Source organism: Nerophis ophidion, linkage group LG16 (genome assembly GCF_033978795.1).
Source record: "Nerophis ophidion isolate RoL-2023_Sa linkage group LG16, RoL_Noph_v1.0, whole genome shotgun sequence".
Taxonomy (NCBI): Eukaryota; Metazoa; Chordata; class Actinopteri; order Syngnathiformes; family Syngnathidae; genus Nerophis; species Nerophis ophidion.
In genome coordinates, this window is record NC_084626.1 from 25,589,574 (window position 1) to 25,833,366 (window position 243,793).

Here is a 243,793-nt window from a genome sequence, read left to right on the forward strand (position 1 = left end):
TTGATTGATTGGTAGGCATGGAAACAAAACAATGGAGTGAAAAAACAGTAACTAATGGAGTCTTGAAGTAATCTAACACAACTAAACAAAACATGATCACAAGGACATGACAGCTGGGTTATTAGTTCATTGCACGAATAACTTTACAACACGTGTTTTAATTGTATTTATCTCTGGGATGAAATAGTTTGTATGGATTAATTAAAGCCTTAGAACGGTGAAGTCATGTAGCATCGTCGAAGCAGACTAATCCATTAACAGATACGAAGATGGTCGGTCTTACCCTCGACACCAGATGCTTATTTACTATTGACCTCATCAATCCAGTCCAGGTAAGTAAGTAGGTAGATCTTTATTATTATTACACAAGTACAAACCCCGTTTCCACATGAGTTGGGAAATTGTGTTAGATGTAAATATAAACGGAATACAATGATTTGCTAATTATTTTCAACCCATACTCAGTTGAATATGCTACAAAGACAACATATTTGATGTTCAAACTGATAAACTTTTAATTTTTTTTGCAAATAATCATTAGCTTGCTCATCAAACGCTTATTTGGAACATCCCACAGGTGTGCAAGCTAATTGGGAACAGGTGGGTGCCATGATTGGGTATAAAAACAGCTTCCTAAAAAATGCTCAGTCTTTCACAAGAAAGGATGGGGCGAGGTACACCCCTTTGTCCACAACTGCGTGAGCAAATAGTCAAACAGTTTAAGAACAACGTTTCTCAAAGTGCAATTGCAAGAAATTTAGGGATTTCAACATCTACGGTCCGTAATATCATCAAAAGGTTCAGAGAATCTGGAGAAATTACTCCACATAAGCGGCATGGCCACAAACCAACATTGAATGATCCCTCAGACGGCACTGTATCAAAAACCGACATCAATCTCTAAAGGATATCACCACATGGGCTGAGGAACACTTCAGAAAACCACTGTCACTAAATACAGTTTGTTGCTACATCTGTAAGTGTAAGTTAAAGCTCTACTATGCAAAGCGAAAGCCATTTTATCAACAACATCCAGAAACACAGCCGGCTTCTCTGGGCCCGAGATCATCATTTTTGACCTGTATTGGATTTTTTTTTGTTAGTGCCAACAGTAAAACTTAAATTTTTCACCCATTTTTTACCTGTATCGGATTTTTTGTTAGTGCAAACAGAAAAACATTGCCCCCCCCCCATTTTTAACCTGTATTGGATTTTTTTTTTTGTTAGTGCAAACAGTACAACTATAGATTTTTTTTCCCCATTTTTGATATGTATCTGATTTTTTTATGTTAGTGCAAACAGTAAAACTTAATTTTTTCCCCCATTTTTGACTTGTATCAGATTTATTTGTTAGTGCAAACAGTACAACTTAGATTTCCCCCCACCCCTCATTTTTTACCTGTATCGGAATTTTTTGTTAGTGCAAACAGAACAACTTTGACCCCCCCCCCACCCCTCTCCATCCCCCCATTTTTTTTTACCTGTATTAGATTTTGTTATGTTAGTGCAAACATTACAACTATAGATTCCCCCCCACCCCCCATTTTTTACCTGTATCGGATTTTTTGTTAGTGCAAACAGTAAAACTTAGATTCCCCCCCACCCCCCATTTTTTACCTGTATCGGATTTTTTGTTAGTGCAAACAGAAAAACATTGACACCCCCCCCCCCCCCAGCCCCCCATTTTTGACCTGTATTGGATTTTTTTTTTGTTAGTGCAAACAGTACAACTTAATTTTTCCCCCATTTTGGACCTGTATCGGATTTTTTTGTTAGTGCAAACAGAAAAACTTTGACACCCCCCTCCCACCCCTCTCCAGCACCCCATTTTTTTACCTGTATCGGATTTTTTTATGTTCGTGCAAAGAGTACAACTTTAGACACCCCCCCCCCCCCCCCCATTTTTGACCTGTATTGGATTTTTTTGTTAGTGCAAACAGTAAAACTTAGATTCCCCCCCACCCCCCATTTTTTACCTGTATCGGATTTTTTGTTAGTGCAAACAGAAAAACATTGACCCCCCCCCCCCCCAGCCCCCCATTTTTGACCTGTATTGGATTTTTTTTTTGTTAGTGCAAACAGTACAACTTAAATGTTTCCCCCATTTTGGACCTGTATCAGATTTTTTTGTTAGTGCAAACAGTAAAACTTAGATTCCCCCCCACCCCCCATTTTGGACCTGTATCAGATTTTTTTGTTAGTGCAAACAGTAAAACTTAGATTCCCGAATACCCCCCCCCCCCCCCCCATTTTTTACCTGTATCGGATTTTTTTGTTAGTGCAAACAGTAAAACTTAGATTCCCGAATACCCCCCACCCCCCCCCATTTTTTACCTGTATCGGATTTTTTTGTTAGTGCAAACAGAAAAACTTTGACACCCCCTCCCACCCCTCTCCAGCCCCCCATTTTTTTACCTGTATCGGATTTTTTTATGTTCGTGCAAAGAGTACAACTTTAGACACCCCCCCCCCCATTTTTGACCTGTATTAGATTTTTTTGTTAGTGCAAACAGAAAAACATTGACCCCCCCCCCACCCCCCATTTTTTACATGTATCGGATTTTTTTGTTAGTGCAAACAGTAAAACTTAGATTCCCCCAACCCCCCATTTTTGACCTGTATTGGATTTTTTTATGTTAGTGCAAACAGTACAACTATAGATTTTTTTCCCCCCATTTTTGACCTGTATCAGATTTTTTTGTTAGTGCAAACAGTAAAACTTAGATTCCCCCCCCCCAGCCCCCCATTTTTTACCTGTATCGGATTGTTTCATGATAGTGCAAACAGTAAAACTATAGATTTTTGCCCCCACTTTTTACCTGTATCAATTTTTTTTTTTGTTAGTGCAAACAGAAAAACTTCTACCCCCCACCCCCTTCCATCCCCCCATTTTTTTACCTCTATCGGATTTTTTGGTTAGTGCAAACAGAAAAACTTTGACCCCGCCCCGTCCCCCCCCTCCATCGCCCCATTTTTGACCTGTATCGGATTTTTTTATGTTAGAGCAAACAGTACAACTTTGATTCCCCCCATTTTTTTTAAACTTTATCTGATTTTTTCATGACAGAGCCAACAGTACAACTTATATTTTTCCCCCATTGGCACATTTTGCTGTGGCCCCTGGAGGGCCCCCCTGCTCTAAAGTTTTAATCTGCATTTTAGACATTTATTTAGCCGCGGCTCTTCTGCATCATTACATTTTTCCGTATGTTAGAAACAGTTTGGACCTGCCTGCTCGAAGTGAACAAGTCCAAAGAGAAAGTAGCCAGATTTCCCGTGTTCCACTCTGGTGTGGTCCTTGAATGCATCATCATCATCATCATGGTTAAGCATTAAAGCTGCAGGATACACACACACACACACACACACACACACACACACACACACACACACACACACACACACACACACACACACACACACACACTCAATCGGGGTAATTACAGTTTTATTAGTCTCAAGTTAACACTTTTTCCAGGCGGCTGCAGAGTCCAGGCGGCATCTCTCCTAATGGCCCCTGAAAGCATCAAAACAAGGCCCTCTAGGGCCATTATTGTGAGTGCGGTGGTGCAGTGTGCAGGCCCAGCAGTGTGTGCAGGCCCAATGCTGGCAGCGTGTTGCAGGAAGTCAATAAGAGGTACTTCATTAGTGAAAGTGAAACATGTAAATAACATGGATATGGATACCACCTGTGGACACCTGTATCACAGGTTTCAGCTGAGCTCCATTTGTGAGACACAGACCACAGAACACTCACACAAATCAATAACAAACATCATTTACTGTTCTGCTTGTGTTTGTTGAGCCATGTTCATACAGCAGGTCTATTCCCATCTTCTTTCCCCTCAGTTTTCAACCGTATCGGATTTTTTGTTATTGCAATCAGTACAACTATAGATTTTTTTGCCCCCCAATATTGACCTGTATCAGATTTTTTTTATGTTAGTGCAAACAGTAAAACGTCAATCCCCCCCCCCCCCCATTTTTTAGTTTTATCTGATTTTTTCATGATAGTGCCAACAGTACAACTTTGATTTTTTTCCCCCCATTTTTGACCCCTTATCGGATTTTTTTGCTAGTGCAAACAGTACAACTTTGACCCCCCCCCCCTTTTATGACCTGTATCTGATTTTTTTATGTTAGTGCAAACAGTAAAACTTCAATCCCCCCACCCCCCCATTTTTTTGTTTTATCTGATGTTTTCATGATAGTGCCAACAGTACAACTTTGATATTTTTTCCCCCCATTTTTGACTCCGTATTGGATTTTTTTGCTACTGCTAACAGTACAGCTTTGACCCCCCCCCCCCCACCCCATTTTTGACCTTTATTTGATTATTTCATGATATTGCCAACAGTACAACTTTGATTTCCCCCCCATTTTTGACCCGTATCGGATTTTTTTGCTACTGCTAACAGTACAGCTTTGACCCCCCCCCCCCCCCCACCCCATTTTTGACCTTTATCTGATTATTTCATGATAGTGCCAACAGTACAACTTTGATTTTCCCCCATTTTTGACCCTTATCGGATTTTTTTGCTAGTGCAAACAGTACAACTTTGATCCCCCCCCCCCCCCCCCCATTTTTGACCTGCATCTGATTTTTTTATGTCAGTGCAAACAGTAAAACTTCAATCTCCCCCCCTCCCCCCCATTTTTTAGTTTTATCTGATTTTTTCATGATAGTGCCAACAGTACAACTTTGATTTTTTTCCCCCATTTTTGACCCGTATTGGATTTTTTTTGCTAGTGCAAACAGTACAACTATAGATCCCCCTCCCCCATTTTTGACCTGTATCAGATTTTTTTATGTTAGTGCTAACAGTACAAGCTTTGATCCCCCCCCTGCCCCCCACCCCATTTTTGACCTTCATTTGATTATTTCATGATAGTGCCAAATAGTACAACTTGGATTTTTCCCTCCATTTTTGACCCGTATCGGATTTTTTTGCTAGTGCAAACAGTACAACTATAGATTCCCCCCACCACCACCACCATTTTTGACCTGTATCAGATTTTTTTTATGTTAGTGCAAACAGTAACACTTTGCCCCCCCCCCCCATTTTTGACCTTTATTTGATTATTTCATGATCGTGCAAACCGTACAACTTTGATTTTTTTTACCCCATTTTCGACCTGTATCAGATTTTTTTATGTTAGTGCAAACAGTAAAACTTCGATCACCCCCCTCCCCCATCTTTTTTCCTTTATCAGATTTTTTTGCTAGTGCAAACAGTACAACTATAGATTCCCCCCCATCACCACCACCATTTTTGACCTGTATCAGATTTTTTTTATGTTAATGCAAACAGTAACACTTTGGACCCCCCCCACCCCCCCCCATTTTTTACCTTTATTTGATTATTTCATAATAGTGCCAACAGTACAACTTTGATTTTTTTCTCCCCATTTTTGACCAGTATCGGATTTTTTAATGTCAGTGCAAACAATACAACTTTGATCCTCCTCCTAATTTTTTACCTTTATTTGATTATTTCATGATAGTGCCACATTACAACTTAAACACCCCCCCCCCCCCCCCCCCCCATTTTTTACCTGCATCAGATTTTTTTGTTAGTGCAGACAGTAACTACAGATTCCCCCCACCCACCACCCCATTTTTTTTACCTGTATCGGATGTGTTTTATGTTAGTGCAAACAGTAAAACTTAAAATCCCCCCCCCCCCCCTCCTCCATTTTTGACCTTTATCTGATTCTTTCATGCCAACAGTACAACTTTGATTTTTTTCCCCCATTTTTGACCTGTATCAATTTTTTTGTTAATGCAAATAGTAACAACTTAGATCCCCCCCGCCCCCCCCCCCTCTATTTTTGACCTGTGTCTGATTTTTTTTATGTTCGTGCACACAGTACAACTAAAGATTTTTTGGCCCATTTTTGACTTGTATCGGATTTTTTTTTTTTTTGTTAGTGCAAACAGTAAAAACTTTGATTTTTCCCCCCCATTTTTGACAAGTATCTGATTTGTTCATGTTAGTGCAAACAGTAAAACTAAATATTTTTACCCCCGATTTTTGACCTGTATTGGATTTTTTATGTTAGTGCAAACAGTAAAACTTAGATTCCCCCCATTTTTTTTACCTTTTATCTGATTTTTTTTCATGATATTGCCAACAGTACAACTTAGATTTTTCCCCTCATTTTTTACCTGTATCAGATTGTTTTTTTGTTAGTGCAAACAGTACTTTATATTTTCCCCCCCCCATTTTTGACAAGTATCTGATTTGTTCATGTTAGTGCAAACAGTAAAACTAAATATTTTTACCCCTGACTTTTGACCTGTATCGATTTTTTATGTTAGTGCAAACAGTAAAACTTAGATTCCCCCCCATTTTTTTTACCTTTTATCTGATTTTTTTTCATGATACTGCCAACAGTACAACTTAGATTTTTCCCCCCCCATTTTTGACCTGTATCAGATTGTTTTTTTTGTTAGTTGCCGACAGTACTTTATATTTTTACCCCCCAATTTTGACCGGTATCAGATTTTTTCATGATATTGCCAACAGTAAAACTTATATTTTTCCCCCCCATTTTTGACAAGTATCTGATTTGTTCATGTTAGTGCAAACAGTAAAACTAAAATATTTCTACCACTCGATTTTTGACCTGTATCAGATTTTTTTATGTTAGTGCAAACAGTAAAACTTAGATTCCCCCCATTTTTTTTACCTTTCTAATCCGATTTTTTTTCATGATATTGCCAACAGTACAACTTAGATTTTCTCCCCCCCATTTTTGACCTGTATCAGATTTTTTTAATGGTCTTGAAAACAGTAGAACATCGATGCCCCCCATTTTGTTTTTACCTTTATCTGATTTTTTCATGATAGTGCCAACAGTACAAAAACAGTTCCTGCCCCCCCCCCCCCCATTTTTGACTTTTATCAGATTTTTTTGTTTGTGCAAAAAGTAAAACTTTGATCCCACCCGCCCCTCATATCTGACCTTTTATCTGATTTTTTCCATGATGGTGCCAACAGTATAACTTTGACTTTTTCCCCCCATTTTTGACCTATATCGTATTTTTTAATGTTAGTGCAAACAGTAAAACTTCAACCCCCCCCCCCCCCCCCCCCCCCCCCTCATTTTTGACCTTTTTCTGATGTTTTATGTTAGTGCAAACAATACTGGCTGCGATTCCATCCGAGTAGAAACAGCATGGGAGGTCTACAAGACTACACGGCACTCTACTTCTAGTTTAAAGCACTAAATGGATCGATCGAAACTGCAGCACCTGGAGTGAGCAAAATTGTCCAAAAGGTGGCGACATAACACAAACAATAACACACCTTCTCAGCGTATTTGATTGTTTTTTTTAAACTATTGCATTATGTCCGTCAGCAAAAAAAAAAAAATCCATAAATTAGCTGCACTGTTTTATAAGCCGCAGGGTTCAAAACGTAGGGGGAAAAATGGGTGGTTCGGTAGTTGTTGAAGGAAATAGCGAAACGTGATGATTCATGTTCCTATATTCAAAGACTTTGTGTATCGTTATCATGGTCCCAAAATATCAGATATACTTGTTAAATAAAACCTCGGCCTTGGTTTTAATAAGCACTTAGGCCTACTATGCTACTGTATTTTATTGTTGGACATTATGGTGGTAATTGGCGGAAAAAGTTTGAGAACCACTCACCTAGATATGTTAAACCCATTTTTTTTTTTATTCTAAATTAAAAAATACCAATAAAAAGTTTCTGGGACAGGGGGCCTTCGGGAGTTGAATAATAATAATACTAATAATAATAATAAATAGGTAATCTTAAATACTGAAATTGTTTGTGCTTTTTCAGGTGCTTGAAAGAAAGCACACTTGAGACAAGAGCAGCACTCACAAGACTATTTTCAACACAAGCCTAGTCCCTCTAATAAACGACACACTGCCCTCTGTTGGCTGACACAGGTATTGCAACACCTGATCTCAGTTAACAACAAACTGGTTTCAGCTCATCACTAATGCACTTTTTTTCTTTTTTTCAGGCAATGACATACTAAAAGTACAAAATTGACAACACATAATATAATTTAATACAATGCAAAAGGTAATGTAATCTGTATTTTACATGTATTTGCAACGTTAACTAAAGGCGTCTGACGTATTGCCTCAAATTTTCTGACTTTGTGGATTATTTCCAGTTGCTATGATTGTTTGTTTTTTACTTTAATTGATTATTTATCATGGAATGATGCATATTTATTACATACACAATTGCAGTGTGTCAGTTGAAGCGTGCTGTTGCTTTGATCTTTGGATTGTTTTGAGTCTATTTTAATGTAGGGAATTGTATCATTAGGTGCGTATGAGGAGCGATCGCATGTGTGGAATTGTTTTAGGTGGGGAGTTCATCTGTTTTTTTTTAGGTTCTCATCATAATCTAAAACAGGGGTGTCCATATACATAGTCGAAATAAAATCAAACAAAAACAATGTAAAAAGGAATGCAGTGCGAAAAAGATAACATGTTGATATTAATAACTAATAATCCCTTGCCACTTATAACACAAGCTGGCGCCAAGTTTTGTTGTTTCAATATCCATCCATCCATTTTCTACCGCTTATTCCCTTTTGGGGTCGCGGGGGGCGCTGGCGCCTATCTCAGCTACAATCTGGCGGAAGGCGGGGTACACCCTGGACAAGTCGCCACCTCATCGCAGGGCCAACACAGATAGACAGACAACATTCACACTCACATTCACACACTAGGGCCAATTTAGTGTTGCCAATCAACCTATCCCCAGGTGCATGTCTTTGGAAGTGGGAGGAAGCCGGAGTACCCGGAAGGAACCCACGCATTCACGGGGAGAACATGCAAACTCCACACAGAAAGATCCCCAGCCTGGATTTGAACCCAGGACTGCAGGACCTTCGTATTGTGAGGCAGACGCACTAACCCCTCTGCCATTGTGAAGCCCAGTTGTTGTTTGAATATTTCCTTTTTTAAGATACAATACAAAATGCATACGATAACCACTGCATGTTTTGATTTTTTTAAATGTGGCCGTTCGTGGAAAAAATGTAGACATCCCTAATTTAAAAATAAAATCAGTGGTACCTAGTTTTGGATGCCCAACTTTTTGTATGATTCTGATTTTTAGCAAATATTCTGTTTGCTATATCTTCTGGGTTATCGTTCATTCGTCGTCAATATATAACTTGCATCGTTTCCTACAGAAAAAAAAGACAAGTCTGCAGAATGTGTTTAAAAGTGACACCTCGTGAGTGTGAGGCACACTCACTGGCTGTATGGACACCGCGCTGATGCTTTTCATCAGCTGCTGTCAGCTGTATTTAAAAACAATTACATTTGACATGGAAATAAAATGAGAAGTTATCATATAATATTATATTTTTAAACCGAGAGAAATATGAGACATGTAACTCTGGTCAAACAGCCAAAGAGGAAACAGGATAAGAACAATGACCTTATTTGACTGTTGAACAGCATTTTCCAAGCCAGGTACACCCAAACTGACAGAGAGACGGATAAATATATTTTAAAATATTTTAAGGATCTTTGAGAGATTTAAAAATCTTAAATTGCTCGCTTCCGAGTTGGAGTCTTTCCTGCTGCCTTTGAAACAAAGTGGTGAGGCCCCTGCTAATTTTGGATGCTGGCTATTTTAAGTCGCACCTGCCGAAAATGCATAATAAAGAAGGAAAATACCATATATAAGTCGCAATGGAGTATAAGTCGGGAAATGTATTTGATAAAACCCAACACCAAGAATAGACATTTGAAAGGCAATTTAAAATAAATAAAGAATAGTGAACAACAGGCTGAATAAGTGTACGTTATATGAGGCATAAATAACAACGGAGAAGGTGCCTGCTATGTTAACCTAACATATTATGGTAAGAGTCATTCAAATAACTATAACATATAGAACATGATATACGTTTACCAAACAATCTGTCACTCCTAATCGCTAAATCCCATGAAATCTTATACGTCTAGTCTCTTACGTGAATGAGCTAAATATTTTATATTTTACGGTAATTTGTTAATAATTTCACACATAAGTCGCTCCTGAGTATAAGTCGCAGCCCTGGCCGAACTACGAAAAAAACTGCGACTTATAGTCCGAAAAATACGGTACTTTTACTAACTTAACCATTTTAAGTGAAATTTTACAAAAACTTGTTTTTTATTAACTATATGATTAAAAAAATTTATGTCATTTTTGGGAGTCTTAATGATGAGCCTGTGATGATCCGTTGACCGGATCATGTTTAGTTTAGCGAGACTCCCTTAGTTCGGTTTGGATTGGTTTCAACATATTTTATGCACACAATGTACAGTGGGGTAAAAAAGTATTTAGTCAGCCACAGATTGTGCAAGTTCTCCCACTTAAAATGATGACAGAGGTCTGTAATTTTCATCATAGGTACACTTCAACTGTGAGAGACAGAATGTGAAAAAAAAATCGAGGAATTCACATTGTAGGAATTTTAAATAATTTATTTGTAAATTATGGTGGAAAATAAGTATTTGGTCAACCATTCAAAGCTCTCACTGATGGAAGGAGGTTTTGGCTCAAAATCTCACGATACATGGCCCCATTCATTCTTTTCTTAACACGGATCAATCGTCCTGTCCCCTCAGCAGAAAAACAGCCCTAAAGCATATTGGTTCCACCCCCATGCTTCACAGTAGGTATGGTGTTCTTGGGATGCAACTCAGTATTCTTCTTCCGCCAAACACGACGAGTTGAGTTTATACCAAAAAGTTCTATTTTGGTTTCATCCGACCACATGACATTCTCCCAATCCTCTGCTGTATCATCCATGTATCCATTTTGGTATAAACTCAACTTGTCATGTTTGGAGGAAGAAGAATACTGAGTTGCATCCCAAGAACACCGCACCTACTGTGAAGCATGGGGGTGGAAACATCATGGTTTGGGGCTGTTTTTCTGCTAAGGGGACAGGACGATTGATCCGTGTTAAGGAAAGAATGAATGGGGCCATGTATCGTGAGATTTTGAGCCAAAACCTCCTTCCATCAGTGAGTGCTTTGAATGGTTGACCAAATACTTATTTTCCACCATAATTTACAAATAATTTTTAAAAAATTCTTTCAATGTGAATTCCTGGACTTTTTTTTCCACATTCTGTCTCTCACAGTTGAAGTGTACCTATGATGAAAATTACAGACCTCTGTCATCATTTTAAGTGGAAAAACTTGCACAATCGCTGGCTGACTAAATACTTATTTGCCCCACTGTATGAGTGTTCTCCATGCTTGCTCAAACCCTGACCGAGTGTGAGAATACCCCAGAGAGCAATTCCCTGTGTGCGCTGAAAATGAATTCCAAAAGTTATGGTTAGTTATTTGAATCCTTATGTGCTCAAATTGACTGCCAAGACGGTGTTGAGCATTAATCGTGTCTGCCTGGTCCATTTTTTTAAGGTTCTTTGAGGTATGACAAGCGTGAAAGTCATGCGTCCACTGGGTCAAATGAAGGGAGATTTCATTTCGTCATTTAATAACTGCCGTTCTATGAAAGTGACGATGGTTTGGTGGGTCAATGATAATATTTGAAGGTTTTGGGGCAAATACGACCAAGCCACACGCATGAAAATGTTAACATTTATTGCCATTTCTGAATACCCCGTTTGAAAGCAAAAGCATTCAGAGTATGCACAGAAATTTTACAATTATATATCGTTTCACAGAGGCAGTGAACACATACTGTATTACAATCTACAAAAATCTACTTTACAGAAATTTAAAATCCTAAATATCAAAAATTACAGCTGCAGAAACGGGTGGAGAACTGCAACTGGAGACCGCTTTTGAAATCAGTCGTGTGACATCACGATACATAGAAAGCACACGTCATCTTTGTACTTACAGCTGGTTTTGGAAAGAACAACCAACAGACAAAACAAAAGTCTCAAAAATAATAGAACTGAAATCATATAAATTATGGTGGCTTCATGCGTCTACAAAATGTCTTTTTTTTTTTTTACCCGCCAGAGGACATTTGTGATGTCGCCTGTGATCGCTGGGGTCAGTGGGTTTAGTTAGTAGTGTGTCAGGCAAAAATCCGGTTTCAATGAGAGAACACTGTGGAAAAGGAGAGGGTATTGAAAACGACAAACATGTTTCTACATCCTGGTGGGGAAACAGGATCGCTGTGGTGGCACATGGGCTCAGGTCACTGCACAACTCCAGAGCCTTAAAAGGAGGCTTCACCACGAAACAAACAGATGCTAACAGATGTGTGGCAGTTGTACGCACAACAAACCAATCCTGCCGTAAATGGAATGAGTGGCAATCCGAAATGAAAAACGACCATCACAGCCCTCCAACAAGTCCCGGCTAACACAAAAGAAATAATTCCAGCTGTGAAAGAAGGCCGCTGAAACCAACTCCTCTTTAGAAAAACTTAAAAACAAGATAAGATCAAGATCAATAAGATATTCCAGTTAACAAGAAATGAAATATTTAACTGTTTGCTCACATCAATGCCAGGTAGCCATTTTGGAGGCGCGTCCAAAAGCTTGACGAGGTGTTTGTGTACGAGGTGACGTCCTCATTCCCAGCGACAGTCACGCTGGATTCAAGGACAAGCTGGTTTGTGGTGTCCCGTGACTGCAGGACGCACTGCAGTCTAGTCCTGCTCCATGGGCTCCTCAGTGGTCTCCATGTCTACGACGGCACTTTCCATGGCGCTCTCTGTAGTGGGCTCGTTCGTGCTGCTGGAAGGAGCGGGAGCCACGTCTTCTCGGCCCGCTTCTACGCTTTCGTCTATGCTACAACTGCTGCTGTTGCTGCTGCTACTGCTGCTGCTGACTGGGTCGCTGTTACTCTCCTCGCTGTCTCCACTGGTCTCCGGGCTTTTGGCTGTGCATGCAGGCGCCTGCTGCTCCGTCTGATCCATGTCACTGCCCTCATGCATGGAACCGCACGCAAACTCGGCCTGATCTGCTTTCTGGTCTGAGACTGGACAGGGTTCCGCCGGAGTGCTGCTTGTTGGCTCTGTAACAGGAGTAGAATATCAAACGGTGTAGTGACCGTCTTCGAAAGATGAAAACTATGCACAGTAGTTTGTCAAAAAAAACAATCTTAGTTTGATGCAAACATTTTCCTTTGTATGGCAATTTTGTCCTGTTTTTCTTGCACTACTATAGCTTAGTACTTGAAATATTGGCACAGATTTGAAATACTATGTCTCTGATAGCTATGCTGATGTTAAATAGCAGACAGCATCAAGAAATCATACTACGTTGCGCTACAAACATGACACTACCACTACTACTGTATGTCTGGAAGTTCATTCAATAAGCTCTGTGGGTTGATGGAAGGAGTTTTGAGTCCAAAGGAAAATACAGTTCGTGCCCTGATACTTCTTCAGATGAGGGTTGCTATTGTTGTGTACAAGCTGGCAAGATGTGTGGAATACAGAGGTATTGCTAATCACTTTAATTCCTTGATTTTCAATACACCTGTTTCATTCTCTTCCATCTTTGTCATATTTTGTTCAGGAGCCCCATTTGCTTAGCTACTTTTTTAAATAAATCTGTTTCTTTTTTTCCTCCCACCGATGCACTTCAAAATATTCAGTTTATTTTTTTTGTGAAACAAATATAGTCCTCTTTCTTCTCTTCAGTGCAAAAATGGGTGTTCTAGATGCTGCCAACGCCATGTTGGAGTTGTTCCTACAATACATTTTGATTGAATGGAATTCCGGATTTTTCCTGCACGTGCGCAATACAAAGGGTTCACTCCTACAGCACACAGGCACTCGAGAGAACTGGTTTTCAATCGCCATATAGGATGTAACAATAAAAAAAAACTGTTCTTTCCAGCCACACTTTGTTAAATGTTTGCATAGAATTTTTTCAAACTTCAATTTTCTTTTATGTAATATAAAAATGTATCAGAGCTGTATATCTATTTTATGGAGGAATGTAGTTAATCATAAAACCAGCACCTAAAGTTATTTAAAAAAGTACTGATTTTGAGTCGAATCAAATCTGAACTGAATCATTCAACCCCAAAAATCAAATCAAATTAAATCGAACCGTGTGGTGCCCAAGGATTAACAGCCCTTATGTATGGATGGATAATAGTGAAAAAAATAACTACAATAACACACAATGTACTTTTCTTGAACATTAAATATTGTTCTGGATTCTTAAAAGCCATGTTTTGAAGTGTTTAAATGTGTTTGTATACTTGTGTCATAACTTATTTTGGTTTGACTTTATTTTAATGAAAAAGGCCAAACAAGTGTTGCTCATCCGGTTGGTGACGTCATGCATTTTCACTTCCTGTTGTCGACACCTCCATGTCATATTCTGCAGAGTATAGATCGATCACCCTGTGCTAAGAAAACACAGCCAGTGGGTTTAATGTGCACAATTGACTATCTTAGTTGCTCAAACAGCAATCTTATACAGGTTTAGCATGGGGTGTGACATTTCTTATTGGATAAAAAGCCATTTAAGTCTCTTGTATACATGTTAGCATTAAAAGGTAGCTTGCCAGCCATTAGTGTGCAAGTCTGCTTTTAGTAAATAAGCAGTCACTGCTATGGTTCATCAAAGTGCGTTTATCGATCACGGTTTTACGATTACTTTAATTTAAAACAGTAATAACATCGGGAGTTTTACTGTGGCCTATCATAAAATCTGTTTGTCTTTACATCCCTACACCACAGCATATTTAACTACAAAACACACACCTTGGTCTTCGGCAGCTGTGGCACTGCTGGAAGCTTCATCATTCTTGAAACTATCTCTCTCGTCTTCCTCTTGGACCATGGCTTCTGCCTCTTTTGAGAGGCAAGTGGCATTTAAAGGCTTTGTCGTTCTCCCGTCTTGCTCGTCGTCCTCATCATCATCTTCCTCGTCATCTTCCTCCTCGTCCTCCTCGTCACCAAATTTAAGTCTCTTCACCTCTGGCTGCTCAGATTCCATGTCCTCTTCTAGGTCTGACTGTTTGTTCTTTACCGAGCTTCCCAGTGAATCTCCCGAGGCGGAAACCTCACTGAAAGACAAAAGGTTAGGACATAGCGGAGTGATTCCAGTGCACTTGTTCAATCCAACCAAGCGGTGTTGTAACCGTTCTGACAGACCTTCCGGATATGTCTTTAGCACTTTCTTGCTCTGTTCTGAGGTCTTTGTTTTCTGTGCTGTCAGGTAGGCCATTCGCTGCAGGAGAGTTGTTGGCTAACGATAACTTTGGTCGGTTGAGCGGCCGTGGAGTACCTGGACCATTCACTTTTCTAATAATATCAAAATAACAAGAAGTGCCACAAAATTAGTTAAGGTATGTTAAGATGATGTACATCATAAAAGTGTTCGGCATAAACCTCTCTGTAAAAGAAGTGTTCCCAGGAAGCATCACTCCATTCATTCTATTGACAGCACCGCATCCATTTTTCCTGTAAACGAAAAAGGTCATTCTAAAATAGTAACAATATTCAGTTTCACACCCATTGGATCAATAATGTTTCAATGACTATTCTTACTCTGATGTTGGATGAACACAGCTCACCACCATTACGTTCTGGGTTTTAAAAAGAGGCATAATGAGACAGAGCCACCTTACAGTTATGACAAACATCAATGACATGCTCAGCACTAACCTTCTCCACACCTCGAAGAAACTTATCAGTTCCTGTGTAGTTCCTCTTGGGTTCCGTGAGTAACTCACACAGACGCTGGATAGTGAAGGGTATTCTGAATGAAGGAAGAGAGGAGTACCATTGCTTTTTGAGTCAAAAAAGTCCATTGTATAAATTTGTTTGCCGTCTATGGATTTGCAGAAATCAATGATCATTTACCAGAATTGTATTTCCATTGAACATAAAATGATTATTGTTGTACATGGTGATTAAGTTTTGTAAGCATTTCTATCAAAATGTTTTGCTCCGTTATTGATTTAATTAACGCTCCTCTGATGCCAACCTCCTCCCCACCACTCAAAACCAAGTGGTGATAGACCCTTCTCCATCGCTGCTCCTACCCTCTGGAACGCTCTTCCCAAACCCATCTGTGACAGTTCAGACCTTCCTACCTTGAAAAGTCTTCTCAAAACACACCACTTTAGATCTGCTTTGAACCTGTGATTAGTGTTCTGTCTTGTAATGAATGTAAGGAAGTGTTTTCAATTTAGAAAACACTAAAATGAAAATGACCCCTTTTAATGCGCCCTATTATCCAGTGCCCCTTTTGTATGAAAATAGACCTGACTAGACCGGATCATCAGCAGTGCACCTTACAATCCGGTGCACCAGTCCATCCATCTATCCATTTTTTTTACTCTTATTCCTGTCGGGGTAGCGGGGGTCGCTGGGGCTTATCTCAGCTAGAATCGGGCGGAAGGCGGGGTACACCCTGGATTAGTCGCCACGTAAATAAGACCGCCCACAAAACGGTGCATCCTGAGGTGACTGTCAGAAAGCGGCTTGAAAATGATCTGTAAAACATAATCTATGCAACATTTTGACCAAAAAAACACTATTACGTGTTATGTAGGCCAGTGGTACCTAACCTTTTTTGCACCATTAATCAAGGCATTATTTTCAGGGAGCGGCCAGATAAATACAGCAAAAGTAAGTGCATGAAAAATACAACTGACTATAACGCTGAATTAGCGTTTCTTTGCAATGAGATGCAGATAGAAATCAGTCATTGACTACAATCTTTCACATTTATATGTTGGTTAATGTGCATTGTCCCAAATAAATAAATGCATGAAAAATACAACTCACTATAACAATGAATTAGTGGGAGCCCTGAGCTTGTTTGTTTGCAATGATATGCAGATGGAAATCAGCCTTTGGCTACAATATGTCACATTTATATTTTATATGTGCATTGTATAATGTCACAAAGCTATAACAAATGGCAGCTTCCTATGAGGAGTGTTATTGTACATCTATAAACAAGCTTATTGGTGTGTCTAGTGGGACAGGCAAAATTTAAGTCGGAGAAAATGCTGTAGTTTATACATTGCTTAATGTTTCTCTGCGGCCTGGTATAAAAATGTGTCAAAGACCGGTACCGTTCCCTGGACCGGTGGTTGGGGACCACTGGTTTGCAGTACAGATAAGAGCCAGATTTTGTTGCATTAGCTTGTTGTAATGCAGGATAAAACAGCAATAATGTGCAGATATAAATAAATGGATTACTGTACAGATAAATATATTGCACTTTTTCATTTGCATCAAAAAGCAGTCCTTTAAAAATTAATGCCCAGTAGCAAATGCCTCACAGACTGGTCCCGGTCTTTGGACCGGTGGTTGGGGACCGCTGATGTAGATCACAAGGAAGTGTTTTCATTTCAGAAAAAAATTAAATAAAAATGACCTCTTTAAATGTGCCCTGTAATCCGGTGCGCCTTTTGTAGGAAAATAGACCTGACTAGACCCGCTCAGACAGCGCGCTACAATCCGGTGCGCTCTATGGTCCTAAAAAGTACGGTACCAAAAAAATACCAGCACATGGTCTACATGCCTAGCGTTGACACTGGCCAAAATGTGCTAGACTGTAGGGTTTTAAGCATTGTCACCATAGGCTAGTGCAGGGGTCGGGAACCTTTTTGGATGGGAGAGCCATGAAAGCCAAATATTTTAAAATGTATTTCCGTGAGAGTCATATCATATTTTTTAACACTGAATAACATTAATTGTGAGGATTTTTAAAGGCCTACGGCAAACCCACTACTACCGACCACGCAGTCTGATAATTTATATATCAATGATGAAATCTTAACATTGCCACACATGCCAATACGGCCGGGTTAGTTTAATAAATTGCAATTTTAAATTTCGCGCCAAAATATCCAGCTAAAACATCTCGGTATGATGACACGTGCGTGTGACATCACGGATTTTTCGAGGACATTTTGTTCCAGCATCGTTCCCAGCTATTAACTCGTCTGTTTTCATCGCAAAATTCCACAGTATTCTGGACAACTGTGTTGCTGTATTTTGCGATTTGTTCAATGAACAATGGAGAGATCAAAGAACAAAGCTGTAGGTGGGAAGCGGTGTATTGCGGCCGGCTTTAGCAACACAAACACAGCCGGTGTTTCATTGTTTACATTCCCGAAAGATGACAGTCAAACTTTACTATGGAACAGAAATGTCAAGCGAACACGGTTGTATTGGACCACACACACAAAGTAGTGTATTATGTGTATTAATAAAAAACATTTTACCGTTCTGTATTCTGAAGGCGATCTATGTCGTGTGCTACTACAGCATCAATATCAGCAGCGTCCTCCTGACCGTCACCGCCAGCATCGGATTCAAAGCGGTATGGCTCTATCCCTTGTTGCGGTTGGGCCTGGCCGAGTGGTCCTGCCACCCCCACGGCTGCCACGGCGCCTCTCACAGCATCTTCCCTATCTGAATTGCTCCCTCTGCCCTCTTGTCCTTTTTCTTTCTAGTCCTTCACTCTGAGTTTCCTCATCCACAAATCGTTCATCCGCGCTCAAATTAATGGGGAAATCGTCGCTTGCTCGGTCCGAATCGCTCTCGCTGCTGAGGGCCATGATTGTAAACAATTTTCAGATGTGAGGAGCTCCACAACCTGTGACGTCACGCGCATATCGTCTGCTACTTCTGGTACAGGCAAGGCTTTTTTATCAGCATCAAAACTTGCAAACTTTATCGTTGATGTTCTGTACTAAAATCCTTTCAGCAAAAATATGACAATATCGTGAAACGATCAAGTATGACACATAGAATGGACCTGCTATCCCTGTTTAAATAAGAAAATCGTATTTCATTAGGCCTTCAAGTAATACCAACATTTTATAGTATAATAGGTCTCTTATTCTTTTCAATAACATTGTTATTCTGTAGCTAACCAATAATAAAGAAAATAATTCTTACCATTAACGCAACTTCTTGAACAGGTGCGGTAGAAAACGGATGGATGGACTAAAATGCACGAGAATGTTATATTTTGAACGTTATTTTTAACACTATGATTACCAGCGGAACTATTTATTACTTATTGTGTTCAGAAATGTTAAGGTTTATCTGAGAGCCGGATACAGTCATCAAAAGGGCCACATCTGGCTCAAGAGCCATAGAATCCCTACCCCTGGGCTAGTGCGAGTACAACCTTCAGTACCCACCCATTATATCCGTTAACAATCTTCAGGATTCTCTCTTTCATGTCTTCAAATGGAACTGCCTCCACGTTGGGATTGGCAGGACCTCTTTGGTCAGGAGCTGAGTCTCTGAAATCATCCATGACCTTCTCCAATTTAAAAAGAAAGTAGTTCTTAAACTGAGACCACTGGACCCTAAAGGACAAAGAAAAAACAAACAGATTAAGATTACCAGGCACAAAACCCATAGAAAGGTATATATTTGGCATTTCATGTTAACCCTTACATGGTTTCTCCTGTCTTGGCGATGTGGCTTAAAAACTGTTCCAGGATGGGACATGGCTCCCTTTTAGTTTTCTTGTCAAAGTCTGGTGGAAAGACAAGGACATTTTTCAGTCAATAAGCACATACGTCAGTAACATAAAGCCCAATGAAAAATGTCCTTCAATGGCCGGTTATGATAAACCTGTTACGAAACGGTTAAACTAAAATTGCGGTTTGTTATAAACAAATTGTCTTTAAATTTGGAAAAGACAATGGTATTCAGTAATAAAAGATAGAAGTTAGTTTATCCATAAACAATATGAAAATTGAGGTGTCTGAAATCAGATTTCTTGGGGTCATCTTAGATGAAAAGTTGACATGGAAAGCTCATATAATGCATGTGAAAAATAAGGTATCTAAAAGCTTATTTATTTTGAACAAGGTTAAATATAGTTTCCATATAACACAATGAAAATGTTATATTGCTCAATTATTTTACCTTATTTTAATTATTGTGCAGACATATGGGGAAATACATATCCCAGCAACATAATGCCTTTCTTTCACAGAAAAGAGCAATTGGTATCATTTTTACAGTAGGATATAGACCACATAAATCCATTCTTCATTAGGTCAGTATTACTAAAACTAAAAGACATTGTAGAATTGAATACTCTATTAATGATGTTCAAAGCGGGAAATAAAGTTCTTCCGAAGGACATACAAAAGTTATTTGTGTTCACATCTGAAGATGAGAACCAGAGAAGGCCGTCGGATTTTAAACATCCAAGAGTGCGAACAAATTTGAAACAAATGTGCTTGTCTGTTGTTGGTGTGAAAGCATGGAATTCTCAAAACCAGGGGTGCCCATTACATCGATCGCAAGCTACCGGTCGATCACAAGCCAGGCATTAAAAAAATGGACATAAAAATGAGCAATCATCAATCTTCACCAAGACTTCACTTTCGTCAGTTGTTTGACATTCTCGGCACCCGAGGATCTTGTGAGATGACACTGGCTGCTGCGAGCTCATTATTAAGAAAAAAAATCACTGACAGGACAGAGAGAAACACTTTTAATTTCAACAGACTCTTGGGCCATACCTGCTGTCAAAACTCTAAAGACCGACTGCACGGTTCCTGTCTTCACCATAAAAGACCTGCTTCATCCTGCCTGTGCTAACAAAATAAGGAGTCTCAGAAAGCTAGTGTGCACAAGCTAGCAAGCTACGGAGTTTAATGCCAATGTATTTCTCCCCCGCCCTCAGCGACCGCTCCCTCTCCTCGCTCACCCACACACTCACTGATGTAACTCACCTGCTGTCAACACATTAAAAAGGGCCATACACACATATGCTACTCTCATAACAAAATGTTTAAAAACGATTATGCAAGTTGGATAAATGAGATGCCTAATCCAACCACTATCATGTGGTATTGGACAGAAAAGAGGACTTTTTTTCTCCTCCATTTGAAAACGTGGACGTTATCAGCACCACTGTCTAATTCCAATCAATGCAAGTCATCAGAATCAAATACACCAACTTATATTCTTGTTTTCATGAAATAAAGGAATCTATGTGTTAAACATGCATGCATTATCATTAAACACCATTAACTTAACAAAAATGTCTCTTTCATTAATAAATACAAATTAAAAATATGAATGAGGTAAATCTCCTCGACTTGGTCAATTGAAAAGTAGCTCGCCTGCAGAAAAAGTGTGAGCACCCCTGCTCTAAACAAAGACTAAAAAAGCTGTAAGAATATCTTTGTATTTAAAAAGAGTTATTAAAAAGAGAAAACTGAAATTATATCAAACTGAATTTTGATTTAGATTGGACGTGTCATTGTGAAAATGCTTAAAGAAAAATGAAAAAGTATGTTGGAGTTCGGGTGTTGGTGGAGGAAACAGTGGTAAAGTCCATCCATCCATCCATTTTCTACTGCTTATTCCCTTTGGGGCCACAGGGGCGCTGGTGCCTATCTCAGCTACAATCGGGCGGAAGGCGGGGTACACCCTGGACAAGTCGCCACCTCATCACAGGGCCAACACAGATAGACAGACAACATTCACACTCACATTCACACAGCAGGGTGTATTTACTGTTGCCAATCAACCTATCCCCAGGTGCATGTCTTTGGAAGTGGGAGGAAGCCGGAGTACCCGGAGGGAACCCACGCACTCACAGGGAGGACATGCAAACTTCACACAGAAAGATCCCGAGTCTGGGATTGAACCCTGACAACTCAGGACTTTGTATTGTGAGGCAGACGCACTAACCCCTCTTCCACTGTGATAAAGTCATCTAAAATAATTTGTTAAAAAGGGGTCAGATAAATATAAGAATATTATTCTTCCATCTGCTCCTTTCGAAAAAAAACTAAACAATGAAGGTGTCGATTGTACGTGGCCTGTATATATGCATTTTTTTTCCCTTCCAAGATGGCGCCGCAGTAGTGGCTGCTTTTGGCAGGAGTTCTGTGCTCTTGTGTCACCCTGTTGTGTTTCCCCCTTGTTTTCATGTGTTATTTTATACATATTTTTTGCCTTTTGGTCCAGGACCCTTTGGGACTGTGTGACAAGGGGTGGCACTTTCGGGACTTCTGGATCTGCCTCCCGGGAGCCTTTTGGCCATGGAGACCAGCTGCTGGGTCTCTGACACATCAGAGTCAGTTTGGAGAGACTGGAGGAGATGCAGATGAAGAGACAGGGCTGCAGAGCTGGCACTGAGCGCCAGGACGGACAAGCTTCATAGTGTCTTGGCTGGGTTAGCAGGTATCGGACACCTCGGTCTTCTTGGACGTATCCTTGCTCATCCATGCGGACTGGACACTGGCCGAGAGTTGGTTGGCACCTGAGAGTGGGGTCGGCTCTCTTGGTTGCTTTGTTGGGTCTGCTCCTGTCTCTGGCCATGCTCCCTCCACCCCAGCAGACGACAGTGTGGAACGCCACAGAGGCCACCACAGTGTATATGTTGCATTTACTTTTTATGCATAGCTGTGTGTAGAAGTGGCTGGTTTTATCAGCTCCACTACTTTAATGTCTTAAATGTCCTTTGTGTTCTTTGATTTTTGATGTTTCCCTCTTACACACATGTAAGAGGGATGTGTACTATGGCTCTGAGTTGTTGTTTTTTTCCCTTGGCCTCAGTCTGGACCACCTATCCAGGGGCCCAGGCTTCGACCGATTTTTTTAAATATTATTTTAATCTTTTATTTTTTTTCTCCCATTCCCCCCCACTTGTTTACCTGTATCTCACCTTTTTTTGTAAGGGGCGCCGGAAGTTGGCAGACCTGTCAGCGATCCTGTTCCGTCTCCCTGTAATGTTTGTCTAATCTTGAATGGGATTGTGCTGAAAATTTTAATCTCCCCTCAGGGATTAATGAAGTATGTCTGATTCCAATTCTAGGTGTTGGTGGAGGGAACAGTAATAGTCATCTAAAATAATTTGTGTTAAAAAGGGGGCAGATAAATATAAGAATATTATTCTTCCATTTGCTCCTTTCTGATGGTAAATGGGTTTTACTTGTATAGCGCTTTTCTAACCCTTTTTAAGGAGCCCAAAGCGCTTTAACAGTATTTCCACATTCGACAATTCACACACACATTCACACACTGATGGTGGGAGCTGCCATGCAAGGCGCTCACCAGGACCCATCAGGAGCAAGGGTGAAGTGTATTGCCCAAGGACACAACGGACGTGACTAAGATGATAGAAGGTGGGGATTTAACCAGGGACCCTCAGATTACTGGCACAGCCACTCTACCAACTTCGCCACGCCGTCCCCTATCCTGATCATGGAAATGTATAAGAAACAAAAAAAACTATGAAAGTGTCAATTGTACGTGGCTTGTATATACCGTATTTCCTTGAATTGTCGCAGGGCATATTGTATGCGCCTGCCTTGAATTACTGCCGGGTCAAACTCGCTTAGCAAAATAATTAGTGCAGGCTTAGTATTACCGCCTGGTCAAACTCGTGATGTCACGAGTGACACTTCCCCTGTCATCATTTTCAAAATGGAGGAGGCTGATTTCAATACAGGTCATTTGAAAATCGTATAAAGGGATGAAGATTAAGAGCTATTCAGTAGGATTTAAGGTCCAAGCTTACATCACACTCAAATTTTTACTGCATGCCTTTGGTAAGTAACAGAGTGAGAAGAGGTTTTAAAGGCCTACTGAAACCCACTACTACCGACCACACAGTTTGATAGTTTATATATCAATGATGAAATCTCAACATTGCAACACATGCCAATACGGCCGGTTTAGTTTACTAAATTGCAATTTTACATTTCCCGCGGAGTTTCCTGTTGAAAACGTCGCGGAATGATGACGCGTGTTTGTGACGTTATTGGTTGGAGGGGACATATTAGCCCAGCACCACTTACGGCTAAAAGTTGTCTCTTTTCATCGCGTAATTACACAGTATTTTGGACATCTGTGTTGCTGAATCTTTTGCAATTTGTTCAATTAATAATGGAGACTATAAAGAAGAATGCTATTGGTGGAAAGCGGTGGATTGCAGCTGCCTTTAGCACCGAAACACAGCCGGTGTTTCTTTGTTGTGAAGCTTAAACACAGAGCGGTCAAGCTAACATGTTTCTCTACGTCAACCAGCAAGTTTTTGGATGGGAAAATTATGATATTAAGTCGGCTCTTACCGGAGACTTGAGTGGATTACGCGACCTGATCCTGCAGCTCAAAAAGGCAGCTGTGATCTTGGCTCCTCGGCTTCTCTCAGAGACACTGGCGTTCACCGCAGCCATCCGACTTTCAGGTATGACTTTATAATCTCACTACAATACTATTAACACAATAAGCAGATATGGGATTTTCCAGAATGATCCTAGTAAATGTGTCTAATTATATCCGAAACTCTCCCACTGACGCCGCCTGGAGCCGCCGCCTTTTAATTTTAAGGGCTTCACTCTAAATTTCCTCATCCACGAATCGTTCATCCTCGCTCTAATTAATGGGGAAATCGTCGCTTTCTCGGTCCGAATTGCTCTTACTACTGGTGGCTCACATTATAAAAAATGTGACGATGTGAGGAGCCCTCACACCGGTGACGTCACACGCACATCGTCTGCTCCTTCCGGTACTGGCAAGGCTTTTTTATTAGCGACCAAAAATTGCAAACTTTATCGTCGATCTTCTCTACTAAATCCTTTCAGCAAAAATATGGCAATATCAATCAATCAATCAATGTTTACTTATATAATCCTAAATCACTAGTGTCTCAAAGGGCTGCACAAACCACAACACAAACCACTACGACATATTCGGTAGGCCCACATAAGGGCAAGGAAAACTCACACCCAGTGGGACGTCGGTGACAATGATGACTATGAGAACCTTGGAGAGGACGAAAGCAATGGATGTCGAGCGGGTCTAACATGATACTGTAAAAGTTCAATCCATTGTGGATCCAACACAGTCGCGAGAGTCCAGTCCAAAGCGGATCCAACACAGAAGCGAGAGTCCCGTCCACAGCGGAGCCAGCAGGAAACCATCCCAAGCGGAGGCGGATCAGCAAAATGATCAAGTATGACACATAGAATGGACCTGTTATCCCCGTCTAAATAAGAACATCTCATTTCAGTAGGCCTTTAAGAGCTATTCAGTAGGATTGAAGGTCCAAGGTTACATCACACTCAAATTTTTACCGCATGCCTTTGGTAAGTGCCGGAGTGAGAAGAGGTTTTAAAATAATTAGCACATGCTTACTTTTATCGCATGCCTTTGGTAAGTGCAGGAGTGAGAAGAGGTTTTATATTAATTAGCGCCCGGGCGGCAATTCAAGGAAATACAGTGTATGCATTTTCATGAAAGGAATAAAAATAAATGATGATGATGAAATACCTAACACGATAGTGTTATGTTCAAACAACGTAACTAAAACTAGCTTGTGTCCCACTAACTACCATTTAATCTAGAAATATGTAAATTGTAGTCGCCTAAAAGAGAAATGAATTATATCATTGGAGCTAGCTGAAGTTGAGTGTTCATTAGCCGCCGACGCTATTGAGTAACTTCATCTCGACTTTGCCTCCCAGCCACTTTTCGTCAAGTAGCCAATAACGTAAACAGCTCAAAATGTTTTAAAAAAAAATGTCAAAGTGTATAGTTAGCTGTCCAGTTTAGTCGTCACAGAGCCAACCATTTCCTCGATAATGTTAGCTAGTGACGAGCTAGCCGCTAGCCGACGACGTTCAGCTCATCGCTATCCGTCAATTTGGGGAACAAATAAAAAACAAAAACATGAAAGCACGACTCACTGGATGGTAGCAAATATATGGAAATGAACGGTGCTGACCTCTGAGCGCCTCTTGAAGCGAGTCGATTTCCATCACGCTGTCGCCCTCTTGTCAGTCCGGCGGCTGTGAGAGGCAGACTGGCTGCTAATGCTAATGCTAAGCTAATGCTAAGCTAACAGCTAGCAGGCAGAAGGAGGAAGGAGCATGTTAATATGTTAATATGTTAATATATAAATATGTTAATATGGCGCCGCCTCGCCGCCCGGGAAGCACACACGACCAACAAGAAGGAGCTGCCCTTCCACTCCTCTGCGTCGGGCAAGAGAAGTAAGAATTATAATGTTCAAACTCTTCAGAAATGACTAAATATACACATGGATACTATTTTTGTCACGGAGAAAGCTATATATACAAACCCCGTTTCCATATGAGTTGAGAAATTGTGTTAGATGTAAATATAAACGGAATACAATGATTTGCAAATCCTTTTCAACCAATATTCAATTGAATGCCCTTCTAAGACAAGATATTTGATGTTTAAACTCATAAACATTTATTTATTTTTGGGGGAAATAATAATTAACTTAGAATTCCATGGCTGCAACACGTGCCAAAGTAGTTGGGAAAGGGCATGTTCACCACTTTGTTACATCACATTTTCTTTTAACAACAGTCAATAAACGTTCGGGAACTGAGGAAAGGCTTCACGGTGGCAGGGGGGTTAGTGCGTCTGCCTCACAATACGAAGTTCCTGCAGTCCTGGGTTCAAATCCAGGCTCGGGATCTTTCTGTGTGGAGTTTGCATGTCCTCCCCGTGACTGCGTGGGTTCCCTCCGGGTACTCCGGCTTCCTCCCACTTCCAAATACATGCACCTGGGGATAGGTTGATTGGCAACACTAAATTGGCCCTAGTGTGTGAATGTGAGTGTGAATGTGGTCTGTCTATCTGTGTTGGCCCTGCGATGAGGTGACGACTTGTCCACGGTGTACCCCGCCTTCCGCCCGATTGCAGCTGAGATAGGCGCCAGCGCCCCCCGCGACCCCAAAAGGGAATAAGCGGTAGAAAATGGATGGAACTGAGGAAAGTAATTGTTGAATCTTTGAAAGTGGAATTCTTTCCAATTCTTGTTTTAGATAGATAGATAGATAGATAGATAGATAGATAGATAGTACTTTATTGATTCCTTCAGGAAAATTAAAATTCCAGCAGCAGTGTACAGAGTTGAGATCAATTTAAAGAAAAGTAAAAAGTAAATAATGGGGGTTTAAATGGAAACAAAATAGAGAAATATTACAATAAGAATAAAAACTAAAAAGCAACAATGGGAATAAAAATATAACAGTAAAATAAGAATATAACAAGACAAAGAAGGCAGTAGTGACCATGTTATGAAAACGTATTGCACTCTTATTGTTTTGCATCCCCTGACATCCTAGTACCCCCCGCCCCAGAGAGGAGTTGTACAGTCTGATGTAGTCTATGTAGAGCTTCAGTCGTTCAAGAGTCCGGGGTCTCCGCTGTCGTATTTTACGCTTCATAATGCGCCACACATTTCCGATGGGAGACAGGTCAGGACTGCAGGCGGGCCAGGAAAGTACCCGCACTCTTTTTTTACTAAGCCACGCAGTTGTAACACTTATCTTGCTGAAATAAGCAGGGGCGTCCATGATAACGTTACTTAGATGACAACATATGTTGCTCCAAAACCTGTATGGACCTTTTAGCCTTAATGGTGCCTTCTCAGATGTGTAAGTTACCCATGCCTTGGGCACTAATACACCCCCATACCATCACAGATGCTGGCTTTTGAACTTTGCGCCTATAACAATCCAAATGGTTATTTTCCTCTTTGTTTTGGAGGACACCACATCCTGTTTCCAAATATAATTTGAATTGTGGACTTGTTAGACCACAGAACACCTTTCCACTTTGCATCAGTCCATCTTAGGTGAGATCGGGCCCAGCCAAGCCGGCAGCCTTTCAGGATATTGTTGATAAATGGGTTTGGCTTTGCATAGTAGAGTTTTAACTTGCATTTACAGATGTAGCGACCAACTGTAATTACTGACAGTGGTTTTATGTGGTGATATCCTTTACACACTGAGGTCGGTTTTTGATGCAGTACCACCGAGGGAGCAAAAGTCCGTAATATCATCGCTTACGTGCAGTGATTTCTCCAGATTCTCTGAACCTTTTGATGATTTTACGGACCGTAGATGGTAAAATCACTAAATTCCTTGCAATAGCTAGTTGAGAAATGTTGTTCTAAAACTGACAATTTGCTTACAAGATGGTGACCCTCGCCCTTGCCTTACATCTAACACAATTTCCCAACTCATATGGAAACGGGGTTTGTAAATATAAACGGAATACAATGATTTGCAAATCATTTTCAACCCATACTCAGTTGAATATGCTACAAAGACAACATATTTGATGTTCAAACTGATAAACGCTTTTTTTTTTTGCAAATAATTAACTTTAGAATTGGATGCCAGCAACACGTGACAAAGAAGTTGGGAAAGGTGGCAATAAACACTGATAAAGGTGAGGAATGCTCATCAAACACTTATTTGGGACTGCGTGGCGCAGGGGGAGAGTGGCCGTGCGCAACCCGAGGGTCCCTGGTTCAATCCCCAACTAGTACTAACCTCTTCACGTCCGTTGTGTCCTGAGCAAGACACTTCACCTTTGCTCCTGATGGGTGCTGGTTAGCGCCTTGCATGGCAGCTCCCTCCATCAGTGTGTGAATGGGTAAATGTGGAAGTAGTGTCAAAGCGCTTTGAGTACCTTGAAGTTAGAAAAGCGCTATACAAGTACAACCCATTTATCATTTACTTATTTGGAACATCCCACAGGTGTGCAGGCTAATTGGGAACAGGTGGGTGCCATGGACACTGGCCGAGAGTTGGTTGGCACCTGATTGTGGAGTTGGCTCTCTTGGTTGCTTTGTTGGGTCTGCTCCTGTCTGGCCATGCTCCCTGTATATGTTGCATTTACTTTTTAATTCATAGCTGTAAGTAGAAGTGGCTGGTTAATAATAATAATAATAATAATAACAAAGGATTACATTTATATCGCGCTTTTCTATTGTTAGATACTCAAAGCGCTCACAGTGAAGTGGGAACCCATCATTCATTCACATCTGGTGGTGGTAAGCTACATCTGTAGCCACAGCTGCCCTGGGGTAGACTGACGGAAGCGTGGCTGCCTGTTTGCGCCTCCGACTACCACCAATCATTCATTCATCATTCATTCACCAGTGTGAGCGGCATCGCGGCAAGAGTGAAGTGTCCTGCCCAAGGACACAACGGCAGCGATTTGGATGTCAATAGGTGTGAAGCGAACCTGCAACCCTCAGGTTTCTGGCATGGCCGCTCTACCCACTACACCATGCTGTCCCAAATATCAGCTCCGCTACTTTAATGTCTTTAATGTCCTTTGTGTTCTTTGATTTTTGATGTGTACTGTGGCTATGAGTTGTTGTTTTTTCCCTTGGCCTCGGTCTGGACCACCTCTCCAGGGGCCAAGGATTAAACCGATTTTTTTATTTTATTTTATTTTTTTCTCACATTCCCCCCCAATTGTTTACCTGTATCTCATCTTTTTTGTAAGGGGCGGCAGAAGTTGGCAGACCTGTCAGCGATCCTGTTCTGTCTCCCTGTAATGTTTGTCTGATCTTGAATGGGATTGTGCTGAAAATGTTAATTTCCCCTCGGGGATTAATGAAGTATGTCTGATTCTGATTCTGATGATTGGGTATAAAAACAGCTTCCCAAAAAATGCTCAGTCTTTCACAAGAAAGGATGGGGCGAGGTACACCCCTTTGTCCACAACTGCGTGAGCAAATAGTCAAACAGTTTAAGAACAACGTTTCTCAAAGTGCAATTGCAAGAAATTTAGGGATTTCAACATCTACGGTCCGTAATATCATCAAAAGGTTCAGAGAATCTGGAGGAATTACTCCACGTAAGCGCCATGGCCTGGAAACCAACATTGAATAACCGTGACCTTCGATCCCTCAGACGGCACTGTATCAAAAACCGACATCAATCTTATAGTACCAATGTTGTCACACACACACTAAGTGTGGTGAAATTTGTGCTCTGCCTTTGACCCATCCTCTTGATCAGCCCCTGGGAAGTGAGGGGAGCAGTGGGCAGCAGTGGTGCCACGCCCGGGAATCATTTGTGGTGATTTAACCCCCAATTCCAACCCTTGATGCTGAGTGCCAAGCAGGGAGGCAATTGGTCCCATTTTGTTAGTCTTTGGTATGACTCGGCCGGGGTTTGAACTCCCAATCTACGGATCTCAGGGCGGACACTCTAACTACTAGGCCACTGAGTGATCTCAGGAACACTTCAGAAAACCACTGTCACTAAACAGTGTCGCTACATCTGTAAGTGCAAGTTAAAGCTCTACTATGCAAAGCGAAAGCCATTTATCAACAACATCCAGAAACGCTGCCGGCTTCTCTTGGCCCGAGATCATCTTATGATGGACTGATGCAAAGTGGAAAAGTGTTCTGTGGTCTGACGAGTCCACATTTCAAATTGTTTTTGGAAATATTCGACATCGTGTCATCCGGACCAATGGGGGAGCGAACCATCCAGACTGTTATCGACGCAAAGTTCAAAAGCCAGCATCTGTGATGGTATGGGGGTGCATTAGTGCCCAAGGCATGGGTAACTTACACATCTGTGAAGGCACCATTAATGCTGAAAGGTACATACAGGTTTTTGAACAACATATGGTGCCACCTAAGCGCCGTCTTTTTCATGGACGCCCCTGCTTATTTCAGCACGACAATGCCAAGCCACATTCAGCACGTGTTACAGCGTGGGTTCGTACCAAAAGAGTGCAGGTACTTTCCTGGCCCGCCTGCAGTCCAGACCTGTCTCCCATCGAAAATGTGTGGCGCATTATGAAGCGTAAAATACGACAGCGGAGACCCCGGACTGTTGAACGACTGAAGCTCTACATAAAACAAGAATGGGAAAGAATTCCACTTTCAAAAGCTTCAACAATTATTTTCCTCAGTTCCCAAACGTTTATTGAGTGTTGTTAAAAGAAAAGGTGATGTAACACAGTGGTGAACATGCCCTTTCCCAACTACTTTGGCACGTGTTGCAGCCATTAAATTGTAAGTTAATTATTATTTGCAAAAAAAAATAAAGTTTATTAGTTTGAACACCAAATATCTTGTCTTTGTAGTGCATTCAACTGAATATGGGTTGAAAAGGATTTACAAATCATTGTATTCTGTTTATATTTACATCTAACACAATTCCCTAACTCATATGGAAACGGGGTTTGTAACATAACATGTATACAACATTTGTTTTCATTTGTTGTTTTCCACATTTGTAATACATTTCTTGCGTCCAGCTCACTTTTCCCACTTTTAGTTCATTTTCTTATCATTTCAGTTAGAAATAAATGGCGAATATTAACTTTGAATATTAAATCTTAACGTTAAGTCCGAATTCTAAATATAAATGTTACATATAAATGTTGAATCTAAATTTTTTTTTTATATATGTATATATACATGTTGAATACATTTAAAACATCCATCCATCCATCTTCTTCCGCTCATCCGAGGTTGGGTCGCGGGGGCAGCAGCCTAAGCAGGGAAACCCAGACTTCCCTCTCCCCAGCCACTTCGTCTAGCTCTTCCCGGGGGATCCCGAGGCGTTCCCAGGCCAGCCGGGAGACATAGTCTTCCCAACGTGTCCTGGGTCTTCCCCGTGGCTTCCTACCGGTCGGACATGCCCGAAACACTTCCTTAGGGAGGCGTTCGGGTGGCATCCTGACCAGATGCCCGAACCACCTCATCTGGCTCCTCTCGATGTGGAGGAGCAGCGGTTTTACTTTGAGTTCCTCCCGGATGACAGAGCTTCTCACCCTATCTCTAAGGGAGAGGAAACTCATTTCGGCCGCTTGTACCCGTGATCTTATCCTTTCGGTCATGACCCAAAGCTCATGACCATAGGTGAGGATGGGAACGTAGATCGACCGGTAAATTGAGAGCTTTGCCTTCCGGCTCAGCTCCTTCTTCACCACAACGGATCGATACAGCGTCCGCATTACTGAAGACGCCGCACCGATCCGCCTGTCGATCTCACGATCCACTCTTCCCTCACTCGTGAACAAGACTCCTAGGTACTTGAACTCCTCCACTTGGGGCAGGGTCTCCTCCCCAACCCGGAGATGGCACTCCACCCTTTTCCGGGCGAGAACAATGGACTCGGACTTGGAGGCGCTGATTCTCATCCCAGTCGCTTCGCACTCGGCTGCATTTAAAACATATATAATGTAATGTTGAATGTAAATGTTTGATATAAGAATATATTAAAACAAAAATTTGAATAAAGATTTTTAATCTAAATGTTGAATATAAACAGTATTTATATGTATATTTACCATTTATATCTATCATTCATATTCAACATTTACATTCAACATTAGATTTACCATTTCAGAAATATTAACTTAAATCAGAATTTTTCATATAAATGTTAAATATAAAAATAAATGTTAAATGTTAATTTTGAGTATAAATATACATATTAATTCTACATTGTTGAATATGCATGTTAAACTAAAAAAGTTCATTTTATATAAAAATATATTTAAAAAATAAATATTAACCCCGAACGAGACAAGCTGTACAACATGTATGGATGGAAATATTAAATCAAAATTTTGAATATATATTTTTAATCTAAATGTCGAATATAAATGTGATTTATACATTTATACACATACATATTTAACATTTACCATTAGATTTACATTTACCATTTAGATATATCTAAAAATTCGATTTAACCTTGATATTGGACATATAGTTTTCGATATAACATTTAGATATAACACATCTTAAATTTAGATTTAAAATGTGTATTTATCATTCAGTAGATTTGACTTTTAGATGTAACATGTACATTTTTATTTTACCATTTACTAATTATTTTACAGATATTTTAAAACATACATACATAAATATATATATTTTTCATTTCTCACATTTGTATTACATTTCTTGCCTCTCGCTCACTTTTCCCACTTTTAGTTCATTTTCTTCACGTTTCAGTTAGAAATAAATGGTGATTATTAACTTTGAATATTAAATCTAAATGTTAAATCCACAGTATGAATATAAATGTTGAATCTAAATATAAATGTTAGATATACATGTTGAATACAATATATGTTTGATATAAAAATATATTCATTAAAACAAAATGTTGAAAATAGATTTTAATATAAATGTTGAAAATAAACGGAATTTATAGGTATATTTACCATTTATTTCTATTATTCATATTTAACATTTATATTCAACATTAGATTTACAGTTACCATTTCAGAAATAAATGGTGAACATTAACTTTTGATATTAAATCTAAATGTCAAATGTGAATTTTAAATATAAATGTTAAATACAAAAAGAAATGTTATTTTTAAATATACATGTTAATTCTAGATTGTTGATTGTTAAACTGTAAATGTTTGGTATAAAAATATATTTAAAAGATAAATATTAACCCCGAACGGGACAAGCTGTTGAAAATGGCTGGATGGAAATATAAGTCAAAATGTTGAATATATATTTTTAATCTAAATGTCGAATATAAATTCATACACACACATATTAAACATTTAACATTAGATTTACATTTACCATTTAGATATAATATTTACTAATTCGCTTTAACCTTTATATTGAACTTATAGATTTAGATTTAACATTTAGATATAAAACATCTAATATTTAAATTTAGAATGTATACTTAATATTTAGTAGATTTGTTTTTTAGATGTTACATGTATATTTATATTTAACATAAACCAATTATTTTACAGATATTTTCAAACATACATACATAGGTTTTTTTATTTTTTATTTATCATATTTGTATTACCTTTCTTGCCTCTAGCTCACTTTTCCCACCATTAGTTCATTTTCTTCACATTTTACGGTCAAAATAAATGGTGATTATTAACTTTAAATGTTAAACCCGAATTTTAAATATAAATGTTAAATATAAATGTTGAATTTAAAGTAACTAATATCTCAAAGGGACGGATGTAAATGTTAAATCAAAATGTTGAGTATATTATATATTTAATCTAAACGTCGAATATAAATGTGGTTTATACATTTATACACATACATATTTAATATTTAACATTTGATTTACATTTACCATTTAGATATAATATCAAGCAATTCAATTTAACCTTGATATTGAACATATAGATTTAGATATAACATTTAGATACAACACTAATATTTAGATTTAAAATTTGACTTTTAGATGTAGCATGTATATTTATATTTAACATTTACTAATTATTTGACAGATATTTACAAACATAAATAGTGTCATTTCTCACTTTTATATTCCCTGTCTCGCATCGAGCTCACTTCTCCCACTTTTAGCTCATTTTCCTCACATTTACAGTAGAAATTAAATGGTCATTATAAATGTTAAATCTAATTGTTGAATCTAAATTTTGAATCCCGCTGTTAAATCCAAATGTTGAACGTAATTGTTAAATATATGAATACATGTCAAATATGAATGTTAAATATAAAAATACATTTTGAACATACATGTCAAATCAAAATGTTGAATATGAACTTTGAATCTAAATATCAAATATAAATGGGATTTGTATTAAATTTACCATTCATGTTTAACATTAGATTTAGATTTAACATTTGGATTTCTCGTGTAGATTCAACATTTATATTTATATTTGGAATTTAGATCACCCATTTCATTTTTTTTTTTTTTGTTTTACCTCAAATGTGAGCTAAATATTAAAAATAAATCAGCTAGATAAGTGGGAATACATTTTTTTCATTTGAGCGATTGCAGCCTGTCATTTTTTGGAGTAAAAACCGCGGAATTTGCACATTTCCTGATCAAATACGGGGCAGAAAATGAGCCGAGCCTACCCTCTGATCATGCAGTCCTTCATTAACTGGGTTTTGGTTGCTAAAGGCAGCAACAGCATTCTTCTTTGACGTCTCCATTATTATCTTTTATTATCTTTTTTTTTTGTTTTACCTCAAATGTGAGCTAAATATTAAAAATAAATCAGCTAGATAAGTGGGAATACATTTTTTTCATTTGAGCGATTGCAGCCTGTCATTTTTTGGAGTAAAAACCGCGGAATTTGCACATTTCCTGATCAAATACGGGGCAGAAAATGAGCCGAGCCTACCCTCTGATCATGCAGTCCTTCATTAACTGGGTTGGAGGGCCCGAGCCCGCTCCTGTTTTTCTGCACCAATCTATCTCTCATACACCATGACCTGCTAAAGCCTGTGTAATGTCTTTAATGTACATATGACATCATAATTCTTGCTAATCGGGCAATTAACTACAGAGAAATGTCATAAGGTGAGGCGCAAATTTGGTGAGCTGGCAGGTGTTTGTCACTGTCTGTCTTACTCGCTCCAGGCATGGTTATGGTATGAGTTTATTTTGAACATGCATACAATACATCAAATATAGTATCATGCATTTACTAGGGCTGTTAAGCTTAAAAGTCCTACTGAAAGCCACTACTAGCGACCACGCAGTCTGATAGTTTATATATCAATGATGAAATATTAACATTGCAGCACATGCCAATACGGCCTTTTTAGTTTACTAAATTGCAATTTCAAATTTCCCGCGAGGTATCCTGTTGAAAACGTCGCGGAATGATGACGCTTATGTTGACGTGTGCTTGTGACGTTATTGGTTGGAGCGGACATTTTAGCCCAGCACCAATCGCGGCTAAAAGTCGTCTCTTTTCATCGCATAATTACACAGTATTTTGGACTTCTGTGTTGCTGAATCTTTTGCAATTTGTTCAATGAATAATGGAGACGTCAAAGAAGAATGCTGTTGCTGCCTTCAGCAACCAAAAAACAGCCAGTGTTTTTTTGTTTGCTGTGAAGCTTTAATATGGAACAGAGCGGTCAAGCGAACATGTTTCTCCATCACATGTTAACCAGCAAGTTTTTGGATGAGAAAATTGTGATATTATGTCAGCTCTTACCTGAGACTTGAGCGGAGATTGCGTCCTCTTGCAGCACCTGTCAAAAAGGCAGCTGTGACTTTATTGGCTCCTCCATATGACTTCCCTCAGAGACACTGGCGGTCACCGCAGCCCTCCGACTTTCAGGTATGACATTATAATCTCACTAAAACACTAGTAACACAATAATCAGATAAGGGATTTTCCAGAATTATCCTAGTAAATGTGTATAATAACATCTGAATCGCTCCCACTCCCGTCGCCTTTTTTAAAATCATTTTCTAGTGCTTCACTCTAACTTTCCTCATCCACGAATCTTTCATCCTCGCTCCAATTAATGGGGAAATCGTCGCTTTCTCGGTCCAAATCGCTCTTGCTGCTGGTAGCTATGATTATAAACAATGTGAGGATGTGTGACGTCACGCGCACATCGGCTTCTACTTCCGGTACAGGCAAGGCTTTTTTATTAGCGACCGAAAGTTGCGAACTTTATCGTCGATGTTGTCTACTAAATCCTTTCAGCAAAAATATGGCAATATCGGGAAATGATCAAGTATGACACATAGAATGGACCTGCTATCGCCGTTTAAATAAGAAAATCTCTTTTTAGTAGGCCTTTAATAACAAATCTTACCAGTTTCGAATGTAAAGTATATCGTCTTTGCAGTCTATTCAATTGAATATAGGTTGAAAAGTATTTGCAAATCATTGTGTTCTGTTTCTATTTACCATTTACACAACGTGCCAACTTCACTGGTTTTGGGTTTTTTAAGTAAAATACTACGGCTAAAAGTTGTCTGCTTTAATGGCATAATTACACAGTATTTTGGACATCTGTGTTGCTGAATCTTTTGTAATTTGTTCAATTAATAATGGAGACGTCAAAGAAGAATGCTGTTGGTGGATTGCAGCTGCCTTTAGCAACCAAAACACAGCCGGTGTTTCTTTGTTTGTTGTGAAGCTTTAATATGGAACCCAGCGGTCAAGCGAACATGTTTCTCTACCACATGTCAACTGGCAGGTTTTTGGATGAGAAAATTGTGATATTAAGTTGGCTCTTACCGGAGACATGAGCGGAGCTTGTGTCGTTCTTCTTGCAGCTGTCAAAGAGGCAGCTGTGACTTTCTTGGCTCCTCCACATGGCTTCCCTCAGAGACACTGGCGGTCACCGCAGCCCTCCGACTTTCAGGTATGACTTTATAATCTCACTAAAACACTAGTAACACAATAAGCAGATAAGGGATTTTCCAGAATTATCCTAGTAAATGTGTCTGAATCGCTCCCACTGCCGTCGCCTTTTTTAAAAACATTTTCTAGTGCTTCACTCCAACTTTCCTCATCCACAAATCTTTCATCCTCGCTCCAATTAACGGGGAAATCGTCGTTTTCTCGGTCCGAATCGCGGGGAAATCGTCGCTTTCTCGGTCCAAAACGCTCTTGCTGCTGGTGGCTATGATTATAAACAATGTTCAGATGTGAGGAGCCCTCATACCGGTGACGTCACACGCACATCGTCTGCTACTTCCGGTACAGGCAAGGCTTTTTTATTAGCGACCAAAAGTTGGAAACTTTATCGTCAATGTTCTCTACTAAATCCTTTCAGCAAAAATATGGCAATATCGCAAAATGATCAAGTATGACACATAGAATGGACCTGCTATCCCCATTTAAATAAGAAAATCTCATTTCAGTAGGCCTTTAATAACAAATTTTACCAGTTCGAACATAAAGTATATCGTCCATTCAATTGAATATAGGTTGAAAAGTATCTATTTACCATTTACACAACGTGCCAACTTCACTGGTTTCGGGTTTTGTAAGTAAAATACTATTTGTACTGCTTTTGTACTGATTTGTATCCTCCATAAATCATACAAATGTGGCTCATTCAATTGCATTGTTTTATTCAGACACGCATTTTGACTGCAACCATTGTCAGTTTCCAGTTAAAGTTTTTGAACATAGTGTACAGACCACCTTCACAAGACGTATGCATGTCCTTTAAACTTACACATAAAAGACACGAGAATGCAAACCTTCAAAAGCAAATGTTTGAAGAGTTCCACCCATCCCTCCATTTTCTACCATGTCCCTTTTGGGATGGCGGGGGGTGCAAGAGCCTTTCACAGCTGCATTCAGACGGAAGGCGGGCTACACCCTGGACAAGTCGCCACCTCATCTCAGGGCCAACGCAGATCGACACGACAACATTCACACTCACATTCGCACACTAGGGACAATTTAGTGTTCGTTATCCTGAAATAGTAAACAATATTTACGTGGCGCATCGTCGACGTTTGCACTTTTGCTTTGGTGTGCTGTAATGTGGACATAATGTCTCTCCAAAGTGCATTTTGTAACATAAAAAAAATCTTGCTTCTGCTTTGTACTGTACTCTATACCGTAAGCCAGCAACATCCCAGCTAACCACAGGCTTCGAATTTCAAGTTGCCATTCACATTATGCTCATTGGTTCACTATATTGCAGTAAAAGCCTCCCAAGGTCCAAACCTCACATTTTTGAGTGTGCGGTTTAGCTCTCTGATGGCGAAAAAAAGTGATTATGATCCAAGAACGAGAGAAAAATAAAAATACCGTTCATAATGCAATAATACCGAAAAAGGCCGTTGTTTTCAAATAGCTGACATGAGACAGAGTCCTCGGCACAGTGGTCCTTGGTCACAATAAGCAGGAAGTCCAATGCTGCAACAGTCAGTTGTGCGGCCTCATATGTCGGACCACGCTCTCCTCAAACACCTTCTTCATAGTTTTTTCTATCTGCTTCAAGAAAACTTGGGGAATCCGACCACACAGGGTGTTGACTGTGCCCAAGAAGTTGGTCTGCATGGGATAGAACAGCGACTGGAACATGTTGTCCTCAAAAGGGAACTGGAGCAGTAACAAAAAACATGAGGTAAGATTTTGTTTCACTTTTCATTGTCAACTGTTACCAACATTCCCCGACCAAAAATAGGATTGTCCACTGTAGAAAATAGAGGCAAGATTTTGAACACAAACAAATTACCATATTTTTCGAACTATAAGGCGTACTTAAAATCCTTTCATTTTCTCAAAACTTGACAGTGCGTCTAATGTACGGAATAATTTTGGTTGTGCTAACCGACCTCAAAGCTGTTTTTTTGGTACATGATGAAATTATAAGTGTGACCAGTAGATGGCGGCCCCACATAAGACATACATGTCGACTGCAATATGACTCAAGTAAACAACACCAAAATTGTATACCGTATTTCATTGAATTGCCGCCGGGGCGTTTATTAGTTTAAAACGTCTTCTCACTCCGGCGCTTACCAAAGGCAAGCATGCGCTTATAAATTTGAGTGTGATGTAAGGATACCATCATGAAAAGCACATTTAATAAAAAAAAACGTTATTATGGTCTTACCTTTACTTATAAATGAAGTCCATGCGCAGCTCCTGATCAAAAGCGTCGATAACTTGTTTATAAAAGTCTTCCTTATGTTTCTTCAGTTTTAAAAGTCTCTCTGTCTTCGATTGAAGGTCCAGTTTAGAAAACTGTTTTAGTTTAGATATGTAATCCTCCATGTTAAAAGTGCAAGCGAGAATAAAAAATAAACGATCGCTGCTCACTCTTGCTGCTTGTTGTCACTTCTTCTACAGCCGAGTAGTCGCAAGAAGGATTACTAGCGGCCTCTACCACCAGGAGGCGGGAGTCATTTAATGACTCATATTTGACACACGCAGCTACGGTATATTAATAAAACATAGCTGCTCACTGTTCTTTTTAGCATATTCAATAGTTTGAACCTTAAATCCTACTGAATAACTCTTAATCTTCTTCCCTTTATGCGATTTCAAATGATTGAAATCAGCCTCCTCCATTTTGAAAATGACGACAGGTGAAGTGTCACTCGTGACGTGACGAGTTTGACTCGGCGGAAATTTTAGGCATATGCTAATTATTTTGCGAAACGAGTTTGACCCGGCGGAAATTCTAGACATACGCTAATAAAAATAATATTTTGCAAAACGAGTTTGATCCGGCGTTAATCCTGAGCCGGCGGTAATGCTAAGCATGCGCTAATTATTTTGCGAAACAAGTTTGACCCGGCAGTAATTCTAGGCAGGCACGTACTATATACCCGGCGGCAATTCAAGGAAATACGGTATGTTCCATTGAAAATATAGAACATTACACACGGCGCTCAAAAATCTATCAAAATGTTTTAGTACGACTTTGGTAAGCTATAAAGCCCGCACCACTTGATGGATTGTTGGCGTATTAAACATACAAGTATTATTATGGTGTGTGTATATAAGGTAAGACATATTTTGTTTCGCAATATTGTACAAAAGCAACTTTTCTTACCTTCTGGTACCTGCTGATCTGTGTTTGGGATCTGCATAAGTCCTGAAAATGTGGCTTTGTAGTCCGTGTCAACACCGTGGTCTATATGCTTCTATTTCTCTATCTTCTTGTTGTGGGACATTCATCCTCCGCTAATATAAAGAAGTGTAAAGTTCTTACTTATATCTGTCAGTAAACACGCCATGAAAGCGCTAAAACATACCGGTGTAGCAAGTTTACATTATTCACTCAAGGAACTTTAGTTATTAGAGAGTTTCGGTCTAACGGTTTTTCACGGGACACATTTCCGGCGATGTTGTTGCACTAGTGAGTCACGGACGAGGAGATGCTGCACTGTTATTGATTCAAGTAAAGTCTGAATGTCATTAAAACAGTTAGCTCCATCTTTTGATACTTATTCAACTCCTGTCCTTGCACGCTACACCGCTACAACAAAGATGATGGAGAAAAGACGCTGCCGAAGGTGAGCCACTTAAATAAGACCACCCACAAAACGCCGCATTCTGAAGTGACTGTCAGAAAGCGGCTTGAAGATGATCTGTAAAACATAATCTATGCAAGATTTACATTTAGAAAAAATAAATAATAATATGACCCCTTTAATGCGCCCTATAATCTAGTGCGCCTTTTGTATGAAAATAGACCTGAATAGAATATACGGTAACACCACAACCAAAAAATGTTAACACAAATTCCATCTGCATGTGGGGTTGTGTAATTACCCTAATCGTGTGCTCACCAGACTTTTAAGTGTCTTATCTCAGTGGAGCAGAGAAAAGCAGCCTCTATAAATGCATCCTAAACTTAAGAACCGCCACTGATCTCATGTGAGTGGATAAAAAATATATTACAGTGTGTATATATTTAGTAGCTCGGACCAAAGGAACTTCATTACCTGCCAGGGCGGCATAGCTCGGTTGGTAGAGTGGCCGTGCCAGCAACTTGAGGGTTGCAGGTTCGATTCCCGCTCCTGCCATCCTAGTCACTGCCGTTGTGTCCTTGGGCAAGACACTTTACCCACCTGCTCCCAGTGCCACCCACACTGGTTTAAATGCAATTTAGATATTGGGTTTCACTATGTAAAGCGCTTTGAGTCACTAGAGAAAAGCGCTATATAAATATAATTCACTTCACTACCTCATTTTGTTTCACATGCATGCATTAAATAAACGTGTTTTTTATATCCTCCTGAGAAGAGGCGTCCTATGAAGGAGACTTTTGTTGTTGTTGTTTTTTTTATCAGAGTTTAAAATTTTGGAACAAAAAAGATCTTTTGTGAAAAACCCAAACGTTCACCGCAGAGAATGCACGCTCTCGGGAGGATATAGGAAAGGTTAGAGCTGACTTTATTCATCCCACAATGGGGAAATTGTGTGGTTGCAGATTTTAAAAAATCCAGGCAAAACAGATGAAAACAAGAGGGGAAACATTAAAGAACACAAAGGCGAATATATAAAAAAACAACAGATCTGCTGCAATTAGCCGCCAAATGTACATACATTAACACGCGTTGTAATGAACATGAGTAACAAAGGTTGGCGTGTACTCAAAAGTGTGCAAAGCTGATCCACTAAGGTCATGCACAGAGGACTTTGTCTCCAAGATGAGCAAAAAAGAGAGCGCGATCCATTTAGCATGTCTGTTTTCACGATCCTGCAGAATGTACGCTAATCATTAGAACGCCCACAATACCGTCAGGAGGACATGCACATATCATCATTCAGTACTCGCAATGTGAATTATCAAGACTGATAGTATTCTGCGTCTTCTGCACATTACGGTAGATATCGACCAATTTATCAGTGGCGATATTTGGTATTTTGACATACCTATTTGACAAGGGATAATCAGTATCGGTATATGCCCTGAAAAAAACACATTGGTCAATCTCGACTCTGAATTTAGCATGTCTGGAATGTGCTGCTGAACCAAGAGCTACAGAAAAACATTTAATAGAGAAAATCACTATCGCTAGACCAAAAAGTAATCTGAATATGAAATGGTAGTTTCCGATGTTCAGCACTTGACAGGTTGAATTGAGCTATTCTGTATGTCCCATCTAGTTGTGGTGATGACGAACTAGAACTACAAACCCCGTTTCCATATGAGTTGGGAAATTGTGTTAGATATAAATATAAACGGAATACAATGATTTGAAAATCATTTTCAACCCATATTAAGTTGAAAGCACTACAAAGACAAGATATTTGATGTTCAAACTCATAAACTTTATTTTTTTTTGCAAATAATTAACTTAAAGTTTCATGGCTGCATCATGTGCCAAAGTAGTTGGGAAAGGGCATGTTCACCACTCTGTTACACAACCTTTTCTTTTAACTACACTCAATAAACGTTTGGGAACTGAGGAAACTAATTGTTGAAGCTTTGAAAGTGGAATTCTTTCCCATTCTTGTTTTATGTACAGCTTCAGTCGTTCAACAGTCCGGGGTCTCCGCTGTCGTATTTTACGCTTCATAATGCGCCACACATTTTTGATGGGAGACAGGTCTGGACTGCAGGCGGTACAAAAAAGTACCCCCACTCTTTTACTACGAAGCCACGCTGTTGTAACACGTGGCTTGGCATTGTCTTGCTGAAATAAGCAGGGGCGTCCATGGTAACGTTGCTTGGATGACAACATATGTTGCTCCAAAACCTGTATGTACCTTACAGATTTAATGGTGCCTTCACAGATGTGTAAGTTACCCATGCCTTGGGCACTAATACACCCCCATACCATCACAGATGCTGGCTTTTGAACTTTGCGCCTATAACAATCCGGATGGTTATTTTCCTCTTTGTTCCGGAGGACACCACGTCCTCTGTTTCCAAATATAATTTGAAATGTGGACTCGTCAGACCACAGAACACCTTTCCACTTTGCATCAGTCCATCTTAGGTGAGCTCGGGCCCAGCCAAGCCGGTGGCGTTTCAGGGTGTTGTTGATGAATGGGTTTGGCTTTGCATAGTAGAGTTTTAACTTGCACTGACAGATGTAGCGACCAACTGTAGTTACTGAGAGGGGTTTTATGAAGTGTTCCTGAGCCCATGTGGTGATATCCTTTACACACTGATGTGGGATTTTGACGCCGTACCGCCTGAGGGATCAAAGGTCCGTAATATCATTGCTTACGTGCAGTGATTTCTCCAGATTCCCTGAACCTTTTTATCATTTTACGGACCGAAGATGGTAAAATCCCTAAATTTCTTGCAATAGCTCGTTGAGAAATGTTGTTCTAAAACTGTTCGACAATTTGCTTACAAAGTGGTGACCCTCACCCCATCCTTGTTTGTGAATTACTTAGCATTTCATGGGAGCTGCTTTTATACCCAATCATGGCACCCACCTGTTCCCAATTAGCCTGCACACCTGTGGGATGTTCCATATAAGTGTTTGATGAGCATTCCTCAACTTTATCAGTATTTATTGCCACCTTTCCCAACTTCCTTGTCACGTGTTGCTGGCATCAAATTCTAAAATTAATGATTATTTGCAAAAAATATATATATTTATCAGTTTGAACATCAAATATGTTGTCTTTGTAGCATATTCAACTGAATATGGGTTGAAATTGATTTGCTAATCATTGTATTCTGTTTATATTTACATCTAACACAATTTCCCAACTCATATGGAAACGGGGTTTGTACAACAACTTGTTCATTACACACGGTTTATTAAACTTCACTGGAGTGAGATTAGCACAAAGCACACAACTAGGCCACACAAATAACTACAGTACAGTTGTGAAGTGAAGTGAAGTGAATGATATTTATATAGCGCTTTTCTCTAGTGACTCAAAGCGCTTTACATAGTGAAGCCCGATATCTAAGTTACATTTAAACCAGTGTGGGTGGCACTGGGAGCAGGTGGGTAAAGTGTCTTGCCCAAGGACACAATGGCAGTGACTAGGATGGCGGAAGCGGGAAGTTCTGACAAAGCAACTTAACGACGTTAAACTCATTTTCAACCATATGAAGGAGCATCGTCCAGAATACTCACGTCACGTATTGCATCATAAACCACTTTGAAGGCCGGCTGCTTGTCATCATGATACACTCCACGGTTGCCATGGAGGATGGAGACCCCTTCCTCCTCGGCTCCTTTACAGTTACTCCCATACATACAGTGATCAGGCCTGTAGTTCCACTGGCAAGGAAAGATGTGTAGACACTCTGGAAAAAAACAAAAACACAGTCTTATACTAATATACTATTCAGTAAACCCTTGTTTATCACTGTAATTTGGTTTTGGCCTCAGAATGGTAAATACTAATAAATATTATTCATACATTTAATGTTTTCCTAGCCAGTCATAAAAAACTGTTGAGGACCTTCAAAATAAAGTTATTAACATTATGAGAGCCCTCAACCCACAAAGTCACCTTTACAATTTTTTAATGGAATATAGTAATTCGGGCTGTGAATCTTTGGGTGTCCCACGATTCGATTCAATATCAATTCTTGGGGTCGCAATTCGATTATAAATCAATTTTTTTCGATTCAACGCGATTCTCGATTCAAAAACGATATTTTTCCGATTTAGAAGGATTCTGTAGTCATTCAATACATAGGATTTCAGCAGGATCTACCCCAGTCTGCTGACATGCTAGCAGAGTAGTAGATTTGAAAAAATAAGCTTTTATAATTGTAAAGGACAATGTTTTATCAACTGATTGCAATAATGTACATTTGTTTTAACTATAAAACGAACCAAAAATATGACTCATTTCATCTTTGTGAAAATATTGGACACAGTGTGTTGTCAAACTTATGAGATGCCATGCAAGTGTAAGCCACTGTGACACTATTGTTCTGTTTTTTAATAATTATAAATGTCTAATGATAATGTCAATGAGGGATTTTCAATCACTGCTATGCTGAAATTATAACTAATATTGATACTGTTGTTGATAATATTCATTTTTGTTACACTACTTTTGGTTTGTTCTGTGTCGTGTTTGTGTCTCCTCTCAATTTCTCTGTTTATTGCAGTTCTGAGTGTTGCTGGGTCAGGTTTGGTTTTGAAATTGGATTGCATTGTTATGGTATTGCTGTGTATTGTTTTGTTGGATTGATAAAAACAAAGTTTTTTTATCATCGACATATTACACTCCAATATATTAAATGTGAAAGTTGTCTCTGTAAATGCATTGTCTGTGAGTACTAATTCTTAAAGGGGAACATTATCACCAGACCTATGTAAGCGTCAATATATACCTTGATGGTGCAGAAAAAGGACCATCTATTTTTTTAACCGATTTCCGAACTCTAAATGGGTGAATTTTGGCGAATTAAACGCCTTTCTGTTTATCCGGCTGGAGGCGATGACGTCAGGATGTGACGTCGCCGAGGTAACACACCCGCCATTTTCATTTTCAACACATTACAAACACCAGGTCTCAGCTGTTATTTTCCGTTTTTTTGACTATTTTTTGGAACCTTGGAGACATCATGCCTCGTCGGTGTGTTGTCGGAGGGTGTAACAACACTAACAGGGAGGGATTCAAGTTGCACCACTGGCCCGAAGATCCCAAAGTGTCTGCTGCCAGACCCCCATTGAATGTGCCAGAGTGTCTCCACATTTTACCGGCGATGACAGACATGGCACAGAGATGTATGGATAACCTGCAGATGCATTTGCAACGATAGTCAACGAAATCACAAAGGTGAGTTTTGTTGATGTTGACTGCCAGCTAATCGATGCTAACATGCTACGCTAATCGATGCTAACATGCTATTTACCGGCGGTGCTAAAGCAGACATGGCACAGAGATGTATGGATAACCTGTAGATGCATTTGCAACGATAGTCAACAAAATCACAAAGGTGAGTTTTGTTGATGTTGACTGCCAGCTAATCGATGCTAACATGCTATGCTAATCGATGCTAACATGCTATTTACCGGCGGTGCTAAAGCAGACATGGCACAGAGATGTATGGATAACCTGCAGATGCATTTGCAACTATATTACGTTTCCTTCCACCCACATTTAATGCGAAAAAAACACCAATCGACGCATCACAAGATGCGAAAGTCCTGATCGTTTGGTCCGCACATTTTACCGGCGATGCTAACGCAGCTATTCGGCCATGCTATGGCTATGAATAGCGTCAATAGCTATTCGCTCAATAGCTTCAGTTTCTTCTTCAATATTTTCATACTCCAACCATCTGTTTCAATACATGCGTAATCTGTTGAATCGCTTAAGTCGCTGAAATCCGAGTTTGAATCCGAGCTAATGTCGCTATATCTTGCTGTGGTATTCCCATTGTTTGTTTACATTGGCAGCACTGTGTGACGTCACAGGGAAATGGTCAGTGTCTTCGCAGAGAGCCGAAAATAAGGCACTTTAAAGCTTTATTTAGGGATATTCCGAGACCGGTAAAATTTTGAAAAAAACTTCAAAAAATACAACAAGCCACTGGGAACTGATTTTTATTGTTTTTAACCCTTTTGAAATTGTGATAATGTTCCCCTTTAAGAACACAGTTATATTATGTTTCTGAGCCTACCTGGGTTATAGTGGAATATAATGTTGAGGAGGTCCTGATCTCCCCATGTGATGTGGTTCTTGTACTTCTGATACAGTGGGTGTATGAGGTCCGCCCAGGACAGACCGCCGGCAATCAGGCTGTTCTGAAACATCAACAGCATTCACTCGCGCACCGCTTAGAGAGCGGCTTTTTAGCAAAAACAAATCAAAGGCTGGATACATTTGCATTCCGGCTGCAAATTGGAGAGTGGCTAAAAAGAGTTCTGAGGGAAGAGGCGTGTGATGCTTGCATGGTAATCAATCACAAAGCTTCAATCAGACCCACTCATCCCGCTCTCAAACAACCACTTGAGCTCGGAATGCAAAAGCTAAAGCACAGTGTTTTTTTTTTATCTAACCTTGAACAATGTGCTGCGGATCCTTGTCAGATTCATCAGCATGACGCCAGAGTTGACCCCGGACACCCCGTAGAAAGGATGGCGTGCAAAGCGGCTGTACCAGCCAATCTTAGGGACCTCGTGCTCCGGAGCCATCGCGGCGAGTTGGGTGCTGTTGAAGGACTTGAACAGACTCCAGATATCATCCATAGGTCGGAGGAACAGCATGTCAGTGTCCACGTACAGAAGTGAGTCTACGTCCTTCAGGATGACCTGCGGCATATTTACAGTCAGTAAACATTTATTCATTTTATATACCTTATTTGGGTCAGGGGTGAGCTGGAGCCTATCACAGCTGACTTGCAGGGTTATCAGTCAATCAAATACCAAAATGTCCAAAGTTTGTTGTAAGTTTCATCCTTAGGAGTAAAAATGTACAAAACCTAAAACCAGTGAAGTTAGCACGTTGTACTTCGTAAAAGGGACGGCGTGGCGCAGTGGGAGAGTGGCCGTGCGCAACCCGAGAGTCCCTGGTTCAAATCCCACCTAGTACCAACGTCGTCACGTCCGTTGTGTCCTGAGCAAGACACTTCACCCTTGCTCCTGATGGGTGCTGGTTAGCGCCTTGCATGGCAGCTCCCTCCATCAGTGTGTGAATGTGTGTGTGAATGTGGAAGTAGTGTCAAAGCGCTTTGAGTACCTTGAAGGTAGAAAAGCGCTATACAAGTACAACCCATTTATCATTTAAATAAAAACAGAATACAATTATTTGCAAATCCTTTTCAATTTATATTCAATTGAATAGACTGCAAAGACAAGATATTTAATGTTCGAACTGAGAAACTTAATAGTTTTTTTCCAAATAATCACAAACTTGGAACTTAATGTCAGCAACACAATGCAAAAATTTTTGCACAGGGGCATTTTTACCACTGTTTTACATGGCCTTTCCTTTTAACAACATTCAGTAAATGTTTGGGAACTGAAGAGACCAATTTTTGAAGCTTTTCAGGTGGAATTCTTTCCCATTCTTGCTTGATGTACAGCTTAAGTTGTTCACCAGTCCGGGGTCTCCATTGTGGTATTTTAGACTTCATATTGCGCCACACATTTTCAATGGGAGACAGGTCTGGACTACAGGCGGGCCAGTCTAGTACCCGCACTCTTTTACTATGAAGCAACGCTGTTGTAACACGTGGCTTGGCATTGTCTTGCTGAAATAAGCAGGGGCGTCCATGATAATGTTGCTTGGATGGCAACATATGACGGGCGTGACGGTGAGGTCCCGGCCCTATAGGCTGCCCGAACACAAACGCAAAATAGTTCGGGAAGAATTAAAAGCCATGTTGGAATTGGGAGTGATAGAAGAGTCCCACAGTGCATGGTGTAGCCCCATAGTTCTGGTAGGGAAGAAAGATGGGTCTGTACGGTTCTGTGTAGACTACCGCAAGGTGAATGATGTGTCACGTTTTGACGCCTATCCAATGCCCCGGGTCGACGAGCTCCTGGACCGGTTTTTTTACACTCGTTTTTTTACACTCGTTTTTTTACGACACTGGATTTGACTAAAGGCTACTGGCAGATTCCCTTGTCTCCAGAGTCCAAGGAAAAAACGGCATTCTCCATTCTGGAAGGGTTATACCAATTCGTGACCCTTCCGTTCGGCTTGTTCGGTGCGCCCGCCACATTTCAGAGACTCATGGACCGGGGCCCGGCCCAAGTCTGGCGGTAGAGGTATGTGGAGGGAGGTTGTGATTAGCATACTGCAGGTAGAAAGATCAGCGACCTCGTCTGGGTGGCTGGAGACAGCGCACCCTCAGACGGGGGCGTGGCATGGGCAGGACGGCGAGACGCAGCTGGCAGTTGATTAGATGTCGCAGGTGGTACGCGCTGATCTAATCAACTGTTGTCTTTAACATTAAACGGCCAGCGGAGGAGAAGGCGGCTGCTGTTAGTGAGACTGAAAAAGTCAAGCAGAAAAGCGTGATCCTGAGCAAAATTAAAACTACTGTCAAACCCGAACCACTGGCGTCCAGCGTGCATCTGTGGGAACTGTGAGTAAGAAGCTTACAGATGCATTCACAGATGTGTAAGTTACCAATGCCTTGGGCACTAATACACCCCCATACCATGCTGGCTTTTGAACTTTGCGCCTAGAACAATCGTCTTTGGTCCGGAGGACACGACGCCCACAATTTCCTAAAACAATTTGAAATGTGGACCCTTACACAGACACATAATCCCACATGTAGGTTGGTGACTGTAAGTAAGACCGCAAAATAACACACTAGGGTGCCTAAGATAAAAACTAATTTAATGAATAAATAAGTCTTGAAATAATTTCTCAAATGTGTCATTAATCGATTATAATTGGAATTATATGCATTAATGTGTCCTTAATATATTTCATTTAAAAGTACATTTAATCAATTATTGATTTATTTAATGTCCGTCCGTCCGTCATCTTCCGCTTATCCGAGGTCGGGTCGCGGGGGCAACAGCCTAAGCAGGGAAACCCAGACTTCCCTATCTCCAGCCACTTCGTCTAGCTCTTCCCGGGGGATCCCGAGGCGTTCCCAGGCCAGCCGGGAGACATAGTCTTTCCAACGTGTCCTGGGTCTTCTCCGTGGCCTCCTACCAGCTGGACGTGCCCTAAACACATCCCTAGGGAGGCGTTCGGGTGTCATCCTGACCAGATGCCCGAACCACCTCATCTGGCTCCTCTCGATGTGGAGGAGCAGCGGCTTTACGTTGAGCTCCTCCCGGATGGCAGAGCTTCTCACCCTATCTCTACGGGAGAGACCCAAACTCATTTCGGCCGCTTGTACCCGTGATCTTATCCTTTCGGTCATGACCCAAAGCTCATGACCATAGGTGAGGATGGGAACGTAGATCGACCGGTAAATTGAGAGCTTTGCCTTCCGGCTCAGCTCCTTCTTCACCACAACGGATCGGTACAACGTCCGCATTACTGAAGACGCCGCACCATTTATTTAATGGTTTTATTAATTATTTATTCAAATTATTTATTCAAATAGTCAATGAGCCTGTGTGTCAGCGATTCACGAATGTCTAAGTCTGTCAAACTCACCCATCAGAGTCACTGGGCGGGGCTAACACAAAATCTCATCTAATGATTGACTTAATCCATGGGTGTCAAACTCTGGCCCGTGGGCCAAATTTGGCCCGCCATGTAATTTAATTTGGCCCTTCAGGCAATATCAAATTAACATTAGAGCTGGCCCGCCGGTATTATACAGCGTCGGTGCCGCTTAACACCGCATTCACCGCTAATATTCATACTTGCCAACCCTCCGGATTTTCCCGGGAGACTTCCGAAGTTCAGTGCCCCTCCCGAAAATCTCCCTTGGGCAACCATTCTCCCGAATATCTCCGGATATTCACCCGGACAACAACCTTGGGGGCCGTGCCTTAAAGGCACTGCCTTTAACGTCCTCTAAAACCTGTCGTCACGTCCGCTTATCCTCCATACAAACAGCTTCATACTGTAAGCGGCTTATACATACTCATAAGTGAATGCAACGCATACTTGGTCAACAGCCATACAGGTGACACTTGAGGGTGGCCATATAAACAACTTTAACACTGTTACAAATATGTGCCACACTGTGAACCCACACCAAACAAGAATGACAAACACATTTCGGGAGAACATCCGTACCGTAACACAACAGAACAAATACCCAGAACCCCTTTGCAGCACTAACTCTTCCGGGACACTACAATACACGCTACCACCTAAAAGGTTAATTTGTTCAACCTTGGCCCGCGGTTTTGTTCAGTGTTAAATTTTGGCCCACTCTGTATTTGAGTTTGACACCCCTGCCTTAATCCAAAGCTCGGCACTCTGGAAAAGTTTCAAAACATGGAGGCGAAGGAGGACATACCCATACTTTTTCCGAGGCTGGCAGTAAATACTTTGGACCTTACGGAGTATGTGAAAGTAAGACCTACTGACCCAGAGCATGTGGCCGTCAAAGTGGAGGAATTTATTGAAGTTGTCAAAGTTATTTCCGCACTTTCGGAGCCACATATCGACCAGTAATTCCCTTACGACACTGGTGAAAGTTTCACAAATGCCCAATTCATTTTGAATGGGGGAAAAATGTCCCGGAAAACCTGGAATTCTGTGAAATCTGGGATTTTTTGGAATTTGTCAAGGGAAAAGCCCGCGATTCCCGGGTAGGCTGAACAGTTTCAATCAATCAATCAATGTTTATTTATATAGCCCTAAATCACAAATGTCTCAAAGGACTGTAGAAACCATTACGACTACAACATCCTCGGAAGAACCCACAAAAGGGCAAGGAAAACTCACACCCAGTGGGCAGGGAGAATTCACATCCAGTGGGACGCCAGTGACAATGCTGACTATGAGAAACCTTGGAGAGGACCTCAGATGTGGGCAACCCCCCCCTCTAGGGGACCGAAAGCAATGGATGTCGAGCGGGTCTAACATGATACTGTGAAAGTTCAATCCATAGTGGCTCCGACACAGCCGCGAGAGTTCAGTTCAAAGCGGATCCAAGACAGCAGCGAGAGTCCCGTCCACAGGAAACCATCTCAAGCGGAGGCGGATCAGCAGCGTAGAGATGTCCCCAACCGATACAGGCAAGCGGTCCATCCTGGGTCTCGACTCTGGACAGCCAGTACTTCATCCATGGTCATCGGACCGGACCCCCTCCACAAGGGAGGGGGGGACATAGGAAAAAAAAAACACCTCCACAAGGGAGGGGGGGACATAGGAGAAAAAGAAAAGAAGCGGCAGATCAACTGGTCTAGAAAGGAGGTCTATTTAAAGGCTAGAGTATACAGATGAGTTTTAAGGTGAGACTTAAATGCTTCTACTGAGGTTTGAAGTGGGAACGGTTTGAATTGGGTAAAAAAACGTGGAGGGGAGAGTGTGCCAAAATCTGGAGAAGAAGAAGATTAATAAATAGATGAATTTTAGTGGAGAAAACCATATGTGTGAATGCTTTGGAGCGTTCACACAATTATTAATAAAATCCAGAGGCAAATTCATACATTATTCACTGTTACAAACAGCCCTCTGATGCCAGCCTGATATCGCTGTGATGTGGCCCTCAATGAAAACAAGTTTGACATCCCTGACTTATAGTCTTGTTTATACAAAATGAATTTAAAAGCTCAGTATGATCACACACCCCGCATCATGTCATTCCCACTTTAGTCGAGAGTTCATCCTGTCCTATGCTATTGATCAATATTCAGTGTAAATGGAGCTGCATTTGTATTTCATTTAAATACAGCGAAGCCTCAACACGAACTCCAAAGTGAACTGAACACAATATAATTGACACGGAAGAATAAATTCACATAATTTTTAAACAGACCATAACGATGGGTTATGCGAATGAACTTACTGACTCGCAGCAAGAAAAACACTTACGGGTTTGTCTGTCCTGCAATATATTTGTTATTACAGGGTGTTGACATTTCATTAAACAGCGGCTGACAGACAAAATCAATACCCAGCACAGCTTGGCACTTGATTAAATGACTGGATTTAGTGGTGTGAGAATGCCGCGGACACAGTGTGAAATCATCATCAATCAATCAATCAATCAATGTTTATTTATATAGCCCCAAATCACAAATGTCTCAAAGGACTGCACAAATCATTACGACTACAACATCCTCGGAAGAACCCACAAAAGGGCAAGGAAAACTCACACCCAGTGGGCAGGGAGAATTCACATTCAGTGGGACGCCAGTGACAATGCTGACTATGAGAAACCTTGGAGAGGACCTCAGATGTGGGCAACCCCCCCCCTCTAGGGGACCGAAAGCAATGGATGTCGAGCGGGTCTAACATGATACTGTGAAAGTTCAATCCATAGTGGCTCCAACACAGCAGTGAGAGTCCCGTCCACAGGAAACCATCTCAAGCGGATCAGCAGCGTAGAGATGTCCCCAACCGATACAGGCGAGCGGTCCATCCTGGGTCCCGACGAGCGGTCCATCCTGGGTCTCGACTCTGGACAGTCAGTACTTCATCCATGGTCATCGGACCGGACCCCCTCCACAAGGGAGGGGGGGACATAGGAGAAAGAAAAGAAGCGGCAGATCAACTGGTCTAAAAAGGAGGTCTATTTAAAGGCTAGAGTATACAGATGAGTTTTAAGATGAGACTTAAATGCTTCTACTGAGGTAGCATCTCGAACTGTTACCGGGAGGGCATTCCAGAGTACTGGAGCCCGAACGGAAAACGCTATATAGCCCGCAGACTTTTTTTGAGCTCTAGGAATCACTAATAAGCCGGAGTCTTTTGAACGCAGATTTCTTGCCGGGACATATGGTACAATACAATCGGCAAGATAGGATGGAGCTAGACCGTGTAGTATTTTATACGTAAGTAGTAAAACCTTAAAGTCACATCTTAAGTGCACAGGAAGCCAGTGCAGGTGAGCCAGTACAGGCGTAATATGATCAAACTTTCATCGATAAACATACGGAGCTAGGGATAAACCATAAGGCAGGAGGAAGTGGTGTTTTTGTATTGTAGTTTTTATCATTTAAATCACACTGTGCAAATGAAATAAGAAGTTCTGCAGCCTTACAGGGAGGAAAAGTCTCTGAGCGGCACAAGGCTTGAAGAGCTTCTTCCATTCGTCAGGGTTCCCGACGGAGAAGGTGATGGGGTAGAGGTTGTACTGGAACTTGGATGTGACAAAGCGAGGCCACTGGCTCAGCTGGAAAAGAAGAACTTTGTTTAAACTATACATTTAATATTCATATTTGAGTACCATTTTTTTCTCATTTATCTCCATCCATCCATCCATTTTCTGCCGCTTATTTCCGTTCGGGGTCGCGGGGGGCGCTGGCGCCTAACTCAGCTACAATCGGGCGGAAGGCGGGGTACACCCTGGACAAGTCGCCACCTCATCGCAGGGCCAACACAGATAGACAGACAACATTCACACACTAGGGCCAATTTTAGTGTTGCCAATCAACCTATCCCCAGGTGCATGTCTTTGGAAGTGGGAGGAAGCCGGAGTACCCGGAGGGAACCCACGCATTCACGGGGAGAACATGCAAACTCCACACAGAAAGATCCCCAGCCTGGATTTGAACCCAGGACTGCAGGACCTTCGTATTGTGAGGCAGACGCACTAACCCCTCTGCCACCGTGAAGCCCCTCATTTATCTCACAATTAATTAATCCACCATTAATTCGAATTCATGCCCCCAAATATTTTCAAACAAGATCCCTACAAGCAAGGTTGGATGAGTGTTGTGTGGAAGAGCCCTGACCTCAATCCCGTCAAATAGTTTTGGGATGAAGAACAATTTAGATTCTAAAGTCCAACCATAGTGAAAACGGTCAGTAAAACATAATCAATGCAAAATTTTGACCAAGGAACAGCTATTGCATGTTATGTAGGCCACGAGGACATGTTTTAAATGCAGATAATTATCATTATACGACCCTTTTTAAGATACTTTATTTACCTTTATTTTCTCAGTATCAGCCAGAGGGGATCCATCCGCATTTAAAAGCATTAATCAGCTATGGCGATCACGTAATGTTTCATTAAAATCGTATAAGACTGATCATTGGCCGATATTTCTATTTAACACAAATTGTGTGCTGTCATTTCGAAGCTCACAAAAACAAAACTCACTTGCCTAAACATGAAGATGATTTCGACTCATTTTACCACACTAGCAATATTCGATATATTGTAAAGTGGTAACCCGGTTTTTGTTAATAATTTGTTCTAAAAAAAATCAAATGAAAACCAAATCGTACGAAAACAAAAGTTTCAATAAGAAATGATGTAGCTCCAACAATCAGACACCCGAAATTATTAGCATAAAATACATTTATTAGAGAATGATTTTGGTTTTGCATGCAGAAAACAAGAAAAGATAATGAATGAACATACACACTGAACAAAATTATAACTGCACCACTTAAGATTTTGCTCACATTTTTCACGAGTTGAACTCAAAGTTTTAAAACTTTTACTATATACAAAAAATATCTATTCCTCTCAAATATTGTTCTAAATCTGTGTTAGTGAGCATTTCTTCTTTGCCAAGATAATTCATCCCACCTCTAAAAAGTGGCATATCAAGATGCTGATTAAACTGCATGATTATTGCACAGACGTGCATTAGGCTGCCCATGATAAAATGCCACTCTGAAATGTGCAGTTTTATCACACAGCAAGATGTCACAGATATCACAAGTTTTGAGGGAGCGTGCAGTTGGCATGCTGACTGCAGGAATGTCCACCGGAGCTGTTGCCTATGAATTGAATGTTAATTTCTCTACCATAAGCCATCTCCTAAGGTGTTTTCTGAGAATTTGGCAGTAAATCCAACCGGCCTCACAACCACAGAACACGTGTAATCACACTAGCAGGACCTCCACATCCAGCAGGTTCACCTTCATGATTGTCTGAGACCAGCCACCCAGACAGCTGCTGCAACAAATGGTTTGCATAACCAAATAATTTCTGCACAAACTGTCAGAAACAGTCTCAGGGAAGCTCATCTGCATGCTGGTTGTCCTCATCGGGGTTTTGACCTATGTTGGAGCGGTCTTCTCTTCACGGTTTTCACTGTTCAGGGCAGATGGCAGTTTGTGGCGTCGTGTGGGAGAGCAGTTAGCTGACGTCAACATTGTGAATCGCGTGGCCCATGGTGGGGGCGGGGTTACGGTATGGGCAGGCGTTATGTTATGGAAACCGAACAGAAGTGCATTTTATTGACGGCATTTTGAATGCATAGAGATACCGGGACGAGATCCTAAGGCCACTTGGACCGTTCAACCAAGACCATCCCCTCATGTTGCAGAATGACAATGCACGGCCCCATGTTACTAGGATCTGTACACAATTCCTGGAAGCTGAAATCCCAGTTCTTGCATGGCCAGCAAACTCACCGGACGTGTCACCCATTGAGCACGTTTGGGACGCTGTGGATCGGCACCTGTGCAATAATCATGCTGTTTAATCAGCATCTTGATATTTTCTTGGCAAAGAAGAAATGCTTACTAACACAGATTTGTCAACAATATTTGAGAGGAATAGGTATTTTTTGTACAAAGCAAAGGCTTGAGATATCAGAGTTCAACTCATAATAACTAACATTTATTAAAGATTCATGATTACTGTTTTTATTAAAATACTCTTGCAACTTTATTTTGCAGTGATACTCAATTGAAAAAGCAGGTCAGAGGTCACTAATGTTGGACCTCACAAAGAGCCTCCCGGCTTCCAACCATCGTCTGTTTTTATTTAGTCTCCAAAGTGTTTGATTTTCTTCGCGAGGATTATAAGTCATTCTTTTAAATATGAATATATGAACATCCTAGCAGCCGGCATCCTAATGACAACAGACATTGTACAGTATGTGATGTTTTATTATGTTTGTTGGCATCTTATGAAGTCTGCAGTGAGTAGTAATCAGTGATGATGTTGAAAAACAAGTGAACATCATGTTTTTCAAATGAATGCACGGCTGTATGCTTAAAATCACCAAAATAAGGAAGTGTCACGGATGCAACGGATTCTGGGTATTTGTCGTGTTGCGTTTATGTTGTGTTACTGTGAGGAGGTCCTCCCGAAATGTGTTTGTCATTCTTGTTTGGTGTGGCTTCACAGCGTGGCACATATTAGTAAGAGTGTTAAAATTGTTTATATCACAACCATCAGTGTCACCCAGTATGCCTTTCAATCTTGTACGTGTGATTGTGGAAGCTGCATTCAACATGTTGCTGGACTAACAATCGGTTCGTACATGTTGTTGATGGTGTCAAAGGCAATGGCTTCACAGTACGCCCTTATTGTTGTCATCAGGATGAACACCATTGAATATTCGCGAGAACGTTAGCGGCTCCCATTGTCTTCTTTACTCTGAAACGGGTTTAAATAGCTCTTTGAGTGGTAAAGGTGGCCGACCTCTGATGTATTTCAACGGGCGGGTGGCGGGCGGTTGCGGTTTTGATAAAATGTTGGTCCGGGTGGACGGCGGGTGGATGACGACTTTGGTGATGCGGTTGCGGATGATATAATTGCCTATCCATCCATCTATCCATCCATCTTCTTCCGCTTATCCGAGGTAAAGTCGCGGGGGCAACAGCCTAAGCAGGGAAACCCAGACTTCCCTTTCCCTAGCCACTTCGTCTAGCTCTTCCCGGGGGATCCGAGGCGTTCCCAGGCCAGCCGGGAGACATAGTCTTCCCAACGTGTCCTGGGTCTTCCCCGTGGCCTCCTACCAGCTGGACGTGCCCTAAACACCTCCCTAGGGAGGCGTTCGGGTGGCATCCGGACCAGATGCCCGAACCACCTCATCTGGCTCCTCTTGATGTGGAGGAGCAGCGGCTTTACTTTGAGGTCCCCCCGGATGGCAGAGCTTCTCACCCTATCTCTAAGGGAGAGACCCAAACTCATTTGGGCCGCTTGTACCCGTGATCTTATCCTTTCGGTCATGACCCAAAGCTCATGACCATAGGTGAGGATGGGAACGTAGATCGACCGGTAAATTGAGAGCTTTGCCTTCCGGCTCAGCTCCTTCTTCACCACAACGGATCGGTACAACGTCCGCATTACTGAAGACGCCGCACCGATCCGCCTGTCGATCTCACGATCCGCTCTTCCCTCACTCGTGAACAAGACTCCTAGGTACTTGAACTCCTCCACTTGGGGCAGGGTCTCCTCCCCAATTGCAGGCAGGGTCTCCTCCCTAATTGCCTATCCGCGGATCTCTAATATATACTTACAGTGTGGATATACAGTCTTAATGGATACAGCGGCTCCATCGTAAGTGGACTTTTGATCGCATTTATTTACTATTTAGAATGCATAGAAAAATAAAAACGTGTTCTTGTCTTACATAAGGACTGTGAATGATAGACACAATAAAAAATAAAAACGCAGTTCCCCTTAAAGGGATATTGCATGCAGGTTATGCTTTCTAATTTGTTTTTATACACGCTTTTATGAATGGGACCTCAGCTCTTGATCTTGTGTTTTACAGCGTGGTTGTAATGGTACAAAATGTGCAAAAATGGAGTAAAAGTATAATAAATGTCTTTTTTTTCCCCCAAAGCCATTTGCTCAGCCACATCTGAACCATAAGGGAAATCATTCAATGGTGGACTGTGGATACATATGTCAAGTATCCACTGCCCGGGGGGGTGGGAGGGGGATCCTACCTTTTCCTTGAACTGCGGGGTCAAGAGGTCGTCAGCAAAAATGTGAAACTTGATCTTTTTGAGGCTAAACAGGACAGCCGATTTGACGAGCGTTAAAGTCTCCTCCAGACGATTTCCACATGCCACCACCGCCAAGTGCATTACTTCCTCTGCCCGGTTGCGCTTGGACACAGCTCGTCCTGGATGACCCGGCAATTTACTAAAGTACAGAGGAGGGAGAAAAAGACTGGAATATAACATACATAAAGAAGGGTTGGGTGATACAGACCAGTGTTTTTCAACCTTTTAGGCACATTTTGTCATTGAACAAGTCCTGAGGCACACCACCAGCAGAAAATGTTCAAAAATAAAAACTCAGTAGCCAAAAGTACCATATTTTCCAGGCCATAGGGCACACAGGGTTTTGAGGCGCACTGCCGATGAGCGAGTCGAGTCAGGTCTATTTTCATACAAAAGGCGCACCGGTGCATTAAAGGGGTCATTATATTAAAAAACATTTCTAAATGGAAAACACTTGTGGTCTACTTAACATGTTTCTTAGTCAAAATGTTGCATAGATTACGTTTTACAGATCATCATCATGTCACTTCAGGATGTGGCATTTTGTGGGCGGTCTTATTTACGTGGCTCACCTTCGACAGCGTATTCTCCCCGTCATCTTTGTCGTAGTGGTGTAGTGAGCAAGGCCGGGAGTGGAAGAAATGTCGAAAGATGTAGCTAACTGTTTTAATGAAATTCAGACTTTACTTAAATCAATAAAGGAGCAGCATCTCTAATCCGTGGCTCACTAGTGCAATAACAACGCCGGAAATGTGTCCAATGAAAACCCGTCCGACCGGAACTCTCTAATAACTAAAGTTCCTTGGGTGAATAATTCAATCTTACTACACCGGTATGTTTTAGACCAGGGGTCGGGAACCTTTTTGGCTGACGGAGCCATGAAAGCCATCCATCCATCCATCCATTTTCTACCGCTTATTCCCTTTCGGGGTCGCGGGGGGCGCTGGCGCCTATCTCAGCTACAATCGGGCGGAAGGCAGGGTACACCCTGGACAAGTCGCCACCTCATCGCAGGGCCAACACAGATAGACAGACAACATTCACACACTAGGGCCAATTTAGTGTTGCCAATCAACCTATCCCCAGGTGCATGTCTTTGGAAGTGGGAGGAAGCCGGAGTACCCGGAGGGAACCCACGCATTCACGGGGAGAACATGCAAACTCCACACAGAAAGATCCCGAGCCTGGATTTGAACCCAGGACTGCAGGACCTTCGTATTGTGAGGCAGACGCACTAACCCCTCTGCCACCGTGAAGCCTCCATGAAAGCCAAATATTTTTAAAATGTATTTGTGTGAGAGCCATATAATGTTTTTTTAACACTGAATACAACTAAATGCGTGTTTTTTTAAGTAAGACCAACATTTTTACAGTATAATGAGTCTATTATTATTTTTAATAACATTGTTATTCCAAAATTACCCAATAATAAATATAGTACTGTACTTCTTACCATTAATGCGACATCTTGAACAGGTGCGGTAGAAAACGGATGGTTGGATTAAAATGCATGAGAATGTTTTTTAATTTGAACGTTATTTTTAACAGTGTGATTACCAGCGGAATTATTAATTACTTATCGTGTTAAGCAATGTCAGCTAAGATTTATCCAAGAGCCAGATGCAGTCATCAAAAGAGCCTCATCTGGCTCTAGAGCCATAGGTTCCCTACCCCTGTTTTAGACCTTTCATGGTAAGTCTACTGACAGATGTAAGTAAGAACTTTACACTACCTTATATTAAAAATGGCAACAGCGAAGGATGAATGTCCCATAGCAAGAAGATAGAGAAAAGGAAGAAGCGTATTGACTTAACACGGACTACAAAGGCGAACGCGCGCAAATTTTCAGGACTTTTGCAGATCCCAAATACAGATCAGCAGGTACCAGACGGTAAAAAAAAAAGTTGCTTTTGCATAATATTGCGAAACAAAATGCCAGATAATTTTTTACCTTATCTTACCTTATCATTTATTTGTCAATTGACAAGTGATTTAAATTGGAAAACCCTGTCACATTATTTAATGCATCCAATGGGGCATCACAACAAAATTAGGTATAATAATGTGTTAATTCCATAACTGTATATGTCCGTATCGGTAATTAAGAGTTGGACAATATCTGATATCGGCAAAAAACCCATTATCGGACATCTCTAATCGATACCTAAATCATAGTGTCGCCCAAAACAAATTTTATAGGCAACAAAACCACACAACTAGGGGTGTAACGGTACACAAAAATTTCGGTTCGGTACGTACCTCGGTTCAGAGGTCACGGTTCGGTTCATTTTCGGTACAGTAAGAAAACAACAAAATATCATTTTTATTATTATTTATTGAACAAATTTGCTAAATCTTCCACCAAAAATATTTTTCTTAGTGGAATATTTGATGTGAAGTAATTGGAAACTTGGATGGGTCAATAATTCATAATACCATTGATTTTGATTCAATATTATGTTTTGAGCAGTGACAGTTTGAAAGAAAAAAAACCAGCTTTGTTATATTAGTCAACGTTGCAACTTTTTCTAAATTACATTTAGCCTTTAAGCTTTTTCATTTCACTTTTGTTTATGTTTTTGTTTATTTCAATAGTATTTTTAGAATGTGCCGTGGGCCTTTAAAACATTAGCTGTGGGCCGCAAATGGCCTCCGGGGCGCACTTTTGACACCCCTGCTATAAATAATAAAAAATTAAATCTGATAAATCTATGGGTAAAAAGCAGAGCCTGGGGACGCATGCGCATTTATCATAACTCTCTCGCTATCTCTGTATCTGCCCCTCCCTCACGAATGTTGCTTTTTTTTTGTTTTTATCCCCTTCTTAACCCTGAACGTACATTGAAAATACACGCAACTCTAACTTAAAATGCCAGACGTTCGAGGCATTTAAGTAACTCCACCTGGACAGCTCCGCAAAGAGGACATCCATCCATCCATTCATTTCCTACCGCTTATTCCCTCTGGGGTCGCTGGTGCCTATCTTAGCTACAACCGGGCGGAAGGCGGTGTACACCCTGGACAAGTTGCCACCTCATCACAGGGAGCAAAGAGGACATATCCCGTGAAAAGAGGAGGTGTGGTCAGTCTATCATAGCCCAGTCGTAGCTAGCATGCCGTGTGTTGTCGTTTTTTTTGATTGATTGAAACTTTTATTAGTAGATTGCAGAGTACAGTACATATTCCGTACAATTGACCACTAAATGGTAACACCCCAATAAGTTTTTCAACTTGTTTAAGTCGGGGTCCACGTAAATCAATTCATGGTGCCTCGGTGTGCATTGTTTACAAAACGTGCGGTGCGCTACTTCATATTCCCGTGTCGTTCGGTACACCTCCGAACCGAACCGGAACACCCGTACCGAAAACGGTTCAATACAAATACACGTACCGTTACACCCCTACACACATCATTTTATAGAACCAAGTCATAACAGAAATACATTAACAATTAAAGTTACTGACAGTAAATTAATAATAATTTTGATGAAACAACCGGAAATGAAGCAATATATTACAGCAAACATCAGTAGCCGAATTAGAAGCGTTTGAAGCCTATCTTACATACCAAATAATATATCGTTATTGCAAGAAGAGGCCGTGAATTGATTAACGTGGACGCCGACTTAAACAAGTCGAAAAACTTCTTAGGGTGTTACCATTTAGTGATCAATTGTACGAAATATGTACTGTACTGTGCAATCTACTAATACGTTTCAATCAATCAGGCAAGATATCGTGATCACTACTAAACGAAAAAGTTAGGTTTGTGAGGACTCTTCTTCGGCATGGTAATGCCGGTGTTGTTTTCCCGTGGATGCGTCGAAGCAGAACACGGCATAGGTAAGATAAAAGGTATTTATTTAATAACAAAAGGCTAGGAACAAAAACACTGGTGTAAAGGGAAAAGGCAAACAAAAGACGCTAGCGTGAAAGCTAGGATAAACACAAGAAAAACTAAAACTTGGCACGAGGACACAAAAGAGTAAACAAAACCATTCAGCATGAAAGCTGGACTATAAAGTGGCTTAGCCTAAGAGCTAGCGAGAAAATACATACGAAGGATGAGAGTCGTCACTGTTGCGCGTGGGCAAATTAGGATCCGAGAAAGACTGAACAGAAAAGGCTGGCTTATAAAGGAGGGTGATTATTAGTAGCAGGTGTGCGGGGCGAGACTAGCAGGTGGACTGATGAGTGAACCATAGTGATGGACAAAACAGGAAATAAACGGGTCAGACTGAGAATGATGTAACACAAATGCAGAATAAATAATCCATCCATCCATTTTCTACCGCTTATTCTCTTTAGGGTCGCGGGGGGGCGCTGGTGCCTATCTCAGCCACAACCGGGCGGAAGGCGGGGTACACCCTGGACATGTCGCCACCTCATCGCAGGGCCAACACAGATAGACAGACAACATTCAATCAATCAATCAATGTTTACTTATATAGCCCTAAATCACTAGTGTCTCAAAGGGCTGCACAAACCACCACGACATCCTCGGTAGGCCCACATAAGGGCAAGGAAAACTCACACCCAGTGGGACGCCAGTGACAATGATGACTATGAGAACCTTGGAGAGGAGGAAAGCAATGGATGTCGAGCGGGTCTAACATGATACTGTGAAAGTTCAATCCACAATGGATCCAACACAGTCGCGAGAGTCCAGTCCAAAGCGGATCCAACACAGCAGCGAGAGTCCCGTTCACAGCGGAGCCAGCAGGAAACCATCCCAAGCGGAGGCGGATCAGCAGCGCAGAGATGTCCCCAGCCGATACACAGGCAAGCAGTACATGGCCACCGGATCGGACCGGACCCCCTCCACAGGGGAGAGTGGGACATAGAAGAAAAAGAAAAGAAACAGCAGATCAACTGGTCTAAAAAGGGAGTCTATTTAAAGGCTAGAGTATACAAATGAGTTTTAAGGTGAGACTTAAATGCTTCTACTGAGGTGGCATCTCGAACTGTTACCGGGAGGGCATTTCAGAGTACTGGAGCCCGAACGGAAAACGCTCTATAGCCCGCAGACTTTTTTTGGGCTTTGGGAATCACTAACAAGCCGGAGTCCTTTGAACGCAGATTTCTTGCCGGGACATATGGTACAATACAATCGGCAAGATAGGATGGAGCTAGACCGTGTAGTATTTTATACGTAAGTAGTAAAACCTTAAAGTCACATCTTAAGTGCACAGGAAGCCAGTGCAGGTGAGCCAGGACAGGTGTAATGTGATCAAACTTTCTTGTTCTTGTCAAAAGTCTAGCAGCCGCATTTTGTACCAACTGTAATCTTTTAATGCTAGACATGGGGAGACCCGAAAATAATACGTTACAGTAGTCGAGGCGAGACGTAACAAACGCATGGATAATGATCTCAGCGTCTTTAGTGGACAGAATGGAGCGAATTTTAGCGATATTACGGAGATGAAAGAAGGCCGTTTTAGTAACGCTTTTAATGTGTGCCTCAAAGGAGAGAGTTGGGTCGAAGATAATACCCAGATTCTTTACCGTGTCGCCTTGTTTAATTGTTTGGTTGTCAAATGTTAGAGTTGTATTATTAAATAGAGTTCGGTGTCTAGCAGGACCGATAATCAGCATTTCCGTTTTTTTGGCGTTGAGTTGCAAAAAGTTAGCGGACATCCATTGTTTAATTTCATTAAGACACGCCTCCAGCTGACTACAATCCGGCGTGTTGGTCAGCTTTAGGGGCATGTAGAGTTGGGTGTCATCAGCATAACAGTGAAAGCTAACACTCACACTCACATTCACACACTAGGGACCATTTAGTGTTGCCAATCAACCTATCCCCAGGTGCACGTCTTTGGATAATATAACACAAATATATTTGCAAGCTGGAGGAGCCTGCAGGCATACATGTTCTGCTGAACACATGGACATAAAACATGCAGTGAATGCAGGAGGTTGCAATAATGCATTCATCCGCCATGTGGCCAGGGAAAAGGAAAAGGCATAATAACTTTAAAAAAAAGCATGTATTTATCAAATGTGATGTTTTTGAAACACCACGTCTTTAAAAAAACGACACACTTCCTAAAGACAAGGATTTTCTAAAAATAAAAAGCGGCATTTGCATAAAAAGGGATGATAAGACGAAAGGTTGCAGGGCAGCCTGGAAGTGTGACGGTGTTCTGCGTGCCTGAGGGACGAGGAGGAAGTGTAGATTAGGGATGAATGCGACGCTGCCTCAAAAGGATGACACCTCGTCAAGGTTGCACATTCTTATTTCCCCTCCCAAGATAAAGCCAGCCGTTTCTTCCGAACAAAAATAAATGTTGCGCGTAGTCATGCGAGAAATGACCTCTCATTCAATCCCGATCAGTCATCTTTGATTACCAAATCAAACATGGAACGCCCCAAAAAAAAAAATCTGTTATTTTCCATAAAGGTTGTTCATATGGCGGCTTTGTTTCATTGGCACAGCTCCTAACATCTGGAAGCTGTGAAAAACGCTCAGCAGAGGAACAAAAGGATTGAAATTGTTGCCTGCTGCAACGCAAGCATAAAGCAAGTCTGCCAAAATACAACGCAGCCAATTAGATGACATCATCCTTTGGCATGTGTGACCATGTTCATGCCTTTGAAAAAAAAAAAAAAAAGATTAAAACAAACGTTATACAGTTGTGATCAAAATTATTCAACCCCCACACAATTTTGGTGTTTTAGCAAGTTGGACATTTATTCCGTATTTTGTTTATAGTCATATCAAATAAAGATCAATCAATCAATCAATGATTACTTATATAGCCCTAAATCACTAGTGTCTCAAAGGGCTGCACAAACCACCACGGCATCCTCGGTAGGCCCACATAAGGGCAAGGAAAACTCACACCCAGTGGGACGTCGGTGACAATGATGACTATGAGAACCTTGGAGAGGAGGAAAGCAATGGATGTCGAGCGGGTCTAACATGATACTGTGACAGTTCAATCTACAATGGATCCAACACAGTCGCGAGAGTCCAGTCCAAAGCGGATCCAACACAGCAGCGAGAGTCCCGTTCACAGCGGAGCCAGCAGGAAACCATCCCAAGCGGAGGCGGATCAGCAGCGCAGAGATGTCCCCAGCCGATACACAGGCAAGCAGTACATGGCCACCGGATCGGACCGGACCCCCTCCACAAGGGAGAGTGGGACATAGAAGAAAAAGAAAAGAAACGGCAGATCAACTGGTCTAAAAAGGGAGTCTATTTAAAGGCTAGAGTATACAAATGAGTTTTAAGGTGAGACTTAAATGCTTCTACTGAGGTGGCATCTCGAACTGTTACCGGGAGGGCATTCCAGAGTACTGGAGCCCGAACGGAAAACGCTCTATAGCCCGCAGACTTTTTTTGGGCTTTGGGAATCACTAATAAGCCGGAGTCCTTTGAACGCAGATTTCTTGCCGGGACATATGGTACAATACAATCGGCAAGATAGGATGGAGCTAGACCGTGTAGTATTTTATACGTAAGTAGTGTCGAATAGACAAATGCAACTTAAATTGTAACACTGTATTTTACAAAATACCAAAAAAGGACATTTTTCTTAATATCTCATTGACAAAATGATTCAACCCCCTAGTTACATGCATCTTTAGTACTTAGTAGAACACCCTTTGGCAGTAATGACATCCTTCAAAGGTGATACATAAGCTTCTTGCAACCATCTACAGGTATTTTAGCCCATTCCTCTTGGGCAAAGGCCTCAAGTTCATTCATATTCTTGGGCTTGTGTGCTGCAACTGCCTTCTTCAAGTCCCACCACAGGTTTTCTAGAGGATTTAGGTCTGGCGACTGTGAAGGCCACTCCAGAGTCTTCCAGCCCTTCTTCTGCAACCACTCTGATGTTGATTTGGAGGTATGCTTTGGGATCGTTGTCCTGTTGGAAGGTCCAACGTCTCCCAAGCCTCAGCTTCGTCACTGACTTCATGACATTTGCAGCTAATATATCCTGCTAGGAAATAGAATTCATAATGCCTTGAACGCGCTGGAGATTCCCGGTACCTGAGGCAGAGAAACAGCCCCAGAGCATGATTGACCCCCCCACCATGCTTAACAGTAGGCAAGGTGTTCTCTTTGTAAGCTTCATTTTTTCTCCTCCAGACATAACGTTGATTCATAGGCCCAAAGAGTTCCACTTTTGTCTCATCACTCCATAGAACAGTTTCCCAAAACCTTTGGGGTTTGTCCAGATGGTTTTTGGCATACTGGAGTTTATTTTCCTTGTGCCTGGTAGTCAGAAGTGGGGTGCGCCTGGGAGTTCTGGCACGGAGGCCTTCATCTCGTAGTGTCCGGGACGAAACCTGCGTTCCCCCCTCTGCAATGTCCTGTTGTAGTTCCTCTGCTGTTACCCGGGGGTTTTTCACCACTGTACGCACACAGCATCCTCTTTCTACCACGCCCAGGCAGTGTTTCCACTGTGCCTTTAGCTTTAAACTTGCCAATTATGCTCCCAACTGTGTCTCTTGGAATGTGTAATGTCTTTGCTATTTTCTTATATCCATATCATTTCTTATGAAGATAAATTACCTTCTCTCTTGACTTCTTTGACCACTCCCTGGACTTCACCATGTTGCAAATACACCATTAACCATCTAGAAGTAACTGAGCGTCACAATCTTTTTCAATCAGTTTAATTGTTGCTCGTTATGGTTCTAATCGCATCTACAGGTGTTTTCAACACCTGATTGAAAAGACCTTAATCAAATTCTGTTCTTAAGAGTTATGATCTTCAAGGGGTTAAATAATTTTGTCAATGAGATATTAAGAGAAATGACACTGTTTGGTATGTTACAAAATATAATGTTGTAATTCAAGTTGCATTTGTCTATTCAATGCATCTTTATTTGATATGACTATAAACAAAATACGGAATAAATGTCCAACTTGCTAAAACACCAAACTTGTGTGGGGGTTGAATAATTTTGATCACAACTGTACATATATTTTAAAGACAAACCTGTGTTAATATTAGGGCTGTCAAATATAACTTATGTGATTAATCACAAAACATCATCGCATTAATTCTGTGCAAATGCAGATTACCGTATTTTCCTGACTATATTATGCTTCTTTTTCCCATGCTTTGCACCCTGCGGCTTATAAACTGGTGTGGCTTGTTTTTTGTTTTGTTTTTTTTTTGCTAACAGCCATTATGTTTTGTACAGTATTTGATAAACAGTTTTCATACAACACCCACAGAGACACTGAAAATGTGTGTTACTGCTGATGCTATCTATTGGACGAGTTTGCTCACTGCAGGTGCTGCAGGTTAAACGTGTACTTTCTGTTCCACACCTTGAACCGGAAATATAACTACCCAAAGCATTTCTGCTCGAAGGATTCTTCATTAATCACTCCGAGCAACCTTTGTAAGTTTTACAATATAACGAAAACAATTCATACTTACTGAAGGCCTGTCTGAGTGAGATGTTAAAAATGTTAGTCATAACATCTGATAGCTTGCCAGCGTAGACTTTAAGCACCCGTCCCAGAATGTTCTCCAGGTATGCTGCTTTTCTTGTCAGCTGTGTATGGTGAAAGCTGGTCCAACAAGCAGTGGGGCCCGGTCCCCCCTCTAGTTATCGGGTTTGATGCTTTAAATCGTGCAAAGATATTAGTGAGCCCGTCCAGAAGAGAAATGCTGTTGTCGTTGTTCAACTGCTGCCTGTACTTGTAATCCGCATACTTGCCAACATCGAGACCTCCGAATTCCGGAGATGGGGCGGTGCGGTGTTGAGGTGGAGCGGGCCGGGTTTGGTGGTAGCGGGGGGTGTATATTGTAGCGTCCTGGAAGAGTTAGTGCTGCAAAGGGCTCTGGGTATTTGTTCTGTTGTGTTAATGTTGTGTTACGGTGTGGATGTTTTCCCGAAACGTGTTTGTCATTCTTGTTTGGTGTGGGTTCCCAGTGTGGCGCATATTTGTAACAGTGTTAAAGTTGTTTATACGGCCACCCTCAGTGTGACCTGTATGGCTGTTGATCAAGTATGCCTTGCATTCACTTGTGAGAGTTGCATATATTATGTGACGGGTGGGGCATGCCGTTTGTACGGAGGAAAAGCGGACGTTAAAGGCAGTGCCTTTTAGGTACGCCCCCAATATTGTTGTGCGGGTGGAAATCGGGAGAAATTCGGGAGAATGTTTGCCCCGGGAGATTTTCGGGAGGGGCACTGAAATTTGGGAGTCTCCCAGGAAAATTGGGAAGGTTGGCAAGTATGGTAATCCATCAGTGCTTGGATTTGGACTTGCCACATTTGTCTTATGTTCCCCGTGTCGGCGCACGGTGGGGCAGTGGTTAGTGATTGTGCCTCACAGCAAGATGGTCCTGGGTTTAATTACAGGGCTTTCTGTATGGAGTTTGCATGTTCTCCCTGTGACTGCGACTGGGTACTCTGGCTTCCTCCCACCCCCAAAGACATGCACCTGAGGATAGGTTGATTGGCAACACTAAATTGTTGTCTATCTGTTGGCCCTGCGATGACCTGGCCTTCTGGTCTAGTGCAGCTGGGCAAGGCTCCAGCCCGCAGCGTCCCAAAGAGGGACAAGTGGTAGAAAATGGATGGATGTTTTGCTACCTCGATTGCGTTTAAAGGAGAACATTATCACAATTTCAAAAGGGTTGGAAACAATAAAAACCAGTTCCCAGTTGCTTGTTGTATTTTTTGAATTTTTTTTTTTTAATTTTACCTGTCTCGGAATATCCCTAAATAAAGCTTTAAAGTGCCTTATTTTCGTCTCTCTGCGAAGACACTGGCCATTTCCCTGTGACGTCATACAGTGCTGCCAATGTAAACAAACAATGGGAATACCACAGCAAGATATAGCGACATTAGCTCGGATTCAAACTCGGATTTCAGCGACTTAAGCGATTCAACAGATTACGCATGTATTGAAACAGATGGTTGGAGTATGAAAGTATTGAAGAAGAAACTGAAGCTATTGAGCGAATAGCTATTGACGCTATTCATAGCCATAGCATGGCCGAATAGCTGCGTTAGCATCGCCGGTAAAATGTGCGGACCAAACGATCAGGACTTTCGCATCTTTTGACACTGGAGCAACTTAAATCCGTCGATTGGTAAGTGTTTTTTTCGCATTAAATGTGGGTGGAAGGAAACGTAATATAGTTGCAAATGCATCTACAGGTTATCCATACATCTCTGTTCCATGTCTGCTTTGGCACCGCCGGTAAATAGCATGTTAGCATCGATTACCGTAGCATGTTAGCATCGATTAGCTGGCAGTCAACATCAACAAAACTCACCTTTGTGATTTCGTTTACTATCGTTGCAAATGCATCTGCAGGTTATCCATACATCTCTGTGCCATGTCTGTCTTAGCATCGCCGGTCAAATGTGGAGACACTCTGGTACATTCAATGGGGGTCTGGCGGCAGACACTTTCGCATCTTTGGGCCAGTGGTGCAACTTGAATCCCTCCCTGTTAGTGTTGTTACACCCTCCGACAACACACCGACGAGGCATGATGTCTCCAAGGTTCCAAAAAATAGTCGAAAAAACGGAAAATAACAGAGCTGAGACCCGGTGTTTGTAATGTGTTGAAAATGAAAATTGCGGGTGTGTTATTTCAGCGACGTCACATTCTGACGTCATCGCCTCCAGCGCGATAAACAGAAAGGCGTTTAATTCGCCAAAATTCACCCATTTAGAGTTCGGAAATCGGTTTAAAAAATAGATGGTCTTTTTTCTGCACCATCAAGGTATATATTGACGCTTACATAGGTCTGCTGATAATGTTCCCCTTTAAGAGCAGAGACCTAGCTGAGCAGAGAGCAATCTTGTCCCCTGCCCCAAAGGCTGCATCTCGGGCTGGCAACAGTGAGCACACTTCCGTGATCATCCAAGATTTTCTGTTGCCACGTGCAGTGAAGGTCTTTATAACAGCGACATCCAATGTGCACTTCGCAATGTAGCTAGCTACCGCCTCAGCATAGTCCTCAATGTCTGTGTGATCCTGCTGGGTGACTGCTGTTTTGCAAACCTCCCAGTCAGTGTGCTTGAAGCAGTCCTGAAGTGGAGAGTCTGCGTCCTCAGGCCAGGTCCAAATTTGTGTTTTCACTGGCTTGCTGTGTTTCAATAGTGGTTTTTAAGCCTATCCCTGGACGAGTCGCCACCTCATCACAGAGCTCATCAGCAATCACTTCCAGCATCTTTAGTTATCAGAGGTGGGTTGTAACGCGCTACATTTACTCCGTTACATTTACTTGAGTAACTTTTGGGATAAATTGTACTTCTACGAGTAGTTTTTATGCAACATACTTTTACTTTTACTTGAGTATATTTATAGAGAAGAAACAGTACTTTTACTCTGTTCCATTTATCTACAGTCAGCTTGCTACTCGCTACTTTTTTTTTTTATCGATCTATTAATGTTTGTTTTGGTTTATGGCAGAGCTTCAAAGTAGAATCTACGCATGCCTGCGTTTAACCAATCACATGCAGTCACTGGTGACGTTGGACCAATCAAACAGAGCCAGGCGGTCACATGACCGTCACACGTAGAATGTTGAAAAACTTATTGGGGTGTTACCATTTAGTGGTCAATTGTGCGGAATATGTACTGTACTGTGCAATCTAATAATAAAAGTTTCAATCAATCAATCAAAAGTGTAAAGGAAAAAATATTATTTTTATTTCAACCATACTTCCCGTCAAAAGCCTAAAGACTCATCGCACAGTTCCTGTCTTCACAATAAAAGCGCCGCTCCATCACGCCTGCGCTAACAAAATAAGAGTCTCCGAAAGCCGGCGCAAACAAGCTAGCAAGCTACGGAGTTTGCCGCCAATGTATTTCTTGTAAAGTGTATAAAAACCAATATGGAAGCTGGACAAATAAGATGCCAAAAACCAACGACTTTCATGTGGTATTAGACAGAAAGGAGGAACTTTTTTTCTCCTCCATTTGAAAACATGGACGTTATCAGCACTACTGATTCCAATCAATGCAAGTCAGGTAATACACCAACTTACATTCTTTTCTTCATGAAAGATAGGCATCTATATGTTAGACATGCATGTATATTCATTAAAACACCATTAACATGTCAACAAAAACAGCAAAATAAATATAAATGATATACCGCATATATAAATGTATATATATATATATATATATATATATATATATATATATATATATAAATATATTTATATATATATATATATATATGTGTGTGTATGTATATATGAGGTAGATCACTTAGACTTGGTCATTTATTAAGTAATTGATAAACGTTGAAAAACTTATTGGGGTGTTACCATTTAGTGGTCAATTGTACGGAATATGTACTGTACTGTGCAATCTAATAATACATGTTTCAATCAATCAATCAAATCAATGAATGACTTCTGAGCCCATGGTGCTGTTAAGTTATTGTGGCTCAATGTGCCATTTTTATTTTTATTTTAATGTACTATTATTTAATATATATTATTGTTTTAGTTGCTTAAGAGATATTCCTGGCTCTGAAATTGCTCATTGCTATTTTTATGTTTTTGTGCATTATTTGTTGCCGTAATCAGATTACTCATTAGTTACTCAGTACTTGAGTAGTTTTTTCACAACATACTTTTTACTTTTACTCAAGTAAATATTTGGGTGACTACTCCTTACTTTTACTTGAGTAATAAATCTGTAAAGTAGCAGTACTCTTACTTGAGTACAATTTCTGGCTACTCTACCCACCTCTGTTAGTTATCTTATGTATTAAAAGTGGTGAGGTGGGATCGGTATCACAACAATATTGACCCGTCCCCAGTGCTATCTGCACTCCCGATCCGAAACAACACACGCGCTCCAAACCGTGTCAGGTAAACCAAACGGTTCCGATTGTTTTCATAAACCACCCCATCCCTAACACAAACCATATGCTTTCCTTGGCAGAAAACACAATTAAAATACTTTCCTTGGCAGAAAAATAATACATGATTATTATGGCTTCTTAAGAGCCATACCACTGTTATTTCAGTGTTTCAACATGTTTATCTTCCATTTGAATTTTTATAGATTTACCTCACTGTCCGAAGAAAGCACAACCTGTAGGTTTAATGCCTACAACTAAAGAGCTTAGTTGCTCAGACTGGGATATGACGCCGAGATCATTATCCATGCGTTTGTTACGTCTCGTCTCGATTACTGTAACGTATTATTTTCGGGTCTCCCCATGTCTAGCATTAAAATATTACAGTTGGTACAAAATGCGGCTGCTAGACTTTTGACAAGAACAAGAAAGTTTGATCACATTACGCCTGTACTGGCTCACCTGCACTGGCTTCCTGTGCACTTAAGATGTGACTTTAAGGTTTTACTACTTACGTATAAAATACTACACGGTCTAGCTCCAGCCTATCTTGCCGATTGTATTGTACCATATGTCCCGGCAAGAAATCTGCGTTCAAAGGACTCCGGCTTATTAGTGATTCCTAGAGCTCAAAAAAAGTCTGCGGGCTATAGAGCGTTTTCCGTTCGGGCTCCAGTACTCTGGAATGCCCTCCCGGTAACAGTTCGAGATGCTACCTCAGTAGAAGCATTTAAGTCTCATCTTAAAACTCATCTGTATACTCTAGCCTTTAAATAGACCTCCTTTTTAGACCAGTTGATCTGCCGCTTCTTTTCTTTCTCCTATGTCCCCCCCTCCCTTGTGGAGGGGGTCCGGTCCGATGACCATGGATGAAGTACTGACTGTCCAGAGTCGAGACCCAGGATGGACCGCTCCTCGGGACCCAGGATGGACCGCTCGCCTGTATCGGTTGGGGACATCTCTACGTTGCTGATCCGCTTGAGATGGTTTCCTGTGGACGGGACTCTCGCTGCTGTCTTGGAGCCACTATGGATTGAACTTTCACAGTATCATGTTAGACCCGCTCGACATCCATTGCTTTCGGTCCCCTAGAGGGGGGGGGGGTTGCCCACATCCGAGGTCCTCTCCAAGGTTTCTCATAGTCAGCATTGTCACTGGCGTCCCACTGGATGTGAATTCTCCCTGCCCACTGGGTGTGAGTTTTCCTTGCCCTTTTGTGGGTTCTTCCGAGGATGTTGTAGTCGTAATGATTTGTGCAGTCCTTTGAGACATTTGTGATTTGGGGCTATATAAATAAACATTGATTGATTGATTGATTGAAAGACAATGTATCTTGTATTCATGTTAGCATTTAACCTAACTAGCTATTATCCCACTCGCTGCTTCTCCAGGAAATGACAGCAGGTCACCAGTTAGTGCGGTAATCAGTCACGGTTTTTACAATAATTAAACTGCTGCTGTTTATCTTTATACCAGTAATGTTTACATTCCTAATTGACAACAATAATAGTTGTAACGGTGTGATTTACATGGACCCGACTTAAACAAGTTGAAAAACTTATTGGGGTGTTACCATTTAGTGGTCAATTGTACAGAATACGTACTGTGCAATCTAATAATAAAAGTGTCAATCAATCAATCTTTAAAACGTAAGCGCATACTAGGGCGATATATCGAAAATACTCAATATATCGCGGATTTGTCTGTGCGATATAGAAAATGACTACGCAGTGGGAGAGTGGCCGTGCGCAACCCGAGGGTCCCTGGTTCAATCCCCACCTAGTACCAACCTCGTCACGCCCGTTGTGTCCTGAGCAAGACACTTCACCCTTGCTCCTGATTGGTGCTGGTTGGCGCCTTGCATGGCAGCTCCCTCCATCAGTGTGTGAATGTGTGTGTGAATGGGTCAATGTGGAAGTAGTGTCAAAGCGCTTTGAGTACCATGAAGGTAGAAAAGCGCTATACAAGTACAACCCATTTATCATTTATTTATTTATATTCGAGTAAACGTTCTCACGCAGTTGCTTTTAGCTGCGGGCATTACACTACAGGATTTTCTCACTCCATCTTGTCTCTATTTCTCACAAAGACATAAAACAAGCGCACCTTCTTACATACGTCACCATTGTTTCCCACAGTTCAGGCATCTATTTGTGGTAGTGGGGGGGTTGGTTGGTTCTGTGTCAGCGGCGGCGGCGATGACCAAGAAGAACGCGGAGTTGGAATATAATTACATTGGCGGAGTTACAATGCATAGTAGGCTACCGCCACCTACTGCACCGGAGTTGTAACTACAAGCTCCATTCACAGACAGAGTCCCATTGCTTTTATGAGCGGTCGAGCGAGTCAACAACCGGAAAAAATATATATATATATGTTTTTTTATTTATTTATTTATTTATTTTAAATCTATTTGTGGCGGGCCGCCACAAATAAATGAATGTGTGTGAAACCCTGATCACGTACTGTTGCACGTGCAACGTCATACGCTCTCGCGGAGAAGAAAGATAGCGGCATGGGTAAAGTTAGCTGTGGTGCTAGCGGAGTGGTCCGAGTGGTAATACGAGAGAAAGTAGGTGTGAATCTGAATGAAGGAAGAATTAATTCCCAAGAAAAACAGCAGGGAGTCCAACGTTTGGCGGTGGTCAAGTATGCGCCAAAATCATTGCTACAAAATGTAGCATTACTGCTAACTTGTCAGCATCATTTGAAATGTCACCCGCTAGAGAATGAGGAGTGCTTGAAACTCCGCATGTCAACATCTCCGTTAGGTGCCACACCCACAAAATGCCCAAGCAACCTTTTCCACATCAACACCGTATGAAAAAAAAAGTCAACAACAGAAGGAGATAACGTCCGCAGTAACCTACCACATAGCCAAGGACGAACACTATTTGATTTCCTATTATGCAGCTCATTTTTATTTGACAGTTATTGAAATATCTTGTGCGACATCATGCACAAAAGTGCACTTTATTTGTTTTAAACTATAGTAGTGGTCTTCTGTACAAAAAGTGCTCTTTTATTTAGTGTTGTTTTGATACGTCATCTTAGTGACATCATGCACTAAAGTGCACTCATATCTTGTTTTAAAATGTCTCGGACAATCTTGCACTTTCTGTTTTGGAAATGACGTGCCACTGCTTAATAACTGTTTAATAAATACACTTTTGGTAAATTGACTTAGTTGTGATTTCCCTCTCTGCATGAAAGTTTAAATTGAGCATATATTAATGCAGTATGAACAAGAATGTTTTAATGTAGACACATAGAATCATCATACTTGTGTGATTATATGCATCAAGTGTTAACTCAAGGCTCAGGCAAAATATCGAGATATATATTGTGTATCGTGATATGGCCTAAAAATATTGAGATATTAATAAAAGACCATACCTTCCAGCCTTAACGCATACCATGAACATAGTGTGTGAGTGTACAGTATGTGTGTGTGTATGTATGTATGTATGTGTGTATGTGTGTGTGTGTGTGTGTGTGTGTGTGTGTGTGTGTGTGTGTGTGTGTGTGTGTGTGTGTGTGTGTGTGTGTGTGTGTGTGTGTGTGTGTGTGTGTGTGTGTGTGTGTAGAAAAAGGTCCCAGAGTATTGCATTCCCAATTCTAAGCAAGAAAATCATGATTGACATTTTTTTGCAGAATCGTGCAGATCCCATTACAGTCGGTTAAGCACCTGTGTGTGCGCATGTTTATACCCCCCACATTCAATTTGGAAATAGTAGGAACACATCAGACAACCACAGCTGATGCTGGATTTGAAATGAAACTCAGTAGTCTTTCTTTAGAGCGGGGGTGTCCAAACTTTTTCCACTGAGGGCCACACACGGAAAAATTAAAGCATACTGGGGCCATTTTGATATTTTTCATTTTCAAACCATAACAAAATATATGGATTTTTAACACGTATTTTACCTTTAAGGGTCCCGGGGACCATAAAGGGTCTCAGTTATTAAAATGTTAAAAATAAGTCAAATTTGTATTATTTTTTATTTAGCGCTTACAGTAAATCTCAATATCAACTTAAAAAAAAAAGGTTTTATGGCTTTTCTGTCAAAAACATCTGTTTTTTTATAGTAAAAATGAAATATGCAGTATTTAGTAATTAGAGCCCTAAAATATCAATAATGCAGGACACCATTAATTTTAATTATATAATATTTTTGAGTAATCACAGTGAAAAGATAATTAAAATACCACTAAATATATTTGGGATCCAAAAGGTGCCCCACTCATAAAGTGATACATTTTTATTTATTTTTATTTTTTTACTTTCAACACTTACGTTACGAGATCAACTTCAAATATATCTGTCGATTTTACGTTTGAACTATTATTTTGTTAGTTTTATGCTCTTTTGTCAAATAAAACATTTGTTTTTTATGGCAACTACACAATATATGCAATATTTACCACATAAAACATTTTAAAATGAAATATTTCAACTAATTGGAGCTTTGAAAATAATTCATTATAACATGGATTTTTTTGTCATTATTTTTATTTTTTTGGAGCAATGGCAAAAAAATAAAAAATAGATAATTGATCGATTGAAACTTGTTATTAGTAGATTGCACAGTACTGTACATCTTCCGTACAATTGACCACTAAATGGTCAGGGGTGTCCAAACTTTTTCCACTGAGGGCCACACACGGAAAAATTAAAGCATACTGGGGCCATTTTGATATTTTTCATTTTCAAACCATAACAAAATATATGGATTTTTAAAATGTATTTTACCTTTAGGGGTCCCGGGGACCATAAAGGGTCTCAGTTATTAAAATGTTAAAAATAAGTCAAATTTTTATTGTTATTTTTTATTTAACACTTACAGTAAATCTCAATATCAACTTTAAAAAAAAAAAGGTTGAATGGCTTTTCTGTCAAAAACATCTTTGTTTTTTTTTATAGTAAAATTGAAATATGTAGTATTTAGTAATGAGAGCCCTAAAAGATCAATAATGCAGGACACCATTGATTTTAATTCTTTAATATTTTTGAGTAATCACAGTGAAAAGATAATTAAAATACCACTAAATATATTTGGGATCCAAAAGGTGCCCCACTCATAAAGTGATACAGTTTTATTACTTTGTTTTTTTTTTTACTTTCAACACTTACGTTACGAGATCAACTTCAAATATATCTGTCGATTTGACGTTTCAAATATTATTTTGTTAGTTTTATGCTCTTTTGTCAAAGAAAAAATTTGTTTTTTATGGCAACTACACAATATATGCAATATTTACCACATAAAACATTTTAAAATGAAATATTTCATCTAATTGGAGCTTTGAAAATAATTCATTATAACATGAATTTTTTTGTCATTAATTTTTTTTTTTGGAGCAATGGCAAAAAAATAGATAATTGATCGATTGAAACGTGTTATTAGTAGATTGCACAGTACTGTACATATTCCGTACAATTAACACCCCAATAAGTTTTTCAACTTGTTTAAGTCGGGGTCCACGTTAATCAATTCATGGTAAAGATGGTTTTTACATGGTAAAATAGAGACAAATGAAAAACTTTTTCTCATTAGATTTCACCTCATTCCAATATTTTAATGTCCTTTTTTATTTTTGCAATAGCATTTCCAGAATGTGTGGCGGGCCGGTAAACAATTAGCTGCGATCCGCAAATGGCCCCCGGGCCGCACTTTGGACATTTCTGCTTTTTAGACAGTTTAGCCACAATCCACACAGTCATCACACTCACCAAAACAATATTTTCCTTGCATGAACCAAGCATTTCTGTATTCATCAAGGCTCAAGGGCCAACTTTTGATCTTGCTAATGGGGACGGTTGGGAGAGTGGCCATGCCAGCAACCTGAGGGTGCCTGGTTCGATCCCCAGCTCCTACCAACCTAGTCAGGTTCGTTGTGTCCTTGAGCAAGACACTTCACCCTTGCTCTTGGTTAACGGCTTGCATGGCAGCTCCCGCCATCAGTGTGTGAATGGGTGAATGTGGAAATAATGTCAAAGCGCTAGGTAGAAAAACTCTATACAAGTATAAGTACATTTAAATTTACAGTACATTTAATCGATCCAATGGGTTTATGCAGGTCTACTTAATGGTTTATGAGTGAAAAACCTACCCTGATGAAACAAGAAAGCAAGTAGAGAGGTTTCAAAGCAGCTCAGCCATGCAAGATGACAGTTTTACAGCCACACATAATGCATATTTCAACTAAATCTGTTGTGACAGCGTGGCGGATTTGTTTTAACACAAAGTATCAACGCTGCTCTAATCCGAAAGACGGAATTAATCGGATATCACAAAGTAGATGTATCCACTGAATCAGTGCACAATTTTATTTGTTGCTTCTGCCACAAGCAAAATGTGTCAGTTTTTTTTTTTTGCTGCTTGTTGGTTATTGTATTTTCTGAATCATAGGGCGATTGAAAAATTATAAGGCGCACTGCCAATGAGCAAGTCTAGTCGGGTCTATTTTTATACAAAAGGCTATTCTAGGACGCATTAAGCATCATATTATTATTTTTTTTTTTTAATTGAAAAGCCTTCCTTGTGGTCTACATAACATGTAATGGTGATTGGTCAAAATGTTGCATGGATTATGTTTTATAGATCATCTTCAAGCCGCTTTCAGTTGCTTCAGCATGCATCATTTTGTGGGGGGACTTATTTACGTGGCACACCTTTGACAGCGTCTTCTCCCCGTCAGCTTTGTTGTAGCGGTGTAGCGTGCAAGGACGGGAGTGGAAGAAGTGTCAAAAGATGGAGCTAACTGTTTTACTCACATTCAGACTTTACTTCAGTCAATAAAGGAGCAGCAAGGCCTCATCCGTGGCTCACTAGTGCAATAACAAGGCCGGAAACGTGTCCCGTGAAAAAACGTCCGACCGCAACGTTCTAATAACTAAAGTTCATTGGGTGAATAATGTAAACTCACTCCACCGGTATGTTTTAGCACTTTTATGGCTAGTTTACTGACCGCTATAAGTAAGAGCTTTACACTACTTTATATTAGAAATGGCAACAGCGGAGGATGAATGTCCCATAACAAGAAGATAGAGAAAAAGGAGTAAGTTTATCAACTACGGTGTCGGCACAGACTACAAAGGCGGAATCGCGCACATTTTCAGGACTTATGCAGATCCCGAATTCAGATCAGCAGGTACCACAAGGTAAGAAAAGTTGCTTTTGCATAATATTGCGAACCAAAACGCCAGATAATGTCTTACCTCATACACACACCATGATTAATACGCGTATGTTGAAGCACAGCACAATCCATCAAGCGGTGCGGCTTCATAGCTTAATAAAGTCAAACTAAAAAATGTTGATAGATTTTGGAGCACCGTGTGTAATGTTCTATATTTTCAATGGAACATATAAATTGTTGTATACTTGAGTCATATTGTAGTCTACATGTATCTCTTATGAGTGACTCCCATCATATTGCAGTCTGTACATATCTCTTATGTGTGACTGCCATCTACTGGTGACACTTATCATTTCACTATGTACCAAATAAAATAGCTTTGAGGTACGTAAGCACAACCAAAATTATTCCGTACATCAGGCGCAGCGGGTTATTAGACGCACTGTCGAGTTTTGAGAAAATGAAAGGATTTGAAGTGTGCCTTATAGACCTAGACAAACTTTAATGATCCACAAGGGAAATTGTTCAACACAGTAGCTTAGTTACAATGATGGAAAGTGTTAGGATGGAAAGGACAATGCAGGTATAAATAGACTAGATATAGCAATGTAAAATATAACATATCTGCGAATATATACAATATATACTTAATATGTGTACAGTATATTATATATACAAATATAATATGTCTATAACATATATACAATATATACCAAATGCTATGTACACTATCACAGTATATTTGACAGCCCCAGCATAAAAAAGAGAATAAGTCCAGCAGAAAATAGAATATAGACATTAAAAAAAAGAGAAGTAGCTGACATAGAAGGTGTCAGGTAATAGACGGATATTATCTGTTGCTGTATGCTTCACGGTGGAAGAGGGGTTAGTGCGTCTGCCTCACAATACGAAGGTCCTGCAGTCCTGGGTTCAAATCCAGGCTCGGGATCTTTCTGTGTGGAGTTTGCATGTTCTCCCCGTGAATGCGTGGGTTCCCCCCGATTGTAGCTGAGATAGGCGCCAGCGCCCCCCGCAACCCCGAAAGGGAATAAGCGGCAGAAAATGGATGGATGGATGGATGTATGGGGAGTGATTATACAGCTGGATGGAGTGTGGAATGAAGGAGTTCTTGAATCGCACAGTGCGGGAAGGAAGCTGAAGGAGCCTGTTGGAGTATGAACTCCGCTGTCCCTCAATTGTCTGGTGGAGTGGGTGGGAAGGATTGTCCCTGATGGCCAGCAGTTTGTCCAGTGTCCTCTTGTCCCTCACTGATACAAACGCCTCCAACTGCGAGCCAATAGTTTGGCCGGCTTTCCGGATCAGTTTATCAATCCGGTTTGAGTCCCTTTTGCTGGTGCTGCTCCCCCAACAAACCACAGCGAAGTGAAGGGCACTGGCCACAACAGACTGATAGAAGATCTCCAACAGCTTGCTGCACACATTAAAGGACCTAAACTTCCTCAGGAAAAAGAGTCTGCTCATTCCCTTCTTGTAAACAGCATTGCAGTTGTCCTTCCAGTCCAGTCTGCTGTTCAAATGAACTCCCAGGTACTTATATTTAGTAAACTAAACCGGCCATATTGGCATGTGTTGCAATGTTAATATTTCATCATTGATATATCCACCTCAGTAGAAGCATTTAAGTCTCACCTTAAAACTCATTTGTATACTCTAGCCTTTAAATAGACTCCCTTTTTAGACCAGTTGATCTGCCGTTTCTTTTCTTTTTCTTCTATGTCCCACTCTCCCTTGTGGAGGGGGTCCGGTCCGATCCGGTGGTCATGTACTGCTTGCCTGTGTATCGGCTGGGGACATCTCTGCGCTGCTGATCCGCCTCCGCTTGGGATGGTTTCCTGCTGGCTCCGCTGTGAACGGGACTCTCGCTGCTGTGTTGGATCCGCTTTGGACTGGACTCTCGCGACTGTGTTGGATCCATTGTGGATTGAACTCTCACAGTATCATGTTAGACCCGCTCGACATCCATTGCTTTCCTCCTCTCCAAGGTTCTCATAGTCATCATTGTCACCGACGTCCCACTGGGTGTGAGTTTTCCTTGCCCTTATGTGGGCCTACCGAGGATGTCGTGGTGGTTTGTGCAGCCCTTTGAGACACTAGTGATTTAGGGCTATACAAGTAAACATTGATTGATTGATTGATTGATATAAACTATCAGACTGCGTCCCAAAAATACGGTACTTAGTTCTTAATTTTAAATGAGATTAAAACACTGAACTGGGAAGAGAGGTGGGGTGGAGTTCTGGCATGGATGAGAAAAAAAATTAACAGATTCATGTTCTTCGATCGATCCATTTTCCAAATAAAATTAAAATCAAACAAATACAATAGTTTGCCACTTCTGATGTGTCATAAACTGAGTGGTTTGTATGTTTTGGCCACAGGAAATAGTGTGATGTGCTAAGAGGAAATGATAGTACTTGTAAAAACAGGGATGTTTGTCTATTAAGCCGGCTGCCAGGAAACAGGCGTGCTCACACTTGTACAGATCGAATGTAAATTAGTGTGAAGAAGAAACCTGCAGATAGCGTATTCATTGTTTCGGTGCATCCTTGTATGATACATTTGCTCGAAGGAGCGCTGATTCTTACTTGGCACATTATCTTTCTAAACGGCCAGCTTGAAAAAGTCAGACTACATAGTCAAAATAAGAAAGTTTTAAAGGGTGTTCTCTACGTGCCCTGTGTGTCTTTCCTGTAACCACAGCAGTCATTCATGTGTGTATTTTTCCAACCCGTTCTCTCCACGGCGACCAATGACACCTCCTCCACCCCATTTCCCTTATCAGTGGCGAGCACACACGGAGGAGTGTGGCTCCTGGGTGGACGCAAAGGTCTTTTTTTCTCAGCGAAACGCCTTGAAGGCTTTTATCTCTCCAGCAGTGTCCCCAACCTGCAGTCTGGCTTTGGAGGATAATACACACGCTGCCTGCTGGCAAAGTGAGTGTGTGCAGCGGGCTTTTAAGGAGCCTGTGGTTGCCATACACTTTATAAATGAGCGAAGGGTACTGGAATAAAAACGATTCCGCCTTTTAAACTGCTCAATTTAAGAGGGTGCGGTTGAATGGTGATTTCACTATTCGTCTATTTTAACCAGTCACAGACATACTCATGAAAAATACATCAGCTGACCAAAATATTAAAGGCCTACTGGAACAGGTTGATTGGCAACACTAAATTGGCCCTAGTGTGTGAATGTTAGTGTGAATGTCGTCTGTCTATCTGTGTTGGCCCTGCGATGAGGTGGCGACTTGTCCAGGGTGTACCCCGCCTTCTGCCCGATTGTAGCTGAGATAGGCGCCAGCGCCCCCCGCGACCCCAAAAGGGAATAAGCGGTAGAAAATGGATGGATGGATGGAACCCACTACTAGCGACCACGCAGTCTGATAGTTTATACATCAATGATGAAATATTAACATTGCAGCACATGCCAATACGGCCAGGCTAGTTTACTAAATTGCAATTTTAAATTTCCCGCAAGATATCCTGTTGAAAACGTCACGGAATGATGATGCTTATGTTGACGTGTGCTTGTGACGTTATTGGTTGGAGCGGACATTTTAGCTCAGCACCAATCGCGGCTAAAAGTCGTCTCTTTTCATCGCATAATTACACAGTATTTTGGACATCTGTGTTGCTGAATCTTTTGCAATTTGATCAATTAATAATGGAGACGTCAAAGAAGAATGCTGTTGCTGCCTTTAGCAACCAAAACACAGCCGGTGTTTCTTTGTTTGTTGTGAAGCTTTAATATGGAACGGAGCGGTCAAGCGAACATGTTTCTCTACCACATGTCAACCAGCAAGTTTTTGGATGAGAGAATTGTGATATTAAGTCGGCTCTTACCTGAGACTTGAGCGGAGTTTGCGTCCTCCTGCAGCAGCTGTCAAAAAGGCAGCTGTGACTTTCTTGGCTCCTCCATATGGCTTCCCTCAGAGACACTGGTGGTCACCGCAGCCCTCCGACTTTTAGGTATGACTTTATAATCTCACTAAAACACTAGTAACACAATAAGCAGATAAGGGATTTTCCAGAATTATCCTAGTAAATGTGTCTAATAACATCTGAATCGCTCCTACTGCCGTCGCCTTTTTTAAAAACATTTTCTAGTGTTTCACTCTAACTTTCCTCATCCACGAATCTTTCATCCTAGCGCCAATTAATGGGGAAATCGTCGCTTTCTCGGTCCAAATCGCTCTTGCTGCTGGTAGCTATGATTATAAACAATGTGAGGATGTGTGACGTCACGCGCACATCGGCTTCTACTTCTGGTACAGGCAAGGCTTTTTTATTAGCGACCAAAAGTTGCAAACTTTATCGTCGATGTTGTCTACTAAATCCTTTCAGCAAAAATATGGCAATATCGCGAAATGATCAAGTATGACACGTAGAATGGACCTGCTATTGTTTGAATAAGAAAATCTCATTTCAGTAGGCCTTTAATAACAAATTTTACCAGTTTCGAACGTAAAGTATATTGTCTTTGCAGTCTATTTTACTAAATTGCAATTTTAAATTTCCCGCTGAGTTTTTAGTTGAAAACGTCGCGGACTTTCAGGAAATATTAGCGCAGCACCATTTGCGGCTAAAAGTCGGCTCTTTTCATCGCGCAATTAAACAGTATTCTAGACATCTGTGTGGCTGAATCTTTTGCAATTTGCTCAATTAAGAATGGAGAAGTCAACGTAGAAAGATGGAGTTGAGAAGCTTTAGCCTTTAGCCACACAAACACACGGTGATTCCTTGTTTAAAATTCCCAGAGGTGAAGCTTTACTATGGATCAGAGCGGTCAAGCGAACATGGTTCCCGACCGCTTGTCAACCGGCAGGTTTCGGTGAGAAAATTGTGGTAAAAAGTCGCCTCTTACCGGAGATCTGTGGAGTTTGCGCCGTCCTTGTATCTGCTGAGACTTCCCTCAGGCACTGGCCTCAAGACACCCGTGGACACACCCCCTCCGACTATCAGGTACTATTTAATCTCACTAAAACACTAGCAACACAATAGAAAGATAAGGGATTTCCCAGAAATATCCTAGTAAATGTGTCTAAAAACATCTGAATGGGTCCCAATACAATCGCCTTTTTTTTTTTAACTTTATTTATTTATTTATTTTTCTAGTCCTTCGCTATCAATATCACCATCCACAAATCTTTCATCCTCGCTCAAATTAATGGGGAAATTGTCGTTTTCTCGGTCCGAATAGCTCTTGCTGCTGGAGGCTCCCATTATAAACAATGTGAGGACGTGAGGAGCCCTCACCCTTGTGATGTCATCGTCTGCGACTACCGGTACAGGCAAGGCTTTTTTATCAGCACCACAAGTTGCGAACTTTATCGTCGATGTTCTCTACTAAATCCTTTCAGCAAAAATATGGCGATATCGCGAAATGATCAAGTATGACACATAGAATGGACCTGCTATCCCCGTTTAAATAAGAAAATCTCATTTCAGTAGGCCTTTAAGTGGATGTCCAGCACAATGTTATAAACACTCATGCATGTTGTAAGATCCATCAGCCCATCCATCCATTTCTACCGCTTGTCCCTTTTGGGATTGCCAGGTTATGCTGGAGCCTATCTCAGCTGCATTCAGGCGGCAGGCGGATGTTGTAAGATGCAGACTTTGAACAAAATCAACACCTGCAAGTCAATAACTTCAAGTTTTTCTGCTAAAAAAGGTTCAAAAACACTAAATAATTGCCATACATTTCTTTTGAAACAAACTTCAAAGATGAGTTTTTCATGTCCACACGCAAACACCGAGATCGGGGGTCAGCCACCCGCGGCTCAAGAGCCTCTTTAGCACCGCCCTAGTGGCTCCCTGGACCTCTTTCAGAAATGTGTGGAAATGGAAAAAGATGAAGAATAAAATATATTTTTTGGTTTTAATATATTTACTGTAGGAGAACAAACATGACACAAACCTTCCTAATTGTTAGAAACCCCACAGTTTATCTTATACATGCTTCACTGATGAGAGTATTTGGCAAGCACCGTTTTGTCCGACAAATTTCAGCGATCCTTGAACTCACCGTAGTTTGTTTACATGTACAACTTTCTCCGACTTTGGTGATGCGGTTGCGGATGATATAATTGCCTATCCGCGCATCTCTAGTGTGTATATATATATATATATATATATATAGAGATATATGTATATATATATATATATATATATATATATATATATATATATATATATATATACACATATTTATACATTTTATATACATATTAGGGAAGGCGTGGGGCAGTGGCAGAGTGGCCGTACGCAACCCGAGCGTCCCTGGTTCAATTCCCACCTAGTACCAACCTCGTCACGTCCGTTGTGTCCTGAGCAAGACACTTCACCCTTGCTCCTGATGGGTGCTGGCTAGCGCCTTGCATGGCAGCTCCCTCCATCAGTGTGTGAATGTGTGTGTAAATGTGGAAGTAGTGTCAAAGCGCTTTGAGTACCTTGAAGGTAGAAAAGCGCTATACAAGTACAACCCATTTATCATTTATACATCTCCAAGGTTTCTCATAGTCATCATTGTCACTGGGTGTGAGTTTTCCTTGCCCTTTTGTGGGTTCTTCCGAGGATGTCGTAGTCGTAATGATTTGTGCAGTCCTTTGAGACATTTGTGATTTGGGGCTATATAAATAAACATTGATTGATGAGTGATTGATATATATACATACATATAAATATACATATACACACACATATATATATATATATATATACACATATAATTAAATCCATAGGCAAATTCATACATTATTTGCTTTCTAATGGCAGCCATAACTGTGATGTGGCCCTGAATGAAAAAACAAGTTTGACATCCCTGGCCTGAAAGTAATATGTCATCCTTCACCCGTTAATTTCACACTTTTACGCATTTATATGTATAAAAGATAACAATTACAAATCGAATTTTCGTTAAAAAAAGATTGCAATTACATTTGTTTTTATTTTTTCTTCAAATCGAGCAGTCCTCACCACCACCTCTAAACTGACGCCACACATAGATTGCAGTCCTGGTACGGGTCACGTGACTTTGTGTGCTTAACGGAGAGTTGGCGTGAACGCTAATCGCGGTTGTTATCGCAAAGTATTTGACGCGAGCGGAATTGAACCAGTTTCGAAGTTTTAGTCCCTGAATATCAATCGACTATGCAAATATTCATGGTTGAAAAACGCTCGGCCAAAGCTGTAGAGGACGACTTTTGGGGGGAGAAAATCAGCTCTCACCTCTTTGCTTTGACGTCGGTTCCTCTCTTAGTTACTTTGGAGCTTTTCTGTCTCTTGGCTGTCTGCTCCACACGCACCGCAGACGCCGTGGGAGGTTTCCTCGGCAACTTTACGTCGACCTTCGCCGACGGCGCCGAGTAGTCACCGTCCTCTTCTTTCTGGCCCGCGCCGGTGCCTCCCCAAAAGTAGAGAAGTAATACAACTCCAAAAGACACGGCGAGCACCGCTATCTTGCAGTGGAGCCGCATGGTGAGAGCGACTTGTTGCGGGGGGGAAAGGCCCAGGGGGCTCGGCTCATGTCTGCGGCGGAGGGAGAGCCGGCAGGGTTGACATGTTGTTGCCTCTCCCTGCTCGCAGTGTGATGATGGAGAGGCGGAGAGGAGCTTCTCTCGCTGCCTGGAGAGGATTACACCGCGGGGGCGTGGCCTCCACCGTTTTACCGTAAACATGCTGATAGTGCCGCTTTAAAACCGCTGGCACAAACTGCCAGTTTCCTAACATTTTTTTGCAGACAAATATATAACATATTACCAAAAACGATGACGCTGTGTGTTCTAAAGTAACTTTTTTTTTAATATAGTTTGAGTATTGTAATATGATTATTATTCATTTACTCAGTAGGGTTGCAAACAGGCTAAAACGGTTAAAAGCTAACCTGTCTGTTCTGTATTTTCTTGCTTACTAATTACAGGATGCAGTGCGGTAACTCGTAAGATACATATATATATATATATATATATATATATATATGTGTGTATATATATATATATATACATATATATATATATATATATATATATATATATATATATATATATATATATATATATATATATATATATATATATATATATATATATATATATATATATATATATATATATATATATATATATATATATGGGCTTCACGGGGGGAGAGGGGTTAGTGCGTCTGCCTCACAATACGAGGTTCCTGCAGTCCTGGGTTCAAATCCAGGCTCGGGATCTTTCTGTGTGGAGTTTGCATGTTCTCCCCGTGAATGCGTGGGTTCCCTCCGGGTACTCCGGCTTCCTCCCACTTCCAAAGACATGCACCTGGGGATAGGTTGATTGGCAACACTAAATTGGCCCTAGTGTGTGAATGTTGTCCGTCTATCTGTGTTGGCCCTGCGATGAGGTGGCGACTTGTCCAGGGTCTACCCCGCCTTCCGCCCGATTGCAGCTGAGATAGGCGCCAGCGCCCCCCGCGACCCCAAAAAGGGAATAAGCGGTAGAAAATGGATGGATGGATGGAGATATATATATATATATATATCTAGTGTGTGAATGTGAGTGTGAATGTTGTCTGTCTGTGTTGGCCCTGCGATGAGGTGCCGACTTGTCCAGGGTGTACCGTGCCTTCCGCCCGATTGTAGCTGAGATAGGCGCCAGCGACCCCCGCGACCCCAAAAAGGGAATAACCGGTAGAAAATGGATGGATATATATATATCTAGTGTGTGAAGTGAGTGTGAATGTTGTCCGTCTATCTGTGTTGGCCATGCGATGAGGTGCCGACTTGTCCAGGGTGTACCGCGCCTTCCGCCCGATTGTAGCCGAGATAGGCGCCAGCGCCCCCCGCGACCCCAAAAAGGGAATAAGCGGTAGAAAATGGATGGATGGATATATATATATATATGTATATATATATATATATATATATATCTAGTGTGTGAAGTGAGTGTGAATGTTGTCTGTCTATCTGTGTTGGCCCTGCGATGAGGTGCCGACTTGTCCAGGGTGTACCCCGCCTTCCGCCCGATTGTAGCTGAGATAGGCGCCAGCGCCCCCCGCGACCCCAAAAAGGGAATAAGCGGTAGAAAATGGATGGATGTATATATATATATATATATATATATATATATATATATATATCAATCAATCAATCAATGTTTACTTATATAGCCCTAAATCACTAGTGTCTCAAAGGGCTGTATATATGGGTTGTACTTGTATAGCACTTTTCTACCTTCAAGGTACTCAAAGCGCTTTGACACTACTTCCACATTCACACACTGATGGAGGGAGCTGCCATGCAAGGCGCTAACCAGCACCCATCAGGAGCAAGGGTGAAGTGTCTTGCTCAGGACACAACGGACGTGACGAGGTTGGTTCTAGGTGGGATTTGAACCAGGGACCCTCGGGTTGCGCACGGCCACTCTATTTGTACCAGTTATATTGTATGCATTCCACCAAAAATCCCTCACGTTTTATTTGATTTCTCTATAATATTCAATGTCACTTTTATTTTGTCATTTTTTTCAGCAAATGCTTCATTTTGGGAGCATTTGTCATTTTATTTTTTCCGATTGTAGCTGAGATAGGCACCAGCGCCCCCCGCGACCCCAAAGGGAATAAGCGGTAGAAAATGGATGGATGGATGGATTTGGAAGTCCTACCTTCTTTCGGTAATGACGTTGAGTCCTCACTTGCTGTTGAGACGTGTGCGAGGAGACTGGTTTGCTGCTGAGTCCTGTGTTAACCCTGCCGTATAAATAAAGACGCTACCTGTTTCGGCTACAGGCAACCACAGAGTCCCCTTGTCTTCAAAGCAAAGCAACTACACAACGTAGACTCGAACCGGCTACATATATATATATATATATATATATATATATATATATATATATAGCCCTGCGATGAGGTGGCGACTTGTCCAGGGTGTATCCCGCCTTCCGCCAGATTGTAGCTGAGATAGGCGCCAGCCCCTCAGCGACCCCAAATATATATATATATATATATATATAGAGTGTCCGCCCTGAGATCGGTAGGGCATGAGTTCAAACCCCGGCCGAGTCATACCAATGACTATAAAAATGGGACCCATTACCTCCCTGCTTTCCACTCAGCATTAAGGGTTGAAATTGGGGCCCATTCACCAAAACGTCACTGTGGATTTATTAAGTCTGTTTAGCTGATTGGAGCGTTAGATTAAACAGCTAATTGGTCCCTGACGATGACTTCTGTTTTGCTTGATCGGCCGTTTTACTGCCTTGTTACAGGCACCTCCCTGCTTGGCACTCAGCATCAAGGGTTGAAATTGGGGGTTAAATCGCCAAAAATGATTCCCGGGCGTGGCACCGCTGCTGCCCACTGCTCCCCTCACTTCCCAGGTGGTGAGCAACCTTGCCCTTATGTGGGCCTACCGAGGATGTCGTGGTGGTTTGTGCAGCCCTTTGAGACACTAGTGATTTAGGGCTATATAAGTAAACATTGATTGATGTGTCGAATGCAGAGGACAAATTTCACCACACCAAGTGTGTGTGTAACAATCATTGGTACTTTAACCTTAACTTTAATGAAGTGTCTCGCCAAAATAGGTCAGAGTGTGGGTGGTTGTTATTTAAAAAAAAGTGTGTCTGAAGGTACTCTTATGCACATATTAAACTATTATGGAACTATGGAACAAGTGGAAGAGTTCAAGTACCTAGGAGTCTTGTTCACGAGTGAGGGAAGAGTGGATCGTGAGGTCAACAGGCGGATCGGTGCGGCGTCTTCAGTAATGCGGACGTTGTACCGGTCCGTTGTGGTGAAGAAGGAGCTGAGCCGGAAGGCAAAGCTCTCAATTTACCGGTCGATCTACGTTCCCATCCTCACCTATGGTCATGAGCTTTGGGTCATGACCGAAAGGATAAGATCACGGGTACAAGCGGCCGAAATGAGTTTCCTCCGCCGTGTGGCGGGGCTCTCCCTTAGAGATAGGGTGAGAAGCTCTGCCATCCGGGAGGAACTCAAAGTAAAGCCGCTGCTCCTCCACATCGAGAGGAGCCAGATGAGGTGGTTCGGGCATCTGGTCAGGATGCCACCCGAACGCCTCCCTAGGGAGGTGTTTAGGGCACGTCCAACCGGTAGGAGGCCACGGGGAAGACCCAGGACACGTTGGGAAGACTATGTCTCCCGGCTGGCCTGGGAACGCCTCGGGATCCCCCGGGAAGAGCTAGACGAAGTGGCTGGGGAGAGGGAAGTCTGGGTTTCCCTGCTTAGGCTGTTGCCCCCGCGACCTGACCTCGGATAAGCGGAAGATGATGGATGGATGGATGGATGGAACTATTAAGGTGTTACTTTTAGACCTGCGCAGGGAATTTGGACCTCCGGATAGTTTCAGCTGCAAGACGCTGAGTCATGTATCGAGGAGCTGTGAACGCAGAGAAGTGCTCTTCTGGGCCTCTTTAGTTTGCATTTTCTATCAATCAAGCGAGCCCAATTAAGATGTTTGTAATGCTTGTTCATCCCATTTAAAAGACCACTGGAATGAATGATTATAAGCTGCATGGTTCCTGGCTGTAATATATCATCAACGTGACTGTGATGAGGAACTTGTGGGATTTTCCTTTTGAAGATATTGCAGGAGCAAACAGAACATGTTAATGGGGTTATTGGCGCCATGTTCTCTCCGTCCATACAATACAGTCTGGCTCTTTGATCTGCGTTTGATATATAGTTGCTGGCACGGCCGCTCTACCAACCGAGCTAAACCGCCCCAAAATTCAATTCCAAAAGAGGGCACTTTGTGTTGATGATTACTTCTATGTGTAGAAATCCATCCATCCATCCATTTCCTACCGCTTATTCCCTTTGGGGTCGCGGGCGGCGGGCTTCACGGTGGCAGAGGGGTTAGTGCGTCTGCCTCACAATACGAAGGTCCTGCAGTCCTGGGTTCAAATCCAGGCTCGGGATCTTTCTGTGTGGAGTTTGCATGTTCTCCCCGTGAATGCGTGGGTTCCCTCCGGGTACTCCGGCTTCCTCCCACTTCCAAAGACATGCACCTGGGGATAGGTTGATTGGCAACACTAAATTGGCCCTAGTGTGTGAATGTGAGTGTGAATGTTGTCTGTCTATCTGTGTTGGCCCTGCGATGAGGTGGCGACTTGTCCAGGGTGTACCCCGCCTTCCGCCCGATTGTAGCTGAGATAGGCGCCAGCGCCCCCCGCGACCCCAAAAGGGAATAAGCGGTAGAAAATGGATGGATGGATGGGGTCGCGGGCGGCACTGGTGCCTATCTCAGCTACAGTCGGGCGGAAGGCGGTGTACACCCTGGACAAGTCGCTACCTCATCTCAGTATGTGTAGAAATCTTTATTTATAATTGAATCACCTGTTTATTTTTGATGTCCACGTAAGTAATTTGAATAAATGTCCGTCTGTCAGCATGGCTCCAGTTGACATGTTGTATCATGTATCGAAACATCTGCTCATAAATCTGCACTAATTAGTGTCTTTGTTTACACTCACTATATAACAGTCCCCTTTACAGCTACTACTACTAAGATCAAGGCTCTCAAATGTACAGCCCGTGTCAAATTATTCACCCTTGATCATCCTCTAGGACAGGGGTAGGGAACCTATGGCTCTAGAGCCAGATGTGGCTCTTTTGATGACTGCATCTGGCTCTCGGATACATCTGAGCTGACATTGCTCCACACGATAAGTAATGAATAATTCCACTTGTAATCATAGTGTTAAAAATAACATTCAAAATATAAAACATTCTCATGCATTTTTATGTTCAAGAAGTTGCGTTAATGGTAAGAAGTTATTTATTTATTATTGGTTAGTGTGGGGCTTGCCCTCCTGGGGGTTTTTCAGACCACCAAGCACCGATATGAGAGCCTGTTTTAGGGTTGAAATATTGTTTTTTTTTTTCAATTAGTCTCTCAGTTGCTTTCCGGCAATTGTCTTTTTCTCTTTCGTCCTCATTCGCCCTCTGGCTCCAGCCCCAACCCTGTCCCTCCTCCTGGCTGCTGCTTATAACAAAGCGACAGGTGATTAGATAACAAGGCCCAGGTGGGCCATCTACGCACCTGTCGCTGATTTTGAGGCTGGCCCTGGCAACATCCTGCTTTGCTGCAGGCGCGCAGGCCACGCCTCCTCCACAGTTAGCTTCAGAATAACAATGTTATTACAAAGAATAAGAGACTTATTATACCCTGGAAATGTTGGTCTTACTTAAAAATGCACACGTTTAGTTGTTCAGTGTTAAAAAAAATATTATATGGCTCTTAGGGAAATACATTTTAAAATATTTGGCTTCTTGGCTCTCTCAGCCAAAAATCAATGAATCAATCAATCAATGTTTATTTATATAGCCCCAAATCACAAATGTCTCAAAGGACTGCACAAATCATTACGACTACAACATCCTCGGAAGAACCCACAAAAGGGCAAGGAAAACTCACACCCAGTGGGCAGGGAGAATTCACATTCAGTGGGACGCCAGTGACAATGCTGACTATGAGAAACCTTGGAGAGGACCTCAGATGTGGGCAACCCCCCCCCCTCTAGGGGACCGAAAGCAATGGATGTCGAGCGGGTCTAACATGATACTGTGAAAGTTCAATCCATAGTGGCTCCAAGACAGCAGTGAGAGTCCCGTCCACAGGAAACCATCTCAAGTGGATCAGCAGCGTAGAGATGTCCCCAACCGATACAGGCGAGCGGTCCATCCTGGGTCCCGACGAGCGGTCCATCCTGGGTCTCGACTCTGGACAGTCAGTACTTCATCCATGGTCATCGGACCGGACCCCCTCCACAAGGGAGGGGGGACATAGGAGAAAGAAAAGAAGCGGCAGATCAACTGGTCTAAAAAGGAGGTCTATTTAAAGGCTAGAGTATACAGATGAGTTTTAAGATGAGACTTAAGGTTCCCGACCCCTGTTCTAGGGCGTGAGTGGAGCAGTGAGTATCAGGGGTGGCCGTGCCCGGGAATAATTTTTGGCGCTTTAACCCCCAATTTCAACCCTTGATGCTGAGTGTCAAGTAGGGAGGCAATGGGTCCCGTTTTTATAGTCTTTGGTGTCAGGTTTAAGCACCAAACTATTAAACAGAACAATAAGCAAGGAATCAGGCAGAGACAGAGTTCAATTTTACTCATGAGGAGAACGCATGGAGCTGCACACTCAGTTACAGTCTCGCCCTACGCTCTGAGGAACAGCCCACGTGCCCCCCATTTTATTCAGGAGTTCCCGTGTTACATCGCTGAGGCTGCTTCTAAAGGGAGGTGTCACACATTATGCAAGCAGCTCAGTAGGCACAATACGTGATTATTCAGAACGGAAACGTGTTAGGGGCCTTATGATTGCGTCCTGTCTCTGCGTTGTCTGCCTGCTGTCACCTTATCTTCGTTGAGGTGCTTGATGTTCGTCCTTGGCTGTCAGCAGCCTGAAAGACAGAAACATCTGCGGCAAGGAACCTCCTCACATTGCAGCAGAAGACAACAAGTTCAATCAATCAATCAATGTTTATTTATATAGCCCCAAATCACAAATGTCTCAAAGGACTGCACAAATCATTACGACTACGACATCCTCGGAAGAACCCACAAAAGGCCAAGGAAGTTGTGTGCCTTTGCACGAAAGTAAAAAGTACAGCTTGTGCAAAACAGATAATAACTAGAGCAGTGGTTCTTAACCTTTTGGAAATACCGCATTCACAGAACCCTTCTTTAGTGAAAAATATATATATATTTTTTTCAAATTGAAGTCAAAGTTGTTTTTTTTACCGGTGCACAAAATGAGCCATGCGCAAACATCACCTTGTTCAAAGAACAAAACCAAGACAGTGCATTAACTCACAACAAATTACACACCTGCAAATCAGTGTGACTTCTGCTGTGGCCGTATCCATAATACGCCGATATGGAGAAGTTTTTATTTGCACGATGAGTCGGGTGTGTCTCGACCTCCGCGGCAGATCCGTCGAACCCCTGAGGCCGACTCACCGAACCCCTAGGGTTCGATGGAACCCAGGTTAAGAGCCACTGAACTAGAGCAGTGGTTCTCAAATGGGGGTACTTGAAGGTATGCCAAGGGGTACGTGAGATTTTTCTAAAAATATTCTAAAAATAGCAACAATTCAAAAATCCTTTATAAATAATACTTCAACAAAATATGAATGTAAGTTCATAAACTGTGAAAAGAAATGCAACAATGCAATATTCAGTGTTGACAGCTCGATTTTTTTGTGGACATGTTTCATAAATATTGATGTTAAAGATTTATTTTTTTGTGAAGAAATGTTTAGAATTAAGTTCATGAATCCAGAGTGATCTCTGTGACAATTGTGAAGTGAAGTGAATCATATTTATATAGCGCTTTTTCTCTAGTGACTCAAAGCGCTTTACATAGTGAAACCCAATATTTAAGTTACATTCTGTCACGCGTTCGGCGCACTTGTTGCGCGGAGTTGCCACTTCGTGGATGCACACACTACCAGTCAGCAGGATTGCAGGTAAGAATATGTTTTAATATAATAAAACAAAAGAACACTGGTGCAAAAAAGGAGAAAAACAAAGCGCGTGCCAATGCACGGAAAGCTAATGCTAAAAACGTAGCAGGAAACAGAAAACACTAAACGACGTGCCACACGCACGTGAAGCTAAGGCGGAACTTAGCACAAAATAATCGAGGGCACAAGGATACAAAACGTGACGTGTTGCGAAAAGCAAGTAATGGACCGAGGACGAACTGAGGAATCAGGTGGGCTTAAATACACAAATAATAATCAACAACAGGTGTGACAGGAGCCCGTGAGGAGGAGCACAAAACGTTGCCATGGTGACTAAACAAACGGGGAAGTGCTCAAACACAAGGAATCGGCAGAGTCCAGAACTAAACATGAACAAAGACATATAAGCGGCAAAACAATAAACGATCCGCATACCGGATCGTGACACATTCAAACCAGTGTGGGTGGCACTGGGAGCAGGTGGGTAAAGTGTCTTGCCCAAGGACACAACGGCAGTGACTAGGATGGCGGATGCGGGAATCGAACCTGCAACCCTCAAGTTGCTGGCACGGCCGCTCTACCAACCGAGCTAAACCGCCCCAAAATTCAATTCCAAAAGAGGGCACTTTGTGTTGATGATTACTTCTATGTGTAGAAATCCATCCATCCATCCATTTTCTACCGCTTATTCCCTTTGGGGTCGCGGGCGGCGGGCTTCACGGTGGCAGAGGGGTTAGTGCGTCTGCCTCACAATACTAAGGTCCTGCAGTCCTGGGTTCAAATCCAGGCTCGGGATCTTTCTGTGTGGAGTTTGCATGTTCTCCCCGTGAATGCGTGGGTTCCCTCCGGGTACTCCGGCTTCCTCCCACTTCCAAAGACATGCACCTGGGGATAGGTTGATTGGCAACACTAAATTGGCCCTAGTGTGTGAATGTGAGTGTGAATGTTGTCTGTCTATCTGTGTTGGCCCTGCGATGAGGTGGCGACTTGTCCAGGGTGTACCCCGCCTTCCGCCCGATTGTAGCTGAGATAGGCGCCAGCGCCCCCCGCGACCCCAAAAGGGAATAAGCGGTAGAAAATGGATGGATGGATGGGGTCGCGGGCGGCACTGGTGCCTATCTCAGCTACAATCGGGCGGAAGGCGGTGTACACCCTGGACAAGTCGCTACCTCATCTCAGTATGTGTAGAAATCTTTATTTATAATTGAATCACCTGTTTATTTTTCAACAAGTTTTTAGTTATTTGTATATCTTTTTTTCCAAATAGTTTAAGAAAGACTATTACAAATGAGCAATATTTTGCACTGTTATACAATTTAATAAATCAGAAACGGATGACATAGTGCTGTATTTTACTTCTTTATCTTTTTTTTTTCAACCAAAAATGCTTTGCTCTTATTAGGGGGTACTTGAATTAAAAAAATGTTCACAGGTGGTAGTACATCACTGAAAAAAGGTTGAGAACCACTGAACTAGAGCAATGGCCTTTAAGCATAAGAGTTAGGTGATAATGTCACAGGTATTGCCTTGAGGCAATATCAAATTAACATTAGAGCTGGCCCACTGGTACTATAAAGGTACAGCCTTTAGCGTTGTCTACAATATGTCGTCACGTCCGCTTTTACTCCATACAAACAGCCTGCCTGCCTGCCAAGTCACATGATATATGCGACTTGTACACACACTTATGTGAATGCCAAGCATACTTGCTCAGCAGCCATACAGGTCACACTGAGGGTGGCCGTATAAACAACTTTAACACTGTTACAAATATGCGCCACACTGTGAACCCACACCATACAAGAATGACTAACACATTTCGGGAGAACATCGGCACCGTAACACAACATAAACACGACAGAGCAAATACCCAGAACCCCGTGCAGCACAAAACCCGCCCCCCACCACCAACCACCCCCATCTCATTATTATTTTATTTTAAGATTTATTAGTCTGTGGAAAAAATGTAATGTTGATATTTACCTCAGGAAGCTGCAAATAGAAAAGAGGCATTAAATGTTTTATTTAAATTGTATTTATTTTTTCGTTTGTTTTTTGAATGTGGATTTTGCACAATTCAGTTTTGTAATTATTGCTTGTTCCATATTCATTGTTAAAGCAAATGAGTGTAGCAAACTGAGCAATAATTAACAATTTATTCATGCACTTTCTGTTGCGATCTGCTGCTCAGATCTTCACGTGTTTGTTTTTTCATTCTCAGTCTGACCCGTTTATTTCCTGTTTTTGTCCATCACTATGGTTACACATCAGTCCACCTGCTAGTCTCGCCCCGCACACCTGCTAATAATTATCACCCTCCTATTTAAGCTCACCTTTTCTGTTCACTCATTCTCGGATCCTAATTTGCCCACGCGCATCAGTGACGACTCTCATCATTCGTATGTATTTTCTCGCTAGCTCTCACGCCAAGCCACTTTATTGTCTAGCTTTCATGCTAAATGTTTTGTTTACTCTTTTGTGTCCTCGTACCAAGTTTTAGTTTTCCTTGTTTTATCCTAGCTTTCACGCTAGCGTCTTTTGTTTACTTTTTCTCTTTACACCAGTATTTTTGTTCATAGACTTTTGTTATTAAATAAATACCTTATGTCTTACCTTTGCTGTGTTCTGCTTCGACGCATCCACGGGAAAACTACACCGGCATTACCATGCCGAAGAAGAGTCTTCACACTTTCTCTTGTTACTTCAAGGCTTGAATGTTTGATTCATTCATTTTTGTTATTTTATTTTCAAATTTATTATTAGCCTGTGGACAAAATGTTTGGGGATATTTACCTCAGAAGGCTGCAAATAGAAAAGAGGCACTCAATTTTTATTTAAATTTTATTCGATATGCCATTGATATTTTTTAATTATTATTATTATTATTATTTGAAACTTGATTTTGCATGTCACTATAAAGTTATATAAGCCTTGCTTGTTCAATATTCAATGCAAAACTTGTTTGGGTCCCTATTAAAAGGTTCATTTGTTCAACCCTTGGCCCGCGGCTTTGTTCCGTTTAAAATTTTGGCCCACTCTGTATTTGAGTTTGACACCCCTGCACTAGAACTACCACCGAGACCATGGACTAAGACTGGTATTGATCTGGTTGGTCCGATCCAAAACCAGTATAGACTACTATACTTGATTTCCTGAGGATTTCCTCAGCCGCTGTAGCTACAGAACTGACTAAAATTTGACTAGGCTCTGGAGACTGTTACTAATCATTTGTGAGTCATTTCGTGTTTAATGTGGAATTGATCATATCAGAGCATCACCGTATATCCCATAGAGGGACAGAAAAACCGAGAGGTTTCACGGATACCTGAAGAAAGCCATCAAAGCGACCGGGTGTGACAGAAAGACATGGAAAGAGGAACTTCCAAATATATTAATGGTGTATCGCTTAAGTCCACACGGAGCATCTATGTTCATGTTGGAAAGAGACAGCTGCACTAAATGTCCGAGCTTGGAAAAAGCAGGTGGAACTGCGAAAGAAAAGGAGAAAGATACTAATGTCAGCAACCGTCACAAGGAATATAAAGTCGAAATTAAAACAATTCGCTGACCAGAACAGCGGAGCAAAAAAGCACAACTTCAAAGTCTGTGCCATAGTTTACCAGAATGGAGAATGACACAACATTCAAAGACACTCGCTAAGTATTACTGTCATGACATTGCTGGTTTTTGCGAGCAGAGGAGCATGTTCGGCAGCGCGCACACATAGAGTACTTACGATCAGACAAGGTGTGCAGACTGAAAAGGGAGAACAGAAGTATTTTAGAGTAAAAAATAAACAATAAAGGAGAAGTTATAACACTGAAACGCCCTCAGGAAAAAGTGCTTTAAGACATGGCTAGTTAGCTAGCGGCAAACGGCATTGTTTTAGCCACTTCTAAATCCCTAATCCTCGCCTCCAGGACAACAAATAAAGTAAGTTTCTTACAAGTATCATCCCTGCAGGACGAGGAATAGCTAAACATGCTTCACTACACACCGTAGAAGGATACGATAGCTAACTGCTAACAGCAAGCTAGCACCATGAATGTAATGCCATGAGTGGATCTACACCTGACATCCACTGTAATGATACCAAGTACAATAGCGTATCTGGTCGATACTACTATGATTACATCAATATTTTCTTATGCTTATGAAGTCAGGAAATATGTCCGTGGACACATGAGGACTTTGAATATGACCAATGTATGATCCTGTAACTACTTGGTATCGGATCGATACCTACATTTGTGGTATTGTCCAGAACTAATGTAAAGCATACAAACAGCAGAAGAATAAGTGATTATTACATTTTATCAGAAGTGTACATAGAACATGTTGAAACAGAAAATAACCAGTAAATCAACAAGTGGATTAATAATCATTGTTTACAGCTTGTCCTTAAAGGCCTACTGAAAGCCACTACTACCGACCACGCGGTCTGATAGTTTATATATCAATGATGAAATATTAACATTGCAACACGTGGAGTTGGGAAGCTTTAGACTTTAGCCACACAAACACACGGTGATTCCTTGTTTAAAATTTCCGGAGGTGAAGCTTTACTATGGATCAGAGCGGTTAAGCGAACATGGATCCCGACCACTTGTCAACCGGCAGGTTTCGGTGAGAAAATTGTGGTAAAAAGTCGCCTCTTACCGGAGATCTGTGGAGTTTGCGCCGTCCTTGTATCTGTTGTGACTTCCCTCAGAGACTGGCCTCAAGACACCCGTGGACACACCCCCTTCGACTATCAGGTACTATTTAATCTCACTAAAACACTAGCAACATAATAGAAAGATAAGGGATTTCCCAGAATTATCCTAGTAAATGTGTCTAAAAACATCTGAATTCGTCCCAATGCATCCATTTTCCATTTTCTACCGCTTATTCCCTTTGGGGTCGCGGGGGGCGCTGGCGCCTATCTCAGCTACAATCGGGCGGAAGGCGGGGTACACCCTGGACAAGTCGCCACCTCATCGCAGCGTCCCAATGCAATCGCCATTTTTTGGGGGGGATGAGAGAATTGTGATATTAAGTCGGCTCTTACCTGAGACTTGAGCGGAGTTTGCGTCCTCCTGCAGCAGCTGTCAAAAAGGCAGCTGTGACTTTCTTGGCTCCTCCATATGGCATCCCTCAGAGACACTGGTGGTCACCGCAGCCCTCCGACTTTTAGGTATGACTTTATAATCTCACTAAAACACTAGTAACACAATAAGCAGATAAGGGATTTTCCAGAATTATCCTAGTAAATGTGTCTAATAACATCTGAATCGCTCCTACTGCCGTCGCCTTTTTTAAAAACATTTTCTAGTGTTTCACTCTAACTTTCCTCATCCACGAATCTTTCATCCTAGCTCCAATTAATGGGGAAATCGTCACTTTCTCGGTCCAAATCGCTCTTGCTGCTGGTAGCTATGATTATAAACAATGTGAGGATGTGTGACGTCACGCGCACATCGGCTTCTACTTCTGGTACAGGCAAGGCTTTTTTATTAGCGACCAAAAGTCGCAAACTTTATCGTCGATGTTGTCTACTAAATCCTTTCAGCAAAAATATGGCAATATCGCGAAATGATCAAGTATGACACATAGAATGGACCTGCTATTGTTTGAATAAGAAAATCTCATTTCAGTAGGCCTTTAATAACAAATTTTACCAGTTTCGAACGTAAAGTATATTGTCTTTGCAGTCTATTTTACTAAATTGCAATTTTAAATTTCCCGCTGAGTTTTTTGTTGAAAACGTCGCGGACTTTCAGGAAATATTAGCGCAGCACCATTTGCGGCTAAAAGTCGGCTCTTTTCATCGCGCAATTAAACAGTATTCTAGACATCTGTGTGGCTGAATCTTTTGCAATTTGCTCAATTAAGAATGGAGAAGTCAAAGTAGAAAGATGGAGTTGAGAAGCTTTAGCCTTTAGCCACACAAACACACGGTGATTCCTTGTTTAAAATTCCCAAAGGTGAATCTTTACTATGGATCAGAGCGGTCAAGCGAACATGGTTCCCGACCGCTTGTCAACCGGCAGGTTTCGGTGAGAAAATTGTGGTAAAAAGTCGCCTCTTACCGGAGATCTGTGGAGTTTGCGCCGTCCTTGTATCTGCCGGGACTTCCCTCGGACACTGGCGTCAACACACCCGTGGACACACCCCCTCCGACTATCAGGTACTATTTAATCTCACTAAAACACTAGCAACACAATAGAAAGATAAGGGATTTCCCAGAAATATCCTAGTAAATGTGTCTAAAAACATCTGAATGCGTCCCAATACAATCGCCTTTTTTTTTTTAACTTTATTTATTTTTTTTTTTTTCTAGTCCTTCGCTATCAATATCATCATCCACAAATCTTTCATCCTCGCTCAAATCAATGGGGAAATTGTCGTTTTCTCGGTCCGAATAGCTCTTGCTGCTGGAGGCTCCGTCACGCCAAATTTATTCCTCCAAACAAAAACTTCAAAAACCTTCCCCCCCATTTACTTCCGGGGTCATGATTAATACAGACGTTTTATTAACGCTATATTGTAAAAATGTAACATTATATTATAAAAATACAGACGTTTTGTTAACGCTATATTTTAAAAATAAAATTAAAAAAAACAATTTACAAACACAAGCTATGGGATGACGCATTTACTTCCGGGTTTACGTTTCCTCACGTTTCCTCTTAAGTCATCCCATAGCTTGTGTTTGTAAATTGTTTTTTTTTTCATTTTTACATTTTTTTTTATAATATAACGTTAAAAAACCGTCTGTATTTTTTATAATATAGCGTTTTATTTTTATAATATAGCGTTAAAAAAAACGTCTGTATTAATCATGACCCCGGAAGTAAATGGGGGGGAAGGTTTTTGTAGGGGGAAGAAATTTGGCGTGACAGCTCCTATTATAAACAATGTGAGGACGTGAGGAGCCCTCACCCTTGTGATGTCATCGTCTGCGACTACCGGTAAAGGCAAGGCTTTTTTATCAGCACTAAAAATTGCGAACTTTATCGTTGATGTTCTCTACTAAATCCTTTCAGCAAAAATATGGCAATATCGCGAAATGATCAAGTATGACGAATAGAATGGACCTGCTATCCCCGTTTAAATAAGAAAATCTCATTTCAGTAGGCTTTTAAGAATGTTGACAAAATAATAGAATGATAAATGACACAATATGTTACCGCACATGTCAGCTGACTAATTAGGAGCTTTTGTTTGCTTGCTTACTACTAAAAGACACGTTGTCTTGTATGTTCACTATTTCATTTAAGGACAAACTTGCAATAAGAAACATATGTTTAATTTAAGAAGGGGGACCGGAGGGTGTGTTCCAACTATCGTGGGATCACACTCCTCAGCCTTCCCGGTAAGGTTTATTCAGGTGTACTGGAGAGGAGGCTACGTCGGATAGTCGAACCTCGGATTCAGGAGGAACAGTGTGGTTTTCGTCCTGGTCGTGGAACTGTGGACCAGCTCTATACTCTCGGCAGGGTTCTTGAGGGTGCATGGGAGTTTGCCCAACCAGTCTACATGTGCTTTGTGGACTTGGAGAAGGCATTCGACCGTGTCCCTCGGGAAGTCCTGTGGGGAGTGCTCAGAGAGTATGGGGTATCGGACTGTCTTATTGTGGCGGTCCGCTCCCTGTATGATCAGTGCCAGAGCTTGGTCCGCATTGCTGGCAGTAAGTCGGACACATTTCCAGTGAGGGTTGGACTCCGCCAAGGCTGTCCTTTGTCACCCATTCTGTTCATAACTTTTATGGACAGAATTTCTAGGCGCAGTCAAGGCGTTGAGGGGATCCGGTTTGGTGGCCACGGGATTAGGTCTCTGCTTTTTGCAGATGATGTGGTCCTGATTGCTTCATCTGACCGGGATCTTCAGCTCTCACTGGATCGGTTCGCAGCCGAGTGTGAAGCGACCGGAATGAGAATCAGCACCTCCAAGTCCGAGTCCATGGTTCTCTCCCGGAAAAGGGTGGAGTGCCATCTCCGGGTTGGGGAGGAGACCCTGCCCCAAGTGGAGGAGTTCAAGTACCTAGGAGTCTTGTTCACGAGTGAGGGAAGAGTGGATCGTGAGATCGACAGGCGGATCGGTGCGGCGTCTTCAGTAATGCGGACGTTGTATCGATCCGTTGTGGTGAAGAAGGAGCTGAGCCGGAAGGCAAAGGTCTCAATTTACCGGTCGATATACGTTCCCATCCTCACCTATGGTCATGAGCTTTGGGTCATGACCGAAAGGATAAGATCACAGGTACAAGCGGCCGAAATGAGTTTCCTCCGCCGGGTGGCGGGGCTCTCCCTTAGAGATAGGGTGAGAAGCTCTGCCATCCGGGAGGAACTCAAAGTAAAGCCGCTGCTCCTTCACATCGAGAGGAGCCAGATGAGGTGGTTCGGGCATCTGGTCAGGATGCCACCCGAACGCCTCCCTAGGGAGGTGTTTAGGGCACGTCCAACCGGTAGGAGGCCACGGGGAAGACCCAGGACACGTTGGGAAGACTATGTCTCCCGGCTGGCCTGGGAACGCCTCGGGATCCCCCGGGAAGAGCTAGACGAAGTGGCTGGAGATAGGGAAGTCTGGGCTTCCCTGCTTAGGCTGCTGCCCCCGCGACCAGACCTCGGATAAGCGGAAGATGATGGATGGATGGATGGATGTTTAATGTACCCTAAGATTTTTTTGTCTAAATAAAAACAACAATGCCATTTTTGGGGTCCCATTTATTTAGAAATGTATTGAAAAGTATCGAAATACATTTTGGTACCAGTTGTAAAATGTTGTTATCGGGACAACCCTAAGTCCCTTCAATCTTATTTATCTTTTCACTGCAGCAAATATTTGCATAATTATTGTCCATGACATCGCTACAGTTAAGTGCACCAATGTCCTTGTTCAGAAAAGGTGTATCACTCTTTAAAATGGTCATTTTATACAGTTGGGCAAAAACTTATTTAGTCAGCCAGCGATTGTGCAAGTTCTCCCACTTAAAATGATGACAGAGGTCTGTAATTTTCATCATAGGTACACTTCAACTGTGAGAGACAGAATGTGAAAAAAAAATCCAGGAATTCACATTGTAGAAATTTTAAATAATTTATTTGTGAATTATGTTGGAAAATTAGTATTTGGTCAACCATTCAAAGCTGTCACTGATGGAAGGAGGTTTTGGCTCAAAATCTCACGATACATGGCCCCTTTCATTTTTTTCCTTAACACGGATCAATCGTCCTGTCCCCTTAGCAGAAAAACAGCCCCAAAGCATGATGTTTCCACCCCCATGATTCACAGTAGATATGGTGTTCTTGGGATGCAACTCAGTATTCTTCTTCACCCAAACACGACGAGTTGAGTTTATACCAAAAAGTTCTACTTTTGTTTCATCTGACCACTTGACATTCTCCCATGTGCTCTCTGGCAAACTTCAGACGGGCCTGGACATGCACTGGCTTAAGCAGGTGGACACGTCTGGCGCTGCAGGATTTGATTCCCTGTCGGCGTAGTGTGTTATTAATGGTAACCTTTGTTACTTTGGTCCCAACTCTCTGCAGGTCATTCACCAGGTCCCCCCCGTGTGGTTCTGGGATTTTTGCTCACCGTTCTCATGATCATTTTGACCCCACGGGGTGAGATCTTGCGTGGAGCCCCAGATCGAGGGAGATTATCAGTGGTTTTGTATGTCTTCCATTTTGTGATCATTGCTCCCACAGTTTGCCTATTGTAGATTCACGCTTCCCAGTCTGGTGCAGGTCTACAATTCTTTTCCTGGTTTCCTTCGACAGCTCTTTGGTCTTGGCCATATTGGAGTTTGAAGTCTGACTGTTTGAGGCTGTGGACAGGTGTCTTTTATACAGATAACAAGTTCAAACAGGTGCCATTAATACAGGTAACGAGTGGAGGACAGAAAAGCTTCTTAAAGAAGAAGTTACAGGTCTGTGAGAGCCAGAGATCTTCCTGGTGTGAAGTGACCAAATACTTATTTTCCACCATAATTTACAAAAAAAATTGTTTTAATTCCTACAATGTAAATTCCTGGATTTTTTTTGACATTCTGTCTCTCACAGTTGAAGTGTACCTATGATGAAAATTACAGACCTCTATCATCATTTTAAGTCAATCAATCAATCAATGTTTATTTATATAGCCCCAAATCACAAATGTCTCAAAGGACTGCACAAATCATTACGACTACAACATCCTCGGAAGAACCCACAAAAGGGCAAGGAAAACTCACACCCAGTGGGCAGGGAGAATTCACATCCAGTGGGACGCCAGTGACAATGCTGACTATGAGAAACCTTGGAGAGGACCTCAGAAGTGGGCAACCCCCCCCCTCTAGGGGACCGAAAGCAATGGATGTCGAGCGGGTCTAACATGATGCTGCGAAAGTTCAATCCATAGTGGCTCCAACACAGCCGCGAGAGTTCAGTTCAAAGCGGATCCAAGACAGCAGCGAGAGTCCCGTCCACAGGAGACCATCTCAAGCGGAGGCGGATCAGCAGTGTAGAGATGTCCCCAATCGATACACAGGCGAGCGGTCCATCCTGGGTCTCGACTCTGGACAGCCAGTACTTCATCCATGGTCATCGGACCGGACCCCCTCCACAAGGGAGGGGGGGACATAGGAGAAAGAAAAAAAGCGGCAGATCAACTGGTCTAAAAGTGGGAGAACTTGCACAATCGGTGGCTGACTAAATACTTTTTTGCCCCACTGTATATTTGATCTATTCTTGTCATGTAAAAGGCATTTTTTTTTTTACAACTTAGTTGTCATTAGAATCCCTTTGTGGTCTGACAAAGCAGATGGAAAATGGTTATGTGAATAATGATCTTATTGACTCAATCGCAGCAAGAGAAAACCACTTATAGATTTGTCAGTCCTGCAATATACTTGTTATTACAGGGTGTTGTTATTTCATTAAACACCAGCTGACAGACAAAATCAATACGCAGCACAGCTTCGCACTTGATTAAATGACTGGATTTAGTCCCAGGAGAAGGTCCACTTGTTAAGTTAATGTTGCAGACTCGGTGTGAAATCATCAATAAACATATGGAGCACGGGGGATAAACTATAAGGCTGGAGGGGGAAAAAGCTGTTTTTTATAATAGAGTTGTTATCATTTTAATCACATTATGCAGATGAAATAAGAAGTGCTGCAGACCTTACAGGGAAGAAGAGTCTCTGAACGGCACACGGTAGGAAGAAGTTGATCCACTGGTCAGGGTTCCTGACTGGGAAGGCGATGGGGTGTATGTTGTACTGGAACTTGGCTGTGACAAAGCGAGGTCAAATTATACATTTAATTTTCACCTGTCATTGCTTGACAAAAACAAACAAAAAACAAAGACTTGTAGGGATGGGAATGGAAAACATGAACCGGTTTCCAGTGAATCAGTTCCTTATAGACTGGGCCATGGAAACCGGGACGCAAAATCTTAACAGTCAAGCAGTCATGTCACATGATGACTAGGGAGTTGGAGACAGAGGGACGCTTCAAGCTGAAGACTCCAAAGACAAAAAAAAAATCATTTAAGTTGGTACATTGTGTAAATCAGGGGTCACCAACCTTTTTGAAACCAAGAGCTACTTCTTGGGTACTGATTAAGGGCTACCAGTTTGATACGCACTTAAATAAATTGCCAGAAATAGCCTATTTGCTCAATTTACCTTTAATAAATAAATCTATATATATATAAGAAAATAGGTATTTCTGTCTGTCATTCCGTCGTACTTTTTTTTTCCTTTTCCGAAAATTTTTTTGTAGGGAATAAATGATGAAAAAAACACTTAATTGAACGGTTTAAAAGAGGAGAAAACATGAAATTAAATTATGAAACATAGTTTATATTCAATTTCGACTCTTTAAAATTCAAAATTCAACCGAAAAAAAATGAAAAGAAAAACTAGCTAATTAGAATCTTTTTGAAAAATTTAAAAAATAATTTATGGAACATCAATTTGTAATTTCCAGTGAGGGTTGGACTCCGCCAAGGCTGTCCTTTGTCACCCATTCTGTTCATAACTTTTATGGACAGAATTTCTAGGCGCAGTCAAGGCGTTGAGGGGTTCTGGTTTGGTGACCGCAGGATTAGGTCTCTGCTTTTTGCAGATGATGTGGTCCTGATGGCTTCATCTGACCGGGATCTTCAGCTCTCACTGGATCGGTTCGCAGCCGAGTGTGAAGCGACCGGAATGAGAATCAGCACCTCCAAGTCCGAGTCCATGGTTCTCGCCCGGAAAAGGGTGGAATGCCATTTCTGGGTTGGGGAGGAGACCCTGCCCCAAGTGGAGGAGTTCAAGTACCTAGGAGTCTTGTTCACGAGTGGGGGAAGAGTGGATCGTGAGATCGACAGGCGGATCGGTGCGGCGTCTTCAGTAATGCGGACGTTGTACCGATCCGTTGTGGTGAAGAAGGAGCTGAGCCAGAAGGCAAAGCTCTCAATTTACCGGTCGATCTACGTTCCCATCCTCACCTATGGTCATGAGCTTTGGGTCATGACCGAAAGGATAAGATCACGGGTACAAGCGGCCCAAATGAGTTTCCTCTCCCTTAGAGATAGGGTGAGAAGCTCTGCCATCCGGGAGGAACTCAAAGTAAAGCCGCTGCTCCTCCACATCGAGAGGAGCCAGATGAGGTGGTTCGGGCATCTGGTCAGGATGCCACCCGAACGCCTCCCTAGGGAGGTGTTTAGGGCACGTCCAACCGGTAGGAGGCCACGGGGAAGACCCAGGACACGTTGGGAAGACTATGTCTCCCGGCTGGCCTGGGAACGCCTCGGGATCCCCCGGGAAGAGCTAGACGAAGTGGCTGGGGAGAGGGAAGTCTGGGTTTCCCTGCTTAGGCTGCTGCCCCCGCGACCCGACCTCGGATAAGCGGAAGAAGATGGATGGATGGATGGATGGATGGATGGATGGCATTTTGTAATTTTTCCTGATTAAGATTAATTTTAGAATTTTGATGACATGTTTTAAATAGGTTAAAATCCAATCTGCACTTTGTTAGAATATATAACAAATTGGACCAAGCTACATTTCTAACAAAGACAAATCATTATTTCTTCTAGATTTTCCAGAAGAAAAATTTTAAAAGAAATTCAAAAGACTTTGAAATAAGACTTGAATTTGATTCTATATATTTTCTAGATTTGCCAGTATAATATTTTTGTATTTTATTCGTAACAAGTTTGAAGAAATATTTCACAAATATTCTTTGTCGAAAAAACAGAAGCTAAAATGAAGAATGAAATTAAAATGTATTTATTATTCTTTACAATTAAAAAATATATACTTGTACATTTATTTAAATTGTCAGGAAAGAAGAGGAAGGAATTTAAAAGGTAAAAAGGTATGTGTTTAAAAATCCTAAAAATCATTTTTAAAGTTGTATTTTTTCTCTAAAATGGTCTTTCTGAAAGTTAATAAGAAGCTAAGTAAAAAAATTAAATCAATTTATTCAAACAAGTGAAGACCAAGTCTTTAAAATATTTTCTTGGATTTTCAAATTCTATTTGAGTTTTGTCTCTCTTATAATTAAAAATGTCGAGCAAAGCGAGACCAGCTTGCTAGTAAATAAATAATATTTAAAAAATAGAGGCAGCTCACTGGTATGTGCTGCTATTTTTAGAACATGCCAATGGGCTACTCATTTTGTTCTTACGGGCTACCTGGTGCCTAGCGGGCACCGCATTGGTGACCCCTGGTGTAAATCGTAGATAAAAACAGAATATAATGATTTGCAAATCCTTTTCAACTTATATTCAATTGAACTGGAAACACAAGTTACTTAACGTTCGAACTGTAAAACTTTATTTTTTGCAAATATTAGCTCATTTGGAATTTGACGCCTGCAACATGTTTCAAAAAAGCTGGCACAAGTGGCAAAGAAGACTGAGGAAGTTGAGAAATCCTCATCAAACACTTATTTGGAACATCCCGCAGGTGAACAGGCTCATTGGGAACAGGTGGGTGCCATGATTGGGTACAAAATCAGCTTCTATGAAATGCTCAGTCATTCAAAAACCAGGATGGGGCGAGGGTCACCACTTTGTGAAGAAATGCATGAGCAAATTGTCGAACAGTTTAAGAACAACATTTCTCAATTAGCTATTGCAAAGGATTAAGGGATTTCACCATCTGCGGTCTGTAATATCATCAAAAGGTTCAGAGAATCTGGAGAAATCACTATACCTAAGCGAGGATTTTACAGACCTTCGATTTCTCAGGCGGTACTGCCTCAAAAACCGACATCAGTGTGTAAAGGATATCACCACACGGGCTCAGAAACACTTCAGAAAATCATTGTCAGTAACTACAGTTTGTTGCTTCATCTGTAAGTGCAAGTTAAAACTCTACTATGCAAAGCCAAAGCTATTTATCAACAACACCCAGAAACGCCACCGGCTTCGCTGAGCCTAAGCTCATCTACGATGAGCTCGTTGTGTGAAAATCGTTGTGTGGTCTGACGAGTCCACATTTCAAATTGTTGGAAACTGTGGACGTTGTGTCCTCTGGACCAAAGAGGAACAGAACCATCCGGATTGTTAGGCGCAAAGTTCAAAAGCCAGCATCTGTGATGGTATGGGGGTGCATTAGTGCCCAAGGCATGGGTAACTTACACATCTGCGAAGGCACCATTAATGCTGAATGGTCCATACAGGTTTTGGGGTAACACATGTTGTATGTTTTAGCGCTTTAATGGCAAGTTTACTGACAGATATAAGTAAGAACTCTACACTACTTTTATCAGAAATAGCAACAGCTGAGGATAACAAGAAGATAGAGGAAAAATAAGAAGATTATAGACTACGGGGTCAGTACGGACTACCAAGGCTGAAGCGCACAATTTTTCAGGATTTACGCAGATCCAAATTGCAAATCAGCAGGTACCAGAAGGTAAGAAAAGTTGCTTTTGCATAATTTTGCGAAAAACCCCCCCGCCAGATAATGTCTTAACGTATATACACACCATAATAATACTTATATGTTTAATGCGCCGACAATCCATCAAGCTTCATAGCTCACCAGAGTCGTACTAAAACATTTTGATACATTTTTGAGCGCCGTGTGTAATGTTCTATATTTTCAATAGAATATTTTAAAATGTTGGTATTGTTTACTTATGACCCACCATAGTGCAGTCTACACATATCTCTAATGTTTGACTGCCATCTACTGGTCACACTTATCATTGATTGATTGAAACTTTTATTAGTAGTTTGCACAGTACAGTACATATTCCGTACAATTGACCACTAAATGGTAACACCCGAATAAGTTTTTAACTTGTTTAAGTCGGGGTCCACGTTAATCAATTCATGGTTCATTACACCATGTACCGGATAGAATAGCTTCAAGGTGGGTGTAATAAACCAGGATTATTCCGTACATTAGGCGCACCGGGTTATAAGGCGCACTGTCGAGTTTTAAAGGGGAAAATTATCACATTTTCAAAAGGGTTAAAAACAATAAAAATCAGTAACCCCTTTTTTTGATTTTTTTTCAAAATTTTACCGGTCCCGGAATATCCCTAAATAAAGCTTTAAAGTGCCTTATTATCGACTCTCTGCGAAGACACTGGCCATTTCCCTGTGACGTCACACAGTGCTGCCAATGTAAACAAACAACGGCGAATACCACAGCAAGATATAGCGACATTAGCTCGGATTCAAACTCGGATTTCAGCGACTTAAGCGATTCAACAGATTACGCATGTATTGAAACATATGGTTGGAGTATGAAAATATTGAAGAAGAAACTGAAGCTATTGAGCGAATAGCTATTGACGCTATTCATAGCCATAGCGTGGCCGAATAGCTGCGTTAGCATCGCCGGTAAAATGTGCGGACCAAACGATCAGGACTTTCGCATCTTTTGACACTGGAGCAACTTAAATCCGTCGATTGGTAAGTGTTTTTTTCGCATTAAATGTGAGTGGAAGTAACGTAATATAGTTGCAAATGCATCTACAGGTTATCCATACATCTCTGTGCCATGTCTGCTTTAGCACCGCCGGTAAATAGCATGTTAGCATCGATTAGCGTAGCATGTTAGCATCGATTAGCTGGCAGTCAACATCAACAAAACTCACCTTTGTGATTTCGTTGACTATCGTTGCAAATGCATCTGCAGGTTATCCATACATTTCTGTGCCATGTCTGCTTTAGCACCGCCAGTAAATAGCATGTTAGCGTCGATTAGTGTAGCATGTTAGCATTGATTAGCTGGCAGTCACGCCGCGACCAAATATGTCTGATAAGCACACAAGTCAACAACATCAACAGAACTCACCTTTGTGATTTCGTTGACTTTATCGTTGCAAATGCATCTGCAGGTTATCCATACATTTCTGTGCCATGTCTGCTTTAGCACCGCCAGTAAATAGCATGTTAGCGTCGATTAGCGTAGCATGTTAGCATTGATTAGCTGGCAGTCACGCCGCGATCAAATATGTCTGATTAGCACATAAGTCAACAACATCAACAAAACTCACCTTTGTGATTTCGTTGACTTTATCGTTGCAAATGCATCTGCAGGTTATCCATACATCTCTGTGCCATGTCTGTCTTAGCATCGCCGGTAAAATGTGGAGACACTCCGGTACATCCAATGGGGGTCTGGCGGCAGACACTTTGGCATCTTCGGGCCAGTGGTGCAACTTGAATCCCTCCCTGTTAGTGTTGTTACACCCTCCGACAACACACCGACGAGGCATGATGTCTCCAAGGTTCCAAAAAATAGTCGAAAACACGGAAAATAACCGAGCTGAGACCCGGTGTTTGTAATGTGAAAATGAAAATGGTGGGTGTGTTACCTCGGCGACGTCACGTTCTGACGTCATCGCCTCCAGCGCGATAAACAGAAAGGCGTTTAATTTGCCAAAATTCACCCATTTAGAGTTCGGAAATCGGTTAAAAAATAGATGGTCTTTTTTCTGCATCATCAAGGTATATATTGACGCTTACATAGGTCTGGTGATAATGTTCCCCTTTAAGGGAAAAAAATGATTTTGAGTGCGCCTTATCGGTAAAAGAGCTCTGTGTTGATTTCAAGGTTTTTGCACCATTTTTGTACTCTTTCGGACCACAGGTTTCGACCATAAAAACAAACAGATCTGTTTGTTGAAGCCGCCAGCTTGAACATTGTCTGGAGGGATAAACCAACTCCTAGAAAAAGACAAGTTACCACTGTTGTCGATCTCCAGCGAGACAAACCGGGAAGAAAAAAAGTGTTCTACCACAACAAATGCAGACGAGGATGTGGAAGAGTCCAGAATTTACAAGAAATAATAAGGATGTTGCATTCTACGAGAGCCAGGCAGACCAAAGTGAGGCTTACAAGACGGCAGGAGGACATTAAATACTTTACAATATTAAAGGCCTACTGAAATGAGATTTTCTTATTTAAACAGGGATAGCAGGTCCATTCTATGTGTCATACTTGATCATTTCCCGATATTGCCATATTTTTGCTGAAAGGATTAAGTAGAGAACATCGACGATAAAATTTGCAACATTTGGTCGCTAATTAAAAAGGCTTGCCTGTACCAGAAGTAGCAGACGATGTGCCCGTGACGTCACCGGTGTGAGGGCTCCTCACATCCTCGCATTGTTTATGATGTGAGCCACCAGCAATAAGAGCAATTCGGACCGAGAAAGCGACGATTTCCCCATTAATTTGAGCAAGGATGAAATATTCGTGGATGAGGAAAGTTAGAGTGAAGCACTGATTAAAAAAAAAAAAAAACATTAAAAAAGGCGACGGCTCCAGGCAACGGCAGTGGGAGAATTTCAGAGGGAATTAGACACATTTACTAGGATCTTTCTGGAAAATCCCTTATCTGCTTATTGTGTTAATAGTATTTTAGTGAGATTATAAAGTCATACCTGAAAGTCCGATGGCTGCGCCAGTGTCTCTGAGAGGAGCCGAGGAGCCAAGATCATAGCTGCCTCTTTGAGCTGTAGGATAATGTCGCGTAATCCACTCAAGTCTCCGGTAAGAGCCGACTTAATATCACAATTTTCCCATCCAAAAACTTGCTGATTGACGTAGAGAAACATGTTCGCTTGACCGCTATGTGTTAAAGGCCTACTGAAACCCACTACTACTGACCATGCAGTCTGATAGTTTATATATCAATTATGAAATATTAACATTGCAACACATGCCAATACGGCCATTTTAAATTTCCCTCGAAGTGTCCTGTTGAAAACGTCGCGGAATGATGACGCGTGCGCGTGACGTCACGGACAGTCAAGAAATATTAGCTCAGCACCAGTTACGGCTAAAAGTAATCTCTTTTCATCGTACAATTACACAGTATTTTGGACATCTGTGTTGCTGAATCTTTTGCACTTTGTTCAATTAATAATGGAGACTATAAAGAAGAATGCTATTGGTGGAAAGCGGTGGATTGCAGCTGCCTTTAGCACCGAAACACAGCCGGTGTTTCTTTGTTTTTAACACAGAGCGGTCAAGCGAACATGTTTCTTCACGTCAACCAGCATGTTTTTGGATGGGAAAATTGTGATTATATATCTTACCGGAGACATCATTGGATTATTCGTCCTCCTGCAGTAGCTGTTTAAAAGGCAGCTGTGAGCTTGGCTCCTCGGCTTCTTTCTGAGACACTGCGTGTTCACCGCAGCCATCGGACCTCGAGGTATGCCTTTACAATCTCACTAAAACACTCTTAAAACAATAAGCAGATAAGGCAGGGGTCGGGAACCTTTTTGGCTGAGAGAGCCAAGAAAGCCAAATATTTTAAAATGTATTTCTGTAAGAGCCATATAATATTTTTTTTTAACACTGAACACAACTAAACACGTGCATTTTTAAGTAACACCAACATTTCTAGAGTATAATAAGTCTCTTACTCTTTGGACTAACACTGTTATTCTGATGCTAACTGTGGAGGGGACGTGGCCTGCGGGCCTGCAGCGAAGCAGGATGTGCCAGGACCGGCTTAGAAATCAGCGAAAGGTGCGTAGATAGCCCACCTGGGCCTTGTTATCTAATCACCTGTCGCTCTGTTATAAGTAGCAGCCAGAAGGAGAACGAAAGCATTAATGGTGCCTTCACAGATAATAATAACTTAGAGAACGAAAGAGAAAAAGAAAATTGCTGGAAAGCAACTGAGAGACTTATTGAAAAATAAAACAATATTGTAACCCTGAAACAGGCTCTCATGTCGGTGCTTGGTGGTCTGAAGAACCCCCAGGAGGGCAAGCCCCACACTAACCAATAATTAATAAATTACTTCTTACCATTAACGCAACTTCTTGAACATAAAAAAGCATGAGAATATTTTATGTTTTGAGCGTTATTTTTAAACTGGTGGAATTATTCATTACTTAACGTGTCAAACGATGTCAGATCAGATTTATCTGAGAGCCAGATGCAGTCATCAAAAGAGCCACATCTGGCTCTAGAGCCATAGGTTCCCTACCCCTGAGATAAGGGATCTTCAAGAATTATCCTAGTAAATGTGTCTAATTACACCTGAAACGCTCACAGTGCCGTAGCCATCGCTTTTTATTTTATTTTATTATTATTTTTTTTCCTAGTCCTTCGCTATCAATATCATCATCCACCAATCTTTTATCCTCGCTCTAATTAATGGGGAAATTGTCGTTTTCTCGGTCCGAATAGCTCTTGCTGCTGGAGGCTCCCATTATAAACAATGTGAGGACGGGAGGAGCCCTCACCCTTGTGACGTCATCGTCTGCGACTTCCGGTACAGGCAAGGCTTTTTTATCAGCACCAAAAGTTGCAAACTTTATTGTCGATGTTCTCTACTAAATCCTTTCAGCAAAAATATGGCAATATCGCAAAATGATCAAGTATGACACATAGAATGGACCTGCTATCCCCGTTTGAATAAGAAAATCTCATTTCAGTAGGCCTTCACAACAAACAAAGAAACACCGGCTGTGTTTCGGTGTTGAAGGCAGCTGCAATCCACCGCTTTCCACCAACAGCGTTCTTCTTTGACGTCTCCATTATTAATTGAACAAATTGCAAAAGATTCAGCAACACAGATGTCCAGAATACTGTGTAATTATGCGATGAAAAGAGACGACTTTTAGCCGTGTGTGGTGCTAGGCTAATATGTCCCCTCCAACCAATAACGTCACAAAGACGCGTCATCATTCCGCGACGTTTTCAACAGGAAACTCCGCGGGAAATTTAAAATGTAATTTAGTCAACTAAAAAGGCCATATAGGCATGTATTGCAATATTAATATTTCATCATTGATGTATAAACTATCAGACTGCGTGGTCTGTAGTAGTGGGTTTCAGTAGTTCTTTAAGGGTACCGCTACATCCTGTGAGAACTCTGCAAGACTCAAATGGATGGACTTGAAGAGAGAGAGAAAGTGAAGGTTTTGAAGAAGCAAATTAATGAGAAGGATTACGTTATCTCAAGCTACGTGTCAGATTCTTGGAAAGTACAAGCGTCTGTCGGTGTGAACAATGTGATTATGACTGCGCTGCAGATAACACCCACGCCTAATGGAGGAGCAGCTGATAACAGGAAGACAAGATGCTGCTTCTTCATCAGTGCAACAGGTGACCAACGTTCTGCAATCTAAATAGTGAATGTGGTTGTCAACAAACATGAGGTAGGATAGACTTTATTCATCCCATCCATCCATCCATTTTCTTACGCTTGTCCCTTGTGGGGTGGCCGGAGCCTATCTCAGCTGCATTCGGGCGGAAGGCATTGTACACCCTGGACAAGTCGCCACCTCATCACCAAGCCAACACAGATAGACAAACAACATTCACACACTAGGGCCAATTTAGTGTTGCCAATCAACCTATCCCCAGGTGCATGTCTTTGGAAGTGGGAGGAAGCCGGAGTACCCGTAAGAGAACATGCAAACTCCACACAGAAAGATCCCGAGCCTGGGATTGAACCCAAGACTGCTCAGGACATTCCTGTTGTGAGGCAGATGCACTAACCCCTCTTACACCGTGCTGCCCTATTTATCCCAAAATGGGGTAATTATGTGGTTGCAGTGCAGATACAAAAAGTCCACAAAAAACTGTGGCGTGGTGAGAGCAAGGCCTTCTCTGCTGGCCTAACATAAATTCTGATCATACATCAATAAAGTTTTAATCTTATTTTTAATGTACTTTCTATAAAGTCTGCGGGCTATAGAGCGTTTTCTATTCGGGCTCCAGTACTCTGGAATGCCCTCTCGGTAACAGTTAGAGATGCTACCTCAGTAGAAGCATTTAAGTCCCATCTTAATACTCATTTGTAAACTCAAGCCTTTAAATAGACCCCCTTTTTAGACCAGTTGATCTGCCGTATCTTTTCGACTCTGCTCCCCTCTCCTTTGTGGAGGGGGGGCACAGGTTCGGTGGCCACGGATGAAGCGTTGGCTGTCCAAAGGTCGGGACCCGGGGTGGAGCGCTCACCTGTGCATCGGCTGGGGAAATCTTTGCACTGCTGACCTGTCTCCGCTCGGGATGGTCTCCTGCTGGCCCCACTAAGCATTGCCAGAACACACACACACTAAAAAAAAGAACACAGATGAAATATCAGTCAGAGTCCTGCCACCTTTAGAAGTTTTTTGATGACTCTGTGATAGTGGGGTGTATTGAGGATGGTGATGATGAGGAATGCAGGGCACTGGTTTAGGACTTTGTCACATGGTGTGGAAAGAACCATCTCCAGCTCAATGTGACCAAGACTAAGGAGCTGGTTGTGGACCTGGAAAGGAGGAGGAGTACTCTGGCGACCTCTGTTTCCATCAGGGGGGTCGATGTGGACATGGTTGAGGATTATAAATACCTCGGTGTACACATGGACAACAAGCTGAATGGGTCAAATCATGCTGAGGTCCTCTACAAGAAGGGACAGAGCCGCCTCTACTTCCTCAGGAGGCTTGGATCATACAACGTCTGTACAAAGATGTTGAAGATGTTCTACGAGTCGGTGGTGGCGAACGCCTTCTTGTACGCCGTGGCTTGCAGGGGCAGCAGGCTGAGTGTGAGGGACACAAACAGACTGGACAAGTTGGTAGAGAAGGCCAGTAACGTGGTGGGAGTGGAGCTAGACTAAATGGCGGTGGTATCAGAGAGGAGAAGTCTAGCAGAACTCTTAGCCATTATGGACAACACCTCCCACCCACTACACTTGGACCTTGCGGAGAGAATGAGCACGATCAGCAGAAGCCTCAGACGCTCAAAATGCAACACAGAACGACACAGGAGGTCCTTCATACCGACAGTCATCAGACTGTATGATGCATATGTTCCTTGACTGCACTTAAATGTAGAATATATGTAGAATATATTTACATTATTCATATATTATATAATATATGATATCTTATTAAATTATTTATTTTATTATTGTCTTTTGTGAGCGAACTGTGGTGCTGAATTTCCCCCATGGATCAATAAAGTACTTTCTATTCTATTGGGAAATTGTGTTAGATGTAAATATAAACAGAATACAATGATTTTCAAATCATTTTCAACCCATATTCAGTTGAATATCCTACAAAGACAACATATTTGATGTTCAAACTGATAAACATTTTTTTTTTTGTCAAATAATCATTAACTTTAGAATTGGATGCCAGCAACACGTGACAAAAAAGTTGGGAAAGGTGGCAATAAATACTGATAAAGTTGAGGAATGCTCATCAAACACTTATATGGAACATCCCACAGGTGTGCAGGCTAATTGGGAACAGGTGGGTGCCATGATTGGGTAGATAAGCAGCTTCCATGAAATGCTAAGTAATTCACAAACAAGGATGGGGTGAAGGTCAGCACATTGTAAGCAAATTGTCGAACAGTTTTAGAACAACATTTCTCAACGAGCTATTGCCAGGAATTTTGGGATTTTACCATCTACGGTCCTTAAAATCATCAAAAAGTTCAGGGAATCTGGAGAAATCACTGCACGTAAGCGATGATATTACAGACTTTTGGCCCCTCAGACGGTACTGCATCAAAAACCGACATCATTGTGTAAAGGATATCACCACATAAAACACTACATAAAACCACTCTCAGTAACTACAGTTGGTTGCTACATCTGTAAGTGCAAGTTAAAACTCTACTATGCAAAGCAAAACCCTTTTATCAACAATATCCTGAAACGCCGCCGGATTGGCTGAGCCCGAGCTCACCTAAGATGGAAGGATGCAAAGTGGAAAGATGTTCTGTGGTCTGACGAGTCCACATTTCAAATTAAATTTGGAAACAGAGGACGTGGTGTCCTCCAGAACAAAGAGGAAAATAACCATTCGTATTGTTATAGGCGCAAAGTTCAAAAGCCAGCATCTGTGATGGTATGGGGGTGTATTAGTGCCCAAGGCATGGGTAACTTACACATCTGTGAAGGCACCATTAATGCTGAAAGGTCCATACAGGTTTTTGAGAAACATGTTGTCATCCAAGCAATGTTATCATGGACGCCCCTGCTTATTCCAGCAAAACAAGTGTTACAACAGTGTGGCTTCGTAAAAAAAGAGTGCGGGTACTTTGCTGTCCCGCCTGCAGTCCAGACCTGTCGCCCATCAAAAATGTGTGGCGCATTATGAAATGTAAAATACGACAGCGGAGACCCCGGACTGTTGAATGACTGAAGCTCTACATAAAACAAGAATGGGAAAGAATTCCACTTTCAAAGCTTCAACAATTAGTTTCCTCAGTTCCCAAACGTTTATTGAGTGTTGTTAAAAGAGAAGGTGATGTAACAGAGTGGTGAACATGCCCTTTCCCAACTACTTTGGCACGTGTTGCAGCCAGGAAATTCTAAGTTAATTATTATTTGCAAAAAAAAATAAAGTTTATCAGTTTGAACATCAAATATGTTGTCTTTGTAGCATATTTAATTGAATATGGGTTGAAAAGGATTTGCAATCCTATAAAGGATTTGCAAATCATTGTATTCAGTCTACATGTGCTTTGTGGACTTGGAGAAGGCATTCGACCGTGTCCCTCGGGAAGTCCTGTGGGGAGTGCTCAGAGAGTATGGGGTATCGGAATGTCTTATTGTGGCGGTCCGCTCCCTGTATGATCAGTGCCAGAGCTTGGTCCGCATTGCTGGCAGTAAGTCGGACACGTTTCCAGTGAAGGTTGGACTCCGCCAAGGCTGTCCTTTGTCACCGATTCTGTTCATAACTTTTATGGACAGAATTTCTAGGCGCAGTCAAGGCGTTGAGGGGTTCCGGTTTGGTGGCCACGGGATTAGGTCTCTGCTTTTTGCAGATGATGTAGTCCTGATGGCTTCATCTGGCCGGGATCTTCAGCTCTCACTGGATCGGTTCGCAGCCGAGTGTGAAGCGACCGGAATGAGAATCAGCACCTCCAAGTCCGAGTCCATGGTTCTCGCCCGGAAAAGGGTGGAGTGCCATCTCCGGGTTGGGGAGGAGACCCTGCCCCAAGTGGAGGAGTTCAAGTACCTAGGAGTCTTTTTCACGAGTGGGGGAAGAGTGGATCGTGAGATCGACAGGCGGATCGGTGCGGCGTCTTCAGTAATGCGGACGTTGTATCGATCCGTTGTGGTGAAGAAGGAGCTGAGCCGGAAGGCAAAGCTCTCAATTTACCGGTCGATCTACGTTCCCATCCTCACCTATGGTCATGAGCTTTGGGTCATGACTGAAAGGATAAGATCACGGGTACAAGCGGCCGAAATGAGTTTCCTCCGCCGGGTGGCGGGGCTCTCCCTTAGAGATAGGGTGAGAAGCTCTGCCATCCGGGAGGAGCTCAACGTAAAGCCGCTGCTCCTCCACATCGAGAGGAGCTAGATGAGGTGGTTCGGGCATCTGGTCAGGATGCCACCCGAACGCCTCCCTAGGGATGTGTTTAGGGCACGTCCAGCTGGTAGGAGGCCACGGGGAAGACCCAGGACACGTTGGGAAGACTATGTCTCCCGGCTGGCCTGGGAACGCCTCGGGATCCCCCGGGAAGAGCTAGACGAAGTGGCTGGAGATAGGGAAGTCTGGGCTTCCCTGCTTAGGCTGCTGCCCCCGCGACCCGACCTCGGATAAGCGGAAGATGATGGATGGATGGATGGATGGATGTATTCCGTTTATATTTACATCTAACACCATTTCCCAACTTATATGGAAACGGGGTTTGTATTCTAAATACTAAACACAGATAACATCAAAAATGCCGTTGTGTTTTTTTAAAATAACTTTTAAAATACATTGAGTAGTTTAATATGATTGTACATATGCCTCACCGCCAGTTATTTTGTCGCTTACCTCTTACACAGTGCAGTACGGTAACAACATGGCCGCTTCATCAGAGATCCGCGTGTGAGGCTACTGTCTGGTGAGTGCAGCAAACAAACTCTGTGTCAAACTGCTCGCTACGTCTTTGCCAGTCCGGGAAGCGTTCTAAGTGTTTATGAGCACTGTGTGGAACGAAACTAAAACCCTATTCTGAGTGTAATATGTGTGAGGACGGCGTCGTGGTCGGGGTAAACAAAACTCTCATTGGAAAACTGTCACGTCACATTCGCTACTAAAAACAAAGCGACTCAAACCACCTGGCAATATAATTCCTTTTTTATATTACTTTTAAGGGTATTTGGTTGAATTCGGCATGCATAAAGAACCATAAAACGATATATTTGGACATAAATGTTGAATCAAGTGTCCTGAGCCTTAAAGAGTCAACCACGCAGGGGCGCGCTGTCGGCAGCAGATATATTGAGTCTGAAAAGTGTTTATTTGAGGTTTTCACCCCGTTGTTTGTCTTGCAGGTCCGCATCACTGAACAAATCCACAATGATAACTCCAATGTTTGACCTGAGCCAGGATCCAGCGTACCTGATCCTCTCCATCCGGGTTCCCTACACCAGAACATCAGAGTTTGACCTCTTTATAGACGGAACAGATGTCAAATTCTACGCCAAACCTTACTTTCTGAGGTGAGTTAATCAGCAGTTTTACAAACCCTGTTTCCATATGCGTTGGGAAATTGTGTAAGATGTAAATATAAATAAATAAATGATAAATGGGTTGTACTTGTATAGCGCTTTTTTACCTTCAAGGTACTCAAAGCGCTTTGACACTACTTCCACATTTACCCATTCACACACACATGGAGGGAGCTGCCATGCAAGGCGCTAACCAGCACCCATCAGGAGCAAGGGTAAAGTGTCTTGCTCAGGACACAACGGACGTGATGAGGTTGGTACTAGGTGGGGATTGAACCAGGGACCCCTCAAGTTGCGCATGGTCACTCTACCACTGCGCCACGCCGTCCCAGTCTATCGTATAACGCGATATGGCATACAAATATTGCGATATTAAAAAAAGGCAATATCGCCCAGTCCTAACATATATATATATATATATATATGTGTGTGTGTGTATATATCGGTATCGGTAATTAAAGTTAAAGTTAAAGTACTAATGATTGTCACACAAACACTATGACTAGGTGTGGCGAAATTATTCTCTGCATTTGATCCATCACCCTTGATCACCCCCTGGGCGGTGAGGGGAGTAGTGGGCAGCAGCGGTGCCATGGCCAGGAATCATTTATGGTGATTTAACGCCCAATTCCAGCCCTTAATGCTCATGAGTGCCAAGCAGGGAGGTAATGGGTCCCATTTTTATAGTCTTTGGTATGACTCAGCCGGGATTTGAACTCACAACCTACCGATCTCAGGGCGGACACTCTAACCACTAGGCCAGTGAGTAGGTTAAGAGTTGAACAATATCGGAATATCGGCAAAAAAGACATTATCGGACATCTCTACAGGCCATGACTACAGTAGGGTGAAATCCTCTGTTTGTCAGTGAGCCATGACATGCAACATGGTCCAGAATATACAGTAAGCTGTGGCTCTCTAAAGAAATAACACACACACTTGCTTACCTTGACTGTTTAACGTGTCAGTCACTCCTTCAGGGAGGCCTCATGTCAAGAAGACCAGCAGAGGAGAATAAAGAAGAGTTTGGATCTGTAAATGAAAAGACTTTGTATTGGAATGTATTATATTCAGAATTGTGCACTGACATGTAGTTTGGTTGTGTTTAGCAATTTAAAACCCAAAATTAATGTCAACGTATTGTTAAACTAATACCTCACATGTCTCAACCAAAATACCTTTATTTTACTTTATAAAACCGAAATATTTATTGGCTACTTGTATTAGCTCGCCTACTAATGCTGTGTCATGGCCATCTTGCTTTAGTGATATAAATAAATGATAAATGGGTTGTACTTGTATAGCGCTTTTCTACCTTCAAGGTACTCAAAGCGCTTTGACACTACTTCCACATTTACCCATTCACACACACATTCACACACTGATGGAGGGAGCTGCCATGCAAGGCGCCAACCAGCACCCATCAGGAACAAGGGTGAAGTGTCTTGCTCAGGACACAACGGACATGACGAGGTTGGTACTAGGTGGGAATTGAACCAGGGACGCTCAGGTTGCGCACGGCCACTCTCCCCACTGCGGCACACCGTCCCTAATAATATAAACAGAAGACAAGGATTTGCAAATCCTTTTCAACCGATATTCAATAGAATGCTCTACAAAGACAAGATATTTGATGTTCAAACTCATAAACTTTATTTTTTTTTTGCAAATAATAATGAACTTAGAATTTCATGGCTGCAACACGTGCCAAAGTAGTTGGGAAAGGGCATGTTCACCACTGTGTTACATCACCTTTTAACAACATTCAATAAACGTTTGGGAACTGAGGAAACTAATTGTTGAAGCTTTGAAAGTGGAATTATTTCCCATTCTTATTTTATGTACAGTTTCAGTTGTTCAACAGTCCGCTGTCGCTTCATAATGCTCCACACATTTTCGATGGGAGACAGGTCTGGACTGCAGGCGGGCCAGGAAAGTACCCGCGCTCTTTTTTTTACGAAGCCACACTGTTGTAACACGTGTCTTGCTGAAATAAGCAGGGGCGTCCATGATAACGTTGCTTGGATGACAACATATGTTGCTCCAAAACCTGTATGGACCTTTCAGCCTTAATGGTGCCTTCACAGATGTGTAAGTTACCCATGCCTTGGGCACTAATACACCCCCATACCATCACAGATGCTGGCTTTTGAACTTTGCGCCTATAACAATCTGAATGGTTATTTTCCTCTTTGTTCTGGAGGACACCACGTCCTCTGTTTCCAAATTTAATTTGAAATGTGGACTCGTCAGACCACAGAACACCTTTCCACTTTGCATCAGTCCATCTAAGGTGAGCTCAGGCCCAGCCAAGCCGGCGGCGTTTCAGGATATTGTTGATAAATGGCTTTGGCTTTGCATAGTTTTAACTTGCACTTACAGATGTAGCGACCAACTGTAGTTACTGACAGTGGTTTAATGAAGTGTTCCTGAGCCCATGTGATGATATCCTTTACACACTGATGTCGGTTTTTGATGCAGTACCGCCTGTGGGATCGAAAATCCGTAATATCATCGCTTACGTGCAGCGATTTCTCCAGATTCTCTGAACTTTTTGATGATTTTACGGACCGTAGATGGTAAAATCCCTAAATTCCTTGCAATAGCTCGTTGAGAAATGTTCTAAAACTGTTTGACAAACTGCTTAAAAAGTGGCGACCCTCACCCCATCCTTGTTTGTGAATTACTTAGCATTTCATGGAAGCTGCTTTTATACCCAATCATGGCACCCACCTGTTCCCAATTAGCCTGCACACCTGTGGGATGTTCCATATAAGTGTTTGATGAGCATTCCTCAACTTTATCAGTATTTATTGCAACCTTTCCCAACTTATTTGTCACGTGTTGCTGGCATCAAATTCTAAAGTTGATGATTATTTGCACAACATTTTTTTTTTATCAGTTTGAACATGAAATATGTTGTCTTTGCAGCATATTCAATTGAATATGGGTTGAAAATGATTTGCAAATCATTGTATTCCGTTTATATTTACATCTAACACAATTTCCCAACTCATAGAACCGGGGTTTGTAACATGTATGCTACTTTTATTGTGTGGGCACTAATTTCAATTGAATACTCAAAGTATATTAGGAACTTTTTTTTCTTTTGAGGTAAATATGCTCTATTTTTACCATGACTTTTGTTGTGTTACTCCGAGGGGGAATTACAGGGCTTCTGCGGGTTATTTAAAAAGCATCAAAAGTCATCAATTGGACTTTGCAAAAGTTAAGGCATTAAAAATGATGTCCAGAGTCAGGACCTGGGGTGGACCGCTCGCCCGTGCATCAGTTGGGGACATCTCTGCACTGCTGACCTGTCTCTGCTCGGGATGGTCTCCTGCTGGCCACACTATGGACTGGACTCTCAATATTATGTTAGATCCAATATGGACTGGACTCTCAATATGATGTTAGATCCACTATGGACTGGACTCTCACTATTATGTTAGATCCACTATGGACTGGACTATCACTATTATGTTAGATCCACTATGGACTGGACTCTCAATATTATGTTAGATCCACTATGGACTGGACTCTCAATATATTGTTAGATCCACCATGGACTGGACTCTCACTATTATGTTAGATCCACTATGGACTGGACTCTCAATATTATGTTAGATCCACTATGGACTGGACTCTCAATATATTGTTAGATCCACTATGGACTGGACTCTCACTATTATGTTAGATCCACTATGGACTGGACTATCACTATTATGTTAGATCCACTATGGACTGGACTCTCAATATGATGTTCGATCCACTATGGACTGGACTATCACTATTATGTTAGATCCTCTATGGACTGGACTTTCACAATATTATGGTAGACCCCCTTGATGTCCGTTGCATCCGGTCTCCCCTAAAAGGGGGGGGGTCACCCACATCTGCGGTCCTCTCCAAGGTTTCTCATAGTCATTCACATGGACATCCCACTGGGTTGTGAGTTTTTCCTTGCCCTTATGTGGGCTCTGAATCAAGGATGTTGTTGTGGCTTGTGCAGCCTTTTGAGACAATTATGATTTAAGGCTATATAAACAAACATTGATTGATTGATTGATTGAAAATCTTTACCTTATTTTTCGCACTATAAGGCGCACTTAAAATCCTTTAGTTTTCTCAAAAATCGACAGTGCGCCTTACAACCCGGTGAACCTTATGTATGGGATCATTTTGGTTATGACCTTGAAGCTATTTTATTAGGTGCATGGTGTAATAAGTGTGACCAGTAGATGGCAGTCACACATAAGAGATACGTGCAGTGAAGTGAAGTGAATTATATTTATATAGCGCTTTTCTCTAGTGACTCAAAGCGCTTTACATAGTGAACCCCAATATCTAAGTTACATTTTAAACCAGTGTGGGTGGCACTGGGAGCAGGTGGGTAAAGTGTCTTGCCCAAGGACACAACGGCAGTGACTAGGATGGCAGAAGCTGGAATCGTACCTGCAACCCTCAAGTTACTGGCACGGCCACTCTACGAACCAACTGCAATATGATGGCAGTCACACACGATATACGGGTAGACTGCAATATGACTCAAGTAAACAACACCAATATTGTATATGTTCCATTGAAAATATAGAACATTATAAACACGGCGCTCAAAAATATTTTTAAAAAATTTTAGTACCACTTTGGTAAGCTATGAAGCCGCACCGCTTGATAAATTGCACTGTTCTTCAACATACAAGTACAGTATTATCATGGTGTGTGTATAAGGTAAGACACATCTGGCGTTTTGTTTCGCAATATTATGCAAAAGCAACTTTTCTTACCTTCTGGTACCTGTTGATGCGTATTTAGGATCTGCATAAAAGTCCTGAAAATTTGCACGTGACGAGACCGTCGTCGATAAACTTCTTCTTTTTCTCTATCCTCTTGTTATGGGACATTCATCCTCCGCTGTTGCCCTTTCTAATATAAAGTAGTGTAAAGTTCTTACTTATATCTGCCAGTAAACTCGCCACGAAAGCGCTAAAACATACCGGTGTAGTGAGTTTACATTATTCACCCAAGAAACTTTAGTTATTAGAGAGTTAGGGTAGGACGTTTTTTCACGGGACACATATTTCCGGCGTTGTTATTGCACTAGTGAGCCTTTTGTATGTGCGCATTTATAATCCGGTGTGCTCTATGGTCCGGTTAATATGATGTCCAAAGCCTTTAAAAAAATAATTCTATAATTATAATAATTTTGAGGATATAAACAAATTTATATAAGGATGTAACATAACAAAATGTGTAAAACGTGATTCGCTGTGAATACTTTCCGGCTGCACTGTACCTCTCTGTTACTGTCACAGTTTAGTTTAAAGCCTACTGAAATAAGATTTTCTTATTTAAACGGGGATATCAGGGCCATTCTATGTTTCATACTTGATCATTTCGCGATATTGCCATTTTTTTGCTGATAGGATTTAGTAGAGAACATCGACGATAAAGTTCGCAACTTTTGGTCGCTCATAAAAAATCCTTGCCTGTACCGGAAGTAGCAGACGATGTGCGCGTGGTGTCACAGGTTTTGGAGCTCCTCACATCCTCACATTGTTTACAATCATGGCCACCAGCAGCGAGAGCGATTCGGACCGAGAAAGCGACGATTTCCCCATTAATTTGAGCGAGGATGAAAGATTTGTGGATAAGGATAGTGAGAGTGAAGGACTAGAAAGAAAAAAAAAAGGCAAGGGCAGTGAAAGCGATTCAGACGTTATTAGACACATTTACTAGGATAATTCTGGAAAATCCCTTATCTGCTTATTGTGTTACTAATGTTTTAGTCAGATTATATAGTTCCTGAAAGTCGGAGGGGTGTGGTGACCGCCAGTGTCTCCGGTGGGAGGAGGTAAGAGAGTCCGCAGCTGCAGGAGGAGGCAAACTCGGCTCATGTCTACGGTAAGAGCCGATTTATTAGCACAATTTTCTCACCGAAACTTGCCGGTTGACATGTGGTCGGGAACCATGTTCGCTTGACCGCTCTGTTCCATAGTAAAGCTTCACCTTTGGGAATGTAAACAAGGAAACACCGGCTGTGTTTGTGTTGTTAAAGGCAGGCGCAATGCACCGCTTCCCACCTACATATTTCTTCTTTGACGTCTCCATTATTAATTGAACAGATTGCAAAAGATTCAGCAACACTGAGGTCCAGAATACTGTGTGATTATGCGATTAAAGCAGACTACTTATAGCTTGGATCGGGCTGGAAGAACATGCCCGCTACCACCGGTGACTTAACACGCCTTCATTCGCGTCCTCATTCCGCAACGTTTTTAACAGGATACTTCGCGGGAAATTTAAAATTGCAATTTAGTAAACTAAACCGGCTGTATTGGCATTTGTTGCAATGTTAAGATTTCATCATATAAACTATCAGACTGTGTGGTCGGTAGTAGTGGGTTTCAGTAGGCCTTTAAAAAATGCATTCCTCATCTAATTAATGTAACTTACAGAAAATTTGAGGGATGTGGGGGCCACATAGATATATATTTTGCATTAAAGATGCTAAAACCCAATCAATCCACTGTAGGTCCAGTGCGCTTGGAATTTTAATTGGGAACAAAAGCTGATTTATAGGATGATCATGGAAGTCTGTCACATTGTTTTCAGGTTAACACTTCCGGGAAGAGTAGTCGAAGATGGAAGAGAAAAGGCCACATTTGACATTGATAAAGGTATGTAAAAAAACAACTGGATGTAAAGAGCTTCAGTTTTAATAACTCAAAAGTACGCTTTTGGATCTTTTATATACGTGCATTACTCAAAACTTTTAGCATATCAATATGTGAAGTAAAAGTATGGAACGGACTGAATAGTAAAACCTATGCAATGTGCTCATGTGTCAGTTAAAGAAAAAGTTCAAGTATATGTTTTTTACTTGGTATTTTGAGGATTCAGTGTCTTTTATAATTTGTTGCTACATTAATTCACTCATTATTGATTTAATGGCCTATTTTTTATGTTCGTCCATTTATTATTCAATGTTTCTCTCAGCATTTACTCCTTTACTCCTACCAACCGGCATAGCTCGGTTGGTAGAGTGGCCGTGCCAGCAACTTGAGGGTTGCAGGTTCGATTCCCGCTTGTGCCAAGTTAGTTACTGCCGTTGTGTCCTTGGGCAAGACACTTTACCCACCTGCTCCCAGTGCCACCCACATTGGTTTAAATGTAACTTAGATATTGGGTGTCACTATGTAAAGCGCTTTGAGTCACTTGAGAAAAGCGCTATATAAATATAATTCACTTCACTTCACTTTAATCTGTCATTTAGTACATTATACATTCTTTGTTGTCTTTTTTCTGTTTTCCTCTTTAGAAATAGGTCAACACCAGTTATTTTTAAACGTAAGCAATAGACAGATAAGCAGTAATTGCGAAGACACCTTCCTTATTGTAATTGTATTCAAAATAGTCCCATCAATGTTGCAGTGGGCACCAACACAGATACTTTAAAGGGGAACATTATCACAATTTCAAAAGGGTTAAAAACAATAAAAATCAGTTCCCAGTAGCTTGTTGTATTTTTTGAAGTTTTTTTCAAAATGTCATCGGTCCCAGAATATCCCTAAATAAAGCTTTAAAGTGCCTTATTTTCGCTATCTTCGAAACCACTATCCATTTCCCTGTGACGTCATACAGGGCTGCCAATACAAACAACATGGCGGTTACCACAGCAAGATATAGCGACATTAACTCGGATTCAGACTCGGATTTCAGAGGTTTAAGCGATTCAACAGATTACGCATGTATTGTAACAGATGGTCGGAGTATGGAGGCAGATAGCGAAAACGAAATTGAAGAAGAAATTGAAGCTATTGAGCGAATAGCTATTGACGCTATTCGTCCATAGCCTGGGTGTACCTAATGAAGTGGCCCATAGTATGGCTGCCTTATTAGCATCGCCGGTAAAATGTGCGGACCAAACGATCAGGACTTTCACATCTTGTGACACTGGAGCAACTTAAATCCGTCGATTGGTAAGTGTTTGTTTCGCATTAAATGTGGGTATCTAGTTTCAAATGTACATACAGCTAGCGTAAATAGCATGTTAGCATCGATTAGCTGGCAGTCATGCCGTGACCAAATATGTCTGATTAGCACATAAGTCAACATCAACAAAACTCACCTTTGTGATTTCGTTGACTTTATCGTTGCAAATGCATCTGCAGGTTATCCATACATCTCTGTGCCATGTCTGTCTTAGCATCGCCGGTCAAATGTCAAATGTTCAGACACTCTGGCAAATTCAGTGGGGGTCTGGCGGCAGATTTCTTGCCAGTGGTGCAACTTGAATCCCTCCCTGTTAGTGTTGTTACACCCTCCGACAACACACCGACGAGGCATGATGTCTCCAGGGTTCCAAAAAATAGTCCAAAAAACGGAAAATAACAGAGCTGAGACCCGGTGTTTGTAATGTGTAGAAAATGAAAATGGCGGGTGTGTTACCTCGGTGACGTCACGTTCTGACGTCATCGCTAAAAGACCGATAAACAGAAAGGCGTTTAATTTGCCAAAATTCACCCATTTAAAGTTCGGAAATCGGTTAAAAAAATACATGGTCTTTTTTCTGCAACATCAAGGTATATATTGACGCTTGCATAGGTTTGGTGATAATGTTCCCCTTGAAAAAAAACGTTCCTATGCCTGTTGGCCTCTTGGCCACGCGCAAACTTGTCTTTAAATACATACATTTTTGAAAACGCTGGCCAGAGTGAAGAGTTTCAAAACTCTGTCCTCTGCATGTTTAAACGGACACATTTATGTACAAAATAAACAAAAGGGGAGACCTAGAAGTACCTATCTTAACAACGTATCATTGACCCTGACTTTCTGTTTGTTTAAATATCAAAATAATATTTCAGTTGGAAACACCAAACGAGTAAAGTAAATAAAAGATATATCAAACAAATCTTTTAACACAGCGTTCACTGCAAACTTGTGCGTTCTTAGACTCCTTAGAGTGGAGTGCGTGACAGTTTGTCGTTGTCATCTCCTAAAATGTGGCACTCTTCCGCCCTACTTGATTTCCTCAGCAAGCGCTTTATAAAAAACAAATGCTGTATCCTGGCTTCCTTGTGAGTATGCGCTTATGTCATAGATATTTTACACTTCATTGCATATGTAGTGTGTGTGTATGTGTGTGTGTGTGTGTGTGTGTGTGTGTGTGTGTATATGTATGTATATATATTAGGGGTGGGCAAATGAATGCGTTAATTACGAGTTAACTCATCAATCTATTAACGCCGACAATTATTTTATCGCACATTTGCGTATGTTGTTTACAAGCTTTTATTTTGTTAACGCCTTTTCTTAACAAGATAGCATCTCCCGGATGTACTTCGGCGTCGAGGGGCTCTTGGTAAAGATGGAACATTTGGCAAAAATACCGGACAATTCTGCAAATTTCATGGCTGGCTTACAGCGTGGTCACTCCGGGATCACTTTCGACCGCCAGACAATTCTGAATGTGGATAGATCGGGCCGGTTTGGACTGAATGAGGCGTGCTTGCTAGACCGGCTAGCTAGCATGGGAATACTTTGCCGGCTCCATCCAGCGGCCTGTGAAGCAGCGGAGTATATGTGTTGCCTGTCTATTTATGAATAATGCAGACCAGGAGTGTTGGCTGAGTTGTTAACGTTTGCTTTCAGAGCGTGCATATCACAACATACAAGATGCCGTCATGGTGACACAACCTATACCGGGCTACCGCGCATGCTCGTCACTCCTGTTGCATGCTGGGTAGGGTAGTTCTTTTTTTCCCTGGCTCATAACATCACAATATAGTACCATGTATATGCGTTCAGTTTATCAAAGCACCAAGCAAACAATCGGAAAATTCCCATCATATCAATTCCTAGATATGGTCATAATTATTTTAAGTGCACTACGCAGAATAAACACAACATTATTAATATTGCTACTACGGATAATTTGATCAAAAAATCCCTAAAACAGCCCACTACCTATAATATAGGTTTTTTAAATATAAGACCCTGATAAAAAAAATGTTTCTGCTGTTACCTCAGAAATTGCCTGTTCAGATGTTATGATTGTGGCTCAGAGATTTGTATGTAGATTATATTTATTTTCCATAACAAACAGGATAACTTAAATACCCTGGCAGTGGCAATAAACTTAAATGTTTGTATTTACATTTTTGGAGTTGATTTTCATAAAATATGCTATTTAACTGCTACTGTTTAACAAGGACTGATTTAAATTGTGTTTGCACAACAAATGTTTTGGCGCTTTTGTTCATGTGGGAGAATATTCCAATAAAGGTGCATTACACACTACTTTTGAATTCATTATTGGGCTTTGCGTATACAATGCAGTTAATCGCGATTAATTGGAGAAATAGTGCGATTAACTTCGATTAAAAATTTTAATCGTTGCCCAGCCCTAATATATATATATGATTAGATATGTAATAGTGCATTCCAAGTGCAACTGGAATAGGGAAATAGGCTCCAGCCCCCTCACAACCCCGAAATGGATACAGAGAAAAAAATGGATGGGTGGATAGTTCCACAAAAGTCGGTTTTATTTTGTGCAGCTGCACACGACCGTACTTTAAGGCACTTAAAAAAAGCTGACTGATGTATCCTGGGCTGCTTGTTAGTGTGCGTTTGTGTGTCGACAGACACTGTTTTGAAACTACACTTGTGTGGATGGAGATCTTTTCAACCCTGAATATGTGTTTGGCAAGGTATCCTTGTTTGTGTGGGCATGGTCTAAGCACTATTCTGGGGAATTAAGGGCTCTGTGAATGTAGGATGAATGAACATGAGGGTTTTTGGTCACAGGCTTCCTCGATAATATGCTTGCCAGTAGACAACCACAATACATCCCAGTAGACATCCTCATCCTGGATTTTGTGTCCATTCCAGTACACAAGTGGATGAATTAAAGTGTAATAACTTTACCTAGTCACTAAAAAAAGGTGATGCACTACATTTCCATCAACCATTTTACTCATTTATCAAAACAGAAGAAAAGACATTTCAACTATAAGTCTAGTGTATGCACTGTGAGACACTTTTTAAGACATATCTCTTCTAAAATGTGAGTTTGTTGCTTTTAGTTGCTTTTTGACTTATTAGTCATTTAAAATGCAGTGGAGCCAAATTTTGCTGGTGGTGCTAAATAGCAGCAACACAAACAATTAAGTTTATTTCCAAAAATATTGTGGGTGATTGTTTATAATGTGTCTCAAGTGGATCATAAGGTGCTCCTATGCACATCTTAAACGAACCATTATATCAGAACCAGATTTATTGGTGAAGTATGTATAACAAATAAGGAGTTTGAGTTGTGCAAGAAACAGAGAAAAATGCAACAAACACAAGAGAGTGCTACAGTTGTGATCAAAATGATTCAACCCCCACACAATTTTGGTGTTTTAGCAAGTTGGACATTTATTCCGTATTTTTTTTTATAGTCATATCCAATTAAGATGTGTCAAATAGACAAATGCAACTTAAATTGTAACACTGTATTTTACAAAATACCAAAAAAGGACATTTTTCTTAATATCTCATTGACAAAATTATTCAACGCCTTGGAGATGATAACTCTTAAGAACAGAATTTGAATAAGGTCTTTTCAATCAGGTGTTGACAACACCTGTGGATGTGATTAGAACCATAACGAGCAACAATTAAACTGATTGAAAGAGACTGTGACGCGCAGCTTCTTGGTATATTTGCAACATGGTGAAGTCCAGGGAGTGGTCAAAGAAGCCAAGAGAGGAGGTAATTTCTCTTCATAAGAAAGGATATGGATATAAGAAAATAGCAAAGACATTACACATTCCAAGAGACACAGTTGGGAGCATAATGTGCAAGTTTAAAGCTAAAGGCACAGTGGAAACACTACCTGGGCGTGGTAGAAAGAAGATGCTGTGTGCGTACAGTGGTGAAAAACCCCCGGGTAACAGCTGAGGAACTACAACAGGACATTGCAGAGGGGGGAACGCAGGTTTCGTCCCGGACACTACGAGATGAAGGCCTCCGTGCCAGAACTCCCAGGCGCACCCCTCTTCTGACTACCAGGCACAAGAAAATAGACTCCAGTATGCCAAAAATCATCTGGACAAACCCCAAAGGTTTTGGGAAACTGTTCTATGGAGTGATGAGAAACAACTGGAACTCTTTGGGCCTATGAATCAACGTTATGTCTGGAGGAGAAAAAATGAAGCTTACAAAGAGAAGAAAACCTTGCCTACTGTTAAGCATGGTGGGGGGTCAATCATGCTCTGGGGCTGTTTCTCTGCCTCAGGTACCGGGAATCTCCAGCGCGTTCAAGGCATTATGAATTCTATTTCCTAGCAGGATATATTAGCTGCAAATGTCATGAAGTCAGTGACGAAGCTGAGGCTTGGGAGACGTTGGACCTTCCAACAGGACAACGATCCCAAAGCATACCTCCAAATCAACATCAGAGTGGTTGCAAAAGAAGGGCTGGAAGACTCTGGAGTGGCCTTCACAGTCGCCAGACCTAAATCCTCTAGAAAACCTGTGGTGGGACTTGAAGAAGGCAGTTGCAGCACGCAAGCCCAAGAATATGAATGAACTGGAGTCCTTTGCCCAAGAGGAATGGGCTAAAATACCTGTAGATGCTTGCAAGAAGCTTGTGTCTGGTTATGTATCACCTTTGAAGGATGTCATTACTGCCAAAGGGTGTTCTACTAAGTACTAAAGGTGCATGGAACTAGGGGGTTGAATCATTTTGTCAATGAGATATTAAGAAAAAATGTCTTTTTTTGGTGTTTTGTAAAATACAGTGTTACAATTTAAGATGCATTTGTCTATTTGACACATCTTTATTTGATATGACTATAAACAAAATACGGAATAAATGTCCAACTTGCTAAAACACCAAAATTGTGTGGGGGTGGAATAATTTTGATCCCAACTGTATCTTAGTATGAAAACGAGCAGAAAGCAAAGTACATAAAAGACGTTAAAGGAGCACAGAGCTGATGCAACCAGCTGCCACTTCAGAGTAGTTATTTCTACATACCTCTACAAAAATATACACAACGGAAAAACAAAGTAAATGGCAATAAATAATAGATGTTGCGCACATCACGCATGGAGAAACAAAACAAAAACACCAATTTAACATCCATATACACTGAGGGGGGCTCAGCGGTGCTACACACCATTGTATGCTGGGGGGCAGCATGGCCACAGACAGGAACAGACCCAACAAATCAACCAAGAGAGCCTGCTTCATCTTAGGCTGCCTAATGTCCAGTTTGCGCGGATGATCGTCCAGTTAGATCGAAAAGTTTTTCGATACATGCTCATTCAGCCAGGACTCCATCAAGCCCGTCCATCCCGACGCCCAACGCTAGCTCCGCAACTTCTTCTCTCTCTCCACGCGGACTCCTTTATGACAGAGAGCCAGCAACTGGTCCCCGGTGCAGACATTGCCATGGCTCTCCAAGGCAGACCCAAAAATGTTCAAAAAGTATCACCCCTTGATGTGCAGTCCCAAAGAGGCCATATGTGACAGAAACACTATTAAGGTGTTACATTTAGACCTGCAGAGGGAAATTGGTACTCCGGATAGTTTCAGCTGCAAGACGCTGAGTCATGTATCGAGGAGCTGTGAACGCAGAGAAGTACTCTTCTGGGCCTCTTTAGTTTGCGTTTTCTATCAATCAAGCGAGCCCAATTAAGATGCTTGTAATGCTTGTTCATCCCATTTAAAAGAAAAAACTGGAATAAATGATTATAAACTGCATGGTTCCTGGCTGTAATATATCAAATCCCAGTGACTGTGATGAGGAACGTGTGGGTTTTTTCTTTTGAACATATTACATGAGCAAACATAACATGTTAATGGGGTTATTGGCACCATGTTCTCTCTGTCCATACAATACTGTCCGGCTCTTTGATCTGCGTTTGATATCCACGTAAGTAATTTGAATAAATGGCGACACGTTTGCCGTCTGTCAGCATGGCTCCAGTTGACATGCTGTATCTAAATAATCCTGCAACATCTGCTCATAAATCCGCATTGAGTGTTTTGTTCAGACTCAGAATAAGCTACTTAGTCATAGGGTTATTAATATTTTAGCGCAGTGGTTGTCATGTCAGAAAAACTTGGCTATCCAAGTACCACCATAATGACCAACATTGAAATGCAGTAACGTAGTAGGCCTAAGTATGAATTAAAAACCTGCTGGCTCCGCTGTGAACGGGACTCTCGCTGCTGTGTGGGATCCGCTTTGGACTGGACTCTCGCGACTGTGTTGGATCCATTATGGATTTAACTTTCACAGTATCATGTTAGACCCGCTCGACATCCTTGCTTTCCTCCTCTCCAAGGTTCTCATAGTCATTATTGTCACCGACGTCCCACTGGGTGTGAGTTTTCCTTGCCCTTATGTGGGCCTACCGAGGATGTCGTAGTGGTTTGTGCAGCCCTTTGAGACACTAGTGATTTAGGGCTATATAAGTAAAGATTGATTGATTGATTTAACAGGTATAGTTAATATTTTGGCAACTGTAAAATTACACAGTTTGAACAGTAACACTGTTTGAATGCAGGAAAACAAAACACTGTACTTTAACCAAGTGATTCTTTAGCATAACAATAGATGTAGCCCGCATACCGTTAGTGGTACACGTACCACAGTTTGAGAATCTCTAATATAGATCATTATTAAGCACTTGTTGTATAGAATGTTGTAAGGAGACATGCTATGTATTTTTTTTTTACTGATTAAAATAGTGACCCCTACGAAACATGCGTTATCATTATCATGCTTTAAACCATGGGTGTCAAACTCTGGCCCGCGGGCCAAATTTGGCCCGCCGTGTAATTTCATTTGGCCCTTGAGGCAATAATAAATTAACATTAGAACTGGCCCGCCGGTATTATACAGTGGCGCCCCCCCCCCCGAAAATCTCCCGGGGCAACCATTCTCCCGAAATTCCACCCGGATAACAATATTGGAGGCGTGCCTTAAAGGTACTGCTTTTAGCATCCTCTACAACCTGTCGTCATGTCCTCTTTTCCTCCATACAAACAGCGTGCCGGCCCAGTCACGTAATATATGCGGCTTCTACACACACAAACAAGTGAATGCAAGCATACTTGGTCAACAGCCATACAAGTTACACTGAGGATGGCCGTATAAACAACTTTAACACTGTTACACCACACTGTGAACCCACACCAAACAAGAATGACAAACACATTTCGGGAGAATATTCGCACCGTAACACAACATAAACAGAACAGAACAAATACCCAGAATCCCTTGCAGCACTAACTCTTCAGGGACGCTACAATATACAACCCCGCTACCAAGAAAACTCGATTTTGCATGTCACTATAAAGTTATATAAGCCTTGCTTGTTCAATATTCAATGCAAAACTTGTTTGGGTCCCTATTAAAAGGTTAAGTTACTCAACTTTGGCCTGCGGCTTTGTTCCGTTTAGAATTTTGGCCCACTCTGTATTTGAGTTTGACACCCCAATCATTGTACCCATTAGTCTTAAATTCTTCCTTCTTATTTAAAAAAAAAAAAATAAGCACAAAGTGTTTTATTAATTTTCTTAGTGTTTTATGTAATGGGCCCCCCAAGTTAATGTTGATCTATTTCAATGTACTATTTTTTTGGTTCATTTCATTTTAATGCTCAGTATCAAATGACTGAAGTTGGTCAAAACATGTTGCTAGTTTGAATTTTTTTTTTTTTTTTAATTCAGGCTAATTAATGCACTTTAAGTCTTTTCTTTTACAGACTAAAAAACAAAGTTATTTGTTGTACTGCATATGTTGTACTGTATATTTATTTATGTTTACTTGAATGTTAATAGTGATACAATGTAATGCATAGGTGTACTCATAACACATTTATAGAGAAAATTCAATCAATCAATCAATGTTTATTTATATAGCCCCAAATCACAAATGTCTCAAAGAACTGCACAAATCATTACGACTACAACATCCTCGGAAGAACCCACAAAAGGGCAAGGAAAACTCACACCCAGTGGGCAGGGAGAATTCACATTCAGTGGGACGCCAGTGACAATGCTGACTATGAGAAACCTTGGAGAGGACCTCAGATGTGGGCAACCCCCCCCCTCTAGGGGACCGAAAGCAATGGATGTCGAGCGGGTCTAACATGATACTGTGAAAGTTCAATCCATAGTGGCTCCAAGACAGCAGTGAGAGTCCCGTCCACAGGAAACCATCTCAAGCGGATCAGCAGCGTAGAGATGTCCCCAACCGATACAGGCGAGCGGTCCATCCTGGGTCCCGGCGAGCGGTCCATCCTGGGTCTCGACTCTGGACAGTCAGTACTTCATCCATGGTCATCGGACCGGACCCCCTCCACAAGGGAGGGGGGGACATAGGAGAAAGAAAAGAAGCGGCAGATCAACTGGTCTAAAAAGGAGGTCTATTTATCTATATCGTATTTCCTTGAATTGCCCCCGGGGCGCTAATTAATTTAAAACCTCTTCTCACTCCTGCGCTTACCAAAGGCATGCGGTAAAAGTAAGCATGCGCTAATTATTTCAAAGCCTCTTCTCAGTCCGGCACTTACCAAAGGCATGCAGTAAAAATTTGAGTGTGATGTAAGCTTGGATCTTAAACCCTACTGAATAGCTCTTAATCTTCTTCCCTTTATGCGATTTCAAATTACCGGTATTGAAATCAGCCTCCTCCATTTTGCAAATGATGACAGTTTGACCAGGCGGTAATACTAAGCATGTGCTAATTATTTCGCGAAGCGAGTTTGACCCGGCAGTAATTCAAGGCAGGCGCATACTATATGCCCTGCGGCAATTCAAGGAAATACGGTAGTTGCTGTGGGTGGGGGAAAATGTTTTCTTCCTCCTAGGGGGGTCGTAACAGAAAATAATTGAGAAACCCTGCCTTAATTGAAGAATATTGCAGTCCAAAACACCACATTTGTCAGTATGAACAAGTATCAAATGATTATGGTTTGAGTTTATTTTTGATATGCACACAATTCCAACATGATACGTCACAATTTCAAGTTTCTCTTTTCAGGATGTCCGAAAAGGAGTAGTTGCATATTAGGCAAGGGAGTAATTGAAAGTATCCAGTGACAAACATGTCTGCATCATTCCATCCATCCATCCATTTTCAACCGCTTATTCCCTTTTGGGGTCGCGGGGGGCGCTGGCGCCTATCTCAGCTACAATCGGGCGGAAGGCGGGGTACACCCTGGACAAGTCACCACCTCATCACAGGGCCAACACAGATAGACAGACATCATTCATTGAATTAATGATTGTGTCAGTTAGTTGTTAAAAAACAATTACTTCCGTTCAATCTAAAAACAGCTTGAGTCCATTCCAGACGGTTAATCTATATGTTAATGTTTTCCACAGTAGTTCTCTGTTTTGAGTAATAATTTCACTTGAGCAGGCCTTTTCTACCATTCGACACTACAAAATGATAAAACGATTCATAATCTGTGTTGATATTACATCGGATTGATATATTTATTGGCCATCGATATTGCATCGGAAAGTGCAAATGTTGTATCAAAATAAGAGTTTCCGTATAAACATTGAATGGTCCTCACAGGCAGCTTATCTAATTGTAAATGACAGGGTTTCAGTAATAATAAAATTAGACAATAACTAACTGTCGGGAATTTTATCGCAAATTATCATTATACCGTTGACCGTTCCATCCCAGCCACAAATACTGTAAAATAATGGTATTTGGAAGTTTCTAAGCCAGGGGTAAAAATTGTCCATAGGAGAGTGGTTTTCTGTAAATTACTTTTAACGTCAAAATGTGGCCTAAATTCGGAATGCCTTGCTTCGAGAGTTTTCTGAAATTGGCTTTGAAAAATACATAAAAAAAATCTTCAAAACACCAATGCGTTGTCTTAAACCAGAGGTGTCAAACTCAAATACAGAGTGGGCCAAAATTTAAAACCGAACAAAGCCGTGGGCCGAGGTTGAACAAATTAACCATTTAATAGGGACCCAAACAAGTTTTGCATTGAATATTGAACAAGCAAGGCTTATATAACTTTATAGTGACATGTAAAATCGAGTTACAAATAATAATAATTAAAAAATATCAATGGCATGTCAAATAAAATTTAAATAAATATTGAATGCCTCTTTTCGGTGGTGGGGTTGAGGTGGACGGGGTTTGGTGATATATTGTAGCGTCCCGGAAGAGTTAGTGCTGCAAGGGTTTCTGGGTATTTATTCTGTAGTGTTTATGTTGTGTTACGGTGCAGATGTTCCCCCGAAATGTGTCATTCTTGTTTGGTGTGGGTTCACAGTGTGGCGCATATTTGTAACTGTTAAAGTTGTTTATACGGCCACCCTCAGTGTGACCTGTATGGCAGTTGACCAAGTATGCATTGCATTCCCTTGTGTGTGTGTTTGTGTATAAGCCGCATATATTATGTGACTGTTTGTATTGAGGAAAAGCGGACGTGGAGACAGGTTGTAGAGAACGCCAAAGGCAGTGCCTTTAAAGCCCACCCCAAATATTGTTGTCCCGGATGAAATTCGGGAGGGGCACTGAACTTCGGGAGTCTCCCGGGAAAATCGGGAGGGTTGGCAAGTAAGAGTATTAGCGGTGAATGCGGTGTTACAGCAGCGGGCCAGCTCTAATGTTAATTTGATATTGCCTCAAGGGCCAAGTGAAATTGCACGGCGGGCCAAATTTGGCCCGCGGGCCAGAGTTTGACACCCATGTCTTAAGTTGTTGAAATGCTTTGTGTTATTTACGGGATCTCTTAATGGCCTTAACCTGTTTCAGCCATCCAGCCTTCATCAGGAGGACAATCCAGTACTACATGTACGCTTTAAACATGTGTTTCACCAATAGGGCTTCTCCATCCGTAATAGTGCATATAACCAAACAAAAATAGGAACTTTTTTTTAACATAATGACTGTTATGTGTATTTTCCTATTTGAACATCAAGCAGGCACCATGTGTGTACGGTATATAAGTATAGTATACGTATAATAGCAAATTAAAAAAATCAGTTTTCTGTTATACATTTCTTTTAATTTACGGCTTAGGAAAGATACACACTGTCTACCGCAGGGGTGCTCACACTTTTTCTGCAGGCGAGCTACTTTTCAATTGACCAAGTCGAGGAGATCTACCTCATTCCTATTTATAATTTATATTTATTTATTTATGAAAGAGAAATTTTTGTTAACAAGTTAATGGTGTTTAATGATAATACAAGCATGTTTAACACATAGATTCTTTTCTTCCATGAAGACAAGAATATAAGTTGGTGTATTTGATTCTGATGACTTGCATTGATTGGAATTAGGCAGTGGTGCTGATAATGTCCGCATTTTCAAATGGAGGAAAAAAAAAGTCCTCCTTTCTGTCCAATACCACATGAAAGTGGTTGGATTTGGCATCTCATTTGTCCAACTTGCATACTCGTTTTTAAACACTTTGTTATGAGAGTAGCATATGTGTGTGGCCCTTTAATGTCTGGCAGCAGGTGAGTGACGTCAGTGAGTGTGCGGGTGGGCAAGCAAGTGAGAAAGCGGTCGCTGAGGGCGGGGGAGAAATACATTGGCATCAAACTCCGTAGCTTGCTAGCTTGTGCACGCTAGCTTTCTGAGACTCTTATTTTGTTAGCACAGGCAGGATGAAACAGGTCTTTTATGGTGAAGACAGGAACTGTGCAGTCGGTCTTTAGAGTTTTGACAGTAGGTACGAAGTCTCTAGAAATAAAATGTGTTTCTCTGCGTCCGCCCTGTTAGTGATTTTTTTCTTAAATATGAGCTCGCAGCAGCCAGCGTCATCTCACAAGATCCTCGGGTGCCGAGAATGTCAAACAACTGACGAAAGTGAAGTTTTGGTATGATTGATGATTGCTCATTTTTATGTCTATTTTTTAATGCCTGGCTTGAGATCGACTGACACACCCTCCGAGATCGACCAGTCGATCGCGATCGACGTAATGAGCACCCCTGGTCTACCGTATTTATATCTTTTTGCAGGTCTCTTTACTGTGCAGATCCCCAAAGAAACATCTGGAGAGTACTTTGAAGGCCTCCAGATGTTGACGAGTCTCCTTGCTCCCAAGGGTTCCCGCTCAGCAAAGCCTCTTTTAGAGGACATCAGTCCAGGTATGTCAGATCTTCATCATCTGTACTCATTAACTCGCAGATAGAGCACTCGTTTTTCTAAAGAGATGAGGAGAATTTTTTTTTTTCAAGTAGCTCAAAGTCCTGAATGCCTGTTTGATTTTTCCACAGATTGCGGTGAAAGTGTGGAATCTAATGAAGGGGAAGATGAAGAAGACTTTGACTGGCAGGTTGAGCAGGAGGTTTACAAAGAGAGATCTGAAGAGGAGCTAAGAAGCATGCAGAAATATGGCTTTGGCAATCAGAGGTCTGGAGTGTTTGCTAGGTTACAGGTAAGAGCCATGAATAAAGACATCCTCGTCAAAGTGGAATAGAGCCATGCAGGTGAAATAGGGATGCTGTTAAATATTGCTTCTGGCCATTATGTGTTGACAGGAAGAACTCAGCGATGTGATCGATGTCAAGGACCCAGATGGAACCACATTAGCCAAGAGGAGGCAAGAGCGCCTCAATGCAGAGGCCTCTGCCTTCTCTCCCGATCACTACCTGTGAGTGTATTTAAGCAATCAGGGTTTTTTTTTCTGTTATGTTGTCAACTGAACCTTTGTGTGTCATATGCAGAGCAGATCTTTTTGAAGATGATGAGATAAAGAGACTGCTGAAATTCAGACCATGGTGGACAAAATGTCGTCCTTCACCTGAGCATGAAGGAGAGACTGGTATGTATGTTATGAGTTATTGACCAGTGTTTTTTTATCTGTATTGTCTTATTGTGACTTTAACTTTGCAGTGCATAATATATAAACATATATGAACTGATGACAAAAAATTACAGAATCAAAGGTCTGCCTTCAAAAGAACACTAATAATTAGGGCTGCAGCTATCGATTATTGTAATATTTGGGTAATCCATCGTTAAGTATGTTCGATTAATCTGATAAAACACACTTTCTTGCCTAAATGAGTATTGTAGCGTAAATACTGTAGTTGGAAAAAAACTAAAAAAACTTTTCCCTAATTCAACCTTCCTTAATTTTTTCTTATAAATGCACATCGTAAAAAATTGAAATTTCATTTATAACATAGGTGTATTAATAAAAATATTAGTTATTAAAGAAAAATATCCGCTTTTCGCCGCCACAAAGATCACACCTTCACACTTCATATTACAGCACGTGCAGAAAGTACCGTATTTTTTGGATTACAAGTCTCTCCGGAGTATAAGGGGCGGCGTGGCGCAGTGGGAGAGTGGCCGTGCGCAACCCAAGGGTCCCTGGTTCAAATCCCACCTAGTACCAACCTCGTCACGTCCGTTGTGTCCTGAGCAAGACACTTGACCCTTGCTCCTGATGGGTGCTGGTTGGCGCCTTGCATGGCAGCTCCCTCCATCAGTGTGTGAATGTGTGTGTGAATGGGTAAATGTGGAAGTAGTGTCAAAGCGCTTTGAGTACCTTGAAGGTAGAAAAGCGCTATACAAGTACAACCCATTTAATATGTCGCACCGGCCGAAAATGCATAATAAAGAAGGAAAAAAAACATATATAAGTCGCACCGGAGTATAAGTCGCATTTTTGGAGGAAATTTATTTGATAAAACCCAACACCAAGAATAGACATTTGAAAGGCAATTTAAAATAAATAAAGAATAGTGAACAACAGGCTGAATAAGTGTACATTATATGAGGCATAAATAACCAACTGAGAATGTGCCTGCTATGTTAACGTAACATTATGGTAAGAGTCATTCAAATAACTATAACATAAAGAACATGCTATACGTTTACCAAACAATCTGTCACTCCTAATCGCTAAATCCCATGAAATCTTCTTTCTCAATGTCGCTTCTAAACAACTCTGCCAACTCCAAAGGTATGCGCCACTTCCTCTTGTTGTTTTCTGCTGCATATTTCACTACATTCAGCTTGTAATCTGCAGTACATGATTTCCTTTTCGGTGCCATTTTTGTGTAGCTCTTCTCAGTTTTTATAAGTTACCGCCAACGATTAAATGTTTCATTTTAATAGCTACGGCAGTAGCATATAGCATATAGCAGTTGGCATTCAATGACCCACTATGCCAGGGGTAGGGAGCCTATGGCTCTAGAGCCAGATGTGGCTCTTTTGATGACTGCATCTGGCTCTCAGATAAATCTTAGCTGACATTGCTTAACACAATAAGTAATGAATAATTCCGCTGGTAATCACAGTGTCACAAATAACGTTCAAAATAGAAAGCATTCTCATGCATTTTAATCCATCCATCCAGTTTCTACCGTACCTGTTCAAGAAGTCGCATTAATGGTAAGCTTCAAAATAACAATGTTATTAAAAACAATAAGAGACTTATTATACTCAAAAAATGTTGGTCTTACTTAAAAATGCACGCATTTAGTTGTATTTAGTGTTAAAAAATATTATATGGCTCTCACGGAAATACTTTTTAAAATATTTGGCTTGAATGGCTCTGTCAGCCAAAAAGGTTTCCGACCCCTGCACTATGCTCTTCTGCCATGACCCTCCCCCGCCGAATTCTTATTGGTTGACGTGTGTGTGACGATTGCTAACATTTTCTTCGTCTCTTCCACGAATGAGATAAATAATATTATTTGATATTTTATGGTAATGTGTTAATAATTTCACACATAAGTCGCTCCAGGCTTCACGGTGAAAGAGGGGTTAGTGCGTCTGCCTCACAATACGAAGTTCCTGCAGTCCTGGGTTCAAATCCAGGCTCGGGATCTTTCTGTGTGGAGTTTGCATGTTCTCCCCGTGAATGCGTGGGTTCCCTCCGGGTACTCCGGCTTCCTCCCACTTCCAAAGACATGCACCTGGGGATAGGTTGATTGGCAACACTAAATTGGCCCTAGTGTGTGAATGTGAGTGTGAATGTTGTCTGTCTATCTGTGTTTGCCCTGCGAAGAGGTGGCGACTTGTCCAGGGTGTAAACCGCCTTCCGCCCGATTGTAGCTGAGATAGGTGCCAGCGACCCCAAAAGGGAATAAGCGGTAGAAAATTGGATGGATAAGTCGCTCCGGAGTATATGTCGCACCCCCGGCCAAACTATGAAAAAAACTGCGATTTATAGTCCGAAAAATATGATATAACCACACCTATTTCAAGTTTTGCGCACTTAGGTTAGCGGTTAGGATGTCATCAATTTTTATTAATTACACTTATTAAACAATTGATAAAAGCAACAGAATAAAATCAAAGCTTTTTTCTTATCAAATTTAATCTTTGCAGCCCAAGTAATATCGGAGTTGGCACTCGGCAAAAGTAACAAGAGAAAAAAAGTTAAATAAAACCGTATTTCAAGTGAATTAATGCATTTTTGGTTGAATCCTGTGTAGCTACCCTAATTTTGACATTACTGTCGACGGTGCATATTTGAACTTCCGTTTGGACATCTCTTTGTGGAGTTTGCGTTATCTTACACTGCATGTGTGGGTTTTGATCAGGTACTGCGGCTTCCTTCTACATTCAAAAAATATGCATGTTAGATTAATTGGAGACTCAATTTTCCATAGGTATGAATGTGAGTGTGATTGATTCTCTATATTTGTGCCCTGCTAAATTTTGTTAGCCTGCCAATGAGCTTGTTTATTGTACAAAACCCAAAACCAGTGAAGATGGCGCATTGTGTAAATCGTAAATAAAAACAAAATACAATGATTTGCAAATCCTTTTCAACCTATATTCAATTGAATAGACTGCAAACACAAAATACGTAATGTTCAAACTGGTAAACTTTACTTTTTGCAAATACTGGCTCATTTGGAATTTGATGCCTGCAACATGTTTCAAAAAAGCTGGCACAAGGAATGCTCATCAAATACTTATCTGGAACATCCCACAGGTGAACAGGCTTTTTGGGAACAGGTGGGTGCCATGATTGGGTATAAAAGCAGCTTCCATGAAATGCTCAGTTATTCACAAACAAGGATGGGGCGAGGGTCACCACTTTGTGAACAAATGCGTCAGTAAATTGTCGAACAGTTGAAGAACATTTCTCAGCAAGCTATTGCAAGGAATTTATGGATTTTACCATCCACGGTCCGTAATATAATAGCAAAGTAAATTCCAACATTTTGGGAGGGCAGAATATATTGCAGCATGTGTTACATTTTACAATAAACAGCAACATTTGAAAAATAGAGCAAAACGATATAATATAAGAAAACATATGTTAATACACAAAATACAGGTTTGTTTTTCAATATACATATATATAATATATATACCGTATTTTTCGGACTATAAGTCGCAGTTTTTTTCATAGTTTGCCCGGTGGTGCGACTTATACTCAGGAGCGACTTATGTGTGAAATTATTAACACATTACCGTAAAATATCAAATAATATTATTTAGCTCATTCACGTAAGAGACTAGACGTATAAGATTTCATGGGATTTATCGATCAGGAGTGACAGATTGTTTGGTAAATGTATAGCATGTTCTATATGTTATAGTTATTTGAATGACTCTTACCATAATATGTTAGGTTAACATACCAGGCACCTTCTCAGTTGTTTATTTACTATTCTTTATTTATTTAAAATTGCCTTTCAAATGTCTATTCTTGGTGTTGGGTTTTATCAAATAAATTTCCCCCAAAAATGCGACTTATACCCCAGTGCGACTTATATATGTTTTTTTTCTTCTTTATTATGCATTTTCGGCCGGAGCGACTTGTACTCCCAAAAATATGGTATATATATATATATACATATATATATCACATTTGTTTAGCCTTTTTAAAGAAAATATATGCGATGAGGTGGCGACTTGTCCTGGGTGTACTCCGCCTACCGCCCGAATGCAGCTGAGATAGGCTCCAACGACCCCCCGCGACCCCAAAAGGGACAAGCGGTAGAAAATGGATGGATGGATGCTTTGATAGTCAAAAATATTTGGTAATGTAAACGGGGATATTTCTACCTAAACCAATGTTGATACATCAATTGAGGATTATAGACGGGGATAACATTTCTGGCAGGCTGAAATAATGTTTATTCTTTTATAACATGTTCTGGTTGATCATCCTCAATTACAGTTTTTAGCAGGCCGGCAATATTACACGTTAAAAAATAAAGAAGTTTAAGACATTGTATGCTGCGATATGAATATGATTAACTTGTACAACATGTACAATATCAGAAACAATTATTTAGGTAGAAATATCATGAGTTACATTCCCAAAGATCTTTGACAATCAAGGCAAGATTGTAAAAATCCACATTTTGTGTGGTTAATGTGCTGAACTGGTATCTAAACACAGAATTGTAGCCCCACCTCTGATTGCAAGTGCTTCAGCAGCAGGGGATCCAAATTCTGGGGGGATACCGTACAAAATCCGGGATGACACCAGCGCACAGATAGTATTTTTTTTGTTTTTACAAATGTTTTTATGTCCATTATGTGTTAAGCTGTTTAAAAATCATAATGTTTAGTAAACAAACATTTGCATAAAACAAAAGTGTCTTGTGCCATTTTGACAGAATTAAAAGCTGGAAAATTATCGGTCTAAGGTACACTTATTAAGGAAAATGTGTATTTACGATTCTATTACGATTTAGTATTGTCATAATGCAATTAATCACAATTGGGACGGCGTGGCGCAGTGGAAGAGTGGCCGTGCGCAACCCGAGGGTCCCTGGTTCAAATCCCACCTAGTACCAACCTCGTCACATCCGTTGTGTCCTGAGCAAGACACTTCACCCTTGCTCCTGGTGGGTGCTGGTTAGCGCCTTGCATGGCAGCTCCCTCCATCAGTGTGTGAATGTGTGTGTGAATGGGTAAAATGTGGAAGTAGTGTCAAAGCGCTTTGAGTACCTTGAAGGTAGAAAAGCGCTATACAAGTACAACCCATTTACCCATTTAATTAAATATTTTAATGGTATGCCAGGTCCAATTTTTTCTATGAACTGGGCAGGAGTTCTCAAAGTGTGATACACGGGCTTCATCTAGTTGTATGCCAAAGAACAAATGGCTTTAAGCACATTATTTTATTGTCCTTTATTCAATCACTGTGTTACTGTTCAAAGTGTGTGTAATGTTACAGTGGCCAAAAATATAGAATGTACCTTAATTTCCCGTCTGTAAGCCGTTACTCGCTTTGAACACTGCGGCTTATAAGACCGAGCGGCTACATTATTGATTTTTCTTCACTGGCAGCCATAATTAAAAATATTTTTATGAAAATAAAACAAGCAAAAACACTGACTCTCTATTCATCGCTCCAAGCAACATTTGTAAGTTTTACAGTATAACTAAAACTGTTTATACTTACTAAACCATCCTGTGTGATGTCTGTAGGAGTGTTTTCATTTATATTTGTATGCGCTATCGTAATGTAATGGCGCCAGCGTCGTTAGCATTAGCTAATATGCTAAGACGTTTACGAGTGTCTGTGTTAGTATTATTAATTTAAAACGGCACCCTTTTTGTATTATTTCAGTTTAACTAATTCCTCAGTGAATTCACCAAGAAGCCCCCGTGGAGTTATAGAGTCTGTGTAGCTAATTGGAGAGCTAGCATCTGTAGCTAGTGGGTCCATGACGATGACTTCTGTTTTGTTTGGTCGGGCGTTTTACTGCCGTGTAATAAGCACCATTTGAAAAAAATTAAGCTATGTAAATTAACATTTACAAAATCTTTCTGTGTACATATCTCATTTCACAACCTGTATATTTGCAGATTATAGTCTGGTGCTGCTAATATATGGAAAAATATTTTTTTTTTCTTCTGAAATGAATGGGTGTGACTTATATCCCGGTGCGCTCTGTATTCCGGAAAATACGGTACTTGTTAAATAAATCCTCTGCCTTGTTTTAAATGAATCCTTACACCTACTATGTGACTGTGTTTTAATGTTGGTCGTTACAGTGGTACTTAGCCAAGTGTTTTCTGAGGTGAAACGTTGTGAAAAAAGAGAACTACTGAACTAGAGAAAATTACTGATGGTCTCCATCAATATATCTTGACTTCACAGTCCTGAAACAGAGTAAATAGACAAACAAGACAAACTAGACAAACAAGTCAATGGCGTTTTAAAATCGTGTTTTTATCACCTTCGTCTTTTAGTAAAGGTTAAACCGTTTTTATCTTTTAACCTTTTTGAACAAGTCGTGCATGCTTTTATTTCAAGTGGCCTGGACTACTGCAATGCACTTTATGCTGGCATTAGCCAAAAAGCTCTCTCCCGGTTGCAGTTAGTCCAGAACACGGCAGCACAACTTTTAACAGGGGCCAGGAAACGCCAGCATATAACCCCAATTCTTCAGAGTTTGCACTGGCTCCCTGTTCATTTTAGAATTGAATTTAAAACATTGCTCTTTGTTTTTAAATCTTTACATGGACTGGCACCTCAATATATCTCGGACCTCATCCAAATTTACATCCCTGCGTGCGCTCTGAGGTCCGAGAGCCAGTTCCAGCTCGTGGTGCCCAAGACCAGACTTAAGACCAGGGGAGACAGGGCCTTCTCTGTGGTCGGCCCTAAGTTCTGGAACACTCTGCCCCTCCATGTTCAAACTGCTTCCTCAGTGGAGTGTTTTAAGTCTCGTCTTAAGACCCACTTTTATTCTTTGGCTTTTAACACTACGTGAGTTGTGTGGTCCTCTGTTGTCCTCCGTGTTTTTTATACACTTTGATTTTTTATTTTACTGTTTTAATTGATTTTACCTTTTAAAATAGTTTTTAATCATATTTGTTTTTATATTGTTTTTATTGGTTTTATTTTTATTCATTTTTTGTTTTATTCAGTCATTGGTGGAGCATAATATTGTTTTTAACATGGCTGTGCAGCACTTTGGAAACTTTATTGTTGTTTAAATGTGCTATATAAATAAAGTGGATTGGATTGGATAAATATTTTGAAGGACCTGCCGTAGGTTAATTATTTCACTGTGTGTATCACATAGAATCTCGGCACAGTCCAACACTCAAAGCGAGTTAGCTTTTACATGTGACAAAGACACTACTAACTAATTCAATAATTCTCAACCATATTACTGCAAAGGCGTTCTTAAAACTCATCTCTTAAAGGGGAACATTATCACAATTTCAAAAGGGTTAAAAACAATAAAAATCAGTTCCCAGTGGCTTGTTGTATTTTTTGAAGTTTTTTTCAAAATTTTACCGGTCTCGGAATATCCCTAAATAAAGCTTTAAAGTGCCTTATTTTCGGCTCTCTGCGAAGACACTGGCCATTTCCCTGTGACGTCACACAGTGCTGCCAATGTAAACAAACAATGGGAATACCACAGCAAGATATAGCGACATTAGCTCGGATTCAAACTCGGATTTCAGCGACTTAAGCGATTCAACAGATTACGCATGTATTGAAACAGATGGTTGGAGTATGAAAATATTGAAGAAGAAACTGAAGCTATTGAGCGAATAGCTATTGACGCTATTCATAGCCATAGCATGGCCGAATAGCTGCGTTAGCATCGCCGGTAAAATGTGCGGACCAAACGATCAGGACTTTCGCATCTTTTGACACTGGAACAACTTAAATCCGTCGATTGGTAAGTGTTTTTTTCGCATTAAATGTGGGTGGAAGGAAACGTAATATAGTTGCAAATGCATCTACAGGTTATCCATACATCTCTGTGCCATGTCTGCTTTAGCACCGCCGGTAAATAGCATGTTAGCATAGATTAGCGTAGCATGTTAGCATCGATTAGCTGGCAGTCAACATCAACAAAACTCACCTTTGTGATTTCGTTGACTATCGTTGCAAATGCATCTGCAGGTTATCCATACATCTCTGTGCCATGTCTGCCTTAGCATCGCCGGTAAAATGTGGAGACACTCTGGTACATTCAATGGGGGTCTGGCGGCAGACACTTTGGCATCTTCGGGCCAGTGGTGCAACTTGAATCCCTCCCTGTTAGTGTTGTTACACCCTCCGACACCACACCGTCGAGGCATGATGTCTCCAAGGTTCCAAAAAAATAGTCAAAAAAACGGAAAATATCAGAGCTGAGACCCAGTGTTTGTAATGTGTTGAAAATGAAAATGGCGGGTGTGTTACCTCGGCGACGTCACATTCTGACGTCATCGCCTCCAGCCCGATAAACAGAAAGGCGTTTAATTCGCCAAAATTCACCCATTTAGAGTTCAGAAATCGTTTAAAAAAATGTATGGTCTTTTTTCTGCACCATCAAGGTATATATTGACGCTTACATAGGTCTGGTGATAATGTTCCCCTTTAACGGCGTTAATTGTTCCCCATGAGAACATACTTTGAATGCTCAGTGAATCTGTTTTACATTTTTTGTATAGTGTTATAAATGAAAAAGTTACTGTCTACAAAGTAGTTCTTTTAGTAAGAAGGTACTGCAGTTTAGAATAGACTTTTGTTTACATAAGTTTATTATTATCGCTTGAATTTTATATGGGCCCTTGGGTCATTTATGGTTTGTTTTTTCCCAAAGTAATTAATAAATGTCTTGCATGTGGTGTCTAAAGGCTACCAGAAGGTGGCATGAGGTAGCAGATAACTGAGAGGGCATTCAAGTTCAGGCTTTGTTGGTTGATTCTCTTTCAGCCAAATTACATAGTACAAACTAGTGCTGCTCAGTTTTTTTGCACTACACTGAAAAATGTCTTTCTGATCTGGATTTCACAAGTAGGAGGGGGTTGTTTGAACAGAGTGCTGGCATTGTTCTCAGGCAATAGATTAATGCCCAAAGGACATATCAGTCTTTTTGCGGTCTTCCTCTTGAGGAGGGTCAAAGCTCAGCTTGTCTGCTATAAAGCTACACTGCCCTAGGGCACTTTAGCAGCAGTGACTTACCTTTTATGAGAGATTGAACTTGGACCTCACTCAATCACTAGTGTACTCTGCTGCCTTCTGGCATGTTTAAAGAAACACATCCCGGCAGTCTTAACGTGACTGTGCCAAAAAGGATTATAGATTTTCTGTAGGCTGCTTTTATTCAAAAGTTAGAAGTGCTTTTATAATTGCTCCTCATCGTTCTAAATATCAATCGCTCATCAGCTGAGACTGAGATATGATCTTGTGATAGCAGGAGGATCCCCACTTTTAATTTCTATAATTCAGCGTTTTACACTGGCGCAATCGCTTTTGAATGCCTCAGCCACAACTAAGAGTGTATTTAATTATGCCATCCAGCTAGTTTCACAGCCTGCTAATTCCAGCATGGTTTAAGCAGACGCGTTGCTCAAAATCACAGCTTGGATGTAGTGATGTGAGAGGATTTAGATTATCATAGGATGTTGCGATTCCTGATGTGTCCGATTCTCCCCCCCCCCCAACCCGTACAACTCTGCATACACTTCTCCCCCAATCCTTCATAAAGTCAACACTGATGGACCGCTCTCTGTCAGTAATCTAAACCCATTATCTGCAGTCTTGAGGTAAACTCAAATGACCATCACGGTCCCTCGTAGCCCTGTTAGCTCAAGGCTCATTCTGCATTCTAGACCGAGTCGCTCAATTTGGTAACCCAGGCGGAGATAAATGCCCTGGATTACACCTAATGACTTGATTGACAGTTTGAATAGCAAGAGGCTCAGCTGAGTTTAAGAAACATCAGTGTTGACTAACCGCTCGTTATCAGGTTTCGGGGGCATATTTATGACTTTAGTGTTTGTCTCATGCAAAAAATATTGAATGTTATGTCAATTGGTTTCAATTGTTAGTAAACCAATGTGCTTATCAACATATCAGATATGGTTATTTTACAGTAAATGTTTTACTGTAAAATAAATGTAAATGACAATGTTTTATCAACTGATTGCAATAATGTAAATTTGTTTTAACTATTAAACGAACCAAAAATTTGTGAAAATATTGGACACAGTGTGTTGTCAAGCTTATGAGATGCAATGCAAGTGTAAGCCACTGTGACACTATTGTTCTTTTTTATTATTTTTTATAAATGTTTAATGATAATGTCAGTGAGGGATTTTTAATCACTGCTATGCTGAAATTATAATTAATATTGATACTGTTGTTGATAATATTCATTTTTGTTTCATTACTTTTGGTTTGTTCTGTGTGGTGTTTGTCTCCTCTCAATCGCTCTGTTTATTGCAGTTCTGAGTGTTGCTGGGTCAGCTTTGGTTTTGGAATTGGATTGCATTGTTACGGTATTGCTGTGTAGTGATATGTTGGATTGATTAAAAAAAAAAAATGTAAATAAAATAAAATATCGATTTTTTAAAAATGAGAATCGATTCTGAATCGCACAACGTAAACGATTCGATTCGTGTTCGAATCGATTTTTTTCCACACCCCTAGTATTTACCTTAGATAAGCGTTTTGTGTGGCCACCCTAAATCATATTAACATGTATTGATTTGAGAAGCGAATAAGCGGTAGGAAATGGATGGATGGGTGGCAATTACAATATTTGTAATCATAATTCTTAAAATAATTAATCAATCAAATTTTATTTATATAGCCCTTAATCACAAATGTCTCAAAGGGCTGTACAAACCACAACATTCTCCTATCTGATCCTACATCAGATGCAAATTTTTTTGGAACGTCAGACTGATATTTTCACACATGAAAACCAGGGCTGTTTTCTTTCAATTGAAATTTTTGCAGAATATATATGTAGGAAATGCCTTCCAAAGCATATAAAAATGGTAAAATCTCTTTAACTTCCCTAGCTGATAGTTTTCAATTCCTCAAATGTTTTTACCTCACTGGAATTCGTGAATACCACTAATTTAATACATCATCTGATTTACAACAGCACTAGCAAGTTCTAAATTTAATATGAACAGCTTAATAAACATGTGTTATTGTTTTTACTTTAGTTACTTTCTATAAAACATTTCCACTTCTTAAATTCAAATTCAATGTATGGAACTGGGACTCAATCGAAAAACTGAGACCAATAAAATAGTTTCGGAATCTAAGGCCAGAAAAAAAACATTAGCCTAAAGGACTAATGTTTCACACAAACATCTGTAGTGTTTGTGCATAATATCGCATATACATTTGCTACATTTTTTACAGGTTTGTACCAACTGTAATTTGTTTAGTTTGGCATTTGAATTGTTTTCTTTAGTACAAGTACAACCCCTGTTTCCATATGAGTTGGGAAATTGTGTTAGATGTAAATATAAACAGAATACAATGATTTGCAAAATCTTTTCAACCCATATTCAGTTGAATGCACTACAAAGACAAGATATTTGATGTTCAAACTCATAAACTTTATTTTTTTTTGCAAATAATAATTAACTTAAAATTTCATGGCTGCAACACGTGCCAAAGTAGTTGGGAAAGGACATGTTCACCACTGTGTTACATCACCTTTTCTTTTAACAACACTCAATAAACGTTTGGAAACGGAGGAAACTAATTGTTGAAGTTTTGAAAGTGGAATTCTTTCCCATTCTTGTTTTATGTAGAGCTTCAGTCGTTGAACGGTCTCCACTGTCGTATTTTACGCTTCATAATGCGCCACACATTTTCGAAGGGAGACATGTCTGGACTGCAGGCGGGCCAGGAAAGTACCCGCATTTTTTTTTTTACGAAGCCACGTTGTTGTAAGACTTGTCTTGCTGAAATAAGCAGGGGCGTCTATGATAACGTTGATTGGAAGAAAACATATGTTGCTCCAAAACCTGTATGTGTAAGTTACCCATGCCTTGGGCACTAATACACCCCCATACCATCACAGATGCAGGCTTTTCAACTTTGCGCCTATAACAATCCGAATGGTTATTTTCTTCTTTGTTCTGGAGGACACCGCAACCTCTGTTTACAAATATAATTTGAAATGTGGACTCGTCAGACAACAGAACACCTTTCCACTTTGCATCAGTCCATCTTAGATGAGCTCGGGCCCAGCCAAGCTGGCGGTGTTTCAGAATATTGTTGATAAATGGGTTTGGCTTTGCATAGTAGAGTTTTAACTTGCACTTACAGATGCGACAAACTATAGTTACTGACAGTGGTTTTATGAAGTGTTCCTGAGCCCATATGGTGATATCCTTTACACACTGATGTCGGGTTTTGATGCAGTACCGCCTGAGGGGCCAAAAGTCCGTAATATCATCGCTTACGTGCAGTGATTTTTCCAGATTCTCTGAACTTTTTGATGATTTTACGGAACGTCGATGGTAAAATCCCTAAATTCCTTGCAATAGCTCGTTGAGAAATGTTGTTCTAAAACTGTTCGACAATTTGCTTACAAAGTGGTGACCCTCACCCCATCCTTGTTTGTGAATTACTTAGCATTTCATGGAAGCTGCTTTTATACCCAATCATGGCACCCACCTGTTCCTAATTAGCCTGCACACCTGTGGGATGTTCCATATAAGTGTTTGATGATAATTCCTCAACTTTATCAGTATTTATTGCCAACTTTTTCCAACTTCTTTGTCACGTGTTGCTGGCATCAAATTCTAAAGTTAATGATTATTTGCAAAAAAAAATGTTTATCAGTTTGAACATCAAATATGTTGTCTTTGTAGCATATTCAACTGAATATGGGTTGAAAATGATTTGCAAATCATTGTATTCCGTTTACCGCGACCCCGAAAGGGAATAAGCGGTAGAAAATGGATGGATGGATGGATGTATTCCGTTTATATTTACATCTAACACAATTTCCCAACTCATATGGAAACGGGGTTTGTACTTTGTTTCAGGAGATAATGTCCATCTTGTGAAATTCAGAGTGTTTCGAGTTGAGTTCAGAAAATGGAAAACACACAGATGTATAGTTACGTCTAGCACATGGCAGGAAATCGTTTTACCCCCACCTTCTGAGGGAATTGTGGTGCATAAAGGCCAGCCTTGACATCCTCAAGATGTGGTTGACTCAGAGGATGAGGCACTCAGTGTATAGAAAGATACATGTCAAGAAGTCTTCTTTGTCAAGTAAAAGCACCATTACTGTTCATCAGTATCCACATAGTTTTTGAATCCTGCTGGCGGAGTTAGCTTCATGCAGTCATTTTTTTTTTTTAAAGAACAATATACAGTTGTGGTCAAAAGTTTACATACACTTGTAAAGAACATAATGTCTTGGCTGTATTGAGTTTTAATAATTTCTACAACTGTTATTTTTTTGTGATAAAGTGATTGGAGCACATACTTGTTGGTCACAAAAAAACATTCATGAAGTTTAGTTCTTTAATGAATTTATTATGGGTCTACTGAAAATGTGACCAGATCTGCTGGGTCAAAAGTATACATACAGCAATGTTAATATTTGCTTACATGTCCCTTGGTAAGTTTCACTGCAATAAGGCGCTTTTGGTAGCCATCCACAAGCTTCTGGCAAGCTTCTGGTGAAATTTTTGGCCACTCCTCTCGACAAAATTGGTGCAGTTCAGCTACATTTGTTAGTTTTCTGACATGGACTTGTTTCTTCAGCATTTTCCACTCACTTAAAGGGGAACATTATCACAATTTCAAAAGGGTTAAAAACAATAAAAATCGGTTCCCAGTGGCTTGTTGTATTTTTTTAATTTTTTTTCAAAATTTTACCGGTCTCGGAATATCCCTAAATAAAGCTTTAAAGTGCCTTATTTTCACTATCTTCGAAACCACTATCCATTTCCCTGTGACGTCACACAGTGCTGCCAACGTAAACAAACAATGGGAATACCACAGCAAGATATAGCGACATTAGCTCGGATTCAGACTCGGATTTCAGCGATTTAAGCGATTCAACAGATTACGCATGTATTGAAACAGATGGTTGGAGTATGAAAGTATTGAAGAAGAAACTGAAGCTATTGAGCGAATAGCTATTGACACTATTCATAGCCATAGCATGGCCGAATAGCTGCGTTAGCATCGCCGGTAAAATGTGCGGACCAAACGATCAGGATTTTCGCATCTTGTGACACTGGAGCAACTTAAATCCTTCGATTGGTAAGTGTTTTTTTCGCATTAAATGTGGGTGGAAGGAAACGTAATATAGTTGCAAATGCATCTGCAGGTTATCCATACATCTCTGTACCATGTCTGCTTTAGCACCGCCGGTAATTAGCATGTTAGCATCGATTAGCGTAACATGTTAGCATCGATTAGCTGGCAGTCAACATCAACAAAACTCACCTTTGTGATTTCGTTGACTATCGTTGCAAATGCATTTGCAGGTTATCCATACATATCTGTGCCATGTCTGCTTTTGCACCGCCGGTAAATAGCATGTTGGCATCGATTAGCGTAGCATGTTAGCATCGATTGGCTAGCAGTCCCGCCGCGACCAAATATATCTGATTACCACATAAGTCAACATCAACAAACTCACCTTTGTGATTTAGTTGACTTTATCGTTGCAAATGCATCTGCAGGTTATCCATACATCTCTGTGCCATGTCTGTCATCGCCGGTAAAATGTGGAGACACTTTGGTACATTCAATGGAGGTCTGGCGGCAGACACTTTGGCATCTTCGGGCCAGTGGTGCAACTTGAATCCCTCCCTGTTAGTGTTGTTACACCCTCCGACAACACACCGACGAGGCATGATGTCTCCAAGGTTCCAAAAAATAGTCGAAAAAACGGAAAATAACAGAGCTGAGACCCAATGTTTACAATGTGTTGAAAATGAAAATGGCGGCTGTGTTACCTCGGCAACGTCACATTCTGACGTCATCGCCTCCAGAGCGATAAACAGAAAGGCGTTTAATTTGCCAAAATTCACCCATTTAGAGTTTGGAAATCGGTAAAAAAAATATATGGACTTTTTTCTGCACCATCAAGGTATATATTGACGCTTACATAGGTCTGCTGATAATGTTCCCCTTTAAGTCAGGACTTTGGGAAGGCCATTCTAAAACCTTACTTCTCAGCTGATTTAGCCATTCCTTAACCACTTTTGTAGTGTGTTTGGGGTCATTGTCCTGTTGGAACTCCCAACTGCGCCTAAGACCCAACCTCCGGGCTGATGATTTTAGGTTGTCCTGAAGAATTTGGAGGTAATCCTCCTTTTTCATTGTCCCATTTACTCTCTGTAAAGCACCAGTTCCATTGGCAACAGGGATTACTTTTTTGTTTCATCTGACATCACGTGGACATAGATGAAACCTTCTGGAGGAAAGTTCTGTGGTCAGATGAAACAAAAAATAGCTTTTTGGCCACAATACCCAGCAATATGTTTGGAGGAGAAAAGGTGAGGACTTTTAATACCAAGAACACCATGCCTACCGTCGAACGTGGTGTTGGTAGTATTTTGCTCTGGGCCTGTTTTGCTGCCAATGGAACTGGTGCTTTACAGAGAGTAAATGGGACAATGAAAAAGGAGGATTACCTCCAAATTCTTCAGTACAACTTAAAATCATCAGCCCGAAGGTTGGGTCTTGGGTGCAGCTGGGTGTTCCAACAGGACAATGACACCAAACACACGTCAAATGTGGTAAAGGAATGGCTAAATCGAATTAAGGTTTTAGGATGGCCTTCCCAAAGTCTTGACTTAAACGTGTGGACAATGCCGAAGAAACAAGTCCATGTCAGAAAACCAACACATTTAGCTGAACTGCTTCAATTTTGTCAAGAGGAGTGGTCAAAAATTCAACCAGAAGCTTGTGGATGGCTACCAAAAGCGCCTTATTGCAGTGAGACTTGCCAAGGGACATGTAAGCAAATATTAACATTCCTGTATGTATACTTTTGACCCAGCAGATTTGCTCACATTTTCCGTAGACCCATAATAAATTCATTAAATAACCAAACTTCTTGAATGTTTTTTTGTGACCAAAAAGTATGTGCTCCAATCACTCTATCACAAAAAAATAAGAGTTGTAGAAATCATTGGAAACTCAAGACAGCCATGCCATTATATTCTTTACAAGTGTATGTCAACTTTTGACCACGACTGTATATGTTTCGTTCAAGTTGACATTTTCTCAGAAGTCTCACGCTTATCCTGAGATATCGGTTCAGAAATCATTCAGTGAAAGCATTACACAAATCTGAAAACCAATTAAGAAAAAACATTGAACATTTCCTTGAATCTACAAGGTACGCACAATTTCACCAACTTTATTGACAGAGTTGGTATCAATCTGCCAGCTCTATCGGTGTATTATTCGTAACCTTTTCTACAGCAGAGTGAGATTGATAATGGTCCGTGTACCATGAGGATTTTTTTGCAACTCAAGTCCATCCAAGACTTACTAGATTTGGACAATTTCAAATTTGGCGGTCCGCTTTTCAAATCAATGCCACCATCAATAGATATATTTTGTGCATAATTGACAACGTGCTGTAAGATTAGGGTACTTCTGCTGTAGGATAATTGCTATCTCTATACAAAAGGAGCGACTGTCTAGAGCAGAAAACAAATCCTGTGAGCTTTCAGCGTTTCACTAACGCTATGGCTGATATATGTTACCTGACACATGGATGCGGACACAAGTGCTAATGAAGTAGAAAGTGGGCCCTTTGTGCTGTTCAGTGTCAGGGCCAGTGAACTGACAGGCCCCAGCTGTCCACTGGACAGCCACAATTACACACTATCCTAGACTAAATGGAGCTGACAGCTTGGCCTCTCACTACTCGCTAAAATTTGTGACGGCTAGATTTAGATGCCACTTTTAAATCACTGACCCTTTGGCCACATTTAAGCCACTTCTATACAATCCACTTTTATAATGGTCATCTGTGCCATTTTACACTTGACATGGCCTCATGTTACTATATTTTCCTTTCCAAGGTTATATTTTGCCCCCCATTTATTCAATTCGAGCAATATTTTCAAACCCTCTGCGGTATTTTGACAAGCCATATTTACCCGTTGCTATCAGGCCATCTGGACCTGTGGAGAACAGGCTGCCTCTCCAACTGGATGAATTAGTTGGGAAATTAATTTCCCGATCAGATAAAGCCCCTTATATGCTGTGAAATAATGGCCATTTAGAATTCATGGGCTCCATTTCAGAGAAATTAACATGTTTGGTGGTGGTTAAGAGGAAGTTGCTCTCAAGACTGCGGCGTCGCTCAATATGTAATGAAGGATTTTTCACAAAAGGCATTGACGTCACCAGGCTGTGTATGCTTGGATACATTCAAACACTATCCATCCATCCAATTTTCTACCACTTGTAACTCTGAGGTCACAGGGGGGCTGGGGACTATACCAGCTGCACTCGGGCGGAATGCAGGGTAGACCTTAGACAAGTCGCCACCTCATCGCAGGGCCAATTGATTGATTGATTGAATCTTTTATCAGTAGATTGCACAGTTCAGTACATATTCCGTACAATTGACCACTAAATGGTAACACCCAAATAAGTTTTTCAACTTGTTTAAGTCGGGGTCCATGTCAATCAATTAATGGTACAAATATATACTATAGGCATAATACAGTCATCACACAGGTTAATCGTCATAGGACAGGGGTAGGGAACCTATGGCTCTCGAGCCAGATGTGGCTCTTTTTACGACTGCATCCGGCTCTCGGATAAATCTGAGCTGACATCGCTTGACACGATAAGTAATGAATGATTCCACTTGTTAAAAATAACGTTCAAAATATAAAACATTCTTATTCTTTTTTTTATGTTCAAGAAGTTGCGTTAATGGTAAGAAGTAATTTATTTATTATTGGTTAGTGTGGGGCTTGCCCTCCTGGGGGTTCTTCAGACCACCAAGCACCGACATGAGAGCCTGTTTCAGGGTTACAAAATTGTTTTATTTTTCAATTATACAAAAAACGAAGGGAAAAACCAAAGGAAAAGAAATGAAGACAGCAGAAACAAAAGGAAGAAAAAAAAAGATTAAAAAACAAATTTAAAATGAAAAATAAATGAGAAATACCAAAAAGAAGAAAAACAAGAAAAATTCTACAAAAAACAAAAAAAAAAATAAAAGGGAAAAACCAGAGGGAAAAAAATAAGACAACAAAAAAAGATTAAAAAACAAAAAAATAATGAGATAAACAAAAATGAAGAAAAAGAACAAGAACAATTATACAAAAAACACAAAGCAAAAATAAAAAGGGAAAAAACAAAGCAAAAAAAGTTAAGTCAACAAAAACAAAAGAAAACAAGAATAAAACAAATCAAAAATTGGCTCCAGTTTCAACCCCGTCTCTCCTCCTGGCTGCTGCTTATAGCAGAGCGACAGGTGATTAGATAACAAGGCCCAGATGGGCCATCTACGCACCTGTCGCTGATTTCGAGGCCGGTCCTAGCACACTCTGTTTCGCTGCAGGCCCGCTGGCCACGTCCCCTCCACAGTTAGCATCAGAATAACAATGTTATGCCAAAGAATAAGAGACTTATTATACTCTAGAAATGTTGGTCTTACTTAAAAATGCACATGTTTAGTTGTGTTCAGTGTTAAAAAAAAATATTATATGGCTCTTACAGAAATACATTTTAAAATATTGGCTTTCTTGGCTCTCTCAGCCAAAAAGGTTCCCGACCCCTGTCATAGTATATACATTGAATTATTCACAATCTGGGGGGTGGGATGAGGAGCTTTGGTTGATATCAGTACTTCAGTCATCAACAATTTCATCAGCAGAGAAATGGACATTGAAACAGTGTAGGTCTTACTTAGTAGGATATGTACAGCCAGCAGAGAACATAGTGAGTTCACATAGCATAAGAACAAGTATATACATTAGAAGTACATTTGAGTTGTTTATAATCCGGGGAGATGGGATGTGAATGGAGGAGGGTATTAGTAAAGTGTTGAAGTTGCCTGGAGGTGTTGTTTTAGAGCGGTTTTGAAGGAATATAGAGATGCACTTACTTTTATACCTGTTGGGAGTGCATTCCACATTGATGTGGCATAGAAAGAGAATGAGTTAAGACCTTTGTTAGATCGGAATCTGGGTTTAACGTGGTTTGTGGAGCTCACCCTGGTCTTGTGGTTATGGCGGTCATTTACGTTAAGGAAGTAGTTTGACATGTACTTCAGTATCAGGGAGGTGTAGCGGATTTTATAGACCAGGCTCAGTGCAAGTTGTTTTACTCTGTCCTCAACCCTGAGCCAGCCCACTTTGGAGAAGTGGGTTGGAGTGAGGTGGGCCATCACAGACCAACAACCATTCACATAGCTTAGTTTATTTTGTTTCATAATAGCAGTAGTGTCATTTTGAAATGCATTGTCTATTAGGACAATAAATAATTTGTTGCTTATTGATCCCATCACTGCAACCTAAAAGAGTGTATGTTTGTGTTTTGGGAAGTTTTTGTTATACATTAACTCTCTTGACTCTACACCCCTATTGCTCATACTTATAACTCTCTTTGTCTCGTGACGATATAAAAATGTCTAAATTTGTGCTGAAGCTATCGATTATTTTAGTAATCTAGTAATATATAAATAATTTTGTTTGATGAATGGAGTAATCGCATTAAACACAATTGATAGCTTCAAAGCGTATTTTAAAGAAAATACTTGAAACCCTTTTTTTCCAAATAAATCAACATTGAAATTGTGTTGGCCCTGTGATGAGTTGGCGACTTGTCCAGGGTGTACCCCGCCTTCCGCCCGATTGTTAGTGAGATAGGCACCAGCGCCCCCCCGCGACCCCAAAGGGAATAAGCGATAGAAAATGGATGAATGGATGAAATTGCACTTCTATATTTACCTTTAATATTTGGTGTCCGGCACCACGGTGGAAGAGGGGTTAGTGCGTCTGCCTCACAATACGAAGGTCCTGAGTAGTCCTGGGTTCAATCCCAGGCTCGGATCTTTCTGTGTGGAGTTTGCATGTTCTCCCCGTGGCTGCATGGGTTCCCTCCGGGTACTCCGGCTTCCTCCCACCTCCAAAGACATGCACCTGGGGATAGGTTGATTGGCAACACTAAATGGGCCCTAGTGTGTGAATGTGAGTGTGAATGTTGTCTGTCTATCTGTGTTGGTCCTGCGATGACTAGGTGACTTGTCCAGGGTGTACCCCGCCTTCCGCCCGATTGTAGATGAGATAGGCACCGGCGCCCCCCGCGACCCCTAAGGGAATAACTGGTAGAAAATGGATGGATAGATTGATTTGGTGTGCGTTATTGCAAATAAAAAATATATATATTCTGCTGCCGCTGTATAGATTACAGCACCGACAACACCCCCCCCACTCCATTGCAGTGGCCATGCAGAAAATATGTCAGCGTATTTACAATTCTGGGTACTCCCATGCTTCCGGATTTTATTTTGATTACTCATTTAAGGATTAATCGAAGGAACACAATAAAAATCAAAGCTTGTTTTTTTTCTTATCAGATTGATTTAATCAATTAATTGCTGCAGCCCTATTTTATTTGTAATAGTTGCTTGGGGCAGATTCCAATTCTATATATATATATATATATATATATATATATATATATATATATATATATATATATATATATAATATATATATATATAATATATATATATATATATATATATATAAACTTAAGAGTTCTACGGGGCGGCATAGCTCTGTTGGTAGAGTGGCCGTGTCAGCAACTTGAGGGTTGCAGGTTCGATTCCCGCTTCCGCCATCCTAGTCACTGCCGTTGTGTCCTTGGGCAAGACACTTTACCCACCTGCTCCCAGTGCCACCCACACTGGTTTAAATGTAACCTAGATATTGGGTTTCACTATGTAAAGCGCTTTGAGTCACTAGAGAAAAGCGCTATATAGAAATAATTCACAAATTCACTAAGGGACGGCGTGGCGCAGTGGAGAGTGGCCGTGCGCAACCCGAGCGTCCCTGGTTCAATCCCCACCTAGTACCAACCTCGTCACGTCCGTTGTGTCCTGAGCAAGACACTTCACCCTTGCTCCTGATGGGTGCTGATTGGCGCCTTGCATGGCAGCTCCCTCCATCAGTGTGTGAATGTGTGTGTGAATGTGGAAGTAGTGTCAAAGCGCTTTGAGTACCTTGAAGGTAGAAAAGCGCTATACAAGTACAACCCATTTATTTATTTATTTATTTAATGTCAGTGTCAAAGCATGAGACATTTCATAGCTGGGATTTGTGAAGTTTGAGTCCAAATGAAAATGTAGTTGTAAACACATCTGATTTTTTCTCATTTCCGCAAAGTGTTTTTTTTAGTATGGCTTAGTTGTTGTCGTTTCACAGCAACTGTTTGTTTTGGGCACGGCATTCCATTTCAACTGGTCATTGGCCAGCCATAGAACTTATTTTGACCGTTATGTCAGAATATGATAATGGAAAAAAATAATCACAAAATATAAAATAAGATGAATCAATTGTTTTTATAATAACATCTTTGTATATCGAGAGTTCTATACGCTTCTTAGTTGGCTCAAACCTCCATCTATTCTGTCTTGCTGTGAACACTTCCATAGCACGGATTGAAGGTGTTTGTTTCAGTTATTGCCTTCTTGGAATTAATCAATTTTAATTTAATTTAATTTTAATTTATTATCAATTGCTGCTGCAGAAATCCTACACTTGTTTTTCTTTTTTTTTTGCCTTCTGCATGTCCTCAACAGCTGTACACTCTTTTAACAATGGTACTTTTTTGCCAACATTAAATGTTCAAATGTATACAGTGGGGTCGTGATGTTTTGCAAATACAGTTTTTAGGTATTCAAGGAAGAGGACATTTTGTTGTTATAGAACAGGGGTCGGCAATCCGCGGCTCTGGAGCCGAATGCGACTCTTTAGCGCCGCCCTAGTGGCTCTCTGGAGCTTTTTCAAAAATATATGAAAAATGGAAATGAGGGGGAAAAAATATATTTTTTGTTTTTAATTTGGTTTCTGTAGGAGGACAAACATGACGCAATCCTCCCTAATTGCTATAAAGCACACTGTTTATATGCTTCACTGATTCGAGTATTTGGCAAGTGCCGTTTTGTCCTACTAATTTTGGCGGTCCTTGAACTCACCCTAGTTTGTTTAAATGCATAACTTTCTCCGACGTGATTTATGCCACTTCTTTTTCCGTCTGATTTTGTCCACCAAACTTATAACGTTGTGCATGAATGCACAAAGGTGAGTTTTGTTGATGTTATTGATTTGTGTGGAGTACTAATCAGACATATTTGGTCAGTGCATGACTGCAAGCTAATCCATGCTAACATGCTATTTAGGCTAGCTGTATGTACATATTGCATTACTATGCCTCATTTGTAGCTATATTTGAGCTCATTTAGTTTCCTTTAAGTCCTCATAACTCAACTTATATCTCATGAAACACTATCTCTATGTGATATGGCTTTTAATTTTTTGCGGCTCCAGACAGATTTGTTTTTGTATTTTTGGTCCAATATGGCTCTTTCAACATTTTGGTTTGCTGACCCCTGTTATAGAAGTAGCTCTGTAACAAAACTGGTCATGTATAATTTATAAACTACAAAGAACAAAGTCAAGGGATTCATTAAACATGCAATGACTGCAGCATCTGTTCTTGTACATCAGTGTATGATATTAAACTTAGTTTCCAAGTAAATACATTTTCCAATTTTAAGCCCGTTTAATAGGGGTGTAACGGTACACAAATATTTCGGTTCGGCACGTATCTCGGTTCAGAGGTCAGGGTTTGGTTCATTTTCGGTACAGTAAGAAAACAAAATATAAATTGTTTGGTTATTTATTCACCAAATTTGCAAAATATTCCATCAAAAATATTTTTCTTAGTGGAATATTTGATGTTTTTGATTGATTGATTGATTGATACTTTTATTAGTAGATTGCACAGTTCAGTACATATTCCGTAAAATTTAATAAGTATTTCAAATTTATTAAGTAGGGGTCCACGTTAATCAATTCATGGTAGTAATCGGAACCTTGGATAGGTCAATAATTCATAACAATATTGATTTTGATTCGGTATTATGTTTTGAGCAATGACAGTTTGAAAGGAAAAAAAACAGCTTTGTTTCATTAGTCAACGTTGCAACTTTTTCTAAATTACATTTAACATTTAAGCTTTTTTATTTCCCTTTGTTTGTTTTTGTTTATTTTAATTGTATTTTTAGAATCTGCCATAGGCCGCAAATGGATTTCGGGGCATATTTTTGACACCCGTGCCAGAGATAATAAAACCTAAAATCGGATAAATCTATGGGTAAAAAGCAGAGCCTGGCGACGCAAGCGCGTTTATCATAACTCTCTCACTCTCTCTGTCTCTGTCCCTCCCTCACGAATGCTGCTGCGTGCACAAATTTTCTTGATTTTAACCCCTTCTTAACCCTGAACTTACATTAAAAAAATACACGCAACCCTGACTTAAAATGCCAGACATTTGAGGCATTTATGAAACTCCACCCGGACAGCTCTGCAAAAGAAGACATGTCCGGTGAAAAGAGGAGGTATGGTCAGTCTATCGTAGCCCAGGCGCTGCTAGCGTGCTGTGTGTGGTGCCTCGGTGTGTAATGTTTACACAACGTGCGGTACGCTACTTAATATGTCTGTGTGGAAACTTGTTTGGTTGGAGGGTCTTCCAGCTCTGGCTTTTACATGTTGTCCTAGCCCGGTCGCTGCTAGCATGTGTACTCGTTCGGTACACCTCCGAACCGAACCGAAACCCCTGTACCGAAACGGTTCAATACAAATCCACGTACCGTTACACCCCTACTGTTTAATCATTCAGTACATATAGTATGACTTCAGGTAAAAACAAACAACAAAAAACGCTGAAACATTATTGGTTTTATTCTCAACTGTGGGTGAGGTTTATGGCAAAGCAATCGAATTGACTTAGACTGTCAATTTTTAGGCCCAATGATTGTGGAATCCCAGTAAATGATGCAATTTTAAAACCGTTTCTAAATTGATCAGCTACAGCATGCTGTCAGTCATTGTCATATTTGCAAGAAGACAGCGCAATAAAACCTATCAATGAGCTTGTGGGCGGTCTAAAACAGGGGTCGGCAACCCGCGGCTCCGGAGCCGCATGCGGCTCTTTGGCAACTCTGATGCGGCTCAGCTGCACAATCGCCGACCCCCTAGATTGTTGCGGGGAGATTCCGTAATTCAATGCCTCTCCAGGACATCACCCGGAGTCAACGTTCTCCAGTTTTCACTCGGACTACAATATTAAGGGCGTGCCGTGATGATATTACTCTTAACGTCCTCTTGAACGTCATCGCGCCCACCATTCAAGGAATGCTATTTGCGTCCTCTTGAACGTCATCACGCCCGCCATTCACGGAACGCTATTTGCGTGCCGACCGGACACATGCATTTCGCTGCTTCTATCGGCACATGTATGAGATTGAAAGGCATACTGGGTGACACAAAGTACACTGACGGTTGTGATATAAACAAATTTAACACTCATACTAATATGCGCCACATTGTGAACCCACACAAAAGAAGAATGACAAACACATTTCGGGAGAAAATCCTCACAGTAACACAACATAAACGCAACACAACAAATACCCAGAATCTTTTGCATCCATGACTCATCCTGACTATGTTATACACCCCGCGAGCACTAAACCACCCCCCCACACCCTTCTTCCCTGCGTGGTTGAGGTGGGCGAGGTTTGGTGTATAACATAGTCAGGAAGTGTCATGGATGCGAAGGATTCTGGGTATTTGTCGTGTTGCGTTTATGTTGTTACTGTGAGGATTTTCTCCCGAAATGTGTTTGTCATTCTTCTTTTGTGTGGGTTCACGACGTGGCGCATATTAGTAGGAGTGTTAAAGTTGTTTATATCACAACCATCAGTGTATTCTGTGTCACCCAGTATGCCTTCCGGTCGTGTGCGTGCATTTGCGGAAGCCTCTCACAACATGTTGCTGGACTGGCAAGCAGTTTGTACATGTTGTAGAAGGTGTTTACGGAAATGGCTTCATAGCATGCCCTTATTCTTGTCATCTGGGTGACCACCAGCAGATATTGGCGAGAATAGTTGCGGCTCCCATTGTCTTCCTCATTTTGGGAAACGGGTCGAAATGGCTCTTTGAGTGGTAAAGGTTGCCGATCCCTGGTCTAAAGAGACAAGCTTCAGTCCGAGCGGCGGTTTTCTCACTGGCACAAGTGTTTGACTCGTCTTCATTCAATAGGGTTCAAATCTTTTTGGACATTAACATATGTATGGGACAAAAACTGTCTTTTTAAAAAGTGTGGGATACATGCCCCCCTCCCTGAATTGCATAAAAAAAAATGTTTTATTTTACGTAACAAAATCAATGTTATTGTTTTAACAACTAATACCTGTTCTGTAATGTTCTCTTGCAGCCTTATTGTTCAGTGACGATGAGAAAGAGCAGATGAGAAAATTCACCAACCGATCCTACTTGCTCGACAAGACTTCACGTTACCAAGTCTGGCTTAGCCTAGTGGACATCCTATTGGCTTACGCCTATGAAGTACGCTCCACGGAGGGAGACTACAACGTAAGTGACTCTGTTTATGTGCGAAAAGGCAACTCCTCTTGAGAAGCACTTGGCTCGGGATGGCAAAGTGCTCTCTTCTCAAATCCTTTAGACCCCAATTCCATTATATTCATGGCTTTCAGAGATTACCAGCGTATCCAGGAGCTCAGTCAAGACCTCTTTATGTGTCACTCCTTTAATGCGAGTGCACCGAGGCAAGGTGACAAGGCGGATTCATTGCAGAAGACAATTCACAGGATACAGACAGACAAACATACATACTCTAGAGCAGTGGTTCTCACCCTTTTTTCAGTGATGTACCCCCTGTGAAATTTTTTTAAATTCAAGTACCCCCTAATCAGAGCAAATAATTTTTGGTTGGAAAAAAAGAGATAAAGAAGTAAAATACAGCACTATGTTATCAACTTCTGATTGATTAAATTGTATAACAGTGCAAAATATTGCTCATTTGTAGTGGTCTTTCTTGAACTATTTGGAAAAAAAAGATCAAAATAACTAAAAACTTGTTGAAAAATAAACAAGTGATTCAATTATAAATAAAGATTTCTACGCATAGAAATAATCATCAACTTAAAGTGCTCTCTTTGGCGATTGTAATAGAGATCCATCTGGATTCATCAACTTCATTCTAAACATTTCTTCACAAAAAAATAAATCTTTAACATCAATATTTATGGAACATGTCCACAAAAAATCTAGCTGCCAACACTGAATATTGCATGGTTGCATTTCTTTTGACACTTTATGAACTTACATTCATATTTTGTTAAAGTATTATTCAATAAATATATTTATAAAGGACTTTTGAATTGTTGCTATTTTTAGAATATTTTTTTAAAAATCTCACGTACCCCTTGGCATACCTTCAAGTACCCCCAGGGGTACGCGTACCCCCATTGAGAACCACTGCTCTAGAGGGATAAATATTTGGTCCCTGCTAATTTTGTAAGTTACCACAGTACACAGATATGAACAGTCCAAAATAGTTATGGTGAGTTTATAGTAAGAGACGGACGGAATATAAAGAATATCCATGAATTGATTACATGGACCCCGACTTAAACCAATCAATCAATCAATGTTTATTTATATAACCCCAAATCACAAATGTCTCAAAGGACTGCACAAATCATTACGACTCAACATCCTCGGAAGAACCCACAAAAAGGCAAGGAAAACTCACACCCAGTGGGCAGGGAGAATTCACATCCAGTGGGACGCCAGTGACAATGCTGACTATGAGAAACCTTGGAGAGGACCTCAGATGTGGGCAACCCCCCCCCCCCCCCCCCCCCCCCCCCTCTAGGGACCGAAAGCAATGGATGTCGAGCGGGTCCAACATGATACTGTGAAAGTTCAATCCATAGTGGCTCCAACACAGCCGCGAGAGTTCAGTTCAAAGCGGATCCAAGACAGCAGCGAGAGTCCGTCCACAGGAGACCATCTCAGGCGGAGGCGGGTCAGCAGCGTAGAGATGTCCCCAATCGATACAGGCGAGCGGTCCATCCTGGGTCCGACGAGCGGTCCATCCTGGGTCTCGACTCTGGACAGCCAGTACCTCATCCATGGTTATCGGACCGACCCCCTCCACAAGGGAGGGGGGACATAGGAGAAAGAAAAGAAGCGGCAGATCAACTGGTCTAAAAAGGAGGTCTATTTAAAGGCTAGAGTATACAGATGAGTTTTAAGGTGAGACTTAAATGCTTCTACTGAGGTAGCATCTCGAACTGTTACCGGGAGGGCATTCCAGAGTACTGGAGCCCGAACAGTTGAAAAAGTTAAACAAGTTGAAAAACTTATTGGGGTGTTACCATTTATTGGTCAATTGTACGGAATATGTACTGAACTGTGCAATCTACTCATAAAAGTTTCAATCAATCAATCCAGACAATTAAGGTTACAAAGGAAATTGTATTTGATCGATGGTAATAGTTATTTGATCCGCTATTAAACCGCAAACGTTCAGATTCCCTTAGACCAGGGTCGGGAACCTTTTTGGCTGGGAGAGCCATGAAAGCCAAATATTTTAAAATGTATTTCCGTAGAGCCATACAATATTTTTTAACACTAAGCATTTTTAAGACCAATACTTTTACAATAAGTCTCTTATTCTTTTTAATAAAACTGTTCTTATGAAGCTAGCCAATACTAGATAAAATACTGTACTTCTTACCATTAATGCGACTTCTTGAACAGGTGCGGTAGAAAACGCACGGATGGATTAAAATGCATGAGAATGTTTTATATTTTGATCGTTATTTTTGACACTGTGATTACCAGCGGAATTATTCATTACTTAACTTGTTAAGCAATGTCACCTAAAATTTATCTGAGAGCCAGATGCAGTCAACAGAGCCACATCTGGCTCTAGAGCCATAGGTTCCCTACCCCTGCCTGAGACCGTTTATCAGTCTTGTTCCTTTTGTATAGTACTCCTACATGCAACTCATTGTGTGGATAAACGACACCTCAATTATAGACAAGACTGGAATGTCCTACAAGAATACCAGCAAGAAACTTGGTAAGAAAGAACCCAATGTTGGCGCATTTATTTGGAAATACAAAAATACAAGCTACCAGTACCTCACATTCCTTCTGTAACTCTCTGTAAGATTTTACCCAGCGGGGTCAGGATGATTCTGTAAAGTTGAGGAACCAGACCAGAATTACATGAGAGGCGCTGATTCGTGATCCCTCAGGCGGAGCGATATTCGCCTCATTAGTATCACATGTTGCTGTAATGGAGTGAGATCCTATAGTGTCCGCACGGTCGCCCTGCTCAAGGAGACCTGTCCATGGCAATGAACACTTGATTGACTCAGACAAGGCTTGGCAAAATATAGTGTCAGCACATGAGACCGAAATTGAGCTTTTTGGCCTTATAAAACCGAAACTATATGTGGAGTCAGAGAAATTATGAACACAACCCCAACAAAAAACATCCCTACTGTCAAATGGGGAGGTGTGCACTTTTTGGCTTCAGAGCCATTTATCTGGCTAAAACTTATAGACTGCTATTAGTGTGTGTACTATTAAAGTAGAAAATAAATGTCATGAACAAGAAATTATTAGTTTTTCCGAACATTACCCTTATCATAAACATAATCCGTGGACAAAAAGGATATAAACTTGATACAAAGGTACAGTTTTGCTGGCTGTCATAAGTTTGTGATCATCAGTAAATGTACAGTATGTTTATAGTTTGTATGCAGTGGAAGCACACTATAATGGAAGGTCACTATGTCATACGAACAGATAACAATTGAAAATACCAATAGGGACATTGCGGTCCCTAATTAAGTAATGTGCAAATGAAATTAACCTAATAAGTTAAGTTAAAGTCAAAGTACCAATGATTGTCACACACATAATAGGTGTGGTGAAATTTGTCCTCTGCATTTGACTCATCCCCTTGATCACCCCCTGGGATGTGAGGGGAGCAGTGGGCAGCAGCGGTGCCGCGCCCGGGAATCATTTATGGGGATGTAAAGGGGAACATTATCACCAGACCTATGTAAGCGTCAATATATACCTTGATGTTGCAGAAAAAAGACCATGTATTTTTTTAACCGATTTCCGAACTCTAAATGGGTGAATTTTGGCGAATTAAACGCCTTTCTGTTTATCGGTCATGTGGTGATGACGTCAGAATGTGACGTCTCCGAGGTAACACACCCGCCATTTTCATTTTCAACACATTACAAACACCGGGTCTCAGCTCTGTTATTTTCCGTTTTTTCAACTATTTTTTGGAACTTTGGAGACATCATGCCTTGTCGGTGTGTTGTCGGAGGGTGTAACAACACTAACAGGGAGGGATTCAAGTTGCACCACTGGCAAGAAATCTGCCGCCAGACCCCCATTGAATGTGCGGGAGTGTCTTCACATTTTACCGGCGATGCTAAGGCAGACATGGCACAGAGATGTATGGATAACCTGCAGATGCATTTGTAACGATTAAGTCAACGAAATCACAAAGGTGAGTTTTGTTGATGTTGTTGACTTCTGTGCTAATCAGACATATTTGGTCACGGCATGACTGCCAGCTAATCGATGCTAACATGCTATTTACGCTAGCTGTTTGTACATTTGAAACTAGATACCCACATTTAATGCAAAACAAAGACTTACCAATCGACGGATTTAAGTTGCTCCAGTGTCACAAGATGCGAAAGTCCTGATTGTTTGGTCCGCACATTTTACCGGCGATGCTAATAAGGCAGCCATTCTATGGGCCACTTCATTAGGTACACCCACGCTATGGCCGAATAGCGTCAATAGCTATTAGCTCAATAGCTTTAATTTCTTCTTCAATTTCGTTTTCGCTATCTGCCTCCATACTCCGACCATCTGTTTCAATACATGCGTAATCTGTTGAATCGCTTAAGCCGCTGAAATCCGAGCTAATGTCGCTATATCTTGCTGTGCTATCCTTCATGTTGTTTGTATTGGCAGCCCTGTATGACGTCACAGGGAAATGGATAGTGGTTTCGAAGACAGCGAAAATAAGGCACTTTAAAGCTTTATTTAGGGATATTCCGGGACCGGTAAAATTTTGAAAAAAACTTCCAAAAATACAACAAGCCACTGGGAACTGATTTTTATTGTTTCTAACCCTTTTGAAATTGTGATAATGTTCCCCTTTAACCCCCAATTCCAACCCTTGATGCTGAGTGCCAAGCAGGGAGGCAATGGGTCCCATTTTTATATGACTCGGTCGGGGTTTGAACTCCCAACCTACCGATCTCAGGGCGGACACTCTAACCACTAGGCCACTGAGTACATTAATTACTAAATTGACAGACTCTGTGATCGATGGTGCAAAGTACAAACATACAATCCAATCCAATCCAATCCACTCCACTTTAGTTATATAGCACATTTAAACAACAAAATGTTTCCAAAGTGCTGCACAACAATATTAAAAACAATATTCAAATACTATCCTGAGCTCCACTAATGACTGAATAAAAAGAAAAAATTTAAAAATAAATACATATAAAACTTATATAATATCATTATAAAATAAATGTGATTGAAAACTAAATTAAAGGGTAAAACCAATTAAAACAGTAAATAGAAATCAAAATTTGAAAAACACAGAGGACCACACAACTGACGTAGTGTTAAAAGCCAGAGAATAAAAATGGGTCTTAAGACGAGACTTAAAACACTCCACTGTGGGAGCAGTTTGAACATGGAGGGGCAGAGTGTTCCAGAACTTAGGGCCGACCACAGAGAAGGTCTTGTCTCCCCTAGTTTTAAGTCTAGTCTTGGGCACCACGACTGGAGCTGGCTCTCGGACCTCAGAGCGCGCGCAGGAATGTAAGTTTGGATGAGGTCCGAGATATATTGAGGTGCCAGTCCATGTAAAGATTTAAAAACAAAGAGCAATGTTTTAAAATCAATTCTAAAATGAACAGGGAGCCAGTGCAAACTCTGAAGAATTGGGGTTATATGCTGGCGTTTCCTGGCCCCTGTTAAAAGTCGTGCTGCCGTGTTCTGGACTAACTGCAACCGGGAGAGAGCTTTTTGGCTAACGCCAGCATAAAGTGCATTGCAGTAGTCCAGGCCACTTGAACTAAAAGCATGCACGACTTGTTTAAAAAGGTTAAAGGTTAAAAACGGTTTTACCTGTGTTAAAAGACAAAAATGATAAAATCACGATTTTAAAACTACTAGACATGCTCTGATAATAGGACTGAGCCAAATAAATGATAAATGGGTTGTACTTGTATAGCGCTTTTCTACTTTCAAGGTACTCAAAGCGCTTTGACACTACTTCCACATTTACCCATTCACACACACATTCACACACTGATGGAGGGAGCTGCCATGCAAGGCGCCAACCAGCACCCATCAGGAGCAAGGGTGAAGTGTCTTGCTCAGGACACAACGGACGTGACGAGGTTGGTACTAGGTGGGATTTGAACCAGGGACCCTCGGGTTGCGCACGGCCACTATTCCGCCACGCCAAGTTCATTTTGATTAAAATGAAATTGATTTGTACAACAGAAAAGGTTAAAGATAAGAAGTGGCATCATTTGTTTATTTTTAAAACAAAATTGTACCGGATTTTTTTTTTTATATTCTGTATTTTGCTATTTACCTGTCTATTTTTTGTTGTTTGTCATTGATACAGGTGGAGTCTCCGTGGGCTATCAGAAAACTCAGCGGCACGCTATGTTGGCTGGAGGTGAGTTTGACCTGAATAAAAAAAAGAACGCTAGAGAGCCAAGCCTTTACAGTAATCCTATTTCCTAACAATAAATGTGTGTGACACACTGCAGTGGATTGGAGCATTGTGATTTTATACATTTTGTCATTGCTGTAATTTCATGTAGAGCATCTGCCTCTGCTGTTGTTAAAGGGGAACATTATCACCAGACCTATGTAAGCGTCAATATATACCTTGATGGTGCAGAAAAAAGACCATCTATTTTTTTAACCGATTTCCGAACTCTAAATGGGTGAATTTTGGCGAATTAAACGCCTTTCTGTTTATCGCGCTGGAAGCGATGACGTCAGAATGTGACGTCGCCGAGGTAACACACCCGCCATTTTAAATTTCAACACATTACAAACACCGGGTCTCAGCTCTGTTATTTTCCGTTTTTTTGACTATTTTTTGGAACCTTGGAGACATCATGCCTCGTCGGTGTGTTGTCGGAGGGTGTAACAACACTAACAGGGAGGGATTCAAGTTGCACCACTGGCCCGAAGATGCTAAAGTGTCTGCCGCCAGACCCCCATTGAATGTGCCGGAGTGTCTGCACATTTGACCGGCGATGCTAAGACAGACATGGCACAGAGATGTATGGATAACCTGCAGATGCATTTGCAACGATTTAAGTCAACGAAATCACAAAGGTGAGTTTTGTTGATGTTGTTGACTTCTGTGCTAATCAGACATATTTGGTCACGGCATGACTGCCAGCTAATCGATGCTAACATCCTACGCTAATCGATGCTAACATGCTATTTACGCTAGCTGTATGTACATTTGAAACTAGATACCCACATTTAATGCAAAACAAACACTTACCAATCGACGGATTTAAGTTGCTCCAGTGTCACAAGATGCGAAAGTCCTGATCGTTTGGTCCGCACATTTTACCGGCGATGCTAATAAGGCAGCCATGCTATGGGCCACTTCCTTAGGTACACCCACGCTATGGCCGAATAGCGTCAATAGCTATTCGCTCAATAGCTTCAATTTCTTCTTCAATTTCGTTTTCGCTATCTGCCTCCATACTCCGACCATCTGTTTCAATACATGCGTAATCTGTTGAATCGCTTAAGCCGCTGAAATCCGAGTCTGAATCCGAGCTAATGTCGCTATATCTTGCTGTGGTAACCGTCATGTTGTTTGTATTTGCAGCCCTGTATGACGTCACAGGGAAATGGATAGTGGTTTCGAAGATAGCGAAAATAAGGCACTTTAAAGCTTTATTTAGGGATATTCCGGGACCAGTAAAATTTTGAAAAAAACTTCAAAAAATACAACAAGCCACTGGGAACTGATTTTTATTGTTTTTAACCCTTTTGAAATTGTGATAATGTTCCCCTTTAAACCTATAGTAGTCATTCGTTTTCTATGCCACTTGTTCCCATGAGACTCAATTTCAATGTGGTTTTGGTTTGGGTAGTTTTGCTAAGTGATGAGTATTCTTTCAATTCATACTGTATGTATTTTAAAAGATATTGCAATGTCTAGGTGAGAATAGCATGAATTTAGTGCTTCATTCACTCTACTCACGGGGTTTATTTTGTTTCCCTTGTCTTTATAACTTTTTGATTGTTTCAACCTCTTATTGAAATTGTGAACTGCTGAGTTTCCCCCAGGGATCAATAAAGTACTCTCTTTTCTATTCTATTCTAATCGAACTACTGCTATTGAAATATCTACAGTACATTTGGAAGGTATTCATAGCGCTTCATTTTCTCTACATTTTGTTGTGTTATAGCCTTTTTTTTAAATGGAATGAATTAATTTTGACCTCAGAATTTTACACACAATACCCCATAATGACAATGTGAAAACGTTTTTGAGAAAATCACATGTACATACAGTAAGTATTTACAGCCTTTGCTCAATACTTTGTTGATGCACCTTTGGCTGCAGTTACAGCCAACGCCACAAGCGTGGTACACCTATCTTTGGGCAGTTTTGCCCATTCCTCTTTGCAGCACCTCTCAAGCTCCATCAGGTTGTGTGGGAATTGTCGGTGCACAGCCATTTTCAGGTCTTTCTAGAGATGTTCAATCTGATTCAAGTCTAGGCACTGGCTGGGTACACTCAAAGACATTTACATAGTTGTCCTGAAGCAATTCCTTTTATATCTTAGCTGGGTCGTTGTCCTGCTGAATGATGGACCGGCACCCCAGTCTTGAGTTCAAGAGCGCTTTGGACCAGGGTTTCATCCAGAAGGTCTCTGTACATTGCTGCATACATCTTTCTCTCTATGCCTCGAGTTCAATCCTGTCTCCGAGCTCTACAGACAATTGCTTCGACTTCATGCTTGAATGGTGCTCTGCCATGCACTGTCAAGTGTGGGACCCAATATATAGACCAGCGTGTGGCTTTCCAATCAACTGAATTTACCACAAGTGGACTCTATTTACGCTGTAGGAACAGCTCAAGGATGATCACTTGAAACAGGATGCAACAGAGCTCCCTCCTGAGCTTAATGGTAAAGACTGTAAATACTTAGGTTCATGTGATTTCTTAGTGTTTTTTGTGATATATTCACACAACCATCTAAAAATAATTTTTCAAATTGTGTGTATAATTTTGAGGACAAAAAATTAAGTTATTAACATTTTGGAATAAGGCTGTAACATAACACAATGTGGAAAGAGCAAAGCGATGTGAGTACTTTCCAGAGGGACCGTATGCTCCTCTCTTCACGGGTCGTCAGTGTTAACAAGCTCATTACACATTTCAGGTCATTAAGAAGGAAACTAAGCAAGTTGTAACTCTAATGCCTGACAATATGCTAATTGTAGGCAGTCATCATAATACCAGTCATAGCAAATTGAATTACAAAAATAACATTGTATTTACTTAGCCTGCTTCTTTAGTACTTATCCTTACAGACAAGGACACAATCTCTCTTATTGTCTTGAGACAGTCCACTTTCTACATTAAAATGCTGAAGCAGCAGGAAATAGTTTATTTCAGCTGCCCTTCTGGAGCAGATAACAGTCAAGTGGTTGATATTTCACATTGATTTGACAGGAAAATTGTAGTTTCACTGTGTGAATTCGCCACTTAACCCTGCTATTAAGCTTTGCAGCATTTTATATTCATGTCTTCGACACTGCTGAGGGTTATTTATTTCTCTAAAGGATTATAGACACTACTGAATAATCACCATTGGTAATAACATGCTGTGGATCCTATATCAAGGAACCATTGAAACCTGGGGCCCAACCTTACAGAATATTGGTATAGTAACAATTGCAAATATTGACTTTTTTTTGTTTGTTTTTCCTTTACCCAAACATGAAACTTGTCGAACATGTTCACAGTAGCCTGGAAAAAAATACTAAAATGTTTGACATAAGTCATGTATTTACACTTGGTTAATACGTATTTGATCTCCTGCTGATTATAGAGGTTTACCCCGTTTCAAAGAGTTGCAGCGGTGTGATGCTTCGTTATGGCCGTTACCAGCATTACACACATTTTGTGAAGCATTTTGTCCATTCCTCTTTAGCGATACTATGTAGGCTGTTGCTTTTCAAGTCTAAGACACAGTTCCCCTCCCCAGAATATTATTATAGTTAAAGGGGAACATTATCACAATTTCAAAAGGGTTAAAAACAATAAAAATCAGTTCCCAGTGGCTTGTTGTATTTTTTTAAGTTTTTTTCAAAATTTTACCGGTCCCGGAATATCCCTAAAAAAGCTTTAAAGTGCTTGATTTTCGCTATTCGCGATGCGACTATCCATTACCCTGTGACGTCATACAGTGCTGCCAATGTAAAAACAAACAATGGCGAATAGCACAGCAAGATATAGCGACATTAGCTTGGATTCAGACTCGGATTTCAGCGGCTTAAGCGATTCAACAGATTACACATGTATTGAAACAGATGGTTGGAGTATGAAAGTATTGAAGAAGAAACTGAAGCTATTGAGCGAATAGCTATTGACGCTATTCATAGCCATAGCATAGCCGAATAGCTGCTTTAGCATCGCCGGTAAAATGTGCGGACCAAACGATCAGGACTTTCGCATCTTTTGACACTTGAGCAACTTAAATCCGTCGATTGGTAAGTGTTTTTTTCGCATTAAATGTGGGTGGAAGGAAACGTAACATAATTGCAAATGCATCTGCAGGTTATCAATACATCTCTGTGCCATGTCTGCTTTAGCACCGCCGGTAAATAGCATGTTAGCATCGATTAGCGTAGCATGTTAGCATCAATTAGCTGGCAGTCAACATCAACAAAACTCACCTTTGTGATTTCGTTGACTATCGTTGCAAATGCATCTGCAGGTTATCCATACATCTCTGTGCCATGTCTGCCTTAGCACCGCCGGTAAATAGCATGTTAGCATCGATTAGCATAGCATGTTAGCATCGATTAGCTGGCAGTCACGCTGCAACCAAATATGTCTGATTAGCACATAAGTCAACATCAACAAAACTCACCTTTGTGATTTCGTTGACTTTATCGTTGCAAATGCATCTGCAGGTTATCCATACATCTCTGTGCCATGCCTGCCTTAGCACCGCCGGTAAATAGCATGTTAGCATCGATTAGCTGGCAGTCACGCTGCAACCAAATATGTCTGATTAGCACATAAGTCAACATCAACAAAACTCACCTTTGTGATTTCGTTGACTTTATCGCTGCAAATGCATCTGCAGGTTATCCATACATCTCTGTGCCGTGTCTGTCATCGCCGGTAAAATGTGGAGCCACTTTTGTACATTCAATGGGGCTCTGGCGGGAGACACTTTCGCATCTTCGGGCCAGTGGTGCAACTTGAATCCCTCCCTGTTAGTGTTGTTACACCCTCCGACAACACACCGACGAGGCATGATGTCTCCAAGGTTCCAAAAAATAGTCAAAAAAACGGAAAATAACAGAGCTGAGACCCGGTGTTTGCAATGTGTTGAAGATGAAAATGGCGGCTGTATTACCTCGGAGACGTCACGTTCTGACGTCATCACCACATGAGCTATAAACAGACAGGCGTTTAATTTGCCAAAATTCACCCATTTAGAATTCGGAAATCGGTTTAAAAAATATATGGTCTTTTTTCTGCAACATCAAGGTATATATTGACGCTTACATAGGTCTGGTGATAATGTTCCCCTTTAAGGTCTGGAAACTCGCTTGTAGCTTTTTCTTAATTACACTTTTTTAACTTGGGCTGTATTGGTCAGTCGTCTTTCTGGAAGCACAATTCACAGCCTATCTACAGTTTTCCGGTTGACGGGCAAGTTGTCATCCGAGATTCTACAGTACAAGTCTTCCTGTATCTTTAGCAGAGAAACATCCCGAAAAGCAGATTGTTTTTACTACCATGTTTGACTGTAGGGATAGTTTGGATAGTTGAGTTAGGGCCAAAGAGCAAAATTTAGTTTGTATTTCGTATATTTATTAACTGCTTATATCACATTTTCCCAAGTCTTCTCTCACACATTCAGATGATCATTAGAAAACCAAAAGAGTTGCTATACATGTGCTTTCTTGAGCAGGTGGACCCAGCAGGAAATGTAGGCTCTCAGTGTATTATAGCTAATTGTGTTAATCTTACTCAGCAAACTAACTTGTAGCCCAAACCATCCTTGTGCAGCTCTGCAATCTTGTCCTTGAGGACCTTTGACAGATTTTTGGTCTACCCATTGTGGTGAACAGGTTTAAATGCAAAACACTGTTTCCATCACAGATGTATAGGCCTGGGCCGATAACAAATTTTGCTGGACGATATAGTGACCTATACATTATTGTAGATAAACTATATTATTGCCATTATTTTTATGAGAACAAATTAACTATTAACGTAATTATAATGCATAATATGTAATGCATGTATAGCCTTTCAAATTCCAATAAACTTGTATTTCTTGTATATTTTTACATTTTAATTGGAATGAAAACTTTTAAATCTTCAAGTTATAAGAAGAAAAAAATACTTTGTTAGCAAAATTTTGCACTTAAATAAAAATCAAAACCAAAAGCAGTAAAATATGTTGAGGAGGTATGGCTCCGTTGGTAGAGCGGCCGTGCCAGCAACTTGAGGGTTGCAGGTTCGATCCCCGCTTCCGCCATCCTAGTCACTGCCGTTGTGTCCTTGGGCAAGACACTTTACCCACCTGCTCCCAGTGCCACCCACACTGGTTTAAATGTAAAAATTACATATTGGGTTTCACTATGTAAAGCGCTTTGAGTCACTAGAGAAAAAGTGCTATATAAATATAATTCACTTCACACTTCACTTCAGGTAGAGGGGCCTCAAACAAACCCGACCAAAACCATAAATGTAATGGCTAAAAAAAGTATTGACAAACAAAGTTACACTTCAATATTGATCATGTAAGCAGAGGTAAAGTTGTACATTACTTAAATTACAATAAAGTTAGGACCTTTTTAAACAAAAGTGCAGCATAATGGCCAATAATATATCTGCTTATGTATTATTGGCCGTATGCAAAAAAAAAAATAAAAGTGGCAGATTCAGAGTGAGGAACACCAACATGAAATGACACGTCTGTCAAATGTTTGCAGCGCTTTTAGAAATGCTAGTTTTATAAACATATTACCGTATTTTTGGGATTATAAATCGCTCCGGAGTATAAGTCACACCTGCCGAAAATGCATAATAAAGAAGGAAAAAAACATATATAAGTCGCACTGGAGTTTATGTTGCATTTTTTGGAGAAATTTATTTGATAAAATCCAACACCAAGAATAAACATTTGAAAGGCAATTTGAAATAAATTAAGAATAGTGAACAACAGGCTGAATAAGTGTAGGTTATATGAGGCATAAATAACAACTGAGAAGGTGCCTGCTATGTTAACCTAACATATTATGGTGAGAGTCATTCAAATAACTATAACAATCTGTCACTCGTAATCGATAAATCCGATGAAATCTTCTTCCTCGATGTCGCTTCTAAACAACTCTGCCAATTCCAAAGGTATGCGCCGCTTCCTTTTGTCGTTTTCTGCTGCATATTTCACTTCGTCCAGCTTGTAATCTGCGGTACATGATTTCCTTTTTGGTCCAATTTTTGTTCAGCCCTTCTCAGTTTTTATAAGTTACCGCCAACGATGAAATGATCCATTTGAATAGCTACAGATTTAGCATATAGCAGTTAGCATACCATGACCCACAATGCACTTCTGCCATGACCCTCCTCCGCCTAATACTTATTGGTTGACGCAGGGGCGTCACTAGACCTAATACTGTACTGGGGCACACCTGGGGCACAAATAATTCATGTGAGCGTGCAAAGCGCGCAAGCAAAAACATTATTAGCACTTATTTATCATAAAAAATACATAAATAGTGCTTTAAACTATGAAATCATATCAGATGATGTTGTATGGATCTTTGATTAACCACCTGAAATTAACTCATGCATTTGACCTACTTGTGCACTCCAGACTTCTAAACTGCTACTGGTAAAAGCAAAAAGGAAGAGCAATAAATCTTTTTGAAATATTTATTGCAGTAATCATCTGCAAATTTAACATTTACGAAAGTAAAACAAAAAATAAAGCACCCCTACATCTCTGGGTTCTTTTATATTATTTAATTTCCATTTATGGCAATGTGGCTAATCCTATTTCAGATACACAAAACTATAAAATATACACAAAACAATAAAGCCACAGTAGTAGAATAAATGAACAACTGTTGTGTGTCGGTTCAGGGAATCATTTTCTGAGAAGTAAACTGTAACGTCTCCTTTTCATTTTTGCAAAGTGGTCAATCACTCTGGACAGACATGGAAATATTACAGTAACTGTTATACAGTTGACCAGAGGTTCCCAACTGCTGGGTCGTGACATAAAAGTGGATTGTGTGTCATTTTCAGTGAGTCGCAGTCACATGTGTGCATGAAAAAAAAAAAAAGTTTAGGGAGAAAAAAAATCAAATTGTGGCAACAAAACCAGATATTTTTAGCCATTTTTCTAGTGACTATTAGTGAGTATTTTAGCACAAGGCAAACCGACTAACAAGTTGGAGGAGGACTCAGGACAGACATGGAAATATATTTTTTTAAATCTAAATGGGGCAACAATACCTGATATTTTCAGCCATCTTTCTGAAAACAAATACTGAAATGTTACACATTTTTCTGGAAACAAAACCAGATGCTTTAGCTGTAGCCATTTTTCTGGTGACAAAACAAGATTATTTTAGTCAAAGTCACACCGATTAACAAGACAGGTCTACTGTGCTATTTTTCTGTGAAATAAACTTGAATGATTTAAAAATTTGACTCACGACTTGATGATATGGAAAAATGTTTTTCTTCCTGAAGATAAAACCATTTGAGAAGCACTCAACTCACACATGCTGACTCCAAATCATCATTGATGCAGAAGCAGCAGACAATAACCAACATTATGTTTCATGTTCATTGGAAATTCCCCCGACAGCTCGTACAGCAAATGAATATGCTTGTCTTGATACAAGGAAGAACGTTAGCTAACTTAGCATCAACTTAAGACAATGATGTTGCCTAGCTAGCTAGGACTTCACTTACATCTCTCTTTTCTCGCTTCTTTTTCCCTGCTGCGGGCAAATAACTTTTTTAAATCAATCTAGGAGTTACAGCTTGAGTCAAATCAAAACCAAAATAATGTAATTAACAAATTGTTGTTGGCTAACGTTACCTACCTCACGCAGTGATTCTCATCCCCTCTCTCTCTCGATCCACACGTGGATAAATTACCATATTAATTAGCCATGTGTCATTGTTACGTGGAGTGAATACAGTAGCAATCAATTACCATACTAAGTAGTACGTGCGCTGTTCTCTATGTTATGTAGACTTAAAACTCTGAAGCGTTTTTTTTTTTTATTGGTGAAAGTTTTACTGGGGCACTGCAGATCAACAGTGGGGCACGTGCCCCAGTGAAATCTGTCTGGCGACGCCCCTGGGTTGACGTGTATGTGACAACTGCTGACGTGTGTGTGACGATTGCTGACATTTTCAGCAATGTAAAAAAACTGCGACTTATAGTCAGAAAAATACGGTAAATAGCACCGTGTCTTTGGCAAAATATTTAAACACACTCTCAATCAGCACACACTATTTTGCAGTGTTTTGTTTACCCTGACCTGGCTTGTTCACCATACGCGAGGTTAGTGTGCTCGGTCAGGTGTTGTGTTTTAAGTGGGCAGGCAGGTTTGTTGTAGTCGCGCACATTCGGCAAACTGGCTCCTCTGTGTTAATAGACTCATCTTGCTCCAAAGGTTTTAATTCAATTGCTCCCACAATGTGATCATTTTGTCCATGTTAGATACTACATGCTAACTAGTTGCAGTGTGTGTGATGCCAGCGGGCCAGTGGCTCCGCCTCGCCGCACAGAGTCAAAGATACTTAATGAGGACAAGAGAATGTATCCCTTTCTTTTCTTTTCACTATGGCACAAACATGCGTAGCTGCTAAAAGCGACATGAAGAGTAAATGCTCTTGGAGCATGCACATGGCCACTTATCGACCCTGGAAAACTTACCAACTTAATTTTCATTTATCTGCGTTTAATATACTGATCGAATATCGGCTTCGGCCTACAAATGGTCTTTCCATGTGTGTGCTCTGTTAAAATACACTAACCATAAAATCATACATAAAATATGTAAAACTTAAAAAATTAGCAGGGGATCAAATGCATCTTCTTGCCACTGTGTTGAGGATTGCCAGTATGTTGTACGTGTTCAACTGCAGGACTGTGTCTGACAGGCTGGTCAGCAACACCGGAGCCCCGCAGGGCACAGTCCTCTCCCCCTTCCTCTTCACCATTTACACCACCGATTTCTAGGGGTGGGCAATATCGCAAATTTGGGTATCGATACCGATCCGATCCGATACCGGCCAGTATCGCCGATACCAGAAGTGTCGTCATCTGATTGGGGGGGACTTCGAGGTATCGATACTTTTGAAAAACTAATTTGTACTTTTGCCTTTATTAATTGATTATGACAATAATACAACAGAGGACAACGATTTAAGTCAAAAAATAAAATATTTATTACAAAAGTAATATCAATAGCAATAAAGTCATGCAAATAAGGTGCAAACAACTACTGAACGTGGCTTGTCGCCTCAAAACACACAAACACTTAAGGTAAATAACAAAACTCTAGTTATTGAACAAAGTTGTAAACATGAACACGAAACAAAAGAACTGAGAAATTCAAATAAAAAGTAATAATATCAATTACAATAAAGTAAGTAGTGCAAATAAGGTGAAAACAAATACTGAACTTGGCTAGTCGCCTCACAACACACAAGAACTTAAGTCAAAAAGAAAACACTAGTTATTAAACAGTTGTAAAAATGAACACAAAACAAAAGAACTGAGAAATTCTTATCGTTATTTTAGTGCAATAAAATACTTTACAGTTTACAACCAAGTCATTAAGTCGCACTGGACACGCACGCGTGTGTGTGTGTGTGTCCGAGTGAACCTCGGAGCGACTTATACTGATGCGTGTGCGCAAACGCACAAAGCGTCATGTTAATTGTATTTATTTTATTTTATTTTGGGTTGAAGATCCATCCATTTTCTACCGCTTATTCCCTTTTGGGGTCACGGGGGGCGCTGGCGCCGATCTCAGCTACAATCGGGCGGAAGGCGGGGTACACCCTGGACAAGTGGCTACCTCATCGCAGGGCCAACACGGATAGACAGACAACATTCACACTCGTTCACGACCCATCACTAAGGAGGAGGGTGGAGTGGTGAGGAGCGCTGCGCTCACATTTTTTTTTTAAATCGGAATGATTCGCTTAATTTGGTGAAGTATCGATACCATCATGGATGTTCGCTAACTTTTTGCAACTCAACGCCAAAAAAACGGAAATGCTGATTATCGGTCCTGCTAGTCACCGAACTCTATTTAATAATACAACTCTAACATTTGACAACCAAACAATTAAACAAGGCGACTCGGTAAAAAATCTGGGTATTATCTTCGACCCAACTCTCTCCTTTGAGGCACACATTAAAAGCGTTACTAAAACGGCCTTCTTTCATCTCCGTAATATCGCTAAAATTCGCTCCATTCTGTCCACTAAAGACGCCGAGATCATTATCCATGCGTTTGTTACGTCTCGCCTCGACTACTATAACGTATTATTTTCGGGTCTCCCCATGTCTAGCATTAAAAGATTACAGTTGGTACAAAATGCGGCTGCTAGACTTTTGACAAGAACAAGAAAGTTTGATCACATTACACCTGTACTGGCTCACCTGCACTGGCTTCCTGTGCACTTAAGATGTGACTTTAAGGTTTTACTACTTACGTTTAAAATACTACACGGTCTAGCTCCATCCTATCTTGCCGATTGTATTGTACCATATGTCCCGGCAAGAAATCTGCGTTCAAAGGACTCCGGCTTGTTAGTGATTCCCAAAGCCCCAAAAAAGTCTGCGGGCTATAGAGCGTTTTCCGTTCGGGCTCCAGTACTCTGGAATGCCCTCCCGGTAACAGTTCGCGATGCCACCTCAGTAGAAGCATTTAAGTCTCACCTTAAAACTCATTTGTATACTCTAGCCTTTAAATAGACTCCCTTTTTAGACCAGTTGATCTGCCGTTTCTTTTCTTTTTCTTCTATGTCCCACTCTCCCTTGTGGAGGGGGTCCGGTCCGATCCGTGGCCATGTACTGCTTGCCTGTGTATCGGCTGGGGACATCTCTGCGATGCTGATCCGCCTCCGCTTGTGATGGTTTCCTGCTGGCTCCGCTGTGAACGGGACTCTCGCTGCTGTGTTGGATCCGCTTTGGACTGGACTCTCGCGACTGTGTTGGATCCATTGTGGATTGAACTTTCACAGTATGATGTTAGACCCGCTCGACATCCATTGCTTTCCTCCTCTCTAAGGTTCTCATGGTCATCATTGTCACCGACGTCCCACTGGGTGTGAGTTTTCCTTGCCCTTATGTGGGCCTACCGAGGATGTCGTGGTGGTTTGTGCAGCCCTTTGAGACACTAGTGATTTAGGGCTATATAAGTAAACATTGATTGATCACGCCAGTATCGATATGATACCGATACTCACCAAGTATCGATACTATCGATTGGTATCGATACGCCCAGCCCTACCGATTTCCACTATCAGTCAGAGTCCTGCCACCTTCAGAAGTTTTCTGATGACTCTGCGATAGTGGGGTGTATTGAGGATGGTGATGATGAGGAATGCAGGGCACTGGTTTAGGACTTTGTCACATGGTGTGGAAAGAACCACCTCCAGCTTAATGTGACCAAGACCAAAGAGCTGGTTGTGGACCTGGGAAGGAGGAGGAGTACTCCGGCAACCCCTGTTTCCATCAGGGGGGTCGATGTGGACATGGTTGAGGATTATAAATACCTCGGTGTACACATGGACAACAAGCTGAATGGGTCAAATCATGCTGAGGTCCTCTACAAGAAGGGACAGAGCCGCCTCTACTTCCTCAGGAGGCTTGGATCATACAACGTCTGTACAAAGATGTTGAAGATGTTCTACGAGTCGGTGGTGGCGAACGCCTTCTTGTACGCCGTGGCTTGCTGGGGCAGCGGGCTGAGTGTGAGGGACACAAACAGACTGGACAAGTTGGTAGAGAAGGCCAGTAACGTGGTGGGAGTGGAGCTAGACTAAATGGTGGTGGTGTCGGAGAGGAGAAGTCTAGCAGAACTCTTAGCCATTATGGACAACACCTCCCACCCACTACACTTGGACCTTGCGGAGAGAATGAGCACGATCAGCGGAAGCCTCAGACGCTCAAAATGTAACACGGAACGACAGAGGAGGTCCTTCATACCGACAGTCATCAGACTGTATGATGCATGTGTTCCTTCTTGACTGCACTTAAAGGCCTACTGAAATGACATTTTCTTATTTAAACGGGGATAGCAGGTCCATTCTATGTGTCATACTTGATCATTTCGCGATATTGCCATATTTTTGCTGAAAGGATTTAGTAGAGAACATCCACGATAAAGTTCGTAACTTTCGGTGCTAAGAGAAAAGCCCTGCCTTTACCGGAAGTCGCAGATGATGACGTCACATGTTGATGTCACATATTCACATTGATTTTAATGGGAGCCTCCAACAAAAACAGCTATTCAGACCGGGAAAACAACAATTTCCCCATTAATTTGAGCGAGGATGAAAGATTCGTTTTTGAGGATATTGATAGCAACGGACTAGAAAAAAAACAAAAACGCAATTGCATTGGGACGGATTCTGATGTTTTTAGACACATTTACTAGGATAATTCTGGGAAATCCCTGATCTTGCTATTGTGTTGCTAGTGTTTTAGTGAGTTTAACAGTACCTGATAGTCAGAGGTGTACGTTGACACGCAGTGTCTCAGGGAAGTTGACGGCAGCTGTATGGGCGGCACAAGCTCAGCTGATCTACGGTAAGAAGCGACTTTTTACTACAATATTCTCACCGAAACCTGCTGGTTGACATTCGGTTGGGATCCATGTTCGCTGCGATCCATAGTAAAGTTTCACCTCCGTGAATTTTAAACAAGGAATCACCGTGTGTTCGTGTGGCTTAAGGCCAAAGCTTCCTAACTCCATCTTTCTATTTTGTGAAGTGAAGTGAATTATATTTATATAGCACTTTTTCTCTAGTGACTCAAAGCGCTTTACATAGTGAAACCCAATACCTAAGTTACATTCAAACCAGTGTGGGTGGCACTGGGAGCAGGTGGGTAAAGTGTCTTGCCCAAAGACACAACGGCAGTGACTAGGATGGCAGAAGCGGGAATCGAACCTGCAACCCTCAAGTTGCTGGCACGGCCACTCTACCAACCGAGCTATCCATCCATCCATCCATTTCTACCGCTTATTCCCTTTCGGGGTCGCGGGGGGCGCTGGCGCCTATCTCAGCTACAATCGGGCGGAAGGCAGGGTACACCCTGGACAAGTCGCCACCTCATCGCAGATAGACAGACAACATTCACACTCACATTCACACACTAGGGCCAATTTGGTGTTGCCAATTAACCTATCCCCAGGTGCATGTCTTTGGAAGTGGGAGGAAGCCGGAGTACCCGGAGGGAACCCACGCAGTCACGGGGAGAACATGCAAACTCCACACAGAAAGATCCCGAGCCTGGATTTGAACCCAGGACTGCAGGAACTTCGTATTGTGAGGCAGACGCTCTAACCCCTCTGCCACCGTGAAGCCCCCAACCGAGCTAAACCGGCCAATTTTGACTTCTCCAATATTAATTGAACAAATTGCAAAGGATTCAGCAACACTGGTCTCCTAAATACTGTGTAATTATGCGGTTAAAGTAGACGACTTTTAGCTGTGTGTGTGTGCGCAGCGCTCATATTGCCAGACAGCCCGTGACGTCAAGCGTACACATCATCATTACGTGACGTTTTAAAAAAAAAAAACTCCCGGAAATTAAAAATTGCAATTTATTAAACTAAAGAGGCCGTATTGGCATGTGTTGCAATGTTAATATTTCATCATTGATATATAAACTATCAGACTGCGGGGCGGGTAGTAATGGGTTTCAGTAGGCCTTAAAATGTAGAATATATGTCGAATATATTTATATGATTCATATATTATATATATATAATATGTTATATTATTTATTATTATCATTGTTTATTGTGAGCGAACTGTGGTGCTGAATTTCCCCCAGGGATCAATAACGTACTTTCTATTCTATTCTATGTGAATGGCAGTCAGAAATGTGCTTGTGTCCGACATGTTTGGCATTCAAATGACTATATCAACATCACTCGAAAATCCACAGACTCGGAGAGTTGTTTTTTTTTTTCATTGACTACAGAAAGAAGCAGTAGCTGTCCTGCTGTCTTGACAACACAGTAAAAGAGCCTCCAGCTGTTTGAATCCCCATCTGTCAGTCACATTTTCTAAATATCTGCTTGCCTTCCTGAGTGCCTCAAAGCCCATATTAAGCTCCACTTACTCACCGCACTCTGTGACCTTTCTTATGGCCGTGTGTTCTTTTCTGCTCTGCACAACCATACCTTGCCTTTTTTTTTTTTTTTTTTCTCACATTCCCTCCTCTGTGGTGTGTGAGACAGTACTTGTCCTCAGTCGACTGTGCTGGTGTGACTGAATTCCCTTGCCTGCAGCATCCAGCTTTATTTACACCCCTGCTAATCAAATCAGAATTGAGAGCATGATCTCTAATTATACCCACTTGCGAGCTCACTGTGTACCCTTACAAGACTCCGTGAAAGAGAAGGATAGAAGGGATAAAATAGTCCCCTGGCTCTGCAACTGTTACTGGAGAAGTATAAGTATGGAGATGCAGTGTTGAAAGTCAAACCGCAATTAACAGTCCAGTGTTGGGTGCAGTGGGCGTTGGAGGGATCTATTTTGTAAGCTCTATAAATGGAGAGGTTGTTAAAAGTAATTGGCACACAACCAACTGGAATGAACACCAATAGGTTAGGAGCCATGGTAAAGAAAATAAAATGGAGAAAAAAAAGCCTCCTGCAGCTGTTGTCTTTCTAAATCAGTGTTTACTGCTCTTTGCATGTCAATGTGGTTTTCTTCAGGATATCCTTTGTGAGGCTGTCTCTCCTCTTTCCCTCAGACGTACAGCTCCTTACAAGAAGTCCTGGTGTCATTTGGAAGAAGGGTTTTATGCTATCCACTCTACCGGCACTTCGACATGGTGGCGGCTGCCATTTATGACACAGCTGGAATACTGCAGTCAGGTGAGTTTTCCTTCTCTGCAGTGAAGCCCCCCATCCACAAAATGTCCGATAAGTTCCTAGAACTACTGTAAGTAATTCACAAACAAGGATGGGGCGAGGGTCACCAATTTTTAAGCAAATTGTCGAACAGTTTTAGAACAACATTTCTCAAGGAGCTACTGCAAGGAATTTAGGGATTTTACCATCTACAGTCTGTAAAATCATCAAAAGATTCAGAGAATCTGGAGAAATCACTGCACGTAAGCGATGATATTACGGACCTTTGATCCCTCAGGCGGTACTGCATCAAAAACCGACATCAGTGTGTAAAGGATATCACCACATGGGCTCAGGAACACTTCATAAAACCACTGTCAGTAACTACAGTTGGTCGCTACATCTGTAAGTGCAAGTTAAAACTCTACTATGCAAAGCCAAACGCATTTATCAACAACACACAGGAACGCCGCCGGCTTTTCTGGGCCCGAGCTCATCTAAGATGGACTGATGCAAAGTGGAAACTGTTCTGTGGTCTAACGAGTCCACATTTCAAATTATATTTGGAAACTGTGGACGTGGTGTCCTCCGGAACAAAGAGGAAAATAACCATCCGGATTGTTAAAGGCGCGAAGTTCAAAAGCCAGCATCTGTGATGGTGTATTAGTGCCCAAATCATGGGTAACTTACACATCTGTGAAGGCACCATTAATGCTGAATGGTCCATACAGGTTTTGGTGCAACATATGTTGTCATCCAAGCAACGTTATCATGGACGCCCCTGCTTATTTCAGCAAAACAATGCCAAGCCACGTGTTACAACAGTGTGGCTTCGTAGTAAAAGAGTGCAGGTACTTTCCTGGCCCGCCTGCAGTCCAGACATGTCTCCCATCGAAAATGTGTGGCGCATTATGAAGCGTAAAATATGACAGCTTAGACCCTAGACTGTTGAACGACTGAAGCTCTACGTAAAACAAGAATGGGAAAGAATTCCACTTCAAAAGCTTCAACAATTAGTTTCCTCAGTTCCCAAACGTTTATTGAGTGTTGTTAAAATAAAAGGTGATGTAACACAGTGGTGAACATGCCCTTTCCCAACTACTTTGGCACGTGTTGCAGGCATGAAATTCTAAGTTAATTATTATTTGCAAAAAAAAAAAAGTTTGAGTTTGAACATCAAATATCTTGTCTTTGTAGTGCATTCAATTGAATATTGGTTGAAAATGATTTGCAAATCATTGTATTCCGTTTGTATTTACATCTAACACAATTTCCCAACTCCTATGGAAACGGGGTTTGTACATCCGTCGGTGGTCGAGTTTTGGGTACGTCCCTTGTCAATATTGCGCAAATAATAGGCTAAATTAACAATCATTCTGTCGAGCAGAACTGGTCAGTGTCGGTCGTAACCGGGCCAAACTAGCTTAACAAAAAACTACCTTCCAGCAGAACTGGTCACTTTCCGTCATAACCGAGCCTAAACAAACTTTCCTCTCAACAGCAGCTGTGCTCGCTCGCTTGCATCAACACGCACACACTCCACTCAGCCACTGACACGTTCATGGCCACAACAAAATTCGGACAATGCCAAACCACACAAACTGTAACTGCCAGGTTGTCACACTATCATGCGGTTCACACACAGCGTTTGCGCCGACACATGGAAAATTAAGGGGAACATTAGTTATAAGTCATCGTGATATTTAAAAAAATTTAAGCTTATTCTTGACTCTTGCTGTCAAGAACTCCTATTACTAAGATAATGTAGAAGCAGCGCTGGTGTCTCCCACTGTATACCTGCCATTTCTTCTTGGCATGAGGCTATTTTTACAAGACGACGGGTTGTTTTTTCTATTCATTTGCTGTGGCAAAAAGTTATTCAGTTCAGAGCAAATATTTACCGGATCGGACCGGACCCCCTCCACAAGGGAGAGTGGGACAGAGGAGAAAAAGAAAAGAAACGGCAGATCAACTGGTCTAAAAAGGGAGTCTATTTAAAGGCTAGAGTATACAGATGAGTTTTAAGGTGAGACTTAAATGCTTCTACTGAGGTAGCATCTCGAACTGTTACCGGGAGGGCATTCCAGAGTACTGGAGCCCGAATAGAAAACGCTCTATAGCCCGCAGACTTTTTTTGGGCTTTGGGAATCACTAAAAGCCGGAGTCCTTTGAAGGCAGATTTCTTGCCGGGACATATGGTACAATACAATCGGCAAGATAGGATGGAGCTAGACCATGTAGTATTTTATACGTAAGTAGTAAAACCTTAAAGTCACATCTTAAGTGCACAGGAAGCCAGTGCAGGTGAGCCAGTACAGGCGTAATGTGATCAAACTTTCTTGTTCTTGTCAAAAGTCTAGCAGCCGCATTTTGTACCAACTGTAATCTTTTAATGCTAGACATGGGGAGACCCGAAAATAATACGTTACAGTAGTCGAGGCGAGACGTAACAAACGCATGGATAATGATCTCAGCGTCTTTAGTTTTTCTTTCTTTTCAAAATATTTGCTCTGAACTGAATGACTTTTTGCCACAGCAAATGAATAGAAAAAAACTACCCGTCGTCTTGTAAAAATAGCTGTGTTGTATGCGCTTTGGACTGGACTCTCGCGGCTGTGTTGGATCCATTATGGATTGACCTTTCACAGTATCATGTTAGACCCGCTCGACATCCATTGCTTTCCTCCTCTCCAAGGTTCTCATAGTCATCATCGTCACCGACGTCCCACTGGGTGTGAGTTTTCCTTGCCCTTATGTGGGCCTACCGAGGATTTCGTAGTGGTTTGTGTTGTGGTTTGTGCAGCCCTTTGAGACACTAGTGATTTAGGGCTATATAGGTAAACATTGATTGATTGATTGAAAATTGTGGTGAAAGTATACTGTGTAAATAAATTACACTATGCAACACATCCACAAAGCTCATCAGGAGACTGGTCTGCTTCTATTTTTTCTGGAGACGGGAAGGTGAACTGTTAGCTTTAAATATATAATATATCAAAGCTCATCTTAATCTTTAAATCAAAAGCTCCCATTGTCTGATGAAACAACATACACTGGCTAAGATTATGCAGTCTCCAATGATGGTAATACGGGTAAATGACAGCAAATTAAAGGCCTTTTAAACCCCCGATTAACATTTCTGTGCCTCATTAGGTAGGAATGGAGGTTGGCCAAGAGAGGCAGGGGAACACCAGCTGGTCTCACTTTTATTCTTAACCTTGTAAGCATTCTCACTGCCATGACAAGGCTTGTTGACACCCTGTCGGTAGATTGCAGGACTGCCTGAAACTTTTTTCTCCATAACTGTAATTTTGCTGAAAGGAAACACGTAAATAAAATATTACAAATGTAAAAAAATATATATTATTAAAGCTAGGTATTTGAAATTGCATATGCTTCAATTATATATTGTGCTTCTCTGTATATGGTCCAAAACAAAACATGTATCTGTATTAAAGTTTAAATATCCTAAAATACAGTAAATACCGGTCTATAGGTGGCTATTTTATTCTTAGACTTTGAAACCTGCTGGTAATTTGTTTTGGGTTTTTTTGCTGATTGCCATAATTGTTTGTGTTTAATATTGGGACAAGCTGTAGAAATAGATGGATGGATGGATTGTTCATTAAACCCAAGCTGAGGACTGAAATGGTGTGTTATTTTTGTTCTATGGCACCATCTTTTACACAAATTTGCTCACTGCATTGCCGGCAGTAAGTCGAACACGTTTCCAGTGAGGGTTGGACTCCGCCAAAGCTGCCCTTTGTCACCGATTCTGTTCAAAGCTTTTATGGACAGAATTTCTAGGCGCAGTCAAGGCATTGAGGGGTTCCGGTTTGGTGGCCGCGGGATTAGGTCTCTGCTTTTTTCAGACGATGTGGTCCTGTTGGCTTCATCTGGTCGGGATCTTCAGCTCTCACTGGATCGGTTCGCTGCCGAGTGTGAAGCGGCCGGAATTAGAATCAGCACCTCCAAATCCGAGTCCATGGTTCTCTCCCGGAAAAGGGTGGAGTGCCATCTCTGGGTTGGGGAGGAGACCCTGCCCCAAGTGGAGGAGTTCAAGTACCTAGGAGTCTTGTTCACAAGTGGGGGAAGAGTGGATTGTGAGATCGACAGGCGGATCGGTGCGGCGTCTTCAGTAATGCGGACGTTGTACCGATCTGTTGTGGTGAAGAAGGAGCTGAGCCGGAAGGCAAAGCTCTCAATTTACCGGTCGATCTACGTTCCCATCCTCACCTATGGTCATGAGCTTTGGATCATGACCGAAAGGATAAGATCACGGGTACAAGCGACCCAAATGAGTTTCCTCCGCCGGGTGGCGGGGCTCTCCCTTAGAGATAGGGTGAGAAGCTCTGCCATCCGGGAGGAACTCAAAGTAAAGCCGCTGCTCCTCCACATGGAGAGGAGCCAGATGAGGTGGTTCGGGCATCTGGTCAGGATGCCACCCGAACGCCTCCCTAGGGAGGTGTTTAGGGCACGTCCAACCGGTAGGAGGCCACGGGGAAGACCCAGGACACGTTGGGAAGACTATGTCTCCCGGCTGGCCTGGGAACGCCTCGGGATCCCCCGGGAAGAGCTAGACGAAGTGGCTGGGGAGAGGGAAGTCTGGGCTTCCCTGCTTAGGCTGCTGCCCCCGCGACCCGACCTCGGATAAGCCTAAGAAGATGGATGTATGGATGGATGCTCACTGCAGGCGCTGCAAATTGAAAATATATTTTTTGTTTTAATGCCTTAAACCGGAAGTAAAACTGTCAATAGCATTTCTGCTCGGGAAGGTAAACTTTAGTCATCCCTCCAAGCAACATATGTAAGTTTCATAATTTAACTAGAACAATTCATACTTACTAACCCGTCCCATGTGTGATGTCTGTAGGAGTGTTTTCATCCAAAATGTACACGCTATTTCTGTGTGATGAAGGTAGCTTCGTTAGCATTAGCTAATATACTAACATGTCTACGAGTGTCTGTGTTAATAATTTTAATTTACAATGGCCTTATTCTTATATTGTTTCAGTTTCACAGTCTTAAGTAAATTCACAAAAATGTCACTCTGACGTTATTGAGTCTGTTTCGCTGATATGAGAGCTAGCTTCTGCAGCTTGTGGGTCCATGACGATGACGTCTGTTTTGTTTGGTCAGCCTTTATACTGCCATGTTACAGGCACCGTTTGGTAACAGTTAAAGTATTAAAATAAAGATTTATAAATAATTTCTGAGTAAATAACTAATTTCACTACTTTCACGTATTTATCTGCACTTTATAGTTTGGTGTGTCTAATATATACTGTATATCAAAAAAAGTTGCCTAAAATTTGGGATGCGGTTAAAATTCCTGCGCTCTGTATTCCGTGAAATGCGGTATTTAAAGCAGAGCGTGGATAAGGTTTTCCCAAGTGTGATTCTTTTTTCAAATAAACCATCTTTACATTTTAAAAACAAGTGTAATTGAGCATTTCATCTAGAAACTGGTGTATGATGATTGTTTTGCATGGCTGCTTTAGATCTACTGGCACAGCCTGACAGGATGAGCCACCATACTCATTATTGTGACGAAAGAGCTGACAAGCACTTTAAAAGTCTAAATGAAAGACTTTGTGTGGCATGGACACAAGACTTGAGTGCACAGTGGGTTTTGACTTTGTCATTTCACAGAAGTAGTGCATTTCTTATACTCAAGCTGTTTTGGGATTTAAGTACACTGGAAGGCAAAACATGATTTTTTTAAGAGCTGTAATATGAATTTGTTATACATATAAATTGCTTTCTTGTGGCTTAAATAAAATGTACATTAATGGTTCTTTGGTCAGAATGTTGCACAGATTATGTTTAAAAGACCATCTTTAAGTCAGTTTCTGACCATCTCTCCAGTATGCGCCGTTTTGTGGGTGATCTTATTTACGTGCCTCCACTTCGACTGCGTCGTCTCCCCGCCAGCCATGTTGGTAGTGTTTCGCTTTTCCAAATGGAGTCTACTGTTCGAACCATACATTACTTTATATTAGAATTGGCAACAGCGGAGGATACCATGAATAGATTAACGTTGACCCCAACTTAAAGGCCTACTGAAAGCCACTACTCCCGACCACGCAGTCTGATAGTTTATACATCAATGATGAAATATTAACATTGCAACACATGCCAATACGGCCTTTTTAGTTTACTAAATTGCAATTTTAAATTTCCCGGGAGTTTCTTGTTGAAAACGTCGCGGAATGATGACGTGTGCGCGTGACGTCACGGACTGTTAGGAAATATTAGCTAAAAGCCGTCTGCTTTAAAGGGGAACATTATCAGAATTTCAAAAGGGTTAAAAACAATAAAAATCAGTTCCCAGTGGCTTGTTGTATTTTTTGAAGTTTTTTTCAAAATTTTACCGGTCTCGGAATATCCCTAAATAAAGCTTTAAAGTGCCTTATTTTCGGCTCTCTGCGAAGACACTGACCATTTCCCTGTGACGTCACACAGTGCTGCCAATGTAAACAAACAATGGGAATACCACAGCAAGATATAGTGACATTAGCTCGGATTCAAACTCGGATTTCAGCGATTCAACAGATTACGCATGTATTGAAACAGATGGGGGCTTCACGGTGGCAGAGGGGTTAGTGCGTCTGCCTCACAATACGAAGGTCCTGCAGTCCTGGGTTCAAATCCAGGCTCGGGATCTTTCTGTGTGGAGTTTGCATGTTCTCTCCGTGAATGCGTGGGTTCCCTCCGGGTACTCCGGCTTCCTCCCACTTCCAAAGACATGCACCTGGGGATAGGTTGATTGGCAACACTAAATTGGCCCTAGTGTGTCAATGTGAGTGTGAATGTTGTCTGTCTATCTGTGTTGGCCCTGCGATGAGGTGGCGACTTGTCCAGGGTGTACCCCGCCTTCCGCCCGATTGTAGCTGAGATAGGCGCCAGCGCCCCCCGCGACCCCGACCGGGAATAAGCGGCAGAAAATGGATGGATGGATGGATGAAACAGATGGTTGGAGTATGATAATATTGAAGAAGAAACTGAAGCTATTGAGCGAATAGCTATTGACGCTATTCATAGCCATAGCATGGCCGAATAGCTGCGTTAGCATCGCCGATAAAATGTGCAGACCAAACGATCAGGACTTTCGCATCTTTTGACACTGGAGCAACTTAAATCCGTCGATTTGCAAGTGTTTTTTTCGCATTAAATGTGGGTGGAAGGAAACGTAATATAGTTGCAAATGCATCTACAGGTTATCCATACATCTCTGTGCCATGTCTGCTTTAGCACCGCCAGTAAATAGCATGTTGGCATCGAGTAGCGTAGCATGTTAGCATCGATTAGCTGGCAGTCAACATCAACAAAACTCACCTTTGCGATTTCGTTGACTATCATTGCAAATGCATCTGCAGTTTTTCCATACATCTCTGTGCCATGTCTGTCTTAGCATCGCCGGTCAAATGTGGAGACACTCTGGCACATTCAATGGGGGTCTGGCGGCAGACACTTTGGCATCTTCGGGCCAGTGGTGCAACTTGAATCCCTCCCTGTTAGTGTTGTTACACCCTCCGACAACACACCGACGAGGCATGATGTCTCTAAGGTTCCAAAAAATAGTCAAAAAAACGGAAAATAACAGAGCTGAGACCCGGTGTTTGTAATGTGTAGAAAATGAAAATGGCGGGTGTGTTACCTCGGCGACGTCACATTCTGACGTCATCGCCTCCAGCGCGATAAACAGAAAGGCATTTAATTTGCCAAAATTCACCCATTTAGAGTTCAGAAATCGGTTAAAAAAAGATATGGTCTTTTTTCTGCACCACCAAGGAATATATTGACGCTTACATAGGTCTGGTGATAATGTTCCCCTTTAACCGCATAATTACACAGTATTTTGGACATCTGTGTTGCTGAATCTTTTACAATTTGTTCAATTAATAATGGAGAAGTCAAAGTAGGAAGATGGAGTTGGAAAGCTTTTATCTTTAGCCACACAAACACGGTGATTCCTTGTTTAAAATTCCCGGAGGTGAAGCTTTACTATGGATCAGAGCGGTCAAGCGAACATGGTTCCCGACCAAATGTCAACCAGCAGTTTTCGGTGAGAAAATTGTGGTAAAAAGTCACCACTTACCGGAGATCAGCTGAGCTTGTGCCGTCCATGCAGCTGCCGTCGACTTCCCTCAGACACTGGCCTCAAGACACCCGTGGACAAACCCCTCCGACTATCAGGTACTATTAAACTCACTAAATCACTAGCAACACAATAGAAAGATAAGGGATTTCCCAGATATATCCTAGTAAATGTGTCTAAAAACATCAGAATCCGTCCCAATACAATCGCGTTTTTTTTTTAAACTTTTTTTTATTTTTATTTTTTTTTTATAGTCCGTCGCTATCAATATCCTCAAACACGAATCTTTCATCCTCGCTCAAATTAATGGTAAAATTGTCGTTTTCTCGGCCCGAATAGCTCTTTTTGTTGGAGGCTCCCATTAAAAACAATGTGAGGATGTGAGGAGCCTTCAACATGTGACGTCATCGTCTGCGACTTCCGGTAAAGGCAGGGCTTTTCTCTTAGCGACCAAAAGTTGCGAACTTTACCGTGGATGTTCTCTACTAAATCCTTTCAGCAAAAATATGGTAATATCGCGAAATGTTTAAGTATGACACATAGAATGGACCTGCAATCCCCGTTTAAATAGGAAAATCTAATTTCAGTCGGCCTATAAACAAGTTGAAAAACTTATTCGGGTGTTACCATTTCATGGTCAATTGTACGGAATATGTACTGTACCGTGCAATCTACTAATAAAAGTTTCAATCAATCAATCATGCATGTGCATGTACGAGCCAGTCTGCCCCACAAGAAGAGGATAGATATAAAGAAGGAGCTCCTCGACGACAGTGTCGAACTGCAATTGTGGACTTGTGCAAAGCTCGTTGGGTACATCTTTACCATATATGGAGATATTTGCTGACGTCACATGTTAGAAAACTGTCACAAGTTGTGCAAATTCCAAACTGCTTGTTTAGAGGAAGTATGAAGGAAGGCAAGATTGTTTTATAAATATTCTCCACCATAACTCCACGGTTTGATTGGAAATTTGTGTGACTTATGCAGATCCCAAATACACAATATCTGAGATCACAATAACAACAGTTAAGAAAAGTTGATTTAGGCAAAATAGATCCCCTTTAAAGCACTTTTGAGGTCAGGGGAACGCTTAATCTGTAAACAATTAAGAATGGGATGTCCTATTATTTTCCATAATTGCAGTAAAACTAACAACTTTCCCTGTGAATAAGAAAAACTTTGGAATGCTAGTGTTTTTTTGCACAATTCTAGTGAGGGCAAAGTTCCCTGCATATGATCCCTTGGTTTAATGAGAACCAAATGTTTGTTTAAGGTTTTCCTCGCTGTGAGTGCACTATTTATTTTCGTTGGCTGAGAATGTCTTGGACAATACCACCCCGGGAAGGGCATTTTTTGCTTTTCCTTAGCAGATTGTTGGTTGTATCAGGAAGCTGTTTGTATGCATGATAGAAAGGCATTTTGACAACTTTGTTTTAGAATCAAAAATAGAAATTGAGTATTCCCTGCATGTGACATTTTATGACTGTTAAAAGGGTAAACTATTCATTATGGGTCTAAAACAAGTGGAGGCATTGGACCTTAACTTTGGATTCGTTACAGTCCCAGCTTTATTTTATATAGATTAAAAAAACAATGACAGAAAACAGCATGAAAGTGTCCATCATTAACATTATAAAGAAACCGGGGGACTTACCAGCATTGCCACCCGATTCTCAGGGGGCCTTGGAGGTCCTATAATAAATACTATCACAACTTTTTTACACCTGCACTCAGCGGCTTCAAGCGGCTTGTTCATGCAACTTAAACATCTGACTGAAACTGTTATTTACATTGATTACATTTATTACTGAGAGTCTTGTAAGATGACTGCTGATATAGTGTAAGACACTTTGAAAAAAAGGACAACAGCTGTAACTCCAGAGGTACTTTTGTTTACAAATCTCCCAGCACACAGCACTGTGGTGAAGTGAACCGAAAAATCCAATAGCACAATTTCGGCCTTCATAATAAAACTGCTGTGCCCAACAACAAGGGCCCATAGAAAAATTGCTTACACATTTACTGTTGTTAGTATTGTCAGGTTCAACTTCCAAGCTTTGGATTTGCAAGTCGTCTCTTTGCACGGATAAAGTACAGCTTCAAAACAATTGATAATAACTATAGCAGCGGCCCTTAAAGGGGAACATTATCACCAGACCTATGTAAGCGTCAATATATACCTTGATGGTGCAGAAAAAAGACCATATATTTTTTTAACCGATTTCCAAACTCTAAATGGGTGAATTTTGGCGAATTAAACGCCTTTCTGTTTATTGCTCTGGTGGCGATGACGTCAGAACGTGACGTCACCGAGGTAATACAGCAGCCATTTTCATTTTCAACACATTACAAACACCGGGTGTCAGCTCTGTTATTTTCCGTTTTTTTCGACTATTTTTTAGATCCTTGTAGACATCATGCCTTGTCGGTGTGTTGTCGGAGGGTGTAACAACACTAACAGGGAGGGATTCAAGTTGCATCACTGCCCCGAAGATGCAAAAATGTCTGCCGCCAGACCCCCATTGAATGTGCCAAAGTGTCTCCACATTTTACCGGCGATGACAGACATGGCACAGAGATGTATGGATAACCTGCAGATGCATTTGCAACGATAAAGTCAACTAAATCACAAAGGTGAGTTTTGTTGTTGATTTATGTGCTAATCAGACATATTTGGTTGCGGCGTGACTTCCAGCTAATCGATGCTAACATGCTACGCTAATCGACGTTAACATGCTACGCTAATCGATGCTAACATGCTATTTACCGGCGATGACAGACATGGCACAGAGATGTATGGATAACCTGCAGATGCATTTGCAATGATAAAGTCAACGAAATCACAAAGGTGAGTTTTAATGATGTTGACTTATGTGCTAATCAGACATATTTGGTCGCGGTGTGACTGCCAGCTAATCGATGCTAACATGCTATTTACCGGCGGTGCTAAAGCAGACATGGCACAGAGATGTATGGAAAACCTGCAGATGCATTTTCAACTATATTACATTTCCTTCCACCCACATTTAATGCGAAAAAAACTCTTACTAATCGACGGATTTAAGTTGCTCCATTATCACAAAATGCGAAAGTCCTGATCGTTTGGTCCGCACATTTTACCGGCGATGTTAACGCAGCTATTTGGCCATGCGATGGCTATGAATAGCGTCAATAGCTATTTCCTCAATAGCTTTAGTTTCTTCTTCAATACTTTCATACTCCAACCATCTGTTTCAATACATGCGTAATCTGTTGAATCGCTTAAACCGCTGAAATCCGAGTCTGAATCCGAGCTAATGTCACTATATCTTGCTGGTGGTATTCCGATGGTTTGTTTACATTGGCAGCACTGTATGACGTCACAGGAAAATGGATAGGGGTTTCGAAGATAGTGAAAATAAGGCACTTTAAAGCTTTATTTAGGGATATTCCGAGACCGGTAAAATTTTGAAAAAATCTTCAAAAAATACAACAAGCCACTGGGAACTGATTTTTATTTTTTTTTCACCCTTTTGAAATTGTGATGATGTTCCCCTTTAAGCATAAGAGTTGTGTGATAATTTATACATAATTATTCTAACATTTATGGACTTGAAGAAGCAATACCTTAATGCAATTTGCAGTAATGGACTCTTGCAATACATTTCACCTCCAATTACATTCTTATTTCAAAATTGCACATTTGAGTCTTATTTTCAGTTCTGATTTAAACTGTCCAAAGGTGTTAAGGGTAATGAAAAAATATAAAGAACTGTACATTTGTGTATTGTTACAAAGTTGAGACATTTACATTATTGACGTGCCGATTGAAACAAATCAAATTGTGAATAATCAATTTAGAACCCTTTCCAGCAAATTTAAATCGATGTGGGATATTGACCACGATACCCAGCCTTAGTAAAGACCTTATGCTTCAAAGTATTTGAATGACAGTCTTCTGATGGACTATCAATCAATCAATCAATCAAAGTTTATTTATATAGCCCCAAATCACAAATGTCTCAAAGGACTGCACAAAACATTACGACTACAACATCCTCGGAAGAACCCACAAAAGGGCAAGGAAAACTCACACCCAGTGGGCAGGGAGAATTCACATCCAGTGGGACGCCAGTGACAATGCTGATTATGAGAAACCTTGGAGAGGACCTCAGATGTGGGCAACCCCCCCCCTCTAGGGGACCGAAAGCAATGGATGTCGAGCAGGTCTAACATGATACTGTGAAAGTTCAATCCATAGTGGCTCCAACACAGCCGCGAGAGTTCAGTTCAAGCGGATCCAAGACAGCAGCGAGAGTCCCGTCCACAGGAAACCATCTCAAGCGGAGGCGGATCAGCAGCGTAGAGATGTCCCCAACCGATACAGGCGAGCGGTCCATCCTGGGTCCCGACGAGCGGTCCATCCTGGTGTCGACTCTGGACAGCCAGTACTTCATCCATGGTCATCGGACCGGACCCCCTCCACAAGGGAGGGGGGGACATAGGAGAAAGAAAGAAGCGGCAGATCAACTGGTCTAAAAAGGAGGTCTATTTAAAGGCTAGAGTATACAGACTAATCCTCTAAAATTCCTATTTAGGTTGGTGGAAATTAAACACATTTCAAACACATTTAATCTCTTCGATAGCTCAGTTGGTAGAGTGGAGGACTGTAGTTATTTGCGTCGAGGTTCCCACGGGTGCTTGTTCAAATCCAGCTCGTACCCTATACCTTTACCTACTCAGTGGCCTAGTGGATAGAGTGTCCGCCCTGAGATCGGTAGGTCGTGAGTTCAAACCCCGGCCGAGTCATACCAAAGACTATAAAAATGGAACCCGTTACATCCCTGCTTGGCACTCAGCATTAAGGGTTGGAATTGGGGGTTAAATCACCAAAAATGATTCCCGCTTCTGCCCACTGCTCCCCTCACCTCCCAGGGGGGTGATCAAGGGTGATGGGTCAAATGCAGAGAATAATTTTGCCTAATCCAGTATGTGTGTGACAATCATTGGTACTTTAACTTTTTAACTTTAAAAGCATTTATTGACCTTACTTACAATTAAACTGACGGATTTAGGTCTAAAAATAGGATTTTCTTTTGCTTTTAACTTGTCTTCTTTAGTTCTGTTCTATTTTTTTCTTACCTATAATCACAATCTTGACCAGAAACCGTTGTCAAATAGCATGCAATAAATTACTCATTGGAATTAATGTGATTTTGCTGTGACGCTGTTCTCTACATGACAGGCTACAAGCCTGTTAAAGCGTGTTGTCAGCAGTCTTTCAGTAGCAATTGTGCGTTGTTACGAATAACAATGTTTCTGTTTGCATGTCTATAGGGAAAGCCTGCGTCCTCAAATGCCTGCTTGATATTCACAAAGTCTTCAGAAAGAACGACCCTTCTTACATACTTAACGATCTGTATATTACAGACTACTGCATCTGGATCCAGAGGATCAAGTAAGTTCTCAGACACTCTTTCATAACATGCACGCATGGATACACTCCCAAGATCTTCATCTTCTGGGAATTTCCTTCATAGCCAGGGGATGTGCCACTTAGTTCTCGTCAAGCATTAATGCTCCAGAGTAGAAGATTAGACAATTCACTTTTGGGATTAAGGCCAATTAAATGCCGAACCAGATCAGACGGCATTGCAGTCTGAGTTGTCTCATGTGTTGTAGTACCATCAGTAAATCTTAAAATACTGTTTCCTGATGCACTCTGTTCAATAGCATGTCGGTATGTGCTGAATTGTCTCATATCCGCCAGTGTTTTAGTCTTCTCCTCGCATAATTGGGCAAAAAAGTACAAAATGAGCACTTTTGCCAAAACTCCACGTTTTGTTAACCTTGTGCACCTTTCACACACGAGCGCATTCTTCCGGAATGAGCAGTGTTTCACTATTGGCTTGAGTTCAGCCAAGGGGTGTTCTTGTCTCTTAAAAAGTTTGAAAAATGTGTGGCTGATGTTGTAGGCTTGGTGCCCAGATGCAGACACTATAAAAGGTCTGTCACAGATTGAAGTACTTTTTTCCCCTTAGTTGCATCTGCAATTCCAAGAGAAATCTAGAATTCTACTCTTAGAAGTCAGTTGGAGTGAATGGTGAAAGGATGTCTTTCCTCACAAGACGGAAGAGCAAAGAGAAAACTACAGAACTTTTTTTATAAAAGTGTTTTATCTTACTGTCAGCTCGCTGAAAAAGCAAATTTCTCTCTTAGCTTAAGGGAACCAAAGAAACACTCACTGCTTGTCCTCCACTCTTTGCTTTTTTTTATAGAAAAAAAAACTAAATGTCAGTTTGACCTTAGACGCTCGATCTTAGTACACTAAGCATTGATCATTGGATAAGCACATGTTCGCATAGCAAGGCCCCGCAATTCAAGAGATTTATTGTCATATGCACTGCAGAAACGGTGATTACACAGAACAATGAAATTCTTACTTTGAGACCTCTCTTCACACAGCTCGGAAACATTTTTTAAAACTGAACTCAAGGCATCCGTAATTGAGATGATATGTTTGCCTTTTGGGTTTGTCTGTCCTCTTGAAAGAAAAATGTTCCTTTTCACCTTTTGTATGGGTCATATGGGCTGTCATAGTTGCTGTTGAGGAAAAGATAGCATTCTGCCGATCAGTTTTATCTCCTAAAAATTGGCTGCTTGAGCCTAGTTGGCAGGAGTTTGCTTTTACAGTGGGGCAAAAAAGTATTTAGTCAGCCAATGATTGTGCAAGTTCTCCCACCTAAAATGATGACAGAGGTCTGTAATTTTCATCATAGGTACACTTCAACTGTGAGAGACAGAATGTGAAAAAAAAATCCAAGAATTAACATTGTAGGAATTTTAAAGAATTTTTTTTGTAAATTATGGTGGAAAATAAGTATTTGGTCAACCATTCAAAGCTCTCACTGATGGAAGGAGGTTTTGGCTCAAAATCTCACAATACATGGCCCCATTCATTTTTTCCTTAACACGGATCAATCGTCCTGTCCCCTTAGCAGAAAAACAGCCCCAAAGCATGATGTTTCCACCCCCATGCTTCACAGTAGTTATGGTGTTCTTGGGATGCAACTCAGTATTCTTCTTCCTCCAAACACGACGAGTTGAGTTTATACCAAAAAGTTCCATTCTGGTTTCATCTGACCACATGACATTCTCCCAATCCTCTGCTGTATCATCCATGTATCCATTTTGGTATAAACCCAACTCGGAAGGGGTTTTAAACGATTGCATTATGTGTGTTTGTGGATAGGGATAAGTTTAGGTGGGTTATACCCTGTATAACAATAGTGTAGACATGGCCTTAGTGCCATTCCTCCTCTCTTGTCCTTCCGTCCTCATTATGTTAATTGCATGTTATGATCAGTTTAAATCAGATCTTTTTTAAATGCATGCAAATATGTTAACTTAATCATATTGAGCGACATGTCTCTGTTGTATAAAACATAAAAAGGCAAAATGCAGTTGAACCGTTGGCGACAGCCTGTCTAAAACATCCATCCATTTCTACCGCTTATTCCCTTTGGGGTCGTGGGAGGCGCTGGTGCCTAATTCAGCTACAATCGGGCGGAAGGCGGTGTACACCCTGGACAAGTCGCCACCTCATCGCAGTTGTCTAAAACAATCAAGTTCTTGTCCACCGTTTTCTGCTCTAGGACTGCAGCTATGAATTATTTTAGTAAAAGTCTATCAATTAGTTTGTTTGATTAGTCAAGTAATTGGATGAAACACATTTAATAGCCTTAATGCACATTTTAGGGGAATAATTCAAATAAACAAATATTTTTTCTTGCCATAATGGTATATTCTTTTTTTTCCTGATACATGCACATTGTGAACATTGAAATTGTACTTTTGAAATGTGTGCATTAAATCATGGCAATTCAGATCACATCACTGCGCACACCACTGATCCCGATCCCCTTTGTGCACTCCTGCTGCGGCGGTGCGCAAATATGTCTGTGTATTTGAAGTTCCTGGCAATGCGGTCCAGATTTGATCAATTTCTATTAGTTACACTCAAACGATTAACCAAAACAACAGAATATAAATCAAAGCTTTTTCTATCGGATCATTGATTAATCATTGCAGCACTTTTCTTAATATTTAATGTATTTTTATTACTCAAGCTCATGTTGACTCACATGGTCGACTGCTTTTGTCGACATAATGTTCGAGACCCAAGGGAATGTGAAAAAATAGGCTTGCTCTTCACGGTGGAAGAAGGGTTAGTTCGTCTGCCTCACAATACCAAGGTCCTGCAGTCCTGGGTTCAATCCCAGGATCGGGATCTTTCTGTGTGGAGTTTGCATGTTCTCCCCGTGAATGCTAACCTGGGGTTAGGTTGATTGGCAACACTAAATTGGCCTTAGTGTGTGAATGTGAATGTGAATTTTGTCTGTCTATCTGTGTTGGCCCTGCGATGAGGTGGCGACTTGTCCAGGATTGTAGCTGAAATACACAACGCTTCAATTAAATTGCTGTACAAATTTGAAACAGAAAATGTAATACACAAAGTGAATACTGACTCATCATTTTGTAGAATGGAGTTGTTTTCCCAAAGAGAGGAACGTGGTTAGATTTGTGCAAGAGTAACGGAAATCTGATTTAACACACTTGATTGGATGAGAATAGCAACATCTTTATTGTACAATGTTTTGGATGGCTCCTTTTATCTTTAATCCACAATGACGGAACAATCACGCAAGCTTTGGCGCATTAGCATGCCTGGAAGCAGTGAAACCATATTTTAAAGAGCGGCTGTCATAATTTTGGTTGGATTTTGCGTCATTGTCCCTCTTGTTATTTTTATCGGCCTGGGAAGATTTTTTTCAGCAGCTCCAAAGAGAAAGTTTGCTAACATAGTTTGTCTCTTCATGGCCAGTAGTAATGAAATGTAAGCCCTGAGGTGACAGAGCATAACAAAATGAAAATGTTGCTATTTCATGGTTTTTTATTGTTATTTTTACAGACTTTTTAACGATTTGTGTGAGCTGGGAAGTCTGTATGAGTTGCAATCGCTTCAATCCAGTGTTTTTCATTTATATTATACAGTTTTGTTGCAGCAGCCTTTTTGTGTAACGTGACAAGTTTGACGGGATAAGCATTGCTTACTTCTCTGCGAGATATTCCCCTGTGCAGGATTTGTCGTGTCTCTGCTAAGTAAGTCATCTTTAGGAGTAGAGCACAAAGATGACATGTAATCTTATACCCTGGGTGCCATCTGGGAATCTCATCAGTCCCAGCAGTTGAGGCAAAACACGATCAGTTGCAAATAATAGGACAACGTGATCAATGGTTATTTGCAGGCCTGAGAGAGGTTGATTTATTTAATCTTCTCTTCGTTCCACATGCATTTCTTCTCATAACGTCTCCATGACCACAGAGACATCCGTTTTAGATTTACAACCTCGTAAAGACTTCACTGTGATTTAAGCCAAAGGGCAGGCCCTCCCTCTTACTCTCACACACTTGCGCACACAGTCTAAACAAAGATGCTACTCTGTGTTTAATCAAGAGCGCTTTCTAAAACAAAATGTCTGCCCGTATTGTCTATACATGGTGAAAGTTCCCAAGCCCTTGAATGCAACACAAATATTTAGGTACCAGTAGTGTGTATAAGTTTTTCAAAACCGCATGGCTACTGGATTGTACAAAAGCTGACTTCATCTCCCAACCTCATCTCTAAAATCATTGAAAAACGGTTCAATGACAGATTAGAGAGTTTCATAAATAAAAATAGAATACTCGAAGAGAACCAATATGGATACAGAAATAATTTTTCAACTTCAATGGCTTTAATTGAAATTACAGAACAAATGACCAATGCAATAGATAGTAAAAAAATATGCGGCAGCAGTGTTTATGGTTCTAACCAAAGCATTTGACACAATTAATCACGATATTTTAATCAAAAAACTAAAACGATATAGCATCAGAGGGTTAGTCTTAAACTGGATAAGAAGTTATCTAACGAACAGGAAACAATACGTGAAGCTAGGCGAACACACTTCTACAACGCTAAATATATCCTGTGGTGTACCTCAGGGATCAATACTAGGACCTAAATTATTAAATCTCTATATAAATGACATTTGAAAAGATACAAGAGATTTAAGGTTAGTATTATTTGCAGATAATACTACAGCGTTTTGTTCAGGAGAGAACACACAGAAGATAATACAAATAATAACAGGAGTAATTAAAAAATTCAAAAAATGGTTTGACAAAAACAGACTATCTTTGAATCTCAGTAAAACTAAAATAATGCTATTTGGTAAGAGTAGAAGAGAAGGTCAAACACAAATACAAATACACGGAATAGAAATTGAAAGAGTAAATGAAACCACATTTCTAGGTTTAATGATTGATGATAAATTGAACTGGAGACCTCATATAAGAAATATACAACATCAAGTAGCAAGACACATGTCAATAATGAATAAAGCTAAATATGTTCTAGACCAAAAATCCCTTCATATTCTCTACTGCTCACTAGTGTTACCATATCTGAGTTACTGTGTAGAAACATGGGGAAATAATTACAAAAGTACACTTCATTCTCTAACAGTGTTACAAAAAAGATCAGTTAGAATAATACATAATGTTGGATATAGAGAGCATACGCACCCTTTATTTATTGAATCAAAGATACTGAAATTCCACAACATAGTGAATTTGCAAACAGCTAAAATTATACACAAAGCAAACTATAACCTGCTACCCAATAATATACAACAATTCTTCTCAACAAAAGAGGAGAAATACAATTTTACAGAAAAATGTAATTTAAAACATTTATACGCACGTACAACACTTAAGACCTTCAGTATATCTGTTTGTGGAATTAAATTATGGAATGGATTAAGCAAAGCAATCAAACAATGTACTAATATGATCCACTTCGAGAAACTCTTCAAACTTAAAGTCTTTACAAAGTACGAAGAAGAAGAAACATGATAAACCTTCTGATTTTATTCATCCATCCATTCTTTTGCATCATATGGAATATAACTTATTTCACCAATTATTTATTTATTTATTTTTATTGTGATTGCTTATGGTGTATATTGTGAATATATTGAGAAAAGAAGTGAACAAAAGTTTTAGCAACTGTTATGTAAAAGAAAAGGGGGGAGGATTAAATAAGCTCTGCTTCTTCCTACTCCTTTTCGAACATGTTGAAAAGAGAAACTGGAAATTGTGATGTATTATGTTGTATGCTTGCATGTTCCACATAAACTCAAACTCAACCCACCTTAACTAGAGATGTCCGATAATATCGGACTGCCAATATTATTGGTGGATAAATGCTTTAAAATGTAATATCGGAAATCATTAGTATCGCTTTCAAAAAGTAGAATATATGACTTTTTAAAATGCCGCTGTACGGACTGGTACACGGACGTAAGGAGATGTACAGAACAGTTGCGTCTCCCAAACATACTTGCCAACACTCCCGAATTTCATTGCCCCTCCCGAAAATCTCCCGGGGCAACCACTCTCCCGAATTCCTCCCGATTTCAACCCAGACAACAATATAGGGGGCGTGCCTTAAAGGCGTGCCTACTACCTAGTGGTTAGAGTGTTCGCCCTGAGATCGGTAGGTTGGGAGTTCAAACCCTGGCCGAGTCATACGAAAGACTATTAAGAGGGGAGGAGTATATGTACAGATGTTGTGTGCGCAGTTGTGCACTGTACTTTCTAAAGTAGATGTTATTGTCACATATGCATGATAGATTGATTGAAACTTTAATTAGTAGATTGCACAGTTCAGTACATATTCCGTACAATTGACCACTAAATGGTAACACCGCAATAACTTTTTCAACTTGTTAAAGTCGGGGTTCACGTTAATCAATTCATGGTACAAATATATACTATCAGCATAATACTGTCATCAGACAAGTTAATGATCATAGTATATACATTGAATTATTATTTACAATCCGGGGGGTGGGATGAGGAGCTTTGGTTGATATCAGTACTTCCCTCATCAACAATTGCATCAACAGAGAAATGGACATTGAAACAGTGTAGGTCTGACTTAGTAGGATATGTACAGCAAGCAGAGAACATAGTGAGTTCAGATAGCATAAGAACAAGTATATACATTAGAAATACATTTGATTATTTACATTAGGTTATTTACAATCCGGGGCGATGGGATGTGAATGTAGGAGGATTAGTAAAGGGTTGAAGTAGCCTGGAGGTGTTGTGGTGCATGTACAGTAGATGGCAGTAGTGTACTGTTTAAGAGTGTCACATGCTGTTTACGGCAGACAAACTACCTTACGGTAGAGTGTTTGACGTAAACGTGACTGCTGTTGTTGTGTGTTGTTACTGCGCTGGGAGGATGTTAATGAAACTGCCTAACCCAAGTACTCGCACTCGATCATTCTACAGTTATAATGTAATTGGGCAAACACACTTTCAGACACATCTCTCAGGTCCTCATGGAGCTGGAGGGGGCGTGGCCTCCAGCCCCGCCTGAATTTCGGGAGATTTTCGGGAGAGGCGCTGAATTTCAGGAGTCTCCCGGAAAATCCGGGAGGGTTGGCAAGTATGGGTTGAAGTAGTACGTCATTCAAGAAAACGGACAAGTGGTTAATCCAACCTCATACAATGATTTTTGTTTTTACAAGGCCCCGCCTTCTAAAATACATCTCCTTTTGAGAAGTCCCAGATCCTTGTGTGAAGCTCAGCGAACTACAAGGATCCGGCAAGTCAGGTTACAAAAACAAGGCATCACACAGGAACAGTAAAGGCTGAAATACGCTCTCGCGTCACTTCGCTTGCTTGACAGAAGGTGGACAATAACACGGGCCTCCAAAAATGTTACCTTTTGCATTACCAATGACATGGACCACATAGTGGGATTGGTCTGCTTTTTTTTGTCCATAATTTCCAGGTTTTACTTTCTGCCCGTCTTCTGCCTCAACTCTTCTAGGGGTCGCACAGCCCAACTTCCCACCCGTCCTCTCCTCTCATGCTTTTCATTAGTAATCCATTCATAAAGGTCAGACAAAGACCAAAGGGAAGTTTCTGACTTTGCCCGCTAGGCAACGCCCCCTTGGTTACTGTTCTCATGTACCACACTTTTGTCAAAGATAGCAGAAGATCCGCAATTACTTGCTCGAATTTCAAACGAAATGTGCATAGCTTTCCTAACCAATTATGGAAATCTGTCCCAGCGATCACTTAAGAGAGTGTTAAACTACTTTGCCCAAAGCTACACTCATGAAATGTGTTTTTGAAGGCACAAATTATGTGCATGTTGATGCAAAGTGCTGGCTATCAACAGGGAAAAAAACAGCCGCCTGATTGACTACACATTCAAATTTTCTATGAAAAAAAAAAGAAAACCTTATGCTAACATTGTTACGAACTGTAATCCCCCTAATAGAAAGCCATATTAAAGGCCAACAGGGAAAAAACAGCCGCCACATTGACTACACATTCAAATTTTCTATGGAAAAAAAACAAATAACCCTTATGCTAACATTGTTACGAACCGTAATCTCCCTAATAGACAGCCACATTAAAGGTCTACTGAAATGAGATGTTCTTATTTAAACGGGGATAGCAGGTCAATTCTATGTGTCATACTTGATAATTTTGCGATATTGCAATATTTTTGCTGAAAGGATTTAGTAGAGAACATCGACAATAAAGTTCGCAACTTTTGGTCGCTAATAAAAAAGCCTTGCCTTTACCGTAAGTAGCAGACGATGTGTGCGTGACGTCACGGGTTGTAGGGCTCCTCACATTGTTTATAATGGGAGCCTCCAGCAGCAAGAGCTATTCGGACCGAGATTTCCCCATTAATTTGAGCGAGGATGAAAGATTCGTGGATGAGGAAAGTTAGAGTGAGGCACTAAAAAAAAAAAGAAAAGGCGACGACTCCAGGCGGCGGCAGTGTGAGCATTTCAGATGTAATTCAACACATTTACTAGGATAATTCTGGAAGATCCCTTATCTGCTTATTGTTTTAATAGTGTTTTAATGAGATTGTAAAGTCATACCTGAAAGTTGGACGGCTGCGGTGAACGCCAGTGTCTCTCAGAGAAATCAATCAATCAATCAATGTTTACTTATATAGTCCTAAATCACTAGTGTCTCAAAGGGCTGCACAAACCACCACGAAATCCTCGGTAGGCCCACATAAGGGCAAGGAAAACTCACACCCAGTGGGACGTCGGTGACAATGATGACTATGAGAACCTTGGAGAGGAGGAAAGCAATGGATGTCGAGCGGGTCTAACATGACACAGTCGCGAGAGTCCAGTCCAAAGCGGATCAAAACCAAGAAACCAAGGTCACAGCTGCCTTTTTGAGCTGCAGGATGAAGTCGCATAATCCACTGAAGTCTCGGGTAAAAGCCGACTTAATATCACAGTTTTCCCATCCAAAAACTTGCTGGTTGACGTAGAGAAACATGTTCGCTTGACCGCTCTGTGTTAAAGCTTCACAACAAACAAACACAGGCTGTGTTTCGGTGCTAAAGGCAGCTGCAATCCACCACTTTCCACCAACAGCATTATTCTTTATGGTCTCCATTATTAATTGAACAAATTGCAATAGATTCAGCAACACAGATGTCCAAATTACTGTGTAATTATGCGATGAAAAGAGACGACTTTTAGCCGTAAGTGGTGCTGGGATAATATGTCCCCTCCAACCCGAGACGTCACAAACACGCGTCATCATTCCGCGACGTTTTCAACAAGAAACTCCGCGGGAATTTTCAAATCGTCGACAATCAAAACATCTACTAAATGAAAGTAAAGTGTGTAATCCGTTGTATTTATTTATCTAATGCTCTAATAACTAAGGGATTTCCTCAATGATAATTTCTTTATTCAGAACTAACCTTTGAAAAAACAGCATTTAATTGATTGATTGATTGAAACTTTTATCAGTAGATTGCACAGTACAGTACATATTGTGTACTATTGACCACTAAATGGTAACACCCCAATAAGTTTTTCAACTTGTATAAGTTGGGGTCCAAGTTAAAGGGGAACATTATCACAATTTCAAAAGGGTTAAAAATAATAAAAATCAGTTCCCAGTGGCTTGTTGTATTTTTTAAAAATTTTTTCAAAATTTTACCGGTCACCGAATAGCCTTAAAAAAAGCTTTAAAGTGCTTGATTTTCACTATTTGCGAAGACACTGGCCATTTCCCTGTGACGTCATACAGTGCTGCCAATGTAAACAAACAATGGGAATACCACAGCAAGATATAGCGACATTAGCTCGGATTCAGACTCTGATTTCACCGGTTTAAGCAATTCAACAGATTACGCATGTATTGAAACAGATGGTTGGAGTATGAAAGTATTGAAGAAGAAACTGAAGCTATTGAGCGAATAGCTATTGACGCTATTCATAGCCATAGCATGGCCGAATAGCTTCGTTAGCATCGCCGGTAAAATGTGCGGACCAAACATTCAGGACTTTCACATCTTTTGACACTGGAGCAACTTAAATCCGTCGATTGGTAAGTGTTTGTTTCGCATTAAATGTGGGTGGAAGGAAACGTAATATAGTTGCAAATGCATCTACAGGTTATCCATACAACTCTGTACCATGTCTGCTTTAGCACCGCTGGTAAATAGCATGTTAGCATCGATTAGCGTAGCATGTTAGCATTGATTAGCTGGCAGTCAACATCAACATAACTCACCTTTGTGATTTATTTGACTTTATAGTTGCAAATGCATCTGCAGGTTATCCATACATCTCTGTGCCATGTCTGCTTTAGCACCGCCGGTAAATAGCATGTTAGCATCGATTAGCATAGCATGTTAGCATCGATTAGCTGGCAGTCACGGAGCTACCAAATATGTCTGATTAGCACATAAGTCAACATCAACAAAACTCACCTTTGTGATTTCGTTGAATTTATCGTTGCAAATGCATCTGCAGGTTATCCATACATCTCTGTGCCGTGTAAAATGTGGAGACACTCTGGCACATTCAATGGGGGTCTGGCGGCAGACACTTTGGCATCTTCGGGCCAGTGGTGCAACTTGAATCCCTCCCTGTTAGTGTTGTTACACCCTCCGACAACACACCAATGAGGCATGATGTCTCCAAAGTTCCAAAAAATAGTCGAAAAAACGGAAACTAACAGAGCTGAGACCCGGTGTTTGTAATGTGTTGAAAATGAAAATGGTGGGTGTCTTACCTCGGAGACGTCACGTTCTGACGTCATCACCACATGAGTGATAAACAGAAAGGCGTTTAATTCGCCAAAATTCACCCATTTAGAGTTCGGAAATCGGTTAAAAAAATATATGGTCTTTTTTCTGCACCATCAAGGTATATATTGACGCTTACATAGATCTGGTGATAATGTTCCCCTTTAATCAATTCATGGTATGCGAGTTAGGCTTGTTTATGTTCTCAACATTCAAATGAAATTGCACTCTCTCACAAGCTAGCTTTGACACAACGAAGACATTTGTTGCAGTCTGTCTTCACTTTCGGAAATGGAGAGTTTTGCTCCTTTCCAGTCTGTTCATAAATTGTGTATCCTGTATTACAAGTGCCCCACGCATACCTAAGAACCATTCAAAAAAATAAATAAATAAACGCCAATTCTACTGATTTTTAGTTGTAGTAGTAGGAGGGCACTATAAATTCCCCGCAACCTGATTGGTTGAAATACTGAATGGGAAGAAAGTCCATCCATCCGTCCATTTTTTACCGCTTATTCCCTTTTGGGTTCGCGGGGGGCGCTGGCGCCTATCTCAGCTACAATCGGGTGGAAGGCGGGGTACACCCTGGACAAGTGGCCACCTCATCGCAGGGCCAACACAGATAGACAGACAACATTCACACACTAGGGCCAATTTAGTGTTGCCAATCAACCTATCCCCAGGTGCATGTCTTTGGAAGTGGGAGGAAGCCGGAGTACCCGGAGGGAACACACGCAGTCACGGGGAGAACATGCAAACTCCACACAGAAAGATCCCGAGCCTGGGATTGAACCCAGGACTGCAGGAACTTCGTATTGTGAGGCAGACGCACTAACCCCTCTGCCACCGTAAAGAAAGTATTGTACAAAAACCAAAGCAATTTTCTGATGATAAATATTTTAATGTGTTTCGGATACAGAGATACAAACAAAGCACAGAGATGAAACAATATTTTGCAAGTACAGTCGTACCTCAGCTTTATGGGTTTAATTTGTTTTGTGGTGAAGCTCGTAATCATAATTGAAATAAAAGTTTGATGTGCTCATTTTGAATTGGCTGGCAATATAATAGCTTTTGTCAACTCCTTCTGCCTCATTATAAATTATGTGCCCGTCCTGCTTTGCCAAGCTACACGCACTCCTCGCTCATGTTTTTCCATGACTTCTTTCTTCTGTTCAATCGCTCCTTCTTCTTCTCAGTACTGTCCTTTTCGTTCCCATGGTTGAAAAAATAAGTTTTGACTTGTTTCCACCCATTTACTGCAAGCTAATGAGCATGTGGTACACTGAATGTTCTGGTCGGATCTTAGGGGGATGCCAACTGGCAGTGGGTTGCCTCATAACATAAATATTTGCTCGCAAGCTAAAGCATAACAATTTGCTGAGAGACAGCACTTTTCCCCTAAAAAAAAAACTGTTAGCTGAGGCTCTGTATGATAAAAGCCTTGGTGAATGCTCAAAACTCAAAAAGTATATACTAGTATTTATTTATTATATACATACAGTGGGGCAAAAAAGTATTTAGTCAGCCACCGATTGTGCAAGTTCTCCCACTTAAAATGATGACAGAGGTCTGTAATTTTCATCATAGGTACACTTCAACTGTGAGAGACAGAATGTGGAAAAAAAAATCCAGGAATTCACATTGTATGAATTTTAAAGAATTTATTTGTACATTATGGTGGAAAATAAGTATTTGATCAAACTTTCACGGCTCTCACTGATGGAAGGAGGTTTTGGCCCAAAATCTCACGGTACATGGCCCCATTCATTCTTTCCTTAACACGGATCAATCGTCCTGTCCTCTTAGCAGAAAAACAGCCCCAAAGCATGATGTTTCCACCCCCATGCTTCACAGTAGGTGTGGTGTTCTTGGGATGCAACTCGGTATTCTTCTTCCTCCAAACACGACGAGTTGAGTTTATACCAAAAAGTTCTATTTTGGTTTCATCTGACCACATGACATTCTCCCAATCCTCTGCTGTATCATCCATGTATCCATTTTGGTATCAACTCAACTCGTCTTGTTTGGAGGAAGAAGAATACTGAGTTGCATCCCAAGAACACCATACCTACTGTGAAGCATGGGGGTGGAAACATCATGCTTTGGGGCTGTTTTTCTGCTAAGGGGACAGGACGATTGATCCGTGTTAAGGAAAGAATGAATGGGGCCATGTATCGTGAGATTTTGAGCCAAAACCTCCTTCCATCAGTGAGCGCTTTGAATGGTTGACCAAATACTTATTTTCCACCATAATTTACAAATAAATTCTTTAAAATTCCTATAATGTGAATTCCTGGATTTTTGTTTCACATTCTGTCTCTCACAGTTGAAGTGTACCTATAATGAAAATTACAGACTTCTGTCATCATTTTAAGTGGGAGAACTTGCACAATCGGCGGCTGACTAAATACTTGTTTTCCCCACTGTATATAATATTTTCTGTCTTCTTTGTCCGCCTTCTGCCCTCCTGTATGACTCTCTAATCTGATGTGTAATTCCCTGAATCCGGTACAAGTTTATTAGAGGATTGTTCTGCAAGTGATGAGATTAGGTCTTGGAAGAATCGGAACACTTTTGTTCAATCTAAATGGCTTCAAAGGGGATAACACACTTTAATTATCTCATACATCCCTCAGCACTTAAAGTGATCTGAGAACCCCGGCGGGTCAGAACAAAAACATAGGATCTCACAGATAAAACTTGATATGAACTTGAAACTTGATTGATTGATTGATTGATTCTCTCTGCATGGTGCCACTCCAGCATTTTAGCCAATATATGTGCTTACCCACTGTGTGCATAATTACCCACACCTTTTATCACATTACATTTATTGATTAGTCTAACCCACAGCCTCTCAAATACCCTAAATAGGTTGTATCCAGTCATGAGACTTGTTTCTGACTTGTTTCTGACCTGTTTACTTCCGGTGAAGAAAGTGGTGGTCAACCAAACCAATACATGTAACGTGCAGCAAACAGTGTGCAAACTATCTGAGTACGTAAGGGGCCTAGATCTTGTCGCTAAAAGCAAATATGAGCAAAAAATCTAACTATGCTACAGGATTGGTCACTACAAGTTATCAAAAAGAGATGTATTGTGTGATCTCAAGTAGTATCGGACGTGTTCCCCAGGACATGTTGAACTATCTGATGTTCTACAAGTCATTTCACACAACAAAACTGATGAAAGCTTAGAAAATCATGGAGGCCTATACCTTCTTTGTGTGTGGCTGGGTCATAGAAACTGGTATCAAGACACTTCCAAATCAATCGTTTTTGCTAGGGTAAGGTTGCATTTCATGATTTAATGTTCAATCAATGTTTATTTATATAGCCCTAAATCCTAAATGTCTCAAAGGACTGTACTAACCATTACGACTACGACATCCTCGGAAGAACCCACATGAGGGCAAGGAAAACTCACACCCAGTGGGCAGGGAGAATTCACATCCAGTGGGACGCCAGTGACAATGCTGACTATGAGAACCTTGGAGAGGACCTCAGATGTGTGCAACCCCCCCCCCAGGGGACCGAAAGCAATGGATGTCGAGCGGGTCTAACATGATACTGTGAAAGTTCAATCCACAGTGGCTCCAACACAGCCGCGAGAGTTCAGTTCAAAGCGGATCCAAGACAGCAGCGAGAGTCCCGTCCACAGGAAACCATCCCAAGTGGAGGCGGATCAGCAGCATAGAGATGTCCCCAACCGATACACAGGCGAGCGGTCCATCCTGGGTCCCGACGAGCGGTCCATCCTGGGTCTCGACTCTGGACAGCCAGTACTTCATCCATGGTCATCGAACCGGACCCCCTCCACAAGGGAGTGGGGGACATAGGAGAAAAAAGAAAAGAAGCGGCAGATCAACTGGTCTAAAAAGGAGGTCTATTTAAAGGCTAGAGTACACAGATGAGTGTGTGAGACTTAAATGTGTGAGACTTAAATGCTTCTACTGAGGTAGCATCTCGAACTGTTACCGGGAGGGCATTCCAGAGTACTGGAGCCCGAATGGAAAACGCTCTATAGCCCACAGACTTTTTTTGGGCTTTAGGATGTTGTGTCTTGCGAGGACGAGGCCTTTTAAACAATCTGGGCTACATCGATATATACGATATATCGAGGGTTTGTCTCTGTGCGATATAGAAAATGACTATATCGTAATATTCGTGTATATGCTCTCACGCAGGACCTTTAGCTGCGGGCGTACACTTCAGGCTCTCCTCGCTCTTTCCCGTGTCTCCTTCTCGCAGACAAGCAGGCGCACATCCTTACATACGTCACACACTGTCACATACACGCCCTCGCAGAGCAGAGAGGTAGCGGTGTGGCTAACGTTAGCTGCTAACGTAGCCGTACGAGAGAAAATGACTAATGATCTATTGCTAACGATGGATTCTGATGCGTCATCTATGTTGCTGCTCCTCGATCTTAGCGCTGCTTTCGATACTGTCGATCATAATATTTTATTAGAACGTATCAAAACACGAATTGGTATGTCAGACTTAGCCCTGTCTTGGTTTAACTCTTATCTTACTGATAGCATGCAGTGTGTCTCCCATAACAATGTGACCTCGGACTACGTTAAGGTAACGTGTGGCGTTCCCCAGGGTTCGGTCCTTGGCCCTGCACTCTTCAGCATCTACATGCTGCCGCTAGGTGACATCATACGCAAATACGGTGTTAGCTTTCACTGTTATGCTGATGACACCCAACTCTACATGCCCCTAAAGCTGACCAACATGCCGGATTGTAGTCAACTGGAGGCGTGTCTTAATGAAATTAAACAATAGATGTCCGCTAACTTTTTGCAACTCAACGCCAAAAAAACGGAAATGCTGATTATCGGTCCTGCTAGTCACCGAACTCTATTTAATAATACAACTCTAACATTTGACAACCAAACAATTAAACAAGGCGACACGGTAAAGAATCTGGGTATTATTTTCGACCCAACTCTCTCCTTTGAGGCACACATTAAAAGCGTTAATAAAACGGCCTTCTTTCATGTCCGCAATATCGCTAAAATTCGCTCCATTCTGTCCACTAAAGACGCTGAGATCCTTATCCATGCGTTTGTTACGTCTCGCCTCGACTACTGTAACGTATTATTTTCGGGTCTCCCCATGTCTAGCATTAAAAGATTACAGTTGGTACAAAATGCGGCTGCTAGACTTTTGACAAGAACAAGAAAGTTTGATCACATTACGCCTGTACTGGCTCACCTGCACTGGCTTCCTGTGCACTTAAGATGTGACTTTAAGGTTTTACTACTTACGTATAAAATACTACACGGTCTAGCTCCATCCTATCTTGCCGATTGTATTGTACCATATGTCCCGGCAAGAAATCTGCGTTCAAAGGACTCCGGCTTATTAGTGATCCCCAAAGCCCAAAAAAAGTCTGCGGGCTGTAGAGCTTTTTCATTTCGGGCTCCAGTACTCTGGAATGCCCTCCCGGCAACAGTTCGAGATGGTACCTCAGTAGAAGCATTTAAGTCTCATCTTAAAACTCATTTGTATACTCTAGCCTTTAAATAGACTCCCTTTTTAGACCAGTTGATCTGCCGTTTCTTTTCTTTCTCTCGCTGCTGTGTTGGATCCGCTTTGGACTGGACTCTCGCGACTGTGTTGGATCCATTATGGATTGATCTTTCACAGTATCATGTTCTCATATGTTCTCATAGTCATCAGTATCATCAGTATCACAGTATCATGTTCTCATAGTCATTATTGTCACCGATGTCCCACTGGGTGTGAGTTTTCCTTGCCCTTATGTGGGCCTACCGAGGATGTCGTAGTGGTTTGTGCAGCCCTTTGAGACATTAGTGATTTAGGGCTATATAAGTAAACATTGATTGATTGATTGAAAGATGGTGCGGATCTGGTAAAAAATGAAGGAAGACTTAATTCCCAATAAAAACAGCAGGGTTTCCATCGTCTGGCGGTGGTTCGACTTCAAGCGGGAATATGTCAGACAACCGTAATTTGTCAAGTGTGGGGGGGGGGAAAAGCGTCGCTATAAAAAGTAGCATTACTGCTAATATGTAGCATCATTTGAAAAGTCACTCGCTAGAGAATGAAGAGAATTTCATAACCTTAGTAACATACCACATAGTGAAGGACGAATACTATTTGATTTCTTATTTATGCAGCTCATTTTTATTTGACACTTAAAATGTCTCCGACAATTTTGCACTTTCTGTTTTGGAAAGTTTTGTGCCATTGCTTAATAACTTTAATAAATACACTTTTAGTCAATTGACTTAGTTGTGATTTCCCTCTATGCATGAAAGTTTAAAAGTAGCATATATGAATGCAGCGCGAAGAATGTTTTAATCGCACAAGTTAATCATCATAGTATATACATTGAATTATTTACAATCCGGGGCGTGGGATGAGGATCTTGGGTTGATATCAGTACTTCAGTCATCAACAATTGCATCAACAGAGAAGTGGGCATTGAAACAGTGTAGGTCTTATTTAGTGGGATATGTACAGCGAGCAGAGAACATAGTGAGTTCAGATAACATAAGAACGAGTATATATATTAGAAATACATTTGGTTATTTACAATCCGGGGGGATGGGATGTGAATGAAGGAGGATTATTAAATGATTGAAGTTGCCTGTAGGTGTTGTGGTGCATGTACAGTAGATGGCAGTATTGTCCTGTTTAAGAGTGTCACATGCTGTTTACGGCAGACGAATTTTGATTTCCCTCTGTGCATGAAAGTTTAAAAGTAGCATATATTATTAATGCAGTGTGAAGAATGTTTTAATGGAGACACATATAATCATCATACTGCTGTGATTATATGCATCAAGTGTTCATTCAAAGCCAAGGCAAAATATCGTAATATATATCGTATATCTCGATATGGCCTAAAAATATCGCGATATTAAAAAAAAGGCAATATCGCCCAGCCCTAGCTTGATTCACTCTTTTTTTAAATTTTCTTGTTATGTCAACCACTCATAACCAGTCGCACGCGTTATGAGTATGTGTGCTTTCCCGTTTCTTTATGAAAATATAACTGGATTTCAACATTGTGTATTTGCTGAAAGCTTTATTTATTTCTTAAAAATGTGTTATTTCTATCAATATTATCAAATGTATATCAAACAAACCGTGAACAAAGTGATCACTGCAAACTTGTGCGTTTCTCGTTGTTCCTTCGCAATATCCTGCACTTTTTTACCCTTCTTGATTACCTCTCGAGGAATTCTGAAGAAATGTTTTTCTTTTTCGCAATTTAAACTGTTTTAATAGCCTAAAACAATGCAAACATAAGGCATTTTTCTACCAGAACTCTTTGACAACAGACACTCGCTTGATCACCACTTCAAGCCTTGTTTACTTACTGAGCCAAAATACAACCTATACAACCTTTCAGTTTTTATTTAAAAGGAATAATAAGAAATATCCAACCAGCATGGTTAAAAAATTGCATTCTTAAGCGACAGAAACCCAAAACAACAAATTATGGATACGCTGTTTGGATTTTCTGTACACATACACAACATACCATAAAATAAAGTTGTGCGTAAGATTTTTCTCATCCCACTTTTCGTATGCTTCGGTTTTTAGCACAAACTTTCAACATTTTTTGGACTCGATTTTTTTAGATTGTCTTGGTTATCGTACGGCCAAACATCGCCGAAAAAACAATTTTTTTTTTTGCTTGCATGTCATACCATAAAATCGAGTGTCAAAACAAAGAATCCCACATCCTGGTGTCTCCATTAATGTGCCATTTTTATTTAAAGAGTGCAAGATAAACCACTATGGGGGAAAGAAAAGTTTTTGAGTGCCAGCCCTTCAATAAGGAAGAAAACTATTGAATTCAAGAAAGAACGCCTAGCGAAGCAATTTTGGCTGTCGTGAACAAATTTATTGGATTTGCGTAATTATCCGTGTGAAAATTTGCTGTTTTTATTTTTGGAACGGATTACAAACAAAAACCAAAGTACCGATGTAGATTCAATGCTATAAAATAAAATCTTGCCTCTTTACCCAAGACTGAAATACCTCATATACGTATATACGTGTCCAAACTTTTTCTAGTGAGGGTGACATCCATAAAAAATTAAGGATGCGGCGGCCAATTTGTTATAATTTGTACATTAAAGATCTTAAAACCAATATAATGTAGATCAGGGGTGTCCAAAGTGCGGCCCGGGGGCCATTTGCGGCCTATAGCTAATCGTTTACCGGCCCGCCACACATTCTGCAAAAATTGCAAAATTGATTGTATTGCAAAAATAAAAAATAAAACATTTTTAAAAAAGTGGAATGAGGTATAATCTAATGAGAAAAAGTGGCAATGTTGACACAAAGCTGCCATGCAGGCAGTTTTTTTTTCCCGTTTGTCTTTATTTTCTTTTTTTTCCATTGCTCCAAAATAATTTTTTAAAAAAGGACAAAAAATCTATGTTATAATGAATTATTACTAAAAAATTATCACTTTAAAATTGTTTATGTGGAAAACATATTGCATATGTTGTGTGGTTGCCATATAAAAGCATCAAAGATTTGACAAAAGAGCATAAAACAAAAAAATAATAGTTCAAACTTAAAATCGACAGATATATCGGAAGTTGATCTTGAAATTTAAGTGTTAAAAGTAAAAAAGAAAACTAATAAAAATGCATCACTTTATGAGTGGGGAACCTTTCGGATCTCACATATATTTAGTAGGGTTTTATTTAACTTCTCACTGTGATTAAAATATTAAGTAATTAAAATCAATGGTGTCCTGCATTATTGATCTTTGAGGGCTTTATTTGCTAAATAAAGGAACTCTCCTGAAGGAATCAAAGTACTATCTATCTAAATACTGCATATTTCAGTTTTACTATAAAAAACAAAGTTGTCTTTGACAGAAAAGGCATAAAACCTTATTTGTTTTACTTTATATCAACCTCAAGTTGATATAGAGATTTACTGTAAGCATTAAATAAAAAAAATAATAATATTTTGACAAATTTTTACATTTTAGTGAATGAGACCCCCTCTATGCTTCACAGGATCCCTAAGGATTAAAAAAAAAAAATCCATATATTTTGTTATGGTTTTAAAATGAAAAATATCAAAATGGCCCCTGCATGCTTAAATGTTTCCGTGTGTGGCCCTCTGTGGAAAAAGTTTGGACACCCCTGATGTAGCTCAATGAATATATGCTAAACTATAGGGTGTGCTCTTCCCTAAACGCAGATCAGGTGCTATTCTTAGGGCCCTGTGTTGCAAATGTACCAAATTAAATTAAAGTTTCATTAAAGATGTATGCAAATTGTTTTACATATATAAATGGCCGTTCTTAGTTGGTGGAGCGATTTGTCTGGTTAATTCCGATAACGAACGAAACTGACATGATAACTAGTTACGCGGCCCGGTGCGGTCGGCGTCCGAACTTCTTAGATATTGAGCAATAACAGGTCTGTGATGCCCTTAGATGTCCGGGGCTGCACGCGCGCCACACTGAGTACCCCAACGTGTGTCTACCCTGCGCCGACAGGCGTGGGTAATCCGATGAACTCCACTCGTGATTGGGATTGGGGATGGCAATTGTTTCCCATCGAGGAATTCCCAGTAAGCGCGAGTCATCAGCCACTTTCGGCCCGCGTGCCCTAGATTGAAGACCGATGTCAAATATGGACCCCGGTCGGGTATTTTTTTCCTTGGGGTTTATAGAGAGGGGGCGGCGTGGCGCAGTGGAAGAGTGGCCGTGCGCAACCCGAGGGTCCCTGGTTCAATCCCCACCTAGTACCAACCTCGTCATGTCCGTTGTGTCCTGAGCTAGACACTTCACCCTTGCTCCTGATGGGTGCTGGTTAGCGCCTTGCATGGCAGCTCCCTCCATCAGTGTGTGAATGTGTGTGTGAATGTGGAAGTAGTGTCAAAGCGCTTTGAGTACCTTGAAGGTAGAAAAGCGCTATACAAGTACAACCCATTCATCATTTATTTATTTAGAGTAAATCCAGCAGAAAATTGGGCTTATAAGCAAAGGGAGAGATTTTAGGGGGCAAAACGTCCAGCCACGTGCCTCCCGGCTCCAGGGGAAGAAAAAGTCCAGAAAAGTCATAGAATCATGCCCAGCATGGAGATCCACAAGTCCCGCCGCACGCCCGAGGCGTCCCGGGTCCCGGGAATGACCAAAAGACACCCAGGAGTGAACCAGCGAAAGTGGGAGGGAAATTGAGGAAAAGTTGGAAAAAGGTCCAAAATAGGTTGAAAATCATATAATCATACAGACGCTCCAGCGCCATCCATTTTCAGGGCTAGTTGATTCGGCAGGTGGGTTGTTACACACTCATTAGCGGGTTCCGACTTCCATGGCCACCGTCCTGCTGTCTGTATCAACCAACACCTTTTCTGGGGTCTGATGAGCGTCGGCATCGGGCGCCTTAACCCGGCGTTCGGTTCATCCCGCAGCGCCAGTTCTGCTTAACAAAAGTGGCCCACTCGGCTCACTGCATTCCACCGCCCGGCTCCAAGCCAGCGAGCCGGGCCTCTTACCCATTTAAAGTTTGAGAATAGGTTGAGATCGTTTCGGCCCCACGGCCTCTAATCATTCGCTTTACCAGATAAAACTGCACCTTCTCGAGCCTGCTGTCCTGGGGGATACTTCGGATGGAACCAGCTACTAGATGGTTCGATTAGTCTTTCGCCCCTATACCCAGGTCGTACGACCGATTTGCACGTCAGGACCGCTGCGGGCCTCCACCAGAGTTTCCTCTGGCTTCGACCTGCCCAGGCATAGTTCACCATCTTTCGGGTCCCTTTTTGTGCTGACTTCCATCAAATAGAGGGACTTTTTTTCTGTTTTTTACCCGGGTGGTGAACCACGGCGGGTGGGCCTTCTGGAAGGGACACCCTCCTAGACACTCTGTCATATTTCCAGCTTTTTTGTGCTGACTTCCATCAAATAGAGGGACTTTTTTTCTGTTTCTTACCCGGGTGGTGAACCACGGCGGGTGGGCCTTCTGGAAGGGACACCCTCCTAGACACTCTGTCATATTTCCAGCTTTTTTGTGCTGACTTCCATCAAATAGAGGGACTTTTTTTCTGTTTCTTACCCGGGTGGTGATCCACGGCGGGTGGGCCTTCCAGAAGGGTCACCCTCCTAGACACTCTGTCATATTTCCAGCTTTTTTGTGCTGACTTCCATCATATAGAGGGACTTTTTTTCTGTTTCTTACCCGGGTGGTGATCCACGGCGGGTGGGCCTTCTGGAAGGGACACCCTCCTAGACACTCTGTCATATTTCCAGCTTTTTTGTGCTGACTTCCATCATATAGAGGGACTTTTTTTCTGTTTTTTACCCGGGTGGTGAACCACGGCGGGTGGGCCTTCTGGAAGGGACACCCTCCTAGACACTCTGTCATATTTCCAGCTTTTTTGTGCTGACTTCCATCAAATAGAGGTACTTTTTTTCTGTTTCTTACCCGGGTGGTGAACCACGGCGGGTGGGCCTTCTGGAAGGGACACCCCCCTAGACACTCTGTCATATTTCCAGCTTTTTTGTGCTGACTTCCATCATATAGAGGGACTTTTTTTCTGTTTTTTACCCGGGTGGTGAACCACGGCGGGTGGGCCTTCTGGAAGGGACACCCTCCTAGACACTCTGTCATATTTCCAGCTTTTTTGTGCTGACTTCCATCAAATAGAGGGACTTTTTTTCTGTTTCTTACCCGGGTGGTGATCCACGGCGGGTGGGCCTTCTGGAAGGGACACTCTCCTAGACACTGTCATATTTCCAGCTTTTTTGTGCTGACTTCCATCATATAGAGGGACTTTTTTTCTGTTTCTTACCCGGGTGGTGAACCACGGCGGGTGGGCCTTCTGGAAGGGACACCCTCCTAGACACTCTGTCATATTTCCAGCTTTTTTGTGCTGACTTCCATCAAATAGAGGGACTTTTTTTCTGTTTCTTACCCGGGTGGTGAACCACGGCGGGTGGGCCTTCTGGAAGGGACACCCCCCTAGACACTCTGTCATATTTCCAGCTTTTTTGTGCTGACTTCCATCATATAGAGGGACTTTTTTTCTGTTTTTTACCCGGGTGGTGAACCACGGCGGGTGGGCCTTCTGGAAGGGACACCCTCCTAGACACTCTGTCATATTTCCAGCTTTTTTGTGCTGACTTCCATCAAATAGAGGGACTTTTTTTCTGTTTCTTACCCGGGTGGTGATCCACGGCGGGTGGGCCTTCTGGAAGGGACACCCTCCTAGACACTCTGTCATATTTCCAGCTTTTTTGTGCTGACTTCCATCAAATAGAGGGACTTTTTTTCTGTTTCTTACCCGGGTGGTGATCCACGGCGGGTGGGCCTTCCAGAAGGGTCACCCTCCTAGACACTCTGTCATATTTCCAGCTTTTTTGTGCTGACTTCCATCAAATAGAGGGACTTTTTTTCTGTTTCTTACCCGGGTGGTGATCCACGGCGGGTGGGCCTTCTGGAAGGGACACTCTCCTAGACACTGTCATATTTCCAGCTTTTTTGTGCTGACTTCCATCATATAGAGGGACTTTTTTTCTGTTTTTTACCCGGGTGGTGAACCACGGCGGGTGGGCCTTCTGGAAGGGACACCCTCCTAGACACTCTGTCATATTTCCAGCTTTTTTGTGCTGACTTCCATCAAATAGAGGGACTTTTTTTCTGTTTCTTACCCGGGTGGTGAACCACGGCGGGTGGGCCTTCTGGAAGGGACACCCCCCTAGACACTCTGTCATATTTCCAGCTTTTTTGTGCTGACTTCCATCATATAGAGGGACTTTTTTTCTGTTTTTTACCCGGGTGGTGAACCACGGCGGGTGGGCCTTCTGGAAGGGACACCCTCCTAGACACTCTGTCATATTTCCAGCTTTTTTGTGCTGACTTCCATCAAATAGAGGGACTTTTTTTCTGTTTCTTACCCGGGTGGTGATCCACGGCGGGTGGGCCTTCTGGAAGGGACACTCTCCTAGACACTGTCATATTTCCAGCTTTTTTGTGCTGACTTCCATCATATAGAGGGACTTTTTTTCTGTTTTTTACCCGGGTGGTGAACCACGGCGGGTGGGCCTTCTGGAAGGGACACCCTCCTAGACACTCTGTCATATTTCCAGCTTTTTTGTGCTGACTTCCATCAAATAGAGGGACTTTTTTTCTGTTTCTTACCCGGGTGGTGAACCACGGCGGGTGGGCCTTCTGGAAGGGACACCCCCCTAGACACTCTGTCATATTTCCAGCTTTTTTGTGCTGACTTCCATCATATAGAGGGACTTTTTTTCTGTTTTTTACCCGGGTGGTGAACCACGGCGGGTGGGCCTTCTGGAAGGGACACCCTCCTAGACACTCTGTCATATTTCCAGCTTTTTTGTGCTGACTTCCATCAAATAGAGGGACTTTTTTTCTGTTTCTTACCCGGGTGGTGATCCACGGCGGGTGGGCCTTCTGGAAGGGACACCCTCCTAGACACTCTGTCATATTTCCAGCTTTTTTGTGCTGACTTCCATCAAATAGAGGGACTTTTTTTCTGTTTCTTACCCGGGTGGTGATCCACGGCGGGTGGGCCTTCCAGAAGGGTCACCCTCCTAGACACTCTGTCATATTTCCAGCTTTTTTGTGCTGACTTCCATCAAATAGAGGGACTTTTTTTCTGTTTCTTACCCGGGTGGTGATCCACGGCGGGTGGGCCTTCTGGAAGGGACACTCTCCTAGACACTGTCATATTTCCAGCTTTTTTGTGCTGACTTCCATCATATAGAGGGACTTTTTTTCTGTTTTTTACCCGGGTGGTGAACCACGGCGGGTGGGCCTTCTGGAAGGGACACCCTCCTAGACACTCTGTCATATTTCCAGCTTTTTTGTGCTGACTTCCATCAAATAGAGGGACTTTTTTTCTGTTTCTTACCCGGGTGGTGAACCACGGCGGGTGGGCCTTCTGGAAGGGACACCCCCCTAGACACTCTGTCATATTTCCAGCTTTTTTGTGCTGACTTCCATCATATAGAGGGACTTTTTTTCTGTTTTTTACCCGGGTGGTGAACCACGGCGGGTGGGCCTTCTGGAAGGGACACCCTCCTAGACACTCTGTCATATTTCCAGCTTTTTTGTGCTGACTTCCATCAAATAGAGGGACTTTTTTTCTGTTTCTTACCCGGGTGGTGATCCACGGCGGGTGGGCCTTCTGGAAGGGACACTCTCCTAGACACTGTCATATTTCCAGCTTTTTTGTGCTGACTTCCATCATATAGAGGGACTTTTTTTCTGTTTTTTACCCGGGTGGTGAACCACGGCGGGTGGGCCTTCTGGAAGGGACACCCTCCTAGACACTCTGTCATATTTCCAGCTTTTTTGTGCTGACTTCCATCAAATAGAGGGACTTTTTTTCTGTTTCTTACCCGGGTGGTGAACCACGGCGGGTGGGCCTTCTGGAAGGGACACCCCCCTAGACACTCTGTCATATTTCCAGCTTTTTTGTGCTGACTTCCATCATATAGAGGGACTTTTTTTCTGTTTTTTACCCGGGTGGTGAACCACGGCGGGTGGGCCTTCTGGAAGGGACACCCTCCTAGACACTCTGTCATATTTCCAGCTTTTTTGTGCTGACTTCCATCAAATAGAGGGACTTTTTTTCTGTTTCTTACCCGGGTGGTGATCCACGGCGGGTGGGCCTTCTGGAAGGGACACCCTCCTAGACACTCTGTCATATTTCCAGCTTTTTTGTGCTGACTTCCATCAAATAGAGGGACTTTTTTTCTGTTTCTTACCCGGGTGGTGATCCACGGCGGGTGGGCCTTCCAGAAGGGTCACCCTCCTAGACACTCTGTCATATTTCCAGCTTTTTTGTGCTGACTTCCATCAAATAGAGGGACTTTTTTTCTGTTTCTTACCCGGGTGGTGATCCACGGCGGGTGGGCCTTCTGGAAGGGACACCCTCCTAGACACTCTGTCATATTTCCAGCTTTTTTGTGCTGACTTCCATCATATAGAGGGACTTTTTTTCTGTTTCTTACCCGGGTGGTGATCCACGGCGGGTGGGCCTTCTGGAAGGGACACCCTCCTAGACACTCTGTCATATTTCCAGCTTTTTTGTGCTGACTTCCATCAAATAGAGGGACTTTTTTTCTGTTTCTTACCCGGGTGGTGATCCATGGCGGGTGGGCCTTCTGGAAGGGACACCCTCCTAGACACTCTGTCATATTTCCAGCTTTTTTGTGCTGACTTCCATCATATAGAGGGACTTTTTTTCTGTTTCTTACCCGGGTGGTGATCCACGGCGGGTGGGCCTTCTGGAAGGGACACCCTCCTAGACACTCTGTCATATTTCCAGCTTTTTTGTGCTGACTTCCATCAAATAGAGGGACTTTTTTTCTGTTTCTTACCCGGGTGGTGATCCATGGCGGGTGGGCCTTCTGGAAGGGACACCCTCCTAGACACTCTGTCATATTTCCAGCTTTTTTGTGCTGACTTCCATCATATAGAGGGACTTTTTTTCTGTTTCTTACCCGGGTGGTGAACCACGGCGGGTGGGCCTTCTGGAAGGGACACCCTCCTAGACACTGTCATATTTCCAGCTTTTTTGTGCTGACTTCCATCATATAGAGGGACTTTTTTTCTGTTTCTTACCCGGGTGGTGAACCACGGCGGGTGGGCCTTCTGGAAGGGACACCCTCCTAGACACTCTGTCATATTTCCAGCTTTTTTGTGCTGACTTCCATCAAATAGAGGGACTTTTTTTCTGTTTCTTACCCGGGTGGTGAACCACGGCGGGTGGGCCTTCTGGAAGGGACACCCCCCTAGACACTCTGTCATATTTCCAGCTTTTTTGTGCTGACTTCCATCATATAGAGGGACTTTTTTTCTGTTTTTTACCCGGGTGGTGAACCACGGCGGGTGGGCCTTCTGGAAGGGACACCCTCCTAGACACTCTGTCATATTTCCAGCTTTTTTGTGCTGACTTCCATCAAATAGAGGGACTTTTTTTCTGTTTCTTACCCGGGTGGTGATCCACGGCGGGTGGGCCTTCTGGAAGGGACACCCTCCTAGACACTCTGTCATATTTCCAGCTTTTTTGTGCTGACTTCCATCAAATAGAGGGACTTTTTTTCTGTTTCTTACCCGGGTGGTGATCCACGGCGGGTGGGCCTTCCAGAAGGGTCACCCTCCTAGACACTCTGTCATATTTCCAGCTTTTTTGTGCTGACTTCCATCAAATAGAGGGACTTTTTTTCTGTTTCTTACCCGGGTGGTGATCCACGGCGGGTGGGCCTTCTGGAAGGGACACTCTCCTAGACACTGTCATATTTCCAGCTTTTTTGTGCTGACTTCCATCATATAGAGGGACTTTTTTTCTGTTTTTTACCCGGGTGGTGAACCACGGCGGGTGGGCCTTCTGGAAGGGACACCCTCCTAGACACTCTGTCATATTTCCAGCTTTTTTGTGCTGACTTCCATCAAATAGAGGGACTTTTTTTCTGTTTCTTACCCGGGTGGTGAACCACGGCGGGTGGGCCTTCTGGAAGGGACACCCCCCTAGACACTCTGTCATATTTCCAGCTTTTTTGTGCTGACTTCCATCATATAGAGGGACTTTTTTTCTGTTTTTTACCCGGGTGGTGAACCACGGCGGGTGGGCCTTCTGGAAGGGACACCCTCCTAGACACTCTGTCATATTTCCAGCTTTTTTGTGCTGACTTCCATCAAATAGAGGGACTTTTTTTCTGTTTCTTACCCGGGTGGTGATCCACGGCGGGTGGGCCTTCTGGAAGGGACACCCTCCTAGACACTCTGTCATATTTCCAGCTTTTTTGTGCTGACTTCCATCAAATAGAGGGACTTTTTTTCTGTTTCTTACCCGGGTGGTGAACCACGGCGGGTGGGCCTTCTGGAAGGGACACCCTCCTAGACACTCTGTCATATTTCCAGCTTTTTTGTGCTGACTTCCATCAAATAGAGGGACTTTTTTTCTGTTTCTTACCCGGGTGGTGATCCACGGCGGGTGGGCCTTCTGGAAGGGACACTCTCCTAGACACTGTCATATTTCCAGCTTTTTTGTGCTGACTTCCATCATATAGAGGGACTTTTTTTCTGTTTCTTACCCGGGTGGTGAACCACGGCGGGTGGGCCTTCTGGAAGGGACACCCTCCTAGACACTCTGTCATATTTCCAGCTTTTTTGTGCTGACTTCCATCAAATAGAGGGACTTTTTTTCTGTTTCTTACCCGGGTGGTGAACCACGGCGGGTGGGCCTTCTGGAAGGGACACCCCCCTAGACACTCTGTCATATTTCCAGCTTTTTTGTGCTGACTTCCATCATATAGAGGGACTTTTTTTCTGTTTCTTACCCGGGTGGTGAACCACGGCGGGTGGGCCTTCTGGAAGGGACACCCTCCTAGACACTCTGTCATATTTCCAGCTTTTTTGTGCTGACTTCCATCAAATAGAGGGACTTTTTTTCTGTTTCTTACCCGGGTGGTGAACCACGGCGGGTGGGCCTTCTGGAAGGGACACCCCCCTAGACACTCTGTCATATTTCCAGCTTTTTTGTGCTGACTTCCATCATATAGAGGGACTTTTTTTCTGTTTTTTACCCGGGTGGTGAACCACGGCGGGTGGGCCTTCTGGAAGGGACACCCTCCTAGACACTCTGTCATATTTCCAGCTTTTTTGTGCTGACTTCCATCAAATAGAGGGACTTTTTTTCTGTTTCTTACCCGGGTGGTGATCCACGGCGGGTGGGCCTTCTGGAAGGGACACCCTCCTAGACACTCTGTCATATTTCCAGCTTTTTTGTGCTGACTTCCATCAAATAGAGGGACTTTTTTTCTGTTTCTTACCCGGGTGGTGATCCACGGCGGGTGGGCCTTCTGGAAGGGACACCCTCCTAGACACTCTGTCATATTTCCAGCTTTTTTGTGCTGACTTCCATCAAATAGAGGGACTTTTTTTCTGTTTCTTACCCGGGTGGTGATCCACGGCGGGTGGGCCTTCTGGAAGGGACACTCTCCTAGACACTGTCATATTTCCAGCTTTTTTGTGCTGACTTCCATCATATAGAGGGACTTTTTTTCTGTTTTTTACCCGGGTGGTGAACCACGGCGGGTGGGCCTTCTGGAAGGGACACCCTCCTAGACACTCTGTCATATTTCCAGCTTTTTTGTGCTGACTTCCATCAAATAGAGGGACTTTTTTTCTGTTTCTTACCCGGGTGGTGAACCACGGCGGGTGGGCCTTCTGGAAGGGACACCCCCCTAGACACTCTGTCATATTTCCAGCTTTTTTGTGCTGACTTCCATCATATAGAGGGACTTTTTTTCTGTTTTTTACCCGGGTGGTGAACCACGGCGGGTGGGCCTTCTGGAAGGGACACCCTCCTAGACACTCTGTCATATTTCCAGCTTTTTTGTGCTGACTTCCATCAAATAGAGGGACTTTTTTTCTGTTTCTTACCCGGGTGGTGATCCACGGCGGGTGGGCCTTCTGGAAGGGACACCCTCCTAGACACTCTGTCATATTTCCAGCTTTTTTGTGCTGACTTCCATCAAATAGAGGGACTTTTTTTCTGTTTCTTACCCGGGTGGTGATCCACGGCGGGTGGGCCTTCCAGAAGGGTCACCCTCCTAGACACTCTGTCATATTTCCAGCTTTTTTGTGCTGACTTCCATCAAATAGAGGGACTTTTTTTCTGTTTCTTACCCGGGTGGTGATCCACGGCGGGTGGGCCTTCTGGAAGGGACACCCTCCTAGACACTCTGTCATATTTCCAGCTTTTTTGTGCTGACTTCCATCATATAGAGGGACTTTTTTTCTGTTTCTTACCCGGGTGGTGATCCACGGCGGGTGGGCCTTCTGGAAGGGACACCCTCCTAGACACTCTGTCATATTTCCAGCTTTTTTGTGCTGACTTCCATCAAATAGAGGGACTTTTTTTCTGTTTCTTACCCGGGTGGTGATCCATGGCGGGTGGGCCTTCTGGAAGGGACACCCTCCTAGACACTCTGTCATATTTCCAGCTTTTTTGTGCTGACTTCCATCATATAGAGGGACTTTTTTTCTGTTTCTTACCCGGGTGGTGATCCACGGCGGGTGGGCCTTCTGGAAGGGACACCCTCCTAGACACTCTGTCATATTTCCAGCTTTTTTGTGCTGACTTCCATCAAATAGAGGGACTTTTTTTCTGTTTCTTACCCGGGTGGTGATCCATGGCGGGTGGGCCTTCTGGAAGGGACACCCTCCTAGACACTCTGTCATATTTCCAGCTTTTTTGTGCTGACTTCCATCATATAGAGGGACTTTTTTTCTGTTTTTTACCCGGGTGGTGAACCACGGCGGGTGGGCCTTCTGGAAGGGACACCCTCCTAGACACTCTGTCATATTTCCAGCTTTTTTGTGCTGACTTCCATCAAATAGAGGGACTTTTTTTCCTGTTTCTTACCCGGGTGGTGATCCACGGCGGGTGGGCCTTCTGGAAGGGACACCCTCCTAGACACTCTGTCATATTTCCAGCTTTTTTGTGCTGACTTCCATCAAATAGAGGGACTTTTTTTCTGTTTCTTACCCGGGTGGTGATCCACGGCGGGTGGGCCTTCTGGAAGGGACACCCTCCTAGACACTATCATATTTCCAGCTTTTTTGTGCTGCCCAGGCCCAAAGGCACCACCTGGGGCGTTGGCCCAGGGGTCTCGGGCAGACCGCGTACGCGCGCGACGGTTGGCGGGCAGGGTGAGCCCCTTCGTGAGCCCACTGGGTGTGGAGCAACCCCTGTTACGAGCCCCCTCGGCACGGGCGGGCGCGGACCGCCTCCGGGCGGAACCGACGTTACGCGTGCGGCGGGGGGTGCGGGTGCAGATCCACGGCAAGCCGGCCTTCTTAAAGGGACAGGCAGCCCCGGGAACACCTGCTTCGCTCCTCGGCGCCACCGAAATCTGACAAAATGTCTGAAAATGACTGTGTTGGATCCATTATGGATTGAACTTTCACAGTATCATGTTAGACCCGCTCGACATCCATTGCTTTCCTCCTCTCCAAGGTTCTCATAGTCATCATTGTCACCGACGTCCCACTGGGTCATCATTGTCACCGATGTGGGCCTACCGAGGATGTCGTAGTGGTTTTTGTTGTGGTTTGTGCAGCCCTTTGAGACACTAGTGATTTAGGGCTATATAAGTAAACATTGATTGATTGATTGATAAATAAAGCTCAAAATAAATTTCTGATTAGGGCCTACTTATCTGAGCAAAACATTCACAACTTAGCTTTGTGTTACTTAAGGAAACCAAGAAAATGTGTGCAATGTCTAATCTGTATTGATTATCAATATTCATTTTGAGGTACTAGTGTGTGAATGTGAGTGTGAATGTGGTCTGTCTATCTGTGTTGGCCCTGCGATGAGGTGGCGACTTGTCCAGGGTGTATGCCGCCTTCCGCCCGAATGCAGCTGAATTAAGCTCCAGCGACCCCAAAAAGGGACAAGCGGTAGAAAATGGATGGATGGATGGAAATTTCTGGTTATTATTCTTTATAAATATTATTATTCAGGCAACTGAAACCTTGTTTAGGGCTTTGGCACACTGGAAAACTTATCATATCTTGCAAAAAAAAAATGTTTTACCCATGTTTGTGACAGGATTGCACCGAAATCCTCAAAAAGCATCAATATGCTGAGTTTTTTGGCCATTTTGTGTCCTTGAGCAAAACACTTCACCCTTGCTCCTGATGGGTCCTGGTTAGCGCCGTGCATGGCAGCTCCCGCCATCAGTGTGTGAATATGTGTGTCTGTGAATGTGGAAATAGTGTCAAAGCGCTTTGAGTTCCTTAAAAAAGGTAGAAAAGCGCTATACAAGTACAACCCATTTATCATTCTTTATCTTTGGAAATGCGATGGTCCGATTGTTCCGGTATTCAGTCATAGTTCTGGATTTTATTCCCCAAAACGTGAAAGATGCATTTATGTTTTCTTTCAGAAAATCTACCATGAATTGATTAACGTGGACCCCGACTTAAACAAGTTAAAAAACGTATTCGGGTGTTACCATTTAGTGGTCAATTGTACGGAATATGTACTGTACTGTGCAATCTACTAATAAAAGTATCAATCAATCAATCAATGGTGCTCCAATGACAGATTCTTACATCTGAAGACAGGCTTTATCTAGAGTGTTTTGAAGAGCACCAACTGACATGTTGAATTCGTTTCTCTTTCTTATAACGATGAAAGGAACGCCAGATTGTAATTGAACTGTTTTATACAGTCCCTGCACAGTCAGACACACACACACACACACACACCCTTTCCTCCCGTTTTCAACAAAACACTTCGGCAGATGGAGGCGTCTTTGTCTCACTAGAAGTTTTCCGAGCTGGAAAGAGCCAGCCCTTCTCAGTTTAACGAAGGCTGGTCACAACAGCGGCGTGGTAATGACTGGATTGTGGATAACGTTATCCCACCCCCTCTTGGACAGAGCTTTTGTATTCACCACAGGCCAAGCTACTCCCACCACAGAGCAAGGGGAGGGGAGGGGAAACAAGCTTGCCCCTCCAACGCTAACGCAATAATGACTTCCCACGGGGGTAAAAGAATACGGAGTGCTCTTTGAAGTGGCTGCTCTGCAGCAGCCTCTCTGGCCTCAGTCGCACTGTTGGATACTCCAAACAAGATTTATTCCGACTTCATTCAGCAGTCGTCAGGCAAAGCTACCGTCATCGTTTAGTGTCATCATTTAGTCATTTTCAGTTTGTCAAGTCTTTTTTTCCCAAGGTGTTCATTTGTCATTCTAAAGAAAAAAATTACCATAAATTCCGGATTATAGAGCGAACCTAAATACAAGATGAACCCGCTTATTTTTGGACATATTTGATTTTGTACATTTATTAACCACTGTGTAAACCTGTGTAACCATGACATATTTACACAGGTGTTGGTATTCATTCCTGAATGGAAAAAAAACAGTGCCTTTAATATTAAGCTCTTTTCCACCTTTGATTGATTGATTAATTGATTGATTGATACTTTTATTAGTAGATTGCACAGTTCAGTACATATTCCGTACAATTGACCACTAAATGGTAACACATTGATGTGGCATAGAAAGAAAATGATTTAAGACCTTTGTTAGATCGGAATCTGGGTTTAACTTAGTTTGTGGAGCTCCCCCTGGTGTTGTGGTTAAGGAAGTAGTTTGACATGTACTTCGGTATCAGGGAGGTGTAGCGGATTTTATAGACCAGGCTCAGTGCAAGTTGTTATACTCTGTCCTCCACCCTGAGCCAGGCCACTTTGGAGAAGTGGGTTGGAGTGAGGTGTGATCTGGGGTGGAGGTCTAAGGATGAAGTGGCTGGGGAGAGGAAAATCTGGGCTTCCCTGCTTAGGCTGATGCCCCCGCGACCCGACCTCGGATAAGCGGAAGAAGATGGATGGGTGAATAGGAAAGTTCCTATAAAAGATTGTGCGGAGGAAAAAGGCCTTTGGCCCACTGAAGGGCACAATCTTTGTTTGCCTTTGTCGCTTGCATCTTTGGTATCAGTGTTGAAGATCAGGGTTTGCTTCGTCCGGCGTTTTTTTCAGTCCTTGTTTTCGCTTTCACTTTTGTCTTTTGGCGAGTCGTCTATAAGGTTGTGCTGTCTTCTTTGCCCCCAGGTGGTGGTGGATTCCCTTTGAAAGCAGTGTGTTTTCTTTTTCAAGGGCTGTCTATATCGCGTTCGGCTTTGGAGCTGTGTTGCATTTTGTCATGTCTTCTCCAAGACGAGGGTGACTCCATAACATGCTAAATGGCTGACTGACAGATTGTGAGAGTGCCTTTGCTTCGAAGTGAACAATTTCATTGGTCTGATGTGAGCAGGCTAATTTTTTGGCGGAATTTGCAGCTAGCGCAGTGTTTTTCCACCACTGTGCCTAGTGTGCCGGGAGATATTGTTTGGTATGCCATGGGAAATTATGCAACTTCATCTAATTTATGCCAAAAATATTTTTTACAAATCAATAATTACAATCTGCCAATAATGGGCCGTTGCTTTGTGTCTGTGCCGTTTAAAACTCGGCAGGGTAACCACGTAATACTCCATGTCAGTAGGTGGCAGCATTGCTTTGTAAAAGTCGGAATGTGTCGGGTGAAGTGAAGTGAATTATATTTATATAGCGCTTTTCTCTAGTGACTCAAAGCGCTTTACATAGTGAAACCCAATATCTAAGTTACATTTAAACCAGTGTGGGTGGCACTGGGAGCAGGTGGGTAAAGTGTCTTGCCCAAGGACACAACGGCATTGACTGAGCTTGGCGGAAGCGGAAAGCGAACTTGCAACCCTCAAGTTGCTGGCACGGCCGCTCTACCAACCGAGCTAAACCGCCCCAAGACAAGGATGGTTTGTTGTGAACCAAAAACTTATTCAGGTGTTAGCATTTAGTGGTCCATTGTACGGAATATGTACTGTACTATCTACTAATAAAAGTCTCAATCAATCAATCAATCAATCAATGTCGATACGCAGTCCACAGTGGGAGGCAGGGTGCAGGTAAAAAAGGTATGTAATGCTTAAACCCAAAATGAACGAAAGGAAAAGGCTATCTTAAGATGTGACTTTAAGGTTTTACTACTTACGTATAAAATACTACACGGTCTAGCTCCATCCTATCTTGCCGATTGTATTGTACCATATGTCCCGGCAAGAAATCTGCGTTCAAAGGACTCCGGCTTATTAGTGATTCCCAAAGCCCAAAAAAAGTCTGCGGGCTATAGAGCGTTTTCATTTCGCGCTCCAGTACTCTGGAATGTTCTCCCGGTAACAGTTAGAAATGCCACCTCAGTAGAAGCATTTAAGTCTCACCTTAAAACTCATTTGTATACTCTAGCCTTTAAATAGACTCCCTATTTAGACCAGTTGATCTGCCGTTTCTTTCTTTTTCTCCTATGTCCCACTCTCCCTTGTAGAGGGGGTCCGGTCCGATCCGGTGGCCATGTACTGCTTGCCTGTGTATCGGCTGGGGACATCTCTGCGCTGCTGATCCGCCTCCGCTTGGGATGGTTTCTTGCTGGCCCCGCTTTGAACGGGACTCTCGCTGCTGTGTTGGATCCGCTTTGGACTGGACTCTCGCGACTGTGTTGGATCCATTATGGATTGAACTTTCACAGTATCATGTTAGACCCGCTCGACATCCATTGCTTTGCTCCTCTCCAAGGTTCTCATAATCATTATTGTCACCGACGTCCCACTGGGTGTGAGTTTTCCTTGCCCTTATGTGGGCCTACCGAGGATGTGGTAGTGGTTTGTGCAGCCCTTTGAGACACTAGTGATTTAGGGCTATATAAGTAAACATTGATTGATTGATTGATAAGCAAAACAAAAGTCAAACTGAACTGACTACAAAGTAAACAGAGACAGAACGCTGGACGACAGCAAAAACTTACGGCGTCCACAATGTACATCCGTACATGACGCGACAATCAACAATGTCCCCACAAAGAAGGATAGCAACAACGTAGATAGCCTTGCTTGCTAACACAAAGTACATTTTTTAACGTTTTCTGCTGGTGGTGTGCCTCCGGATTTTTTTTTATGACAAAAATGTTCCTTGCCTTAATAAAGGTTGAAAAACACTGAGCTAGTGAACACTGATAAGTCCATACATGAGTAACAGCATTGTGTAATGCACAGGGTTCCAAGTGTGGGAGAATAGACCTATAGACCGGAAATTACGGTACAGCTTAGAAGGAAGTTGATTACTAAGGGCCCGGTAGCAACCAGCAATAATTAACTTAATTAAAAAAGCTAATGACAGCCAAAGAGTCCCCCCTCCCCCATTCAGATGTATTCCTCCCATATTGAAATGACACAATGTAAATGTTAGTGACCCACTGAGGTCAGCTTGTAATTACTGTGGCAAGAGACCAAGCACATGTCCCCCAAATCCACTGGGGTCGGTTTTAGGTCTTCAACACACTTGTAATCCCACACTCTAAACAGGATTAAAAATGAAGATTCGGTTATCGCTTGTATTATTTTTTTTTAACATGCCCACTCAGGCAAATCGTATTGTTGATGTAGAAGCCCATATTGTCTTTTGTGTACTTCACCAAAGACAAGTGTGGGTTATTTCTCTCTTTGCTTTATTTGTATTTGACTTTATCAAATGGATGTATTTCATGTTCTGGCACAGAAGGCGATAGAAAGAAAAAGAAAACAAAAAGACTGACGGGAAAATTGCAAGGACGAGGGGCATAAAACAGAGAGACAAGAACACAACTCCATCAGCACACAGGATATGTTCATCTATGATATGGAACATTATAACCAAGAACCAGTTAATGAAGTAGATACTAATAACAAAACAATGGCATTGAACATTATTGCACTACAAATGAAGCAATAGAAATAAATAATTGATCATGAATAATAATGACCTCTATCAACTTTACAATTGCTTCAAATGCAACAATACATAAATGTCATGAATACTTCAATTACAAAAAAAGCAGATAAAGAAGGGGGAAGGAAGAGGAGCGGACTATATTAACCTTATACATTGTTATGGTAAAAATAGGTTAAGCTTTAGCATTTTGGGAGAGTGGGAATGCTAATACTGTAAGTAATGCTGTATGTATGTACCATGTGTGTATGTTTATGTATGTATGTATGTACTGTGTGTGTATGTTTATGTATGTATGTATGTACTGTGTGTGTATGTTTATGTATGTATGTACTGTGTGTGTATGTTTATGTATGTATGTATGTACTGTGTGTGTATGTTTATGTATGTATGTACTGTGTGTGTATGTTTATGTATGTATGTATGTACTGTGTGTGTATGTTTATGTATGTATGTACTGTGTGTTTATGTATGTATGTACTGTGTGTGTATGTTTATGTATGTATGTATGTACTGTGTGTGTATGTTTATGTATGTATGTATGTACTGTGTGTGTATGTTTATGTATGTATGTATGTACTGTGTGTGTATGTTTATGTATGTATGTATGTATGTACTGTGTGTGTATGTTTATGTATGTATGTATGTACTGTGTGTGTATGTTTATGTATGTATGTACTGTGTGTATGTTTATGTATGTATGTACTGTGTGTGTATGTTTATGTATGTATGTATGTGCTGTGTGTGTATGTTTATGTATGTATGTACTGTGTGTATGTTTATGTATGTATGTACTGTGTGTGTATGTTTATGTATGTATGTACTGTGTGTGTATGTTTATGTATGTATGTATGTATGTACCGTGTGTGTATGTTTATGTATGTATGTACTGTGTATGTATGTTTATGTATGTATGTATGTACCGTGTGTGTATGTTTATGTATGTATGTATGTACTGTGTGTGTATGTTTATGTATGTATGTATGTACTGTGTGTGTATGTTTATGTATGTATGTACTGTGTGTATGTGTATGTGTATGTACTGTGTGTATGTTTATGTATGCATGTACTGTGTGTGTATGTTTATGTATGTATGTATGTACTGTGTGTGTATGTTTATGTATGTATGTACTGTGTGTATGTTTATGTATGTATGTACTGTGTGTGTATGTTTATGTATGTATGTATGTACTGTGTGTGTATGTTTATGTATGTATGTACTGTGTGTGTATGTTTATGTATGTATGTATGTACTGTGTGTGTATGTTTATGTATGTATGTACTGTGTGTGTATGTTTATGTATGTATGTATGTACTGTGTGTGTATGTTTATGTATGTATGTACTGTGTGTTTATGTATGTATGTACTGTGTGTGTATGTTTATGTATGTATGTATGTACTGTGTGTGTATGTTTATGTATGTATGTATGTACTGTGTGTGTATGTTTATGTATGTATGTATGTACTGTGTGTGTATGTTTATGTATGTATGTATGTATGTACTGTGTGTGTATGTTTATGTATGTATGTATGTACTGTGTGTGTATGTTTATGTATGTATGTACTGTGTGTATGTTTATGTATGTATGTACTGTGTGTGTATGTTTATGTATGTATGTATGTGCTGTGTGTGTATGTTTATGTATGTATGTACTGTGTGTATGTTTATGTATGTATGTACTGTGTGTGTATGTTTATGTATGTATGTACTGTGTGTGTATGTTTATGTATGTATGTATGTATGTACCGTGTGTGTATGTTTATGTATGTATGTACTGTGTATGTATGTTTATGTATGTATGTATGTACCGTGTGTGCATGTTTATGTATGTATGTATGTACTGTGTGTGTATGTTTATGTATGTATGTATGTACTGTGTGTGTATGTTTATGTATGTATGTACTGTGTGTATGTTTATGTATGTATGTACTGTGTGTATGTGTATGTGTATGTACTGTGTGTATGTTTATGTATGCATGTACTGTGTGTGTATGTTTATGTATGTATGTATGTACTGTGTGTGTATGTTTATGTATGTATGTACTGTGTGTATGTTTATGTATGTATGTACTGTGTGTGTATGTTTATGTATGTATGTACTGTGTGTGTATGTTTATGTATGTATGTATGTACTGTGTGTGTGTGCGTGCGTGCGTGCGTGCGTGCGTGCGTGCGTGCGTGCGTGCGTGCGTGCGTGCGTGCGTGCGTGCAGTGCGTGCAGTGCGTGCGTGCAGTATGTTTGTATGTCGAGAGACAAAGTACGGTCCCAACCGTCCAGAAAGCTGATCTATTTATTCAAGACAACTAATGTATTTTTAGTTCATTGACGTAATTTGTGTTATAGAATAAGAACAGGAAGTGAACATATGTGTTAATAATTGATTAAGATACAGAAAGAGATAGGATTAATACGTTTTGCTTCTCCCTACTTCTTTTCGGACATGTCAGAAGAGAGACAACATGTAAAAAAAAACAAAGAACATAATGTATCACAGTGTAACAGTTTGCATGTTTGAAAATAAACTTAAACTACAATTACTAGTGAAGTGGATATGTCTGTCTCATAGGTCTAAAAAGTTGTCAGCGCTGGCAGCGACGCTACAAAAAGCCTCCCTCCAGAAAAAAGACTTAGAGCTGGAGCTGGAGGAGCTGGAAGAGGCAGCCTCAATGGTTGCCGAGGAGGAAGGAAGCTCCAAGAGTGATTCAGGGAGCGTTTGCAGTGACAGCAACTCCTCCCAAGAAGACGAGGAGTGTGCGACCCCGGCCGGCGGGGGAGGAGAGTCATCTAAGGACAGCCCCCCTCTGCAATCCTCCTCCCCCGCCCGCAGCGCCATCCCTCAGCAGAGCGTCACGCTCCCGTCAGCGGACGCTTTCCCACCCGCCTCAAAACGCACCGGACCACTCATCCAGGAGCTCGGGGAGCTGAGAATCACTCAAGACACACGCAGCAGTCCTGAAGAGGAGAAGAAGCTTTCACAGGCGAAGACGAGCGCAGCAGCAGGAGGGACTTTATTAGAGCCGAGTCAGCAGAATAACGCTCTGCTCATCATTAAAACACAGGAAGATTCCTCCCCTGATGGGCTTTTTCAAATGTAACCTGGATGTAAACCCTAAAATATTTCATCTTGTACTTGTAAGTACTTTATTCATATTTCATACATCTTTTTTTTCCCTTCCTTTAGCATCATTTTGTTCCAGAAGGTCAACTCAAATAAAGAGTGAATCGGAAAAACAATTAATTTGTTCTAGACATCTGAAAATATAAATCCAAAGTGCATTTCTTTTAAGATAATTGTAGTTTTACATGCAGAAAATACAAATAAAGGACAATAGAAATGGATAAAAGAGCATTTAGCATCAATGTTACCTTTACTGTTCTAAAGCTTTTGTATTAAAATTGTATACAAATGTAATTATTAGCGGTGTGGGATCAAATCTAATACGAATCGAATATGTTATGTGATTCAGAATCGATTCTCGTTTTTTTTTTTAATCAATATTTAGTTTTATTATTATTATTATTATTTTAGAATCAATCCAACAAAACAATACACAGCAATACCATAACAATGCAATCGAATTCCAAAACCGAACCTGACCCAGCAACACTCAGAACTGCAATAAACAGAGCAATTGAGCGGAGACACAAACCAAAAGTAGTGAAACAAAAATGAATATTACCAACAACAGTATCAATATTAGTTATAATTTCAGCATAGCAGTGATTAAAAATCCCTCATTGGGGGCGGTATAGCTCAGTTGGTAGAGTGGCCGTGCCAGCAACTTGAGGGTTGCAGGTTCGATCCCCACTTCTGCCATCCTAGTCACTGCCGTTGTGTCCTTGGGCAAGACACTTTACCCACCTGCTCCCAGTGCCACCCACACTGGTTTAAATGTAAAAATTAGATATTGGGTTTCACTATGTAAAGCGCTTTGAGTCACTAGAGAAAAAGCGCTATATAAAATATAATTCAATTCACTTCATTGACATTATCATTAGACACTTGTAAACAAAAAATTTAAAAAGAACAATATTGTCACAGTGGCTTACACTTGCATCGCATCTCATAAGCTTGACAACACTTTTTTCACAAAAATACAATAAGTCATATTTTTGGTTCGTTTAATAGTTAAAACAAATGTACATTATTGCAATCAGTTGATAAAACATTGTCCTTTACAATTATAAAAGCTTTTTACAAAAATCTACTACTCTGCTAGCATGTCAGCAGACTGGGGTAGATCCTGCTCAAATCCTATGTATTGAATGAATACAGAATCCTTTTGAATCGGAAAAATAACGTTTTTGAATCGAGAATCGCGTTAAATCGAAAAAATCGATATATTATCAAATCGTGACCCCCAAGAATCGATATTGAATCGAATCGCGGGACACCCCAAGATTCGCAGCCCTAGTAATCCTGGTGAGAATGTTCAGCTAAAAGTGGGAAGTATGAAAGATGAGCTACTACTTTATGTTTGAGATATTTACCAAACTTTCCAGTGACAAGTTCTTTTCCTGACATGTTTGATGTTGTGTGCAAATACTGTTAGAGAGTCTGTAAGCTCTTGTATTTACTTGAAATAAATTGTTACCAAATATGCATTCTTGTGGCTTTTTTAAGAAAATACCCATCTAGCCATGTTTATGTCATGTATTGATTAATTTGAAACTGAATGGTTTCTTCCTCTTAAACAAGGTTTGATAAGTAAAATGCACATTATATGGCACATCATATCAATTAAAGTGGCCAATCCCATAATTTAAAGTAGCACGCCACATCATTTTAGAGTGGCCCTCTGCATAATTTTTAATTGGTCCTTCCCATAATTTTATTTTGGCCTGGCAGATTATTTTAAAATGTCCCATCCCAAATTTTTTATGTGGCACACCATATAATTTTAAGTGGTCTTCCATATTTTAAAGTGGCTTATCCCATAATTTTAAAGTAACACACCAAGTTAGTATAAAGTGGCCCGCAACATTATTTCAAAGTAGCCCTCCACGTCATTTAATGTGGTCTGTCACCTAATTTTAAAGTGGCCCACCACATGGTCTGCCATTTAATTTCAAAGTGGCCAATCCCATAATTTAAAGCACCACGCCAGATCATTTTAATATGACCCTCATAATTTTAATGTGGTCTGCCAACTCATTTATTGTGGCCTAATACATAATTTAAACGTGGCACATCCCACAATTTGATTTTGGCTTGCCACATCATTTTAAAATGTCCCATTCCATATGGCCCGGCATATTATTTTAAAGTGACCCTCCTCGTCATTTTAATGTGGTCTGCCCCATAATTTTTAATTGATCCATCCCATAATTTTAAAGTGGCACGCCACATTATTGTAATGTGGCCC

The 243,793-nt window shown here is 41.3% G+C and overlaps 3 protein-coding genes and 1 long non-coding RNA gene across 6 annotated transcripts; 2 read left to right on the forward strand and 2 right to left on the reverse strand.

The window, feature by feature from the left end:
- Positions 1-11,602: 11,602 nt before the first annotated feature.
- On the reverse strand, positions 11,603-25,923 carry ppp4r2b (protein phosphatase 4, regulatory subunit 2b). The gene is made up of 9 exons (XM_061874757.1): positions 25,696-25,923; positions 19,392-19,473; positions 19,130-19,300; positions 15,624-15,717; positions 15,507-15,544; positions 15,348-15,419; positions 15,111-15,260; positions 14,718-15,022; positions 11,603-13,009 (listed from the first exon to the last, which is right to left on the reverse strand). Exons 1-9 carry the CDS (start codon positions 25,727-25,729, stop codon positions 12,642-12,644), a joined length of 1,314 nt encoding a protein of 437 aa, XP_061730741.1. The 5' UTR covers positions 25,730-25,923; the 3' UTR covers positions 11,603-12,641.
- LOC133535182 (uncharacterized) lies at positions 25,825-37,032 on the forward strand. Its single transcript, XR_009802174.1, has 3 exons — positions 25,825-25,963; positions 35,740-35,831; positions 36,785-37,032. It is a non-coding gene; the product is annotated as an uncharacterized LOC133535182 (long non-coding RNA).
- Positions 37,033-37,567: 535 nt separating this feature from the next.
- gxylt2 (glucoside xylosyltransferase 2) lies at positions 37,568-86,831 on the reverse strand. Its single transcript, XM_061875661.1, has 7 exons — positions 86,383-86,831; positions 58,119-58,317; positions 53,512-53,643; positions 46,931-47,182; positions 46,552-46,675; positions 44,039-44,211; positions 37,568-38,573 (listed from the first exon to the last, which is right to left on the reverse strand). Exons 1-7 carry the CDS (start codon positions 86,829-86,831, stop codon positions 38,397-38,399), a joined length of 1,506 nt encoding a protein of 501 aa, XP_061731645.1. The 3' UTR covers positions 37,568-38,396.
- Positions 86,832-119,838: 33,007 nt separating this feature from the next.
- shq1 (SHQ1, H/ACA ribonucleoprotein assembly factor) lies at positions 119,839-243,030 on the forward strand. 3 transcript variants are annotated; one of them, XM_061874760.1, is made up of 12 exons: positions 119,839-119,916; positions 120,350-120,517; positions 127,142-127,206; positions 140,539-140,667; positions 140,797-140,957; positions 141,061-141,173; positions 141,247-141,344; positions 166,737-166,894; positions 173,037-173,090; positions 188,686-188,809; positions 202,206-202,326; positions 240,994-243,030. In XM_061874760.1, exons 2-12 carry the CDS (start codon positions 120,375-120,377, stop codon positions 241,520-241,522), a joined length of 1,695 nt encoding a protein of 564 aa, XP_061730744.1. In that variant the 5' UTR covers positions 119,839-119,916; positions 120,350-120,374; the 3' UTR covers positions 241,523-243,030. The 3 variants fall into 3 exon arrangements, with proteins under 3 accessions (XP_061730744.1, XP_061730742.1, XP_061730745.1); XM_061874758.1 differs by lacking the exon at positions 119,839-119,916 and adding an exon at positions 119,923-120,064; XM_061874761.1 differs by lacking the exons at positions 119,839-119,916; positions 127,142-127,206 and having other exon boundaries at positions 120,381-120,517.
- Positions 243,031-243,793: the final 763 nt, after the last annotated feature.

Excerpts from the sequence above, each read along its gene's own strand:
- ppp4r2b (XM_061874757.1), bottom strand. The coding sequence starts at position 25,729 with ATGGAAATCGACTCGCTTCAAGAGGCGCTCAGAG. Across the intron at positions 19,301-19,391 it reads GCCAAGACAGGAGAAACCAT|GGTCCAGTGGTCTCAGTTTA; the intron begins GTAAGGGTTAAC and ends TTTGTCCTTTAG. Across the intron at positions 15,718-19,129 it reads ATTGTTAACGGATATAATGG|AATACCCTTCACTATCCAGC; the intron begins GTGGGTACTGAA and ends TCCTTCATTCAG.
- gxylt2 (XM_061875661.1), bottom strand. The coding sequence starts at position 86,831 with ATGTTTACGGTAAAACGGTGGAGGCCACGCCCCCGCGGTGTAATCCTC. Across the intron at positions 58,318-86,382 it reads ACCGACGTCAAAGCAAAGAG|TAAATTGCCGGGTCATCCAG; the intron begins GTGAGAGCTGAT and ends TCTGTACTTTAG. Across the intron at positions 38,574-44,038 it reads TTTATGATGCAATACGTGAC|TTCCCTTTTGAGGACAACAT; the intron begins GTGAGTATTCTG and ends TTACTGCTCCAG.
- shq1 (XM_061874760.1), top strand. The coding sequence starts at position 120,375 with ATGATAACTCCAATGTTTGACCTGAGCCAGGATCCAGCGTACCTGATC. Across the intron at positions 141,174-141,246 it reads TTCTCTCCCGATCACTACCT|AGCAGATCTTTTTGAAGATG; the intron begins GTGAGTGTATTT and ends TGTCATATGCAG. Across the intron at positions 166,895-173,036 it reads CCACGGAGGGAGACTACAAC|GTGGAGTCTCCGTGGGCTAT; the intron begins GTAAGTGACTCT and ends TCATTGATACAG.